Below are 288,358 nucleotides of genomic sequence, written 5' to 3' on the forward strand. Positions count from 1 at the left end.
ATTCTTTTTAATAAACCATGCAGATAACCCTTTTATTTTTTCAAGACATTTTTGCTGATCGGGGGTCAGTGATATTGACATGCAGGCAGGACAGGACTCTGGGAGAGAGAGGGGTATGACATGGAACCGAACTGGTGACAGATACGTCCATACAGCGTGCACTGTAACACTTTGGCGAGGTGAAATCTGATCAAATTAATTTGAAAGAATTAACTGTAGCTTGGGGGCACCATTACATTAATAATTTGAAGAAACCCATTAACTAATTTACAGGTACAACTTTTTGATTTGAGGGTAAAAGTGTGTATTTTAAAATGTAATTGGAGATTAATAATTAACAGAATATGCAGTAGTTGATTATTGATGAGGCCAGATTGATTGGAAAAGACTGAGTGGTTGGTAGCTAAACATCTGGAATGATTAACTCAGTTTGAAGAATACGAACGTGTGTCTATTATAGATTGTAGAAATGTTATCTCATTCTGTAATCATAGTTATTTTTAATCCTGGTATTGTTTACTATCACCTTCACAATAAATAAATTAATTAATGTATTCATTCAGGCATGCATTTATTCATTACTGTTTATTTAGCTCTTTTGAGTTTATAAATGCCACAATAACAATCATACAAGACAAATAATAATGTATGTACAAAATAGGAACAAGATGAAGAAATACTAACATAGCTGACCCCATTGTTAATAATTACATACAATATTTTAGATACATTTACATTTAGGGCATTCAGCAGACGCTTTAGTCACAAGCGACTTAGTACTTTTGTCTCAAGAGAGAAACCACAACATATCACTGTCGAAATTGTCAAGCCCTCATCTGAGGATTGTAACTGCTATTTATCAAAGTGCATAAGTGTGTGGTGCTAACGATAGGAACATTCGAGTGCATACTTTTTTTTTGGGGGGGGGGGGGGGTCAAGCAAGGTCAAGAGTTCGTTCCACCACTTAGTTGCCAAAACCGAGAAGAGTCCCGACTTGATGGGGTTTGTTTGCTTTCAGTGATGGCGGTACCAGCCGGCCAGCTGATGTAGAAGAGTGAAGTGCTCTCACTGGGACCTGTGGTCTGACCAGTGTTTGGAGGTAGACGGGTGCAGTTCCGCTGACGGCCTTGAAGGCTAGCGCCATCGTTTTGAATCGGATGCGGGCCGCAACAGGAAGCCAGTGGAGGTCACGGAGGTGGGTTCTTATTCGCAGAGGCTGGGATGCAGATGACCAAACCTTTAAGTTCAGCTTTTTTCATGAATCCTATAAAATTTCCACAAAACATTCTCAGATACAATCAATAACAGTCATCTGAAATGAATTTCCTTTATGTCCCAACAATTTAAGTAATTATCCAGAAAATATAACTGTTTAACTCTATTTGCTGAGATACACATCTGCCTAAATGTATTGCTTGCATACAGATAAGTTGCTTCTTTGGTTCTTGCTATTTGATCTGAATATAAATAGTCTATTTCTGGCTTTACACGTTCCTAATAGCATTTTCAAATCAACTAAACCTTTAAATTTCAGCACATTTTCAGTGACTTGATTAACAGGTTGTTGGTGCATTCTTACACACACCTTGTTCACAAGTTCTATTCTCTAACACATCCGAAGGTTTAGTATGAGTCATATACATGTTGCCCCACACCTCTGTGCGGTAACCAACATTTGGAAGATTAAATATACAAATACGTAAACTCTCTGTCAGGACAAAACAAAACATGTTTATGGAGCGATGTGTGGAGAGCGAGTGGGCAGCAAGAGCCACTGCTCTGCTGCTAAGAGCCAGCTAGAGACTCTGGATTAGAGCCGGACCCTCTGGAGAATAAACATCTGGAGTCACTTCAGGTTCTGCTCTGATCCAGAACCGTTTACTGACAGGAGGAAAGCTCAGGGATTATTTGGAAAGTTTTGGGATTAAAAGTAGACTTTTTTCTTAACGCCTGACTGCAGCAGCAATCCCCATAGCTGACCTCCACGTTCAGGTGTTTATGTTCTGTGATGGTGACTGCCGACTGGAGCTGGAGGGGAAATGTACTTTACTTCATGAGCAAAGTTACAGAGAGGACAGGGGAAAAGAAGAGAGAGAAGCAGAGTCTCAGCTGAGTAGGCAGACACCCTAATGTTATCATATGGCTGGTGTATGGTAAAGTAATCTGGCGGTTTGCGGAAAATCAAACCTGCATGAGTAACGTAAATACACACAGACATCATGTTGTCATCAGGGTGGACGGTGCAGACAGTGCGGTCTGTGGTGTGGGCGGACCCTGGCTGACAGAGGGTGGGCCCAAAAATGACGCACTATTTACAATATCATTTGATATATACACTCTAACATGTGTACATCCACTATTATCATGGTGTCAGAAATGTTAGTGAAAAAATTCAATAGCAAGTAAACACGGGTCACAGTATGTTGTTGCCCAAAGTCTTTATTAGACCAAGAACCAAATCAACCAAACCAGAACCAACAAGCGGAAAAGTGCAGTCATGCCATTTAAACATAATAGTGGTTGTATAAAAAGACAGGAGTGAAAGCAGCAGCAGGAGAAGGTGGCAAAGCTTCTTAAATTAAAAAAAAAAACAACCTTTTTTTTTATGATAACTCTCCAGCCCACAGACAGGCCTCCTCCTAGCATGCCTCAGCAGCTATCAATTAGTGATGTATCAGCAAACACAAAGCTGGTAACCCCTTAAGAGCAAGCTAGCTAATGTCGGTCTACATAACCATAATGCTAGGCCATTGTGTTAGATTAAAGTTTTAAGAGCAGGCACACATGTATTTCATGTATTGATGCAATTCAAATAGGTGAGTACAGCGCCTTTTCAAGCTGATTTAGCTGGCCAGTTTTCCGGACATGGCGTTGTTCGTTGATAAGTATCTCAGCTCTCTTCTCTCTTATTTACTACAATCTCTTGCCTCTATGTTGGAAGAGGAATGTGGTTGTCCTAAACATGCCCGAAGAAAATATGTTCTGCACAACAGTGAAATGAACAGATCCCTTGCACTCAGGTGCTATAGTTTAGGTGAAACTGTAAAATCCAAAACATGGTTGGTACTTAATATACACATTTGTGTGCATATCTAATTGTGTACATGTGTGTGTGTGTGTGTGTGTGTGTGTGCTTTGTAACTGATGAGCACAAGGGCCCAGCACAACTAACTGGCTCAGGCACAAATGTTTACAGATGAGCTCATGTTTTAGAGTTTAATTTTGTGTCGCTGGCCAGCTCCTCTATCAGAGAAGTAGCGGCGGCAACCTTATCAAAAGCACGTCGCCTTGAGTGAATGTGTGTGGATTTCTCTGTTGACTGAACATAGAAACATCTGGGATAATATGAGAACAAAACTCAACAAAATATACAACAAATGTCTTGTGGTTTTAGGACATTTTAATGCATATTTGATACATATTATACTTTCAGGTGAACACCACATATTAAGAGAGGATCAATCTACACTGCCCTTTACTTTGTTCAAAACAACAATACATTAAATGTTGTTTCTTTTTTTCTATATTCTATATCTGGCAACTAAGTTTGTCACTTGTTACATACTCTAGAAGCCCTATGATAGTGAGATCGTGCTTTTTACAACAAACACATTAATCTGTTGTATTGATTTTTTTGTCTTCTCAGTTTTCTGACTTATTTTGTAATTTTTGTTTTGTTCAAGGTGAGTTATCACAGAGAATCCGCTTCAAAAGCAAATCCATTTAAAGTGGACACACTACCCCAACAATAGCAAACACCTTCATAGTCAGAATCACAAATCAATACTGCAATACTAATATGAGGATAAGGGCTCCTAAATCTGCCTCAAAGATACAAAAGTGGAGCTTTATGCAGTCCAAATCCTGTTCAGGCAATTCTTACTGTATGGCTGGTTTTACTGTGGCATGACCAAGAGTCACTTATCAAACTTGCTTCAGTCTGTGGAGAGGAAACATTTGAGGTTTGGGCGATTGCATCCTGCACCTCAAAGGACCGGCTGACAGGATGATGAAGGGGTTTATCCTGTGTGTGTTTGGCCTACATCAACTCAGGTCACAGGAGACGGTGTTGGTACGAAGAGCTGTGAGCATGTAAGAGATAAAAATCCAGTGCTGAAGCATCAGCTCAGGTCCTGCCAGTAGACTAGAAAATTACATGGACATAAAACTCTGAGTTTAGTGTAGTTCCAGTGGTTTCAGCCAGATATGGTTTGTCACAGGGCAGCAATGCCTAGTGATCGAAAGAAGCAGTCTCTCCCAGTGGTTTTAACTGATGTAGTTACTTATTCATACAGCCCAAATTCACAATCACATTACCTCAACGGGCTTTACAATCTGTGCAGTGAACGACGTCGTCCGTCCTTAGATCCTCGATTTGAGTGAGGAAAAGCTGTCCATGTTGATGGAGGAAAAAAAGGCCCTTTTATCTGGGTAAAAAAAAAAACGATGGAAGAAACTTCAGGAAGAGCCACAGGGGAGGGATCCCTCTTCCAGGACGGACAGATGTAACAGATGTCAAGTATACAGGAAAAGAACAACAAATCATGGTTTACAAGTAACACAAATTATATGTAAAGTGTGAGGATCCAGGAGAAGACTGAGCAGGAGGAGGCATCGCCAAGTGATGCCCGAGCCACACGACCTCCTGTCCACCATGGTGACCTGGAAGAGGGCAGGAACAGGAGGAGGAGGAGGAGGAGGAGGAAACTATAGAGAATGTAGAGAGTGACACAGCTAGCAATCAACATCAAAGGCTAATTAATGGCCCAGTCAAAGAAGTGAGTTTTGGGTTTAGATTTGAAGGCATCAGTAGAGCCAGACTGTCTGATGTCAGCTGGGAGGTTATTCCAGTTTGGAATATGTCTGTTCAGAACATGGTGTTATGTTGTTAACTGTGAGCTGTTACATTATTTGACTACAGCTGTGTTTTTCTAAGCTGTTTTTACCTGATGTCTGCAGGATATGTTATAGCGGCGTGGATGTCGCTAAGAGCTACATCTCACCTCTCTGTTAATTGTCAGAAAATGTAGTAATGAAAAATACATAGTCAGGTCAAATTAAATCAAACTGGTTTCAGCTAGTACCCAGACCAACCCAAACCTAACATGTACATACAAAAGCCTGGAAAGCATATACAATCATAGAACCCTTTAAGACCCTTTTTAAAAAAATGTTTCCTCAGAAGCAAATAGCTTTGGTAGAGCCTCAGCCATTTCAGTGAAACCCTTTGGAACAACCTGTATTTTTAAGAGTGTGGCAGTCGAGGTAACATATCACACTTCATCTGTAGTTTTCTCAATAGAATATCAATGGAATGAAATGCAATTTTTACCTTCATTTATTTTCTCTTGTTTCATCTTTGGCAGCTTGCAGCTGTCAATATTTTTAGTTTTACAATGACAAGATGACTTTGTCGATATATTTTAGATTGTTGTTTTAATATTATGAAGAGTAAACTTCAAACTAAAACAGAAATCCCAATAACACCAAGCGGGGCTGAGCAATCAAGCATTCAGACACTTCGGATCAATGAAAACTGCAAAACAAAGGCAAAATATAAACATTTATAAAAATGGTTTTATCCAGAATCCAATACATTTAGTTGGTAAAAAAAATTACCAACACTCCAGAGTTCTTTTCCATTTAGATTTTTTTTTTGCAGCACTTGAATTGGATGGAGGTGCTACAGTATTGTGGATCCATTATTGTTGGTCCTCAGTCTACTCTGCTGCTGAATACAGATTAAGAATTTAACAGCTAAACAAACTTTGAAAGCGAAGTGACGTCATTGCAAAACAGAATAAGCAGATGGTAGGACGTGAACAAGGACATTTCGTCTGTTACATCACTTGCAATTGTTCGCTGCAGGAGAAGAACAGGATATAAAAAGACCAAGACAATAAACAGTTGCACTGTGCAGAGCAAAGTGCAGGACGCAACCTCATACCTCATTACCTTAAGTGTACTGATGCAGTACTCATAGAACACCAACGACCACACAGAGAGGGAGTAGAGAGCGAACCAAACAATTACACAAATGTAGGAGCAGGCTAATGACTTGATGAAAATGCTGCAGAGATCAATCGATGGACTAATGACAGACAGATAAAGACCAGATGAGTTTGTTGTAGGGAGACATTTAGGAAATGGAGGAGGAGCACTGAGGCATAACAGGGAGTGAAATGAATGCTGGCAGTCAGGTGCATTTAGATACAGATGAAGCCTCTTAAAACTTCCTGTTTCCTCTGTGACGGGACTATAAAGTAACCAGCTCAGACCTGGAAGAGCCCATGACAGGAATGAGATCCCCCTGCAACGACGTAGTGAACGTGGGGCCGAACCGTTTCGCCTCTTAGCGCCATGTGTGGAAACCAGTTGCGTTGGTTTATCTATCCACCAGGCGGAGCAGCGATGATGGAGGCTGAAGCATCACTTGTCTTACTGTATCATAGGGATGCAGTATTTGATGCGTGTGAGAGAGTGTGATTCCCACACACAGCATATTATTAAGTGATTATTAGACTACCATATCATGAGGTCATCGATATCATGCTTCAGCTTTTCGTTTTTCAACAGCACTGCATGTAAGTGAAAGACATATGGCGGGGAGTTAATGTGGCGGCTGTGACTCAGGAGGTAGAGCGGGTCTTCTAGTAATTGGAAGGTCGCTGGTTTGAATCCCGGCTCCTCCTAGCTGCATGTTGAAGTGTCCTTAAGCAAGATACTGAACCCCAAATTGCTCCTGATGAGTAGTTGGCACCTTGCATGGTGGCCTCTGCTATCAGTGTGTGTGTGTGTGTGTGTGTGTGTGTGTGTGTGTGTGTGAACTGGTGAATCTGACAAGTGTTGTAAAGCAGCTCTGAGCGGTCAGTAGCCCGTTTACCTTTAATGAGATAACAGGGAGACAAACTGCGACTGACTTCATCTTCCGTGGTACCTGGACAAACTGTTACAGTGTCAGATCAGTTTTCTTGTTTGTTATTGCGGTTATATAAATGGAATTTCTATTGCTGTGAGATCACCGTGAGACCATGCTGTCAGGCGTGCGCGTAAATGCTAAACGCCAACAAGCTGAATATTTCATTAGGTAAAAACATGTTGTTGATTTGGGAATTTTTTACATCCTCTGACATTTTTAGAAACGTTTGCATGATCAGAAGCAATCCGACGCAAAGCAAAACAAAGGCAAAAAAACGCTTGCTAATTTTTTTCACATTGCGATGGTGACGTCTAGTCCCTGTTGAGTCCGCCTTGAATGCTCCACAACGGCACCAACTTGATGGTGACACGAGTGGAAAAGTCACCAAAATCCAAAGAATCCATCCTCTGGGGAGTCGGACTGTCAGTAAATGTTAACGTGAATTCACCAAAGTCTTTATGATTTGTTCTTATGGAAACATGTATTTCTGTATCAAATTTCAAGACAATCCCTGAGCATATGGGGACAGTGAATGTAGATAATTTAATGCCAATTCAGTTGGTGACTGATTAGCCGACTGCTGCCCAGAGAGCAGAGCAGCTGCTGGCTAAAAAAAAACATGCACAAATGTGTTGTATCATCAGGGAGAGAAAACTTTAAGGATGAGGGAGAGAGGCCTCTTTAAAAGTTCATCTATGTAAAAGTTCACCAGGAACTGCAGCGTACTGATACTCAAATGTTAAATGAACACTGAAAGGAGAGATAATAAACAGCACAAAAAAGCTCACTATGACGAGAAGCTTCACTGCGGCTTGAGACAAATGATGGAACTGAATCATTATGACTAGATACTTCCTCTTCCCAGGTAGACCTTTTTATTTATTGATCCGCCCAGGAAAAAAAAAATAAAAAAGACTGAGGAAATTATTGACACTAAGGAATGAAAGGAATGAAGAAAGTTGTGGTGAACTGAGCGGGAAATTAAATCACCACACAAAGATATTTAAAAGAGTAAAAAGCTCAACGGTATCACCAAGCTCAACATATTTACCCAGCACACTCTAACTGCTATGTTTCAGTCGTGCTGATGGTTCATTCAGCAAATCTGGTGTTTCAGGTTTCCGTACCAGATTACAGCTGCAAACAGCACCGCGCGCTTATGTCCTTAACACACACGAACACTCTGTGACACAGTCACAAAATAAAATGGGCAGGGAGAGCTATCATTTCCTCAGCAGGTTAGCTGTTGTTAGCCGTAAGGGGATTAAGAGAAGAGCAGATGGGACGGGGAGAGATGCGGAAATGACTGAAATAGGACAAATTGTGAAAAGACAGAATGAAAGATGCATTCATCTGATGCTTTGGTAAATTAAAATTTTGTCTGCCATATTAGAATCAGAATCAGGTATACAGCCAAGTATGTGTAAACAAACAAATAATCCCACTGTTCTTTACATTAATCAAAAATATCATCAATTATGCCTTCCAGCCCCTCAACAAGCTCACTAACATCTTGTCTGCCCTCTGTTCAGTCCGAAAAACAAATTATGAAAAGTCAATTGTGGTTCCACTTTCTGTCGTAACCAGCGGCCATGTGCACTGATTTCCTGTATATGGATTCAACAAAGATGATACAACATGTCAGTGAGCTGTAAAGATGCCGGTAGGCATATTTTGAACTCTGAAGAGGCAGGCGTTCTTTCTGCCTCTGACTCTATGCTAAGCCAGTAGTTCTCAGAATGACCAGAGTAGAGCCACTGCAGGGGTAGTAGAGCCACGGCATGACCAGGGGGCTAATATGATTTATGTATAAACAGATAGGACTGTGCTGATGCTATCGTGCAGACATTCATTTCACTAAAATTCAACGTGGACCATTGTATTAATAGTTTCTTCACCTATCAGTGGTAACCACTGTTAAAAATTTTGAAGCAGGATTTTGGCTCACTTGACCATTCAGGAAAGATGAAGCAGACTCAGACTCAGAGACACCGATGATGACTTTAGATGAAGTAGTTTATACAAACTCGATCAAGGAGGAATAAAATAACAACACATTTGTCTGCACAATGCAATGTCATGTTAATGCTGTCGAATCTCTCCAATGTTCGGATTATATCTACAGCTCAGAAAGCATCCCTCCCATACATGGTTATTTCTTTAACAAGGAAGAAGGGAAAAGTTACTGCAGAGCTTCTCACCCCTGGCATAGTGAGTAATAGAAAGACAATAGATAGCAGACAGTAAGTCTGCTAACACAAATAGATCGAAGGCCATATTAAGAGGTTTACACAAACAGTCAGCTTTGGTTTGTCTGGGATCTGTTCCATCTACACAGCTACGTTTGCAAAGATCAATGAGAGATATAAACTCATAGTTCACTATGCCCTCATCCATACCTTATGGGGCCTGATGTTCATATAGGGTGCGTACAACATACTATTTTATGAGGCCAGAATGTTCTGGATCTTTATATTTTTTCCCACAGGTGGTACAAGGCTCAGTAGTTGCTGACTGTCAGCCATTGGTCATGGACCATGGCATTGTCTATCGACCCAACTCTATCTTACCGGAGCATATTGGCTATGCTGCATTCTGGGTACTGACTGTGCCTGTTCTCAGAATTTAGAATTTAGCAGCAAAAAGAAGAGGGTTTGAGAAAATTCAAAATACACCTCAGTTCAAAGGTTCCACATCACCTGGCATAAAGGCTTGAATCCATGAAATCCGTTAGCTGAAAGGACTGCTCTCTATTTCTGAATGGTCTTTCATGCTTTGGGGTTGTTGCAAGTCCACCTTAGATGTTCAACCAGAATGAAAGGCTGAAAGAGACAACGATACCTCAGAGTTCCAGGAAAGTAAGAATATAAGAATTCACCAGTTATAACTTATCAAAGAAAGTGGACGTTGAGCATCGAAATCTGTGTCTATTTGCAAAGGAACATTTTCAACGTCAAATGCACATGAATGCCTCCAATGAACAGGAATTTAAGGTCAGTCTAGAGCTAGCACTATTAGAATATCAGCTGACCCGACTATGGACAGACAAATCACAGTGTCAGTCAATTCAATCTAGACACTAAGCAGTGAGGCAGTGGCACAGACGTGGTTCAATAATGAGCTCACTTTATGCTGGACTGAAGAAAAGAACATGAACAATCCCACTCATAACACCGCACTACCACGATCATTTGATGGACTTCAGTTGTCTTTGAGGCAGGAGTCAGAGTCTGCACATTCTGTGTCAAAAAAAGAGAACTGGTATACACCCACCGCACAGGTTCAGAGACAGACAAAGTACACCATATACACAAGAAAAAAGGGGTATCATAAAACCAAAGTGTTGCAGAGGAGATAAATGTTACCAGATGGTTTTTGGGGGAAAAGGACGAGAAGAGGTGAGACAAAAAGAGTGGAGAAAATGGAGGAGGCTTTGGGCCATCAGAAGTATGAAAAATAGATCAGACAGTCTCGAGTCAAAGGTCTCCGCTCAACACGACATGAGGATGTGAGGGCTCAGTGCTGCATATCGCCCAACAGAGGCACTGACACACACACACACACACACACACACACACACACACACTCCAACTCACACTTCCTCTCTGAAGCTGATTTGTTATCGCTGCCTCTCCAGGGTCACTGCTCGTGTTTGATTGGCTGCCACACCGTAATTTAGAGGAAGTGGAATGTTGCTATGCCGACACCAGTCAAGGCCAGAGACAGAAAGGAGGATAAAGGGAGTGATGTGATGAACATTGATTCTTTCAGCCTGACATTTGGCCAGTCACTGCTTCCTGATGAAGATACAGAGTGATGAAGTACTGAGGACTGCATTAAGTAAATGTCTCATGCATCTAGACAAGCATCCATCTGTGTTTCTGTCTGCATGTGAAAGGCAGGGCGTCACTATGCATCTAATTTAAGCACAGCTGTATGATTAATCATGTAGAATCCCTTTTGTTCTTTCTAGTTCTACTTGTGAAATGTGTCCTTTATTTTCTAAAAGCCTGTGTGCTTGATTATCTGCTTCAACGGTTATGAAAACTGGCCTGCAAGGTCCATCCACGTCTTCCAAGAATAGACTGTTAGTAGCTTGGGGATGTAGTGACTACTTGCAAGCAGAGTTGGAGAACTGCTACAGATGGTGATGGTGATGGTTAACGCACTAGCAAGCCAGGAACGTGTTATCATTACTCAGCCAGGCACATTAGCTGCACAGACTACTCTCTGTTTTATCTTGCCCGGGCTATTCGCTCCCCCCTCACAATTTGCATTTGAGATTTTCCATTCAAAACTATGAAGATTTTTTGACTCGAAAGTTGTGTTCAAAATGTAGCTAACCCTAACTCCAGTGTTTGCTGTCCTGAGCTAGCTTGATCAATCGCCTATGATTCCAAAATATGTTATTTGTACCATTCACTTCTGTCTCATAACTCTCTAAAAAACATTCCTCTTTAGTGTAGTCTTCACTCTGACAGAGAAGGATTTGCGCCTATACAAATTCAAATGGAGTGAAACAGCTACGCTAATGCATTAGCAACACAGTCACCAGAATAAATTTCGGCAAATGTACATTTCTGATTTGACTGGACTCGACAAAGACTTGATTAGGTGTGTTGGCCCGTTCACTGTGCCCCCAGCTGCTCTCATCTCGGGTAAACCTGACCACCCCTGCTGAGCAGGAGATCTTTAAGGTCCCAAAAATATAATTTCCTGTGGGAGAAGAAGCATCAGTAAGCTGCAGGCGTAACCCTCTTATCATTTCTGAGAGCAAGAAAAAATTCAGGTATGGTTCATGCACTTGCCCCTGTTTGATCTAACCGTGTGGCTGCGAGGAAAATGAGGTTCATTTTGATAATGGGCTCACTGAGAGTCTTGTTGGCTAATTTCCTGACATTAAGCACTGCCGGCTTCACCGCTACATTTAGTGGCTGTGTTTTGATGATTCGTTTTACCCAATTTCAAGAAGTATATAAGTACAAGATGGCCAGTGTTCAATGTCTGAATAGCTCTGTGTTAATGAAAGGCTTGTGTTTTTGGCTGATGTGACTGCAATGGTGAACACACTTTTTGCTCTATCCCAATCTCATGTTGCAAATATATACTCATCTATTAATGTATACTAAATTTAGGAAGACAGTTTTGTACCAACATAGAAAACATGCACTGATAGTTGCATATACAATATAATACTACAGTAAAACAGTTAAAGTGTTTGAATATGTGGTATGTCCATGTATGCTTATGTGGGGGAGGCAAAAGCATGAGGAAAAGGAAGCTTAGGAGAAGTTTGTCAAATTGCGGCTAAGACGGACTGCCAGCCACTCATAACAAAGACCTAAAGTAGGTCTATCCTGAGGCTATAGGTTACTGTATTCAACTAGGTTTGTTTTTTGTACTTAAAAGTATATTGTCACACTTCTGCATTTAACACACTAAATCACATAAAACAGAGAAAACAGCAAAACCTTCACAAAGAAGCTTTACCCAGAAAACTTGACATTTCTCACTTTTGACTGAAAAGATAAACCAATCAGTGGTAACCAATTAAATTGCTGTAATTATCTCAGCTCGAAAGTGTATTTCCCAAAATGTTAAGATATCATTAGGTACTTCATCTTTTCAGTTTTTTTGCCAGCGTTACATGATAGAATACATAAAATATGACACCACAGCACAGCCAACAGCCAGATACCTCGAGGAAACGGGTAGGCTGGCTCTGTTTGCGAAATTGAAGAGGACCACAGGACAGCTTTTCAAAACCTGGTGCCTAGATTACCCACAATGCAATTTGGCCTTTGAGTAACATTGTTACATTACATAGTGACAGTTTATCAGACCACAAGCAGCTTCCTCTGGAGCCACAACATATACTTATACTGCTTTTATCACATATGCAGTAGTACTCCCAAAGACCTATAGATATACTTTAATATCTGAAAATGACGGTGTTATCCTTGAAGGAGGTACTGTTAGAAAATTCCTTAATTTTGCGTAATTTATGTACCATTTCCTAATTAGGCACAAAGGAACCTATTCTGTAAATGATATTTATTACATCCCTTTAAAAAACAAAACAGATCTCTAATCCATTCAGTCTTAATTTGTTGTTTTTCATCATTTCACATTGAATAAAAGTACTGTTTTCCATAATCCACATAATAATCAGCATTAGTGTATGCCCCTCATTTTTAATCCTCTAATCCCCAACACTGCTCTCTGAGTCACATTTCTGATGCGCCTGATGCGCCTGAGCATTGGCCTGCGGACTGACTGCGCTAACAAATATGCAGGACAAACATTTTATTCACACCACTCAAAACAAATAGAGGCAAACACAGTCGTAATAAGAACACGTCACACACATTTACATTGTGATGGCAAGCATGCACACACTCATTCGTGTGATTCAGAGAGGGGTTTTGCAAGCTGAGAGACACTGACCCAATAATGGATTTATTCGTATGGGTTCTGAGCTTTTACAAAGAGTAACTGGCAAATATGTTCTTAAGGATGTCCCCTTCTCTTCTCACTAAACTGTGTTAGCAAACCTCAGTCCTGTTATATTATAGATATGCTGCACTTCAGCTCCTTCAGAGATTGACTGCAGCTCAGCTGAGCCTTTAGAGCTAGGCGAGATGTGACTGAAGAAATGTATACCTCCCTCAGAGTCCCTTGAATAAAGAGCACTGAGAGGCCAACGACAGGGTTTGATTGTCCGAAGTGTGGCTTAAACCCAAGAGCCCTCTCATAGGACGACTGGTCAGTCTGGTCTGAAATCACAGGGGCTGTTTGCTGGACCAGGGTCTCACCTCTTGTTCGAGGCACAGCTGCAGGGAAACCTGATAAACCTGATAAACCTAAATTCAAGAAAAGTCTTCATTTACCTTTGCTACCACAATCTTTTCACATCCACACAGCATTTAAAGCATTTCATAGAGCCTGAACATTCTCCTGTGAGGCAGACAGTCCACAAGCTTTCTTTGTTTTGTTTTGTTTTAATTAGAATGTAAATATTGACTGTAAAATGCTTATGAAGTAGTAATTTCTAAAACCCATGACAGATAGAAACATTAATTTGTATTGCAATGGAAAGTGAAAGCTTCTGTCTTCTGCCTCACTGCGTTTTATGCTTATTAATGACATTCAATACATCACGCTGTGTGTGTGAAAATCAACACACAATTGAATGAGTGAGTGGCGGGAGAGAAGCAGAGAATCAGGCTGATGGCAGAGAGCAAATATAGTGTATTAGGTAGTTTTGATTATAGTGCATTTTGTGGTTGTGGCGAATGTGGCTCAGGTGGTAGAGCGGGTCGGCCTATGTTCGGAGGGTCAGCGGTTCGAACTGTGCCATGGTCGTTGTGTCCTTGGGCAAGACACTTATCCCTCCTTGCCTCGTGTGAATGTGCATGACTGCTGTATGTTTGTGGTGGTGGTCGGAGGGGCCGTTGGCGCTGAATGGCAGCCACTCCTTTGTCAGTCTGTCCCAGGGCAGCTGTGGCTACTTTGTAGTTTACCACCACCAGTATGACTGTGTGTGAATGAATGGAACCTGGAACCCTGTGAGGCGCTTTGAGTTCCTAGAAAAGCGCCATACAAATCCAATCCATTATTATTATAAAGCATTTGAAAACATAAAAAAATATATATATGACATGTCACAATAAGCAACAAAAAAAAACAGAGACCTACATCCACCTATCTAGATTTTGTTCATATTGGGTTTCAACATACATTTTTCGGATCGATATGTTTTGTTTTAGTGAAAATCTAAATCTGATTTAAAACAGGCCCTTGTTGTATTTGATTTCTATCATCATTTATTACAGTTTATTGACTTGCACCTTTAATTTTAGGTTGTACAGATTTTAGAAATATGACACATTTGAGGATACTTAATAAAATAAGAAATAACAATGAAGGCAAATATGGACTTTTTTTCTTGCAGAGTTCAATGGTTTGGCTCTTTAATCGACATTATCTCAGTAGGGTAAGCCTCAGACCATCCATCCATCCATCCATTTTCTTCCGCTTATCCGGGGCCGGGTCGCGGGGGCAGCTGCCTGAGCAGGGACACCCAGACTTCCCTCTCCCCGGATACTGCCTCCAGCTCTTCCGGGAGGACCCCAAGGCGTTCCCAGGCCAGCTGAGTGACATAGTCACACCAGCGTGTCCTGGGTCTTCCTCGGGGTCTCCTCCCGGAGGGACATGCCAGGAACACCTCCCGAGGGAGGCGTCCCGGGGGCATCCGAAACAGATACCCGAGCCACCTCAGCTGGCTCCTCTCGATGTGGAGGAGCAGCGGCTCTACTCTGAGCTCCTCCCGGGTGACAGAGCTCTTCACCCTATCTCTAAGGGAGCGCCCTGCCACCCTGCGGAGGAAACTCATTTCGGCCGCTTGTATCCGGGATCTTATTCTTTCGGTCATGACCCAGAGTTCATGGCCATAGGTGAGGGTCGGAACGTAGATTGACTGGTAAATCGAGAGCTTCGCCTTTCGGCTCAGCTCTCTCTTCACCACGACAGACCGATACAAAGACCGCATTACTGCGGCCGCTGCACCGATCCGTCTGTCAATCTCACGCTCCGCTCCGTCCTTCCCTCACTCGTGAACAAGACCCCAAGATACTTAAACTCCTCCACTTGAGGCAGGAACTCTCCTCCCACCTGGAGGGAGCAGGCCACCTTTTTCCGGTCGAGAACCATGGCCTCGGATTTGGAGGTGCTGATTCTCATCCCAGCCGCTTCACACTCGGCTGCAAACCGCCCCAGGGCATGCTGGAGGTCCCGGCTCGAAGGAGCCAACAAGACCACGTCATCCGCGAAAAGCAGAGACGAGATCCATTGGCTCCCTAACCAGATCCCCTCCGGCCCGTGGCTGCGCCTAGAAATTCTGTCCATAAAAGTAATGAACAGAACCGGTGACAAAGGGCAGCCCTGCCGGAGTCCAACATGCACTGGGAACAGGTCTGACTTACTGCCGGCAATGCGAACCAGGCTCCTGCTCCGGCAGTACAGGGACCGCACGGCCCTTAACAGAGGGCCCCCGACCCCGTACTCCCGGAGCACCCCCCACAGTATGCCACGAGGGACACGGTCGAATGCCTTCTCCAAGTCCACAAAACACATGTGGACTGGTTGGGCAAACTCCCATGAACCCTCGAGCACCCTGCGGAGGGTATAGAGCTGGTCCAGTGTTCCACGGCCAGGACGAAAACCGCATTGTTCCTCCTGGATCCGAGGTTCGACTATCGGCCGAATTCTCCTCTCCAGTACCCTGGAATAGACTTTCCCGGGGAGGCTAAGGAGTGTGATCCCCCGATAGTTGGAGCACACCCTCCGGTCCCCCTTTTTAAATAGGGGGACCACCACCCCGGTCTGCCAGTCCAGACGCACTGTCCCCGACTGCCACGCGATGCTGTAGAGACGTGTCAGCCAAGACAGCCCCACAACATCCAGAGACTTTAGGTACTCAGGGCGGATCTCATCCATCCCCGGTGCTTTGCCACTGAGGAGCTTACGGACTACCTCAGTGACTTCGGCTTGGGTGATGGATGGGTCAACCTCTGAGTCCCCAGCCTCTGCTTCCTCAATGGAAGGCGTGTCAGTGGGATTGAGGAGATCCTCGAAGTATTCCTTCCACCGCCCGACGATGTCCCCAGTCGAGGTCAACAGCTCCCCACCTCCACTGTAAACAGTGTTGGTGGAGGACTGTTTCCCCCTCCTGAGGCGCCGGATGGTTTGCCAGAATTTCTTCGAGGCCGACCGGTAGTCCTTCTCCATGGCCTCCCCGAACTCTTCCCAGACCCGAGTTTTTGCTTCCGAGACTGCCCGTGCTGCCGCACGCTTGGCCTGCCGGTACCCGTCAGCTGCCTCAGGAGTCCCCCGGGCCAGCCAGGCCCGGTAGGACTCCTTCTTCAGCTTGACGGCAACCCTTACTTCCGGGGTCCACCACCGGGTTCGGGGATTGCCGCCGCGACAGGCACCGGAGACCTTACGGCCACAGCTCCGGACAGCCGCGTCAACAATGGAGGTGGAGAACATGGTCCATTCGGACTCTATGTCCCCAGCCTCCCTCGGGATCTGGTCAAAGCTCTCCCGGAGGTGGGAGTTAAAGATCTCCCTGGCAGAGGGTTCTGCCAAACGTTCCCAGCAGACCCTCACGATACGTTTGGGCCTGCCAGGTCTGTCCAGCTTCCTCCCCCGCCAGCGGATCCAACTCACCACCAGGTGGTGATCAGTTGACAGCTCAGCCCCTCTCTTCACCCGAGTGTCCAAGACATACGGCCGGAGGTCAGATGACACGACCACAAAGTCGATCATTGATCTCCGGCCTGTTAAGCCATAAGCCGAGACAACGGTGAGAGCCCTATCCCCGACCCGAAGGCGCAGGGAAACGACCCTCTCGTTCACCGGGGAGAACTCCAACACATGGCGGCTGAGCTGGGGGGCTATAAGCAAGCCTACACCAGCTCGCCGCCTCTCGCCGCGGGCAACTCCAGAGTGGAAGAGAGTCCAGCCTCTCTCAAGGAGTTGGGTTCCAGAGCCCAGGCTGTGCGTGGAGGTGAGACCGACTATTTCTAGTCGGTACCGCTCAACCTCCCGCACCAGCTCAGGCTCTTTCCCCCCCAGTGAGGTGACATTCAATGTCCCCATGGCTAGAGTCACCGTCCGGGGACCATTTTAACAAAATGTGTTTGCTCTTTTATGATAAAAGCCAAGCTGGACCATTTGCAAGTGTGACCACTGACGCCCTGCTGGCACAAATCACTTGTTCTCCACAGCATCGTATTATAAGGTAAGAATAAAAAATCCCTTTATGGCGTCACTTAACAGCTCACTGTAACAGTTTCATACTGTGCTATTCCTCCTAGAAACATTTTGAAAATACCCGCCAACCAAAAAGCTCAAAATTCAAATTGTATTTTCAATAATTGGTCCACAATAAAAGCATGCCTCTGGTTTGCTGGTGGAAAACTTTGAACAGGAGGCAGCAGCAGTGTGAAAGTATCAGTCTGCATTAGCAGAAACTGAACACATGATCAGTAAACAGTAAAATAAGACTGATATCTTAAAGTACAGACATCGGATTGAAATTAAACCCTCAACCATAAAGATTGATTCAGTTGGAAGCTGCAAAAATAATGAGAGCTGAACAGAGAGATAAGAGGTGCTGTCTTTCAGGTTCAGCCATGCTACCGAGCAGGAGCACAACAGTCCCACTCACTGCACTTATCCCATGTTTTCAAGATGTGGTGGAAACTTGTTAATGGCTTGGCACAACTTAGCACGTACAGTATACAGCACATTGATCTCTGGGCGGAAATAAGAGCATTTTGCACATCCGGACAGCTCTCTGGGCTCCGTAAGTTCCTGTCTAAAATCGGAAATGGAAATGGAGAGATGTGCAAAAAAATCAGTCAGTCAGTCAGTGCCTTTAAACTTCAAACTATGACGCTCTTCCTCCTCCTCAAGTGTCAAAAAACTGCTATGTTTTATGCAACATCTGTTAGACTCTATAAAGGCTCCGACATGTAAGATTATGACCATAGCTCAAAATAGTAGTATTAATATGGCAGTAATAAAGATTATTATGCAGACTAACGTATCGACCAGGGAGATGGCCTCATTTTGAGTACAACAACACAGTGAAACATCTTGCCGACAGGTTAGAGTGGGTCTATTAGCACATATTTTAATTCAAGGGAAATAATTAACTGTAATTCATGTAAAGCGTCAGCAGACTCAGAGTTTGTTCAGCGACCCAACTGTAAAATGTACAGAAACCACAAACAATGACCTTATAGTCAAACATTTTTTCACTACAAGATGGGACAGCGACACAAACACATAAACTAAACTACTGTGACAAAACATTACACAAACACAAAGAGGTTCGGGGTTGGACCAGGTCTAAATGGAGCTGTGTTCAGGTGCACAATAGAACGTGAGTGGAGGAACCTTGCAACAGACTGACAAAGCTGTGAGTATTGAAAGTGACCAAAAAGAAACCAGAAAATATAAGTTTGGCCTTAGTGTTTTCTTATCCTAGCCTTCATTTGTTGAACCTGTAAACCATCAATCATTTTATTCAAACCTCGGAAAATCTGGTATATCTGACGAGGCTGCAGTGAAAGAAGGAGACGTTACGTCTGCTGAGGATAAAGAGGAGGAAGGCATTGCGTCGATTCTCCAGTTGGCCTTTGCCACCGTGGGGTCCTGCATCTCTCTCTATCCAATTCAAGCACACTTTAGAAAGTTGTCTCATTCTTTATTCCTGCCTTTGTGGATTGGGGTTTACAGATTTGACAAGATTCCATTCTCAGCTTTTAATTGATACCAATATCAAGTACATGAATTAATACAATATCACATATTCAGAAATGCATGATAAACCATGTCATGTCTGAAGAGCTGGAATTGATGGCAGTTTATTGGTAGATGGGTGCCTTACCCTGCAATAAACCGTCTTACCATTTGGATTTTGAGTCCTTTTGATGTACTGAAGATGTGTCCTAGAGTGTTGAGAGCCATTTCCTGACTCTGAGGGAGGGGTCCTGAATACACCAGGCTGGCTGGGAGGTTTTTCAGTCACATCCAAATTGGACCAGAGTTGATAATCCTACATGTTAGCAACAACATGTGATATACAACATCAGGTTAAACATTCAAAATAAAGCATGCTGACAAACAGTTTGCATAATATGACATACAATGACTTTTAGTCATGCTGACAAGCGGTTGCAGTTTGGCTAGCTTTATGCAAAAAAAACAACAAAAAAAAAAAAAACAGGTGTGGTTAGGGTTAGTAAAAGATCATACATTGGGCCAAAATAACTACCATAATTTACATAAGTGATGCATGTTGATGAAGGTTCTCAGTCATCCAGGTCATGGTAAATCTAGGTGCTGTATCATAGGCAACTGGACTTCTTTAAGTTTCTCGAAGATGTTTCACCTCTCATCCAAGAAGCTTCTGCAGTTCTAAAGACTGGACAGGAATTGGCAGGCTTTTAAACTCCGCGTGGGAGTGTCTTTCCAGAGTTGTTAAGGACTCTGAGCTCTGAGTTTCTGAGTCTTTAGGGCCACTTGTGGGTTGTTTGTCCATCCGGCCTTCATGTGGGTTGCTAAGGCTAGGTGAGCACAGGTGTGAATGGTTGTCGAGCTGTCGGGGGAGGGAACTCAGTACTGCATTGTAGGTGGGTGATAAGTAATGACTTAGTCCACCCTCTCTGTTTAAAGACAGTCAGTTTGACATAGATGGATTCCTTCACTCCTCTGTCAAATCGTCTGTCTTCTCTGGCCAAGATGTTTACATTGTTCTCAAAGGAATTTTCTCCTCCAGATCTCCTTCAAAGTCATGACCTGAGAAGTTGGCACTCCAGTGTTGAGCTATTGGTTTATGGAGAGGTTGTTTTGTCTCCCAAATGTACAAATCTGTGCAGTCCTGGCAGATCCTCCCGAGTTTCTCAGATGTTCCTGCGACATAGGGAATGACTATGTTTTCTTGTCTCCTCCTCTTTGTTTGCTTTGGTTCTTTTAGTGGTTTTGACAAAGGTCCAGTTTTGGTAGCCACAGGTTTTAAGTGCTCCCCTGATGTGCTTCTGTTCATTCTCCTTCCCCTCTGCCTTTGTGGGCACTGTCTCAGTCTTCTGGTTTAGGGTTCTGATGACCCCCAGCTTGTGCTCCAGTGGGTGGTGAGAGTCGAACAGCAAGTATTGATCTGTGTGTGTAGGTTTTCTGTACACCTCGATGTTGAGGCTTCTGTTCTCTTCATTGTGCACTGTGCAGTCCGAAAAGGGCAGGCTGTCTACTCTGACATCTTCCCATGTGAACTTGATTTATTGTCCACAGCATTTATATGTTCTGTGAAGGCTTCCACTTCCCTTGCTCTGATTTTGACCCAGGTGGTCATCCACATACCTGAACCAGTGGGCAGGAGCAGTTCCTGTGAATGTAATCAAGACTCTGCCCTCAACTTTTTTCATGACAAGGTTGGCAAATATTGGGGACACCAGTGAACCCATGGCATAGCTGTGTTTCTGACTCTCGAAACCTTCACTGTACTGGAAGTAGATGGTCGTCAGACAGTGGTCAAGTAAGATAAGTAACGTGGCATATGTCATGAAACGAATGTACATGACATCAGTAACATCATTATGCAGGTTCACCTACTTGTGTAAGAAACAAATGGGAGTCAGAATTGACTATACATTGAAGTGCAATCTGCTTTAATATTCATTAGATTTCACTTTAAGAGTTGGAAGTTTGTCATATCAAATGGGTACACCATATCTGTATCTATTCAACCAACTACATTATAGCTGTACCTGGAATGAGCCAGGGTTAGTTTAATCCTGAAGTGGGTGGGACGAACCGGACGTTGTTAACTTCATCCTGAAATTGATAACCCTAACCCTGATGGTTTGATCAGGAGTTTCTAAAGTTATTCTTTATTAGAAAACTATATACAGAACAGCCTCATAATTGAGCTGTACATTGTTTGTACTCATCATGAGTAATAAAACCATTTACAGAACAAGTTTTTTTTATGAAATTGAATGAACAAGCTTAAGTAAGCTACCCAGTGAGGATGTCCCTTCATCACAAGTACAGATATAAATAAATTGTAGTCAAACGATACTCATTTCAGCTCAGTACTGGCACAACCCTAGGATTTGAGTTAATTGGCCAGACACATGGCCATATACACAAAGATTAACACATAAAGATAAACACAAACAGTGGGTTCACTGTTGGGTCCGTAGGAGTTGGCCAGTCTTCTGATTGCTTGAGTATTAGTGATGCTTTCTCAGTGAGGATGGGGGTTTGCTCTCTTCTGCTTTCTCCTCATGTTTGTCTGTGTGTGTGTGTGTGTGTGTGTGTGTGTGTGTGTTGCGAGTGCACGTATCCCTCTTGGCTCTCTCTTCCTCTGTTCATTTGCCAGCAGCCCACAACACTGCTCTCTTGCACACAGAATTACACACAAATGAGCACACAGCTATTAAATAAATGACCTGGTTTTAAAGCATCATACTGGTATACCTGTCCTTTTTTTCACATAGCTAATAAAGCCTATGAAGAGTTGAATCCCCTCTGCTGTATTTACCACAAAGCTCCTACTGTCAGCTGCTGCAGGATTAACTTACCTCACAGGCATCATAGGCTCCCATTATTTTCAAAACCCCCAAAAACAGCTCAGACACACTGCTGTGCTGTCCTAACACAACAAATCATGTCAAGCAGCTTGCATACTGCAGCTTTCCCAATATAGCCTCTCCCATAGTTGTTGCTGTGAGTGAAAGTTGTTGTTTTTTTCGTATTAGGATTTTCAGCTACATATACCTGGTGATAGTATAGTGGCAATGGGAGATGACTGGAAAATAAAGCTGAGGACACTTAGTGGTTCCTTACATCCAAACCAATACACCCGATGTTTGTCACAGAGGTATCACTGCATGTCTTCAAGAGATAAAAAGATACCATTGTTGGGTGTAACCCTATGCCCTGTAACGTCGATGGTGACTGGAGCTTTAATGGGAAAAGAAGAAAGAGTCACAGGTGAATGCTGAGTATAGTGATTGACTTCAATTTAAACATATACAAACACACCCTCAGTGTGTCCTTTTTTGCTAGTTTATGGCTAACGCACAGGAAAGTAATTTTGGCCATTTGGGATAAATAAACACTTTCAGTGCGACCTAACAGGAAGGATTGAGGAGCGGTCCAACATTACTCTCCTGCCAGTTAGGTCGCACTCAGGGATCGACATTTTTTGTCTGCCACGACGGCGACATGCCAGGGATACAGCTGCTAGCGTGAGTTGTTCAAAAACCTTCTTTTTAGTAAACTCTATGTACACAAACAATGTTCTCAATGCTCGTGTTTATGTGTAGAGACCCTGGTGATACTACAAGCAAAGTTTCATGTTGTGTCAAGCCTTCTTAGTGTTTTAAAAATAGCGTATTTTGCATATTTTGATGCTAGTGTTTGAGTGCCCCTGCACTCCATTGAAAATGAGCTTGCCCGAAAACAAAACTACGGTAAATCTTAAAAGTGCCTCTTTCGTTGTAATTGTGGTTTTATACGACTCATATACATTCACAATTCACAAAAAAAGCCAAGGTGGCTTTTTGGCGAGAGTTTCACTTTACCTTCAGTAAATATGTTGATTTCTTTGAGTTTGAACATTGTTAAAAAGGTCCATAAAAGTCAAACTTGTATTTCTGAGATACAAAAAAAGAAGAAAAAAAAAAAACAAACAAACATTATTTTATAACATCACCTAATCTCTTACTAACTTAAATTCATTTTCTTTTGGTCACTTGGGGACAGTTCAACAAACTATTAACACAAACTTGACATATTATTACCTTTGCCGTGGCAAATTCTATTTGTACAAGTCTAGCAGACACAGCTGTGTGTTTGGTCCCCACAAACCTCTTAGGGAAGTCCTCCATTATGTCAACGAGCTGATCATTAACTTAAAGGAGTCATCACCCGGAAATCGCAATTTCTCTCGTTAAATCATGCATATTGGTGTTGGACCTCTGTTGAATCTTGCCTGAAAAGCTGGAGTTTGAAAGTGGCTCATTTTTTTCGCTTTGGCTGTTTTTCCGAACAGGGATAGCGCACAATAGTGCGCGTTCCTAAAGCACGAGATTTTGACTCTGCTCCTGTGGTGACGTTACCACAGGAGGCTACTTGCATATTAAGCATCGGCTCACAGCCGTCCTCAGCCAGAGTGAGCACGCCGAATCTGCCTATTTCTCTGTCATTTTCACGCCATACATCGTGACCGCCAGCATTAAAACTCAGGTCTTACATGTAAAACACGAGTGTGAAAAGTAAGAAGGAAAAAAAAAAGATTTTACCATTCAGAGACATCCTGCTGTAAACGTGTCTCTTCACCGTCCCTGCCTCTTCACTCTCCCGCTCGGGTTCCGACTCCGGCTCGTACATAAATGGCTGAATTCCGTAAAGTTCGTCATTTAGTGTGTGCGCCATGACAGGGGGCTGTTTATGTTTTGGAGTCTGTGTGTGCATGCAGGCTAGCCCCGATTCCGGCTCTGTCCTTCCTGCGGCCAATCAACGCGTGCCTCATTACCAGGCTTGGGCAGTAACGGACTACATGTAACGGCGTTACGTAATTAGGATACAAAAAAACAGTAACTGTATTCCGTTACAGTTACAGAAAAAAAAGACGTAATCAGATTACAGATACATTTGGAAAAAAATTGGGATTATTAGTTGGATTACAATTAAAATATATGATAATAAATTATGAATAAATGTGAATGAATGAATCTAACACTTGCCAATGCGGCAATGCCGTATGCACGAGTGCACACATTACTACACTACAGACAAGTCAGTCACAACGACGCTCTGCTCTCAAGTGAAGCCAGGCGGCTCATTATGAACTTGAGCGCTAGAGAAAATAATGCTTTCACTGCGTGGAAATTTCGCCATTACTTTGTTTCTAAAGCAGTAAGAGGGAACAACATCACTGTACAGTGCAAGCTATGCCTCCCAGTTGTGCACACACACTGTCATAGTCCAAGGACTCCACATCTAATTTAAAGAAACATTTAATGGTAAGCGAAACTGCGAACGTTAGCTAGCTACACAGAAATTCTGTTAGCTAAAGTTAACGTTAGTTAGCCTGTTAACCAGACTCGGACTGTGATTGTTTCTACTACTGCTGCTGCTGCTACTAGGTACTACTACTGGGTCTGTGGGTGGTGCTGCTGGTGACCGGGATGGTACGTGTTTAGGTTTTTTGGTAGTTTTGAAGTCTCGTTTTGGTTCGCTCCTGTTTGCCCTATTAAAATTAAGACATTACATTGTTAATACAAACTCAACACTTCCTGTGTCCGTCTCAAATTTAAAGTCCTCCAGCATAAATGGCTTAGTAGGCTTTTATTGTGAAACATTTGCACAGACTTCATCGTGGAAATCTTGTTGACTTGCAAGGGCCCCATAGACACTTAAAATGTAGCTACTGCCACCTTGTGAGGCTTGTACGTTACAAAATTGCCTGAAACACCTGCAGTGACTGAAATGGGTCACTAACACTTTAGATCACAACAAGGTATTAAAATAGCATGATTATATTAGGAAATTGTATGGGTAATTTTGGGGGACAAATAAGTGCCACACATCCTATATGTGGGGGTGTTTTACTACTGCTATTACTAGAAATAGGCCTAGTAGTTACAATAACACTAATAATAACTGTTACCATTATTATTATCATGATTATTATTATTATTGTAATATGTCATGTAATTCTTGAATACAGCTGAATAGTTAGTAGTCAATGAATAAAACTGAATAAATCTAACAAACCCTACAATTAATTAAATATTTAATTTGCTTTATGTGTTCCTTAGAGGAAGTCTTTAATTGCATGTGCATTGAGGTAATCCAAAAGTAACTTAGAGTAATCAAGTTACATTACTTTAATATTGTGGTACTTGGATTACGTTACTGACTACATTTTTTTTTTTTTTTTTTAGGCATAGACACCTTTATTTGACAGTGGACAGATCGGAAAGGGGAGAGAGATGGGGGGTGTGACATGCAGTATAGGTCCTCCGGCCGGATTCGAACCGGGGTCCACTGCGTTCGTGGCATGCGCTCTAACCACTCAACTACCTGCGCGCCCACTGACTACATTTTTAACAGGTAATTAGTAACTGTATCGGACTACATTTTTAAAGTAACCCTCCCAACCCTGCTCATTACATATTAATACAAGGCACATCCGGACTGGTCAAAACCTCGCGTGAGAAAGTCGCGGTATGAAAAAGTGTCAGAACAAGCTCTATGTTTGATTTTTAAAAAAAAAAAAATTTCCAATAAGTTTTAAGAATTGATCCAAAGTGATCCAAGAGGGACTGGATATGTAAAAAACCAGGTGATGACTCCTTTAATCACCTGTTTGTGCAGCATACATTTAGGAGGTCTTTTTCTCCTGTAACTGCGTGAAAATGGCCTTGAATTGAGCAGTGAGAATTAACAAAAACAGTATTGGAAAGTGTCATAGTTCATATGCTTGGTAGAGCTCGAAGGAACTGCAGAAGTGCTAATTGAATTTAGCACTGGAGGAAATACCTTTTAGATTGCAAGTAGCTTTAATATGAAATATTGTACGAACACACCTAAGTTAAGCAGAATTTTAAAAAAGGCATTACGTTAAGGTTATTAGGTTTGATTTTCTAATGGTTATGTGGGGTTGTTTTTTTAAAAAACTTATGGAAGCAGCATATATAGAAATCAACAAAAGTGGTTGGTACAGTTAGACAATGCAGTCAGTCATGTGCAGCAATGTTTACACTCAACGCACAAAGTAGTTAAATTGAACCTGTTGTAATCTGCTCCACTAACACCTATGGCAAATTGAGTTACCATTACAAATACACACACCCACACAAATACACAATAAAACAGCGTAAACACACCACACTGCTTTGATCCTGTGAATTTCCTCTTCCTCCTCCCTTCCTCCATTCCTCCCTCTTGCCCTGTACCAGGAAACACTGGATTGATCAAATAAACAGCCGACTCAACACACTTTGATCTTTGCAACTACTCTGGCCCATCTCCACTTCCTACTTTGTCTGTCTGCCACAAATCTCTTATTTTTCTGCTTTTATTCTCTTGCCATCTCCTTCTTCATATTTCCTCTTATTTGTTCTCCCAGCACACTTTCTCTACCCTTCTTCTAAACTGTATTGTCCTGAAGTGTACTTTACAAAAGTGTTCTCTCATTGTGGCAGTGTTTTCTGTGTCCCCTCAAGACAGCATTTACTTGTGTCTTTTTTCCCTTCCAGTCAACAAAGAGGGTAAAATATGTCCTGTAGGTCAGTCTACAGTGGTCTAACTGTCTAACAAGTCTAACTTTCATGTTATTTTAAAATGTATAACATCAGACAGAGCAACCCAGTCACCAGAATAACTAGGTTTATCGTGTTATCATGTTAACATTTCTTTATGTTGCAGCTTTTTTTCTTCAGGTTCAGTTTTCAGTTTATAGGCTGACACTGCTGTGCTTTTGGTCCAGTTAGGTTTTGGCACAAAGAACGCTTGGTAAGGGTTACAGCCCTGAAATACAAGGCCGAAGGTCGGCCATCAACCAATGACAAGGCCATCAGTATGTGTCTGTGGCCTTTGTTTTCAAGGGATGTCCCTCATCATTGGCTTTTCAGCCAGCTGAGCTTGTTGAATTGGAAACAAAGCCTGTTGGAAAGGTAAATCATAGCTAAGTGAAAATGATAGGCTAAAGGTGCTTTACTGTAACAAGGATTTGTGTATTGGCAATCCAGTCTTCAGGTTTCCCTTAGAACACATAGCTTTCAGGCTTGATAGCTTCCATGTCTTGCTGTGATGCCACCAGCATCTTGTGTCCTTCTACACATATTGAAGAAATGTTGATACGATCCACGGAGTGTTAAAAAAAATAATGTATCGGTGGTTTGCAGGAATGTACAATGCCAACATCTTACTCTGGCAACTGGGTACGTTTGTGCTCCGACAAGGATGTGAAAAAAAATTATTACAAATGAGGACGATGCAAGCCACAGCTTTTGGGGTAAATTTCCTCGTGACATTTCTTTAAGAATATGAAAATTGCCATTTGTGCCATGTAGCCCAGCTCACTCCTTGTCATCTCTGGCGGTAAAATCACAGAGGAGCCGTAAACCACCCTGAATGTTAGCACCTGAAGAGCAACTCCACCTTTTTCCTTCCCTTCCTCTTGCCATCGCTCTAGCTAAGTGTTCATCGATTTAAAAAAAACAAACCGTGTATTCCTCCCTTCCATCTTTCCTTTCTCCCTTCCACCACACTCTGCTCACCACTCCTCTCAACTTAACATGTATTCAAGCATCTTTCCCCCATCACTCATTCGCCCTGTCAGTCTATCAGTGTATCCACCCTCCTCACCTCGAGTCCACTTTCTATTTAAACATCTTTTCACTTCATCCATCCATCTGCAGAGAGGGATTGACGAGCACGGTCCGATGTAGAGTGGGGTAAATTGGCAAACAGGGATGGAGGGAATCTGTGACGAGAAGGACTGGGACGAGAGGAAATTAGAGTAGAATGGAAGACATTTGGAATATAAAGAGAGAGACCGCCTCTGTTTACCCTCTCCACATTTTGATTCCTTCTTTCTCCACCTCGCCATCGATTTCTCTCCCTCTTTCTTGGTATATTCATCCCACAGTGCAGTATGTGTGCCCATGTTTCCTCCCTCCGCCGACTCCACACACTCATTTATCATCTAACTCACTCCCCCACTAATTCCTTGTGAGGTCTGAATATAAATGTTGCAAAAACCTGCCAGTCTACCAGTATTGTGAGATCATTTTCCCAAAACTCTTGATGCTTTTCGCTGCCTTGTTTTGAAGCACTGGAGCTTGATTCTAATAAGCGCTGGCAGATGAAACTGCAATGGAAACAAGAGGAATTATCTCATCCAAATGGTAGATTTTTTTTCACTTGGCCGTGAGAAAAATACATTTCTGTTTTCCATCACCAGAGTATCTTACTTCTCTTTCCCAATGGTGTCTGTGTTTATGAGTTTACCTCCATCTCAGCCCTCGAACCATCCAAACATGGGGGAGTAGGCGGGGGGACGAGGGCGGCTGTGTTAACATTCAGCCAACAGATAATTGATCCACACAACACACGGTTTAGCAGCCTGGCCACAAAGCAGGCCTGTGACTCCAGATTTACGGTCCTCTCTCTTCTACATTAGTACCTGCTAATAGGCAGACATAATGAAGAGACTGAGTTGTCACGGTCAAACAACGGCTCTTGCGGAGAAACAAAGACAAAATCTGTATCATAATCAATCAAACCTCCAGGTCTAAGGTTTTAAGATAGAAAAATTGGTCGCACTTCATTTTACACTTCACTAATGAGATGTAATGAGCTGAATTTTGTATCAGATTAAACAAAGAATAGTAATACTATGTTCTTTATAGTAAAACAATACAGTTAAACCCTCATTATCCCTAAAAAAGCCTAATGAGGGTCTATCAGATAGAAATTAAGGATGGATTTTTACTATTTAATTTCTTTTTAGGCTATAAACCTGTCAAACAGTCAATAGTATGTCATGATCTCCTTTTTGTTTTCTAATTGTACTATAATTTGGAATAATGGCGTCCAAGTATGGTATATTTTGGATCTTATATGGTATTACATGCAGTTTCTAATTATAATACGATTTAGTTGTATAATGTGTAATTAAGTTATAACTGTGCTTCTATACTGTCCAACTGAGAATAAACTATTTCTAGTTCTTTTTATCTAATTTGATGCAAAATAGAGCATAAAGAGTCTTACTAGTGTACTGTGAAATATAGAGTCATTGAAATAATCATAACATATGCAATTATTCTTCAGTTTGGCCAGTTAATATGTTTTATATATTCTATTATGTGCAGGAAACACACACATACACACACACATATATATATATATATAGATATATGTGGTGCCACACATACTGTATATATACACACACATGTGGTATTTGCTTTTCACATTCAGGTTCAGGTGGCCTTGCTAAGTTGAATGGGAGGAATATTTTCATGAGGAAATGTTGACAGTACTAAGAGGGCTCTACAGTTATGCACTTCATTTGTCTTAGGCTAATAATTGAAATGTCTCCTGGAACTAGCTTCTAACGTTTGAATGCAGAACACTTTCAGGTGATTACGTCCGTTATAACTTTATTTTTTTTCTTTGGTTACGTCTGTTTAAAGGCGGTCTCAGAATGTTTTAGAAAGTGTTTCTTTCGACACTCATAGAAACACATTATAGGCCTACGAGTTCTCCATGCACACCAGCTTTTCAATGCAGTGTGTATGCAGCCATGTTTTGTTTGCATGCATAGGTAATGCTGCCTCTTGGACACATGCTGTGTTCGACACAACACTATATTTACCGCAGATGTCTTGGAAATTATACCCTTTCCGCATTGCGGAGCTTCTTCCACTTAACTATTCATACCCCTGGTTAATAAATATGTATTCAAGCCTTCTTACTTCTTCCCTTCCTCACCCCACTCCCCCTTCTCCCCAGCTGCCATCCCTCCTTCTCCATGCCTCCCTCATTCCCGTTTTCGTCCCACCTTCACCATCTTTCTCATTGAAAAGAAAAAGAGCGCGGCAGTTTATGAAAAGCCAGACAGCATGGAGTATTCTATCGGTCTCCGGGGAAGAGCCGCAGGAGAGTGTACACTTAATGTGCTTTGGGGAGAAGGGGTGGAGAGAGGGATGAAAGAGTGGCACAAGGGTTGTACAAACACCTCCCTCATCCTTTCATCCCTCACCCCCTAAAGCCTCTCGAGTGTATTTGGCGCTCGGCTCTGCCTCCGATTTCTAACGTGGCGCCGTGTACGGGCGAGTCAGACATCCTCCGCACAGCATGGTGCCGCAGGAAGGTGTTTGTTCACTCGTTTCACCCATTCATCGTCTCTTTAAAGCTCGGGCTGTGTGACTAATTGGTTGGCAAGTCAGATTCAAGGGCTAACTGCAATGCAGAGCGACAGTGTGTATTTTGTTTGGAGGGAAACAGCAGAGCAGCTTCAAGAGAACACGGTCTGCTACTGAGCCAGTCTCTTCTTTCTGCTGTCATCCTGGTGTTGGCTACAGTGTGTCAGCACACTCACAGAGCTTTTTAGTAGGACGGCTTTGGAGTTGGAGAAGAAGTGAGGAGGAGGAGTTGGCTACCAAATACAGGCAGGGAATTAAATTAAGTCTAAAAATACATTATTTATATGTAAGAGTGTTTACTGTATACACATTTGGGACTGGGAGTTAATCTTGTAAGAAGCAGTTTTTTTTCCTCACCAACTTTTGGGAGCAAGTCATTTCTCTCAGAGTTGTGCCTGGAAGGTATGGGAAACACTGAGCTATACTAACACCTGATACTTAACAGGTATGCTTCCTGACACACCTGCAGAGGAAACAGTGTTTCATAAATGCAGCAGGAAACATCTTCTCTCCGCGTCTTCTGACTTCTTCAAGTGATCACACCGAATGTTGTTGTTGCTGTCAGGTGAGAAACTCAACCTATAAAACAAGGCAGTGCTGATCAACTATGAACCGTGATCCCGCTCATTGTCTGTGGTGTTTTCAAGAACTCATTTTAGTGTAAGGCAGGGCGAGTTTATTTGTATAGCTCAAATCAAGCCTGCCAAGGCGACTCAAAGTGCTTTACACGGGCACACCAAATTGAAAATTGCATTTCAAATACATTGAAAACAAGCAGGAAAAAAATAAATTCCACTAAGAAACACAACAATTCTTAGATATAGGAAAGTAGGCTAAAGTAGAATAAGTTTAAAAGAGATAAGAAAAGACCAGAAATGTCACAGTGTAGTGTGTGTCGCAGTATGTCACCCATCAGTGGGGGAGTGTATTGGTCTCGTGGGGTGCAGTGCATTCTGGTTGTTGTTGCTTTTTCTACCTTTTGTGCAGAAAGGAGTACCACTGTACCTTTCTTTCCTCTCTTTTTTCTCTGGTCATGTACTTCCAAACAATATTTGCATCCTTCTACTATGACAGCCCAGTTTAATTTAAGAACATGCATCTCAAAAACTCTGGAGGTCAGCTTTGATATTTATATCATGCCCATATGAGCTTTGCACGCTCCTTTTGAGACACGGGGAAGGAAGTGGAACAGTAAAGTAAAGTGAGGTGCAGCATGAAATGATGTGACTCACACGATCACCTTTTTTAATTTCCTCTGTCCGTGGCTCTCTAATGAAGAGAGTGTGAGGTGTGACTATAAATACAGCTCCTGTTGGTTTGTAATAAGTGTGTCGCTAAAATAAACTCGACAGATGAACAATGGAACCAAAGTTCAGGTGTGTGGTTTACAGCCACAACTTTTGCACACTTCTGGAGTGACAGTTTTAAATTAGGTTTCTTATATTCTGAGAGTGTTCTGCCCTTAAAGGGTGTTCCATTGCAAACCAATGGAACACCGGATGCAGAGTGGCAGCGTGTTGTGTGACACACAGCAGCCAGGCAGCCAGGTTTTAAATTTAGTTGAATTTTTTTTGTGTTCTGCAAAAGAGATAAAAACGGGAGCCACTCATTCTTCAGTCAGATGACATTGAACCGGGACGGATTAAGAGGAAACAACATGTTGATGTGATGTGAATAAAAATAAAGTTCATCATTTAACTTTAAACGACCTTCAGCTTTGTAGAAAACATCTTGAAATGTCGGCATGTGTGGTGTGGAGAACATAGCACTGTGTAAAACTGACCAGATGCACTGTGCTGTTCTGATGTCGGACTTCCTGTCGGGCTTGATGTGCTCTGTGCAGGTTGGCTGCAGTCTGCTGCTGTCAAAAATAGACTTGGTGTGTGTTCTCCAGGGAGCAGAGCAGAGAGCTGCTTCTGGAGCCTGATGCATCTAGAACATCCACGATCGGCTCCGCTAGGCCGTATTTTCTGCTGTAATGAGGCGGAGGCGGGCCTGGTGGAATCTCGGGGTTGAACATTTGACTATTAGACAATTAGTTTTCCATTTCACTTCGTCTCGTTTGACTTTTGTTTTGTACTTACATAACATAACTTGTACATAACGATGACAAACTTAGTGAAGTCGTGTCAATATCTAGAAATTTGGTTTGAGGTTGGTTTCTGGACTCAGAAGAGGATACCAAGACTGGGGCACAGGTTTGAAGGAATGTACTGATTGGCTCAGGTGAAAGGATGGAGGGTGGTGGCTCAGGCGATGGCACAGGTGAGTGAATCCACAGATGTGTTGGTCTTGACGCAGAAGTGCAGGAGGCTGGATTGAGACGTGCGGTTCAAACAAACGAATGCAGTAGCAAAACAATGAAAGGCAGAAACAATCTGGCAGCGACCGGAGACAAGACAGGAGCACCTAGGCCGAAGCTGGTGAGTAGATAGGCTGCAGGTGTGTGAGAGGCAGGACCTTCAGCCAACCAGGACCCAGCCTCTGCAAAAACACCCCCCTGCACACAGATACAAAACACCAGAGGTGTTCCAACAAGGGAACCTCACGATTCGATTCGATTTCGATTATGGGAGCTTCGATTCTTCAATTATAACGATTGTCGATTCGATTCGATTATTGGTGCCACGATTCTTCGATTATTGCGATTTTTAATGCTTTTTTTCCATATAAGATTGATTTTGTCTTCACTTGTGGCTACATTTGTAAATAAATAGCCTATCAATTAACACAGTTCCTCTAAAACTACACTAATTAAGTAAATAACAAGGTTTTTTGAACATTTGACTTGTATTTTTCAAATCGGCCGCTCTTTGGGGGCTGCTAAAGCTGTTGCCATTTTGCAAAGAAACTAACGTTACTGCTCCGTTTGTTGTGGTTCCACTCACTAAACAGTCTGGGCGGCGCGCACGCTAAGGTTCCGGTTACCTGTTTTTTGTTCCGGTCTTGTGGCAAAGCATCAGCGTTAATTAATCGATGCCAAATCGCCACGTGACGCATCGCGATGCATCGCCACATCGATGAATTGCACCCACCTCTACAAAACACCAGCAAAAGTCTACAGTCATCACAAGAACGAGCTCATTCCCTTTACCTCCTCTCTATAATAATGCAGCAGGGAGCTTGTCCCTACAGTGTGAAACATATTTCAATGTCAGCAGGTCGTTTTAATGTTGCCTTGAGATTTTTCACAGAATGAAAATTAAACCCTCCTTGAAAGATCGACATTCAGAGCAGCACCTGGTTGGAAATCTCAAGGCCAGCTGATCTTTAGTAATAAAATATGATTCTGCCGATGTCCGACCATTACAGCCCTTTTCCTTTGAATGACGCTGTTTTGTTTTTTTCTCTCTTACATTTTCTTCATTCCATCTACCGCTTAACTGAAATATGTCAAGGCTTCAACTCACATCATGCAGAAAGCGCATAGAGCTCACACGTTGTCGCAAAGTCCTTGACATTAAATGATGCCAGATCCAATTACACAGCCATTCATATAAGCTTTGTCACCTCAAGGATCTTTTATTCAGAATGATTTAGCTCTCTGCTCGCTGTCATGGAAAGCATTTCCAGCAAACACAAGCACAAACATGCTATTGTCTTTTTATGAAGAGAAAACAAAAGTTTTACAGCAGGATCTGATGACTGCCTGGCTATTTTTACTTTGATGATTAGTTGATTAACTATTTTTTTCTGCAGAGAATGAACCTCATGCCCTCAACCGGTAACTTTGGAATTCATGCTCAGAGCAAAACAAGATGTAGAGCCTCATTTGTTCCCTCTGCGCTCCATTTGCTTAATACACTATGATGTTGCTAACTTGACACTTTGCACTTATTTAATAGGATACTGTTCAGAAATGAATCTCATTATTTTACTTTGAGGTGATGTCGAGGTGATGTGGGCGTCTTCACACTGACACACACACACACACACACACACACACACACGCACACACACGCATTCAAACAAAGTCACACATGCACACATCCTGCTCTGCATACATGCTGCTTGCTCCCTTTCTCTCGTACACAAACACATCACCACAGTTAGCCAGCACATGCTGACACACTCATTAAGCATTCCTTCTGGCTTCATAAGCAAAGGAAGAGCTGGGAAGAATAATTTAGTTTGCATCCACACAAACACACACACACACACACGTTTGAGTAATTCTATGCTTGAGAATGATCCATTTACTTTACATTACATCGCTCATTTTGACCTCTCATTTAATACCTCAGTTTGACATTTGATCCTACAGACATAAAGCTTAAAAAAACGAATACTTAAAAAAATATCTGCACAAGCTTGCACACACACACGTGCACACACAGATGCACAAGATGCCAACACAGTGTGTGTGTGTGTGTGTGTGTGTGTGTGTGTGTGTGCAGGTGTCCACAATGCGAGATACACCTGCTCAGGTGCTCATATAACCATATGGTTTCATGAGCACCTCAGCATGAGACAGGAGGGGGATCTGGCAGTGATACAGATATCGTGCTGGAGAAGCCCAATACACAGAAACCCAGATAACAAACAGCTTAAATGAAAAACCTTCAAATCATAATTCGGTACACTACTATTAACTATTGAATAAGGGGAATCTATTCAACCACCAAAAGTTAGGTGTCCTCATTGAGGTCAGGGGGAGAGTTATATCTAACAGTAAATCTGCGGATTACCCATTAAAATGCCCAAGTCATTTGCATTATGTAGGCAAAGTGTATTCATAACCATGATGATAAATCATCCATGGCTAGGCACTTTAATAGCCATAACCACAGTTACAGTGAAATACATTACCTGGCCACTGAGGTACTGAGGATGTCACGAGGTGGGGGAACACAAGTTGAAGAAAGGCGTCCGGCTCAAAACCTCTCCGTGCCGATATGAGATCGTTTTTAATGGGAGTGCCGTCATTAATTTTTCTTTTTTGATTAGTCACTGCTTAAATGATTCAACAGCCCGCATTCAAGTTCTTACATGAGTCAAGTGCATTGTGTCTTATTTCAAGGATTCTCCTCTACAAATCCACGGCAACTTGGAAACTTTCAAAACAACATCAAACAAGGACATATTATGCTTTTTGGGGCTTTTCCTATTACAGTGTCATATAGCTGTGCATGTAAAATGTCTGCACAAAGAGTCACAAAGCCCAGAGTCCACACCATTCCTTCCAACATAAAACACTTCTCCTCATCTAAACTCTCCTCGTCCAGCCTTTTCTTCTGTTTCTTGTCTGTGTCACTTTGTACACATTTGCGTACTGCCAACCTAGCGGACACAAAGCTAGGTGGAGCAGGGGCCGGAGCGAGTTAAAGATGAGGAAGGTACGAGCAAAAGAGTTAGCATCTCTGTTGTTGGCTGCAAGAATCAAAACAAAAGTTTTAATCTACTCCCACCATCTGAGGAGGTCAAGTCCCAGGGAATAAACTTTATCTTTAATGGAAATGTGATGAAAGTCTCCCTACAGTGACTGAAAAATGTGTATGTGCATTTCACTCCAGACTGCTTTGTCAGCAAGGGCCAGTAACAGTACAAGTCCAAGGATGGTGGAAGTACGTTAGCCTGTTGAACTATGCATTAGAATTTTCTGTGACTAAGTGACAAGCATCTATTACACCAACAGACTGGAGCAGTGTTGTTAAATCGAGGGACAGTCAAGAGAAACATCTGAACGCAAAGCGTCTTTAGAAGCCAACTAAATACTGAAAGTAGTAACTTTGATGCTGCCAATTGGTTTTGTTTTGGTGTGCTTACACTGCTGCAGTTCAGCTAGCATTAGCTTTGTTTTTAGATGACGCCTGGATCCTTGTCAGTATTTGTGTGTCTTCTGTCACTCCATGTTAATCTACTTGACAGATATGCCCTGACAATGACGATAACGCTGCATTTAAAAAAGAAATGGTCAAACTGCAGACATTCATTTGTTTTGGCAACATGGCTTTACTGTGATTAGCATCCAGCTACTAGCTTGCTGTAACCATAATGTGATACTATGGAGGCTAATACAGTTATTCATATTCCTTTTATAACATGTGGTGGTGACATCTTTTATTAAGAAGCGGTTCTTGTGGTGATATTTACAGTCGAAATACATGAAGGTGGTGTCTACTCAGACCTGTGTGAGTTGACCAATCATGGCAGACAGGGCTTTTCGGGAGTGGGGCCTTAAAGAGACAGGAGCTAAAACAGAGCAGACAGAGGGTTACTTGAGGTTCTACAGCAATGTACAATGTAATGTATAATGATAATGTATTTTTTAAAACATTAAACACTTTCTAGTAAATTATCAAAAATAAAAGTATGAACTTAAATATGAGCAAAGCACAGCCTTTAAACTACCTAAACTATGTTCACGTTGTAGGGACAATTTTCTTTGCCCCTGTACTTAACATTATTCAGGACATAACAGATCCATAAATTATATAGCAATACTCACACTTTCAGATTCCCTTTTAATCACCTTTATAGGATAGGTTAAACTGACAGTTGCCTGATTCTTCTCCTGTCAATATGCCTACAGTGACGCTGATCCACCCCAATGATCTTACTTAACAGTTAGACAGGGTTCCAAGCTTGCTCTTGTTTCCAGGGTTAAGGCTGGCACAGAAAGCCACACTGTAAAAGCACCCTTGTTTTTTTCTTCCAGTGTCCACTTAATTACATCTCTGGAGTCTCACTGCGACAGCTTAGCTTCCAGCAGCCTCGGCCAACCACCTGCTCTTCTAAGAGGAATCAAGCCAACAAGCCCTTTCTTATCCCTGTCTAGCCATTAGCCTCGACCTGGACGTTGGCCTCCAGGTCATTGGCACCCTGGCACTCGTTGCCTGCCTACTTGTGTATGAAGTGTAATTCACGCTGGAGCGTCACACACATCCTTGATGTGCAAATAAAGTGTGATAGAAAGTAATATGTGAGAAATAAGAAAGCATGGGGATAGATAGAAATAGAAAGGATTTATTTCAGAATGCTTTTGCTTTTGCGGTTGCACGTAATGGGCTGTTGGTGATAAAGCCTTTCAGCAAGTTTCAACTTTTTTCCTTGCTTCATGTTTGTTCCCTGCGCTGGCCTCTGCTGTGGTTGTATATTTGCTTCATTTCCTCAAGATTACCTGTCAGTGGAGTCACTGTGTTGTATTTCTTTCTGGAGATATGGTATACAGCATTCTTGTCTTCGTGTAACCCAGATAACAAGAAACCCATCACTCTGTGTGCGTTAGACCATTTATTATTTTTGTTGTTGTTGGTATTTTTTAGCAAAAAAGACCTTCCTGATCAGGAAAGCCTTACATTTGCTGGTCTTAATCCACAGTGGTAATTAAGAACAGCTAATGTAATGCTTTCTTGATCAATATGACCCAGCAGTGTGGAGTGACAGAACAGGTATTTACTTATTCTGTCATTGCCTTAGCTGAACAATAAAACTGTAGAGGGTGAACTGCAGAGTGAGGTGATAACTCACCTGCTTTTTTTCACCTTCCACATCACATTGTTTTCACCTTGCATTGTGATACACTGTTGTTATTTATTTATGCATTTATTTTTTTCAATTTTAACAGCTTTGAGGCATCGTCACACCAAGATATACAGTGATACTGATTTATTGGCACGTCTGCACAAAATAGGCCACACGAGAGGGCTGATGACATGGGGACTACTAGCATGGCACATTTGTATAATACATGTCACGCTCACATGACATGTTTATGAACCGACTGTCCAATCGGGATTTAATGGCTACGTTCCGACATGTGTAAGTGTGAAACCACTGGACCTCGGGACGATCTCCAGACATATTTTTAGACACTGCGTCGACACTAAATTAAATTAAAAACTGAATCTAAAGAAATGTAGGGTTGCAACACAAAGAAATGCTTCCACATATCTGCGGTTTGCAAAAACATCCATTGCCATCCTTTATTCTGACAGTTGGGTTGGGAATGATGCAGCACAGGTAATGATACCTTTGCCATCTCGGAGCCGGCTCCCTGAATGGCTTTTATCAGTCCCGGTCTAAATTCATGTTACATTTCACTAAGGATAAAAAAGAAATCATCTTTTTTGGTCACACAACAATGTACAACATAGTGAAACTGGTTCTCTGCATTCAGCCCATCCTGGAGCATCAGTGCAGTCAGTGTACGTCGCATACGGACCACCTCAAGATCCGAGCCAGTTCTCTTGGTCCCGGGCGCTGACCGGCAAATTAACCTAACACACCTGTTTTGATTGTGAGGGAAACCAGAGCAACCTTCCAAGTCAACACAGAAGCTAGCATTTGAACCCATGACTCAAACCCATGAGCTTCTTTCTGTGAGGCGACAGTGCTAACCGCGCTGCCCAGAAAGAACTTGATGCAAAAAATTCACCCAGATTTCCTGTATCCTCCCCTGTGAGCAAGTCCACAGTTCATAACAATCCCCTGTGGTTTAGATGAATTGATTCTCGTGTTTTAGATGCTGGTGTGACGGGTCCTTTACTCTGCAGCAGATGGTGACTTCACCTGGAACCAAAGACCATCCAAGAACAGATGGTCCGTTTTTCACCAATAGGCGTCTGGCATCGCACACACTTTGAGGTTTAAATGCTTAAAACATATCCTGGATCTTAAAGTCTTTAGTTCTCCACATTAATATACCCTTAATAAGGCTTCTTCTCATCTCACCTATTTAGCCGGCCCTTCTAGCAGTTTCCCACATTCTTGTAACGAACTCACTATTTTTCCTCCAGCTTGTTTCTTCTCTCTGAGGTGCCTCCGCCTCCCAGCTGCTTCCACCAGATGACTCAAACTTCTGCTGAGGCTTGATCCGGTGGCCTCCATTAGAGCGCTCTGCCAGGTTCTGCTCCCCCCGGCATGAGTCACGTGACGCCGGAGACTCAAGCAGAACTTTATTCATTCACAAGTCCTGCGCCTCCTGCAGAATGCGATGGAGTCTTTATTAGCAAGATACAGAAACTGATGGAGGGAGGCGGGGAGGGGAAAGGAGATGGGGGGCTGAAAGGGAGAGAAAACAAGGATGGAGGATATAGAGAGGGATATTCTCCTCTAAAGCCTCTTACCATTAAGCATTTACGGCTTAAGAAAGGCATTGGAAGGTCAGTAAAGGAGGCGTGAACAAGGATGTTACTGACACACTTTTAAAGGGCCGCAGGATCGCGGGTGTGTGAGCTCTTCTGTGGCTGTGTGGGACAGCTGTACAGCGGAGGCTTTTTACACAAATTAAACTGGAAGAATTGTTTCCCCTCTAATCGTCTCGTATGTCCCACCGGCGGCTTAGGTTCCCGTTTAAATATTCACCTGATGTCTCCTGGCGTCATCGGCTATTGAAATTTAAAACCCGGGAGGGAGCCTGAATGTGATAGGAGTGCGGTCGTGGGGGTAATTTTGGTTTTAATCCCGCAGGAGTTTGCATCTCGCTCTCTTTAATTAAATTACTGTCACGATTAAGCGCGTCAGTCTTGGTGAACGTGTTACCAATCATTTAAGGTGTAACTGTTAGGACCCACCACAGCTGGAAAATAAACACTCAGATATGCTCACAGAGGTCAGTAATGATTCGCCGTCAGTTCAGTCAATTCAATTTGCTTCATTAAAACGGCACTGTCTGATACCCGGAGTGAGAGCATCCATTTGCAATTGCCTGTCAGAACAGTTTCATGTCAAACAATTTTCTGTAATTTGATTGCAAACTGAATCAGTTTCCAGCATTGATGTTAACTGATTGTGACTTGATCCATACTGGCCGTGGCCCCCTGGTCATTGTGTTACTGTAGGTGCCGGCCTATGATAGAGGACTTTGTGTTTTTTTTACGATGTGTGGTCCCTACGGGTGTCAGAGCCTCCGTCTCGTTGCTGTGATTGCACCACAGTGTTTGGAGCAGCAGATCAAGGCTCAGTTCTGACTTTGTGTTCATGACACTCAAGTAGCACTTGATTTATGAGGTTGCAGTTATTGTAATACTGTCTATGAGAATGTGTTGTCACACCTAACTTGTTTAATTTGACTGAGACCAACTGTGGTGCATTTGCACTTTGATTAGGGTTTAGGGATTTGAGCTGTCAGCTGAACTCTGATGCAGATCGAGCGACCGTACCAAGCATAGTTCAGTCTGAGGGGGGTGGGACAGTCTGTTGATGCGGTAACATATCGTATAGCTTACTCTTGAGAAACATTTAGCGATACACTGGCGGCAAATATCAGTATTTTAATTAAAACATGCAGCACTCTAAACAGAACCCCCAGTGTTATTACTTCATGACTCTGTGTGGTGGCGTTTATCAGATGAATGGGGCCAAAATGGGTGGAAGTGAACTTATTGGAACATTATCCCTCACAGAAGGATGATGGCAGACAGCAGGGGAGAGTGGGTCAGAGAGCCACCGTTATCTTTCAAGTGGAAAGTCTGAACCTGCTCCTGCTTTGACAGCATCGACGGGACGGTTAAAAATCCAGTAAGACTGCGCGTTATGCAAGAACTGTCACTTCTGTAACGTAGGTGGATGAGCGCTGAAGTGTGTCCAGGTCCACATAACACAAGCTGGTGAGAATCGTATCGTATTGTGAATTACCCTGCACCCCTATTTCAGTCGGATGCAGTAGAAGTCCTTCTTTTGCAGCGACAGACAACGGACCAATCACAGGATCTTGTGGTAATACAGTTATGATCTTTGCACAAATACGAGAGCTGAATTACTGTTTTATCCATCTGCTGTTTACGGGAACTGACAAAGATGAGATGTATATGATTATGCGCGATCATTTGGTAACCATGGTAACACATATAGTACAGTATGCATGTCAGCGAGTGAGTGCTGAGATTTCAGACTGAGTGAGTAAGTAAATGAGGAGCGTCGCCCCCTGATATAAAGGGCACAAAATCCCTCTTTTCTCAACATGCCCATCATTACCCATGACAGAAGCATGTGGTGCACTTAATGCACATTTTGAAAGCAGTCCTGTCTGTGAGACTCATGGACAGTTTAAAAACCCATGTTGTCCTTTTCAAAAGCCGCCGCCTGCATAACCCACAATGCAACTTGACCACATAGTGACTTCACTAAAGACAGTTTATCAGATTACATGCAGCTTCCTCTGCAATCACAAAAGGCTACTACTTTGCCCTTGCCCTTGAAATTGCCTATGTTGCTTAAAAGCACGTAGCTGGATCTAGTTTTTGATAAAAACCATACAGATGATTTTCGTCTTTTTTGAGAATTATACCTCCACATAGCCAGACCAGCATCTTGCTTCTCTTCAGCTCGTGTCCCTCAACAGGTTTGCCTCAAAGCTTGTTCTTTAATTTGTCCCTAGGTTTCAGGTCCATGTTTTACGGCTGCTCCAGATATTAACATCTGAACAGCTTATCACTTTAACAAAGACAAAAAAAGGACTGTTTTTTGTAAGCGCTCACAAACATATCCCATGAGTCTTAGACACTGGCATGCTGTCCAGGCCTCATGGGAGCACATTTTCGGAATTGTCACACTCATTTAAATGTGTTTGCTGTCAGGGAGAGGTGGGAGGTTTGGAAATTAGATTCTCTTCTCCAAATTAGCATCCAGACAGTGTGTGTAGGTCTGTTTTCTTTTTTTGTCAGCTGAACATTGATGTATCAAATTCCCAAAAGATGAATGAAGATGTGAGACATCAACTGTTTTAATTAAAACAACCACACTGTCCTGATTTACAGTGGGAAATTGCATTTTGCAAACAAAATGATGCAATCACTGTACGGAGAGAACAATCGATGCCCGATGAGAAGTGATTGTGACCTCCCATAAATAGTGTCTTTCCTGGTGGAAAGCAGCCATCACAGTGGAACAATGGACACTGGAGACATTACTGCCGCAGCTCTAATTAAGTGAGAACCTCATCTTCACTGTTTGTGCAAATATCAGAATTCTACGCATTTACACATGCACAAGAACACACTTTTCCATTTCCAGTTTATCATTTTATCCCTTTTTTATTTTACACAACATAACAACACAGTACATGTTGTCTTTTTCTGTACAGAAGCTTTCCGAGAGCTTGTGACCAACACAGGCTACAGTATACCAATGTCAGTGAAAAGCTCACAGGAGTTTTATGTTCTTTTTTTTTTTTTTTTTTTCTCTCAATTCTTCCCTTTAAAAAATATCAATTTCATAAGAGGTACGTTGAAGTCTTCGTCTGTTGCTTTGTCGTCTCAGTTCGTGTCTGTCTACATGTCAAGAAACATCTGTACTCCTCAGTAGGTAAGAAAGGCTATGTGTGAAATCTCTCTCTTCCTCTGTTTGTCCCCATCCCTCGTTATCGCTGAGCGTGGTGGAGTCCTGGATCCGGGTTCTGTCAGCTGTCAGAGGGTCTGTTAGTGCAAAAGAAGGCACCGACTGCTATTCTCTTGCCACGGTATGGACACACACTTCTTGTGGGCATGTGAGCGTAAGAATGGTGTGCTTTTCAGTTCTTGGATTGTTTTTTGTTTTTTTTGTTTTTTTTTCCCCCTACTTTTTTCCTGTAATAATTCCCTTTTGGTGTTTTACTCAGAGAAGGTGAGTGTGAATCGGGGAATGACGTGGCGAGCCCATTGTCTTGTTTTTGTTTTTGTGCTATAAAGTGGAACCAACGAGACAACTGGAGGACGCTACGAGACAAGGCGAGATAACCGCTCGCTGAATGACCAACTTGCAAAACAGATAGGAAACTGTCAATGTGAAAAAAAAAAAATTATCTGTAAACGGAATACAAAGAGCTGAGAAGACAAATTATAAAAAAAAAAGAAAAACGTCAGGCCGAGAAAAAAAAAAGGATGTTCAACACTTTCACCCAGAAACACACAATCATCAACTCGCGTCTAGAAACAAAGGTTCAAACATGAACACACACATACACACCAAAAACACACAACACACACACACACACCCCATTGTTTCTTAGCCTTCTTCACTCACACACCTCTAAACAAATGTAAACTAACACACACACACACACACACATAACCGCAGGCACACACTCATACAAAAGATGAACAATGATGATTAAACCAAAGTTTGTTTGATGCTTTCTGTCTCGCTTAAGTTCAAACCGTGCTTTCTAAGATCCAGTCCGATTCACACCGCCCTTTGTCCGACTCTCCATCCCCATCTTTTGGGAGAAGCATCCCGCTCATTGATTGGCTCCTTTTGTTCCGCATTATGCGCCCTATTTTTGGCGCTCCTCCTCCTCCTCCTCCTCCCTGATGGGACGAGTAAGTCTTTGAGCTGCCTCCTTCACTGAGCGAGTATCTCCTCCTCGCCCTGCTCCTCCCTCCCTCCTCCACAGGGAGAGTCTGGTACTTGGCGGAGGCAGTGGCGGTGGCGATGGCGGAGGAGGAGGCGCGAGGAGCCCTGCGCAGGATGGGCGTCTCTCTGAACCGGATGGAGGGAACAGGACTTGGCGTGACGAGAGGGCTGGAGAAAGAAGAAGGGGCGAAAGGAGGCGGGGTTTGGTTGAGAGAGGCATAATTGTTGTTGCGGTTGGTGTTGAGGTTCTCCAGAGGGGTGGATGGGAGGAGAGCGGAGGAGGTGACGGAGGAGGAGGAGGAGGAAGGAGGGCGAGGGGAGGAGGTGGGGATGTTGTCGGGAGTAGCCGATGGGTTCGAGCAAGCTGAGCCTGGCTTACTCGGAGCGGGCTTCCGCTTTGGCTTGGTGAGGGAACCGGTGGCGGCGGTGGGCGATGAGACGCCTGCTCTCTCTTCACCCGCTTTTTCCTCGGCTCCAGCCGTGGGGCTTCTAGCTCCCCAAGGCTGGCTGAGAACTGACGTAGCCGTGGAGCAGTCAGGCAGGGAAGAGTCGGACGACTGTGTCATTGTGTCCTTCCCTCCTCCTCCCCCTGCTCCGCTCCTTTTCTTTGAGCCTCCTGAGAGGTCTTCTAATCCGATTGAACCGTGTTTGGAGACGCTGGGAGTCACAGTGCATCCCTGTGACTGCTGCCCATTGGTCTGTGAGTGAACGTTGGTCATCGACATTGAAACGCCTTTACCCCCCTCCCCAGGGTTACACACCTGTGGACAAACAGATGGAAGCAGTGAGCTGTGGGCTGTTTCTTTCTCATCCTGAAATAGGGCAGAAAAAAACTGGCAACACATATGACCCCAATCATTTTTCATAATGCAACATAAATCAAGTCACCATTTCAAATGATTTCAAATAACCAGGAATTATGTCAACTGCAAACAGAGAATTTATAAATCCTGCAGTGAAACATGTTTGCAGCCGTTGGTTCCATTTAGATTTGTTTATTTTTGTATAAATGTTTATGGCATTGACAAGCAATGCCCCTTATTGACAGTTTATTTCCAATTGTCCTATTGAGGTCACATTTAGCTGATGCTATTGTTCTTATCATCACCCAACCCTGCTTTCAAGTATGCTAGTGAAAAAAAAAAAAAATATTACTTTAGTTGCCTTTTATGCATTGAAAGGTACAATATATAATATCTATGGAAGGATTTATGTTTACAAGATCAGAAAAACAAAAATAATTAATGGAGTTTAAAAAACGACAGATGCCGCTGAGCCCACTTTGGATGCCGGGAGAGTAAAACTAAGACCCCCCCGTTGCTCCAAGCTACTGGTCTTTGGAGATTCATGTAAGTGTAGGGCAACTAGCTGCACGGCTAACTGAGCTAACTAGCAAACGGCAGCTCGTAGCTACAGCCATACATATAGCTACGGAAAACAACAATTATTATATCATTTTAGATTAGCAAAAAATAGTGGAACTCAGCCCCAGGATGAAGCTAGACTCAACGTTTTGAGTGAGGGTCAGTGTTAAGCCACAACAAGCAACTTTCATTTGTGTTGATTCTGGATGCAAAAATAAACCAGCAGACCCCAGCAGCTTCTTTCTACAAGCCGTGATACACCTCAAAGTGAAATAAGTATAAATAACCTCATAAGTAGCTAAAATTACTATATGGAAATAACCCATCTTCATGTTGATGGTCTTTGCTGATAGCCGGAGGCACCAGTATTTAAGTGAACACCTTTCATAGGCCTTTAAAAGTTCAGTTTGGTAAGTTTGAGTCAAAATGATGTCAGTGGAGTCAAAAAGTATTAAGTCCAAGTAATTAATCCAAATCACATTCAACTCTAATTTGGCACCTGTGCACGGGCAGCCTTGCTCTATTACTGTTCACTTAAAAAATGGAACAATGACAAAAGACTAAAGCCTCAAAATTGAATTTGAACTGGGCTATATTTATGTCTTATTCTTAAAACATTTAAACCTTTTTCATTGTTTTCTTTCCTTGGCTATAATGACCTTCCATAGAGGTCAATAAGACATGATAATTATGCAGAGATGCGTGGAACCAGAGGGATTGGATTGGAGGTTATATTTATTTCAATTGTTTGATCAGAAGAAAGAAACCGCCACCACGTTCCAACAACTTTCCCCTGGTTTGGATTACCATAGTTGTCTGTATCTGTATGTGAATACAGCCAATCTTCCCTCATAATGAAACGCTCTCTCTTCTTATTGTCCCTCCTTTCTGACCAGAGTGGATTAAGCGAGACAGCCGGGGACCCACCTTGTACCGTATCATCAGGATGATGATGAACACGAGCACAGAGGCCACTATTATCCCTCCGATGATGATGATCATAGTCCCGCCGAGGAACTGCGACTGCATGAAATGACACCTCATGTACTCTGACTCGGTGGTGAACTGCACGCAGCCGACCACGCGTGTTGCTGTCAGAGAGGTGATGACATCATCGTAGATGGCCAGTACGCAGAGGTCGTACGCGGTCCCTGCCGCAAGGTTGTTCACCAAGAAGTTCTTGCTGGATGGGGGGATCATTCTGTGGTAAAAGAGAAGAGGGAGAGGCAGGAAGCACAGCTGTTTAGTCTGTCAGAGCAGCAGCAGGGGAGGCAATGGAATAAAGGCAAATGCACAACACGTAGAGGTGTGCACTGCCAAGGTTCTGGATCCCAAAATAGACCAATGTTAGAGCAGCATTTACACTCACATGTCATGTATATATAATAGCATTTCTGGATTTCCTTCAAACATTTTAATTTACACAGCTTTGCACTTGTCAGACATTTTTTTTTTTTTTTTGGAAACATTTTCATGGCTTGACTTAGGTCCAGAGAATGTTTAATCCCGAGAAAATCCACCATGACGTTGTTCAACAGTAATAGAATAAGAAAACCTTGACACTCCCAACTCCCCATTCACTGTTATTTACACTCTTCCTGTATTAAACCTGCAATACGTAAATTGTTTGGCCACTTTGAAGCAGCGAAGAAAAAAAAAAACCTGACACTGCTTGAGCTTTGTTCGCCAATTGTTCCCTGTTTACACACCCAGCAAGGACACATAGCAACAGTAGCGTCCATTGAAAGACGCAGTTGTGTCCTTGCGATGAATGTGACACAAGTAATAACCGTCCTTTAACCGGCTCCTGAGCTCTTTATCTTTACCCTTTAGCTGCTTAATGTGCCTCTATGTTCAACAGACACATGAACGCCTACATATCCAATTGTTGCCATGAGACAAATCAAGCTTTGGCAAAATGAAAGAACAACCTACATAATGAGTGTGCTGTGTTTTGTTTCTGAAGACCTACAAAAAGAAGACTGAAAGAAGAATAGAGAGTAGTAAAAACCAAACTCAACGGGGAGGGAGGGATGGACATGATTAAGGAGCAGTGCACTCAGCTCCTGTGTGTATAGCTGGGTGCTGAATCCTCAGAAACAAAAAGCTAAAAGTCATCCCCAGGACACGACACCGATTAAATGATTTATTATTGCGCGGGGGTTTCACGGCTGTTTCCCTTCCTCAGGTCGCAAACTGACAACAAAGTTCCATCCAGGCACTTCAACAAAACCTTTAGCATTCAGGTTTAAAACACTCGCGAGGAACAGTGAATCAATCTGGATATTCTTTTCGACAAATCCAAAGGTACTTTGCCGCTTTGAGTTGAAGTTGGTCATTCTTCGCTGGATATTTGTCACATTGACGAGAGGATTTGCACATTTGTCCTTCAGTTTCCCTTAAAGGGCTTGTCAGCTTTCCTGGATTTGCTCATTAAAATGCTAATGAAATTCCTCATTAAAACCAAAGAAGGCGTCCGGTTCACAGCTTGCGGCCTCGTGTGCACTGAGAGCAGCACAGGGCCACTTTGGCCAGGTTAAGCATCTGGTTCAGAGTTTGAGTCAAGCGAACGTTAGGAGACATGTTAAGGTTTAATGGTTAGTATAAAGAGCTGGGGAATGACTGAAGAGATGGGTCATTAGGGCGCCTTCAGTGGAATAACTGCACAAGGCTGTAGGATGTCGTAACAGTGTGTGTGTGTGTGTGTGTGTGGGTGCGTGTGTGTGTGTGAGCATCTATATATGACCCCATGAATACTAATGTGACTGTTTGAACGTTGGCTGGCCATGAGTGTTCTCCCCTTTTGCTGCTCTTGATGTTTTCATCGCTATCGTGGTAAACCTTGATCCTATACTAACACACACACACACACACACACACACACACACACACACACACACACACACACACACACACACACACACACACACACACACACACATTAAAGTGACATTGAAGTGAGCGGGTCGCCCGGTCACGACAAGCTCATATACAAGCAGCTCCATTTGTAACATAGATGAATTCCCCTGTTGCTGCTGTAGCCGTGGGTTTCCACTGTGCTTGCGAATGCGTGAGTTGTTGTGTGTCACGTTAAACAGCGAAGCATTAATATCTTTGTGTAAAATAATGTGTTTGTTTTATAACGCTGCATGGACTGCTAAATCTTTTTTTCTCGCAGGCTTAAACACCGCCACGCTCTCAGGGACACTGGCTCATTAATACTTTATGTTTCTATGATGTGCACTTTTTGTTTCGTTTTATTCTTTTCTTTTGGCTTTTTGTATGGCTTCATTGACAGGACATTATGTGCCTGTGAGTAGCCGCCCCTTCTGATTCCTCAGTGATCTGGACCTTAGATGCTAAACACACACACACACACACACACACACACACAGGCAGATGGTACGTGCACGCAAACACCGTTGTCATACTTAAAAGTGGCAGAGCACAGTCTCACACGCAGGTCAACCTCCTGATGCATGCATAATGTATCTTGGACTTGAATGCCTGTAGTCTAAACATATTTTAATTCCATGACTGCCAGACCGGACACAGCTGCAGTATTGCTAGAACGCATATATATTTTCTTATAACAATGACTACAAAAATGGCAGTAGAGTGCACATCTCTTCCAATGAAAGTAATTGTTTGTACTCAAAGATATTGGCCACCTAACTATGCCTGATCGATATTTTTTTTTTTCTTTTTTATATCAAAATCCATGCATTATTTCATAAAAAAATTGAAGGACCCTCTTCAATTTTGGTAAGGATCTGATTTTGGCAGAAAACTTGTGATAATGCTGGATAATGCATGCACACGTTGGCGTGTGTTCTGAGACTTGTGCACGCGGTCCTGATCTGGGCGTGCTACGACTGGTGCAACACCTCTGATGAACGTCTGGACTGCCTTTGCGGTTACTCAGACTGACCCCAATAATACTGTACTGATATGATGAAATGAAAAAAATACCATACACTCACAACAGAAACTATTGTCCACTGCTACTGAAAACAGACGTGTCATTCAGTCACTGTCCTGAGAAGACCATGGGACCGAAAGCATAATTGAATTTTTTTTTTTTTTTTTTTTAATAATAGTGTAGTTATTTATCTTTGAAGTAAAAAACAAACAAAAATAAAAACAAAAAACACCTGTGTTAAATATAAAATATTGTGTATGAATCATTTTCTAATGACAGTCTGGATAGGTTACTTTAGTGTTATGATATTGTTCAGTTATGTGCATGAATAAATAAATGTTAACATAACAAAAAGCATAAAGTAAATTAGGCTAACTATGAAGTCTTAAGCCCGTCAGACGTGCTCCTTTGTAAATCACCATCTCTCGGTTCTTCTAGTCTCATGCAGCCTCCATGAACAATATAACTCATATACTGTATGCGGCATGATCACCAACAAATGTCATGTTTTGCTTGTATTTTCTATGCAGAGAATGTTGAATTGAAAATACGCAAATATTTAAAAAAGAACGTACACAAATGCATTTCATGTTCGATGATGGAAAGTGCTGTCCAATATGTCAGTCCAAAAGCTCCAGAACACGTAGTTGTCTTTTGTCTCTACATTTGATAACTATGGTTGGAGAAAAAAAAAACATGAAGATCATTCAAATGCAACTCAGCTACATTTATGTACCAGGAGAACTCCTTGATTCTACAGCGGCAAAAGAAAATGTCATCTGTTATCTGTCGTGATCAACATCAATCCAACAAATGTGACGTATAAATTGCTGTCTAGCGACAGATCAGTATGTTTTTTCCTCACAGTGAACGTAGAACATTGTGATTTATAAACCCTAACAAGCAAAGTGAAAAACAAAGTGCGGCAACTTTTCTTCATTTCTAAAACCTCGCATGTGTTTTGGTTAAAAATCCATGAGTGTGCAGTAATTATGCACCTTGCTTGAGGGTTTGTTTTCAGCCTAGCCATGTACCCACATGAATAAACTAAACTTCTTTCCTCCACCTCAGAAACCTCTGCTTCCCAGAAACTGTTGGCTGCAGGTCTCCTGGACGCGGCTCACATTCCAGCGTTTCTGAACAAAACCCATCCAACCGGACGCTCCGACCGACCAATCTCACGCTGCACAGCTAGTTTTCATCGTCGACGTGTAAGCCAAGCTGTCGTCATCTATAATTCATACATGCGAGGAACAATCAAGACATTGATCATGAGTTCGTGTTTGGACCTTGTTCCGCCGCATGCTGAGTTCACAAAATACATTTTCATGCAAATGAGTGGATTTTTTTCGTTTTTTGTTGTCTCGCATGCGATTATTTTTTGACTCCGTGAGCCGTTAGCATTGTGAGCTCATCCAGACTGACTCATTCATTGTGGCTAATTTCTTTGTGTCTGAGCTGGATCTTGCTGCCAGCGTTTGAAGCCCTACAGTGGGCAGATGATTGCCTTGGCCGAGACTATTACACTAATCTATCTACACTGCTCTGCCAAACCCTCAGCCCAGGGCGCCTGACTGTGTGTGTGTGTGTGTGTGTGTGTGTCTGTATGTTTCTAGGTTTCATTACACAGGAGAAAGTGTCTGTGTGCATGCTCCTCTGTCAGTATGCAGTTGTGTTCCTACGTCTGTATGGGTCTGCAGAATATGTGTGTTTACTGTACATGCATGTGTGGGAGCTCCATTACAGTAATCTGCTCCTCCCACAGCAGCCTCCTCTTCCTCGTGGCTGTCGCCATCTCTGGCTTCCTGCCAGCGTGCATCACCGAAGCAGCACTGCATCCTGCTAAACCCTGACTGTGCTTACATGTGCACGGATGTGAGTTCATGTGTTTGCGTGCATGTAATCAACTCTAGCTTTTCCTCACCCAGGCCGGGACAGAGCCAGGAGGACAATGCGATCCCCATTAGTCGCTCTCATGTTTTTGACTCGAGACAAATGATTGCCTCCGTGCACAGAACAGCGAACTATGATACCAGATTATTCTATTTCGGGCCATTTCACTTGATTAAATATTGGACAAAGCCTACAGGCCACAAACATGCATTATTCCAGGAGGGGAAAAAAGGCATTCATGGCAATGATTCAAGACCAGGGCTTCTGGGTCGAGCTGGAGCCGAGCGATAACAGGCTGGGGCTTCTAATAACTCAGCTGTGGTTCCCCCCCCAGCAGCAGAGCCCAGTCAGACGATGTGTGACCACAACTTCCAATGTTTTTTTTTTTAATGATATTCACTGCTCTGGGCGAGCTCATTAGTAGTTTCATGTTGCTGCAGGGGAATATTGTTTTTGAATTTCATATGTAGAGTGGAAGTTGTCCAGTTTTGAAAACAGGATTTGGGGCATTGTGAATTTGAATTGCATGTGTCGTGTGAAAGCTCTCTGGGAGGCTCACACCAGGCAACTGTGCAACTAGTATCACACTTGGTGTCTCCTGTGAACTTCTAAACATCATATGAAAAAAAGAAAAAAAAAAAAATGTGTGTGCATAGATTTAGAAGAGAATATTAATGCCCCTCATGTTTGAATGGTTAATTTGAAGCTACCACCATTAGGCAGCTGGCTTAGCTGAGCAAAATGACTCAAACAGTGGGAAACAGCTAGCCTGGCTCCACTGGAAGGTAACAAAATCCACCAAGCCCCTCTAAAGCTCCATGAATAAACATGTCCCTGGCTATTTCTTGGCTGGGCACAGTCACTTCCTCGAGCGCTAAGGTTAAGCTTAACTAACCAGCTTGTGCAACATTATAATTGGGTCTGTACAATGAAATTACATAACACAATCCCGCTAATGAAGCTGTTTCAGCCGTTAAATCTTCTTGGTAAAAGCAAAACTGCACAAATACCAGTGAGTTCCTGTAGTGTTCTACCGCTACCCACTCACATTACAAGTGTTTGAACAGAAAATAATAGTACAATTACACAGCAATGTTGCCCAAAAAGTCTAAAATGTGGGTCACAGATTTCTAAAAGTAGGTTGTCCAATTATTTCAGAAAATGGTATTCAGTGCTTCTGGCTAAAGCCTCCCATGCTACCAGATTGCAAGCAAGTCTAAATTAAATAGCCTGAAACATGAAAAAACGTTGTCAGATAAGCCAACAAAACAGCATGCAAAAGCAGCTGTGGGTTTTAAAAAACTTTCTTTTACGCTGCACTTCTTAAACATGTGTTATCTTCATATTCTCACATGATTCGTTCTCAAACACTAAGTGGCATCATGACTAATTTCTTTCATATTCCACTTTTTTCACGTGAATCGTCCCTACAATTAAGCAGGAACAGTATCACGTGACAGCACACCACACTTTAAGGCACACGAGTACAATCAAACCAGTTAAGAATAACTGGTTTCTGGGCACAAAGAGAAAGGGATTAATGGTAGTTCAACTTCTGCCCCATTACTGTTGACCTCAAAGCTAATGTGGCTTACACAGCAGATGGCACAACGCCATGCTAATAGGTCTGAGTCTCTCAGGCAGACAGCAAACATTGCAGAAGCTAGCTTCTTATCTCTGTTTTACCATGCATAATGCCCCTGATGCCAGAGCTAATGGTTAACAAGCACCCACACAGCTTGTAGTCAGAGGTGGAACAGGGATTTTGAGCCCAGGCCAGGTGGGCTTTGCTAACACCTCCCCATCCATTTTTATTAATTAGAGCCAAATTAATTTCAGGGGGAATAGAAATAGTAAACATTAGCCACCTAGCTGGTCTAACAATGATTTCACAGTTTTATTATAGTTGTGAAACGCTTCACAGTGGTGGTAACAACTCATGAAATAGTTAGGAAATAAGAAAATATGTTGCCCACCACTCAACACGCTGAAGAAATTACAATTTTTATCATATTACAGCTCCCAATAAAACACACTGCCACCTCATTTAGATGCCAGATTGTTCAAGCATTATCTAAAAACTATAATTATCTCTACCCTTTGATTTGCTTTCCCCAGAATCCCCAGTACCTGCTCAAATAGCTGAGGAGTAAAATAACTTGAACGTTTAGCTTCTTTATGTGGAACTATTGCCTGCAAGAAATCCTCTCTAATCAGGGAACATCAAACATCAGCTCTATTTGTTTTCCTCGGCCGTTATTAGAATCGTCCGAGATTCCAAAAGAGGTAATGAAACAAATTATAACTTTGAAATGAGTTTAATGGATATCCAACTCCTCCGAGGGGTCACACGCCCAGCACTGCAGAAAAAAAAAAACTCAGCTTTATTAACTGAAATCTGCAGTAAAAGACATTTAGTTACACAGAAAAGTTAAGCGTTTAGAGCTTGAGGGCAAGTTGTCTAATGGGATGAGGCCTAAAGAAACATTGATGTTATTATTTTTCGGGCCAGATCGGCCATCCCTACTTTAATGACCAGGTAAAGCAGTGGGGAACCATGGGCCTACATGCAGTTAATGCCTGAAATCAGTCATGACAAGTCAGTAAACAGTCAGTCTGTCATCTCTTGAATAAACACATGCAGGCTCAAGTTGGCACGTTCTCAGTTCTACATTCCAGAACAAAAGCAAGACGCTCCACACGTAGCAAGATCTCATGACTGCTGAGCTCAGCGCTAGCACATGTAGCGGAGTACATGTCCAAGTGCCACGCCACTAAAGCTGTCCCAGATGTGGGGAAGATGTTTCAGCACTATCTGTGGCTGGGTATAGTCCTCCATCTGCCCAGCTCAGCTCCATTCCCCCCACTTCAGCTGAGTCATCTACATTTCTCTTTAGTGCTGTGGCTGGCTCTTTCCTTCCTTTCTCCCTCCACACTATCCTTTTTTCTTCCCTTAACCATTCTTTCCTTTTCTCACGTAGGTACTTTTTTTTCTTCTTTTCTATTTCTTCCTTCCTCTTAGTCATTTATATTCTTTCTCTTGTCGTGCTGTCCTCTTCTCCTGTCATTCCTTCCTAAAGCCGTTCCTAACTTAGTCCTTACCACCTTATGATCCTTCACTACTTGCTCTTTCCCCTTTCCTTCAGACGTCTACACAAGTCTTCTGTTCTCCTCCTCTCCTTCCTCGTCTCCTCTGCCGTTCACCCCCCCCTCCTTCCCTTCAGAATCATCCCCGCTGCTGTGGCACTCCCCTCTTTACTACATGTCTGCGTTTAAAACCCCATAGACTACTTACAACAATAACACTGTTACGTTGGGCTCACGATATGTTTATGGTGCCATAAAATCAGAATTGGAACATTACAACGGGATAAAGGCGGATGTTTTTTTCACGCCTTAAGCACAGCTGAGCAAGGTGCTATACCTGAGCCGCAGGGACCATCGTCAGGGATAAACTCCTTCCTGCTGGTGAGAGACAGAGTGGCAGAGAGAGAGAGAGAGAGAGAGAGAGAGAGAGAGAGAGAGAGGCCAGTATGCCTTTTAAAAAGCCCAGACTCATCCCCCCCCCCCCCCCCCCACCCCCTGTTGAGTAGCCTCATAAAAAAAGCTTGCCACACAATTTGCTTGATGTGTAGTTTTTCTGGCAAATGGCGACCAGCCCCTGTAGCTCGATGGATCTGCTGGAGTGGAAAACAACGGCTGAGAGAACATAGAGCGAGGGAAAAAACAAAACAACAGGCAGAGCAGAGGAGGAGAGAGGGAGAGCGGGTTTTGTGTGTTTTTTCTTTGGTAACTTGTGAATGTCAAAGTAGAGTAACGTGTCCCATAAAAGCGAAACAACCTCAGATTTGGCAGATACTCTGGAGCCTTCGTATCTGCGGGCTTCTAGCAGATGAGCTATATTCCATCCAAGCCTTAAATGAACCAGCTCTCTTGGGCTTGTGCTCATTGATACAAGTATGGCAAACAGAATCTCAGTTGTTTATGCATGTTTGGTTTAGCTCCTTGGTTTGCTGCTCTTCTAATTCCTCATGGAGCAGCCTGCGCCGTCTGATCCCCTCCTCTACAGGTTTGGTTCATCAGAGGTGTAAGATGGACTGATGAACATGATTTTCATTGTCAACATGGTCTGTGGAAAAGGGACAATATACAGTATCTTGGAGCCCTAGCTATCAAGGATGTGTTCATTGTTTTCATTTTTTTAATACGATTTTTTATTCAGATTGTATTGTTGTTGTATTATCATGATTGAAGAGCATGCCGCATTCAGCTCACTGCACGTACTGAATAAGCACGTAACAAATGAAACCTCCAATCATGCTGTACCACTATATGCCACGTCTTTTTTATGAACATGTTTGTGTTTTACCTTGGTAGACCTGAAACATTTTAATTACATTTTTACAAAGGTTGGGAATTTTATAAGCTGCTTCTAACATTTTGGTGGCAATATATTTAAATGGAACTACCTTAAATATATTAAAAATTATAATTTTTTTTAACTTTCGGCATCTGGCTAGGACTCTGAAATACCCTTCAGACCAGAGATTCCCAACCCGTGGTTTAGGACACTCACAATAATGAATCAAAGGTGCAGGCGTAGGATAAAATAACCAAGTTCTACCAAATGAATTCCTTTCTCCGTTCAGGGCGCACATATCTTTATCAGCCTTTAAACCATCATCATTATTTAATCTATTCATCGACTAAACTACACACCTATAAAAGCCTGTAATTTGTGCCGTCATTCTCTCTTTAATCCAACAATGGCCTGTATCCATCCAGACCTTAATTAAAAGCGATGATTGTCTCTACATCTGAAAAAAAGGGCACATTCTACTCTGTGGCCGTTTAATGGTCCCCGTCGTCGATGCTGTCAGTGAGTTTTACTATCATCATCGACGCGGCTGGGAATTGTTCAATAAAACCAGCGAGGTGTAAAGGCCAAACACTGGATCCGACTCCTCATCCGTGATAGGTCGTGTGTAAAAGGTCAGCACATTATTTCATCGACATCAGCCTTCCCTTGACCGGACTCTGATATGAGGGGTTAACAGCTGAGGCTGAGATAAGGGCTGTGTGGATGACTCAATTTAGTTCCTAACAGATTGCATTGGAGAAGGGAGGGAAAGGAGAAAAACAGAGATTCCATTTGACAAATACTCAGCAGTGTTAGCGAAAGAAGACTTTCTGTAGACTTATAATAAATCTGCATATGTGCAGCTTTTGCCAAAGACTACAGTTGGGTACCACAAGGTACAATGAATTACAAAACCGTAGTGCTCTGGTTGAGTGCCTTGAAGATGCAATAAAAAACCCTGCAATCTCAATTTGTCTTCGTGACAGAGAAAGGGTGAGCAGTGAGTTTTGTGCAGAAAAATTTACTTAGAGGAAACCAATTTCCAGTGTCCCTTAAGAAGATTTTGCCACAATCGTGTCAAAAAACTAAATCTTTAACTTAGTCCAAGGCGGTGTTTGCTCCCCTGCCCTGCACGTTTTAGATGCTCCAACACACCCGAATGGCTCATCATCCTACGATCCTACAGAGCTTGACGACGAGCTGATCATCTGAATCAGGTGCGTTGGGTCAGGGAAACATCCAATCGGTTTCCCCTCAGGCATGTAGTCGTCCCCTCCACAGTTGATGTTTGCCGTCTTCCCCTTATAGTGTAGATGTAGATAACAGCTCCATAGTTAGTTAGGATATGACAGACTCCAGGAAAGTGGTTTGATATCTGACTCACGAGCGCTGATTAGGATGGCAATGAGTTAACACCTCAGACTCACAGAACTGGATAAAGTCCATAACAATAAAGGTCCACTCATCTTCAAAAAGATGTGCTGAAAAGAAGCGTGGCAGGGATTCTCTGACACCTCTGTTCAGCAGCTGTCTGTCAGACGGTCGACTCCCGTCAAGCCGATACAATCACCAGACTGTTTGTGTGGAAAATGACTTGTCGCTCTGTTTTTTTATAAGAAATCATTCGAATAAAAGCTGATGTGAAAACAAACAGCCCTCTCCTTTCTTTTCTTTCCAGAACGCCGCGCAAACGGGAGGCATGTTAACCAGACAAAAGCCAAGGTTTCATATTGTTGCACACAATCAATATTAAATTAAACCTGCCTCTGCCTGCTGCAGCTTGTTAAGACACTGTACATCTGTGCCTGTAAATTAAAAATAGTTGCTGTCGTGATCAGAAAATTGCCCCTCTTCAAATTGCTGTTACATCAGAAAAAATATTTATTTTCAGCTATGCTTCACTCTCCTTACCAACGGTCAAAATGAGAACACTCAAATAAAGAAAATCAAGACTTTACTTTATTTGCTGTTGTGATGGGCTTCACTACTGTGACCGACTAGGCAGTCGGCCCGCCGCTGGAATAGAGACACAATACTTAAGCAGGAGGACTTGGCGTTAAAACACCAGTACTGTATCAGTAAACATCTGCCTGTCTCAAGTGTCAGTGAGCGAGAAACTGAATCCCTGTCAGCTCCGGGAGAGCTGTTCTGCAGCTGACCCTGACCTCCCTGTGGAGGGGCTGCAGGGTGGGGTTTCCCTGCAGAGATCGATACAGAATCCTGTATGACAACTATTACGTTTCAGATGTGCAGCGTATTGCATGTCCAGGAGATTAACCGAATAACTGAGAGGAAATGCCTGTAAAAGCGTGAAAGTATTAGTCAGTTGTTTGTGCAGTGAATTCACAGTGTGGAGGAAGTATAAACCCACAAGCTTTACGGGGAGCAGGTGGGGAGCGAGGCGAACAAATGTCAATGTGCTGCAAATCGATAGGCTCTGATGAGCCCTGAAAAGAAAAAGTGGCCTGTCTGTGACAATAAGACCAGTCTCCCCTTGTCCGTCATTCTCTCTCCCTCCGACTCATCGTTCCCCCTATGCCCTCCACTCATCTTTTCCTTTTCTCCCTCTTTTGTTTTCTCTCTCCCACTCCTTCCCTCCTCTGTTTCTCCTCTGTGTTTGGATAATGAAAAAAAAAAAAAAGAAGGAATCAATGAGTTGCTTCTTTGTGCCAGCAGAGGGGTTGAACGGAAATCAATCTGCTATCTAAAGACAAGAGGGCTGCGAAATAACACGGAGAAACACAAACGACTTCGGCGCTTAATATCGGGAAAAAAAAAAAAGAAGAGCCAGAAGAAGAAAAGGAGGACGAGAGGATTGGGAGAAAGACTTTGAGTGGCGTGACCGGGCGAGGAATGATCAGGGCGGGTGGTGAGAGGCTGTCCGATCGCTCCTCCTCCGTGCACGTGCTCGTGCACATGCAACTTCGGCGTGTTGTTATAAATAAAAGAGAGAGGGAAAGCAGAGAGCCGTGACGTTATCCGCGAAAGACAGACAGCTTCTAGTCCTATCGGCGCCGTCTCTCCGTGATGCGTTCTCTGAATGGGTTTAAGTGCTGATGAATAATGTACAGAGATTAGGAATAATATGCGAGGCAGATGATAGCTGCAGATTCTTCTATGAATGATCGCAGTTTGTAAGATATATATTGGTGTCGTCAGAGAGAGATACGGACAGTCAAAAGATCGAGGACGCCGCGTTCGGAGCTCGTCGTCAAAGAAAATCTGGAGAGAAAGATGAATTCAACTATTTAGAGCACTGTCGTCATCGTGACCCGGGCGGTCAGTCCCGACGCTCCCCCGGCTCCTGATGATAATGCGTACTGATGAAGTATGGATGGGGATTAGTGGTGATATGAAAGACAGATAATACCGGCAGATTTCCCTACGAAAGCTCTACGTGTTTGTTAATTCCCTCTCCCCCATTTTACCGGAGTAAATATTTAGCTCAAATAACAATCACTCCCTGCGAGATCGATCTAATCTCTGTAATCCTGAGCAAATGGCAAAAGTCAAGAAGGACTAGCAGAGCTTTTCTGTCAAGGCCGTCGTGGTGAGTCAGCGGCAGCACAGGCAGTTAATGCCAGGCTTGACTGAGGATCGTGAACTTTCTCATGTCGCAGTTTTTCTGGCATTTTTGCTGTCTGGCCCTGACTCATCTCTGTGTCGGTCTTGTTTGCCCTTATATGACCTATACGTCTGTGCTATAATACAATAAACACTGATCTATAGTCTGTACATTTGCCCAAAATAGTGCCAGTAGTTTTCAACATGAACTGTTTTCTGTTTCTGACAAGGAAACATTTAAGGACACTGAAAGAAAAATGTGATTATTATGATTGATTCCAACATTTGATGATCCAATGGCTTTCCCATATATTTTCAATTTCCATTCACTTTTGTGTAATTTACATTTATGCTTTATACTTTTTTTTTTTTAAACCGAAACATTTGTGTGCTCTCAAGCACCCTTGTACTTGTAGCCCCCATGCCCTCTTAGCGTCCTCGGAGAACCCTCACAGCACTCTCGTAGCTTTCTTGAAGTGCCCTTTAGCAGTCTTATAGCGCTCTCATAGCGCCAGCGTCCCAACAGGATCATTAAATTTGCATTTAATCTACTGTAATCTAATCTATACAGCTGAGACTTGGGTAATTCTCCACCTCCACATCAGCCATATCATGCTTCGGTTTCCATTGTGTAAACCGTCAGACTCTACAGTGCTGAGCGTCTTGGTGACGCAGGGGATACTGTCAGTCTTACCTGTAAACCAGCGAGTCATCTTGGCTTCCATTGTACTGTATCTGGAACATCCTAATGCCTGGAATATTCCTCTGGAAGTTGAACTTGATCAGCGCCGTCGATGACGTGGCCTCGGCCGTCACCACCCTCTTATCCACCCCTCCCTTCACGTCGCCCGTCACGTTGCTCCCGTTGGCCCCGCCTCGGGTAGATGTGGAAATGTCTGACGATCCGGGGTCGGGCTCCTGGATGTTATTGGTGTTGTTGGAGATGTGGGGGAGTTTTATAATAACCAGGTCCACCGTCTGGTGGGCTTCACCGGCAGGGTTGGAGGAGATGCAGGTGAAGGAGCCGGTGTCTTTCACGGTACTGATGAGGATGTCCAGAGTCCCGTTGTTGTAGACCAATGTTCTGGAGGAGTTAGATACCAGTTTGCCTTCAGGAGAGATCCAGTGGATGGCTGGCTCTGGGTCACCTCTTGCCTTACACCTTTATTACAAGCAGAGCGGTAGAATGGAACACATTAGAAACAAGACATGCCTTACCAACATATCCTCACTCCCAACTAGTGAAATATGGTAGCTTTGGTCAGTGGCCCTAACTTTCAAACTGTATCTTTCTTTAGCTTCAGTTGTACATGTGCAGGGCTCCGCGGTCAAGATAGCAATAAGAAATCCAATAAGACTTTCAATGTAACGCGTGCTGACAACAGTGTCACATAATATGACTAATTGATTATCAGTGCTTTGAAACCGTTGCAGTTTGGAGTTCTGGCACCAAAACTATTTCTTTAAAGGGATATTCCGGTGTAAGTTTAATCCATGGTCTAACACACCGTGAAACTGTTAGACTCCCTCTTGAGAGATAAAGTTTGCAGACCGCTAGCTAACGTAGTTTTAGCATCCTCAGAAACGACCGCACCAGAACAGCACCAAACTTCAGCAACATTAGAAACAGGGTCCCAGCACATATTTCGAGGCATCAAACATTTGATATCATTGCCCGATTTGTCGGAATAGATAAACAAATCTCACCTCCGAGAAGCCTTCCTTGTTGTGGGGAAGCCCTGTGAGTCGATTACCGAGTGCAGTAGAGTTCCGCAGCTCAGTGATGATCATTACTGCGGGACTCTACTGCACTCGGTTATCAACTCACAGGGCTTCCCTACAACAAGGAAGGCTTCTCGGGTGGTGAGCTTTGTTTATATTTTCCGACAAATACGGCAACGATATCAAATGTTTGATGCCTCGAAATATGTGCTGGGACCCTGTTTCTAATGTTGCTGAAGTTTGGTGCTGTTCTGAGCATTATTTGTGGCTTTTTGATGGCGGTTTTATATTTGGACCCATTTACTGCAATGTAATGTTGTCGTACGGTCGTTTCTGAGGATGCTAAAACTACGTTAGCTAGCGGTCTGCAAACTTTATCTCTCAAGAGGGAGTCTAACACAGTTTCACGGTGTGTTAGACCATGGATTAAATTTACACCGGAATATCCCTTTAAGACCATGTTTTTGGGTTAAAATAGGTACTTTAAATTCAGTTACATAAGTTACAAATCTTTCATCTGTGGTTCTCAACTTTTTTTGGTTGCAACCCTCCAGATTAATTAGGTCAATGTTCAGAAGCCCGGCAGCACTGGATTTTTTAAAAAAATTTTCAAAGTGTCAACATGTATAAAGAAGTGTTTTAATGTTTTTTTTGCACTACATTATTCAAGTTGCGCTCAAAACTAGTTAAATATGACTTTAAGCATAGGTCCAAAACTAGGCAGAAGTCCTAAATGACGTCCACGAATGATGCTTGAGGGTTACCTCCAGCATCATAGGTCTAAGCGTCCCTTAATCCAAAAATAATCAGTTTACTTTTCATTGAAAGGCAGATAATACTCTGAACTAATAGTTACAGCCCTAAATGAGTTGTTTTGTGAGTTGAATAAACTAAATAACTACTTTCTACATTCATTAATGTTAATATTATTCAGTCATGAAGCAGAGATGCCAGAACTTTAGACCTTATGACAACTTACACAGGAATTGTACAAAATAGGAATAAAATAAAATAATGCCTTCTCTTCAAACTTGTGTAATTTTTACAATGACCTTTTGCTCTATGTGCATGAATAAATTGTAATGGGTGCACTAATAAAGTACAGTTGAGTCACCGAAATTGCAGAGCAATGGGAACTGCAGGGCACAAGTGTCATTGGGGTCATAGTGACACTTCTCATTTTCTGCAATTACAGTGAAGAGCCATAAAAAAAACATTTCTAAGGGAAGTACAGAAATCTTTCAGGGGACTTTGCTGCAGCGTCACACTACATGTATTCGCCAAACACGGTTGAGAACGCCTATTATGAGCAAAAGAGAGCTCCAAATGATACAAGGTTTAATGTATAAGTGAAAGAGGACAAATGAAAGCAACCCAAAGTCATGCATTCAGAGGTATTTTTAAGTATCAAATAATGAGTCGGTGAAAATAAAGGCGGGGTAAACCAGAGGATAAATAATGTGTTATCAGCACCGAACCATGTACCACTGGCTTTTAATGGCTTTTTGCACATGAATGCATTAAAATGGATGCTGCACAAGATTGGAAATGTTAGGTGGGTTGACCCTCTGATGACGCTTATACCCAGTGTGTAGAGCTGAGGACAAGATGCAATAAAGGAAAGAGAATAATAGCATCTCATTGATTTCCTCTGCCCCCCTTTTTTCCAAATTTCATCATAATATTTGAAAACATAACATCTATCATGATTGGAAGCGTGTGACCAATATATATGCAAATGAGGTAATCATTGTCTCTCAGACCTGTTGTTGTCTTGATTTGGTTTTGTTCTCCGTAAAATTTTTTGCATGATGTCCCTGTCTTGTGCTTCATTGAACAATAGGGCATTTCATATCCCTGAGTGGCTTGTAAACATAACACACAACTACAAGAAATAAAACAGTGTGTGCACGGCTGTGTTTGTGTGTAAGTCAATGATGAATAAGATAATGACAAGATTTTGTTTAATGTTACTGATTTGCATGTGGTTGTATTATTCTTTTTTTTATGCATGTCCATACAAAATGGATACCTGAGTGCAACTCTCTGCCCTTCAAGCACCCTCATCTCATGGGAGAATCTGGTGATGAGTGGAGGCTCGCAGAGGAACTCCTCCTCGGGGATAGACCAGAAGTATCGGCCGGACAGGTGCTGAGGTGAAGCGCAAGTCTCCAGGTCGTCCTCTCTGTTCAGCCTCCGCAGCCACAGCAACTCACAGTTACAGTGGAGGGGGTTCCCACCAAACGACAGCGCAAAAGACGTGGCGGTCATGATCCCCGACGTGGCCAGGACCTGTTGGTAAGAAACAATGATGTTTTTTTTTTTAAATTAACGTTAACTAAACGTTATTTGCCCAAAAATGCCTACTTTACACTCCCTTCCACATTCAACCAGTTTCCACCTGAGCAGACTGACTGAGAGTATGGCAGGTCACTTGCTGCTTTTCCCACTCACAGACAAAGAATGGGAAGTGAAATCAAGAACTGTGGCCTGCTGCTCCCCAGAATTGGATAAGTGACTGCATACACTATCACCAGAGCTAGAAAACATCTACAATTAGTCAAAGTGTAGTGAAAAAAGAAAACAGTTTAAAATTTGCTTCAACAGTGATTTCACTGTCTCAAATGTGAGAGATGCCCCACTGACTACAATTCGGTAAGTTTGCCAATATTTGCTCTTCAGGGCTAAACTCTGCCCCATTTATTTCATCCCATCAGTAAAGTTAGAATGAAATCATTCACACACACAACAGTTACTGTGCATGTATTAGTTGTAACTTCAACATTTAGCTTGAATCCTTCACACAAGAAATTGTAAGTTACAATTCTCGAGTGTGTTGAGTGGTTTTTAAAGGGTGATTTCACCCAAAAATGAAACTCAGTCTTCAGCCTCTCACTCTCATTCCGATGCACAGTTGTGTTAAGTGTTGAGCTCCACAACACATTCAACAGTGTTGCAGCATTCTCCTGACCAACTTCAGAAGATGGGACTTGTTTTACATGATTATTGACACCCTTTAAAGCTGGAATCTTCTATCTCCAGATACCTGGATTATGCTGGACGAGCTGTAGGGAGCCATCACTGTCTGCTTCTGTTGTTTAGGAGAATGCTGCTGCTGGAGAATTTGCCATAGTGCAGAAGTGGACAGAAACAGAATACCTGTGCCCGCTGAAAGAGTGGGTCTGGTGGCAGCTTTTGGAGTTTATTGGAGGTGACGTCCAGCCTGTTGAGCTTCTGTAGCAGGGAAAATGTCCCCTCCGGAATGAAGTCCAACATGTTGTGGTCTAAACTCAACGTATGTAGGCTGGTCATTCTCTGCAGGGACAACCGAGAAAAACAGAGAAATGTATTGTCCTTTAGCCTGTCATTTAGGTTTTCAGATTTTAGTACATTGAATAGATTGTGAACTATAAACTAAACAGTTTATAATACTTGTTTGGGCTTCTCAAAATGAATAATCCTGGGTATAGTCCCTGTCCTGTTAATCTCTCACCTCAGTTCTTGATGCACAGTGGTGACGTTAAAGACACATGAAGTTAAATTGTAGGGTTAATGTGTCTATAAAGCCACCATGTGGTTAATCTATTGAGACACAGTTCCTAATACAGCACATATTTATCAAACTTGACTGTAACTACTTGGTCATTTCAGGTTCCCAAGAATTTTTACTGAGCTGATCCACAGAGGCCCTGACATTTGTATAAAAATGAGTTGGCACTGTAAATGCTGAGAAACTAAACATTCTTCTTCAGTAAAAAGATCAATGACAAATGTTTGAAGGCTAATGAATACTCCACATAATGGCCCCTGTTCAGTCAAAAAGCCCTTAGGATCTCTTTATTTTAATCTCAAATAAATGGCCTTAAAGGTTTTATGGCCTTTCATTGTGCTTGGGATTGCCTTTTTTTCTGGCCTCTAGCCAAACAGGATGGGAAGGCTGCTGCAGTTTAAAGAGATCCTGACCTGGATGGCCTCCCAAGGAATAGAGTCCAGGTTGTTGTAGCTGAGGTCCAGCTCTTCCAGTGCCAGCAGGTCATTGAACGCTCCCTGGTGGATGAGCACCAGCTGGTTGTTGTTCAGAATGAGGTGATGAAGCTTCGACATCCCGCTGAACGTATCATTGCCTATCCTCGTCAGTCGGTTACTGAGGATAAGTTGGAGGGAGTTCAATGGTACTGATTACAACAACTCACATTTTAAAGAGGAGCTCACGGAAATAAATCACATACACATATGAGCGTGCAGCTGTATGCAAGTCCATACCTGTTGAGGTGTAGAGCTCTGAGGTTTTCCAGATCGGCAAAGGCATGAGGTGTGATGAAGGAGATGGTATTTCTGGATAATGTGAGGTCCACCAGTCGTGTCATGTTTGCAAAATCTTTCCTCTTTATACTGTGGACACAGAGGATTAAACTCAACATTAATTAATTAACTCAACATTAAACTCAACATTAAACTCAACATACGCCAGACATATGCCATCTATACATCCAGCAAGACAGAACTTTGATTAAGTGAATCTGTCATGGTGAAACTACAGATAAAAATGAATTTGTAAATGTTAATAGAGATGTTGCGTATTTGACAGTCTGTCTGTAGAATTGAAAGGCATCTTTAATGGGAGCACTTTCAATATTTCACCGCAAAATTCAGAGAAAACAGAATTCACACATGGTTTTCCTTTTATCCTGTGCAGCTCATTCAATATTTGTGAGTGTGAAAAACTCTCCACAGGCTTCAAACCAGAGAACCAAGGCTATCAGGAAAGAGCCTTGAGCTGCTCCATTGACTATGAACCGACTATGACTTACTCTGGGGCCCCCATGCTTTTTTTGAACACTGAAATGAGTTTTATTTCAGTTTAGCGCCAGCGGATAATGTGTTTAGATCACCATTCAAAGCACCCTGGGTGATGCCGCTCTCTCCCAAAACTCTGCAACTTACTCATCTTTGCCGGAAAAGCCCCCGGCATTGGTGTCCAATGATGTCATAGATCACTGTCTCTGTTTCCAGTTTTGAGGAAAAGTTGTTAATTCTCACACATCAAGACTGAACTTTCCAAGGAAAACACACTCAAACACACACATTCATTCCCTTAAACGTATTATCCACACAGCTTTCAGAATTCAGGGAACACATCTCGTGAAGACAGGACTCAATCATCAGCACTTTAATTACCAAACAGCACCAGGAAAGTATGACATGGAGGGCCCCAACAAGTCACTATTCCAGACTGTTCCAATAGTAGCAGTTTTAGTGCAAGTACTTACAATACACTTCTGTATGCTACACTTACTTGTAGATGTGGAAGCGAAAGTTGCAGCTGTGACTTTTGCTGCTTTTTTAGTTATTATACAGTTACTAGAAACTAGAAAGGATGCTGCCTGTTAGACTTGTCATTGTTGTAACAGCACAGCAGGGGTGTGACCAGAATAGTGCTGCGTTTAAAAGTGTTGTTCTTGTAACACAACCATGAGTTTAAAGGCAGATCTCTATCAGGGCCATGATAACACAACATTTAATCAAAAAAAAATACACCTTCAAGTTTTCCTGTAATATCATAGTTGGTCTTGCCAATACAACTAAACAAGGCTACTGTTTGACGTGACATTAAGACTAAACACTCACATTTTACCTCTCATATTGAGGTTTTCTTTAGTTCATAAAGTATAGTAAAGATATGTTTCTTTAGCCAGAAGTCCTGAGGGAGGCAAAGGACAGTTGGGATATTGTTGCCAGCTTGTTATTAACACTGTTGAACCAGCTGGACAAATTCTGGAGCACATTTTTGAAAGGTTTTGCAATGTTATACCCTCACATCAAGGCAAACTGGTGAGGCTGTGTAATTAATGAACACCTAAACACTCAGGAAAACTCCATATGGGTACGCAATACATTCTCACTCCCAACTTGTCAAATGCAGCAGCATCCAGTTAGACTTTTAAAATAAAGCTTGCTAATAAACATTTGACATGGCATGACTTGTAGACTGTCATTAATGTTGGGCGATGTTGCGGTTTGGTTTGGTTTAGGCACAACATGACTTACTTATTGTTTGAATAACTAAGTTTGGCCACATCACCTATGTAACTAACCTAATGTTATTTGCAACTTAACATATTTACTTTACATAACTTAAACACACACTTCCAGAAATGGTGCAACGGGGGTAACTACTGTACAGCATCAAACTAGGAGGTGTGGGGCCACTGACCAGGCTGCTGTATTTGACTCACTGGGCATGAAAGTGGGCTGGAATACCATCTATGTCTCTAAGAATCATTTTGTTGTAAAGTAGGGATTTAAATATTTTGGTCTTCAGCAGATTTTGATGTGAAAAAAGAACAGAAATGACAAGATAACTGAAACACTGCACCAAGAATGTGCCATGTATTTGATTGGCCATTGCTGTCCAGTGCAATGTGTTGCTACATGTGTTGTGGCTTGGTTGAACATTTTTTTTTTCTTCCCCCAGTTAACCATAAAGCACGTCTCATCTAAATGAATGAGGCTGTGGTTTCACGACATCCAACTGTTACAAACATTGTACCGGGACAGCAGCAGTGTGAGTATTAGTGGTACAATGTACTTGGTTCTTGGTAGCAGCAGTATGATTGGTGTGACTGTTACCTTGTGACAAAGTTGTCAGCCAGCCGCAGCTCCACTGTATGCCTATCAATGTTCGGCGGTACAAACAGTAGACCTTTCTTGGCACAGAGGGTCGCGAGGTTGGGTGACAGGATCTGACATACGCAGCGCTTCGGGCATATCTGTGCCCGCACTGCCATGGCAACTGCCAGCATCACACACAGCCACAGCCTCTCCATGGTTACCACCCCACCTGGACACAACACCTGGAAAATTGAAACAGAAGGAGAGAGACAGAGACAAGTGGAGTCGTTAATGACGCTGGGCTCTTTCAATAGTTACTTTTTCAATACGAAGAGTAGAAGCCATTCTGAAAATGAATAATAGAAAAGACAGACAAAGGCATTTCCTCCCGGTCTTGCACAGTAATCAGTATGCAATTCAACGCAAAACCTGTGTGCTTCACAATGCACACACACTGTCCAACAGTGTTCACTCTGGTGACTGTCATTTTCCCATGCGATGCTGGACTAATAGACTACTTATCACACACTGCACTTCCTTCTACATCTACTAAACTGTATGCCTCTCTGAATGTAGAGCGCTGTAGGGAAGGTTTAGTGTATACAGTATATTAAAGGGAGGATGATAAGTGCAGTATGGAGAAGGATGACTTGCACTCTTCAAGGACTTGCTGTCAATGTAATGTGTTAGCATGCATCAACGGTCACTACGTGTTTGTGCACATGAATGAATAACCCCCGAACATGTGTTCATCTTGACACCCTGAGTGAATGTGATTCTGATGAAGTTAAAAATCTTAATGACCAGACATGAGCAGATGAACCCGGAGGCCTCTGAACTGAATCCCGACCAACTTTTCGGCATCGCTAATCAAACCAGAGGAGAGGTTTATTAGTCATTTATAGCTCAGCAGTGTTGCTGTGCGTGTCCATGTACACACACACACACACACACACACACACATACCCCGTCATCATTAGTAAGCAGCAGTGCTTGTGCTTAATTAGGAAAGGTTTAGAGAGAGAGAAAGCAGGGTGAGGCAGGGAGAGAGAAAACGCTCATTAATGACAACCTTGATTGGGGTTTGAAGGACACGGGAGAATCAGGATTAAAGGGATCACAGGACAAACACACACACACACACACACACACACACACACTCCCTCTTTCACTCACACACACATTCATGCACAGGCACATACAAATTAATACACACACAACACAGGCTGGGTGAGGGTGAAACAGAAGTTAAGGTTTTTCTCACACCTAATCATATTAGAAAAATCAATGAAAAGATTTTGCATTAAACTCAGTGACTCATTTTGTCAGTGAAGAGATGTGCAATCAGCCAAATCCAAGAAAAAATAAAGTTCAAACAAGTTGCAACTACTGGCTTTAATAATTGTATCGAATATTTTATTCATGCTTTATAGATCGGAATAAGACAGTGATCACACAAGCAAGTGATGCATGAACGATGGAAAAATGTGTCAATATCAGGAGGAACTTCTACATAAACTAATAGATGAGAAAATAATATTTTGCAAAGCAAAAATACAAATTAAACCAGGCTATTTAAATGAATGTGTAAATGTTTATATGTCCTTAATGTCATGAATTGATTCAGTAGTGTGATAAAATAGACGCTAGTCACACTAATGAATGACTCCAGGAGAGGAAGAGATCTCATCAGCAAGCTGTGATTCTCCCTCATTAAGAAGCAAACAGTTGAGGTGTTAAAATCAAAATGCATTTCGGTTCAATTTAGCCTCCATCTGTGGTATGAAATCATTATTGTGACCTCTCTGCACTGAACCTCCCAGACACGTATATTCTCTCAGTTAAACAGTGTGGCCTGGACTCGCAGCTGTCCCTGCTCATGTTAACCCTGCTTATAGATAAACATACATTTAATGAATTACTGTTTCCAAGAGTTGCCTTAATAACTGCCAGGAGAGATTGATGCTGATACAGGCATTTTACCTGATGCGAATGGCAGATTGTTCAACGATAAAGCTAGCGTTGTTATACATTTTTCTTACTGTCAACAAATTAAAAATGTCCCACAAATATATATTATAGTTTCACAAGTGTATCGCCACCACACCGACACATATCGGTATCCTGCAAAACCAGCAGCCTGGTCAGTTGCTCTGCTCTTCTAAGTTTGACCCTGTAGGTACCCCATCCTGAGTCACTTCTTGACGTGATCCAGGATGGGTCATTTACTGGACTTTTCCTCTTCATGCTGGGTGTGACCAAGAGTCAAGATTGATTTGTTAAGTTAAGTTAATAAATAAGTTAACATACAAACCATGTTATGCGACATTTTTTATGTCACTTATGCAACTTACATTACTTGACTGAAGGCAGTTGTTTTAACCTAAAGTATGATGTTTTCCTCAACCTAACCAAGTGCTTCCGCTGCCTGAACCTAATTACACAATGACAATTTCACAATGTTGATAACAGTCTGAAATCAACAATAGCAATCTAACATAATCACTTATTGTTGCTCAACTGGGTAGGGCGCCATAGTTTGAAGTTTATGGCCACTGACCAGCTGCCGTTGTTGTCGAGTTGGGAGCTAGAATGTTAAAACTGCAGGTTAATAAGGCTTTTGTGTAAATTAGTAGATTTGGGAGCACAATGGAGATTTGTTTTTAAATTTAGATTTGTTTACAATAATAAAAGCAATATGTAGAATATTACCATCCTCATCCTCCAGTGCCGGCCCTGACACTGTATACCAGACCTAATCTGGATAAAATACAGTAGTTGTGATGGTTTGATGGACGTCAGAAGACTTGTGTCGTGTTAAGTGTCAGTTGCAGTAATTGACACTTTTCCTGTCTGAATGGCGTGATGAAGCTATTGAATGTTGTTATAAGACCTATATATATATAATTTCTCTAATTATTGAGCTGCGTTGTCGGAGGTCATACAATCTGTGTTTATTTATGTTTTTCCTTTCCCTCTCTATTTGAATGCTTCCAGAGAAGAGCAGAAGGACAGTGCGGCAGCTAAATAGAGCGCCGAATGACTCGCATGCACTGGCGCCCCATTAAGAGCAAGCGGGCGAGCGAGAGAGAGAGAGACAGGAAGAGAGAGACGGAGAAGGCTCATGACCCTTGTGACACGAAAGCAGATATCAGCTCATTAATTACACTGAGAAATGACTGTAATGAGAGCGAATGAGTGAGAGAGACAGAGAAATGGAAAAGGAAACGAGGGAGAATTATCAGAGAGGGAGAGGAAGAAAGAGAGATCAGAGAGCGAGCTAATTAAAATGAGTGCTGAGTTGTGAAAGGAAAAGGGGGAGAGGGACGAATTTCATTTAGCGAGAAGAGATGAGCAGGGATGGATGAGGCTGGCATCGCACGGTCACGCTTGTACGTGACATGCAAACCGTATACAGCGCTGGCCTTACAGGAAAGGGCGCATACGCTACATGTCACTCGTACACATATGGAAAAAGAGATTACACCAGAATCGAGCTCAGTTTCACAGAAACCCCTCTCCATACACAAGATACCGACTCGGTGTAGCTTGAGGTGACATGCACGACCACTGAGATCAAATGGAATGGTGAATTAACCAAAGGGATTATGGGTAAGGAAGACAAATTAAGCTCTGTTTGTAGCGGTGTGTAAAATACGATTGTGTTTCAGACACGTGTGTGTGTGTGTGTGTGTGCAGCCCCTTTTATCCACCTTCTTTGAAAGTCCTCCACACCGACGCCCCGGTTCCCTGCAGGTCTTCCATAAAGCCATTTTCACCACTGGCTCACTCACTGATGAGCAACTGACTTCCCGGACAGCACCAATGGATTCTCCCCACGCTCCATATACTGAAACTGATCTTATGCCGCATTTAAATCTCACGGGGGCATAACCAGCGGAACGACTTGGCAGTTAAAAAGCGACGGCTTGGAAGCACTCACACATACAAAGTCTTTTGAAGCTGCCAAGAAGCAATAGTCGAAGTTTTCTGTCGACTTTTTTGTTTCCTGATCAGATTTTTCACACTTTAGGTTTTATGTGTTACAGCAAACCAGACAGCGCAAAATTCTTTAACAAAAAAAAAAAAAAAAAAAATCAAATGATTTTTGTTTTGTGTGTTCAAACCCTCATTTAAAATGTATGAATTCAAAATTGAGAGCAAAGTCGAATACTTGTGTAGGGAGTTTTCTTCCTATCCAGATCCATGCAGGCTGCTGCTCTGTCATCAGCTTAGCTGTGGTTTAAGGTTTAAAACTGGTTTAACCCTTGTGTTTTCTAAAACAAAACCATATTACATCTTAAACATGACTGTGTCCTCAGAAGCCGGAGCCAAGTGGCTGCAGTACAAATCGACTGGTTGTCACTTAGAATTGATTGTATCTGGGGTTTAAGGTCATTGGCTTCAGTAAAAGGGCCATTTCATTAATTTCTCACTGTATCTGTTTTTTTTTTTTCATATAGTATGACACATTATCAATTACATTTAAAATGTAAAAATATATATATATATATATATATATTAAAGAAAGAGGTTTATTGTGTATCTGAAAAAAACTGAGGTCTATATATTGACCAATGCAAACTACTTAAACTATTACCAACAGATACTGCAGTAGAATGGATACAGACTGATAACAAAAAAAGGATAGACAACAAATGATAAAATCCACACTGTACAGTATATTGTTCCAGAGGAAGGCCATTTCTTAATTCTTTCGTTAGCGGTGAGCGATATAGTGGGCTGAACTTGAACATCAGAGAGCTGAAACCATTATTCATGACCATTGTCCATGTGTGAGAACTTTCTGCCCCTTTTGACACAGTAATCAAGTCCAAAGTTGCACCCAGCTGTGATTCATCCTCCTGCGAGTTCTGATTTAGCCAAACCTTTAATAAACTGTAGCTATGCTAATCAGATGCTGAGCAACAGAACAATAGCTCCGTGATGCCTCGATGGCTGAAGAACCTCGCACTGTGCTATTGGACAAACACATAGAATTGTACTTTTGATGCAGAACTCAAGAGCAGAAACAGAAGCTTTCACATGTACCACATTGGCAGCATTGTGGACGTGCAATAACCAAAGCATCTTGAGTTTAACAATGAGATGGACCGCTACAGCCGTAAGAAAGTGGTAAGTAAGAAGTATTTCCTGTTAATATTAACAATGAATTTTTCTGATCATTTCTGATACCTTTTCTATAAGTATTTATTTCTGACTCACCCCCCTTATACCATCATTTTTACCATGATGTGTCTGTACCCCGTAAAGTAGGAAACTACTACTGCATCCTAAAAAGTCATCCATCCAGGGCTCTTTGTTGCTGATTGTCAGGTAGTTTACTATGGTACTTGTGTTGTTAAAATAGATTAGTCATGGAAGAGATATGAAAACACTTCATGTGTTGAAGTGTTCTTCAACAGTCTCAATGTGTTCAGCTTTGGCTGAGAGGTGCAAAGTTGTCAAGTGCAACGTACCATTCAGCTCCAACATCCACACAACCGTACTACTTTATAAGATTTAAGCGGCTTAGAAAATTAGTTAATTATGAAACAATTTCATAATAGACTCTCTTTAAAATGACTGGACAGATATTTCTAGGATGGTGGTGAGAATAAAGACGCTTATGCAGATGTGTCCTTCATTAGTCCGATTTCTGCTGGCTGCAGCAGAATATAGTAATGAGAGATTAGTCTAATGCATAGAGTATCTCAGTCATTTAATTTTACATGTTCACCTGTTATGGAATATAGCATAAAGAGATTAAGATAATTTACTCTGTTGTTAGGAATGTCGATTGTATTATTGCTGATATGCATACATGTGCCTACCATTATATTTATCATACATGTCACACCATTAAAAAACATGTGTACGCAAAAAATCTCCTGATCATATCACAGGAGTTTTATTAACGGATGAAGTTGCCTATTTGTAGCATAGTGAAAAAGACGTGATATGATTAACAGCTTCATACGGCTACTTTAAGGACCACATGGTTCGACTGTGTCCTGAGAGTAAGTGGAAATGTTGAACCTCAGATTGAACGGTTGTTCAGATGCGACCTCACATAACATGGCGGCTCAGTAAATGTAACCCATCAGAGGTTCTTTACATCCATAATGTTTGTATTTTATAGGAATTTAAATTAGTTTTTGATAACATTTGGCCACTAAATGTGGCATTCTACCTCTTCCCTTCCATTGCATTCTCGCCAACACGCAGCTATTAATCGAATCATCTGCCCCCCTCACGTGGTCGCAAATTTGTGCCCTAGCTAACGTTGCTAGCCTTTACATTGTAAAGGCCTTTAAAGGTCCCATATGATGTCCCAAATTGTTGGGATTTTCATTCATTAATGCATCTCAGTATTGACAGGAGATGAAAACAACACACATTAAGTAAAGATCTGAGACAATCAACATTTAGTCCTGATATTTCAATCACTCTGCACACAGAGAGTTTTATTCAAAGCACAGAAGAGGGAATAGTATATTGCCCTTGCAGCTAGAAAATCTTTTAGCTCTAGCTTTCTTGAGTGAATTGATAGTTTACATGTTTTTCCGTGCCATCAAGCTTGTGCTTCGGTTGTTTTTCTACCACCATCTAATGCATAACAAAAAAGCACCACTACCCACACCACTTAACTAACCCGCTGCCTTCCTGTTTGCTTGCTTTCACTCTTTGGCTTTGTTTTTGTGTGTTCACTGGAGTAAACCTTATGCTCAAACTAATGGCTTCACCCACTCGAACAACAGGGGTCAGCAGCTGCCTAAATACATCACAATTATTCCTTATTCAATTAGTGCACTTTGAGTCTGCTGCACTGAGCACAGCCGAAAACACACATAAACACGCACACACAGACACACACACGTGCTAGCACCAGGAACTTTGAATGGGCCTCATGTAAGCACATGAGCAACCAGCCACCAACATGGACACAAAAACACAGATACACAAACGTCGGTTACACACATAAGCAGAGAAATGAAAAGAATCCCAACCACACACTCGACAAAACTCGACATCTGCCTGCAGTTTTACAATTAAGATGGACTACGACCATGCACAAGAAGTCTGGAAAACAATATATTTATGAAGGGAGTTTTAGAAAAAAGAACACAGAACATACCGTCTTTACAATAAAAGTGGTAGATCCGGCTTTGTTTCTAAACGATGAGACCACGACTTCCGATATAAGCATATTTTTAATTTCTAATTCATAATATAAATTACATACATATACATTGCATAATAGGTCTCCTTTCAAGCTAGCTCTATTAGTTAAAAGCTATGACTCTAGCTGACTTGTTAATGTTTCCAATTTGAAATGATGATCTTGTAAGCAAGGTCTTAAATATGTCTTAATAGCTACATGAATCATTCATTCATCATTCTTTTTGAAATGAAGGTTACCTAATATGTTAGCGAATGTAAAGCTACCATAGGTAACCTTAGCTAGAGTAGGTGGATTGTAAAATTCCCTAAATGAAGAAAAGAGTAGTTGTGGATGTTAGCTTAAACACTGATAGCCAGAAGCAGCTCCCGCACAGAGTACAAAGTGTACATGCTTGTCGTGTATGTGGACTTTTTTTAAGAAGAAAAAAAATATGTAACCCAACTTAGCTTTTGAATACAGTGACTGGACACTGCTCCTGTTTCAAGCTGAGTGACTTGAGTCCCAATAAATATCTGTAAAATGTCCTGGTTTTCGACATTAACTACCAAATGACATCCACAGCTTGGAAGTAACACTCATTACTCCTGCAGCTTAGCCGACAGTCAATTCCAATCCATCCACTTGCTCATATCGACCTTCGAGTCATTTTGCACATGCATGTGTTCATTGCATCAAGGCTGAGAAATCCTTCTTTAACCTGCCTCCACCCCTCCAGCTCTACGCTCCTTCCATGACTGAATTGGACTTAATGGATGAAATCAAACCAATGAGAGGCAAATAGGGCCAGCTGGATGATGTATGGGAGTACATGTGCTGCCAGGAATACGAGACGATCACCGCCAAGGTCAGTCGGATAGCAATGGAACACACACACACGCTTAAAACCTCAACCACAAATGCAAATGCATGTTTAATGCACACACGCACACACACATGCAGAAGTATACGCCAGATGTATATTCAGACACACACGCCCCACTTGACTATTGATTTTAGATCCAATACTCAAACACACTCAAAGGTATTATGTGTATGACTGGGAAGGAAAGGGAAGCAGTCAAAGATAAAACGAGAAAGAGACGGAGGAAGATGTGTAATCGGAGATCTCGGTGGTGAGGGCCTAACAGTGGCACTTTAAGAGCCTGATTCATGGCGATGCTGTAATATCTGGTCTGAAACGCTATTTCCACACCATTACATCACGGCACTGTTTTTCAAAACCCTCCAGAGTGCATCCATCACTGGTTATCTGATATCATGTTCACAAGACAATTTCTATGTCACAGCAGCACTACTACTATCGCTCAAAATGCATCCATATGTGCATCCATAGTGACAAGTATCTGATGGGGAATGGTTTCTCAGCTCATTGTTTCATGAGGGATCAAGGATTGTTGGTGCCGTCATTGAACCAGGGTAAAAATAGAAGGGAGCAATGTCAACTGCATTAACCCATGTAAGCTACTCTTCAATACAGGCACAAGAGTATATATTAGTCATAGAGTGAAGGGTAAGAATGAGTACAAAATCATTTTCCCCCACACTAACAGCTGAACCAATCCTGTCTTTTCCCGATTCTGAAACCCAGGTGGCAGCACAAATCTCTCACTGGCATGCACAGTACCTGCACAGCACCTGAAGCTCAACTTTGACAAGACTGAGCTGCCGTTCCTTCCAGGGAACACATCTCCTGTCCATGACCTCACCATTACCCCTGGGAACTCAGTGGCGTTCCTGGTTGGAACCCTGGTAAATTTTTTAAAATGTGGCACTCGGCACTCCGGTATGGATTTACATATTTATCCTTTGCTTAAAAACTGCCACCGTGCTCTCAGCAACACACTAACAAGACGTAGCTGAAGAGTGTGAGTGCTTTCTGATACATTCGGATAGAAGGCGAAACACAGAGGTGATGTGAATATGTAAGGTCAATGGAAAAACATGAATTATGTGTTGGTTCATGAAGAGGTAGGAGAAGAAGAATCTGAAATAGTTCCTATTAAATTTTCAAATCAGTCTTTCTGAATCGCCATGCGCACACACTCGAGCGTGTTTTGTGAAACCAACTGTCTGTACTGTAAGAGGAATATCTTACTATCTCAAATTGTGTGAGATCTCAGAAAGTTGAGAACCAAGACCACCTTCAAACAAGTACATGCAGTGTAAAATAAGTTTTAAAACACCCTTAGGAGGAGGGAGGAAATATTGTGAAATAACAAATCAAGGAGTGTGGCATTAAGTAATAGTTCACAGCTTATTTAACCCATAATCCTCAGTATTTTTGTCTCTGTGGTAGCTCATGCTCTGAATACAAATAAAGCTCCAAGGTTTGCTTAGAAATGTAGTGCCAAGTGGCCTGTCAGCGAGGTCGCAATGTGAGCTCTCACACACCCAAACAAACCTTCCAAGGGTTAAAATGACTACTGCAACCGAGAAAGGTGTGAAGAATGCCTTAAGAGGTGTTGGCCGTACAGTACAGCAGTGTCTTTCATAACTCACACTGAACAAGCCGACACTTTCTTGTCTTTTGAGATTCCTTGCCGGGGTATGTTTTCATCCTCCGAGCTGCACCATCGTGTTTGATGTCGATAAAATGACACCTTTCATTTCACCCTGCCATCCAAACTGCCACAGCGCACGGATACATTCCCCCTGCTGCAGGCTTCGAGGGGAGGGTGAGATAGTACAAAAAAACCCATCCAATTAATCTACTCTGTTTTTAAAAATACACTGTATTCTCTGAGGCATTTACACTGGGAGAAAGAACTAAGCAGACTTGATGTTTTCAATTTCCTCACACAGAGACTGAAACACAAACATGAAGATATTTTGATTTAAACAATCAGGTCCAACTGAGAGCAAATCTGCCAAATGCACTTCTTGTCTCAGTCACACACACACACACACACACACACACACACCACAACACTCAGAGCAGACATCCATGTGCACCCACACATTCACGCCTCCACAAAATCTCAGTGTATATCTGAACTCTGATAGTATTAGGGAGGAATTCTGAACTGACTATTTGGAGAGGATGACCTACATATTCAGGATCAAGGATACTTGATGTTTGGGGACGATGCCATTCCAGATAATAGGAAGTAGAACAAAAAAAAGATTTATCAGCCATTATGCACTCATTCTTTGCAATGGTCCCTAAAATGCAGTTTAAGGGTCCAATTTGAAAGAAAGTAGATTTTTGGGTTTTATTCCCCACTTGCCAAATACTGATGCTTTGGTATGGCAGGTCCAGTTGACTGCAATCCCAAAGGGTCAGTATTTGATGAGTTGTGACTTGAGTTGGGACAACGCGAGATGTTGACAATTTAGTTTCACGTGTCTGGTATCTATGGAGAGAACAATTTGATTTAGATACAAATAAAAGTCCAGATCCAGGAGACGTAAACATTTTTTTCATTTGACAGTGAATTGGGCTTAAGTAAAGTGAAGAGAAATGTTGGACCTTGTTGGAGTTATGCGCTCTACTGTGGGCCATTCAATATTTTTTCACTGAAATGACACCACTTCACTGAAACACTAAAATTATAATGAGAATAATAATTATAATGAATCCCAAGCATGTTATTTTGCACTCTAATAAAAGAGTTTTCAGATTTCTCAGTTGATACTGACATATCAACTGAGCCAATGTTGTTGGCCAAAATTGGCCAGTTAGTAAATTATATCCAAATTAGCTTTGGATTGGCAACATATCAACATAAATGGCAAACAGTAGCAGTTGTCTTAAATAGTATGATTGATAACAGTTTGTTTTGTTGTTTGTTTTGATTGTTTTCTTTGGTCTTGCCATAAACTCTTCATTTGGTAAAAATACTGTAAATGTGTAAGTGTGTTCAAACTATTCTACGCTGTTTGAAGCCCATGTGGGAACATATTGATTATTATAATTATTATGAAAACGAGGTAAGAACCCAAACTCTGATGTCAAAGAAAGTCGACTGGAAAGAAGATCAGAAAAAAACTAACTCCTAAAAGACCAGTAGGAATCAAGATGCTCTGAAAGAATTTATTTTCATAATGGGCTCTCAAGGGTGAAACAACTATTAATCATAAATTGGGAAGGGCCAATGAATATTTTATTTAAGCAGCCTAAATTGGGTCAGGCTGATTTATATTAGAGTATACAAGAGAGTGACAGTGACAGTAATGGACTGAAATGCAGTGGTTGGGAAAGAAAAGATCACATAAGACTGACAGAGACAGAAAAAGAGACGGGAACAAGAGAAGGCACCATTTCCATTCAAGTGTCCAGAAGATATCAGGCAAGCTTTTGAAATGTCATCAAATAGCATGGTAGCTAATGAAAGGCGTCCGAAAGCAACTACTTCACAGAATGTGAAGTAGTTGCTTTCGGACGCCTTTCATAAGCAAAATATAATTTAGTCGGGAATTACACATCATGCATTACTCACCTGAAGTTTAGTACAGTATCTTTGTATTCAAATAAACTAAAACAAAAGTAAGGCTGCAGGTTGGACAGTGAAGCTCCATACAGCTGAGCATCGCTGCAGATTCAGGCGATAATTATCTGTAGGTTCATCCCTGCGAGTAATGCTTGTCACCTTCCACATTGTCATTTCATACATCGTTAATATGAAGAAGATTGCTTTTTGCTGCTTTGAATCTAAAGCTTGATTTGAGTAAAACCTGAACATTTTTGTTGATTCAGGTTTAGTTTAGTAACTCCCATCCTGCTCTGTGATACGTTTCCCAGGCGATATATCTCAATAAAGAAGTCTTTATTTGTTGTATTTCTGTATTTTCCCACCGTTTCTGCTGTTGTGAAACATAACAGCAACCAGTTTAACTCGCACCTCTTCTTCTTCTGTGATCGGTCAATTTGGGAAGAGTGACAGTAAATTGCTTGCAAGTTTCTGTACCAATAGAAGGGTAAGTGCTGTGAAGAAGGCACCTAATGGAAGCCTCTGGTTGTGAAAGGTTGACTTTCACTGAAGGGGGCTATTTCCTCTTTCGTAACTGTAACAGCTGAAAGCATCAGAATGGCGGTTATCAGCTGTTTTTTTGATTAATGTAAGAGCTATTTGAAAATAGTTTGAGAAGCTGCTTATTGCAAGGAGCAAAAACAGCTGCATAATCATGATAATGCTTTTATTTGTTTTAAGGCATTTGTGTTTGTTCATGAGTTGCATGTACTGGTAGGCTAGTAGTTTACTTAATCCCAATTTGCACACTCGTCCATTCATTAATTCATTAGCAATCTCTTTTCCTCTCCTAGTGGCTGCTTCGAAGCCTTGTAGTGTCTACTTACAGACTGTAGCATCCCAACTCGCCTCCACTGCACTGTGTGGAGAGCGTAACATCTGACACCGTGTGACACGCTTTGAGCAGCAAACCTACGGCGTAAAACATTGTCGATATGCGCTTCAAAGTCCTAATTAATGAGCTATTTGTGTGTGTTAAGTTAGCATGGAAATGTCTCTGTTTTGCCAATAAAGCACATTTGATTTGAATGGATGGAGAACGAGAGCATGAGAGAGATAGATCGAGAGAGGTGGGAGGATGACAAACACTTTCCATCATCATCCTTGAGGCAAGAGGAGGCCGCATGCTTACATAAGGATACGCACTCATATGCGTCTACACACACACACACATACACACACAAAGACCTAATTTTTGTTTGTTTATATGCAGATTAGTAAATGGGGTTGGCCTATGGAGCAAGGCATTGTGGGAGGCCATGGCAAACATATTATGGCATTAGCTTATAATGACAAATTGTTCCTGTACGTGTGTGTGCTGGTGTGTGATGTCTGAAAATAGCCACGTACAAAATGGGGGCATATGGAAAAGAGAATGTCTTTGTCTCTCTCGTCGCCATGCCCAGTCTATAGCTCATCTGATCTGCTGCTGTACTGCACTTGCAGCAAAGACAGCAGGATGTGTGAGAGGGAGAGAGAGATTGTAGTTAAAAGTGATAACCAAGAACCAGTCATCCTTTCGTCTCCCAAACAGTAAAGAGTAAAATGGTGAAATTCTCGTTGGGTAACCAAAGTGTGGCACCGCTCACTGAAAGGATATTTCTTACAGGAAGAGCTGCCTTTTCTTCCAAAATGTTCGCCCACCCTAGTGCTTTCCCCTCACATGTCAACTATTGACTTCTTCTGTGTTGGTGTGGAAGCAATCGAACAGCTAGAGTCTCGAACACGCATGTGAGACTATTCCCAACAGCCCCTATAGTTCTGAATGTTACCTTGCATGTCAATTGCTTGAATGTTCTATTTTTGTCTAACTGGATTTCCACTTGAAAGAGGATCCAATCAGGGCAACAGAGTCCACACCAATTCATCTTGAATCCTGAAATTCAGCAGTAGCAATACACTGTACTATGTACTTTGTAATACATGGAATCCAATTAACAGTAACTTTGATTGGAAAATAGAATGAGCCACCATTCATCAAAGCAGTCCAGGTATATCTGTGAACACTTGCTGCTAATGTTTTTAACATCAGTATCCCTGTATGCCATGAATTCATATTCCCTGTGTGTATGTTGCACTGTTATGTTCTTGCTAATGACAGCTATTAGAGATCTCTGCTGGAGATGTTCCATGCAATTAGTAAACGGCCCCATTTCAGCCAATCAGAACGATCATTTACTGTTTGAAAACAGCACCATTTACTGTCTCCAGTTATTACATTTAACAGAGGGCAGACAGGCTGCTGTCAGAGTGTTATTTTATTGCTATGATGACTAATAGCAAGTGTTTTACTTGCTTATTAACAGATATGTTGCTCAGTCTTTGCAATGCTACGGTACCACCAATATGCCATGATTAATGAATCCAAAATTATCACAGGGACAGATTGTTTGCAAGACTGCTTAGTTAGTTTTAAGCCATTGTCTTTGTTAGAAGTACACATAATATCATAAGTGATATTTTCTTTCTGTTACCAAACAATGTCTTAATCTAGCATTATTTTGGAAACTAGTCAATCCATCGAGTGTGCGCTTACTCCCTCACGGCGGAGACGGAAACGTATTCCAGCATTTTCGTGTTTCTGTTCATAATGTACATGTCCATGTTACAGCCTGTCATGAGCCATGAGCCTTACAATAGCCTGTTAAGCCTGTTAAGTGCACACTCGATGGATATACTAGTTTGGTCTAGCTACCGGAACACACAGATGTAAACAAACAGGTATGTGGCTGCTTGCACAAACACACTGTTTTAACTACTTTTTTATTCATTTTGAGTCATACACGCCACGGTGCTGTGTTGTAAGGTGTCTGCTGATGTTGCATAAATTTTGGTGTGAGATGTGGAGCATGTTAAGATGCTTAAAACACAGTGTAAAGTTCTGACCCCATGCTGTTAGCTGTCAATGCTAAATCGCCGTTCACAGAGCTCTGTAATGGTTGGACCAAATGTGTTCGCGTCTTCGGTACTGGCAAGTCAAGGGTAGCTTGAGCAATGAAGCTGCATGTTTAAATCGACCAAAGTTTTCCTTTAACTGCCCAAGTGTTTCCCACACGTAGACTTTACCTAGGTAGGCTGCCCAGATGTATTAACCCATTTCAGATTTTGTTCTGATGACTGATGCCCTTGAGATTGAGTAATTTATGGCCAGTTTTCCCTCACCCTACCCCTCCCATCTACTGAGATTCACGCATGAGCTGAAAAGAAACACTGACAGATCATCCATGGTGTGACATCCCTCCTGTAAACGCAATGATTGTAATGCCACCTCTCCTATTTACTGTAGGCCTACTTTTGCTGCTGCTTCATAGAGGCTTGTAAGTGCACCTGCTTGTTATGTCCATGTCTTTTGGTATCACGTTGGTTTTTCAAAAAGCTCGTCAAAATCCAATGCTTGTATTTGGCCCTTTAAATGAATAACTACAATCCAGTGTCTCTTGCCCTCCTTTCCCCTGAATGTTGAATACAGAAATCTTATCTTTTCAGATTATACATATCATTGGCACTCGCTATATGAGTGATGGGAATCACACACTCCAATCACGAATGATCACATTTGCATTTACACATTGCCTTGTTTTCCCAACTGTAGCAAGGTTCTCGGTGATGACACCTTCTTCTCATTTATACATGGCTCAATAATGACTACCGTTATCTCTTAATTTATAGTCATTACTTACCATCCATTACCAATTACCCGGTGGTAATTTACCTTAAATCAGTCATGGGAAGTCAGACAGAATCACAATATTGACAGCTCCATCAACAGGAGCTCGGTGCTGACAGCCATCCAGAAGAAAGTTGATCGTTAAGAAGTATTTCACTTCACCGTCCTCTCTCTTCGCCACACTGCCTGACGTCTCTCCTTAGCTCTAAGAATTTCCTTCTAGCATTTCCATTTTAGCCAACACGGAATTCTCTGAAGGCATTAATGACCTGACCTTTACACCCTTTAAAATAAGCTGCTTGTAATGTCGGTGACCTGTGAACGTAATCTCTATTCCAAGCACACCTTCTGTGGTTGTTTATAATACTGGCTCCTTTTTTCCTTCACAGCTTTTTATTGACACCGATAAGAAGATCCCATCAGGGAGCTGAACAACTCACCACAGTGAGACACCAGAAGACTGATGTAGGGGATGGCGAGGACAGTAGGACTGGAATTATGCAATTTTCAACAAAAGGAGACCGAACCTCTTTCTGATGTCAATGCCAACTTGGAACACTTGTATTTCAATGATTGAAATTGAAAGCTCACTTCAACAGCACTTTGAGTTGGAATTCGTACTGCTACACCCTGCGTATCAATAATTGGGGGAAGTGTTTGGGGGACATCCTGTAGCAAGCAGTGCATTTATAGAAGGCTAGATTTTGAGAATGAAATTACATTTGTTTTAACCTTTAGGGAAACTATGTCAACAAAGATATCCAACACACCTATTAGTCATTGCGACCTCACTTCACTGCACATTGTTTACTTGTAAACAGCTGAAAGAAAACATGGTCTTTCCCTGTGTCCCCAAAGCATCTTTATGGTTAAAATTATTGTAAAATCCATCTCACAAACTTTCTTGGGATTAGGAAGATGTTTCCCAAAAGCACAGTAACTGAAGACACTCTTTCGAGATGCTCACACTCGAGTTAGTGATCATAACATCTCAGAGAGTTGTAAAAGGCTCTGAAGCTTGAAGGAGGGACCACCAACTGCAGCACATTTCATTAAAATAATTTGTGTATTCCGTTCATATTCAGAATTCACACTATCTTTTTTTGTCTTTCTTTTTATAATGTGAATGTCTTACAATGAAACTAATACAGAAAAAAAAATCACAGAATGGCATCCACAAGTGATGTGCATCATCTTGTCAGAACCGTCAGTGCTTGATTTTGAGTTGAGTAACGTCTGCCTGTGCCGCGCAGCTGCAACATCAATCCAAGTTTACTTTCTTAAACTTCGCTCCACCCAGCACCATGAATCATGCAAGGCAGAGAGCTGAAAGTCGACTGCTGGCTGCACATTAAACTTCGCTTTCATACTGAACGATTCCAGGCATAAAAGCATTTCTTTACAACACATGCACTTTGTGATTTATGTATTTTTGATACACGGCTTGGTTTGCAGACATTCAAACGCGTCAATCTACTTTAGAGTGTGCTCAGCATTCTCATCAAAGCCAACATTAGGGGCTATGGGTGCACTGGCTCGTAAGCGCTGCTTTGGAAAATGCCTAAAAATGGGATGTATCGACAGAAATGCTATACAAAAAGGCCCTTGACGTCTAAGATCATTTGTTATCTGGAAAAAGACCTGTCCAGTGCTGCTTGATTTAAGCATGGACTCCTCCATGGGACCTGCTCCAAATGTATCCTCCATGCTGTTGTCATGAAAGTTACTAAATAAAGACTTTTTGTACCTTTCTCCCCCCTGTGAGCCTCGCCGGAGGATGTACTTCAGACATGGTCAAGTTTGAAGCAGACTATGAAACTGCCGGTCCCAAGTCGGCCTACTGAGATGTTTACTTGCTGAAAATAGCTGTCTTGACCTTGTAATTTTCAACCGAGGTGCTCAATAAGAAATGAGACACAGAGAGCGAGAGAGAGGCGAGGGAGAGACAGACAGAAAGAGACAGGTAGAGCTGTGGCGTGCTAGCAGTATGTTGCAGGAGATGGATTTGTGTGTGTGTGTGTGTGTGCGTGTGGCCTTGGTTAAATAATTTACACTGATTCAAACACGAGCACACACTTTCATTATTTACATGCAGCGCATTTAACCCGCAATCACACATAAACACACACATTTCATGTATTCAGTATTGAAGAAAGTCAGTCGCCATGAATTACCATAAATCTTTAAAAAACAGAGACAAAAGGATGGGGGGAAAAGAAAGAAAGTAAAGGCGAATCACAGCAAGAGACATGGATAAAAAAAAGAGAAATGGATACCAAGAGAGCGCAACTCCGGAGAAAATATTAAAATTGCATAAACCTTTTTCCCAATGTTTACCTTGCAACTTGGCGTCCCATCGTGTCATAGCAATATAAATAGTCATTCAAAGTGAACACAGGGGGTTGCAGTCAGGTCAACTGCTGTTTTCCAGTACTTTCTGTCCCCCCAAACTCCTACCGTATTTAGCCAACAGCCTTTTATATATGAATTCAATTATTTATTTGGACTCTACTTTGTCCATAGCTACACCCATGGTGCCCTTAAGCAAGACTCGGGCCTCCTTGCCTGATCCACTGAAGCTAGAAGTGGTAGACTGAGGTTGGTAGCTCCCAGGTGCCACCGGCGCCAAATTTTATGAATGTAAAACAGGATTCTGCTGGAAAAGATAAGTATGAACATATGTAGTTATTATAGGAAAAAAACATCTGTATTTTCCTCAAACAACAGTGCACTTAGACAACACTGCAAAAAGAGATCAAATCAACTGTGAGTAATGGAAGCAAGTTAAGAAATGTAGTGAAACATTAAGTGCAAGATAGCAAACAAAGATAGCTGGAAAAGCATGACGAGGAACAATCTGAAAAAAACGTTTATACTGCACTAGTTCAAAATCCCACAGAATTAAAAGAGAAAGTGCAACAAGATTGTAAAGATTTGCTGCTTCACACAGAAAAAAATATGTAAGGTCCTATGATGTATGAAGGCCTGTGGCTTTTGGTGGACCCAGCGGTGCCAAAACATCCAAAATTTAGAGACACAGTGAGCTACTTTCGAAAGTTGTCTGTCATTGTTATTCCCTGAACTTAACAACTGTTTTATTTGCACATCATTCAATCAAATCAAAAACAAATGTTTGTGTACAGTAGCACAATTTAAAATAAGCAGAGTTGACCAAAGTGCTGTACAAATCAGTCAGTAGGAAAAAGGGACAGTAACAACAATACAAGGCAATATCCAAAAATATGTGCTGAAATGTTCAACAAAAAAGCTAAAGTGAAGTAATAAAACCACCAAGGCTTTTTTTTTATTTTTTTATAACACATTCACCCTGATATGGTTCTTTAAAGTGTCAATTTCAGAGCCTTCAAGCCGCCACTGCAAAAGCTGGATCTCCCTTATCCACTAACCTTGATCATGAAACTGTTAAAATCTGCTGTTCTGGAGATCTGGAGAAGGGTCAAGGAAGTTCTGAGATGTACATACATGAGGAAAGACCAATGTCAGAATGTTAAATTATATATGTTCTTCATATTTTGTTTGTTGTCAGCAATACCACACAGATAGAAGATCATAGGCGTGGTTACTCATCAATTAGTTTGTATTAATTAGCTAGATGCTGAAGGGCATGAACCTTTTAAAATTGGGTCTATACAATCCTTTCATGACAACCATGAACTATAATACTTAAGGCTACATTAACGTAAGCACATACAGTACATACTTCGCTGCCTAAATATAATCCATCCGCTGACAGAAATGTGGAACAATGACCTCAAAAAAGGAGGCATTAGCAAATTTGGGTAACAATCTGGACAATGTGGTTAGACTGTCTAGGATAAATAGGCTAATGCTAATCAGCAACATGTTGCATCTACTGTGCAGAGCAGAAACAAAAAAAAAACTATAACAGATCCTAAAATGTCTGATTAAAGTGGAATGCTAGTTATCTGGAGAAGGATTTTTTTTATTATTCATTGCAGGTCATGTAAGGCCTCAGTTCTAATGATCATAAACAGATCTTTTCAAAAGGATTCAAATTTGCAGTTTTATCAGTTTAAGACTACAGTTTATAAAAGTGAAGTTCTATGAAGATTTTTTTTATAAACGTAATTTGGAAACATTGCATCCTTGTTGCAATGCTCTATGAAAACTTGACTTGACTGACGGAAGCATCCTGTCAATGGCAATGTCACAATTTCAGTTTTTCTAGTGTTTCCTTTGTTTGTTTTGTCAGTTCATGCATGTTTCTCGCTGTAATTACAATTCGGTCATGTGACAGATGTGTAAGCTTTGCACCAATAGGTTTAAATGGATATAAATATTCAGTCCACTTTGTTACCTGAATCTGATGCAGTTCAACCCCACACATGTAAACATACATGCGCTTGTGTGCATGTGAGTGTAGGCATGTGCCACGTTGCCTTTAATGTGTCAGAGACTTATCAATAGCTACTGGCTAATCACCACAGTATCTAGGTTAAATACAGATCACCATTGAATGCATGTGTGTTTGAGCGTACCTTTGTTTGCATATGTTTGCACATGCAAACATACACATAACCAACACAATAACTAGGCTAAATACAGCTTGTGTGTGTGTGTGTGTGTGTGTGTGTGTGTGTGTGTGTGTGCGTGCGTGTGTGTGGTATAAATGCATGTGTATTAGCCCTGGCATGAAAATACCTGCACGCTGCTGTGTGTGATCACTTCATAATACCTGAGAGTGTGACTAATCTAAATGTATCCATCAAAAGCTACTTGTCACTTCACAGTCAGAGAATCATTCACTGGCTACAGTGAAAGATGAGTGTGTGTGTGTGTGTGTGTGTGTGTGTGTGTGTGTGTGTGTGAAATATAAAAAGCTGCAGAATTAGAGTCACCGTGATTTCTTTAAAGGTTTTTATCCGTGAAAAAACGCAGGCTCAATCTTGTCACAGATACCATTATAATGGGAACAATCAGCCCTTCAAACCTCAATTGACATTCCCATAATGAAGGGTGAACCGTCTTTGAATACTATAGAACAAACTGTGTTTGTTTTCATTCAATTTAATTCATAGACAGTTCTTGGATGAAGGAAATAAGGAAATAACAGCAGCTCTTCCACTGTGTGTTCCTAAAACAAGTTGTGTGGTTCCCTTTGAAAATATGTTAAATCAAACCCCATTAGCTGGGAATATTTTGTCTCAAATAGTGATACTCTAATTTGGTTCAACAACCAATTTCTAATATCAGATGTACCGCCATGAAGCTGGCCCGAAAGATAAGAATGCTAGAGAGAGGATCAAGTATGAATCACCGGTGTGGTGGATGAATGCTGTGTTTGCGTGTGTTTCTCTACAGCTGGAGCTTATAACTCAATCTGTTGACCTCAAAGGGCCACAATTACTGACTCACTGTGTCTCTGAGAGCTGGTAGCTGGATTCACCTGCTCAATAAGCGAGCTAAAACATTGAAATGTTCAATACATTTGAGTGTTGCAAAGTTATAGTACTGCTCTTTTCATAGTAGTTAAGTTTAATATAACTGCTATAGTATTACAATAGCCATGCTACACAAAGACGCCGAGTCTCAAATCTGTGATACAACCAGTGATGCTGAAGATCCAATATAATATAGTGCAGGAATGTTTGTGTGCTACTAAGGGCAAACAAGTGGCTTGTTCTTATTACATTCAAACAAATACAGAAGAGGTGGGCGACGCCTGTCGGTATGGGGCCATCTCTCCACATGCACAGCAAGTGACCCAATACAAAAAAACTGTGAAGCTGCAGCACGTCTCCATGCAGTAACCCTCACTGATCATTTAGATTCCACAAGAGGAAGTCAACATGAGGGACATGATGTGTGATGATGATGACATTTGGTGAAAGGGGCGTCCGTTGCCAGTACTACTTGTTAAATTCTCTCTTGGCAAGCTAGCGGTTCTTGGGGCTTTTGTGAAAATGATGCCATGGAAGATGTCCACCATTTGCTACGCATACCCTGCATTTGGTTGATTGCCTGCCACTTAATTATTTACATGGTAAATAATAACTGCCACTATTTTTGGCAGCTGAGACGAACAGAACCAGACAACAAGCTGGCTGGATTGTATTTACACATCTCCAAGAAGGATATGTTTCGCCTTCATTTACATGAATTGGAACTTAACATCTCTGGCAGTCCCCAAGTTTAGAGGAGCCATTTGCAAGGGAGATTCACAGTGGATTTTGTCACAATAAACCTGAAGAATGGGTATTTTCAAATGCTGATCTGGGAAAAGCACATAGTGTTGTTTTTCTGCTTTAAGGCTACAGTGTTCAGGATTTAGGATGATCGGAGATGGAATTTGAAAATCATAACCAGAATGGCACTCAGCAAAGTGCACCCCACCAACAAGACAGTCCCCTGTAATTTCATTGAGCCTAATCAAATATCAACTAAAACATATGTAAATCCACTGGATCCTGAACTGTACTCACTCACAGATACCAACAAGACAGTCCCCTGTAATTTCATTGAGCCTAATCAAATATCAACTAAAACATATGTAAATCCACTGGATCCTGAACTGTACTCACTCACAGATACCGATACCAGCCACCTAAATATGCCTGTTTTTTAATTTTTTAATTTATTCTCATGAAGATCCATGCATTATTCTCTGAGAATTAATGAAAATGATGAAAAACTCAATTCCAGGCCAACCGCCATCATCCAAGTTTTGAGAAAATCATTTTCATAATTGTTTTGAAATGCTGCCCACTACCAGCCAGCCAGCCAATCAACCAACCAACCCGCCAGCCAGCCAGCTAGCTAGCCAAGGGTGAGATAAGGGGTGTTTCTTATAATTATCACTAGATGCCTCTAAATCTTAGGCACTGGACCTTTCAAAGGGAGCGAATTTCACATTCAGCTTTCATGAAAATTTATCCAGTGCACGGTTGTGGTTCTGTCTGCCCTAGACCACTAGTTGTGGCTGTTTTCACAGAGGTCAAGTGTCACCAGTCGTTAGAACTACTGAAGCAGTCACACATCAATCACACCCAGACCCCAGATATACCATGATCATGCTGGAGATGTCTCGGGGGATGCAGTTTCTGTGCCTTTAGTGGTGGCTTCCCAGATTGAGCTGTGGATACTAACACAGAAGTGCCATGTGCCACTCAGGGACACACTCTCACAATTCAGGTTGGGGTCAAGCTCACATTAAGTTGTGTCTCTCTCCTAGGCCTCTTGGTAGCCTTATTCCAGGCTGTTACACTACATACTGTAAATGTGCCTGGTGCAAAGGTGCACTGGGATCTAAGGCTAAGCTTGAGCATTTCCCTAGGGCTATGGCGGTTGCCTTCAGGCGGATATGGTTAGCCCTATGCTCTTGGGAGTGTAAAGAGAAAATTGGCAGAGGATGTGCAGTGGAGCCAGTGATGCGTCTACAATTGGCGGTGGCAGATCCCTGCCTGACAGGTTGGAAGACTTCGCATAGAGGGCTGTAACACTTGGCCCAGGGGTAGCACAGTATATCAGTGTCTTGAAGTTATGGGAAATACTACTGTCCTTCTGCCATTTACTTAAAAACTGTCAATGCCGACATGTCTGGTCAGGACAGATATAGTTGCAGCATCTTACATCAACATAGAAAAGTGTCAACACAGGCAGGAAGACTTTCCCTGGAACAAACACTTTGTCTACCGATGTCCAAGGGCCATCGCTACTGGTGTTTTCAACAATAAGCTTGAATGTTTGTTCCATCCAATTGTCTTAAACACTTAACAAAACACCTACACCGCAGAGTGGAATTTCTCCCCCTCAACATTAATATTCCTGGCCTCCATATGGAGCTTTCTGGTTTCAAAACAACATGGTGCGATATTAACTCTAATTACCAGTGATAACTTGACATAGGGCTCTCACCACCCACTACATCAGTCTTGCTTGCTTACTAGATGAAATAGTCCAACTGTAAACAGAAAGTGAGAAATGTTGGAATTAATAGGTCCGTCAACACGCAGTGTTAGAGTGGACATTAAGCCAAGATAAGGATAATATTTCAAATATACTTTAACATTAAGCATTACACCACCATTCATAATATGCTCGTGTGAAGACTTGAACTATAAAGTGCAACATATGCAGATTTTTTTAATTAATCATATTCAGTCCAGCCACTACTGCCAAAGAGTCTGTAAACCAGGTATTTACATAAACACACACACAAGCAAGCGCGAGTCATTAAGAAGGCGTAGGCAGCACTTTTCCTCATGAGGGACCTCACAGCATATTTCTCAAATGAGTACAGTCATCTACGTACATATTTGGACGACCACAGTGCACTTCCTGTCCAAACATTCCGCAGACATCAGCACTTAACAAAGGCGTGATGGGACAGAAGGATGGAGAGAAGAAGACAAAGGGCGACTCACAGATGCATCGACGTGTAGAGCCACATAAAGTCTTCCTCAAATATCCATCTGTTCTGTGTTTATTTATTTTTTTTATTTTTTTTTTTATGTAAGGATTACATTTATATTCGGAAGGCATTTATATTGAAAGGCCTTTCCTCCCTAGAATCACTAAAAGCCATACTGCCATTTTGTGCCACATTTGCCTTATAAGTAAGTGCCAGCAGGCAGTCTGAGAATGGATAATGTGTTTTTTTAGACAACATGGGGTTCTTTCACTTTTGGACCACAGATAGTGCTTACAGTGCAAACTTTCAGAGTTATGAGAACATGGTCTAGTCTGCAGCTTTGTCTTTTTTGGCTTTCAATTATGATAAAAGAAAAATCGTGAGCTGAATGAAGACACTGACACAGTATATAAGACAAGATACGAGTGCGCAGGCAGAATCTATAAAACTCTCCACGAGAACACAAACTATGGTGGACAAAGGTTTGTGGTCATTGTTTAAACAGCGGGTTCTTCACCTCTGAGAGTTGATGAATTTCAGTGGCAGACTGTATTAGCTGCAGCTAGATGGCTAACTAACGCAAACTTTCTGAGTTGGCTGAAGGCTTTGTCCCCTACTGACTCACTGATGCTTCAAACTGAACAGAACCCTGTAGAGGGGTCTTCAGAATGCATCTGAAGTGACATCCACGGTGCCATGCTGTACCATGGTGTTGTGTAACGATGCAACAAAAAAAAGAAGAAGAGAACAAACTGCAGGTCTACTGAAACAGAGAGACGATTACAGCATGAACATACAGAGCAGCATTGTTCATATTTTGCAGGGTAGAGGTTTGTAATATCTTTCACATTTCAAACGATGATACTGTACATAAGTCCCATGGATAAACAAGGTAGGATTTATACTTTATTATCTGTAGCTTCAAACAAAATGCTCACTTTGGCATGAAAAAAGAAAGAAACAAAGAAACTGAGGATGATGATGGACCAATGAGTTTTGATGAAAGTTCCCAGTCATCCAGCTTACGTTAAATCTAGGCGCACATTAAGGCCTTGGTTAAAAGATTGAGGATGATGAATTGTTTTTTTTTTTTTTTTTTTTTTTTTTTTTTCCTTCTTTTATAAATAGTGTTTTTGTTTTTTGTTTTTTTTTTCCTTTTTTCTTTGTATGTCACTTGTAAAAGATGTTTGTTTGCTTCTTGTGTCCTCGTGATCTGTATTTACTGTTTTAATGTAATAAAAAAAAAATAAAAAATAAAAAAAATCTAGGCGCTGTATCGTAGGCAGCTGGGCGTGTTACAGCTTCTTGAAGACGTTTCACCTTCCATCTAAGAGGCTTCTTCAGCTCTAACTAACTCACATCACGGCACAAAGGAGACACGTCTGCCATTACGCAACCAAAACATTGCTGTCGTCCCCAGGTATCTAAAAGTAGGTAAGCTGTTGGCTCTGTCTCTGTGCATGGACCCTGTACTTCTTCTGCAATTTCATTCTACATTTTTTTTTTTTTAGGCTCATGTGTGCGATCATGTGCTGAGGAGTAGCCTTGAGACATGGATACAGACACAGACATGGAAATTATCTACACAGCTCAGGCCATCAGCTCATTTTACACATTTGTAGAGAGGAAAAAAACAAAACTGGAATGGCTTTATGAGGGACCGCAGCTTCTCAGTGCAAATAATTGGCAAAACACTTTGCATTATGCAAGGTAAAATGCAGCTTTAATTAGGGCAGAACGACCTCAAAATGAACCTAGAAATCGCCAGTGTAATCCTTTAATCACCACCACAGAACACATCTCCAACAACACTCTGAAAAATCCAGCAGTACGCACTTTCTGTGCGGAATCCAGGATGTGTTGGAGCGTCTATTTTTACCAGCGAGAAGACGGGGAGGTGAAGATGCACACAGAGGGGTAGAGACGGAGGGGAGGGTGTACGGATTGGCATCGAGAAGCAAGCCGAGACGCCGAATGCAGAGGTAGAAAAAAGATGACGAAGGAAAGGAGGGACAATGAAACCTTGTAATGCCGAGCCAAGGCGCTCAATAAGAAATGAGGCGGGAAGAAAGACCGAGAGAGAGAAGAGGGGTGGAAAGAGGCCGAGAGACAATGAAGAGAGATGAGATCTGTCTCACAGGAAGAAGAGGAGGGGAAATCTGAGAGGAAGGAGTAAAAAAAAAAAAAAAAAAAAAAAGTGTGCACAACGGAGACGAGAGCTGTGAGAAAGAGGCAGACATGTCGGGAGCGACACGTTTAGCTTTAGGGAAGGTAGGGTAGCATCTGCAAGCTGTCTGACTGAACACGTCGCTCTTTACAGACGGAAGCGGGGGCATCTGTGGGAGCACGGATGTGGACAGTCTGACGTGCATTAATGAAACGGCTAAATTAGAAAGCACAGCAGGGAGTATATTCAGCAAATGTGAAATGAAGCCCAGGCCTGCATACAAATTGCCTCAAAGCATTGTGTCCTAAACAATGTGCCTTCAGAGCAAACACATCCGGCGGTGCCGCTGCACTGCCGCACGTACCGCGGCTGTAGATGAGGCACGATGTTCCGCTGTAGGTTTAAAGTCTCAGATGGATACAGATGTGCTCATATCACCAGCAGCACGTTGTCAGACAGGTGACGACAGCAGAGAAGACACAGTGATGGATCTGAGGCTGAGAGAAGCCGAGGGAAATGAAGTCGGGACGACGGAGTCGGAAAAAAAAAAAAAAAAAGAGGAGACGAGGGCGGAGGAGATGGAGTGTGGAAGGAAGAGAGGCGACCGGGGGAGAGAGGATAAACTTTTGACGAAATCCTTATTAGTATCGTGAAGACAGCGAAGAGTTCAACGTGTTATCTCAGCACACCTCACTGAGAGCGTGTACTCTAATGACTAAACACGAGTAACGAGGGTTCACTATGCCTGAGTTCTTCTGGTTAAATACGTACAAATACTGTTTTTTTGTGTCATTTCTAAACAAATACAGAGCATAATTTGTGGAATTAGAGCAACTAAATATCTTTTTTGCAACGCTGAAATCGAAATGGCGTAGAATCTATGGCAAGCTCGTGTGCATCACTGAGGTCAAGCGTTACGAATCACTTGATAAGCTGATGTCTTTAAGCATTTTCAATCCAGTATGATAACTAGATGCAGCGATGAACTCTAAATTCAGCTGTACGTATATTCTAAATTCAAAGTATTGATGGCTTTTACAGTTTTTGCTAATAACTTTTATTGCAAGTCTTCATATTTCTAATCTAATTACCCTCGCCTGCAACACCATTACATAACCACGTCCACCGTCACTGTGTAGTTTCTTGAGAACCTTACCTGAACTTCCAGCAGGACCGGGGTCTTTACATCCACACTTGCTCTTTGTGATTTCAAATGTCGTCACAGGCATAAAAAAAAACACAGAGTGAAAACAAAACCAGCCTCCGTCTGTGTCCCTAACCTCGCTGTCTCTGGCCATTTCTGTCACATCTGTGGCTCCCGGCCTGGCCGTGGGCTTTCGGTATACAATAAACAAGTATGGCTACCCTCACATCCTGTTTCACACACTCCATTTCCTGCTGCCTTACGGTGAGAGGACAGCAGATAGAGAGGGAGCGAGTGGCTGAGAAATTCTGGAGGAAGTCAGAAATGATACGACTGTTTGCAGCGTGATGAGGAAGTGGTAGAGACAGAAACTCACTTCCCATATGAAAGATAACACAATCCTGAGGGGTCCTCTCCGTGAAACACTGTTGCATCCCAACAGACGGAGAGGAAGGAAACAAATGGAAACAAAATGGAAAAAAAAACAAAAAACAAGCAGTATTCTACTTTTATTGCGACACATCAGTGCCAGACTGAATGTTGGCTCAAAACATGACTGCTGGCCGTGGCTTTACAATGAGTGAGATTCAGAACTTTTATTTTCTTGATTTTATTTTCATTGTCTTTTAAATTCAGCTTCTTTTATAATCTTTAAGTGTTTGCTGATTTTTATTCTGTTTCACCATCTCTCATCTTATGATAATGATTCCATGCTCCTGTTAAAGCACTTTGAATCATGTCGTGTCTGTGATGGTGCTGCATAAATAAACCTACCTTGTCCACAGGCTGTCCCAACTATCTCAGGTGGAACCAGGTGGAACAAACTGTAATTTGCACTACTGTCTGTTGAAGACAAATGAACACTAACCTAACCCCCCCCCCCCTTTTCTTTCACTTTCATGATGTTTTATTAATTTAAATTATTTTCCTTTTTTTATTGTTATTATTATTATTATCTTTTTAGGGATTATTAACATTTTAATAGGGGTTTACATTTTTAAATAAAGGGCAGATTAACAAATACAATGTAAATAATGAACCTGTGCCTGTGCAGGGACCCCCAGCTACTGGGGTGTATCACTTTTAGTCCCTAACTAATCTAGTCTGAGGCATTTGTAATTTTTTTTGTGACATCGTTCCGTGCTGTAGAGAACCGTGACCTCTGTGTACCGTCTCACCCCCTCCAGTCAAACGCCATGCTACATAACATCTGTGTTCTTTTGGACCTCTTGCATCAAGTGTCTGTGTCACGCTGCAATCGGTGTGTAAGTGTTTGGCTGCTGCTTCTGACCAAAGAAACACAACAAGAACAAAAAAAAAAAAAAAAAAAATCACCGGAGCACTTTGGAAGTGTTCAGCATGACTAACGACCGCACATAAAAGCAACAGAGGGAAAGAGAGAGAGAGAGAGTTTTTCAGCATGACTAACTAAATACCTTGGGGTGTGTGTCTTATGTATTTGCATTTCCTCTCATGTATGAATTATCCTCATTCCCCTGCTTTCTTCCTCTTTCATCTCCCCTCTCCTCCTTCTCCTCCACCACCACCACACCACCTCTCCTCGCACCTATTATCCCACCGGGGCCAGAGGCGAAGCAGAGGGAAGAGGTTAGCTCGGTGACCCAGGGCCGGCTGGGCCCTCGGCAGGTCTCGACTGCCAAACCCACCCCAGGGATCCAGGCGCTCTTTCAACTCTCTGGGAGGAAGGGAAAAAAAAAAAAAAAAAAAAAAAAGCACACACACATACACACACATACATGGACACAGCCGGGCAAGATTATCACACACGCACACTCAAAGACTGCCAGAGGAGGAGGTAACGGGGAGGTTAACGAAGGAAAGCGAGGGAGGAGAGAAGAGAGGAGGGACGCGCGAAGCAGAAAGGAAAACGAGGATGAAATGGAATATGGGATGAGGATGAGAAAAAGAAAAGAAGAGAAAAAAAAAAAAAAAAGAAAAACGGCAGGTAAAAGGAGACGAAAGAAGAAAAGAAACAGATCGTGCCGAAGCAGCTTCAGGGAGGGAGGAACGACGGCTGACTGGAAATCTTTTTCAAAGAGTCGAGAAAGTAGAGGAAAAAAGAAAAGAAAAAAGGGGGAAAGAAATGTGACTAAATCTGCAGCTCCTGGGTCCAGCTCTGAGGAGGGTGATGGAAAGGTCAAAGCCATCCATCCGCCCTTTCATCCATCGACTTCCACCTCACGTCCTCTCTCCAACCCCCCCTCGCATCTGTCAATCCGCTCTGAACACCTTGTACTTCCAGTCATTCATCCAGCTCTCTCTCCATCTCTTCCCCTTTTTTATCCGTCCTCCTTTCCCTTCCGTCCATCCAGGCCTCCATTCATCAAAGTGAGTCGGGGACAGAGAGGGAGACTTGACTTTGACTTTGATCTGATTTGCTTAGCAGTTGAGGGGCTTCGTTATTACACACACACACACACACACACACACACACACACACACACACACACACACACACACAGAGGTGAACCAGCTCTAAAGAGGACATTAGTTCAAGTTGCTCTCGGGAGCAGGAGGGTTGCGGGTTGGATTCCCCCACCAGCACCGTGTCCTCTGAGTGAACTCGGAGGCGAGGCGGTGCACATCGTGGCACTTTGTTCATTAAAAAAGATAAAACAAACACAAGCAGCTGTTTGATCTGTCATCCCTCCCCTGTCTGCCTCACTCCCTCTCTCCCTCAAGATACAAGAACTTTTAAATAAAAAAATAATCACACTGTATCTCTGATGATTGACAGGTCCTGTACCCGACTAGAAACACACAGACACATAGATATATATATATAGCCTAGCAGGATACATACTGCGCTGTATGTGAGCCTCTCGTCTCCTCTTCAATTTCAAATGTGCCATGCCACTGTTTATTTTTGCCCTAAAATGATAATACATTTTATTTTCATAGACCAGGGCTGCCCATGGAAAGGTTCAATTTGGCCATACAGATAAATGAATTGAAAAAATAAAATAAAATAAAAGGATTCAAAATTAGGATTAGAATAAATGTTGACAATGTATGTTTTCTACAAAACCACAAATATGTTGAAACTTTATGCTTCTTTAGGTTGAATTGTGTTTTTTACAGTGTGACAGCACTGTGCTTATGGTCTTAGGTTTAGGCACAAATACTTGTTTTGATCAGCACAAACAGGGATGGAGATGTCCCAGCTTCCTGTCAATACTATTGGTTTTTGGTCACCACGCGGGTCTTCGTGATGAAGCCACGAACAACTTCACACATGAAGGTCAGGATACTCGATTACTTGACAAATAATGAAGCTAGGGAATGGTTTGCTTCTTTAAACTTACTTAAGCAAATAGTAAGCTGGTATCAACAATGCTGACCAGCTGACACTTTCAGTCGGTCATTTTATTAGTCAATCAACAATTGAGATTTCATCAAGATCAAATGAAGTGTCTTTTAGAGCTTCTCTCTCACACCAGAGGCTAAACATCAGGATCACCACCACTCTCTTTCAACCAGTTCTCATTTTACACAAGTGCCACTATAGATCATCTGGACTTCATCTGACTGCACAATCCACAGACACCATGTGAACGATTACAAAACAAAAGAGCAGGATAACATTTAGAGGGTCATACTGAACACACACACACACACACACACACACAGTGTTGGGAAAGTTCACTTTCTACATGAAGTTCAGTTCACACATTATAAAATGAACTACTTCAGTTCATAGTTCATAATTCAACATTTTGAACTAAGTTCACAGTTCCAAAAGTGAACTAGTTTATAGTTTTTTTTTTTTTTTCAATATGTTCAGTATTAACACTGAAACTATGCGTCAGACTTCATCTTCATATCTAATTTTGAATCCTTATCCAACCAGGGTTGACATTAGCATTGAGGGGACAGCCCTCAGAATACTGGCACTCCCCCCATTGTTGCTTTAACGCTTTGTTGCCGCCCGTTCAGTCCACACTAGAAGCCAGCTGCAGCTTTTACCCCTACAGTATATTCTCAAAAACATGGGGGAAAACTTGCTGCTTGAATGGTCTTTTTAATGAGGAATTATTAAAATAAAATCAGGACAGTAGTCCTTAAAGTGCAAATGTTTTTCCATTTTAATAATTTTACAAAGCTGGAAACAATTCACATCAAATTCAAGTTCAGTTCATACTAAAAAGGATCCTACAGAATGCAATACTAGATATAAAATATACCAGGCAGGTTCTACAAACAAATTACAACTTAAAATAGTAAAACCCTCAAGGAGACCATTCTAAACTGCAGTGTACTGTACTAACACAAACACTATCTGAGGTAGGAAACTAAGGTTGTACCCCAAAGTGCAATATTTAAAGTGCATAACATTTAAACATTATTTACCTTTTCATTAAGTCACTTTTCATTTTTTTGTGAATGTACTTTTTCCTGACTTGTTTGCACAAAGAAAAAGAAAAGTTCAGAACTCGGGTGATAAAAGTGCAATATTCAGCCCATGAATAAGTAAAAAACAATGGCACACCTTTTTGGATGGCTGCAACCCCTTAATTAAGTTTCTGAAAGCTGGGCTTTCCACTTTACTCAAAGGCTGCAGGTCTTCGACAATATACTGGAAAACCAGGTTGTCCAGCTGCAGCTGGGAGATGAAGACAGCGGAGCTGATACTGTACGCTGCTAATGTGATTGGGGTGGCAGAGGATCTGTTTGGACTCCTTGGTGCCTTGTCTTTTGATTTTTTTATTCACTTGCACATACCTTGAAAGGCTCGCCGGGTGCTTTAGTTCAATGTGCCGTTACAGGTTTGCTGTTGTTGCTTCTTGAAACCCGGCGGGTTTGCTCCTGGAAGGCTCTATGGAAATCTGCCACTCTCTTGAACGAAGTTAAACTGTGAGAGAGTAGCACTCGCTAACGCCAGAATGAACGCGTTCACAATTGTGTTCATCAGGCAGAAATACAGTACGTTCAGTTCACGTTCGCCTAAATTTGAACAAGTTCACTGAACGCGTTCAGGCACAACACTGCACACACACACACACACACACACACACACACATTCATATGAGCTGGAAAAACATGCTGTGAGACTCTTTCACCTCTAGCTGTGATTTTATCTTAGCGTAAACAGCCTTTTTTATCCATGTGTGTGCGATTTGTCAGGGTCAGAGTAAATTCTACATGCGCCCCGAGTGTTGCAAATGTATAGTTCACAGATCAGACACACACACACACAAACGCACACCCACACACACACACACACACACACAAACACACGTCATGCGTATCTCATCCTCTATATCCACTTCGATTAATTCCAGTTTGTTCTGGAATACTATGTGTCAAGGCTGAAAAGATACAAAGATTACCGATTTAGCTATAAATAACATGCTCCAGATAGACAGACAGACAGATAGACAGATAGACAGATATATAGATATATAGATAGATAGATAGATAGATAGATAGATAGATAGATTTGCCCTCTCCCCACTTCCTCCTTCTCTCCTGCCCCCTGCTGCTGCTTCTTTCTAGCTGGGTTCAGCAGTCAGCCACATCCCAAAGGGACGTGTCCAGGTTAGAAGTGTTCATCTAACAGCCAGCTGAGGAAAAGCAAGGGCAGGCTGTGGAAACGGAGAGGGAATCAGCAGCAGAGTCTCAGGGGCTGAAGGGGTTAGAGGTGGATATCTGACAGAAAAAGCCTGTATGAAGACGACAAGCTGCCACATCCCCGCCTGAAAACATTAAGAGGCGTCGAGATAAGGAACGGTGAGAATCAGACACGTGTAGAATGAGACACACGTGAAGATGTATTAATTCAAAGAAAGAGCGATCGTGCCACTGGTTAAGCCCCCAAGCTTTGTACAACTGTAATGCAATGGCCACACTGATTTAAAGTGCAAACAAGATAGCCTGGTTTCCATTACAGGGCAAAACAGGTCTTGTCCGATTTCCATGGCGAACTCACAGAGAACTAAATAACTATTCAGGTTTCCACAACAGACAAAGTCAGATGTAGCCAAAACGCTAACATAGCTTCCACTAGATCTCCATTTCCACTAGAAGGCCAGGCTGAGGTACAGAGGTAGTCTGGCATCGAGGTGACAAATCCACATCCTGCTGCTCTGACCCACATTAACCACTGTGGCTCTCTGAGCAGCACCAGCCCGGCTTCTGCTACTGCAGAACAGATGCTAGCCTGCCCTCCATCACAGCAGCGCTCTGTTAGGAAGAGGTTAGCCTGAACAGGAACACACTTCTAATACATCCATCCACTGAAGAATTATTAAAGGAATACACCAACATTTATGGCAACAAGCTAATTCTGTTTTGTTGCTCAGTTAAATTAAATGTTTCATGTCTATAGGCTAAATATGAAAGTAGAGCCATCAGGCAATTAGCTTAACATAGCATGCTAGGCACCTAAAGCTGGCTAATTCACATATAATATTGTTATGTCTCGCTTGTTTTATGCATACAAATACCAGGTAGTAAAGTTGACTGATGTCGAGTGTTGCGGACACAAGCTTCCCATCAGACAGCTGTTCTGACAGGGTTTGGGGTTCTAGTTTCAGGGTTTCCTGTTTTGTTTTGTAGGTTTTATCCTCATATGTCTTGTTCTGATGTACTCTTCCTCTCTTTGTCTTTTCAAAAAACTTTTTTTTCCTGTTCACCTGTTTCATTAATTAATAAGGTTTTGTTTATCCATTCCATTTGGGTTCCTTCACTTGTCAGACTGTCTGACAGTCAGTTTTTTACGAGTGTACTGCTCCCACGTTCCTGCTCACTTTTTTCGATTTTCTCGGCTGCTTTTCTTTGTTTTTCTTGGATTACCCCTGTCTGGGTTTTCTTTGTGCGACTTGTTTTCACCTGGATTTACCAGCCGCCTTTAGTTATTTGTGTTTGTGTTGCTCTGCATGCTTCTGTTGCTGTTCTGGGCTGGTGCTGCGGGGGTCTATGTTGTTACCTTTGAACAAAGCCGTGCTAACTGTTTTCACACTGCTTCTAGTCTTAATGTCTTAATCTTAAAAAACAAAAAAAGCAAATAAGTGTATTTCTCTGTTTGAGCAAATTCATTGAAATTGACAAAAAAGAAACCAAAAAAAAAACCAAAAAAAAAGTCCCTTACCTTTAGGGATGTAAAAGTGAATAAGACTGCTTCAGGAATCACATGTTACCACGGCTATAACATCATGGATGAGGGTAGAGGTCCAAAATCTTCTTTCTGTTTTCACTCACTGTGGACAGAGGACAAACAAGAATGAATGAATTAGTTGCTATTTGACAAAAAAAAAAAAAAAAATCAACAAAGAGCAATCATGTTGACGACACACATGAACAGTGTATTTATAGGGACTACGTGGCAGCACATTAAGGTGTACAGTGTTCTGCGGCATCGACTGTGTCTGAAATCTGCTTAATTATCAATAAACTGCTTGATTGGCTCTTAACTGAGAACAGAGGCGCTGCGACTGTGAACCATTGAGCCAAGTGCAAGTGTGCGAAGTTGAGTGCACATGTCCTATAGACCGACCCCCTCCCACACAGGAAATCTGCCCTCACATGTTGTTGCTACTGGATATCAATGACTTGAACAACCCTGGCCATTGATCCAAAGATATCCGCCTTTCTTCCTTCCTTCCTTCATCCTTCTCCACTTTTTTCTTCCCCTCTGTTTCTATTTATCCTCCCCAGCCTTTTCCTCTCTTTATCCCATTTTCCCATTTGGATTTTTCTCCGATCCTATCCATGCTTCACATCTTCCCTCTATCCCTTCCCTGCCTCTCGCTTTTTTCAGCTATCCTCCTTCAAAGGATGGAGGACGCCGCTGAAACAAAGGCTGCTTCTGTAGCAGCTGAGCCAGCAGGGCGGAGGGAGGGAGGGATGAAGGGAGGAGGAAAAGAACGAGGGCAAAGAGTAAGGTGGAGGAGAGGGTGAAGGAGAAAATTAAGAGGGGGCACGGAGATGGACACGGTGGGAGAGGGAGGAGGAGAAAAAGAAGCAGGAGGGGGCGAAGGGAGGAAGAGAGCGAGTGAACGGGGGGACGGATTTGAAAGCGAAAAAGAGGAAGACGGAAGGAGATAAAGATAGATGCACAGAAGAGTTAGAGACTGCTCTCACATCAATAGTGTGGCGGTGCCTGGTATCAGCAGGATCTCACATGCACACATGCAAACACACACACACACACACACACACACACACACACACACAAACACATACACACACAAAGAGTTATCACAGTCAGCCGTTAATGAAATCTGCCTAGAGCAGCACAAACACATGCACTCGTTTCGTCACATGCAGAATATCCACCTTTCTAGATCTGTGCACAGGATCACTATCACAGCTGACTGTCTGAACACTGTCTATTTGTTCATGACTGTAATCTCAACTCACGCTAATGTACATCTGTAGAAAGTTATCAAAAAAAGCATCAGACTTATTGGACAACATTCGACTTTAGATGGATGGAAACTGTGGTTAGATAGATTACATGAACGTAATGATGGATTGGCTTTGTTATTCATTAATTCCGACATGACCTTGGGAAAGCCCGGACTAAAATGACACGGTGGTAGAATAGAGCCTCTTTGTCAGCAAATCTGCCGGAGCAGCAAACGTGATTGACTGGTGTTAATATGCAGTGCCACGCCCTGAGCAGCACGCCAGAGCTTTACATCCACGCAGTTACTCTACTTTGTTTTTTTCTTTGCAGCCAAATAGGACAAATTGCTGAATGATTAATTCGATGAATTAATCATCGTCTGTTTCCTTCTCCAAATATTTGTTTATTAATGAACGCCTTCAAAATTTTAAATGATGTTCCACCCTGCGTACGACCCCGAAAAGTGAAACTACAAAGTGGAAAGTGTTCCGCAAATTTGCCCGCGCAGCAGAAACTAGTCCAAGGCTATTGTGTAACTCCGCACTGTACTTTGTTGTGGCAGCTATTTACAGACACAAACAGACAAATAAAAGTCATCTGAAGTCATCTATCTCACCTGTCTGCACTCGAAATAGATTTTTGTGCAGGTTCTGCCTCCATTAAAAAAAAATAAAATGAATAAATATTAGTCAAAAGTCTTCTGTCAGTCACCATCAACACACCCAGAAAAGCACAAAGGATTAAAGTTGCACTGGACAACAGCGTTGCATAAACTGTGGGTCCGTGGTTAGTTTCTAGTAGTTTCCCAATGGGGAAACTCAACTGGTGGAGTCTAATGAGCCCGTGTCCCCAGGGTGACTCTACATGGAGTCAGTTATGTTATGGACTTCACATGATCGCATGGATCCGTTACTGAGCCTCGGCACCTGGGGTGAGATCCCATGGTGAATTTATTCAACATGTGTTCCTTTCCCGATGAAAGCTTTGATGAATCGCCACATTAAAAAAAAAAAAATGAATGGCAATCCTGACCGCACAGGAGAGTCATTATTCATTATTATTCAACATCTTATGTAAGTTCAAACTGGGAATGGCTCTAACTAGGCAGCACAGCCGCAGGAAGTCTGCTGGATTGTGGTTTGTTTATTCTTTATTGTAGAATTCACAGCATGGACAGTGCAGAGAGATCCCACAGACATCATACGTCCATGTTTCGCACTGTCAAACATGTATTATGTCGTACCAATTAGCACAACATCAGGAGATTCACAGGGTTGTAAATGTTTGATGGTGTGACACGAGGTGCGCGTTGGCACCATATGTTGGTATGGTAAATAAACCTTTGAGCTTGAGTTGCCTTTAGAATAAGACACCATACATATTCTACAGTACATTCAGAGGAGCAATAGAGAGTGTGGGTACAACCTGACTGAAATGGCCTTTGTTGCAAGTTTTTGGTTTGAACACACTGCTCAAACGATGTATATTATTTACCGTTCGTCCATACGAACAATAATGTTTTGTGAGTGACATAAAGGGGCCAGTTACAAGTACAGCAGGGAGGACTAGTGCAAGCAGACATACTGCATACTGCAAAACCTCAAGTAGAGAATCAGGATCCCCTCAAACATGCACACAGCCTATGGCAAAATTAGGCTCTATGTCTTAACACTGCAATATACAGGGATTTTGAAACTGACATACCAGTCCATATAACATAGCCAGGCCTACCAACCCACTCCAAATGTCATATGGGCTGGCATGCTTATATAAGTCTCTATCAGTTCTCTACTGCTCACAGCTGCAGCATGCACATCAGGACTCATCCTGCCGGTGCCACGATACCAAAATGCTTTTATACCTGCAGCTATTGTTCTCCTAAACAAAGCTAGCACGAGATGATGCACTGCACCCATGCGAGGCACAATTCGCTTTAGGTAACGGGGTAAACATGTGTGTGTGTGTGTGTGTGTGTGTGTGTGTGTGTGTGTGTGTGTTTGCAGAAGCACTTTGTCATGACCAGCTTTGAGTCCTTACACTTTACACTGATAATACTTTGGTGCTATAGAATTATGATAGTACTATGAGAAGTTTACCCTTGGAACATTGAACATGCATCCACGTGCATAATCTTGCATACATCTCTGGAGCTTGTTGGGAGTGTATAGCTGCTCAGAACGGCCAAACAAAGCAAACACCATGTTCCTGTGAGTGAAGTCACTCTTCTGAATTATTGAAATCGGTTAGTGAGCGGGAGGAGAACAGTGTCTCTATATGTGTGCATGTTTGTCTGCCTGTGTGCAGCGCTGCACTGCACATAAAGCTTAAGCTTTCTGTTCTGTCCAGGACTGTATAGAATTTTTCGGCTGTGCCACCTGAGCCTATAAATAGAAAACAGGGGCAATGTCAAGTAGTTTTTGTGCAAATCTAAAATATTACAAAGGGTGGAATTAGGTGCACTTCAGAAAGATGGGCAGTTCTAATACAGAGCTCCATCTGAAAGCATCCATCAGAAGACTAAGAAGGAACCTGTAAAGAACTGGTTAATAGGATTGGGACGAAAAGTAATGTCAGCAACGGCTGATAATCATCGACCTCAAGCATCAGAACACTGTGATCCAAAATCTCACCCACCTAATGTGGGTAGATTTTTGGTGTCAATAGTACAATCTGGTTTCTGAAAATAGTAGATACTGGAAATGACTCCAATTCCATCAATGCATGGGCAGCCCTCAACACTACCAAGGCACCTGCGGAATTATAGCACCTTCATAGGAGAAGTTAACTAACCCACTATGACTTAATTACCTGCATTAAGGAGGTAGCTATTTACACTATTTACAATGAAATTAACCAGCAGTGCGGCTCATTGTGCAATCACTACCTGTGGAGGGCACATAGCCGAAAGAACTATTTTATAAATGTAATTTTGTCATGCAAAACCTTTAAATTCCAGAAAAAAAAAGAAAAAAAGCCCAAAAGCCATCATGGTCCACAGCTAAAGTGTGTATAACATGGAGGAGAATAAGAATAAAATAAAAATAACAAATAAATAAATGGAGAGACCATAAATCACATTCAACAAACAATGGTCTTATTGGTGTTATGTAAATGATCCAAGTTTCCCATCGTTTTAAAACCCTTTAAAGCCTTTAAAACTCATCTTTTCACTGAACTTTCAAGCAGCTGCTTTTTCTCTTACGTCACGCCTCGGCCCTGCTGTCAGCATCCTTCTGGCAGGCATCCTTCAATCCTTGTGAAAAGTCGTATTTCAAATAATTTTTGAAGGACATTTTCTCATTCTCAACCCCTGAACTTCTGCAAAAACAAACCAAAAAGCTCTCTTGGCCCACATCCCATGTGGGGAAATCCTGTCAACGTCTCATTTTGAAGACAGTTACAGAAGAGTATTGGGTGCAGCTCCCCCAGTAATATAGTCCTATTGTCAGTATCCTGGCAGGTTGGTCTCTGTTTTTTTTTTTTTTCCTCCAAATGCCTTGTTAGATAAATGATCTGTATTATTATATTCAAATTAAGTTTTTCTCACACTCAGATTATGTTTTCCTGCCAAAGCAAGCCCAAAAGCCATGATGGCCCACTGTCCATACCGTTGTTTCTCAGTGTGAACTGTGTGTTTGAGCTTTGCCTCTGGTGTTTGTGCAGTCTCTGCTCCTCCCAGGTCTCCATGGTGGAAATCTTCTTGTGAAAACCCAACGCACTCACAGTTCAAGGAGGCATAATCAACATAAAGGCAGATGGATTTTAACCAAACGTGCATCTCTGCCTGGTCCATTACTGACGCAATGTCCCATTAATAGTTCTCTTCACACTGTCAAAAACTTCTGTTGACCTGCACAGACTTCTTTGTATCTTATTAGCACCACATCAACTGATTTTTTTTTTACCCATGCCCGCTAAAAGCCCATCCCTTATTCCCCATGATGTGCGTGAGCAGACAATTCAGATCCCTCCAGTGTAAACTCAACAGTTTTAAAAACTCATCCGTGCCCACCTCAATTAGGGAATCTTAAATAATGCAGCTTGAGGCTGCAGGGATAGTGCATTAGCTGATGGTGTTCTTTTCACTGGCGGCGTGCTATGTCGTATGATGTGAAGTCGGTGGAATATTTGTGTAATTTGCGCTTGTGTTACCGCACGTGCTGCTTTGTTATAGCCACCAAGGAGGTCACTGTGTGTTTCCACCTGAGGCTGTTCGTGTGTTGGTTTGTCGATAAAGGGTTCAAATGTGTTTTCACACAGGGTCTTCTTTTTTCATCCACTCTACAATTACAAATAGGGATAGAATCCTGCAACTGCAAGGTACCAAAGGTGATTGGGTATAATTTAATTGAAGGGATTTTTGGTCGTGGCATTTATGGTGTTTCATTGTTTCATTACTGAACATGTCAATCAATTCACTTGACATCAGCCGACCCTACCAACTACTTTTGGGCATATAGTGTACTGGCTGTGTATCAGTAATAGTCAAATTTGTAAAAAAATCTTTAAAAAATGATGAGCCTGCGAGAAGCTTCGGAGCAGCTGCACTGTCTGTTTGTTTTCCCTTCAGCCGAGCAAAGGCAAGAATAAATAGTGCGGCAGAGTAAATACCAAGGGTAACCAGTGTTCCTAGATGAGACAAATATAAAGGCGGCAGGCAGAACTTCTGATCTGTGCTGCTGTGAAATTTATCGCGCCAATGGAACAGATGCATAAACAAGATGCTGCACTTTAAGGCGTATGAACAAAACAAAAAAAAAGAAATGTTCTTTGAATACAAGCCATTCCCTTTTGATATTTGTTTGGGTCCAGTTAAAAGGAAAAAAAAAAAAAAAAAAAGAGACACAGGACGAACATTGTAATGCGTGTTTTCATTGGAAATATTATGTTTGTTGAGCAGAGTTTCGGAACAGTTACCAATTGCTACTGCAAGCTAACAAATCAAACACTAATTAAGACATCTAGGAAATCTCAAATAGGAACAGAAACAGTTGTGTGTGTGTGTTTGTTTGTTTGTTTCCTATCTCTGTGTGAATGGTGTTGGCCCTGGCAGTGTTTGTGTACGGCTCTTTCCAGGTCTCTGTGGCGGTGTGGCTCAGATCCTGCTCAGTGGGCGACACTTGAAGCTGCTCAGTTTTTCCTCCTGGATCGATCCTTATCACTTATCAATGGTTAACAATCTACATTTTGTGACAGTAATCGTACATTTTTTGATTTTCTGCTGGGAATCCACATATTATCTATTGCACGTCTGTCTGTTCTGGCAGAGGGCTCCCTTCACTGTTATTCATCCTGTATTTCCCGTCTTGATCCTAAATCGAATCAAAGGTCTAGGAAAGAAGTTGCTGTATGCAGTGCAGATTGTAAAGCCCCTTGAGGCAAAGTGTGACTGTGATCCCAAAACCCCCAAGTGCACATCGAAGATATCCTTGGGCAAGATACCGAACCCCAAATTGCTCCATCAGTGTGTGAATGAATGGCTGAGCATACAATGATTGTGGGGCCTGTCCTACATGAACATGCAGAAAACACACTCACAGTCACAATCATCACAGTGTCATGCGTGAGGTTCAGGAGTGCTGGTTAATCAAAAACCTTTTGGTTTTGTCAGATGGGTGACTGCATGATTTGTTTTGTAGAAGGGCATGTTTATTCATATATGGCACATTTCCAACACAAAGGCAAAAACAAAGTGCCTTACATCAAAGAAAGATTCTATATCAAGTTATTTTTTATGGAAACTTTTCAAACGCCCACTGCATGAATGGTTAGGATAATGACCACACTGTTTTTCCTGCGTATAAAAGATTTCCATCCCACTAATCTTAACAACGTTTGAAGCTTACAGGGCAGATTCGGGATCATTTGAATGAAGTGTTTTTTGTCGTCTTAAGGCATTTTGCAGTTTCACTACTTTCTGCCTGGAAACCATCATTTTACTATCACCATAAATATGCTAATTGTATTGTTTACATTTATTCATCTTCCTGACTAGATTTTTTGTTTTATCTCTCTCCGATTCACACCTGCATCCTCTGACACTGCTGACAACAGAGATCATACTGACTCAGCTTATCTTACAAATGCACCATTTTATCTATGCAGATCAAAGGCGGAAAACAAAAATGCAGATGGATAAGTGTATGCAGTGAGATGAGTGGGTCTAATTAGTGCTGCGGTATGTTAGAGTCCAGCCCACTCAGTAATAATGTAGCACAGTATGGCTGCTCCCACAACATTTATTCACATTAGCTCATCCAGTCACTCTGACACACCACAGAGCTGGTGGTGTACTACACAGTTGAGTTACACAACTCAACTGTGTGTGAGCGTGTGTTACTTGAATAAGTTTATGTCATTTGTATTGTTTGCTATTGTGAAGCTACGACTTTTTGCCAGCTGTGCGACTGGATTCAGTGCAAATAGACCACAGGCCCATTGAACAAACATGCACAGCAGAAATTCAGTGTAGACAACAGCAAACTGGCAAAGTGCTGATTTACATATTGTCAGACTTCAAGTGTGTACTGTTGGTTTAGGAGACAGATACCAGCAGTTTTTTTTTTTCTGACTTGGAAACAGCTGAAATTATCTTGTGTATCACAGTATTGTGTCATATGATTACTCACATTCCTAAAAGAAACCGCAACAAAAGGGGGGCTCATTATTTTCCTGAAAATGTTAATGACGCCACACCGCACTGCAGTCGACACATTCACCCACTGGGGTCACCATGGAACTGCCATTACATCAATGCATTTTTTCAACACAAACCAACAGTGCATTGAAGGAAAAGAGCATTTATTCACATTAACTCATCCAGTCACTCTGACACACCACAGAGCTGGTGGTGTACTACACAGTTGAGTTACACAACTCAACTGTGTGTGAGCATGTGTTACTTGAATAAGTTTATGTCATTTGTATTGTTTGCTATTGTGAAGCTACGACTTTTTGCCAGCTGTGTGACTGGATTCAGTGCAAATAGACCACAGGCCCATTGAACAAACATGCATAGCAGAAATTCAGTGTAGACAACAGCAAACTGGCAAAGTGCTGATTTACATATTGTCAGACTTCAAGTGTGTACTGTTGGTTTAGGAGACAGGTACCAGCAGTTTTTTTGTTTTTTTTTTCTGACTTGGAAACAGATGAAATTATCTTGTGTGTCACAGTATTGTGTCATATGATTACTCACATTCCTAAAAGAAACCGCAACAAAAGGGGGGCTCATTATTTTCCTGAAAATGTTAATGACGCCACACCGCACTGCAGTCGACACATTCACCCACTGGGGTCACCATGCAACCGCCATTACATCAATGCATTTTTTCAACACAAACCAACAGTGCATTGAAGGAACAGAGCTTTACCAACTACCACTGCTGTGACTAACACTGTGTGTGTGTGTGTGTGTGTGTGTGTGTGTGTGTGTGTTTGTGTTACTACAGTTACTACGGGAATAGTGAAATTGAGAATGGAAAGGCTTTGCTCTAACACACTGAAACTCTAAGTATACATTAAAGAGTAATGTTAACCAGACACTTATTGACACTTCTTTCCTGCATTTCGGTGACATTTTATGCATGTAAATAACCACTGAATCCAAACAGAATTTTTTATATTCAATACAATGTGTATTCACTTTTTATTTATTCCTTCAAAATTAGGTGCTCTCAAGTATAATGCTCTATCAAATCTCTCTAGTGTCAGTTTGGCATGTCAATAATACATATGCAACCTCCGGCTGAACTTCCATAATAAAGCTTGCTGACAAACATTCCACATAGTGTGATTTTTGGAGTGTCATAAATGTCTGGGAATGGCCGTGGTTTGGTTGGGGTTGTCATAAAAACGACTTGGTAAGCTGAAGATAAGATTGTGCTTCAGGTTAAAACAACCACTCATAACTCGTACGTAACTTACATTACATCATTACATAAGGGGACCTTACTTAATTAACTTAAAAACAAATTAACTGACACACTTGGTCACACACCACACTCAAACACAAGTCTCATTGGGGAAGTCTTGTGTTTGACCTAGCAAACCTTGACTTGGTCTTTTGTCACCATCAGTACTACTGCACAAGAGGGGCACTTTAAGGAATGACGCCGGGGACCATGCCATGGTGAACCCGTCCCTAGATCCACCCATGTGGCTGAGCTCGGCTAGTTCTTCAGGAAGGCCATATTTGTTCATTTTTACCATGACTCGGTGTAGCCACTGCCTTAAAAACCAAATTGTTCTGTCTCTAAAGTGCACTAAATGTAAAGGCTCAAGAGTCGATGGATTACCAAGCTGCAGTGCAGTAACTGCAGTCTGAGTGGCAATATGTAGCCTTAATTCAGTTACTACACAGCACAAGTGCAGTTTGTCTGGGTTAGTTTGCTTAATTGAGTTACGGCATACATGATGTTTTCACATAAATGAACATTTCTATTGAATAATAACACAATAATACATAGTAGAACAGCTGTCAAAGGCCGATTTAGTTTTGACCAAAAATGTATGCTGGTGACTGCCTCTAGGCTTTGTATAGCAGGTTGCATATATGTGATCATGTATACTGAGCAGAGGTTTGATCCGGTCCATGACAAATAATCTCTCCCCCAGTGCCCCCTTAAGCTCCTAATCCTACATTATATTGGAGATGAGAAACACAGCGGTAAGCCAGGTTATCTGCTAACTGGATATTCAAAGCCCCCGTGGCCACACCTGCTCAGCTCTCTTTAAGTAGGTATTCTACATCACTAACTGACGGACCCTGCACTCTTATAAAAGACAGTCTTCCCACAAGTCTTCCCTGTGTTACAAAACATGTCACCTCACACAGATGTCTTCATAAAAGTACACAGAGGCTGAAGCTGCAGGAGAGAGAAAGTGAGTCCTGAACTCTTTAAAACTTGAGCATCACTCCTACAGAGATGTCCATTCAGCAACAACACACACTCCGAAGTTGAAGTCAGTGCAAGCGGGCTTTTCTTTAAAATCCCTTTGCTGGCGACTTAGCACCACTTAAGCTCTTTTCACACCAACAGAGGCACCAAAAAGACACATTGCAAAAGGCCACCTTGCTGGTTTTTGGAGCCAGGTTTCATAGTGTCCTTTTGAAAAGCCACTGCACACAACAAAACGCTGCTACACCTCTTGGGTGTAAGCCAGGAATATGAAATTTGAAGAGCAGCTTTTAAAGTCGAAACCCTCTGAAACGTACGTGGATGTTTTTAACTGTGCTTGAACTGACTGCGTTCATGCAGCTTGTTTTTTTTTTCTTCTTGTTTCCATTAAGTGTGCCTTATGTAGTAGATGACAATGTTTATGAGCCATTTTGTGCATTTCCAAGATGACTTGCTTCTTCTTTCACCAGTACAACACTCCTCATATTCCCAGACACATATACATAAAGTATAGCGTTTCTCTTTGGACTTAGAAGCACCTTCTTGCTGAAACACGATTTATTAAAGTGCTGGACTGTCTGTATTTTGCACCAAAGCAATTAAGACACCCAGCACAGACCGGCTCATCACTTTGAATGGGTTCAGTATCCCCTCAATAATACTTTGCTGTGCACAAGAAGGTCTGGGTTGTACCGGCTCCTTCCTCATTATAAACCGGGTCAAGGATTGTGATTACTGCGGATCAGAGCAGAGTTCAGCCTTTTAATATTTGGTGGCAGCATGTTATAATCATAATCCATAGCTGTTGCTAAGTAACTGGTAAATCACTATTAGACAGCTATCCAGATCATCTGCATCATCTTCCAGGTCATTGTTACATGTATACTGCATACTGAACATTTTACTACAATGGAAAGGTTCAGTGGTGTGCAGCTCATTCACGTTCAATGTCAAAGATTTACATGATTTCCCTGGACTTACTGCAGATGAATGTTGTGTTTATTCATTTATTAGCTACTGGCTAATTGGTTTTAAAAAGAAAAAAAAAAGATAAATCGTGTTATGTTGGAGGTCAACATCACCTGTGGGAGCCATTATATGCATATAATACAAATGTAGGTGTGTTGTTTGGTATGCTACATGTGCTGTGTTAATCTTCTGGCTGACAGAGATGCACATTCCATGTAAAGATTCACAGATTGACCACAGTAATGTGTGAGAAGGTGGCGGATTACTGATCAATACTGGTGACTCAGCAATTTCTGGGCCAAGTGCTGAGACGTCTGGTTTAGAAAACTCATTCGCGGATACATATTCACTGTTTGGAACAATAACCTCCCACTCAGCAGAATTACAAGAGGCTCCATATCCCCGGGCCTCTGTCTTATTAGCTACCTCGCGTCCAGCCTAGTTCACACAAGACATACATATCGGTGCAGACTGTAAGAACAATTAGTTCATTTATTTGAACATTTTAATGAATATGATAATAATAAGAATAATAATTATACGAAGAAGAAAACGAAGAAGAAGAAGTATTGTTTCAGCCATGTTTTTTAATAGCACTTCTCGTTTATCTAAAACAGCAGTGGTCCCAAGATGGCTGCTGAGTGTCAAAACCTGCGCAATGTGACCCCCCTCCTCCGTGACCTCCACTGTCTTCCTGTTGTGGCTCGCATCCGATTCAAGATAATGGTGCTGGCCATCAAGGCGTCAGCGGAACTGCACCCGTCTACCTCCAAACACTGGTCTGACCACACGCCCCAGCGAGAGCACTTTGCTCATCTACATCAGCTGGCCGACTGGCACCGCCATCACTGAGAGCAAACAAAGCCTGCTCAGCGAAGTCGCGACTCTTCTCTGTTTTGGCACCCAAGCGGTGGAACGAACTCCCGACCGATGTCAGGTCAGCAGAAACACTCTCCATCTTCCTCAAAAGACTCAAGACTCATCTGTTCAGACTTCACCTCGACGCTGCATAGCATTACTCCCTCCTAACACCCCCCCACACAAAAAAAGAAATGTATGCACTTGTATGGTCATATCGGTAGCACTTATGCACTTGAAGTATCTTGGATAAATAGCAGTTACGATCCTCAGATGAGGGCTTGACAATTGTTTCTGTATGTCTTTGTACTCCATCGATGGTGATATGTTGTAGTTTCTCTCTTGTGACAAATGTACTTATTGTAAGTCGCTTTGGACAAAAGTGTCTGCTGAATGACCTAAATGTAAATGTAAAAGCACTCTGACTGGCCCCGGGGTGACACTGCTGATGTCTACTGCCTTTTATTCACTTTTGGAAAAAGGGACAGTCCTTTAGTTACCAGCTGTGACAGACTTATTCTGGAGTTTCTACTAACTGCATGAGTCTATTAATCAGTCAAACACTTAACCTCACGAAATACATATTTCACCTTCCAGTCTTTAAGTGTGAAGCAGGGTAGATTCATCGTAGAGTCACAGGCATCTGCATTAGGAAATGATTTACTCAGTGTTTCAAAGAATTAAACTGTGAAACTCACTTCTTCCACCAGGTAGTCTGGGAACTCACCGGTAACTCAGGCCCTGAAGAGGTTATCCTGACAGGAACATCCCCTTCTTTGAAACACTACGCCAGGCAGCCAATCTGACAGCTGTTTAGTATTTTCCGCCGGTTCACTCGCTAAGTCAACACAGGCTTAATCCCCTGCGGTGAAATAACGTTTTATTTATTTATTTCATTTAAACTTATTTATTTCATTTTGGGATTTATGCCATTTGGATTTCATGAAACAGGTGGTCCAGGCATGCGTAAATGTAATCCACTCAGAATAATACTGTTATTTGTTCCAGACTGTTAAGTCCATTGAGCTGCATTTGGGTGATATGTCGGGCTGAATACATTTTCACAAGCCGGGCCAAGCAGATGGTTTTATGCACAACGTAAGGCAGAGACAAGAAGAAGACGGAGCTGACTGACAGCGTTAAGCACATATGTATGTACAACATTTTTTAAGGCAGTCTACAGATGTTTGCATGCAGATAGGGAGAGATTATGTTATATAATAAGAGGCACATTTTCTGGTTAAGGAAAAAAGAAAGAGAGAAGGGAGGCTTTTACTGTTCAGCACCAAATGATTCTGGACACAGTCATTCAGGTCATGACAGGAGATTGGTTTCCACACACTATGTTTTTAGAAATATGGATTAACTGCACTCACACCATACCATAGTATTGTCGAAAATATCGTTACACATCCATTCTGGATATTGGAAACAGTTCCCGCAGTATTCACCGGTCTCTGCTGCATTTTCGACAGCCACACTGCTGCAGTGCCCACATACGCCCGCTTCCTCGCACTGTGACTGTAAATGGAATGGTAAATGGACTGTCAGAGGTAAATAACGTAGATGCTGTTGTCTTAAACCCACAGCACACAGTTCATAAGCATTGTTTTATAATATATATATATATATATATATATATATATATATATATATATATATATATATATATACATGCTATATTTGGTTATTTAGTGAAACATATTCTCTGGGCAAACAACTTTGGGTCAGGAATAAGCTCTCCAATTGGCTCAAGTATCAAAACACCCTCATTGTATCTGTGACAACAATGATCTGACCATCCTGAACACGACTGTTATTTACTCATTACGAGATAATATAATATTGCTGGTTTGCAGCAACTCAGACACAGCTGGATTTGAATTTGAAATAATTTTTGCAAACATTGAAAAAACCTTAAAATAGTTGGAGAAGAAAGAGGGAGACGGTCCGCCACAGAGCCTTTGATCTGCAGCCCCGTGAAACTGGCCAGACTACACACACTTACACGCACGGATGCACAGTGTGTGTCGGTGTGTGTGTGTGTGTGTGTGTGTACGCACATAATCATGTATCTCTCTACAAAATGTCAGTGGACTTCAAAGGACATCAGACAAGTACACAGCTACACAGTGCATATCCCATTATTCTGAGAAACAGGCCAGAATATTTTCTGCAGCAGTGTGTTTTGGTGTGTGTGTGTGTGTGTGTGTGTGTGTGTGTGTGTGTGTTTGTCTGTATTCCAGCCAAGTTTGCATCTTTGACCAAAAAGCAACATTTTCAAGGGTGGTGTGGGAACACTGGGAGAGAGAGATACAAAACAAAGATGGAGGTATTGGCAACCGCACACACACAAACACACACAGTTATAGATACCGGCGTCGATGTACACATTTCATAGATGTTGGGACTGAACACAAGACTTGACAAGAAAAGACGGAACAAAACGTGTAAGACATTTTTTTTTTTTCTTATCGACAACCACAAAAGCAGCACATACAGAGACAGTGGACTGTGATGAGTCCTGATGCTGAGCAGACGCAGACGAGCCTGTGAGCTCCTGCACCAAACAGAAATGCACAGAAATATGAAGAAGTGGAAGAAAAAGCTCCAATCAGACGAGGCTGTGTGCTGTGTTCGGGGAAATGAAGGACTGTTAACTCTCCAAAGAGATTGGAAGAGAGGGAACTTCATCAGAGCGAGGTATTCAGCCACTTACAGGTAATTGTGAGCACCAACAGGGAAATCACACTGAAGGGTGTCCATATCAGGAGAACAGCAGTGTGGCCAATCGAGGCTGGATGAACGACTGGAGCCGGGGTCAAAGAACTGACTTTGAACTGAATTAAAGTGTCTTTATTGACTTTCCATTCCATCCCTTATAATTTGACAAATGACTGGTTTCATGCTGAGACAAAAAACAGCGTCTCATTTTGCATCATACTGTGAACCTGGTGCCTCAGTAAGGTTAATTGGCACCAGGGGAAAGCAGGATAAACAAATAGAGGACTACATAAGCGAGGCTGCTGTGGAGTGAGTTAACCTGTGAGAGAAGGACAGCGAGTAGCAGCAAATGGAGCATTTTCCATGCCTGTAGTGAGTCAGCCTCTAATATTAATGTAATTGTGTGTGTGGATCAAAAGTACTATAAGGTCGATTGCATTTCTGTGTCAGTTATTATGAGTTATAAAATACCAGTTGGACTTACATTTGTTGAAATCCTCTGTGTATAGATTTTTTTTTTAAACATTAATCTATAAGATGTGACTGTACTCCCTGGTGGTTGTCCATTCTTATGGCCTATAATTTGAATTGGCTCTCACTCACAGCACAAGTCAATCCAGTTGCCAGAATAAATGTGGCTACGCACGCTTCTGCCAACCACATCTTTACTAATCCTTTGGCTCAATTTTGAATTTAATGTTGTGACAACGATGTGCGCTTGGTTAGGCATAAAAACCACCTGGTTAAGGTTGGGAAAACATTGTGTTTTGACTTGAAAAAACCTAGTAAAAACATATTTGTAACCATTTTGTAACCACAAACAGGGCTGGAAATTGCCCTGAGGCATGCTTAAATATATCCAGTGGTGTCGGGCATACAGATGTCGAACCTCGGGGCTTTTTGCCTGCTCCACCAAAAGCATCTCCAACTTCTGAAAGTCAGGTTATAAGCACGTAATGTGAGCATATGATACAAATCGTACAAATGTCAATATGGTAGGTACAACATACACAAATGTGAAATCGGTCTCGGCAAACATTTTCGATTAGGCTTCAAATTTGGCTTAGGCTGCTTTTTGTGGATTTTATGTTGATGTAATCTGTTCAAAAGTAACAGGCAGTGACTGAATCAAAGGCAAAGTATCATAATCTTTCATAACTGAAACAGGCTGACCTGGAACGGGCTCTGTCTAACTTGGTCTGATGCATCACACAATAAATGTTGTTCATAATCAGCTCAGAATCATAAAATGTGTCCCCCTCTTTATTTAAGTCTCTAAATGTGTGTGTTGTGCTTAATTGCTCTTACAAAATTCCCATCTGTAAATGACGTTTTCCCAGATAAGGACATGTATGACAATGACAAAAAAGCAAAGCACGATACTAGCGACAGCCCAGTGGAAACTACATCCATACGTGATGCCGTAGAATGCTGACGTCTTTTTTCTCACATATCGACTCATTTCTTTCATCATCATTTAGTTTCCGAGCAGCCAACCACATCTGTGAGTTATTGGCGATTAGACGGTAAATGTTTTGTTTTGTTTTTTTTCCTGCACAAACAACACTGGGAGATGCTAAACTATAGGGCCCCCAATCCATTCCAAACATTCGAGATGCATATCAATACTCACAAGTCTCATTAGCAGTTTAAGCGCTTCTGACTGCATTTCCTCACACATTTGCATCTCTCCTGATAAACCAGCAGGCACATACATATTCAAACACTCAGAGGGAAAAATCCACCCCAGATTTTTATTCATTTAGTCATAATCAACGTGGGGGGGGAAAGAAAATGAAGTGATTAAAATGTGTGAACATTTGTGCGAGGAGGGGATCCATTTGTTTATGTTGACAAGAGGGAGTTGTTGGAGCGGCGAACGGACGGTGGAATGTAGGTGGAATTTCTTCGTTTGTTTCTAATCCTATACGGTGTGAAATCAGTGGCCCGTTCAGCCTGAGTGGGCTGCTTCTCAACTAATTAGCGACCATATGTAACTCATATGTGCAGTTGGGACAAAAAAAAAAAAACACAAACAGTATGGCTGCAAATCAGTTCTGAGTTGCTGCATCACTGCAAAGAGACTGAACTGAACGACGTGAGTCAAACAAATACATCGAAGCGACCTATTATATATTGAATGATCACCCAAATCATATTTCTTTATGTCTTCCTTCTCTCGTGATAGTGCTAGTGTACTATAAAAAAACAATTACAGAATACACTGCATGTATGCAAAGCAGCAAAGTGAGGCTTTTTGTCCAAAGCCTCTCAGGGTTGGCTGAGTACTGTATATATTGCAGTATGGCCGGCCCCAGTGGATCTGAACCCACTGAACCGACAGCATCTGTGCTCTGAGCTACCCCATGAGCTGCACACAATATGCTTATTTATACTTTATCTATACACACACACACACACACACACACACCACACTGCATTTTCGCTGTTTCATTTCAATTCATGGATGTAATTCATGTAATTCATGTGTGCTTGTGTGCACCTGGATCAACATTAAAGCCTAAACAGGCTCACAGCTAAAAACAACATATGTGTGTCTTTTGATCATGACCACGGTGGAGAGTCCTCATGGACAGAGATCTGAGATCCCCCGAGGTCCTGATGTGAGCTAACATTTCTCTTGGTCTAGGTCAGGTGTCATTAGGAGCTACTGGGTACACCTGTGATGCTCCCGCCCTCATCTGACTGCAATCAGGCAGCTGGGAGACTATACAAAGGGGGTCGCAGTTCCCCTGCTCAGTTGGTTGCGTGTCTTCAGGGAGTCAAAACCATCAGTTGCCTTTCTGTCTTTTCTGTTTGAGACTTTTTTCTTTTGGCCAGTTTCCATACATTTTGTTTCCCACCCTTTTTGTTCGTCACAACATCCGTATCGAACACATTTGGCTGTGAAGAGGAGTCTCTTCATTGTGGAGATCCCGGCCTCTGAAGCTTCCGACCTATTATGTAGCCTCTGAAGGGAATGGAGAATACTCCAGTAGCACTAAGCTGCTTTGTTTGCATAAATAACAGTCGATCGCCTCTGATCTGATATTTGTTCATCTTGTCTGTGACCCATCTGTAAGCCCCCCATCATGCACATTCCCTTTGAGATTGCTCTTTAATCCATGTTCTGATATTGCAAAATAATGCAGGCCTACACTATCTATATGTTCATTATATAAGATCATGATGGGAACACCCACCATCTGCTCACCATGATGAGAGTGACCCCCCCTCTATGAATAATAGCCAACCTTCTTTTTCATCTGTGCTATTGCACGCAACACACTATCCTACTATTCTCTTCCCATCTGTACTGTTCACATGGCCCTCACATGCTGTGACTTAAGCAGATGTTGGATCTGACAATACACATCAGAAAGAGGACATCATGAAGTGAAAGCTGTATCGCCACCTGAACTTTTGATTATCTAATGATTTAAGACATCAATCATCCACATTAGACAAGTTCCTTTTTTTTCTTTTTTCCTGCTTACAAATAATGGAGTTAGTGATTATGTTTTTGAAATCATGGTAAAAAAGGGACAAGAAGCAACAAACATGTTGCTCCAGAACCACACGGGTCCAAAAGACCCCATAATAACCCAATCAGAACTCAGAGATCTGCATGGCTTACTCGTGTCGTTGAAACACAAAACTAACACGTCAGATCCTGAGATATCCGTACGTTGTCTACCTAACTTACACGCACAGTACCCAAATATACATGCTGCCCACATACATGTATTATCAAATTAAAAACAACAGGCTCATATTAGGGCCAATCCAGCCATGTGTCCGTTGAAGACAAACAACTACAAACAAGGAGTACTTGAAGGCAACATCGATTCGTGTCAGGCTGAAGCTGCTACAAAGTTCCTTCACATTTTTTTTTTCTTTTTTTTTAAAGAGCCAGTGGAGGGAGACGGTGCATACTGTTTGAGTGGAATGTTTATTCTGTATTCTTTTTTTTTATGATTGTGGATTGAACTGACCTGTGGATTAGCACCCATTTTTCGATGCCACTTTTCACTTCTAGAATCAGGCTATGGGTCGGATGTGACGTGACTTAACTCAAATCCAATCTGACTTTTTTTTTGCTGTAGTTCTCTCGGAAACCAAGAGACATCGTGTACAAAGTTGCGCATGAGATGAAACCACGTTCAGGATCCCAGAGGTAAGCCACGCGTCTCTTTCTCTTGTAAGACTTTACTTGGTCCGAGCTGGTTGTATTATATTGGGTTAGGCAGGGCTGGGCCGTCTGCCAGACTGTGATGTAATTACATTGTTAACAGTCATTTTGTCAGCTACTGTGAGCTATACGCAGGTCGCAGCCTCTACCTCCCTCACTTTCGGAGATGACATTACACCGGCTCTACCTCGCTCTCTCAGTCTGGCACTGTCATCGAGGCGGACACCGAGGGCTGGAGAGGCTGACGGAGGCGCCGCCTCTGTTTAAAAGGCATTCCACTTGCAACTTTCACAGCCGTCCTCTCCATCTCTGTACCTCCTTGTCTCGCTGACATTACATTTGCATTTGTTTTCTATCCGTCTGTGATCGAACACACTCCCCCCATCCTTTCTCTTCAATTAGCTGTGAGGTGATATTAGTCAACCGTCCCTGTCAAGCTGATGGTGGCACATTTAGTAGTTCATCTAATTAGCTCATTATTCCTTAATCATATCAAACGCTGCTTTGCGTCTGACATTAGCATGACACAGTGAATACATTCCAACCTTAACTGCAGCAATAAAGCGATTAATAATTACATGGAAGATCTCTAGGCGTAAATGGAGACACGACAGGGCATGATCTAAACGCAGTGTGCGTTCCGTTAGCACGTAGCAAACCCACCGAAATAGAAGTGAACCGTTGGCAACGTCTCTAAAAAAACAAAGGAAAGTTGAGCACGGAAACAGGAAGTGGGTAGTTCAGTCCACACAGAGCACCGGGTCAAACAGAGGAAGAAGGATGAATGATGAACGGATATTTTTAGATGAGAACGAGGGAGATGATGTGTTTAAAGTCATTGTTATGTGTGCAGGAGTGCCGGGTTTGGAAGAAGGCCAACAGGAAGGATTAGAGAACACCAATAAAGAACAGTCCATTGTAAAATCTGGGGACAACTTGAAAGATCAGGTTGAATCTGGCTAAATCTATACTGTCAACAAGTCCTGGGTATGGGCTAAAAAGTCATAAAAAGCCATCCGTTTCCTAACAACACGTGGAGTCTGGAGACAACTCACAGAAGCACAGTGGTGTGTGGTGTGTTTTTTTATTTTATTTTTATTGAGTAATTTGTCAACCTGTCAAAACTGTCAGCCACACATGCTCTGCAAAGAAACACAGAGAGGGAGAGATGCTCTCTGGTATCACCTCCCTCCTGTAAACTCACTGATGGTGATGCATCCTCTCCTACCCCGACCTGCCACAGCTACACGGCCATTCTGTGGGACTCGCTGGGCTCACCAAACATTTTATCACAGGATACCGGTGCTGTCAGGCGACAGGGCCGACGAGAGATCAGTAGTGCCGCCTATACTGTGGAATGTGTTTGGCAGCACTGATTTCATGGTTTTGCACTGGCGAAGAGCAAAGCGGTAATTCATTCTTCCTGCCGTTTTAAAGTGCTTTGGGAAGCGAAATCATCTAATCTGGTGTCCACATCAAGATTAATAGTAGATTCTCGGTGAGAGAGGCCGCTGTCAGTGAACTGATTCACAGAAAAAAGTCTTGGAATTCTCTTTTTCTCGGATTTTTTCGCTTATTTTCAGTCAAACGCTCCTCTGGTGAACCTCGCATTCAGTGGGAAAATGCAAAACACGTCCGACATTCAAGGCAGCGTTATCTCACCGCAACACTCAGAGGTCTAAGCTACTGCGACATCCTCCAGAGCAGCGGGGTTTTTTGATCATCAGGATTCTGAAATCCCATTTTTGGTGTTCTGTTATCGTTCCCTCCACCACTTTACTGCGATTTGTCAGCGTAGCTTCAATGGAAGCCGTCTCCCCGTCTTTACCAAACAGCTAAAAATCACACAAGTGACACAAAGCTTACTTATGAAAACAGGTCACCTTGTTCCTGTTTGTCTCTGAAGCACATTTTCGGTAAAAATGATCAACCTTCAGTTATTCTTTTGCGTTTCACGATATTTCATACGAGTCATTTTAGACATTACAGAAATGCTCACTTTGCTGACCACTTTGCTGCCTTTTTTAATCATCATTCACTCACACTCATGCATATTCAACACGCAGCCAGGAGCCTCTTCTTTCATATAAAAGTCACGTATTCTCTGCAAACTTTAATTAAAACTAAATGAATCAATTATGAATATTTTATACCCAATGCTTTGCTGTATCTTTTAATATCTGGTGAGGATATTCTGCCCACAGGACATGCAGCGAACACACACACATACACACACACACACACACACACACACACACACACACAAAACATCCCCAGCTGCAGATAATTTCCTGCTCTGCCAAAACAATGTCACCTTCTGATGTGCTCAGACAACTGGACCATAACCTTGAATTTCACTGTGTGTGTGTGTGTGTGTGTGTGTGTGTGTGTGCGCGTGTGCGAGCAGCTATAGTTTTGTTTTGTTTGTATGTGCGTCTGCGTGTCGGTGATTAATCAGAGCAGTATCTTTGGCGATGTCAGCGCAGAGATGATGTATGAGAGCTACAAGCACAAAAGCAACACGAGTTACACATACACCAAAATATTGTACACACAAACACACACACTCACACACACACACACACACACACACACACACACAGCTCCACAGTGAGCTTGCACCTGCAGTACATTTTATGGGAATAATAAATGAACAGCTTCTAATTGAGGAGTTCAGCTCGTGCACATCATGCAGTAAAACTAATTGCTATTTTGTGTGCGCTCTTATGGCGGTACACACCCACACACACACACACACACACACACACACACACACACACACTCCCAGTCCAAATGCACCATTAAACCCAGTAGGAGCAACACAGAGTCATAGATCTAGCTCATTTGCAACAATCTTGTGTGAAATGTTAACAGCATAATTGCACATTATTTAATAATCACTTGACTATTACTTCAGTACCAACATAGGAAAACAGGCCCGAGCAAAAAGCTAATTCACACCAAAACGTGAGCCCACTCACCACCATCTCTGTGCTGTGGATGGTGGCACATGAATCAGTGGCTGTGCTTCAGCCATGGCAGCTCCTTAGCTCCTTTTTGAAAGCGTACACGAGCGCAAACTGACACACAGGTTCCCCAGTCTGGACCTGCGCTTTCTTTTTTTCTTCCAGTTTAAGACGGTTGCTTATTGCTGGCCAGTCTTCTCCCACACTGAAACATTTATGCACACGCCCACACAATCTTCGATTTCTCTTCCTGACACGCACACACATGCAAAGAGCAGCTTGTATTTATTCAAATTTATGTCCCCGGGCCTGACCTGTTGTGCCGAAAGCTACTTCCTTGACTTCAGTAGTACCATCCCTTCCTCCGCCTTTTAGGTTAATGTGCACTGATAATTGCATGCAGGTTGTTCACCGAACACCTCTGTCCAAACTGCAAATTCAGTCCATTCAGAGAGCCGCAAGCCTCCACACTTAAAAGACTTCCTGCGTCATCTCACCCGAAATGAATGGACTCTAATTACATAGACCAAAACATAACGTGGAGAATTTCAAAAGAAGCAGCGTGATAATTACAAGAAGTGAGCAGAGTGAAAACAGGAGCTCTTTGGATGAATCTGTTTTTTTTTTTGTTTTTTTTTTCTGTAGTGACAGTTTTTCCCACATTCCACGATTCTAATAGAGTTTCAGCCAAAGTAGAATGTGTGTGACAGACAGCTCCCGTGCAGCATACTAAATGCTTAAACTACAGCAGCACCTTTTACAGGAAGTACATCCACCTCGGCTGACAGTTTTTAGACAGCATGTACATCACAACACGTTGGCGCAGCGGCAAGCATTGTTGCTTCGCACAAAGAAGGTCCACGTTCACCCCGCGCTTGGCTTAAAAACTGGACGCTCCGATTTCCCCCACCATCAAAACGTGCAGGTTGATTCCCCAGTCGCTGCCCTTGACAAAGACACTGGCTAATATCTGGAGTTGGTCCCCGCGCACTGTTGTTGGGTTGAATGCAAAGCACCAGTTTCACAACACTGTATGATGTATGTGATAAAATAGATTCTTCTTCATTCGTTATTCTGAAACAAGACATGCAAACTTTTGAAAAATGCAATAATTACGATCATATCTTCAATTAAAGACACGACACGACAATGTATCAGTGACAAAGTATTACACTGGTAGTGAACCTACGCCAGATAATCCCCTGAATCTGCAGCGCCACTCGAATAGGAAAAACACTGAGGGAAATAATTTAAGATTTCAGTCTTTTTACATTTTAAAGGACGAGTTAAGACATGTAACGCGTATGTGCTGCTTCAGCCTGGTAGCAGGTGACAGTATCCAACAAAACTGCCCATGTAAAATGCATCACCAGGCGCTATCTTCTGTCGGCAGCTCTCAAAAAATGTGAGTCGTAGACATCATTGGAACTTCAGTGACATACATATTCTTCAACAGTGTATGTAAAATCTGACTACAGCTGTAAGTGATACCCCCAACTCCTCTTCAGCTGCCCGTCACCATTTTTCATGTCCTTTACCTAAAAAAAACATCAAGTGTGTTTTGAGAGGGACGGATGACAGAGGGCCAAATTAATCACACCACTGAACTCCTTTCTGAAGGACAATTGATGGGAAGTTGGCGGGAGATGATGCGTCACCGTGTCTCCAAGACGAAGTGAATGTGTCATGCATTGAGAGGTGGCAGGCCTAATACTGCATGCACACAGTGACCGGATCAGATGCTCAGGTCAGGGTAATGAGGCGCCCGTCAGCCTCCACAGAGAACTGCAGCCTCCTCTGAGCAGTGTGTTTTCTTTTTTTTTCTTTTTGCGTGATGTGTCTTTTCACAGCCTCAAGGAAGTCCGGCCTGCAAAGAAGTGCTAAAAGCTTCCACTGCAACGGTGACAGGTTGTTCACTGCGCTTCTGTGTGTTTGTGTGTGTGTGTGTGTGTGTGTTCTGCCTCCCTGTAACATACTGTCACGCTGCTGCCCACCAAGCATGCCACATGTCACAACCACTTTCCTCTTGACTCGTCACGCATTGGACTTGGACACGCGCTCCCCAACAGTCGCTCGCGCGCAGCTCGACGTCGTGACTGCCAAAAAGTGTTCCCGACTCATCTCATTTCGCAGCGACACACAGAAGTCTGCAATCAGCGAGGAATCAGCTGCATGCCGATTGATTGCTGCAAGGTCAAAAGGGAGAGGTGAAGAGAGGCAGAGAGGCTCGGAGAGGAAGAGAGTGGGGAGCGCCTTGTTCCCATCTCTCCCAGTGTGTCATTACTGGGTGATTAGGGTGGTAATGATCCAGTGACTCCAACACCTGTCAACTGTAGATACAAACTGTGAAATTGCTCTCCTTTCTCTGCGTTTATAAAAAGCCTGAATCAATATCACTGGAAATAAGGGTCTGGGGCCACCTGTGGTCCTTTCAGTGGGTCCTGGGGTCTCTTTCCCGCATGAGAAGTGATACGTTTTAATCATTTTTATACCAGTTCTACAATTTAATAAACTAGTTTTACCACCTAAGTTCATGGGACTGCTGTGGGTCTATTCAGGGGATGAATACACTTAAATATTCTCAGCTCGTAGGTTAAAGAGTGTTAACTGATATTCTTTTGGATGACTGCCCCGGCGCAATATCTCTTCACAGAGTGCCGCGACGCTGCTCAGCTGGCAAGCCTTGCGTCAGAGTCTGGTTGCAGCTGACAGCAAGAATCTGAGAGGTGAACGTGCGTAACTGTGACTGGATGTGAGGCACGACTTGGAGAGAAAGAATAGAACACTTCACTCAGCAGACACCTTCCATGGACGATCAACAAATACACTGGGCAGTGGAAGTTGCCGAGTCGTGATCCAGTTTGGCGTCCTGTGCGCAACAGTGCGTCCGTTTGATGATCAGGTTCTGAATGTGCATTTTGGGTACAAAAGGAACTTCTCTCAACATGCAGAGTGGATCAGGAATTATATAGATACTACACATTTACATCCACTGCCAAATTACATAACGGTTGTAGAAAGTAGTGTATATTTTACGTAGCAAGGCAGAAGGTTAAGCGTCAGAGGTCAGCGTGGTGGATAGCATACAGCATATCTGACAATCACACATGGAACCAAGATTATTGTTTCCTAACAATCACTCTTTAAAGAATCTTAACTTTAACCTTTTCCATACCTTAAAAGCACAATATTTAATGTCTGCCTTTAGGGGAAAAATCAAAACAAAACACACGATGTTTGCTGATTGTTGTGTGGGGGGGAACCCAGCCGTGGGGTGTAGAGCCATACCCTCTGGAGGAATAAACACCCAAAGTGACCTTAGATTCTGCTCTGATTTAACAAGAGGAGAGCTCAGATATTACTTGAATTAAAAGGATTTGTTCCCGTGACCTCCACGGGTGTTTATGCACTGTTATGCTGGCTGGAGGGGAAATGTTCTTTAATTGATTTTCTAACTGTTCAGCGAGGAGATCCCAACAGACGACCACCACTGAAAAAGTTAGCTAGTTTGCCGACCTCCTTTAACTCTCTCGCCCTATTCCAGAAGTTAAAGTGACGGAGAACCAAATGGACGGCACTGTTATCTCGAGCATCTTGTCTGGTAACAGGGCTGATAGGCTACAAAGGGACATTGACATCGTCCTAAGAGAAATGAGATTTAAGTTTGAACATATCTACATCTATCATCAAATGTGATAATTACATTACTATGAGAACAAATATGTGGTAAAACTGAGACGCTGAGAAGGTCTAACATAGCTGATTTCAGGTCAGCGAGGTGAGACAGAAACACTCACCTTAGTGAAGCGGGAAGACATCATTTGAACAGTGTTGTGAGTTTAGCTCTTAAAAGTGACACAATGCAGTCAGTAGACAGTGTCTGTTTTTCCACTTTTTTCCAGAGACATTTGCCCAAGTTTCCATCTATGCACCATAGTTGATAAAAACAAAGTACACAAAGAAAACAAGTATATACAAAGTATATACAAGTATTATACCTGAGGCACAGTCATGTTTAAGACCAAAACTATAAAACGCATGTTTCTTTGGAAACAACTACTTTAATAACTTAATGAATATATTATTAATGTATTTCATTGTTAACAGTGCAATAACTACTCTACATTATCATACATTGTCTGTGTGTGTGTGTGTGTGTGTGTGTGTGTGTGTGTGTGTGTAATTTATCTGTTTGTGTAGATTTGTACTTGTGCCACCATGTACTGATTTCCACTCTCTCATGTTGAAACATCTCAATTATCCCTCCTCTCTCGTGTATTTTCCCCTATGCGGGTATATCTGTGTGTGTGTGTGTTTGTGTGTGTGTGTGTGTGTGTGCTGATGCTATGTGGGATCCATTATGCCCCTGGTTTGTCAAGGAACACAGAGACAGGGCTCATTGCCCAGATAGAGACCTATCAAATGTGTGTGTGTGTGTGTGTGTGTGTGGTGTGTGTGTGTGTGTGTGTGTGTGTGTGTGTGTGTGTGTGTGTGTGTGTGTGGAGGGGGGGTGAGTGTGAGTGTGCGGGCTCTCGGTGGGAAATGTATTCAGACTGAACCATGGGAATTGCTGGGAAGGCAATTTGTTGTTTCCTATCAAATTTCCCCCCAAATCATCATGAAATTAACAGGCCGGGGCACGCTTAATGATTTATTCTAACAAGGGAGGTAACAGATTGCCTCGTGAGTGTGTTTACATGTTTGTGCACTCTTATGTGCGGTGCCTCCCACAGAATCAGATTGTAATTGTGACAACGGCGGTCCGGCTCCTCTAGACTTTCCAAGTGTTATCGGACCGAATGGCTCAAATTCTGACAATAAAAGAAGTCATCTTGTGAGGCTCCAAAGCAACTGCGAACCGATTTATAGATGTGCCGTTCACAATGTTAGCTCATGAATTGCAAGATTAAAAGCTATTGTGTGTGTGTGTGTGTGTGTGTGTGTGTGCTGGAACTGTGACTGAAAGCAGAGCTACGTCACAGTCAGGTCTCAGCCCCGTTCTCTCTTTTCTCCAGTATGTCTGATGCTCTCTCGCTCCAATCATCTATTCTAAAAAGCACGAAGACAGCATCACTATCACACCCTGTATGCTTCTGTCCTTCAGTATTTCTTTGTCTGTCTATCTGTCTCTCTATCGGCGTCATTATATCCCAAATGAAGAGGCTTGCTGGCAAAGTTAACCCGCTGCCATATTCCCATTAGCAAACAGTCATATACACACAAATGCGCGCACACAGTAGGGGTATTTAGAGAATTGGCTGTGAAGCTGCTCCCAGCTTGCCCACTGTGAACTGAATCGAGCTGTACAAACAGCGTTTAAACGGTCAGGCTAATGTAGTGTGTGTGTGTGTGTGTGTGTGTGTGTGTGTGTGTGTGTGTGTGTGTGTGTGTGTGTCTGTGCGCGCGCGTGTGTGTGCGTGTGTCTCTGGGCACGTCTGGAATTGAGACAAATATGACGTTGTAGTGTTGAGTATTGAAGATTGGAGAGTAAAGGAGCTGAAAGAGAGAAAATGAGAGAGTTGAGGGAGAAGATAAAGAGAGTGGGGAAATTGATTGAGACAGGAAAGGGAGGGAGAAGAAGACGGGGTTTGGCTTAGACAAATGAAGCAATCACACAGTGTTACTTGGAGCCAACATTCCATTTTTTTTTTTTTTTTTGTATAAAAGTTCAGACAATTACTGAGACCAAACCGCAGAACAAAACCACAGCAGTACATTTGGATATCTAAAACCAAAAAATCAAAAACAGAACAGCAAGAATCAATGATTGTTTAATTGTTAAGTCGTCCAGAATGAATGCAATTAATATTACAACATCATTTGCCTGGCTAGGATGCACAAGGGAGTATTACATTTTGTACAGATTCTGTTACACAAGCTGTGTCATGTTTTTTTTGTTTTGTTTTTTGTTTTTTTCTGGCTTGATTTTCCTTTTTAATTGATATTTAAATGTTTGACATTAAGTCTGTGTCATGTCTAGGACTGTACCTAGGTCCAAGACATGTTTAGCTTGGCTTAGTTTAGCCTATAGCCTGGGGGTAGTCGGAAACGCCTAGCCTGGCTCTTGAAAGTAGAATAAAAAAATATTCACATCAGTACCCACAGAGTTTACTATTTAGCATTTACCCTTTTTAATTAAATCCATTAATAATAAATGTCAAAACAAGTCATTGTGGTTTTACTAGGTGTTTTGTACTATCAAGGATTTCTGAGAGACTAGCAACCAGTTGCTGCCAGGAGTCATGTTGCTGCCAGACAGCCAGTAGCTCCAGTCAGCATGGATATTTAAGGCCCGGATAATCCACAAGCCACTGGGTGAGGTTACTGTGGAAACGATTAGGGGTGATACTTCCAGTGTGAGACTGGCTCCACTTCCAAGGTTTTATAGGCATTAGCTAAGTGGGCTAAGCAATCATAATAGTGTTAGTCGTATTCACTCGATAAAGTTGTTAACTTAAAACCCTCATGAATGATTGAAATGCCGTACCAAACCCTCAGAGAAAGAGGATTTGCAACCTCTTACCATATAAAATACCCGCTCAGGTTAAGTGACAGGACGCGCTGGAAGTCGTAACCATAATTGGCACATAGGTATCATGGGGGCTAGGAATAGGGTACTACCAAACAGACATGTACAGCTGTGGACTCCACGGGCACACAGTAGTTCTGTTTATACCGCTATCTGGAGTCTGCTTTTTTTGCACAGAAATCACAATGCTTCATAATTGTATTTAATCATGTGATAAGCAACCCCTGCTGTGGCATCTTTATCAATGGTAAACTCTGTCAGTTGGACAGATACACTGCTCCCTACTGAATGGATAAGGCTAAGCCAAACAAAATGGTCCACCTTCCCACCATAAGGCTGAATGAATCAATCGAAGCAAAATGGCACTTTCAGATGAGGTTGGATCAGGCTATATCGTCTACTGGTGTCTGCATGCAGACATGACGGTGGTATCCATCTTCTCAGTCAACCCTTCTCAAAGAAGTACTGTTTGGACCTCACCACACCGCCCTAACAATAGAGGGGCCTGCATGTAAACCAAAGTCTAACATGTGACATCCACGCACTAAGCCTGGAAACAAAGGAAAGAGTGCAACCCCAGTGTCCAGTAAGTCACACCTGGTTGCTACAGCTCCCCAGGTTTGAAGCTCCCTTCTCCCACTGGCTGGAAGCACACCTGAAAGCACCGTCAGCTCCAGTGCGACAACTCCTAGAAGTCCCATCGTAACATGTTGCTGGAAGCATTAGCTTTCGCCTGCGCAGCTGTTACTAAAGAGGAGGAACCAATATTTGGATTTTACCTTCGCCTAGGCAACAGTCTTACACCTTGATAGATGAGTCACAGACTGTCTCCTGATTAACAACAAACATGTTCCGGATCCAGAGGAGACGCTGTGCAAAGCGCCCTCTCATCCCTGCAGAAGGAAGTTTTCCCCTCAGCCAGAAGCAGACGGGTGTTTTCGAACACCCGTATTCGTGCGTATGCTGTGTGATGTGTGATAACAGCTGGTTGTGATGGTTACTATTAGAAATTATCAACTGTTCACAACCAAACCTGCCCGAAACTAAAATAAAAAAACTATTTCTTTACAGGCTAAATATTTCTTTTTACTTGTGTCAAAGAGTCCTCTTGCAGTTTCCTGCCAACAGACCTTCATCTCCCCTCACCCCTCCTCACCCCTCCTCACCCCCCGTCCTCTTCCATTTCTGTTGCTCCTTACCCCTCATCGTCCTTTCCTTTCTTTTCTTTTCAGCGATCCCTGCAGTCCCCCTCCCTCTCCTCTACACTCTGTGTCCTTATTTGTCCTCTCGTCCTGACTGATGTGGTGTGATGCACACTGTGACGGTGTTACAGTTTCTACCTCGACCTCTCCTCTGCAGCTCCTTCTCCTACATCTGTCTCTCCCTCCGTCCTCCACCACGTGACCAGCGCTCCGCTCCCTCTCCTCTGTCGCACCGTCCCCTCTTCCGTCTCTTCGCACTTGTGACTTTCTCGTCTTTCTTCCGTGCATTCGCACCTCCTCTCTCCTCTGTCCCGTGTCTTCACAGACAACTCTTTCTCTCTCGCACACTTTCTTTAATCTCTCTTCCCCTTGTTGTTTCTCTCCCTTCTTTTGTCCATCCATTCCTCCTCTCAATTACCTTGTCTGGGCAGCATCTGGTAGCCTGGCCCAGTGTGTGTGTGTGTGTGTGTGTGTGTGTGTGTGTGTGTGTGTGTGTGTGTGTGTAGGTGACCAGGTGTCTCGGCTGTGTTGTGCGGAGTTCTTGTCATTCTGAATGGAACAGCTGCTAACAGATAACAAGTAGCTGGCTCCCCCGCCGGTTCGGAGACAAATTAGAAACGCAGTCACATTATTCAGTCAGGACCTTCTTTGTGTCACCCTGGGATCCGGCTGAAACAAACGGCCACATGTTGGGCTGAATGATCTACTTATCTAATCAGCAACTTATAAAAAGAACATCAGACGTATAGATCGTGAGAGCCATCCGCTTCAGTCAACCACCATTTTAGGATTCCAATCATTTTTAGTCGGGGTGTGCATCTCTCCCTCATAGGACGATTCGATACGCAGCTAGATACATGAGCTATGATATAATTCAGGGATGATACATTTTAAATACGGAACAATTTGGTGTGATTCGATTTTGATAGGACATGATGCAATCTGATACAGTTCTTAAAATGTGTTTAATGTAGACATTCATTTTCCATTATAAATTTAAATAAGCAATTCTATAAAAGTGGCATTGCTTACCATGTCTCGAAAGCCATCACTCTTAACCACACTGTAAGGTGGTAAGTCCTTCACAATAAACCGGGCAATAGATGCCGTGATTACTTTGGACCTCGCCGAGTTGTGGCTAAGTTGTGGCTGGAAAAAGTCTCAATAGCCATGTCGCTGTCTTGCGTGTTCTTGCTTTTGCTAGCTGTTACATTACTAACGTTAGCATCCACAGACTCCTTGTCGCCAGCTTAGTTTTCTTCATGCTGTCTCACCAGGTGAGTTTTCAGATTTGTCGTCCTACCGCTGTACTTGATAGCTGTTCTACAGACCTTACACATGGCCAGACTTTTGTCCAAATGTCCCTCCTTCTTATAATCTCGTCCAAACTTTAGATTTCAGATTAGCTGGTGCAGTGTAAACAGTGTTGGAGTTGTCGGACATGTTGTTGGTGTTGTGGTTTTTCCCTCGGATACACAAACATTACTCTCGTGAGAATATCAAGTTGACCTTTAACCTTTTACAAGAGTTGAGAGACGCTCTGCAGAATTAGCAGCAAAGCTTCCGTCAACTGATACATAACTTTAGAATCGGGCCATCGACCGGTTAATTTAAATCAATACAGGGGTCTGCGTATCGATATAGTTGCATCTTTAAAAATGGTTACGCATTCGTATCAGTTAATCTTTACACCCCTAATTTTTTTGTCACAGTTGCTAATATCTGACATGTTGATCCAAATGTGGCAAATTCCCCAGTGGACAACTGGAGCTGTTTGAGTTATCTAATAAAAAAACAAAAAAAAACAATCAGTGTTGGGAATAACGGCGTTAGAATAAACGGCGTTACTAACGGCCTACTTTTTTCAGTTACGGGTAATCTAACCAATTACTATTTCCAGTGGTGGACATTAACGGAGTAAATTTACTTGAGTACTGTACTTAAGTACATATCCAGAGGATTTGTACTTTACTTTTCTTTGGTACTTATTACTCTTACTTGAATACATTTCCAAGACAAATATTTTTACTTTTACTCGAGTTAATTTCTAGGAAGGCTGAAAAGTACTCGTTACTTTCAGGTCTGCTCTTTTTTTTTTTTTCTAAAATACTATTGGACACAAGCTGTGTTTGTCAAAGAAGGAAACCTATCACAGTGCACGCTCTCCACTGGGATCTACGTAAAAGCGGAAATACGTCATCCCTCCCCATAAGGATACCACCAAAGTAGCCACGCTCTCGACTACGTTTGTCAACACAAAACCGCAACAATGGCTGCATCAGATGTAGTTTTTTGTGAAGCAGTGATTCTCAACCAGTGGTCTGGGGACAACATTGGTCTTTGAGGGGGTTCCAGTTCCCAACTTAGCTAAATGATAGAGAGTTAGTTGGACGGTGCAGGTTCATTTGGTTACAGTTTTAATGATTGTTAATAAACATCTGCATCTGCAACATCTGCTGTCTTCCTGTGATCCCATTCATTTTATTTGTTTTTATAGGTGTTTCTGCAGGCTTTATATAACATTGTGGTTCTAAAAGCAAGCACATCAGTGCAGGTGGTTTCAAAGAGTTAATTCTCAGAAACAAGTCCTTAAATTCATTTAGAAAAAATTATAGTAATTCATTGATGTGAAAAATTAGAAATTTACTCTAACTCTTACTCTTACTTTTACTTTCTACTTTAAAGCAAGTACTTTTTTACTCTTACTCGAGTAACATGTCGACTGAGCTACTTTTACTTGTAACGGAGTAAATTTTAACCAGTAGTATTTGTACTCTTACTCAAGTACTGGGGCCAAGTACTCTGTCCGTCTCTGACTATTTCCATTGTTACAACGCCGTTACCGTTACCGACTATCAAATGTGGCGCGTTACAAACTGAAGCTGATCATTGAAGCTGTTTTCATCCGACTCGGCTCTCAGCCACTGGAGCTGCAGAGCTGTTTTATTTTTCCTCCGGTGAGGGAGGAGGGAGGGGCGGGACAACCGCATAAGTGATGATGATTGGCTCTCTAACGTTGAGTGAGAGTTCCTAAGCCAATCAGTGGCAGTGTTCAGTTTACACACAAGCCACACACGCACACAGCAGCCTCACACACACAAACTAGCAGAGGTGAGCTGCAGCAATGGCGAGTCCGGAGGGAAAGTTAACATTTTCAAAGTGGAAGTACAGACACTACTTTAATCGCCTTTGTCCACATCCGTTGTAAGCAACTCTGATCTAATGAAGCATCTCTCAGTGGCACACGCTTCTACAAAACTAACACTGGCCAAAAACTCCGTAGCTGACGCTGTTGATGATGATAGCAGGCCAGGTGTGGCTAACGTGAGCTCCACTAACAGCTTCACAAAAACTTGTGAAACAGACTGAACTGAATGCAATGATAGAAAGCTATGTTGTTGAGAACATGCTCCTGTTATCAACAGTTGACTCAGACTCCTTCAGAGCACTCATTGGCAAAATATTGGGGAGAGCAGGTGCCGGTCCGCCATGCAGGAAGACATTTTCTAAATACATAGATGCCGACTACGCTTAAATGACTGCCGAGCTCAAAAGAGGGAAGAAATAAAAGTAACGCAATAGTTACTTTTCCTGGTAACTAATTACTTTTATAGTGGAGTAATTCCGTTACTAACTCAGTTACTTTTTACTTTTTATAACTAATTACTTTTTAAAAGTAACGTGCCCAACACTGAAAACAATATGTGTATTCAACCTAACAACAGTGTAAGCCATCGTCTACTATAAGGCCGGAACTGTTCTTTGCTTATACAAGTAGTGCAGTCGAGTGTGATTATTTCCCCTGCCTGCACTAGCAGGCGGTCTGAGCTGAAACTACAGGTGAATTAGTCTCAAATTACACTCTGCCACCTGATTTGACCATAATTAGTACTTAAATTAAATTAAATTAAATGGATTGTGACTTCAAACTTATGATCTTTGAAAGAGAAAATGAGTGCCATTTCCTCGGGCTTCAGTATATTGTGATAAGCATTTTTCATTATACAACGATTACCTGATTGATGAAGAAAATCACTGGCAGCTGAATGGATAATAAAACCAGCTGAATCAGACCAAGAGTATAAGTGTAGATGTATGTAAGTCTGTAACCATAACTGTGCAGAAGCATAGGAAAAGAATAATTATTGAACATACTGAATTTTTCCATTTCACTCCCACTGCCACCTGCTTTGACAAACTGCAAACTTAAAGAATAGAAAAGAAGAAATGATTTAAAAGGTGTGGCATATTATTAAAACAATACCGATATTTCATGTTTAAATATCATGGTTATCGTAGATACCAGTATACCCTGACTCCCCTAGTCCAATCATTGATTAAAAATAATGGATTTAAGGTTCTGCTACTTTGGCTATGGTGCAGCAACTTTTCAGTGTCCCGTGCACGACAAGTCACAAGTAGCAGAGAATGGGAATAGTTTAAGCACCTTAAAGTGTACATGAGTAAACTGTATGTAGTAACATTCCATTCACTGTTTATTCCAAATTTTAAGATGTCATTTTTAAATGAAAATATATATACTTATTTAACGGTTCACTCTCATTGATTACTAATGATGGTTTCAGCACGGGCCCTGAAAATACATCAAAAAATATATTGGTCGATTTTGAGTAATTGCAACGTAATTGCATTTTCAGCTCGCTGTCAGTATCTGTCATTCTGTCACTTCATAAAAACTTCAACCATTGCAGCAGTTTCTTCCGAGGATTCAGCCTTTTCTGGATATAATTTTGAAAAGTTGCCCACTGTGAAGGAAATTTAAAAAAAAGTTCTAGAAATAAACAGCTCTAAAATACCAAAATCTTTCATTAATAATTATCGTCACGTGTCGATTGGGTGCAACAGGCAGAAGTGGAATGTACCGAATTTGATTCCAAATGAAGAAAATGATGAAAAAGCTGATGTGGAAAGAAGCTTTGTGTCCTGACAGAGACCACGCTGAAACGTCCTCATCTGTCACCGCTGCCTGCCAGGCCTAATGACAACACACATGAACCTCCTTATGTTACTCCATGCCGCACTCCCTTTGCGAGTCGGGCCGTTTTGTGTCCCCGCGGCGAGAATCAGGTTTAATGTAACTAGGGACAGACGTGGCATAAGTGAATGCAAATTACCTCATTGTAGTACTGTAGGGCCCGCCTCCCCAAGTGACTGGCTGCCAGCTGTGGAGCTGATGGTTGAGGGATGAAACGGAGAAAGAAGATTAGGAAACCTGATAATAAACGTCTTACTTTTTATTTTATTTTTTTTAAAAAGCCTCTCAGCTCCTTTCTCTCGCTCTCTTTCTCTCTGTCACTCTCACTTCCCCCCCCGCCCATCTCTCTCTGCCATTCTCCCGGACTATTGAATAAATGATGAAATTCAATCTGGCTCTGCAATCACTCCAGTATTTTGTTTCCATTTCTTTTTTTGGGCCTGTGTTACTGCCTCTCATTCTTATCTCTGCCACTGAATAACGGATGAGATTGCCGCGTTTTTCCTGCCGTCGTTTGTCCTGTTATCTCTTTGACTTCAGTCGTTTGTCCCTGTCTTCTTCCTGCACACTTCTAACACAGGACTCCATTATTAATTCTCTAAAACCTCCAATAGACTGGCTTTAAGACCCCACATTCTCCCGAATAAAAGTGAACAACACGCAGAACTCCACACCTCCGGTCGCTCTCCAAACAGACGCCTGTTTACAAGTTTGGAGATCAGCGTCACTTACGTGTGGCACTGCTCTGGTTGCGAGCAGCCGTTCAAAAAAAGCATTCGGTTATGTAAGTTATTGAGAGGCGAGGTGAAGAACACCTGAGAAAACTGAAAAAAAAATAAAATAAAATTGTGTCTGTGAAAAAGAAACCTGTGCAGCAACTCAGCGCGTTAGAGCAAGCAGCTCACAGTGTTAAAAGATATGACGTGGCTCCAAAACGGGGCAGTTCAGAGCTCAGCATCAGTCACTCTGATCAGCTTCACATCATATGAGATACTTATTTACAAAGTTACTTTGCTAATTACTCCACATCTGAATTAATTAGTTACGTAATTTGTTACATGATTTTAGTTTATCAGCCCAGCTCCATCTGAAGTACACTGACAACATTCTAAAGCGTTCACATCCACATGTCACATCTTCTGTATTCAACATGTAGAAATAATCGCTGGGCAACATATTCATATTTTATCCTTGTGGTGATCTGAGATCAGAGCCGTATGATATATCAAGGTAATCATCACCGGGATGTGTACACGTGCAGTTGGCGCATTGCTGCGCGTGCTTTGTCAGGTACGGCAAATTAATGTTTTTTTTGCTGCTTGATGCAATAAATGGAAAACTTGCACAGTTTTTCTTCCGTGATTAATCTACCAGAGCTTTGTTCTTCTATCCTGGTCCTCGGGGGCCCTCGATGCTCTGCCATGTTTTAGATGTTTCCCTGCTCCAACACACCCGATTCCAGTGATCAGCTCGTTATCATGCTCTGCTGCAGCCTCATAACGAGCCATTCGTTTGGAATAAATAAAAAGTTAAAGTGCAGCCACTTTTTAAATCGGACAGTTTAAAACAGTCGTGCATAACTAACTTAAATAAATCTAGCAATAAATAATTCTTTAAAACTTAAAGTGCAGTCACAATTTTGTAATATAAAAAGGATGATGAACTCCCCGTTGCCTTGGTGAAGTCGTCTTGCTCTTTCACGCGATGCACCTTCAAATGCTCTATTTGGTTGCTGGTGTTGAAATTGTCAAAACTCGTGCCACTCCTCAAAATATTGCCAAACAGCTGATGTGTTGCGTATGACTCCCGTGAAATCAACTTTGTCTCTGCTGCTCTATGAACAGAAGTCGCCAGTGGCAGCACAGCGCTACCTTGTGTGTTGGCTTTTGAAGCAGCGAAGAAGAACTGATTTCCTGCGTGTAACGTTAAGCAGAGCTAATTGAGCTCACTGGGAAGTAGCAGAGTCCGGTTTCTAAATTATGTGGTATTGGATCGTGATACCGATACCTGCACTCTCAAAAGTATCGGTGGCATATTTCATACTGGTATGGGAATTGGAGCAACTCTAGTATTTCATGGCTACTTGCTATATGCTTTATTGTTTGATATGACTTGACAACGCTATCTTATTTCTAATTCATAATATTCTATTTCCTGTATTTAAAAAAAAATAAATAAATAAAGTCATATCACAGTGTGTATGGCGGAATAGAGAAACAATATTTCAATGTCAGCTTTTTTCCCAATATGGTGCAGCACTTATTTATGGTCAATTCATCATCTAAGATCATGGATATGGGTATATATACTAAATAGTGTAAATGAAGTCATAATTTTCTGAACTTCTCTGTTTTTTTTTTTCCAACACTTGCCGATATCCACTGCATACACATTACTGATTGCATAATATTTCTGAAAAATGCCATTGTGTTAACATTTTGTTACCAAGACTCATCCCTGCATTATTAATTCAAGATTGATACTGAGGTATTTTGAAGAAGGTACTGAGGTATTTTTGAATTCGTCACACAGTCCTAGCATGTATGAAGGGCCTTTTGAGGAGATTTCAAAATATCAATATACTGTGTGATTTCAAAATATCAATATACTGCGGTGGCAACAAAGCCACAACATATTATTCTAAGGCCCTAGTGGAAACAGATAACATGACATTGTTATTGGATGTACTCCACTGCCAAGTCCAATCCTACTACAGAACCACTGCAGCACTACAGCACAGATTAGCCCAGTTGTTTGCAGCTGATAAAGCACCTCAAGTCACTAGTCACTAGTTTCCTCATCGAGGATAAAGCACGTGGATTGTCTGCTGTCGCTGAAGCACTCCAGCTTCACTGCATTACTGCCGGAATACAAAGGAGGGAGCATGCATGGATCTGATAAAGTGTATCTGGGTGGAGAGCAGCACAGCTGTTACAGCTGCTGGCTGTGGATTTTCACAGGATAAACTGTTTCCTTCAGGTGACAAAAACACCCCTCCAGTCAGATACAGACCCTGGTGTTCAAAGCATCTGGCTTTGCACTGATAAGTGCTGCCATGTATTCTGACTGTGAAGGAGGAGTTTTATTTATTCCATTGAGTTTATTGAATATCTTTACACCCTGTGGAGTTTTAGACATGGTTTACTAGACGATGGCAAGCTGTGTTCTTCAATCTAAAATCTCCTGGGGTCCATCTCGATGTCTCGGTCTTCATTAATACTAATACAATATAATACCCGACTGTCCTTGTCAATCCATCTGTCTGTATCTTTCTTTGTATCACCCATGCTACATGTCCGTCTCTCTCTCTCTCTCTCTCTCTCTCTCTCTCTCTCTCTCTCTCTCTCTCTCTGTCTCCATTTTCATCTCTGTCTCTCTCTCTCATTCCCCTTCTCTGATGGAGTGAATAATTCATGTCTATTCTTCAAGAAAGCTCTTTGTTCTCCCCCCTAGTGATTTCTTTTAAAGCACTTGGGATGGTGTGTGTGTGTGTGTGTGTGTATGTGTGTGTGTGTGTGTGTGTGTGTGTGTGTGTGTGTGTGTCATTTGTGTGGTTGAATAAAGTTAAACTCATTCAAGATTCCTTTACTGCTCTCTCTCTCCCTCACACAGAGACACAAGTCACGCTATGTTTTTTTTTTTTTTTTTTTTTTTTTTTTCTTCCAAAAACAGCCTCTTGTTCCTGCATCAGTTGTTTTTGTTTTTGGTGGAATTACATCTCTGTCAGACAAGATGGAGAAATACGCTAGTAAGTGTGTGTGTGTGTGTTTGTGCGTGTGTGTGTGCTTTAGTCAATTTAGTTGCATATATGTGTGTAGATCCCCCCCAAAAAAGTCGAGGCGTGAAAGCATATGAGCGAGTAAACTGAGTGTGTGGTGTATCTGGGTAAATATTTGTATCTGTGAGAGACCGTCCTAAATTACCATTTTTATCAGTATTCATAACAACGCTTGAGAACGATGCTGTCTGTGTATGAGTGTGTATTATTGAAGATGACAGATCATAATAGTTTGGCACTTCCTAAACCCTCTGTCCTGAATACTGATGTATGCTCTCTCTCTCTCTCTCTCACACACACACACACACACACACACACACACACAGCTTTATATTCCAAACCTCAGCTGGGGGGGAAAATGAAGAGGCTTACTACCAGTATCTATTGAATTAATTAATTACCTAAAACGTGCTGTCATTACCCTACAGTGTGCGTCTTGGATGCTGATTTTCAGAATAACTGTTCAAATCCCAAAGACATCAGCATTTGTTGCACCAAGTGTAAGGCTGATGAGAACATCGCAATGATACAAGTCTCAGGCAGAGTTCAGCTCAAGATGACTGACTGTGAAAACGATGAGTAAGAAGACCATATTGTGTTTTCTGTGCAATCCCTGGAGCTGACCTTGAACTGACACGATATGTTTCACAAGTTCGTGACTTTTTTTTGTCTAGAACATGACCTTGTTGTTCCCCCTGCACACCATTTGAACCAACGGCAGCTCTTCCAATGGACCACCATAGGGTCACTGGGAAATGATGAATGTACAGCAGTGAATGATGAACATTGTGCCTTGAATCACACATCTCATGATGATTTTTTTCAACTTGAGAAAGTTGCAGTTGATGAACTAATAAAATATAAGACTTTGAAAAAAAACGTATGATTAAGACTACCCAGCCCACTTTCGGGCTGTGACATCATCTCGTTTTAACGCTCACCAAACCATAACTGAAAACCTGTGAAGCCGGTCCCGTATGTGAGCTAGTTTATAGAACTCACTCTCTTATCACACAACTGCAGCTGTCAATATGGCCAGACTGGTTGTGATGTTGGAGGTGACGGCCATGTTGCTGTTGGCTACATTTATTGAGTGAGACGATGTAGTTCACCTTACCTACACAGACCTACATGGTATTTTACTATCTCTGCCACAAAATTCTCCCTTAAATCCAAAACATTGCATGTGTTATTCATGGCACAATTTGAGCAGGATAAAAAAAAATGGTTGGCTCTCCACACTGAAGTCCCATGGGGTACAGCAGAAGGGGCGGGGCTTTGCCTCTCGATGGCGGACTCTGCCACTCACAATACAGCATATACTAATACTACAACACAGAAAAGTAGCTAATCAGTATGTTTACAGCAGACTAACAGCAAACCATAAATCAAAACAAACAGTCAGTTTGATAGAGGGCTGCACAATGAATGGCTTAATAACTGAAATCGCTAAGCTGCCATTATTTGAGAAGCGTCAAATGTGTGACAAAACAGCACAATAATAAAGTGCTACCGTGGCCTCGATCTGTCGTTTGTCAGATTTAAGAAAACATGTTTATTTGATACCCACTCCAAAATAATTGCAATAGCATTTGTTTAACCATACTGTACAGCCTGACTTTGATATGCAGATCTTAAAGATTATCATTTTAATGTAAAGCAGTGTATTTGCTTGATTGACAGGCGTGCCAGCATATCCGAGTCAGACATGGTAGTCGTTCTTGGCGTGTCCAACCTCGGCTCCATCGAGGCTTCCTTCCCCTTTGATGAAATGTGTCTTTTATGTTAAGATCTATTTAACTTTAATATAATTCGCAGAAGAGCGGTGGGTCTTTGCATCATTCTGCAATGCTAAAGACCTGCTGCCATGGGAGTTCGGGGCCTCCCGGGGCCAGCAGGAGATACTTTAATGGAGGGCCAAGCTTCAGACTTCAAAGGCAGATTCTGAGGGGTGACTGCAAAAGCCACAGACACAGATTTCTAATTAACAATGGTGTGAATGTGTGATATTATATCAGCAATCCAACATTGCTTGTTGCTATTTTTTGCACAGATGTATCATGAAAATCATCAGGTTCATTGTTTTAGCCTTCAGCAAAGGCACCAGATATAAAGTTGTGAGAGAACAGAGTCACCACATCAAAGACCGAACCACGTCAGCCACACTGGATGAAAATCAAACACAATTCAATATACTGTGGACCCAAATGTCCCTTTGATAGTCTCGTGATAAGCAGAGCTGGTCAAGGTCCAAATCACAAGCCACAACAAGAGGAATGAAACATAACAGCAACTCTGAATGTCTCCATGCTAATGTTAAATGTAGCTCTTAACCAACTAGATCATGGAATTTTATTTGGATTACTCATACAGTAGTTAGCAGCAACAGTGGCAGCATCAACGGACACACTTAGAGTGGATTTAGCAAATGACAAGCAAGCGACATTCAGCTGAGTTGGTTGGACGGCGTCACACGTCGGCTGACACCATCACGATGCCTCCCAATACTGCCGCCGCAGCTTTTTAATTGGACTTTGTTGTATTCTTTGCACTGCAGCTTCTTGCCCATTTTGAAGAGTAATTGCATCGTCTCAAACTGTTTTTGTCCCAAGACAAGTTGAGTTTGTGTTCGCTTCCATCTGCCGCTCTGTCTTGCGGGCAATGCTTCCCCAACCACGGTGTACATCATATACGGCCACCATATGACTAAAGCAAATGAAATAATCCATATACATATGGAGCTCGCCAAGCATACCAAAAGAGGCCCACGGCAATCATCAAGTGTTCTCGTCCACCACAAAAAAAGGTTGAGTTAATTTCTGTTCTGCTGATTGGAATCACAGCCACTCCACCCGTCTACGGCCTGGAGGCAAAATGAATATTCATACCAGTTTAGACCCTGGTCATGAATATTTATAACGGTTAACACCACATATGCAAATGAGCCAGCCAACCCAGATGGCTTCAGATCACGACATAATGATCACACACACATGCACGCACAAACACACTCGCAAAGAAACAGGCAGAGGCACACAGTGTGATGTATTTCTTTCAAACGGCAGAAGGCAACATGTCTAATGTATCACAGACACCGGAGAGCGGACATTAGAAATGGACTGAGAATTTGAACAGCAAAACTTTTATTTAAGTGAGGCTATGATAACGAATGCGCCACTAAACAGACAAGTTTACTCGACAAACACTCACATGTCGATGCACGCCAGGAAAGGAGAGAAATAAGGGTAAATAAATGGTTCCGAGCGTAATCCATGCATGTTTAACCAAGTCTGGTATCGGTACTCAACGGTGGCTTATTGCAAGATTAAAGCTGGTCCTCGAGGACTGCTGGCAGTGTTGTGATGCCAAAATCTTCCTGAAGTACATGGTAGGCTGATAAAAATGATCAGATTAAAGAAGATTACCGCCATATAAACAAGGTAGATTAATGACAGTGCTGCCTACAGAATACTCTGAAATGCTGTCTTGGGACTGGAACCAGGTCAGTGTTTAAAGAGAGTGACTTGGAACGAGACACTTCATAACTGTAATAGTGAACAAAGATCAGTTGCAGGATGCTCTCACATCATAAACACACACAACTTTTCTTTTTATGCCTGTGTACCTGTTTGGTGACGAGTATGGAACAAATAAGTAAGGCAACTTTAAAGTGAAACTCTCGCCAAAAAGCAACAAAGGCTTTTTTTTGTGAATGTATATGAGTCAAACCTTCATGTAAAAGCATAATTACGACAAAAGAGGCACTTTTAAGATTTACCGTAGTTTAGTTTTCGGGTCAAACTCATTTTCAGTGGGAGTGCTACGGGCACTTTTACGCTAGCATCAAAATCGCTATTTTTAAAACAGTAAGAAGTCTCGACACAACATGAAACTTTGCTCGTCGTATCACCAGGGTCTCTACACATGAACACGAGCATTGAGAACATTGTTTTACTGAAAAGAAAGATTTTGAACAACTCACCCTAGCAGTAGCTTGTTCCGCTCGCTGCTGTCCTGCCAGTGAGAAGTATCGATTTCCAAATGCAGTGTAACCTGGAGGAGAGTTAAGGTGGAACGCTACTGTCCTACGGCAACAACGTGACATGATATCTCACGTGACTTTTCCGGCTTTTGATTTTAGTATTGTTTCTTGTATGAGGCTACTTTTTAAACTTCACTATTGTTTTTCACAAACGACAAAACAACAGATTAACTGTGCATTTATATGGAACTAAGCTTTAGGAGCAGTCCACCTTAACTCTCCTCCATGTTACGTCATATTCGGAAATCGACACTTCTCACTGGCAGGACGGCAGCGAGTGGAGGAAACATCTCCTAACGTGAGTTGTCCAAAATCTTTCTTTTTAGTAAACTCTGTGTACACAAACAATGTTCTCAATGCTCGTGGTCATGTGAAGAGACCCTGGTGATACTATGAGCAAAGTTTCATGTTGTGTTGAGCCTTCTTAGTGTTTTCAAAATAGCGATTTTGATGCTAGCGTAAAAGTGCCCTTAGCACTCCCATTGAAAATGAGTTTGACCCGAAAACGAAAATACGGTAAATCTTTAAAATGCCTCTTTCGTCGTAATTCTGCTTTCACATTAAAGTTTGAATCATATACATTCAAAAAAAAAGCCTAGGTTGCATTTTGGTGAGAGTTTCGTCTTCAGTGATGAGGTGAGGAGTTGCAGCCATGCTAGCAGCTTCATGAAAATGATTCAACACAGCACTGCTTGGAGCTAAATGCTAACATCAGCATTCTAACATGCCCTCCATAGCAATACTAGCTCGTTGATGTTTGGCAGGTATGAAGATGGCCATGCTCACAACTTAATATCGAACATTAGCACACTAAAATGAAGGTAAATGCGCCCTGTAGCCCTGTTATAGAATCTTGAATGCATTCAACAGATTTGAGAATTTTCCTTCCTACTGTATGTGATATTTATGATCAAACACACTTTTTTTCTCCTGCCATCCCCTCAGTCACCCACACACACAGGCACAGGAACAGACCCTGCCTGGATACTGTAAGCACAATCAGATATTTCCTTTGAGCCAAAGCCTCGCTAACAAGCTTATCGCACCACCTACAGTGCGTGTGTGTGTGTGTGTGTGTGTGTGTGTGTGTGCATGCCTGTTTACACCCTACACATGACACATCTAAGACGAGCACATGCACACACACACACACACACAGCTGTACATGTGCTCTAATGCAGGATTAAGGCCAACTAGCCTGTTGTTTGTAAGCTGAACATCACCTGAGATCACACACACAGACAGACAATGCAGTTCTGTGTGGTGTGACTGGAGGTTGCAGGAATTATCATTGTGACTCCATGCCTGTTAAATCTGGATTGAGCGCAGTCAAAAAGCCAATTATGCTACCTCGTGGCCGCATTGCTGAAGAGGCTCGAAAGTCGTATCGTTGCCTTCGCAGCGCAGTTGAAAAAATCCAGTGAAATCCACTTCAAATTGAGCAGAAATCGTCTTAGATGCTCAAAGTAAGTTGTGCACTTCGCCTCGCCGCGCCGTGCCTGATGAAACAGCTGCAGTAGCATCAGATTTGTTTTACCGTGCAGTCAGAATGAGGTCATGCTGAGCGACAAAGCTCAACTGGGTCACAGGCTGTGACTCACTGTAGGTTGCAATATACCTGGGCTCAGTAAAAACCCACACCGAGGAAACCGGCATCAGCAGAGAGCTCTGTTTGACCCGCACATTTATTACTGGCAAGCGCTTCTTTTAAAAATCGCTGGTGTGTCGACTCGACGCAGAGTGCAAGAAAAATGCACTGTTAGTCTCTCACTTAATCTCGGTGGTTATATTTGTGATGGCACAGCGTCTTCTGGACTGAACTTGCTGGAATGGAGAGATGTGACCTTGAACTTGCCCTTCAGGCCCTGCTGCCATTATCCAGTGTCTTATAGTCCAGGTTCCCTCTGCTTAAAGGAATACCGTGAATAGTTTTGAAAAGCACAGCATCTTTCTAACCCTCTGGTGTGTGACGATTTTTCTCTGTCTTGATCTTTTCCTACGTCCTCGTCCTCTCTCCACTTGAGCGTCTGTGAACGGGACCTGTCTCTCTCCTGGCCGCCGCTGCCTCGCTCCAGATGTTTTTTTTCAATCTGGATCATCGTCTCCCTCGAGATTCAGCCTTTTCCTCCTCTCGCTCTGCCTCTCCCTCGTGTGCGCGCTGCCCTCGTCTCTCTCCCTCGCTCTGCATGTCTCCTCTCTCCTACAGTACCTGTGTGACTGGCACGCTGGACTTCTGTATCCCGCGTGTTTCTGCCCTCTCCACGTTGCTCCGGTCATGCTTGACATCCTCCCGAATCCACTTTCTTCACATTGGTTTACGCGTTGTTGTTTTTTTTTTACCGTGTCGGTGTATTCTGTTCACACAATAACTATTACCAGTCTGCAGGTCATGTAAGAGTATTCCCACCTCTGCTGCTCATTCCAATAAAAAGCTGTATAATTTGATTGATCCAAATTGTTACAACATGTTATTGACCAAATGAGCAATTATGGCGATAATCTGTAGATTCATCCGTACTTAAAATAACTGTTGGCTTTAGCTCCACTTAAAAAAAACTCATCTAGTGTAGAGTAGCTCTTCCAGTGTGGAAATGTAAAAGTCTGAGAGCCAGACAAGCACCACAGTGCAGACCCCTCGTCCGCTGCAGCATGACCTATCAAAATAAAAGCCCTGCAATAAAGTCATGCATCAGCAACCACATCCTGAAAAGATGCGCGCGTAAGTCCTCATCTGTGTGTACAGGTATCGTAAATTGGATGTGTCACCACACATGGTCCGTCTCTTGTAAATGTGCTGACTCATTGTGTGGTACTGGTAAATGGGTGAGTCATGCTTTCATTTTAGTTCCCAGAGGGCAGCTGTGGTAATGTTCTACATCCTTTCACCAGCCCACTTACTGAATTTGTGCGTGTGTTCGCAGATTCGTGTGCCTGTGTGTGTGTCTGTGTGTGTGTGTGTGTGTGTGTGCAGATACTTGCCTACATAGGTAGATGTTTAGTTTGCATTCTGCGCTGTGTTTCTGCAGAGCGCTCACACAGAGGCTCGTGTTGCAGCGTGTTGAAGAGTGTTTGTGCTTTATGAATCCACACTCTTCTACTCTTTGCTTTGTATCCATTAATTACGACGTATTCATCGCTTTCTCCACAGCCACATTAAGTACACTACTGACACTGTTGGATAAGCACACCGCGAGTGATGATATCAGGCCTTAAAGGGTGACTCCGCCAATTTTAAAACCTGAACCCCGTTGTTCTAACGTGGGGAAAGATGCGAAAAATACTTTTACCGCGCCTGCCTTGTTCTGCTTTCCTAAAGGGAGGGCTAATCTATATTGTGGAGCATATGGACAAAAGCAAGCACAACTAACATTTAACAGCTGACAGCTCATTATCAGGGACGCAGCCCCGAAGAGTATAAATACACACACGCAAACACACACACACTCTGTCCCTTTAGCTTATCCCACTGAGTTACAGAAGAGGATTGAACAGAGAGAATATGGTGCTTTGTATTTCATTTGATCTGCACTCAAACGAGCTCCATATGCACATTTCGAAAAGTACGATCAACAAATGAATAATCTGTCACAGTAACACTGTCGGTTGGTACCTCGGTTCGCCCGAGCACATTCGGGACTAATTACGACTCCACTTCTAATTTGTCCTTCTCCGCTTTGTTGCCACTACTCTACTGATAAAGGACTTTTTTTTTTTCAGCTCATAAAACCAAATGGTCTTTCTTATTTCAGGCCTCCAACCCAGCTTAGCTTTGTTTGGCTGACTGCTCGTTACTTAAAATACACGTTAAAAAGAAACACATTCCGCTCATCAAAGAGAAAGTTGAGCGCCTGTGTCGCCACCGATAAAATGCCGGTGGTTAAAGGTGCACTGTGCAGTTCATCCATGCACAGGCAGATGCACTTAGCTGACGTGGTTCACTGAGCTGCCAATGGTTTCGTGCCGTATCGCTGATCGGCGGTACTGTGTGAAGAAATATAGCGTTGTGTCAACAAAAGCAGATCATGTGAAAACTGCGTGCGGGCGAACATACACGTTCTTCCTCCAAAAGTCTGCCTTTCAAATGTTTTACCAGAAAGCTAAATGGGCCCTAAAGGTACACACAATGCATTCTGGTGGGAAACTGTGAATGCAAATATTCTAATTGTAAAACAAAAAGCACCACGGGGACATGCAATTCTTCTTTTTTAAATACTTTACAGACAGTCTCAAAGGCCAACAGCCTATTTGTTTGTCTACACAAGGAGCCTAATTCAAACAATGATCCACAGCTTACTGTAAAGGGATCACCGTGGTCTCGTCTGTAAAGAGGTCAAAGGGTAAATGAGTGAATAGTATGTAGAATGAAGAAGGTTTTGTTTGACTGCTGTTGTCTGCTCTCACGGACACTGCCGTGGGATTAAATGTGGATGGATTACTGAACAAGGCTAGGGGCCGAAAGAGGTCAGGGAGCCCCCGAGTAGAGCTACTGTGCTGCAGTATGTGATGCAGAGCATGCCTGTATAACAGGACTATTCATATTTCTCGAGGGTCAAATTCCCTTTTCAAAAACATCTGTGCTTTGAAGATATTACAACAAAAAGGCCATCGAGATGTCTTCATAAGTCTTAGGATGGAACCGGGGGCTGCTGAGTCAGGACTCATCTCATTGAGCTTAACAGTAAAAGCACCACAGAGAAAAGGACTTCCAAGGAAACCTTTGCCACCAAGATCAGTACAGTCAAGCTGTTTCAAGTGCTGGTATTTGGAACTCATCGCCTGCATGAAAGTATTTCAGGTCTGATCCTACCCACAGTCTTTAACTTTGATATTAAATTCTCCTTTCTGTAGGCGTGTTTCAGCAGTTATTTCTGATCTAATTCATCCTCAAACAAACAGCACAATATCACTTCCATTCAGTCTGCAAATCAAGCCTTGCTGCTCTGTCCCCAGCGGTGGGTTGTCCCTCACAAAAAGAAAAGTTGCTCAGTATCCTTTACATGTCGTGAATTTACTGGCAACTGCCTCTAACCATGTCAATATCCCTCAGCCAAACATATCAAGCCATCTGAGAGTGGAGTGTTTGTTGGTGAGTAGCAGCTTGCAGAGCACAAGTCAGTGCCAAGAAGAAAGAATATATAAAAAAAAAAAGAAAATACTGCCAAGAGCTAGGATTAGCTGGCTGCTTTTTTTTTATAGTATGTGGTGTAAAGGCTAGCAAAGTGGGAAGTAGTGATTTGGAAGTCATCCCTGCTTATAAAGCAGATGGCTAAACCTTGACTAGTCAGAGCGAACAGCCTACTGTAGATGTGATGTGAAAGCAGACACACCATACCACGCTGCCACCGATGATGTGTCTCACTTTAAAATAAGTTATGAAATGGTGGCCCTGTTGAACAGGAGCGGCACGGACCAGACAGAAATAGAAAATAACAAAACCCTACAAAAGAGAAAATGAAGCCTCGGCACGCGCTGACTATTTATGCAGCTAATAAGAATCATCTTTAGCTCCAGATATGTCGGCTAGCAATGTATATGAAACTGAAGGAAAAAAAAAAAAAAACATTTCCACACAACAGAGATTCACATTCTGCATTGCGGTTTTAACTGAATCCCCAAACGCGAACAAAACGAACCCCACGCGCCGCCAATGTAACACCCTCTTCGGGATCACTGGGTACAAAGACTTTCTGAGGGGATGAGCTGTGGTCGATAGCAGCCTATACAGCGCCGAACCAGAAAAATGCACCCGTAGCTAGCAAGCCTGCTGTGTAGCATTAAGCCATGAGCTGTGCGAACAGATGGCATGCGCTAACAAGCTAGGCTAAATGTAGCTACCGTTGGCATGGACCGAGACTGATCTCTGACTTCCTGATCCCAAGCCTCTTAATTAAATGCACCATTTAATCTAGTCAGTTTTCAGTCCGTCTGCCGCACCAAAAAACAACAGCGTTCATCACTGCTGACCTGCTCGTCCCGCCGATTAGAACACCACACCACTGAAGCGATTACAGTGACAGAAGGCCTCCCCTTTACAGGCAGGCAGAGTTTTTAAGAAATGACCACCATCATGACCAACGATCATGTTGCTGTTGTTGTTGTTGATAATGCCTGTCAACGATATGTAATACTTCCTGTCATATTTCAACCTGTTGTCCGAGCTGTTAGTTTCCTAACTGAGCAAGATGGCAGTAAATCCATAAAGTGACTCAAGGATCGCCTCTACAACCACCTAAGTAAGACAGTGCTGTCCATGGTGGTATTGATGGATCCATAACTGGGAATACACAGGTGCATAAAACAAGGACACATGCTTTATGTGGACGTTTACACAGAATTCCATAAAACACACAGTGACAACTGCCATAGAGCCGTTTATCTTATCTAAGAGAGGCCTTTTCAGCTTACTTTGTTTGAAGGGCCCGATTTGAAAAGAGAAATGTGTCAAGGGGCCGGACGATTACATCCCCCATGTCTGACCTGTAGAGCTCGAAAGTGACATGTTTTCACACAATGCATGCTTAATTAATGTATTTGTATTTATCTTGCTCTGTTGTAGTTTTCGCAATTGAAAACTAGGTTGTTAAAGTACTGGATGGGACCCTCGGGCCTCCAGTTGAAAAGGTGTAGTTTAAGTGGTCCTAGAACCTTCGTCAATCCTGTGTGACGCGGTGCCACCTCAGATATCAATACAGCAAGACTACACAGCACTCGGTGTTGGGGGCAGGTAGCAGCGCTCAACCACTGTCCACCAGCCGGGTTCATAGCACGTCTGCTTCAAATGCACCATGAGCTCTGTAGCTGTCCCTGGTCCTGAACTGTCTCCTTCTAGCTCCACATTGCGTACTGTAGCTCTCCGTGGTCCTGAACTGTCCGCTTTACTCGAGACGAGTGTGCTGCTGCTGCTGTCCGTGGTCCTGAAATGTCTACTCAGTGCATGCGTGTAACTTTTCATGGTGGCCAACAAGCTTGTTTCTTTACTGAAATCTGTTGGCATTTTCTGCAGCGACATGAACACCTAATGAACGCACACACGGAGGAAAACTGCTGAGTGATGAGGTGCAGTCACAGAGTATCAAAACAAGCGTTTGCTTTGGCTGTGCACTGCAGCATATCCTCGTGGAAAAACGCAGTGAAGTGCTGACTTGCAGCTTTAATTTCGGGGTGTTTAGATCCACGTCTGATAAACAGTCCAGAAATAGTAGCTTTTTTTATAATACACAGTCCCTCACGCACTCAAGTCTGAGTTTTTTTTCATTCTAGATCTAACGCGATGGAGCAGAGATAAAAGCGTGTCTTTCAGTGATTATTCGAGGAAATCAATGTTTTACCTCATTCGGTAACATTTTCAGGACGTTCTCTGATAACTGTGGGTGTTATCGGCGCTGTATCTGTGCTTCTCTAATCTATAGGCTTTTCTCTGCCACTGCGGTGACCCATTTTCCCCAATGGGAGCATTTACGTTTCCTCGTTTACTGGCTAATATCTCCAGTCTCCTGCAATAACTCCTGTGTCTGGCGCTCCACTGTGAATGGAGTCCTAAATCTAGACTAACGGCGGCATGAAAAATCTAAATGTATGGTGTGAAGCGAAGAGTGAGAAGAAAAAAAAAAAAAGAATCTGACTGATAACTTCACAGATCCACCCAGGCACATAAGACTTTATTCATTATCTTAATGCTCCGGCTATTACAACCACAGCCGCGAGTCTTGAGAAGGCAGGGGTGATCGTCAGTGTGTTTATTCCTTATTTAACCTGACAAGTTGAGAATACACTGTTATTTATGGAGCCGGCCTGGAGGAGTATTTTCTAAAGAGATACAGACCACACACGGACTGCACACACACAAAATCGCACCTAAATTTGGCCCGCAGATACAGTGTTGTATACTGTATGTGATATTGTCTCTCTAAACAGCAATCTTATTATGTACCTGGTGCTTTCAACGCTGCCTTTTATGAGTCTATCATGCTGGAAAGAAATGAGACCGAAAAGTCTGGAACTGAAGAGTAGTTAACCATTTTCATCCATTTTAGTCGTTCACACTGTGTGTAAGAGCCCTCCAGCATTGTCTTTGGCAGTGGCTTGCGGTGCTTCTATTTATGCCAAGTATTTGTTTGGTCTCCCGCTGGCTGATTTTAAGGTAAGAGTTTATTCGACAAATTATCTTAAGCACCGCCTGTCTGCGTGCTACAGAAATGCCTGTAATCAAAAGGCAAAACTGCGAGGGAGCTGAGAAAATGACACGACAACACAACTTGCAAGATAAAATCACTGACAACATTCGATGGGCGATAAACTGACACCAAAGCGTACGCTGCGGACACGACGTGCCCGCGCGGCACGACATGCAACTCCGCAGAAAACACAGACCACACACACCATCCGCTGAGGACACACAGGTGTCTAGAGTTGCACAAAATCAGCAAGTCTGTCAGCTGTTCCACAGGCAGGGGAAGGTGAGGATGCAAACGGTGAACGCTGACAGGAAGGCCGTGAAGTGAAGGTAACGCGTTTTACGGCAAACTTCGCATCGCGTTGTAATGAAGTCGGTGTTAACGTTGCTGTGTGTGTACGAGGGCGCTTCTGAAATGTTTGTGCCCCATGTCTGATCCCGCTGTGGTTGACTACAAAGGGAATCTCGCCGTAATTTCAAATGGCAACATTACAAAGCATCCCTGCCGGTGTGTAAAACGCTCTTCCCCAAGCACGGATGCTCCACACATCTCACCCCGGGGATTTTGTTTTCAAAAGAGCCACCGTAACTGTTGGATTGTGTTATCTAAAGCAGGGTTCTGGGGAGCGCGGGCCGGTTTCATAGATTGAGTGTCATGTCTGGTGGTGGAATACCCAGGTGACAGCTGTGTTTGGATGGTTATAAATTAGCACTGTGATGACACTGGATCCAGGTCCTGCGCAGGCGCCAACACTCGCGTCAAATATCTAAAAAATAACCTCAATGTTCTACGACGACTGAGCGGCGCTTAACAGAACGTGTGTGACCGGTGTTCTGTGCTACAGTGGAGATGAGAACAATGCAAAAGCGGAGGTTACCGGTAAACACGCCATGTAGACATCGCCTGACCCTGACTGCTGCTCTGTGACCTTCAGCAGAACGACTGGAGGTAAATGATGCAACAACCTTCCACGTCACTCGGGATCCTTCAGCCTACCGGGTGCAGAGGTAGCCGCTGCCTCTCTCCAAACGTCATCATGAGCACAGTCACAAAAGCAGAAACTGGCTATTTATATATGAGCAGGGGAGGTTCAATCACCAATCAGAGAAGAGAATACATAACTGCGCGATATGGTGAGGACGAACCCCGGAGTACTGGACGATGTGTGAACACAACAATCAGAAGTGAAGACGACCATCATCACAAGCTGAAAGGTAACGGATATTAATAAACTGAAGGCCCGAGACTGGAAACGTATAGAAGGAGACTATATATGAAGAGCTATACAATCCAGAATATCCATATTTAATGAAGACGCACATTAAAGAACAATTACTAGAAGATAAAATACTGAGCAAAACCTTCACAGTGTACATACATTCACATTGTATATGACTTCAGTTGGGAACACTGGCATAAAATTAAAGAAGTAAATATATAAAATTGACCAAAATACACAAATGAATACTCTGTGTAGTTTTTCACACACTTTTCTTGTGAACGACGGGCCATTTTCATCTCTTAAGATCTCTTAAATAAAAAGCAATCGATAAAACTGTCTAAGAAGGAGAAATCACCCCTCGATGACCCGCGTTAGAATCTGTGGAATTATGCAACTTGTGAAGAGGAGTCACAACTAGATACGGCGTGCTGTAACTTGAACTTTGTTTGACGCGGTCACAAGCCAGAAGGTCGGAAAGCGCCGCCTTAAAATGCTGCATGATAATGAAGCTTTTTCCTTTATTCGTGTGTGTTATCTGCTGTGTATGAGCAGCGCTGCTGCAGTTAACCAGTCTCGGGGCAGGTCCGAGAAGAGAGCTGAGGTTATTGTATCGTGTACATTTGCTTATGTACAGTGAATTCTACCATAAAAGTGTTATCAAACAGGTATATGTTTCGAGTTTATATCAAATGTCACGTCTCATTTTTATTTATTCATGTTTTTTTACATTCTAAAAGTCATCTGCTCGACAAAAAGAAGCCTTCTGGTATCACTCCTTTAAGGGTCACTGAAACTGATGATACCAGCAGATGTGTGATGAAAATGAAACGGTAATATCTGTCTCATGAACCCTATCCATGAGACCGACTCAGCTGTATAGTTTATTAGCTCTGAATATGCTTTATTCGCGCCCGTCGATTACCATAACGCACAGACCGACGGAGGCGGAGGGGCTGTGGGACGAGATCCAGGCGCCTGTCTGTGTTGTGAGACGCTCACCCACTGTTATCTGTCCTGAACACAGCTCATTATCACCCGACGAGTCTCACATCTGTCATGTCACCCACTCCTCATGCTAACACCATCGTACACACCCCAGACACACACACACATGCACACACACACACACACACACACACACACACACACACACACACACATGCACACACACACACACACACACACACACACACACACACACACACACATGCACACACACACACACACACACACACACACACACACACACATACATTCAGACAGACAGCCGTCCTCCCCACTGGCCTCCTAAAATGGGATCTAGTGTCAGACACGTCACGGATGATTTTGAAGCAGCAGGTGTGCGGATAAAGGGGGTGGGGGGGAGGGGGGGAGGGTTGACACAATCATTTCACTTACAGGAGGAAGGAAGGAAGGAGAGGAAGGAAGGAAGGAAGGAAGGAAAGAAGGAGGGAAGGAAGTGAAAAACATGTAACAGCAAAGATTGAGTGAATCTCCTGGGTGACCTCGTTGAAAGTACCATGACTTGCTGCCACGGCCGTTATACAACAGATGGGCCGCATCTCCAGGAAAATAACAGCACATAAACATTTACAACAACAATAACAACAACAGCAACATACAAATCTACCGTAATGTAATTAAGGGCTTTGTAATGGATTTTAAGCGGGAACTTAACTAGAGCTACCAGCCAGCCACAGACTAATCCTGCCTTGGCAAAGATTCGACCATTTCTTTAGAGTTACTGTTATTTATCAGCCGGTGCCAGCACGGTACGGCAGCATTAGCTTCTGCATGTAAACGAAGCACTATCCAACAGTCGGCTACATCATCATGTTATTACCATTGTGTACATGCCTTTGAGGTACCCGTACATGTATTTTGGTAGATGAAAAATGCAATATATCAGAACATTTGAGCTCTGGAGTCAAAAGGGTCAAAAAAGACACACAAGTGTTCTCATTTATTATTATAATCTTATGGGCTAACTTATATAACATAGCCACGAGCTGATGTAGCGGCATATTTTGGTATGTAGAGGGCTGAGGGTTGGAAATGTTGGCCGAGACATTACACATCAACTGTTATTGACAGTTCCAGATTCAAATGGAAAAACTGCACAGAAGCTAAAACATACTGTAGCCTGGCTGCTGCATATTGGACAACAGGAGAACGTTTGCCGGCCGATGCCAGGTCAGCGGGAGCTGCCGAAGCCTGGCTAGATGAATAAAAGCACACCCGTTCCAAGGCTGAAGAGAATAAGAAGCATTTGATTCAGGATATGTTATAATCAAACAGCACTGAGGTGATGGTGATAATGCTGTCTACCTGGTAGCTCATTCATCAAAAGGAATAGCACGACTTTGTGCAAGTCTTGACATCCCATGCCAGGCCTTCCCAGGTCTTTCTAAAAATGTGACAGCAGGTTCAGATACGAAATAAAAAGATGTTGGACTCAGCTGCACAACACTTAGGTGAGGGGCTGAGCTGTAAGGTAAGTTCAACCTGTGGATCATGTGAATCAGAGCAAGGAATGTCTCCATGTTAAAGCACTTAGTGCAAACACACACACACACACACACACACACACACACACACAAACAGGTGCCTGAACCACTCAAGGAACCAGTGAAGCTGACACTGTCATACAGACGGTGTAAAAGTCAAATCATTTAATGCTTGATGGTAAGAGGTGAGCGATGTGGATAAATGGCCCACGTTTGTTAAGTGACTGTATGTCACAGAGCCCAGACTTATCTTGATTTACTACATTGTCCAGAAGTTCAACTAATAATGCACTGATGGGTAAAATAAGCAGAAGGGAATGTCTGTTTTTGGGTAATGCAGCAAATAAAAGTACATCACAACAATTTAGCAGAAATCCCGTTAACGTACATCCTTGTTGATTTGTGTCTCAGGTGACTCACAAATACATAAACTGTTGTAACACCCGAATACGGTCGATGTTGTAAGCAGCCACAACACATCCAATAAAACCAGACAGTTCTAACATTTGTCTGCACTCACTCAGTCATGACATCCACATTGCTGACGATATATAATCCAAAAATCTACTTTTTTATTTGTGAAAGTACCAATAGTCATCTAAGATGTTGTTGCAATACCTACATTGAGGTATTTGATTAGAAATATTGTGATATTTGATTTTGTCATATATATGATAGCAGATTGTGTTCAGCGCTGATGCTCTGCTCTGGTCTTCAGTGTGAGTAATGAGCCCTGAACATTTCTCCAGTTGGGGTCATCTGAGAGGTTCAGCGTGAGCTGTCAGTCACTCCTGTCCCGGCAGAGGGTGGGGTGAGCGATGGAGCGAGGAAAGAAGGTTTGCTTTTGTTTTCTCCCCTCAGACTCACTGATGGCATTTTAAAGACATATTGTTCGAGTCGATAACGGCCACGTGCACACTCACACACACACACACACACACACACACACAAACACACATCATTTCAGTCACCCGCAGAATCAATCCAGATGTCACAGCGTCAGGCCAGCTCCCTTTAAGGCCGGCCTCGCCTCGCCGCTGCTAATAGGAAATGTTCCCTCACATCTGCGGTCTCCATCCCTCTCTCTCTCTCTCCTGCCCTCTCTCTCTCTCTCTCTCCTGCCCTCTCTCTGTCCTGCTCTCTCTCTCTCTCGCTCTCTCTCTCCTGCTCTCTGTCTGTCTCTGAGCAGTAGAATAAATTGAATTAGAGCTCCACCACCCACTCCGCAGGATCCTGCAGCCCTCTATCTGATAGCTAAACAGAGGGAGGAAGAAGCAGAGAGAGAGAGAGAGTGAGAGTTGTAGAGAGATAAATAGAGGGCAAGAAGAAAGACGGATATAATAAAAATCCCCCCCGTGCCCCTGTAAAGCATAAAGAAGAGCCCTTACAGCCGATTTACTCCTCTGTACTCCAGTCTGATAAGAGGCAACACACTTGTTTTCTTTTTTTTCTCTTTTCTTTTGGGGAGCAGTATGAGGGACAGAAAATAATGAGAGAAAAAGGGGAAAGCAGAGGAGAAGAGGGAGGTTCCTCCCCCCCCCCTCGCCTCAGCCTTCACTGTACACGCCTGTCAGAAGCAGCCGTGATCTTCCACATGTTAACCCTTTTAAGTTCGGCACACTTCCAATGCTTTTTTTTGTTTTTTTTTTAATTCAGCGGCGACGCCGCCACAGCAAATGAAATCTCAAGGAGTCAGCGGAAGCTTTCATATACAACCTCTCTACATCTTCCCTGTCTCACACTCCCCCTGGCAAACTCCAAACACAATCTGCAACACAAATGCCCCGCCATCCATCCTGCACTCAACGGCACGGCACACCACTCCTTTTCCGCGCGCAAATAGGAGGCTAAACACAACTAAAATGGACTGAAAATCACCAGTTTCTCTCCCTCGCTCAGTCACCCACTCTCTCTTTTTTTTTTTCTTTTTTTTTTTTCCTAGGAGCCGGGGAGGCATTTGCATAATGCCTCCATATCCACGGGCCATTAGCACCAGCATGAGTGGCTCGTGTGCATAAATTTATTGCCTTGATCAATCAGTGCGAGCTACTGTACCGGTGCGAAGCGATGGAACTCCGGCGAAAAACATCCAGTGAAAGACGGCAGCCACGAGAGGAGGGAGAAAAACGCGTCAAGATACGTAACAGTCCTCAATCAGAGGCGCATTTTGACTCCGCAGAGCAGACCCCTCGCTGTAGAAGGTCTTTGATTAACGTTTGTTCCACTGATTAACAATGCGTTGTGATTACATTCAACAACCTCGTGTTCTGAGTCAAGAGAAGCCACTCTGACGTCCGCTGATGTGGTCTGAGGCAGTCGCTGTTAGCTGTCAGTACACGTGCTCAGGACGGTGTGTTTCCGGGTTGCACCAGCTGCAGTCTGAATGCAGTCGTTCAAGGGAGTTCACTTTTCACTCGGCGGACTTTGCTTCTGGCGCGGCGAGGTCAATAAGCTCGGATCACAGAGTCAGCAGTATTCAACACAGACAGGCCACATTATAGCCTGTGCCACAAAAAAATCAGCTCGTGTCATTCATTGTGACGAGCGTCTTGGCTGCGTTTTACGTATCGCCCGCCATCCCAGCGAGAGGACCGAGCAGAATTCCAAAACCCCCAACATCCAAACTCATGAAACAAAGAATCGATAGGCTTCCATTCCTCGAGCTCCAGATGCATTCTGCGGGGCTGAAGTCCGTATAAAACATTCAGCACTGAATATGTAAAGTGAGAAGCAGTTTGAGGTGTTTGACCATACAAACTGCAGACGCAAGCAGTTCAGGGGGAACATGTGGCAAAGACAGATCACCTTCTCCTGTTCCTTTAACAAAGCAGAGTGCTCTGTTTGAACCGATTCTTGCCTGGATTGCACAGGTCCTACATTCCAAAACCCGTCATCCTTCATGCTCTGACACGGTGTTCACAGTAACCAAAGGTCCTGGTGCTGCGAGAACAGCTCGGGGGAACCAACGCGGAGTTAAAAAAAGCATGTGAACAACACGCTGTCAAACCGCACGACCCATCTGAACCTGACAGTGGATGATAACTGCAGGATGAGCACCAAAGCGGGTCCACTACAACATCCACACATGCAGAACCACCAGGAACATCGAACTCACACGCTCACACTCAGTGTGGGAGCTGCTGCCCTGTGCTGGATCCTGTTCCCTTCACAGGTGTCATATATCAAGTACTATCTATATCCAGCATGCACTCATACACACACACACGCACACACACACACACACACACACATCAGCAGTTATATATGACATGACATACACAAACACATGTGGATGAGAACGCCACAGCTCCATCATCATGCAGCTTTGTGCCCACAAAATATAGGGCTGGGGTTCGACACACACACACACACACACACACACAAATACAGAAAGGCAAACCATGCGCTGGTTGAAGACATTTGGACTGAGGCGCTGGTTCACAGCCTCATAGGTTCAGTGTTACAGAACACACTCACACACTCACACACTCCCTCTCCAGGTGCAGGTGCGCTGTGTGGCGCACAGACCGGGGCCGCTGCGCAGTGTCTCGTGCGCGTGTGCCTTAATAACTAGTCACCTAGGTGAGGTGCGAAAATTATTCAGGAGCCTTCATGACTGATAAAGTGGCTTTATGGCTGCTAGACACACACACACACACACACACACACAGAACACACAAGTTATCTCTCTCTGGCGCGCTTCTGTGTGCGCGCGCTTACACACACACTGACGTGTATTCACAGCACTCAACTGGGTGCAGCGAAATGTGGACCACACACACACACACACACACACACACACAGTCCCTCTAACGTATACTGGGATCAGTTCTGACCTTGCAGTGTTCTCAGGGCTGATGTTCCTTCACAGTAGCACCTTCTCCCCCCCGCTATCCAAATCCACCCTCGGCCGCCCCATTCCAGCACCCAGACTACAATATCGATACAAAGAAATGTAGAAACACCTGCCCCCTGTCTTCTTGCCCTCTCTTGTTGCCACCCCGCCGTCCCTCCGCTCCGGCAGACGCAGTCAGAGAGACAGACTCGGGGACAGAGATGGACAGAGGAGGAGAGAACTGAGCCGACATTTTGCACGTCCAAAAAAAATAAAAAAAAATAAATAATAAATAAATAATAAAAAAAAATAATAAAAAAAAATAAATAAATACTAATAAATGGAGTTGGAACTTTACCTCTCTGTGGATGTGCTTCCTGCGCTCAGCGAGTGTCAGGGCGTTATTCTCTCCACGTATCCCATAATTAGAACGACAGTGGTGGTGACAGTTGTAACTCCACACAGATAGCTTCCAGACAAGAGAATATGCCCCATAAATGTATATATATATATTGATATATATCGAGCTAATTTTGCGTAATATCCTTTGGGTGACTGTAAATTCCGTATGGGTTTATAGTTCAGTCCTGTCTTGCAGAGGGGTGCGTCCGTTTTGCATTCTCACAGCGCCCGACGACTACATCCTCCTCTTCTCCCCCCCGCTCTCTTGCGCTCTCTCCCCGTCTTTTCCTCCCGGTTTCATCCCTCCATCCGCGGGCTGAGGGAACAATACCATCCGGGGAGAAACCTAAAATGAAAGCTCCTTCTCCCCCGTCAGCTGCTTCTTCTCTTCACTTCTCTTTCTCTTCTTCTCTTTCTCTTCCTCTCCTCTTCGCCCCGGCGGTGCCGCGTCCTCTCCTTCTTCTTCCTCCTCCTCCTCCTCTCAGCCGCTCGCCGTCCTCGTGCAGGTGAAATAGGAAGAATTCCACTGCAAGAAAATCCCCAAAAATGATAATAATAAAATATCCCAGGTAAAAAGATGTTTTAAAAAGTCTAGTTATTCCAGTAAAACATCCCCGCGGGGCCGAGCAGAGTTTGTAGGAGAGGAAACACTCCACAGTCGCTCTCCTGGCTGGCTGGAGACCGCTGGCCGACGCAAGGAGGGATTTTTGGAGAGCCGCTCTCTCTCTCTCTCTCTCTCTCTCTCTCTCTCTCTCTCTCTCTCTCTCTCCCTCTCTCTGACTCTATGTTTACGTCGCTCACCCTCTGTTCACTCGACTCCTCTGCAGTCTGGAGTAGAATGGAAGAGAATAAGAAAAAAACCAAAACAATCAAACAGAGTAGAAAGACAGTGCACACCGTCCCGGCAGAGCTGTCGCCCCGGTCACTCACAGAGAAATCTCCCCCGGTCCGGTCCCGCTGATCCTCGGTGCTCCTTCGCCGGGTCCGTTAATCCGGCACAGCGCAGCGGGCGCGACAAGCCTCAGGTCTGATCCGAGGAAAGGCTGCGGCTTCCTGCTGTGGATTTCAAAATACACCCCAGCCATCTATCATCTGGAGCCTGACAGGAACACTGTGTGCCTGGACTGTTCCATTAAGCACACACATCACATCACGTCGTTCTTTAACATCTTCAGGGTTTCCAAAACCTCCAGGTTTGCTCTGTGCGGGAATGTGATTCACAATGAATACTACGTGGACAATGTCAGCTGAACCTGAAAGGGCCAGGTCCTACATTATTATCATTACCCAGGCTATTCTTTAAACCGTAGCTCTTACTTTCATTATTCAGGTTTATATTCCGCTCCCACCACATTCACAATATGTTTAGTTCAGAGAGACAGTAAGATTCATACAGGATGCACAACATGATGGCGGTGGTGCCAAGTGTCAAAAGCATGGACTGTTAAAACAGGGGCCCGCAGCTCGTTAGTGTCCCTTCATGGTAAAACACAAGGATGCCACTGTTTTACAAAATGACAAACCCTCTAGTGTGTTGCCCTGGCAGAGACATGACATACTTCTATATAGACTGCAACAATAAAAGTCTGGGGTCAAACTACATGGAATGGTTAATGGACTTGCATTTCTGTAGCGCTTTGCCAGTCTACTGACCGCTCAAAGTTCTTTGCAACACTTGCCACATTCACCCATTCATGGACTGATGTGTGGATGCTACCATGCAAGGTGTCCATCTGCACACCAGGAGCAAGTCGGGGTTCAGGATCATGCACGAGGACACTCTGACACGCAGCCAGGAGGAGGCCGGATTTGAACCAGCGACCTTCCAAACACTTAGGCGACTGAGCTTCAGCCACCCCGACTATGACGAATGAATCTGGAAATAATGTCATCAGAATTACGCAAAAGAAATGATGGCTTACTAATTTTATCCCAGCTTCAGCGATCACCAGTGTTTTTTGTCGATCGTAATGCTTTTCAAATGTGACACATCAAAAATGAATGATCTGCTCCCCATTTAACGGCAGGCCTGTATCATACAGACAGAGAGGGTGATGTGTGTGTGTGTGTGTGTGTGTGTGTGTGTGTGTGTGTGCTGACCCCAGCCTGCTTTAACAGAACCCACATTGTTCCACAAACTCGTGAAATAGACTCGTGCTTTTATTTTGAAATACACATCACCGTATATCCGGGCTGCCCACAGTAGTCCTGTCTGTCTTGACGCAGTTTAACCCCCGCTGCGTTGAAGTTGTTGAAACCCGTTTTACTGGCTGATTCTCGCACCGCGGCAGCCGGCAGCCTGTCTGCGCTGTCAGACGGTCCGTGGGCACACGTGAGACTGATCAGAGAACAGTTCTGCTGATGAGTTCAGCTCTGTCCTCAGGTGTGGATGTGCTCTGAGTCCGCCCTCTGCTCCTCCGCACTCATGTCCGCACATCGCTGGTAATACCAGAGCGTGAGACAGAGAGAGTCCGGCTGCCGTCCCAGAGACAGGCTGCCACCTCCCGAGATTACTCTCTTTACACCTGCTGTACTCTGGCTTTATGAGGAGGCGTCATGAAGTCATGAAAAAGGAGAGAGCGGCATGTTCTACCGACTCTGTCTGTCTCGGTGCTGTTATACAGAATGTTGTAAGGCGCTAGAGAGGGTAGAAGACATGGCAGAGGAGTGGGGAGCACCTCCATACAGTCTGTAGATGGACTTTGTTATCAGGCTGACATTCCATGACCCAAAAGTTGTTTTTTTTTTAATTTTTCTTACATTTATGATTGTTTTGAAAATGTTGATTTTCCATTTGGGGAATTGAACAACGTGTCAATGTACGTCCAAATGGGTACTGCAAGCTGGAACGCTCAAAAAAAAAAAAAATTATTGTTTCCATGCCAATGAAAGGCAAAAATCAAAGAACACGCAAAAGATGTTCCATGATCTACATGAATTCTCCTGCCAGTGTGCCCTTATACGCTGTTCTATAATTATATCATTGTTATAATTATAATAATAATAAAAATAATAATAATGATAATAATTATTATTATTATTATTATTATTATTATTATTTTGCAATAATGCAAGATGACGACCCCCCGTCTGATGGGACATCTTTCTAGCCAATCAGATCCGCTGTAGGCTGTGATGATGGACGAGAGCTGCGAGCACGGTTGTCAATCTCCTACTGTGTGTTCAAGCCCAGTTGTTTAGTTTAGTTATTTTCTTGTTTTAAATAATGTTCTGGCGGTTATGACGATACTTTTCCACAACATTCGATAACTCTAAGCGGTGGCGGACTCGCGATGTTTGAGGAGGAAAACCGTCTGGGACACCAGCTGTTTGGGTGTGGCCACCAGCACACAGACAGTTGCAGAGTGTAGAGAGGGCACTTGTCTCCACTGGAAGGAAACCCCCGAGGGCACTTTATCTTGATTTATCTACCACAGGGATCACCTCCCCTGCACCGGTGTCCACCACTGATTTTAAGCCTCTGATACAAAAGATTTCTCATCTGCCGTACAATGGCTGCCCAGGGCTCCTCAGGGATGGGTACAATGAGGAGTTTCACTATAGTGTACTCAGTATGATTGTAAATGACAAACAGTCTTCTTCTAAACCGATAATCACAAGCCGTTTTTATACTGGGCTACAAGCCGCCAATTTGGCTGTCCTTTTTGTGGCTAGGTCCTCAGATTTAGACAGAAGACGGTATATCGTGTTTGAATGAGGAGGTGAGAATATGGGCCATTCATGATTATGCAGCATCCTGCAGCTGCGTAGCAATTATGACTGACACTGGTATCACAGGGCTATTCTTCCGACGCATATGTTGTACGTCACTGTTCACGCCAAACTTCGTGCTTCACGTCACATCACATGTTTACGCCTTCCCCAGTGCCGGCATTTTTTGAAAAGAAGGAATATTACACCTCCCTTTCACATAGACAAGACGGCAGATTGCAGCCTTTACCTGGCTGCAAATGTGCCGCCTTGTCTATCTAAAAGGGGCTACATTCTGAGTTTTATTATGCTGATAAATCTGACATCTAGAATCTGAGGGGCTTGATCAGCTCTCAGTGCTAATAAAGACACTGGAGGGTCAATGGTCTGGGTTGCTAGTCCAGGAGCAAATTTCTTCAGAGGATGAAGTTTAACAAAATGTTTCTCCCTCTATTTCCCATAAAAGGAAATTCTATATTCCCCAGTGCTTCATTAATGCCATCCAGTGTGGAGCAGGACACTGGTGGACTCAGGACTCGTGTTTGAAAAAAACACAGCAAAAGGGCCCTCTTGGATGCACCGACCCTCTAGGGTGCCCATCCAGTGGATAAAACTTTGTTAAGTGCCCTCCTTTCACTATAAATATATCATATAATCTAAAATAATTGTGCTCAATTGCACAGTCTATATTTTGATCTCATTACATCATTTCTTGTGATGTTTAATCTTTTTCAGTTGTAGGGGAGCACTGACAGATCAATGGTAGTAACCTGTAAAGTACTGGTCAAGCCTCATCATCACTAGTCAATCAATAACTGTAAAAAGCAGAGCTCGACATCACATTACTCAGTGTTCACAGATGATGTATCAACCTGGTGGAATTCTGAACAGTGGTTGGGATTACTCTTTATAAATCATCCTGAAGAGAGTTGAGAGAATCTTACAGGGTGCAAAAATGAGCCGCATGTCATTCTTTAATAAAAGACAAATTAGATTTGTTTTGAACAGTGTAATGTTATAAATCTCTAGCTGAAGGTAAATAAGCCTGTGTATCTCATATGGGAGTTATTGTAGTGGATGACTGACAACAGCTATCAGTTGCAATAATAAATCACCCTTATCATTTTGGAAAGGCTCAAGGTCCCTTAACTAATATTGAGATCAATGGTGTCTGGATTGATCTTGATTCAATTTGATATCTTCTTTGTTTCATGAGTGTCAATACAGACAATACAGGGATGCTAGTAAGTAAAAGATAGTGGGTGGGTGGCTTATTTATATTTATTCATATGTCATTGTTATTTCTTTTTAACATGTGATCGTATGTGAACTAAAGGCACTTGGAAATCGTTCAACGCATGACAAGTGTTATCACAGCGTCACAGCATGATTGACAATAAATCAGCGTAATCCAACCTTCAGGCTACTGCTGCTGCCAATCAGTTTATTGATTAGCTCTTAACAGCTGTTAAAGTCATTGAGACATTGTCAGGTGGCTGCTGGGATAGCTCCCTATAGAAATCATTATTCATTGGTTAACCATTTAAAGCCTAATCAGACTTTTTTTAAATCGTGTCTCAAGTCAATGATATGATCAATTCTGAAATACCACTTTGTTAGTGTCGAGAGACATCTGGGAGCAATAAATGCTATTTTTTATTGTTTTACAGTCCATAGAAGTGAACACAGTAGGGCAGGTCTGTTGGGGCTTGATAGAATTGTTGATCACCAGTAACTCAAAATTCAATAGTTTTGCCTTTCACTGTTCATTTTACAGCTTTACAATTACATTCAGCACTTCCTCTTCAACCGGTCTGCTAATTTACTACAGATCTCGGGATCTTTAGTATGGGTTAGCCTTAGTATGGGTAATGGCTTAAAATAGACAGTGTAGGTTTAAAAGTCCACTATGTGAGACAGTTGATGGTTGAGTCGTATTCCCAAGTGCTTTGGGTTGATGGTCAAAGCCTACCTGCCAGCTGAACTGTCAGTATTTGACAAGTTGTGAATAAGACTCAATCATATCAACTGTTTTATAAACGGGACCTTTAATGAAGGGGTCCATCTATGGTTGTACCCACTGTGTGAGCTGTAATATCCTCAACAATACACTTTCATCATGAAGTTATCGATTTGCCTTGGGAAGTTGTCATTTCCAAAATTGTCATTTGACTAATGTTTTAAACTTTAATGGACATTCTTTATGCATCTGCCACCATTTGGAGATATACAATAAGAGAACATCTTATTTAATAGATTAGGTAGCTGAAAAAGTGCAAGAGAATGAATATTTCTGATGCAGTTTTATATTAATCAAAATTCAAATCAAATAAAGACAACATTAAAGTAGTTACATGCATGTCTTTTCTTTTAGATGGATGAATTTATTAGCAGTGTCGATGTTGCTGCTCCATCTATTGCCATGATGATAGACAACAGCTGCAATCTAAATTAAAGTTTCCAATAAAATGCCTATGCTGTTCAGCGCATTGACATTTCATATATACATCCGTGGTCCTCTGCTGACAACATGAGCTTGAAAGTGTTGCTTTTTAATGTCTTCTCTTAACATCTGTTGAATGGACTGTAATGAAATCAAACGCAGGATACAACACGTTTTAAGTCATCAAATACGGCATCTTGGTCAGCGGCCTTAAGCTTCAGAGTATGACAATCTACACTCCCTTAACAACAGCTTTGCACAGTCATGGTTTGGTTTAGGCCAAAAAAAACTACTCTTGGTAACAAATGGGATGGGAACTCTGATTCCCAAAGCAGAAGTCCAGTGTGTGATCTATCCAAGCACCCCAAGTACCTTCTGAACAAGTGACACTTCACAGCCAACTACAGTGTCAGTTGGCCCTTAGAGGCACAGGGCCATTAATTGATGAGACTGACATGGGCTCACAAACATCCTCTGCAGATACAGAAAGCATTAAAAGGGGTTGAATTCATACTTTATCTTCAAACTTTATTTTTCTTTCTAAATCTACCTCTGTAAGTGTTGTAGCACCATAACCGCATATCACTAGGGATTGGTCACATAATGCGTCCTTCCTTAAATCATTTCTAACCTTCAGTTTGTAAAAAAATCTACACAAGGGGCTTGCTCTTAACAAGCATAGAGCCACAACCAGTCACTGACCAGTGCTCTTGATGTCCTAAGCCACTAAAACTTCAGGCTTCCAGTGATGCTGATCAGTGCATTGATTGTCTGATCATCTGGAGACCATGTTGGAAACGCTGGTAAGACTGAAATAATTGGATGGCTGGGTAGAAATCCCCTCAGTGAGTCTTGGATCAGTGATCAGAAAGGTAGACATCCAGTATCCGATTCAAGATAAGATCTGATGTAAGATTCTATAGGGCCCCTTCGATTTATTTCGCCATTTTTAAGCTTTTGCTTTCAAATATTCTCCTTTTAAAAGATCTTTAACCTCTCATCACATTTTGATGAATCAAAATATACTGACTGTGCATGTTGTGTTATGTTTGTGTGTTGCCAGCCCATAATTTGTACTTGTTGACCTGGACTTAGGACCTAATCCTTGAAATTCTCTTCACTTGCCAAGATTTGATTGGGTCAGACACAGAATTGGCTGCCAGTAGAGCTATAAAATCCCCAACCCTGGTAGTGTTTATGTCATAACTCTATCCACCGAGGTAAAAGCTGAAGATGAGAGCACAAAGGCACTGTCAGTATCAACATTAAGCTGCTGAAGCTTTAACCTTCTGTCACTGTGGATCAAGATATTGATTAGCTGTTATGGCTATTGCAGACGGCAGCAGGTCATATTGGCTGAAATCCTTTTGCACACAGATGAGTGGTCAAGAAAGTACACACTCAGCAATGAGTTAAAGCCGTAACATTTTTTTTCCCCATGACATCTTATACTTACACATTCATTCTCACTTTAGTGGGGTGTAATGGCCACAGAAAATAACGTTAAAGCCTCAAAGCCCTTTTCTGAAATGATAACAGAAATAATATTGGCTTCACTGGATGGCCATGTCTAATATTCCAGTAAGTTAAACACCTAAACCCAATTAACACCAGTAGAGACTACTGTGGATTTATGTGGCTGCCCTCATGAGAAAAACAAAATGAGAAAGCAGCTTATTACCATCCATTGTTACATTGGTTGTTAGGCTGCGACTTTAGCTGCTGTAGTAGCTATTGCAACTGAAAGGAGGAAGCGAGGAGAAGTAGTACAAAGGGTGAACAGTCTGCATAAGGAGGAGGCCAGGGAGGAACAGTCAGGTTCATGTAGCACAGACCATTACCCCAGGGCAGCGCTTTCAATATCAAGTGTAAAAAATAAAAGTCAAAAGTTAACGCAGTGACATTACGTCGCATGCGTACATAATGTAATGAAAGTTACCGAGGGAGGTTAGAGATGTGATGTAGGGATTTTAATCATAAATATAACCTTTTCCTAAACCTTACTAAATATTTTTCTTGCCTAAACTTAACCAAGCAGTCTCAAGTAGTTTTCTTGCCTTAATCTAACAAGTAGTTACTTTGTCTAACCCTAACCAAGTAGTTTGCTTGCCTAAAGATAACCAAGTAACTCCCCTTCCTAAACAGTACCAAGTAGTTTCAAGTAGTTTTCTTGCCTTACTCTTACCAAGAGGTTTTATTGCCGAAACCTAACCAGACTGTGACTGTATGATGAAGGTCAAGTACACGTGTTGCTGTGACAATGCAATGGTCATGTTGTTTGAGGAACAGTGATGTATGTAATTTTGGGAGATTTTGACAATCAACTTGTGCCACTGCACAAGTGATATTTCCAGTGAATAGTACCAAGTCGACTAAAGGTTTACATTAATGATAAGATTTCAGGCTGCCTACTTGCTTTCATCATAACAGCCAACATATGTATTGATCTATTTTTCTATCTCTTAAATTCATCAGCATATGATGAAAAAATGAAATGGAAAAGTATAACATGCACGACTCAGAAGTGTGTCTGTTGAGGCCTTCTGATCACATTATTTTATTCTAATCTCTAGCCATGGTACATCTGTGGAAGTAAAAAACGAATTAACAATTTTGTGATCAATTGTGTTATTATTAAATATTAGGATAATTGACAGCAACATGCACAACAATTAGACTCTGATATTTCTAGGCAGAACTGTGTATTATTTATACACAAGCAAGACTAATCCCTCATTGGCCCTATTTGATCCTGATGTGGAACTCAAGTTAATGAGAGGTTAACCCTCATTAAATTCAACATAGCTGCCAAATCTAGCGGTAAAAGCATCTTGGCCAATATGTCGGTACAGACCTGCTGTGCATAATAAGAGTGAGCTTTTTTTTTGTTATCTGCAGTCACAATGTGCAGCACATTCATTTCAGACCATCGGATAAGAGCTATTCAGCACCATGGCCAGTGTTAGAGCCACTTCAACACTGTACTGCTGCTTTTACTGACCTGAATTGTATAAATTAAAACTACAACCATGTTATGATTTTGACTGCATTTTAAACAATGTCCTCGATATGTCACTATTTTTTGGTATACAGCAGAGTCGACAAAATAAAATGGTGGCAGTATGTAACAATATGTATCATATCAGGTTCACATAACCTTTTTCTGCCTCACCGTCATATCGGGAGGTGGAGGGGTTGCTGGTTACAGGGAAGAAGGCTGTCAAGCCAGTGGCCACAGTTCAAGATTGTGCTTTACAGGTATTTTAAGCTGAACAAATTATCTTTTCCTAAACCTAACCAAATGGTTTTGTGCCTAAATGCAACCATACTGTGAGAAGTGTTGTCACAACATCAAACTGAAAATGTAACCCCGATGAAAGAAATAAAGAAATGTAAAGTTTGAACATATACGTACGTGGTTTGCAGAGAAGTACATTGCAAATGTTCTGGTTATTGGGTTGTGGTATAACAGAGAAATGAACCCTACAGCCGCAGAGGAAAAGTATTCTTCGCAACTGTCACATCACTGTGTCCCCAGTGGTAGATCATTTGCTTTGCTGCTCTGAGCTAAAACTTTGTCGCAGTCTTAAAACCATGAGGTAAATAATATAAAGTTATTCGCACAGATTGTATCATTAAAAACCTCGGTGTGTTAGTCAGTACAGCAGTGTGTGTCTACAAGCAGTTTTGAATAGATGTTTGAGAAAAGCTGGGGCCTGTAACTAAGGCAGACTACGAGAAATTATCTCTAAAACAGACATTATCACTTCTGACTACAGCAAAGATGTCAGTATGTTCAAACTGTAGGGATTAACGACTACAGAAAAATAAACTGAAATGAAAACTATTATCTGTTAAACTGCAACCACACCAAAGAATACCGCCATGGTGAATTATTTAAACGCTAAAGTTGGCCTTTTATGCTTTTGAGTCATCTATAGTGCATGAAGCATCTACACATACAGTATGAGGTTCATTAGCAAGAGAAGTTCTGACAGCTCCGACACAGTCCGCTTTGTTCCAGAATAATAAGGCTGAGAAACCCTTTCTCTCTGTGCTAAAGCAAGCGCGCACGCGCACACACACACACACACACACACACACACACACACAAAATACGGCAGTTATCTTTGCACCGCCGCAGTGAAGCCAAAAGCCTGCATTATAGAACACTCTCCTTAACCATGAATATTACAATTTCAAGTGGATCTGAAATGAAATTTGAGTTCTCTTAATTTTTTGTGCAAAGAAATATATGATGTGATAACTCTTTTTTTTTTTTTTTTTTTTTTGGCCCTTTGGTTTTTTATTGATAGAACAGCTGAAGACATGACAGGAAACAGGTTGAGAGAAAGGGGGAGTGACATGCAGCAAAGTGAAAAGGAACCCGGGTCCTCTGCAGCGAGGACAAAGCCTCTGTACGTTGGACGTCTGCTCTACCCAGTGAGCTAAACGGCGCCCCATAATATAAAAATTCTGCAGCTTCTGTGCACACTGTGTTTAATACCAACCCTAGTTCACATGATCTTATTGTATTTGTCATGTAACCTATTGCAGTTGACTGATTGAGCTCTATTTGCCTGCAGTTTTGTCAACAGATTGCCATCACCTGAACCTCTCTTTATCAGGGAGCTCCACCATATGCCTTTCTCCGCACACACGTACCGCCGTGGCAAACGACGTTGTAAGCCATGTCGGGCAAGTGTGCTTCAGGTCATAACATCTGCTCTGTAACTCAGGAAACTGTGTGTGTGTGTGTGTGTATGTGCGTGTATGTTTGAGTGTGTGAATAGTTTCCAAAGCCAGGTACATGTTCCATTCATGGTGAGATCTGCTCCTTACTCTCTGCCTCGCAGTGTTATCTCCCCTGACTCAGATAAGGCTTCTAAAAAGTGTGTAGATGTGTGTTGGTGTGTGAGAAAGAGAGAGAAAGAGAGAGTTTGTGTGTGCACTGCCAAACAGATAAGCCTTTCCTGCAAGCCTCTTATTCATGCAGCACCTAACAAGACAAGGCCACAATCACTCTGAAAGCGTCTTTTACTTGTTTACACTTCAGCATGACCAAAGAGAGCCTGTGTGTGTGTGTTTATGTGTGTGTTTATGAGTGTACCTTCATTAATGCATGTTACATGTGCGTCACCGGAAGTGTTGCTATCTGAGCGTACATGCATGCACACATGGGCTTTGTGTGTGTGTTTCTGTGTGTGTGTAGACATATTTGCTGTTTTTTCTTCTTTTTTTTTTTATTGATGGTGTGTTTCTGTATTGTGTGTCTGCTCTTGTGCGTCTGTGTGTGTGCACCCTGACAGATAAGCCTCCCCTGCAAGCCTCTTATTCGTTCGGCGCCGAACAACAACAAGGCTGGCATTACTAATAAACTCAGCCTCTACCCTCTGATATGAGCAACGAATTTAGAGTTTCTCAAAGAGGCTCACACGGGCAAGGCCGGCACAATGTAAGCCCCAAAACACTCGCATCGGCAGAGAGACACAAGGAGCAGAGAGACAAGGTAAAAGAAAGAGAGAGACGGGGCATTGGTTTGTGTCTTTACATGCAGAGTGTATGCACACCAACACACCGTTAAAGCATTCCGGTCAATGGCTTCACAGAAACTCACACGGAAACAAAGCAAAGATAGTATGCCTCATGACTAACGGAGATGTCCCCTGGGTCAAGATGTGTCATCAACAAATGATAATAGGTTGGTTTTTTTTAACTTGCAAATGCATGCAAATAAGGGTCATTTTAAAACAGCAGTCACTGTAATTGATGCCCATTCATTACAACGCTGATTCAAGCCACAGAGTGCACACTGGGAAAAAAAAGCTCTCTTTAAATTGAAAAATGCTGTTTGCCTCAGCAACATTGGTTTTAATAAAGGGTTTACTTACCACCAACCAATTGGAAGAATACGGCCGGTGATATGCAGTGTTTTTTTTATAGTTTTTATTTTTTATTTGAGTAATTCAGATAAAAATTTTAAAAATAAAAAGAATTTACATTGATATGAACAAGTTTCAATAGTAAAAAGTACACAGCCAGGTGGTGTATGAAAAACATGTGCTTATCGGCCAGCTGATGTTATTACTGACAGTTTTAGCGTCTCACACCTTTAAGGCTTTAAAACTGCCACCATTGTTCCTGTGCATAAAATGTCAGTCACCCCGATTCTGATGAAGTGATTTGAAAAACTGGTTCTACACCACATCAAAGACTACATCCTCGCCGGCCGGGACTGTCACAAGTATATATTTGAAAAAAAAAAAAAAAAAAAAGACATATCTGCTTCCCTCACCTCAGTTTTCACACACTTTGAGAAAAACACACCAACTAACCTGTTGCAATGGCTTACATGATCCTTCATTATCATGAACACGCCTGCTGTGGTTTGTTTTTGATTTGATCCAAGAAGCACCTTCCTAGTGCAGAAACACTCACTAAGACTGCTTTTTCACACTACTCTGAAAACTTGAACTGCTTGTGTGTAAGAAAAAAAAGACGTTAGACTGCCAAGCTCTAAGCACAATTACAGCCTGTATACATCATCATTTAGCAGACTTTGTTCCCACTTGTCCAGTAAAGAGGCCTCAGGTGACCTGTGTGTGACCACAGAGAGGAAGGGGAAGTGTGAGGGCAAGAGGGGAAAAACAGAAGGATGAGGACGGAGGATGAGCCAATACGTCTAATTCATGCATCTCTTACAATGTTGCCATTTCAACTTAAACTCCTTAGTCTGAGCCTGGGAAGCTGGGTTGTGAATTTAGCTCAATTTGAGTTCATTGGGAAGTATAATGTGCACTGTGTCTTATTTTGACACACTGATTGTGTCAGTGCAACATGTAAATATCTGATCTGTGGAGTTTTATTGAAAACAATGTTTTTACCTGGTGAACTGTTTTCAATTTTGTGTTTAGAGTTTTGAGGAATTTAGAGTTGTGTTTGCTCATACGGTTGTGAAAGTGAGATTTACTGAGTGTCTTCATCATCGTGTGTGTTCTGATTTCCTGCTCAGCTGATTTATCCGGATGCCGCTGCAATGCAGTCAAGCAAAACTTCGACAACGTTCTTTCTGGTGCTCAGCACAGTATGGGAAACTCTAACTCCGCTCCTTTTTTTGCCTGGCATGATAGTCTCTCATAATGACCTTTTTGGAACCAAGGTGGTTCAGGTGCTGGTTCAGAGCCAGTGCCTACTCTGGAACCAGTTTATGTGTTTTGACAGCTGCCTACTGGCCAGGAAAACTGGTTCTAGAGTGGCACCGACAATTTACTGGTCAAGAACAAAGAGCTGCTTACATTAGGGCAGGTGGCGAAGTAATCATGACCAAGGACCACCTAAAACCACTTATGACCGCCATTTGACAAAAACATACAAATAAACAAATAATTTTACAATGTATGCCAAATTGAAGCAACAGTGGTCAGACCACCAGTCATGTTTGAATGCCAATATAGATAGCAACACTTGTCACGAGTTGATGTAATCTGTTGTTCCTAGCAATGCTGAGAAATTCCAGATATATACAACAACTGAATGTTTTTTACTCTATGATGGCTCTGTAGAAAAGCAAACTGGTTCTTTAAAGGTTCATAGGTTACTTATTTACTGTAATATTGTGCAATGTGACGTTTCGGACATGTAATTTTAACAACAGCATGTGTGCAAAAATGGAATGAAAACATACAGAGATTTGGTGGTGGTTGAGTTTCGGAGAGAAGTGTGATGTGTTTTGTTTCAAAGCAATCGAAAGAGATCCACGGTTTGGTCCACGCTGACCTGAGAGTTTTAAAAAAGTGAAAAATCTCTTACTATGATCAGTAAATTATACGGAAGCTGATGTAAACTCAGTACGCAAAAAGTGTGATGCAAAGATGAGCACCCAAGCCTGACGATCATAATTCTACGGAAAGCTTCTCAGTCTTGGCATTGGCTTCATATGACTTCACTAGACATCAAAGGAGAAGAAAGTCAGATATAAAGAGGAGGCAGTGAGTGGGAGAAGAGGGACAGGATGGAATGAGTCAGCTCACTACGCTTCAGCTTTAGTTCGGGGACTGAAAACCTATATAGCAAAGAGACACATTGTGCCAAATCATAAAGCCAGTTCTGTAGCCTGCTGTATGAGTACATTCATCATCACGCTCTGTATCTTTGGCACCATAGCCTCAATGCATGGAAGCTTTCACATTTTGGTATTCTAAGCCAAAACAGAACTCTCTCTTGGATGAATACAAAAAGGTAGAGGAAATATGTAAAACCCCAGTGTCACTGAAAATCTTTATCATTACAGTATGCTGGGCCGTTGAGCCTACACAGAGCGCGCAATCAAAGCATCGATGTCTTTGCTCCAAAGCTGCTGTGAAAATGTGTTTGACAGGCTGGAGTAACCTTATTAATACCAGGGAGAGTTATCTTGTTACAGTAATTGACTTAGAAAGGATGCTCCCGTGCTTTTCAGTAACTACAGGAAAGCAAGAGCACAGACACATGTCTGAATTGGACGACTGTTTAGTGCCCCAGCCTATGAAATGCAGATAAATGTATTAATGTAATGTGTAGGATTTAGGGAAATCAAAGGGCGGAAATGGAATATGATATTCAAAATCATTGTCTAAAACTAGGAACCATCGTGTTTTCATCTCAGTGTTTGATGCCACTCAGTCCTATACACAGGTAAAGATTATATTTCTTCCGAAAACATTATGAAGGGAAAACATTTTCTAATTTAATAAGAAGAATTCTGCGTCCAGATCTGGCTGGGGTAGGGCCTCAAGATACTTAAAGGGAATGCTGTAGCTTTTGCAGGTATTTGGTCTTAGGAGCATTTCATGGCAGTTTGCCCAATAGCTGTTGGGAAATTTCAATCTGTATCACAGTGGTGGTGACTGGCATGTTGTTCCTCAAGCCATGCTGCTTGTGTGGCTAAAAAACACCTGGCAGTGGTGCAGTCAAAGAGAGTAATAAGCCAGGCCTCTCAGTATGAAACACTCCGGGTATATCTGGAAAACTCCAATTCATGTAAGGAATTGTGTATGTGTATATTTATTGCTTTGGCTTGATGAGAAGAGCTTACAGAAGCAATTGGAATAAAACCATTACTGTCGATCTGTTTTCCCTCCGCAGTAACTGCACACTTTATTACAATTCAGTCATCTTCAAGACACTTACTTCTAAAGAACACATAACACAGCAACGATAACGATGCCAAGATTTATTGTAAGTGCCAATAAAAATGACGTGAATATAATTTATTTTTCCTGCGTTCTCTTTGTAACATGTTATCTTATATCTGCCTCAGAATGAGTTACAGACAGTTTATTTTGTCAGAGTGGCAGCTGAGATTTCTGTGTCCAGGCGATTGAGATAACAGGGTGTCACTCTGTAATCTGCCCTGCAGAAATGGGCTACCACTCTGTTACTGACCCTGACCTTTTGACTGGTTTATTAGGGTTGCAAGGTCAGACCAACCCAAAACTGTGAGAGAAACACTGTGCCAGCCTGTTACACTGCCAGACAAACATCATCACACTTGCATCCAGGATTCTGCTATGAGGTGACGGTTCTAATCACACCCGAACCGCACTGTAAACTAAACACATTGCTGTGGAGTTTGCTAAAGGTTTTCTCCGGGCCCCCGCTCTGCTCTTCTTATCACTGCGCAGGGTGGATGAACATTATCTGCTGTTTAATACATAAGGCAGTGATTAAAGGTCTGTCTATATTCATGACTGAACTGATGGAGCTATGAGAGGCAGCGGGGTCATTACAGGATAAGGAAGATAGTAAATTAAACCAGTAGGAATTCTCTTCTAATCTCCCTCCTCCTCCTCACCTCTCCTTTCCTCAAGTTTTATTCTCTTTTCGACAGGGAAGTGGCAGCCGACATCCCTCACTCTGTGTATCTCTTTCCTCCGTCTTCGCTCACACTGTTTGGGAGGTTATTACTCAGTGTGGCTTTTTGATTGGTTGATTGATTGATGGTCCAGAGCACCAGTTGGTCAGGCTTAATCACACTGCAGAACGACTGCTGCAGGTGAGGCTGTGCAACAGTCAGGAGAAGACCCGTAAAAATGACTTTGATTTTCATGAATTGGCTTTGTTATTGTCATTCAAATTTTAAAAAGCCTCATAAAGGGCCGGGCCGACAGGGTTTCAACCTTGGATGTTTTTTGTAAAGACTTCTTTTTAATACGTTTCTGTTCATCAGCCCTCTTTCTGAGCTGCCAGCTCTTTAAGCATAAGACTCACACAATTGACTCTTATCATGGGAAGCCATGCCAGTTCCCAGCTTTTAAAGTTGATGAGTTTTACATTATTGTGGAAACAGACATGCATGAACACAAGTCTACAGCTGTTTGCTCTGTTAGGGAGTGTATTGTCTAGTCATGTGCAGAGCAGCAGCTGAGCCGCGAGGCTCAGTGTCCCTGTTGTCTTTCTCAGTCAGTTGATTTAACACCTGTTATATTCAAACGTTCTCAAGCTTTCAGTAAGATTTGGTGAGTGCTAATCAAGCTCTCTTTTGGCTTCATCATCAAGTTATTTTTGTACTGTTGCTCTTTTTAATTTTTGCACAATGTCTGTAAGTTTCACCAAGGCCCAGTTCAATGTCCACACATGAAGACCAGCTGTGCTTGACTCAGTGATCCAGCAGACCACCAACAAAAAACAGGTACATTTGTACGTTTCGTATGTGTTCATGTATCAAAATGTTTTCCTATAAGAGTCATATCACATTTCGTGTATATTCAACATGTCCTCAATCTCAATTTGTCAAATACGGCAGCTCGGTTAGAAGCCTTAGAGTGACTACCCATCTAGCATCAGTTTTGCACCTGAATGGCTTCATGGGAATGTCAGGCACAACAGCTACTTGGTTAGGTTAAGAAAAATATGCTGCATTATCTGAAGATAACATCAATTGACATCAGATTGACAGAGATTTTTAATATCACTGAAACCCTGCAGGGGTTTTTGGGGTTTTATTTTAAAAGCGACAGGTATGTCTTTGTTAAATCAGAGAGTGCACAGTGGTTCAGTTGGCAGCTACCAGGCTAAGCCAAACCAGACAGTGATTGATGATTATTGATGGTGTAGAGACTCCAGAGCAGCGGTGAGTTGTGTACACAATGTGTCGTTTATAAAAGTAGTGTTTTCACTGGTTCTCTCTTTCTAAAATGAGGCAGGCTATGACTGATAACTGTGTGTGTTAAACATTTACAGTTGATGAATTTAGTTACAAATGAGGCAGGGTTCTCTGCTTTGGAGGGTTACAAATGCGGGTACATTTGTTCCCAAGGAATGATGCTAGAACACAGCAGTAATATCTTCAGAGGATTACATTTAGTAATCTCATTAGGCCTTCTGTGATTTTCTTCTCTACTATTTGCAGATATTTATATTAAAGGTTGAATTTCTTATATAAAACATATATATATGTGCAGTTGTGTAATATCCTGTAAATATTCTTTAAAGGATGGCCCTGTCTAATCCCCAGATTTCTATGCTAAACTGAAGATAACCACTGAGTCTAGAGCTGCCTTTCATTTGCACTGGTGTCCAGTCAACATTGAGATAACACAAGTCAAATACAGTGAGATGAAAAAGTTTAAAGAAGCATTTGACATTTAGGGGAAAGCACTTCCCCTTCACACTGAAAGTTAGATGAGAGCTTTGATACCAATCGCAGGTGTGTATAATGAATATGAGGCTCCGTCCAGGAGACCATTAGCTTAACTTAGTTGAGCGTACCATATAGAGTGAAAGCAGGGAAACAGCAAGCATAATAATGACACATAGTGGTTTCATTTGGGTTAGAAGATTCCTAGAACTCAATATTTTCAGCACTGTCTCCTTAAAAGTGTGGCCAGGAATTTAATGTCTTAATGTATGTAATGTAATCTATAATGTGTTTTCTTTTTTGTTGACTAACAGAGAAGATCACTGCCCACCCAAATAGTACACTCTGGGTGAGCAAGCCAACTGGAGGGCCCTTACAGAGATTAATGGCAACGCCTGAGTGTGCAATTTGCACTGGGTAAACTTATTGGAATGGGTCCCCATCCATCACCGTATATGAGAGGCTAAGGACAGTGACAGTGACAACACAGGGACTTTCACAATAATTAGTAGCTGGCCTGAAAATGATGAAAGTACACACTTGACGACAAGGTGAAAACAAAGTGTTGACAACATCTAACCTTGCCAAAATGGGAAAGAACATGCCCTAATAATGAAGCTGTCAACCTTTCATGTGACCATGAACACATATAACCACAGAGGACATGATGAACCTTAAGTGATTGTCACAGGTGCACTTCTGAAAAGCTTACACCTCAGTCTCCATACAAATTACCATCATACATTACCCCTGCCCAGCCGGAGGAGCACACTTATGCACACTTATGGTTTAAAGCCCCTGAGTGCCTTTTGTGCAGGAGAGGGATGGACTCTTAGCTCGCAGACTCGACTTCAGGGACGAATCCTTAACTGTGAGATGCAGCATGGAGAGGTTATAAGAATCATTTATCTTCATTGCCAGCACATTATGGAATCTCTTGCCTCAAGCGTTTTGATGATTTGATACAACTGCACACTGACTTGCAGATCTACGCCGCCTTCTGATGGATGCTGAAGATGGCAGAGTTCAAACTGCTCTTTCTACTTTCTTTGAAGTGTACATGGGTATCAGGAAATGACAAAACCAGGAAAATGGAGGCGTGTCTTTCACTGCAATAAAACGTCAACTGAGTTTGTCAGGAGGTAACTTCAGGTTTTGTCAGTGTTGGGAAACTGTTGAAGCCTTGTGTCTCAGATCCTATCAGCATGGCTCCCTCTGATCTCAAAGGAACCAAATGTACAGGCCCTGACAGGTGGAGACACCTATTGATGTCTTAATACTTCTAGTAATCATAGAATCAAAAATATGATCCCCTACTAGCTAATTTTAGGCTTATTGATTTTAAAACTGGGCCCTATAGCTACATTTCTTTGTGTGTAAATGATTCATACTTTCTGGTTTGACCATCTCAATAAGGCAACAACTGTAACAACTCATCTCACAAGATTTAAGAACGAGACTTGTGTGTCTGGTTGAGCAAAGGATGTTATTATTTAACGAAAAGGTTGTACTACATAAGAATCGTTTTGTCAGTCACCTAGAAGGACGACCTGCTGATGCAATCTGCTGAACATATTCCAAACCTTTTGGTAAGTATGAATCATCTACACACCAAAACATGTAAATATAGAGCCCAGGTTTAGAAATACTAGAATTCCCCTGTACAACTGTACAATCATTGTTAACTGACCAGATGCTATTAGCTACTAAACTGAGTACCCAAAGATAACCTTTACTGACTCAAGAATTCACCATGTCTGTCAGTTTCTGATCAAGTGTTAACTGCTACTGTTGACTTCCAAAATGTCTGAAAACAAGTACCACTTCACTTGAAAACCTTTTCCATGTTGCACAACCACCCCCACTTCCCTAGCCCAGTCAACTGTACCACAAAACACACAAGCAAGATTGACTTCCATAGCGACTGAAAATGACTGACTGATGGCCAGCTCTTTATCACTGATGGTCAGCAGCAGTGACAGTGAACCCTTGGAACTGCAGAAGCAGCACAGCTTTACTGACAGCTGTCATTCTTGTTACACACAAAGACCAATCCAAGAGCCCCTTGTGCTGCCATGCTGTGGCTTTATCTGTCATTCAATCTGTGTGTTGCACACTCAGCAATGTGAACATACATTATGAATGCACTTTATTATTTATTGCAAATAATGTTATATAAAACCTCATTTGACACAAAGGACGAAACACTGTTAAAGCTGCTCTGTGGAGTCGTTTAACCAATAATGGATAACGGATCTCTGTTTAGTGAGTTTCTCAGGTAACACTGCACATAAAGCTGTTGGTGGTTTCATTTTATCATGCTTTATACTGATCAACAGTTGGTGGCAATGAGATAGCAAAAAATGTGGCAACGAGCTGACAAATAGCAAATGGAGGAAAAATGATTCAAAAGTTGGCTTTGCAAATGTTTTATTAGGAAGGTAATGCATTTATAGGGTTTTTGAAAGGAAGAAGAGTGTGTGGAATAAGAAAAGATGACATCTCTGGTCTTAATGTCCATAATGAGTCCGACCATACAATGCTGGACCAGCAGACTGCTCTTAAAAATCTGGAGCCTACATTATCGACAATGAGTGACATCACTAGAGGCAGTTTATCAGATTACATGCAGCTTACTCTGGAGCCACAAAAGGTTTCAGACTACTTTTTTCAAATATGCAGCAGTACTCACTAAGACCTGTTAATATACTTTAATGTGTACATTTACAAAAATAAAAAATAAAAAAAATTCCCATAGGGTCCCTTTAATGTTCAAACGCTCCGGTGAAAAACAGTACAAGATGACTTAAACTCAGATTATCTTTACCGCTTTCAGAAAGCAACAGCATGGATTGATGCACATTTCATCATCTGCCCATGTCTGAAAGGGATTCTGTTTCAAAAATCCTGACTGCACTCACGTGTGGATCAAACGTATCAACCCCACCCGTGAACATGTATGCCCATGTGTTCAACCCATGTAATACGAACAGAGCATGAGTGTGAGTGCTTGTCCACGTTTGCATCCATTTAGGAGCACATCAGGGGCTGGAGTTGAAACTATGCAAGACAAAAAAATCACAGTTCGGACATCTAAAAAATGCAGTAGGACTATTTTAAATTAAATTTCAATAAATAAGAAAGTTCTGTTATCTCTCTTTGCTCTTTATCATTCTGTAATTTTTATTCCAAGGTGCTTGATTACACTGCAATCAAACAACCACAATACATTTTCTTTTGTTTTTTTCAATACCATGCATCCTTTCTTTGTCTGAAGTACATGTTAGGGAAGTGCTATCCTGCCCAGCGACTCATACATTTCCTATTGGTTCCAAGTGGCTTTGTTATACTGTTGTTAAAGGTCAATGTATGAAGATTTTTCAAAGGGCATACCTCATACAAAATGGCTCACAACAGACTGATGCAACTATGCAACATTTCTATCTTTAATGTTTCTTTCAAGGTTTGTTGTGATGTTAAGGAAAGTTCTAGGAGTTTATTCAGTAAAAAAAAAAAAAAACAATCTTATGTTATGTTTATAACTGGAAAAAAAAAAAATTACACTGGGCACTGCAAAATAAGGTTCCTTAGCCTAGAAATCAGTGTGTTTCTTCTCTCTCTCTTTCTGTGTCTGTCTTTCTCTCTGACAGTAAATGGATTCAGAGGTACAATTAGCATCAATCTGCCAAACTGATCAAATAAATGACTCTTAATAGACTCCCCTACAAGACGCTGCTACAGACTGCACAATGAGCTCAGGCCAGCAATCCCACACCCACACCATGTTTTCATTGACTTTCAATCATCTTCTAAGAGCATTTTACATAACCAGTACCAGACAGGAGCTAGTATCTAACAACACACCTAGCATCATTCAAGAACATCATCCTGTTATGATTCAGTGTCTTCTTGTTGTGTTTTATTTTGTATCCATGCCCTTTTGTGTTTCTTCCTGCTTTACAGTTGCTGTGTCCCAATTCAGGGTCTGCACACTTCGAGTGCGCATTTGAAGTGCGATTACGTCACTATGCTGCGGTGAAGGGTGTCCCAATTCAAAGTGTTCTCATAATGCACCCCACAAATGCATACTCCTTTTACCTGTTTTTGTAGTGTGCACCGCTACTACCCTTCGTGGTCTCACATATCCCAAGATTCATTGCGTGCCCGAAGAGAAGAAATAAATAACCTCAAGTGGTGCAGATCTCGTATTTAAATGCAAGTATTGGGTCTATACTCGGTTTTTACTCATTTGAACATCCAACTCCAGATATGTTAAACTTCAAGGTAAAATACGTTGGTAATGCTCAGCTTGATGCCTTTGGAAGTGAAACCTTAAAAGCCTTCACTTTCAAACGTTAGAGGTTGACTTATATCTTATTGTGACTGTGGAGATGTTAGAGACTCGTTTTACATAAATGGACCAAGATGAACAGATTCAGATCAGGCTGTGATCCCTGAGCTAAGTTTATGATTATCCTTACGATGATGAGATAGAGATAGAGATATATAGTTTTAAAGGGAAAGACTATGGAAAGAGGAGATGGAGTTGGACCCAAATGCAGATACTAGAGGACAAGAGGCAGGATCGAGGGCAATGAAAGGCGAGCTTTATTAAGCAAAAGCCAAAATCCACAAAAAACCAGGAGTACAAAAAAAACCAAGAAGCATGAATCTCCAAGGACCAGGAAACAAAGTAACGAAGAAACAGCAAAACAAAGTTCAAAGGAAAAGGACAAAGTACAAATCAAAAGCAAAGTTCAAATCAAAAAGGCAAAAATGCAAGAATCAAAATCCAAAGAACACATACCATGGGGAGACAGGAAGGACATGACAGGGACAGGAACGTGAGCGTGAGCATGAGCGTGAGCATGAGCATGAGCATGAGCATGAGCATGAGCATGAGCATGAGCATGAGCATGAGCATGAGCATGAGCATGAGCATGAGCATGAGCATGAGCATGAGCATGAGCATGAGCATGAGCAAAGGCAGACAGATACAAACAATGACCAGACAAAGACAAGAGGGGAAGCGGAGACTTAAAACACAGACACTAACGATCAGATAAGGAACAGGTGGGGAGAGAGGAGGGAGGAGGCCAGGTGTGGTGACGAGGGGGAGGAGCACATGAGAAAACATGAAGGGAACAATACAACAGACAGAGGGAGACAGAGGGGAGAACATAGGAGAAACTTAAAGGACAAGAGACACAGTGGGGCATGGAAACTCAAAAGACACGATACAAAGACATGATACAAAGACAGGAGAATAAAAGACAAAAAAAAACATAATCTGAACATAACACAAGGACATGACTCTAGAGTAATGACACGGCTCTTCTCTGCTCCAGAGGACAATCCTTACATTATATCTGTTGTTATTTAGTTAATGTATGAGTTATTCTTAAATGATTTGTTCATAATTGTTCATTTTATATAATTCATGAAATAAAATATTGTTCTATTGTTACACATTGTCTATTCCATTCAGTATTTACAACTTAAGTATAATTTATGACAGCAAACGGCATCAAGTGCTACTTTTCAGGGACAACAAGGGATTGAATGTTTTCTTTTATTATTAAGGTCTTAACATTTACAACTGTTTACAAAATAAAAACAATATTAAAACAGTTACAGATGATGGACAGTAACAGGCTGAGCAGGTGTCCCTGCAGTGCTGCTGGGCTGGATGGTGTCAGTGGGACATCATCTGGGTCGGTACTCAGGGTGTTTGGGGGTCCAGTCTCCTCTGTCCACCACATCGTCCGTCAACTGGCTCTGCAGTTCTGACTCGATTGATGGCTGCAGTGTCATTAAGAATGTTTTAAGAAAGAGGCAATTATTATTATTATTATTATTATTATTATTATTATTATTAATTATAATCTATTGTTATTATTATTATTATTATTATTATTATTATTATAATAATAATAATAATAATAATAATAATAACAATCGATTATAATTAATAATAATAATAATAATAATAATAATAATAATAATAATAATAATAATAAATAATCACAACAAACAAAACTATCTACCAAACATTTTAAATAGGAATAATGCCTTTAAAATTAAAATAAAACCATATGTGGCGATCAGCAGTTTATATGTCAGCATTAACGTGATGTATCAGTATGTTAATGACCCCAAACTGTTAGCTGGCTAATAATGATAATATTGATAACATTACTGTTGGTTCAATAACAGGTTTACCTCTCCACGGTCCTCTCAGCCGGAGATAAACCAGAGCCGCTTCTCCTCTTCCTCCACATGGAGGAGGATTAAAAAGGAAATCAAGAATTCCTGCAGGTCAAACAGATCTGACAGTCACTTTACTCTTCTTGTCACATTCACGGACCTGGGCTGCATGAATAGGGACGTACGGATAGGGGCGGGAACATCTGGTGACGCAGCCAGGAAATGCTCCGAAGGGTAGACTGTCCCATTTAACAACGGTTGACGCGGCCTGCAGGGCGCACCGAAGTACACTCCTTCGGTGAGACCGCAAAGGGCGGGTCCTTGAAGTGTGCAGACCCTGAATTGGGACACAGCTAGTGTTTTTTCCCTTCGTTACCTCACCTGTCCTCTTCCCTCCTCACTCTCTTCACCTGTTCCTCGTCTTGTCATTAGTGGGTCTGTAAATAGTCTTTGTCCTCCCTCTTTGTCAGTTCGTTTTGTGATGTCCTCCAGGATCTTTCCCATTACTCCGTCAGTCTGTCTTTTCCTGGTACCCCGTCTTGGTCTGTCTTTCCTCGTGTCACCCATTTGGTATATTTTGGTTTCTTTCTTCTCGCTTTGATTGGAACTTTGACTTGGAGCCTTTTTAGTTGCTACTTTGTGTTTTGTCTGGTTCGCTTGTGTTTCTAGGATTCCTTGATTTTTGTATTAATTCGGCTTTAGGTAATAAAGCTTGCTTTTATTTTTTCCCCATTTCCTGCCTCCTGTGTATGTGTCTGCATTTGGGTCCTAAAACATAACCTCACCTTAACACATCCTTGTTATGGCAAATACAGCAACAAACCTTTCAACCCCAAATCTTAAAATACATTGGTGAGATTCACTGAAAAGGGACATCAACACCAATCATAACTTCACTTCAATCATACTTCACAAACAAATCAATAAGAGTCAACAATGTTTTATTGAATACATTAAAAATACTAATCTTTTTTTCCTACTTCATAGGTGATCAGCTGTTTGCCAGTGATTGGTTGTTTTGTAATCCACTCCCTTATTTTATTCATCAGTGTGGAATATTAAACTCCATCCAAAGACAAACTGATTTTGAAATTGACATACATCAATGGGTCAGTGTTAAGCTCAAATTGCTCACCATGTGCTTTGTGAAAAGGTTTCAATTGAATTGTTACAACTAAAAATAAGCCAGAGTAAGAATAAAAGATACGACTGTACTCTACCTAAACAAGGGTGCTTTATACCTAATTAAAAACAGTATCATATTCGACAGCCTGTTTTTGAGTGAGTCATTGTCCTGAGGGCAAAAAAAGGGTTGTTGTAAACTGAACTATCCTTCACTTGAAAAGCAATCAAATTATGTGTTCATGCCATTTCCTGACACTGTCTACTGCAATAGTTATAAATTGTTACAGTCATCATTGAGTAGTTTTCGAGAAACAAAATTATAGAAAGTCCTGTGAGGACTATGTATAGCCAAGAGAAGGGGCAATAAGCACCTACACATTTTAGCCCTTTGCACTCAATGTATGGTCCTTTCTTAGAGAGCTTGTGTTGCATTAGGAATTGTTGCAGACAATCCCTGTGAGACACAGTACGTCTGTTCCTGATATTGAGTGATTCAGAAATCCTTGACTTGATTCTTCCTCATTCCTCTGATGCTGAAGCAGCTATTGCAGCTGTTGCTCCTGGCACATTTTTGATGTGCACTCAAAGGAGTTACTACTTCTTGTTGTTGCTTCCATACGGTCACTTTGTCAGACACACTGTGCAGAAACACTAGAATAAGTCACTAGTGATTTACCATCTCTGGTTTTAAAATCCCTCTTGTTTCTCAAGTCAAGAGCTTAAATAAGCAGTCATCAAATTCAGATTGGCAATCATTTTTAACTAATGGTAAAATTGTATTTAGAAGAGTTGACAGTTGGCAGGAGCCCTGTTGCCTTTCATTATTGTTTCTACACCAGACAGTCACTCTGGTCTAGCAAAACCAGCCCATCCTCATGAGAAAGCATTTACATAGGTCAGTTTGAGAATCAGCATATTACAAACAATTCTTATTGTTGTCTTAACAACTACTATGCCACTAAAGATGGAAGTCAGGCAAAGTGGTACAAAGGATCATGAAGACGTGTGGGGAGGAGGTTGGGTCAAACAAGCATAACAGTGGTCTACTGGCTGAAACTGAAATCAGGCATGTATGTATGTATGTCTGTATGTTTGTATGTCTGTATGCCATTTTAGCTTACTAACGTAGAGAAATTATGTCACATACATAATGTAAGTTCAGTTACGTAGATAACATGGATACATTTGTATTTGTAGCTATGTAAATGATATTTCTACCCAAAACACAATGTTTTCCTAAACCTAGCTTAGCAGTTCTGGTGCATAACATAGGCAAGTAGTTTTACAACCTAAAGTTAATATTTTTTCATCTGTAGCTGGTAGGGTTGTAACATTGCACCATGGTATGTTTTTTTTTTTTTTTTTTTTCCAATTTCAAATCTAACGTATAAAGATTCACACTATGAAGCTGAAAATAGGATCAAAATATCATCTCAATTATGGCTCCCAGAGGGAAGTAAGAGGTGGAAACGGAAGAATCTCGATTTGCTTGACTGACCTGTTGTTGACCCAGATGTTTTCTGGCCATAGTGATCCCAAGTTTGCAAGAAAAGAGGAGGAGGAGGACGAGGAATTTTACACATTAAAGTCTATTTATAGGTCTTGGAGAATACTAACTCATATCAGTCTGTTATGGCTCTGGAGAAAGGTGATTGTAATCTGATAAAATGCCTCCAGTGATGAAAAAGAAGGAAGAATGCGTGGAATAAAAAAAAGGTACTATCTCTGGTTCTGCTGAATTTGATTCTAAACTATGCATATCAAGTCCAACAGTGTCGTAGGAGTGCAATGCTAGACCAGTGAGCTGCTTTTCAAAACAAAACCATGGTGACAAAGTTGTGGACCTAACAAAAGACTATTTGCAAGGCCTGTTGTTGCACTGTGGCTTCTCCAACGACTAACTCTCAATCATCTACAATGGCATCATGAGGACAAGCTACAGTCACTGCCTGATAAACCAGATAGCTTAGGTCAAGAATCTCTTAAGAAGCCATTTGCAACACTCCTTTTGGCGTCAAGTCAGCAGATAAAAGAGACAGCACAAAGCATTGGTATTTTTACTGCCAGAGACATGAGACTGTTCTCAGTTGTGGAGGACAAAGGAGTTTGAAAACTTGTCAACACTATGGACCCCGAATAACACATTCTATGCCATACACACTCCCTGCCATGTATGAGAATGTGAAAGTAAAGGTTAATTAAGCCCTCCAGTAACCACAGACAGTTGCACCTCTCTGGCTACCCAAGGCTACATAATTATTACTGCCCATATCATTAATGCCAGTGGGAAATGGTGAGTTTTGTTCTCACTTGATGTTTGAATCACACACTGGCCAAAATATTGCTAAAGTGGCGAAATTGGCTGTAAATGAGTGGGAGTTTGGACTGCAACTCAACCCACTTCTGTTGCTGCCAACAATGTTAGAAACAAGTATGTAGCATCGGGTGAGACCAGGACTGAACAGTGGTGGAGATCAAAAATGAGGATGAGGAATACTTGACTACAGTAGGCAGTTTTAATTGGACAATCCTGGGAAAGCTTGTGGACTACTGGCGGAATCTAGCTGGCTAGTCATGCTAACAGTACCTGTTCCATTTTGTCTCTCCAGCAGTAAATGGTTGGCTGATGACTTCACGGATAAGCAAATTAGCTCAGAACCTATTGTTACTTTTTGAGCATGGTTTCCATCAGAAAAAGGTGCAGAGTGTACAAAGTTATTAGCTTATCGCAGTCTTTGTTTGGGTTCAAATTTCACATCATACTAATATGTATATCTTAAAAAAATCAATCTTTTACCGTCTCTTGACGTCTGTTTTCAGTTTGTAACCAGTTTATTGAAGCAATTCTGTCTGTTGGAGATGCAGGCTAGTGCATGTGAACTTACCATGAGTCACTGTCATGACACCGTTCGGACACCTCCACACTTTCTTTTCACAAAGAGAAAAGAGGTTATAAATAATTAGTGAGTGGTTGATTAATTAATGATTAGTTCCCATGCTTTAGATGACTAATTAATCATTCATATTTTAGATTTTGAGTTGAAAGTAACAGAACAAACATTATTTGTTACTTATTAAATTTGAGTGGACTATTTAAAAAAAAAAACGTAAGCTGGTATTTCTAAAAAAAATAAATAAAAGCTCTAACAGTCAACATTTTTAGATTGACAATTGGTGAAATGTAGAAATTATTTTTATGACAAATCCACAGAAACATATCGCCCATCTGTTCATATCATTTGTTTGAAGCTGTTTGTGTCTTACAGGTCACTGTTTCAGTTTTATGGCCTTCAACATTACTGTTTTATTTCACACTGCCATGGCATTACTTGTTATCACCATCAGGCAGCTTTGTCAGTGAAAAGCACTAAAACTCCACTGTACACTACCAGCTTGAGACCAAAACAGAGCTATTTATGAGATTTACATGTGCCAGGTGGCCATACAACTGTGTTCAATGTGTGATTTTAGTAACATGTTTGCAATATTCACTTTATAAGGTGATACTATGTCAGTGCTTTTTTTACTCGCTTGTTGGAGTGAAACAAAAAGAAAACAACAAAAACTGTCAATAGGTACCAATTCACTTTTTTTATATGTTTTGGTTTTGGAGCCATGTATCCATAAAATATGCTAACCTCAGTCAAACAAAGGATCAATTAATCAGGCAGACTAGACTTACATATTCAACTCAACAACCCCTCTGCCCCTGCACTCTCTCTTCTACCAGGAGATGGAGAGGTTAACAGAGGGCATGCATTTTGGTCATTTAGCAAAAAAGAGACTTGGCTTTCCCCCTCATCCTCCCTAAAATAGCCAACTGAGACGGTGATGTTCAATATTTTACAGAGAAATATTAAAAGATTTTTTGTTGTGTTTTCTCTGGTATATCCATTCACACAAAGTGCTTCATCAATATTTACTTAAGTAATGATTTTCTTTCTACATTTCCGCAACCTGCAGAGAACAGCAATGAACGGTGCTTTCACTAATCAAAGTGCAATGAATAAAAAAAAACAGGTGTTATCTGCTCCACAAAGGGCCTTTGTCAGTCAGCTGAATGCAGATATAATATGAGTGAAAATAACTGAAACAAATGAGAATGTTTTTTTAATAAAAAACAAACTGGATCTAGGTTCATTAAAATGAACAATAATATAAAGTATACTTTATACTACCATGTGTGGGCCATAGGATGATTATTGGTGGCATTGTGATGAATGAGTCATTGCACTTCTTTGCAATCAGAAAGATGTTTTTACAAACTTGACCTTTAGATTTTGCATGTGCACCTTTCTTTCTCTTTCTTTCTTTTTTGAGTATTCAACATTCTGCCTCTGCAAGGCAACACTAATTTCAACCTTAAAAACCCAAAGAGCTACAGCTCAATAGAAGATCTAATGTACTACAGCAGATGGAAAAACTAAATTGGAAGGGGGGGGGAAGGGACAGTACAGAGAAGATGAAAAGAAGAAGAGAAAGAGGAAACAGGAGGCAACAGAAAACAAAAACAGGGAGGTCATTGAGGTCACATGAATTTTTTTTTTTTTTTTTTACACTGGTACATGGAAGAGGTGAATCAAAGAGTCTGGAATCTGGAATCACAGGTGGCAGGCCAATGCACTGTAAACCCAAACGTTCAAAGTAATTAAATAGATTAAGTACTGTATACTCTAAGTTTTAGAAAAAGTTCTACTTACTTAATTATGTCAAGTTGGTGTAACATGTTGTTCCTTTTTGAGTAATTTTGACCAATCATTTTTGATTAAATGGAACTATTTTGTATTTAAGTGAGCATAACTTAAAAACATCACTTAGGACAACTTAATAGAATTAAGTTATTACATGCTAAGAATGATAAAGTCCTGTTATTTCTATGGTTTTAAATAGGGATGATTTAAATAAATAAACTTAATTTATATAGCACATGCTAAAATACAATAAAATCTCAAAGTGCTTCTCCAGGGTTAGGGTTAGATATATATATATATATATATATATATATATATATATATATATATATATATATATATATATATATATATATATATATATATATATATATATATATATATACACACACACACACAAAAATTTATTTACGATGTGCGTCCCTACATTTTGTTATTGTACTCCTAAAATTGTCTGTTAGTCTGGAGCCTTTCTTTCAACCTGGCCGAATCAACACCAGTCTATAGAAAGCAGTAGCAGATTCTGGTCTCTATGTACATAAAGCATGACTGTGATAAAAAGAGAAATGTTCTCAGGATCAAAAGTATTAATTTTCCAGTCTGTCAATATGTGTTGAATGAAAAACATCAATGTGTTGATTAAGACAGAATCAGCTGTATGGAAGCCACTTCGGTAGCATCAGCTTTCAGATTCGATTCAGTGTCTGCCTGCCGCATAAGCTGTGCTCCATGCCGTAATAGTCCATATCAAACTCTCCATGGGGCACATTTCAACCACTCACTCAATCTCTTTGCTCATCCTCCCTGTTTTTGTTTTCAGTTGCCTCCTGTTCCCTCTTTCTCTTCCTCTTTTCATCTTCTCTGTACTGTCCCCCCCCCTTCCAATTTAGTTTTTCCATCTGCTGTAGTACATTAGAACTCTATATTGAGCTGTAGCTCTTTGGGTTTTTAAGGTTGAAATTGGTGTTGCCTTGCAGAGGCAGAATGTTGAATACTCTATTAAAAAAGAAAGAAAGAGAAAGAAAGGTGTATTAACATGCAAAATCTAAAGGTCAAGTTTGTAAAAACATCTTTATGATTGCAAAGAAGTGCAATGACTCATTCATCACAATGCCACCAATAATCATCCTATGGCCCACACATGGTAGAGTGCAGTTGGGGGCTTTCCTTTCAGCTTTCAAATGCCACCATACAGGCAACTGATATGGTTAACATGGATTTACTAACCCCTCTGTGTTCCTCCAAGCACACTGTGGCACATGCAGGGAATAATCAACTCACATTATCCCCGTTTAGCCCAGAGAGGTGGAGGATAAACAGCATCCATGTGGACTGTCTTGGATTTGAAAGTGCTCCAAATACTCTTGGGCATGACTAAGAGGCTCTGCCTCAGTATTAATACTACTGCCTTCCCACTGATGAGCGTACATCTTCAAGGTATGACATTCATTCCCACAGACAAATTTATTCGCAAATTCTGGAGAGGTTCATTTGTGGTGGGAATGTTATTTGACCAGCCTGCACTCGTTAGAAAAATTACCATCTTGGTCAATTTTAAAAGCAGCTTATGACGACCCATATTGACATTTCCTGTTAGGTGGCACCCTCTAGTGGCCATAGTAATTATTATAGCAGAAAAGGAGGAAGTCAGTCAAAGTAGTATAAAAGACAAAAAAGTGCAGATAGGGACTTTTAATCCAGGAAACTGCTGTATGTGTCCAGTGTGAAACAAAAAGTCAGTGGTTAGGCATTTTAACTTCCTCAGGTAGTGAAATTACATCACTGCACCTCTGTACATAATACAGGTATGCTCCTAACCGAAGCAGCTTAACTAGTTAGTGCCATTTTATTTTTAGAAAACCAACCAATTCAAGTGGAAACAAGTTACCAAGTCAAATGTCAAGTGACCTCAGACAGAAAGCATAAAAAAAATACCCCAGATATGCCAAAGTGAGAAAACACTCCTGTTTTAGTACTGTTTTGGTCACCACAAAAAGGCAAAAAATAAATATAAAAATCACCCCTCATATTTAAGTGTAATAAACATGTAATGTGAATGATATGACACATTATTGAAATGTTTATATGATATGTATTATACATACAAATGTTAACGTATCCATGGTTTGCAGAAACGTTAACTACCAACATGTCTTCTGCTACCTGGGCTGCACATTGACATCTGTTTAAGGGTAAGCCAATGCAACATGAGGCTACTAAGAGCTATGGATATTTATTGTTATTTTCACTTTCCAGCGATAACTCCCACTCACTTTTCAAAGGCCACATGATGAGAGGAGATAGCTGAGGTAGAATGTGAGAAGCCTCTCTCTAGTTGGGATTGAAGAAGTGAGTTTTGGAAGCAGAAAATCCCCACGTAGGCCACTGTGGTCTATATTTACGACTCTATCACAATCCTTGATTCAGCAGCCTGACCATCTCAGAGTCCAAGCTATGAGTAGATTGTTTCGGCTGGTTCATGCAGCAATCATATAAGTATTTGCCTACAATATCATTCCCTAATGGACTTTAGATTCGAGTAACTTCTGCAAAATAAGGGTGATTAGGAGGAAGTGCAGCGCTTTTAGCAGTGGCAGAATAAGACTGACTTCTTACCTGCCTCACATGTTAGTAACATTTTTTTTCCTATTCATGTAACACAGGAAATTATGTCAAAGTCATGTCTGTCTTATAATGTAATATCTGTCTTTCTCTTTAACCTTCCTTGAAGATATCAAATTATCTGGGGAGGAGGAACTTTTGTAGAAACTGTATCAAAAATAGAAATCCCATCTTTGTAAATGACTGTCCTACTTTGCTAATGCCTAATGACCACTGAAATAAACTTTATCGAGGACGATGATACAGTTTGTCTTATACAGGGACTCTGTAGTATAACCAAACTTTTTTTTTCACTTCACTTTTAATCTAACACCAACTTAATGTCTTCATGAAGTGGACTGCAGACTGTCTAAGGTATCAAATACATCTACAGTTACTACTTAAATCTCTTTGAATGAATAACCTACATTGGGAATAAGTGCGGCTGGTGACCCTCTTCTTTCCTTTGTCTTGTTTTACACTCCTGCTTCTCTGTATGGGTTGGAATTACTTATTGGAATAAGTAGAATTAATATCATAGTGATAGGCACTATCACACAGGAGTAAATCAATATTGCACTCATTTTAGGAACACCTCCTCCGAAGAGGAAAAGTATAAACAATAATAACAATACATAGCGCTTTTCAGGGAACACAAATGTACTTTACAGGTTAAAAGGCAGATTTTTTTTTTTTAACACATTAAAAACATTAAAAAAGATAGATTAAAAGCAGTTTAAAAAGGTGAGTTTTGGTAAGTGTTTGATGGTTGTGAGGTCTGTACAGTCTCTGATGTGTTTAGGGAGGAGTGTCAGAGGGATGGGGCAGCGACTGAAAAAGGCTCTGTCCTCCCCAGTTTGGTGGTTGGTCCTGTGCGTTGGAGTGAGGAGGTTTGCATGGGAGGAGCAGAGGCTACGGGATGGGGTGTGCCAGTGGAGGAGGTCAGCGATTCAAATTGGATCTGTTGTGGGATTGGGCCAGTGGAGTTTCTGGTTGATGGGGGTGATGTGGTCATGGATGCGGGTGTGGGTGAGCAGGCGGGCAGCAAATATCTAGACATGTTGGAGCTTATTTAAGAGTTTGGATGGTGTGCCGTAGAGGATGCTGTTGCTATGATCAGTTCTGGATGTGATGAAGGCGTGGTTTCTGCAGCAGAGAAGGAGAGTGATGGGTGGAGGAAGGCTATGTTTATGAGGTGGAAGAAAACAGTTCTGGTGATTTGAATAATGGTTTGTTGAAAGGAGAGGTTGTTGTCAAAGGTGACTCAGAGGTTGCGACTGTGTGGGGAGGGAGACAGGATGGTTGTAATTGGTGAGGCGGAAGTTGTGAAAGGTTTTAATGAGGGAATTGGGGCTGATGATGACCATGTCCGATTTGTCACAGTTCAGATGGAGGAAGTTAGATTGCATCCAACACTGTATGTCAGTGAGGCAGTTGGTGAGTGTGGAGGATGTGGCAGTTGTGATAGATTTGATGGAGATGTAGATTTGGACATCGCCAGCATTAGTGGGTGAGCATGAGTGGACCAAGCACCGATCCCTGGGGGATGCCTTGGGACAGAGGAGCGGTGGAGGAGGTGCAGTTGTTGATATGGATGTACTGTTGTCTGTTTGTGAGAAATGATTTTAACCAGGAGAGGGCAGTGACAGTGATGTTTAGGGAGGATTCAAGGCAGCAGAGAAGAATGGAGTGATTGATGGTGTCAAAAGCTGAAGTGAGGTCCAGAAGAATGAGGATGCTGAAGTGGCCGGAGTCCGCAGAGAGGAGTAGGTCGGTGGTGGCTTTAAGAAGGGCTGTTTCTGAGCTATGTTGAAAATGGAAGCCATATTGAAAAGGTTTCAGCAGGCTGGTTGACATGAAGTGGGATTTAAGTTGAGTGGCAACGGTGCATTCCAGTATTTTTGATAAGACTTTAGACTTTAGACTTTTATTAATCCCACATCGGGGAAATTCACTTGTCAAAAATTCACAGAAATTCACAGAAACGGAGGTTGGAGACTGTCAAACTGAAATAAAATATAAATAATTATTAAATAATACAAATAGATAATCAGCTGAATATCTAAAAAGTGTGACTTCTCGATTAAATTGATCTCTGTTCTCCACTTCAAAGGAATACACTAAACCACGACTGGGTTTAAATGAAAAGGTTCATTAACTAAGCAGATATTAACAAAAAATTATCTTAAATTAAATGATGATCAGCATCATGAATATTTTCCAAATACAAGCAGCCAAAAGGTGGAAATGCTCCATCAAGACTCCTCGCAATGTTAGTTTGACATTGGAAGCAGGTCAGTGTTCCTAGGCTTAGTACAGACAGGCCGTCTATTTAGGTCTCAGCTGGTTGATGGCAAAGAATTGCTCTGGTTCTGTTGGCTTCAAAAACCGCAAGGTTGTATATATAAACTAGTAGTCTCCTCAGTGAAATACATCAATGATAGCATTTCCTCAGTTCCGCAATACCTGTTGTTAATGCCTTGTTTTATTTATTACCCTTTATTCATTTATTATTACTCACTCTTTTACTTCACTTACTGTGTTTAAGTAGCTGGATACGTGTGTGTGTGTGTGTGTGTGTGTAGGTGGGAGTATGTGTTTGCGTATGTATGTGGGGGGGTATTGAAATTGTTACTGTTTTAATTCTGCAAAGCACTTTGTGCTACATTACGATGTATGAAAAGTGCTCTATAAATAAAGTCTGATTGATTGATTGATTGATAGAAGCAAAATTGTAAAAAAGCAAACTCGGTCAATGTTGAAACGTGGTTCAAATGAATCAAGTAGGAAAAATCAAAACTAGCCCCTAATAAAAAAAAAACAAATAAGTACACCAGTAACAAGTGTAATGAGTCAGGTTTGAACCCAACTGCAAGACACACCGGATAGAGTTAGTAATGAGTTTAATGAGTATTTCACTAGACCAGCAAGCAGGCAGGAAACACATGAGATTTACAGCTAGCATGAAATCCAGCCGAGTGAGCAGATACTCCGGAGCAGACCCGCTGACCGGGGAGGGAGTAACACTAGAACCCCAGAGTCTTAGGGGAGATGAAACCCACCAGTTTTATGGCTGGTGCTCAGCTGAGGCAGAAACAGGCAACCAGGAATCTGGCAGGACACAGATGAAACTTGTGGTCGGGAAAAGAAGGCGAAGATCTTTACCAGGGCAGAGACGAGATGGGTAGGTCAGGACAAAGCAAGGTCGAAGCCGGGAAATCCGTCCGAGGAAATGCTGGAAAGTCTGTGATGAAAGCAAAGAACAATCTGGCAATGAGTGAGTGAGCCAGAGGAGCCTTTACTCTGGCTAATTGCAGATGAGCTGCAGCTGAGAGTCCAGGAGGGGCGAGTCAGGCAACGAGTTGGGTGTAGCTGGCCGACAGGTAGGAGCAGAAGTGAGGTGAGTGGAAAAATCTGGAAGTGCAGACTGTGACAACAAGAGGACAGAGGACAAAAGTATAAATGACTAAAAGTACGAGAGTAATAAAAATTAGTGAGCATAAGCCTCTGGCTCCGGCGGTTTTGTGTTAAGTGGTTTCCGCTCGATCAACCAATTCTTTCTGTCCTTTCATTGTTTGACACCGTAAGTCTTGTAATTATAGATTATTAAAACACTGAGTTTTAATGAAAAATCTTAAATTAATAACTCTGGCTTGGAAGGTGTTAAAACACCGGGATTTCCTTTAACCTGAGCAAGGATTTTAACTGAATGTGGTGAGCTTGTGACAAATGAATAAAACAGTCACTTCATACTGATTTTAGAAGTTGCTGCAGAGGTAAAACCATTCAAAGTTCAGATCAGTCTGCAATTCAGGCAGATTTATGATCTTTGTTGTTATCTGACCACGCTCCGCTGGAAAGGGAAAAGGGGGGTCTTCAAGGTTTCATGTATTCTATGGCAGACAGGGATTCACGCTGAAGAGCTAATTACAATCCATCTGATGTTTATAGAATAGATTTGTATTGTCATTGTTTCAGAAAAAAACAACTAAACACAGATAGCAGCTCTTTGTTTGACGGATAAATATAAAGTGCGGACATATAAAAAATAGATAAAATAGTAAAATATATACAACAAGATGAATAGACACAAGATTCAAGTGAGTATGTATAGCCATTAAACAAACAGTTAATACCAATTCAAGATGATGTCTGATTCATTCAACTGGTGAACAGACCTCATCTCCATCCTGTGGAGGTGACAATTGTCCCTTTTGTCCTGGTGTCCAACCAGGCCCCCATTGTAAATCCATCTGAAATGTTAAAAGCTGTTCTGCTTTAGAAGTGAGAAAACTCTCCCCTCTGGATTGCATCATACTGATAGGTTTGCGGCTGCAAAGTGGTGGAAGAAATTGTGTTTATTTGAGCGTACCCCAGATGCCCTCCCTGTGAGATGCAACACTGCTGAGGCAGGTCCGCTTCGACGGAATTGACATTGCTCCTCCTGAATCCGAGGTTCAGCAAGCGGTCGGAGCATCCTTTCAACACCCTTTTATTGGATGTGATTACTATTACAAACTTTTTGCGTTAAATAAAAACAAAATGGTTTCAGGTCACACTAAGATCGAATTAACAAACTTGACTGGCAACCTGTCTGTAGAGTTTCACTGATAGGAAGAAGCTGAAAGGGAAAATTATACGCGTACTCAATTTGAAAGTCAGGAATAGTTTTTTGGCCTAATTTAGCATTGTGATGTGACATGATTTAATGAGATGAGGCAAAGCAGGAGCAGAACTATGTGCCAACTAATAGTGAATGAATTCAGAACTGCAATTAGCATCGGTGTGCCAAACAGCTCAAATTAATGAATCATAATAGACTCCACTGCAAGATGTTGCAACAGACTGCATGGAGAGACAGAGACGGGGTGAGCCAGCTTCACTCTTCATCTCAGTCCTTCTCTCACTTGCTTTTTGTCTCTCTGCTTATCCCCTTCTCATGTCTCCCTCCCTACCTTTCATTTCCCTCCTCTGTCTCCTATCGCTCTCTCTCTCTTTGTTTCAATTCAACCCCACGCCAACTGTCTGTCTCCGGTGGAAGAGAGGAGAGGAGGGATGTATAGAGAAAGATGTGTCCCTGTCAAATAAAGCTGCTTATAAATCTTCTAAGGACTTTGTTTCCATTGTTTCTGGATAATTGTGTGTATGAGCTCTGGGGTGCGTTTTGCCGCTCATGTATGTATGTGTGTTTTGTGTGCAGATTAGAAGCTTCAGGTGTCTGCACACTGGAAACAAACAAAAAAGACTAATGCACTAGATTATTCATGCTGGCATTAATCTGAGGGCTTCATTTGTTTGACACTCAAAGCAGAGAGAAGCGAGCGAGAACAAGGGGTATAAATACTGACAATCAGAAACAGACAGAGAAGCAGGAGCAGAATGAATATGAACATGAACACCTGGTGCCTGTTGGCTATTTCTTGGAAAAGCTCTTCTGGCATACAGAAAATGATGCATGTTGACCTGCCAGAAGGAATCTATAGCCGTGTTATAGATAGATCTGTGTCTCTGCTTAGTCACGGCGGTGAGCTCAATGCTATTATTACCATGGCAATAGGGCGATGTTTAGCATGTAAACTATAGACAATGTTGACCACCATGCTAACATTAGCACTGATCAAAGAGTAATTGACAAGCTAAAAACTGGATCTGCTAATGGATAAAAGGTTTAGGATTCATTGGCGGCCACCATTGCAGTCGAACAGCTGTCGAGGTTTTCCACTGAGAGTCCAAAAAGTCAACCTGTTGGTGCCTCTACTGAAGAGAGGATCACAAAGTTTGGTCTGCTTTGGAGACCAGATGATGTAAAAATTAAATCCAGGTAAGAGTGTTGATGTTTTATTCTAATCTATGTGATGGATTGACTAGTCGACAACGCCATCATTAGTCATGCAGCTAACTTAGTTTAAAAAAACAGAACAGGCAGTGGCCCATTTGAAGGGGGGCGCCACCCTCCTAGTGAGCACAGTGACCAAACTGCACCCCCACCCCCGTCTTAATGTGTCAGCCATCTATTCCCACCTGAGATCACATCTGGACCTATAGCTGATTAAATTGAGAATTAGCATTTCTATTTCAGATGGCGCATCTTTTCTAGCCTTTACAGCACAAACATCCAAGGAAACTTAGGCTGTATCCACATGTCTGGACTTCACTACAGTTGCAGACTTTGAGGAAACATTCAGGGTGTTACAAAACCCTTGATACACAAACTTACACTTTACTTTTTGTGTGTGTGTGTCTGAGTTAAGCAATGTTAATTAGCGAGCTGTAGCTGTGCTGGTGTGTGCATTTTGTAACTCTGGAGAGAGCCAGCTGGCTAGCAGTTTTCTCCTGCTAAGCTAGGCTAATCACCACCTGGATCCAGATCCAACAAGAGTGGTATTAATTTCCTCATCGATCTCTTGTGAAGAAAGTAAATAAGAACATTTTCCAAAACATTGAATACATTAATGAAATACATGCTGTTCAAATAATTGTCTTTACAGCACTAAACACTGCAGCTGTGTGGGACTTATTGAGCATGTGAAATGCTATCACGGAACCATAAAGAATTCAGCTATGTTCTTTGAACCGTCTCACACTACACACACACATCCAAAACCATATATTAGGATTATTATAAGGCACACTAGCTAAAAGCATCCACCAAATGATATGTTTGGTGGAGGTCTCACTCTCCCATGAGCCTTCACTTTACATAATATCAGAATAGCAATGAGCAGGTGGACTATGTGAGTTTCCTGTCCTCCTGAAGTATAAGTAGCAGGGCTACATGGCTTATTTATGCAGCAATGGGAACATTAAAGTCTCCCTATGGATAACATAGAATAACAGATAGCCCAACGATGGTAATGCATTCGGGTTGTGTGTTTGTTTTGACATCATCGTCAGGTAGGCAGAGCTCCTCTCCCAGGCTTGTTTTTGCCCTCAGGACATGGCAAGATGTTTAAAAGATACTCACAGACGTAAGGTTTACCAGGATGCCTGTATCTTAGTATGTGAGCCACTGCCATGGTGTATATGAATGATAATCTGGGGAAAGAAATATCATCCATCATCGTTTTCGCTTCTGCTTCCAAACCCTTTCCACACATATATATGTAAACAAATGTGCAACCTTCCATAAACACTGGACAGAGGGAAGCATTTTATTTTAGATTACCGGCTTCATTATTTTGAGCTCATGAAAAGCAATGTGTGCCGAATTACCTGACTCTGAATTATTCCCCCAGGCCCTTAAGTCAAATTAAACCTGGTGTTATGCATTTGTATGTGGAGCACTGTGTGTGTGTGTGTTGGTGTGTGTTTGTCTATCTCTGTGTTTGAGTACTGATTTCCAAATGTAATTAAAACCATTGTATTGTCAGCCAGGTGAATAGTGGCTAATGATTAAGAGCAAATTCCTCTCAGGTCCAATTGGCTAAAATAGAATTGACCGGATGTGTTTGTTCATCTCCACACAGACAGGGCTGCTCTGACTAGCATTAATGCTGCTCACCGTTTTGTCCCAGCATTACTCCTGCTATCTATTCTGATGGTGTCAATCATCGTACAATCTGAAGCCACAGCATGAATAGATCATTTAATGCAAAATACAAAATGGAAAACTTCTGTTCTGTAATTTGCTGAAAAGTTACAGTGATTTGTTATTCAATCTCAATCACAGAAATGTTTTATTTTGTTGTTTAGATGGTAAAGATGGTCTTAGCAGCCTAGCCGAATGTCACGTTTGCTCTGGGGATGACGTGACTCTGGTGTAGATGAGTTCTCCTTACTTATCTTGTGAGGCCGCTGGATTTGCGGGATCAAGTGATCATGTGATTTCGCAACTCGATCTAGATTGTAGACTATGCCCTTGAGGCCGAACTTGTCTTCAAGAGGTTAGTGTAGATGCTGCTCTAACATCACTTATATCACAACTGGACAATATTTCTTCATTGAATGAAGAGCAAAGATCAGCCACGAGGGCTTTTATTGTTTGAAAAGATTTTTTTTCTTCAACAGGCCATTCTGGTGGTAGTGATTTCTTAATGTTGTTCTGATTGGTTGAAGTTAGCCCGTGACAGACAGTGACAGACAGATGGTTTGTCCAATTACCTGCCAAGAAATGTTTCTGTGTAACACACTATAACTTGTCAGTAGAAGTCCTTAAAGCACACCAGTGTTAAAAGGCAGTTTGGTGGTCTTTTTTTGAGAGGATCAATATCACTCATTATATCTCCGCACTGAACATGGAGCTGGCACTAGGATGCAATTAGCCTATCTCAGCATTAAGGATTACAGTCAAGTCGTCAAGATATATTGATAGCAGTTTCTGCAAAATACGGATACGTCTGAGTTCGGTGTGGTGTAGGCTATGTACCATATTGACTCTTGTACAAATGTGGCATATCATGTTCACTTACTTTTCTTTCTGGAGTGTGAGTCAGGCACTACCACTGAACCAGATATTTTTGATGGGAAGTCTGGCCATCTCCAGTCTTTTGTGGGGACAGAATCAGGTGTTTTGAAGGAGACCTCAGGACATTTCCTGCTGTGTTTATGCCGCAGAAAAAGTGTATTTTGAGCCAAACCTGTGTTTTTTGTGCCTGAACTTAACCGGAGCATATCGACACAGCGTTGCATCACAAGAGAAATTAAAAAATTTAACTTACAATTGAACAAAGAAATATACACCTTGAACTTAAATGTGGTTTTGCAGAAACATACGTAACATATTCTGGTGATTGTGTCATAAAACGACTTCTCTTTTCTCGGTTGGTCCAAAAGATTTCAAAGATCTAAAAGTCACCAGGAGTCTTCAAGGCTGAGTGCAATAGAACTTTATTTGCACACAAAAAAGAGTGGAATCAGACACAGACAAAATCCTTGAAAAAAACCAAACTGACCCGAGGTTCAAAGCCCCGAGCATCCTTTTTTTAAACACAGAAAAGGGGGTGTGTCCGTTCGGACAACATGGCCTCAACCAATCACTATTCTGCTTAATTTCTGCTGACACTGCTATTTCTCTGTGGAAAAACATTTCTTATGGAAAATCCCTGTACCTCTTGTGGAAAAACCCTGTATTACTGTATTAGATTGGCGTACGTGCCGAACTGCATGTTGACCAGTTGCTCCTCGCCTGGCTTTGTTTTTTTATGAAGGAGCTCTCACTGTGTCCTTATCGCTGGCTCTTAGAAACTGTGGCCTTCAGGCCTACAGGTTTTCTGATAACTCAGTCCCTTTCTTGATGCATCCCATTATATCTGATCACTCTTTGCACAATATTTTTGAACTTAATGACAGTGTTACATATTTGGTTATATGACTTAATTCTTAGATTTTGTTGTTATATTTTCACACTTCACATCATCTAACTATAGCAGCTTTAATCAGTAGATGCACTTTTCAGCCAGTAGTATGTTTCAGCAACTCTTTCACACTCATTACCCTTTGTGTCTTACTTTTATCATTATAACAGTTATTATCAGTTACCATTAGTCACTATTTTTACTAACTGTGGTTATTTTATACTGACCACTATCTACTTGCTATGATTATTTTATACTACAATTGGTTTGAGACTGGAAGCTGAGGAAAACAGCTAGCCTGGCTTCTCAAAGATTCCAAATATACATCTACCAACACTTTTAAGTCACGACATAATGTAAAAGCATCAATTTGTATCTATCTGTCTATTATGTGGAGTGCATCTTTTAACAGTGCCAGGTTTTTATCTTCACATGTTGACAGTCAATATATTTTTCTTCAATGTTAAAAATGAAGCAGGTGTGTACATGCATTTTCAGCATGTCTACAACCTGTGTTTCGATTGCCAGTCTGAACAGCTGCATGCATGCATGTACAGCCATAGCGGCAGGTTTCAGTTTGTTGTCGTACAAGGATCCTGCGGCAGGAAAAAAATATCTCTCTCTCTCAGAGACCAGACAATTAAAACCCCATGAACTTCTAAGCGTGTGTAATTGTCTGTATCTCTATGAAAGCCTCTGTGTGTGTGTGTGTGTGTGTGTGTGTGTGTGTGTGTGTGTGTGTGTGTGTGTGTATGTGTGTGTGTATGAAGCCACAGGGGGCCTATAGAGCTCATCTCAATCAGCCTTCTCCCCACCAAGAGCTAGAACACAACTACAAGTCAATTAGCCTCTGTTCCGCTTCACTCAACCCAACTGTGGAGAGGCACAGAGAGAAAACTTAGAAATGCAGTCTTAGAGAAATTCACAAGCATTTAAGCAAATCAGCTCTTTGATCGACTCATCATCATGTGAGAAAATTGGTGACCCTTTTCCATCTCGGGACAGACTTGAATGCTCACTAGTACCACACATGCTAGGAACCTTAAAATATTAGGCCAAACTCTATAGTAATCAGGTGAGGTTGAGGGTAAATCCACCTTAAAATTATAGGAGAGACTTGAGTTTGCTCAAATGGAAAATTGCAAAGGCAGAAGAAAAGACAGCAGTCATTGTTTTATCAAAAATATAATGTACAAAAAGAGAGTTTACCTAATAGAGGGAGATGTATTTCTTTAAAACCTTTTCTGCAATGAATCTCAAACACCCATCTGTAGGCTTAAACGGTGGTTGTGGTAATTTGTACGCTGTAACAACTAACTATCAAGAAATGTTTTTGTACATAATACATATACATACATACATGTTTTGTGTTTATCCTAGCGATAAGATTTCAACATGTGCGGCACATAGTTAGCTGCCTTATATTTATCTCTGCATAAGTGTAGATCATTCTATATTCATCCAGTTCACCAGTTTTTATACACACATGCACATATATATTATATATATAGTTTTGGAACTAAGTAAACAAACTCTCTTCATTTTCAAGTCTGAGTGAACTGAATAACAGACTGACCTTTAAGGATACTGTTTATACTGTTTCACATCACTTATTTTCGGTGGACCCTGCCACATCCTCAGCTTCGAACAGTGTTCTTGGAACTGGGCACACTGGATGTCTGTGTGCTGCTGCTGCTGCTCACTAACGTGTTGTGTCCTCAGAGGCTGCTGCTTGCTCTATCTGTGTACATGGAGTTTGACTTATCACTAAATATGATGACGTGATTTTCTTTTGCCGTGCTGAAAGAGCAAGAAAGACGGCCAGGGAACGAGAGGGAGCGAGGGATAGAAAGCGAAAGCGAACGAAACTGTCCCTACCAGTTGTGTGTATTCTCTTTGCGTCTGTGACATATTCTACACATACAGACGTTAAAATTGTAGTAAAAGCTGGTAAGGTGTCCATATGACTGTCTACACGTCGTTTTCAGGTCGCTTCATGCTGAGAACCGTTGTAAAAAATAGTCGAGACTCCAAATCTCTAGATGATGCAGCAGCCACGCTTGACTGGCGTGGACTGGGTGTATCAGGCACCCTGTGTGAACCGTTGAACTTGTTAAGATGGACGCCGAACTGGCTTGTTTTATTCCTTTAAGGTCCTTTCAGAGTGGTGTCAGAGAAGAGGTGTGTTACTCATATGAGAATCACTGGCCCACCTTTAGCATCGGCCCACATTACGTTAGCCTGGGTTGAAGTTGTCGCTAAGTCTGTGGCTGACCCCTTCACTTTAATAACCAGACAAACAGCCTAAACTTTAAAAGCGTGACAACACGACTATAAACTAACATACTCACAACCACACACGCTGCCTCTCTCTCTCTGTCTCTTTTGACTCCACACTTGCAAATATTCTGCACTGGCCAGTCTTGCATCTACTGACAAACACCCTGATGTGTGTGTTAACGCTGTTGGAGAGAAGAGAGAGCAAGAAATGTGTGCATCATTATTGCAGAAAATTACTCCTGAAACTGTTTCAAATATTTAGATGTTATATGTATTGGGGGAAAAAAAACAATATTTGAAAACAGTAGTAGTATTGGTGACTTCAACATTCATGTTGACAACCCTCAGGACAGCAGCATTAAAGAATTGTTATGGATACGAGAGTCGAAAGGCAGAACACAGGTGGTGAAAAACTAATCTCCAGATTCATTATAACCACTGAAATGCAAGGCAGTCCAAATCTGACATCATAGCCAAGGATATTAATAATGCACTTGCTCTATTTGCTGTGGCTGACAGGCTCACAAACCTCACGTCAGTTGCCCTCAACTTCTATACACTGAGTCATCTGATAAAACTTGCCTCTGTCTTCATTGAAAATCAGGTATTATTTGTGTATTGTGTCTGCCGAAAACCAATCAGGTTAGAATGACACAATTTAATGCTATCAATCATGAGACAGTGGAGGAAACTGTGCAACATTTGCCATCTGCCTTGATATCCTATAAAGTGTTTTCAACTGCATGGCATCGGTTTTCCCTCAGATAGTCAACAGTTCTCTGCTCTCAGGCTATACCTAACTAATGAACGACCTCACATCCATATTAAACCTCCAATTGTAAGTTTCATGGTGGCTGTGGCTCAGGGGTAGAGGCAACATCTCGATTCCCCTGGTCGAAGTGTCCTTGGGCAAGATACTGAACCCCAAACAGCTCCTTATGTGCTGGTCAGCACCACCATCAGTGTATGAATGTATGTATGAATTACTGCAAGCTGCTTTGGACAAAAGCAGAGACAGTGGAAAAGTTTTTGCCTCAGCTTTTCTCGATATCAATGCTTCATTTGACACAGCAAACAATGTATTACTAGACAGACTGGAGATCTGGGTAGAACATTCTGGCACAATGTTCAACTGGTTTAAATACTATTAGAGTGATGGGGTTACTTTTCTGTAACTTGGTTATTAAACATCTACATTCTTGTACATGAGCACTAAGTGAACATATTAATGATTGGATGAAGTTGGTTGAAGTATTTCATAATACAATACAATAGAATTATTCTATTGGAGAGCTAACTCTAATAAATACATTCAATAAATAAGCAATCATACAAACACAAGTAAAATAGCCATCAAACATACCTTAGTCCAAAAAGGCTACCCTGCGTGACACTCACCCTATTTGATGACATTAGCTGCTAAGCAATGGTCTTCGGTTCAGGTGCTGTGTGCTTTGTGCTACTCGGTTAGCGACTGAATGGCAATCTCAAGATTTTGGTACTGCAAGCGCAGCACATCATTGTCATTGCTAACGTGCAGACAGGCAAGCATGAAGGTAGCCCATCTTTTCATGAGGGTGAAATTAAATGATCAGATGGGATTATTAGAGAGCCACAGATACTGGGAATGTTTTACTTTCATTTGTCAGAGCAAATGAAACCTGAATGATCCTAGGAGCTATGTTGTCCGGGGGCTTAATGCCCCTGGTAGGGTGTCCCAAGCCAAACAGATCCTAGGTAACGGGTCAGACTAAGATCGTTTCCAAAGCCCTTTATGAATAAAATAACAACAAGGAAGTGTACGTCGCCCAGAATGGCATCACCGGGGCCCCACCCTGGAGCCAGGCCTGGGGTTGGGGCTCGCAGGCGAGCGCTTGGTGGCCGGGTCTTTGCCCATGGGACCCAGCTGGGCACAGCCCAAACGAGCAACATGGGCCTGCCCTCCAGTAGGCTCACCACCCGCAGGAGGGTTCAGAAGGGGCCGGTGCAGTGGGATTTGGGTGACAGTCGTGGGTGGGGACCCAACGACCCAATCCTCGGACTGTGAGTCTAGCCATGGGGAGATGGAATGTGATCTCGCTGGGGGGGAAAGAGCCTGAGCTAGTGCGGGAGGTTGAGCGGTACCGGCTAGAGACAGTCGGGCTCACCTCCACACACAGTCTGGGCTCTGGAACCCAACTCCTTGAGAGAGGCTGAACTCTATTCTGGAGTTGTCCGCGGTGAGCTGGTGTGGGCTTGCTTGTAGCTCCCCAGCTTAGCCGCCATGTGTTAGAGCTTCCCTGCGCCTTCGGGTCAGGGATAGGTCTCTCACTGTTGTTTCGGCTTATGGGCTGAACAGCAGTGCAAAGTACCCGGCCTTCTTGGAGGCCCTGGGAGGGGTTATGGAGAGTGTTCCAACCGGGGACTCCGTCGTTCTACTGGGGGACTTCAACGCTCACGTGGGCAGTGACAGTGTTACCTGGAGGGGTGTGATTGGGAGGAACGGCCTCCCTGATCTGAACCCGAGTGGTGTTTTGTTACTAGTCTTCTATGCTAGTCACAGTTTGTCCATAACAAACACCATGTTCAAGCATAAGGGTGTCCATATGTGCACCTGGCACCAGGATGCCCTAGGAAGGAGGTCAATGATGGACTTTGTAGTGATGTCATCGGACCTCCGGCCGTATGTCTTGGACACTTGGGTGAAGATAGGGGCTGAGCTGTCAACTGATCACCACCTGGTGGTGAGTTGGATCCGCTGGCGGGGGAGGGAGCTGGACAGACCTGGAAGACCCAAACGCATTGTGAGGGTCTGCTGGGAACTCGGTTCTGGGAAAAGTTTGGGGAGGCCATGGAGAAGGACTACTAGCCAGCCTCGAAGAAATTCTGGCAAACCATCCGGCACCTCAGGAGGTGGAAGTAGCTACTGTTGACCTCGACTGGGGACATTGTCGGGCGGCCGAAGGGGCTGTCTTGGCTGACACATCTCTGCAGCATCGCATGGCAGTCGGGGACAATGCCTCTGGACTGGCAGACCGGGATGGTGGTCCCCGTTTTTAAAAAGGGGGACCGGAGGGTATGTTCCAACTATCGGGGATCACACTCCTCAGCCTCCCTGGGAAAGTCTATTCCAGGGTACTGGAGAGGAGAATTCGGCCGATAGTCAAACCTCAGATTCAGGAGGAACAATGCGATTTTCATCCTGGCCGCGGAACACTGTACCAGCTCTATACCCTCCGCAGGGTGCTCGAGGGTTCATTGGAGTTTGCCCAACCGGTCCACTTGTGTTTTGTAGACTTGGAGAAAGCATTCGACCGTGTCCCTCGTGGCATTCTGTTGGAGGAGTACGGGGTCGGAGGCCCTCTACTAAGGGCTGTACGGTTCCTGTACGAACAGAGCAGGAGCTTGGTTCGCATTGCTGGCAGTAAGTCAGACCAGTTCCCAGTGCATGTTGAGCTCCGGCAGGGCTGCTCTTTGTCACCGGTTCAGTTCATTATTTTTATTGACAGAATTTCTAGGCGCAGCCACAGGCCGAAGGGGGTCTGGTTCGGGAGCCACTGGATTTCATCTCTGCTTTTCGCAGATGATGTGGTCTTGTTGGCTCCTTTGAGCCAGGACCTCCAGCATGTCCTGGGGCGGTTTGCAGCCGAGTGTGAAGCGGCTGGGATGAGAATCATCACCTCCAAGTCCGAGGCCATGGTTCTTGACCAGAAAAAGGTGGCTTGCTCCCTCCAGGTTGGGGGAGAGCTCCTGCCTCAAGTGGAGGAGTTTAAGTATCTTGGGGTCCTGTTCACAAGTGAGGAAAGGATGGAGCATGAGATTCACAGGCGGATCGGTGCAGTGGCTGCAGTAATGCGGTCATTGTATCGGTCTGTGGTGGTCAAGAGAGAGCTGAGCCAAAAGGCAGTGCTCTCGATTTACCAGTCAATCTACGTTCCTACCTGTGGCCATGAACAATGGGTCATAACTGAAAGAAAAAGATCCCGGATACAAGCGGCCGAAATGAGTTTCCTCCGCAGGGTGGCGGGGCGCTCCCTTAGAGATAGGGTGAGGAGCTCTGTCACCCAGGAGGAGCTATGAGTAGAGCCGCTGCTCCTCCACATCGAGAGGAGCCAGCTGAGGTGGCTCGGGCATCTGTTTTGGATGCCCCCAGGACGCCTCCCTCAGGGGGTGTATCTGGCATGTCCTGCCGGGAGGAGACCCCGAGGAAGACCCAGGACACACTGGACTGACTATGTTGCTCGGCTGGCCTGGGAACGCCTTGGGATCCTCCTGGAAGAGCTGGAGGAAGTCTCCGGGGAGAGGGAAGTCTGGGTGTCTCTGCTCAGGCAGCTGCCCCCGCGACTCAGCCCCAGATAACGCAGAAGAAGATGGAGATGGATTTGTCAGAGCATTTCATTTTTTTAATTGCTGTCACGATGTCAAAAGATTTTCTTCAAAAATGATAAAAAATGTGTCTAGGAGAACTTATGACACACAGTTGTAAATGTCTCTATATTTTGCCTTTTTTTCCTACTTGCTTTTTAATGTCGGATGTAAAGCACTTTGAATTACCTTGCCTTTGTTGGCAGTGTGCTCTAACCAGTGAGCTACACGACTAGACTAATGGATCTGTGTGGACGATAAAACTAGTGCTATGGCCAACCACTCCAGCTTTTAAGGTGTAATACAAATATCAATTTTAATGACCAGAAGGTTATTTAATGTAATTGCTGACGTGTACTGCTCTTCCAGAGACTAATGGGAGAGCTGATCCCATTCTAGCAGTACAAAGGGGGCACTGATGCAGTTGTAGCTTGGAAAAATGACAACATTGACCTATGCGTTCACCGTATACTCATATTTGGTACATGCTGCCCTCGTTTGTTGTATTCTAAATTATACTTGTGTGCATGCTCAGTCCTCTCAGCACATGTAACCTGGAAGCAAAAAAAGATAAGTGTCAGTAATTGCTGCATATGCAAAAGCACATTCATGGCATCTGTAGCAAATCTGAGTATAAAATGTACATTTATCCAGTTGTGTAGCAAAGTGTGTTCCATTCAGTCTGCACTAATGCCTCATCTTTCTTGTTCAAAATTCAAAGTGCCTTTTGTAAAGATGATTTAAGTCACCCCGAGAGACATGGACACCAGCTTTTTAAACAGTCTTCCATTATCTCCTCAGTGTAAATGACAGACTGAAAATCACAGTAAAAGTGAAAGGCAAATGAAACAGAGATTATGAACAGGAGACACTGAGAAGAAAGTGGAAAGAAAAGCAGTGGGAGTGAAAGCTGCAAGGTTTTTCATCAGAAGGCCTTCTTCTCTTACCTGACAGCTTGAATGTGTTGACTGATCAGGACCAAGATATGACGAATACAATCAGAACATCTCGTTAGTGGCGGTGATGATGTGCTCTTTACTTTCTGATGTGTCCTCTGTGTGGAATTGTCCAATCTTTATTCATTTTCCCCTGTTTTCAGTCTTAATGAATGCTCCAGCGTGAACATTTTTTTTGAATATCTTTTTTCTGTTGTATCTTTTGCTAGCTGCATTGCTCTTGGGATGGCAATGATAATATGTTGGTTGGCACTTTGGTCCGGACAGAGAAAAAGGGATCAACAATACCGACAGTAGATGCCAATTTCAGTGCTTAGCGTGCTGTCAAACATGGCTGAAAGCAGAGCAGAGAGCAAGTCAGTTATAATAAAAACATGTATTTGCATGGCTTTATTGGGTTTTTAAATGCAAAGCACTTGCTATAGCCTGTGCTTTCCCTCCCTCACTCATTCACTCAAAATCAGTCCCAGAGTCCATCTAACCCTGGGGAGACAGAGGGGGGGGGGGGGGTGTTGCCATACCATTGTCAATATGCAAGAGTGTTTGTTGCTCTGCATCTATTACACACCATGTCCTTGTACTGGGTATATAACGGTTTCCCCTAATCCTCACTCTCACTATGCTTAAAGTTGAAGGTGGAATTTTGGCACATAAAAAAATGCATCTGTCATTGTGTAACAGTTTGGAACAACATAAATAATTGTGGAAACTCACTTATGCCATGCTGAGTGTCATATGCTGGTGCATTATTGCTGGTTATATTTGTTTTCTGTTATGTGCCGTTTTGTGTATTTTGCTTAACTGCATGTTTGTTTATCAATCTATTTTCATGTGTGTTTTGGAATCTCTTCAATTATGATTGTTGTGGTTATTATTGGATTGTATTTTCTTTGATTTGAGTTGATTACATGCATGCCTAAGAAATCTTCAGGTGTGGAGGGCGGCTCGCGGTGGCTAACCGGCGTGGCGGAAGAGGTGGCGCTAACACTGCAGGTGGACAAAGACCGAAGCATGGTCATGAGCCCTCCCCCATATAAAGAAAGGACATTGCCCTAACTAGTTTTTATTCCTATCTGGTTCTTGCGCAATAAATTTTTTTCTGTGTAATACTGTGTTTGGGTTACTGAGTACTGCTCACCCTCGTAAAAAAGAACTTAGATTATGGAATTTGGTGGTTTGTCATTAACACTTGGATATTGTAAATGAAGAACACCACCCTTATTACACTTACACTGCAAAATATAAAGAGCCCTGCAGATGGAGGGAGATGGATGGTTCTCTTTCACCTTGTAGACATCCCCTTTCACCTTACCAATAACCTGGCCACTATCAACTGTTTGATATTATTAAAAATGATTTTGCATCTAAACTTGTTTCTATCACTGTGCATTATCCAAAACCTTTTGTACCTTTACTTCAGTTACTCACAGCACTTCCTTGAATAGCTTTTGGCATCTCACAGAGCACCAATTAGATATCAAGCCCCAGAAATGCAGGATCCATTTCTGACAGGTTTTCTCAAACATGGCGCTGTGACGGTTTGAATGTTCATAGGTGGACCCAAAAGCAGACAGCCGGACTGGAGAAGGTTTAAAGGTGATTTATTTAACAATTGATGATTGAAGTGCAGTTCAGAGGTAGCTTGTTGAAGCAGAACAAAGAAGGCTCTGTGAGGAGAGGGGTTACCAGAGGTCAAGAAACTGGTGAGGTGGTTCCAGCGGGTGGACGAGTTCCTGGAGTAGGTTTCGGCTCGGCGAGTGGCAGTGTAGCTGGTGACAGAGGTGCGTAGGCAGGAGGCTGGTGGGTGACAGGCTAAGAGCGTGGAGACGCCACCACTGGGGAGGAACAAGGAGAAACAGGGTTAAATCTAGTCGAAAGACAAAAAAACCTTGGATCAAGGCTTGCAGGTTAACTACCAAGGTGTGGTGTAGGAAACAATCTGGCAGTGAACGAAGAGTAGACCAAGGTTTTTAACCATACGCTCCAGCCCCCCAGGAAGGACACGCCCAGCCTCCGCTGCACCTCTAGTCATTTATATACTTGGCAGCAAGCCGCCAATTTGGCCGTCCTTTTTGTGGCTAGGTCCACGGATTTAGACAGAAGACAGTATATTGGGGGTCTGTTTTGGTCCGCCAATATGACGCTTAGGAGGGTACACTTTTTGCCACCTCCATTGCTATGTAAATCCAAGTTGTCAATGTGCCGGCAATCGCGTGAGATGGGTGGAGGTGTCGATGACCTGCACTGTTGTGAGTTTTAAAACCAGGAAACAGCTGATCACAGCAGTCAGTCCATCACTTCATCCACAGACGTCAAGATGAGCAACTAGACAGCTGCTGAGATCCAGGAGATGCTAGCGTCTCCTCGGTCTCTGTAGCTGTGTTGGTTGTCCGCTTGTTGTTGTAGTGGCAAGCTACTAACGGTCGCTACTTTCAAATTAAAAGCCCCCCACTAAGAACCCAGTTCTAAACTACAATGGGGTGCAACGTAAAGCTCTTATTTTGAAGACAAATTTGACCTGCTTCCTGTTAGCTGTCTGGTGCTTGAGGCAGCTAACGGAGGGGGGGAGGCGCTCTGCTGCACGCTTCCTTTAATAGCGGGGGTTTAACATCGGCGTGTGTTTGACTGAGGAGGTGAGAATACGGGCCGCGAGTCCATAATTAGTGTCACCACATTTAATATTTATTTAAAATTTCACGCCCAACTTCGTGCTTCATGTCACATCACATGTTTACGCCTACCCCAGTGGAAGAAGGAATATAACACCCCCCTTTCACAAAGATAAGGCGTCAGACTGCAGCCTTTACCTGGCTGCAGCTGTGGTGCATTTTGATGCAGATGTATGATTTCACTCTCTTCCACCTGCTCCTCTGGTCTCCTCTCTGTTCACTCTAGCTTTCTTTCCAGTTGCCTCTTTTTTCTCTCATCCTTTCAAACAGCTTTCAATCATTAGTCTCTTCACCCGGTCCCCTTCACTCACCCTCCTCATCTCTTTGATTCTATTTGGTTCTCTTTGTCGTTTGTCTTTTATTTTGCCAGAGAAGTCTCACTGAGAATTTGATCGTCACCTATTGTGGCTATTTTTCAGTTTTTTATTTTTTGTTTTGTTTTTTTTTTCTTTCTAGATGATGCCAGAGAGGTAAGCAGAGCAGAAAGACCCTATTCTCTCCGGCATGTGCACGGAAAATGTTTTGGATGATGATGGATGTTTGATGGCTTCACCCTTTAGGTTATAAATGGATATGGTCTGACTTGTTTTTTTTTTTTTTTCAGTCTCAAGTTTTAAAGTCTTGATATTTCAGTTTTGTGTTGTGAGGGAAAATTAATAGATAGGTAGATCTGTACCACAAAATAAACAAGTACAACCAAAATAACAAAAAATAACATAATGGAGGTTGGCAGTGCTGCAATGCAGAGTAAAAGTGACAATGATTGATGGTTCTGAAAGCAGTCTAGCTTTGAATGGTATTATTGTGTACTCTCCTGCAGCTTCCTATTCTTTTTTTTTTATAAAGCCACTTTACACAGTCAGGAAGCTCTCACCACTGAGGCAAATGGAAAAACGAGAAATGTAATATAAAGCAACTACTGTATCCGTTTATTTCACACAAAAACATCTGTATTGGAGGAAGAGATTTACACCTGGAGCTGGGAACAACACAGACTGTTTCATCTGTATTCTATTATTTTCTGTTATTTTGAGATCTTTCCATAGGTGTTCTATGGGATTTAGATCCGGACTCATTGCTGGCCACTTCAGAATTCTCCAGTGCTTTGTCTCCAACCATTCCTGGGTGTTTTGTGAGGTATGTTTTGGGTCATTGTCCTGCTTGAACACCCATGACCTCCGAAGCAGACCCAGCTCTCTGACACTAGACCCTACATTATCGGCCAAAATCTTTTGAAAGTCATGATTCATTGTACACAATCAATGCACCCAGTGCCAGAGGCAGCAAAATAACCCCAAAACATCTTTGAACCTCCACCATATTTGACTGTAGGTTCCATTTTCTTTTCTTTGTAAGCCTCATTCCGTTTTCTGTAAAGAGTAGAATGACGTGCTTTGCTAAAAAGCTCAACCTTAGTCTCATCTGTCCACAAAACATTCGCCCAGAAGGATTGAGGCTCACTCATGTATGTTCTTGCAGACTGCAGATTGCCTTTTTTATGGCTCTATGTCAGAAGTGGGCTTCTTCTCTTCTCTCCTGCCATAGCACTTCATCTTATTCAGATTATATTGCGCACATTTGACAAAGGAACTTTAAGATCTCTGGAGATTGACATGTAACCTTGAGATTTGTTGATATTTTCTCACAATTTTGCTTCTTAAGTCCAAGACAATTCTTGGCTCTTCTTTCTCTTCTCCATGCTTGGTGTGGCACAAACAGGCACACAACACAAAGGTTGAGTCAACTTTTATACACTCTGACTGGCTTCAGTTTCAATTTCTATATTGCCAGCACCTGTTACTTGCCACAGGTGAGTTTATCGAAGATCACATGCTTGAAATGATATTATTTACCCACAGTTTTGATAGGGTGCCAGTGATTTTGGGAGTGTTGTGTGATATGATGTCAAATTTGGCTTTTTTCCTCTGCTTTTTTTTGTGTTGTCCCAATGCACTTAAAGGAAATAAACACGTTTATACCAAAACATTTGTAATTGCAACACTTTCCTGGGAAAAATGGTGCATTTTCTGGAAAAGTTCCAGGGGTGCCAATACTTTCGTCCATGACTGTATGTCCATGGGTACATTTAGCTGTTCACAAATACAGATTTTTTTTTTTTCACAGGGGTTATGTTTTTCCAAGTGTCTCATTCATTTCCTGTTAATTGAAGACAACCTGTCCTTGAGAAGTAATGGATGTAAGGTATGTCAGTATGAATGTGCTGTTAATGCTTTTTCAAACAACAGGTGACAGAAAGCCATGAAGTGTAAAGCCCTTTGTTTCCATGCCCTCAGTCAGAGCATGTACAAGCCCATCTAATTCTCTGTAGATAAACAGCTCTGTTTTAATGTCTGACTAACCAGCTCGTTTAGATTGAGTTGGATTTCTATGCTTTCAAGTCAAGCAGGAAAAATGTGTATAATTTCTTAAGCCTCGCTGGTTAAAAGTCAGTATGTGTCAAGATTACAAAGGCTTTACCTGCTAATGAGCTTATTGTGTCTTAGAGGAGCCATTACAGGATTGACTGAGCCCTGACCAGTAGAAATTACACCTCCAGCAATAGCTTTAACCAGACTGTGCACCTGCTCCAGTGGTCTCTCATCTCACATTGACAATAATGTTTGTCCAAGCATGTCTATCTACATGTCTACTTTGGAGAAACTAAGGACCAATGTAAAAAAATGTCTCCCAGACTGTTGCTGTTTCATAGACAGGTCAGATGAAAGGGCTCTGTTGAGAGATGACTCAGCTTCGGCCCCAGATTCAAACCCCAAAATGATGAAATAACAGAGAGCACTTTCGCCAGCTGAGCCAAGTAGGTGTTTCCCCCCGAGGCATTTTACCCCTGCAGCTGTCAGTCAGCACAAACCAGATTTTTTTCTCTTTAGCATCCAAGTGGTGATGGATCTGCTTTTCTGTTGTATTTTTATTCACCCTACAGCCTGATGGGTATCTGCTCCGCCGTGGTCATGAATAAAACTAATTGCTTTCTCAATTGGTGATTCATGCTTAACATCTTTGGGGCTGTGTGTGAAACCATAAGCTAATAGTTATCATTGACTGTTCAGACTGGGCTTGAATTGGATGGATCATGTTTCACAGAATGGCTCCATTATGGATCCAATTGTTTGGTTCAGTCAGGTCGGGTTTCTCACTTAACCCTTCCCCCTCTGCGTCTGGCTCAATGAGCCCAAACATTCTGTATGTAACACCACTTTGTAAAATAACATCCTGCACGTCCGTTTGTCTGTGACTGACTTTTGGCCGAAAAAGAAATGCATTTTAAATCCTCCATAACACATTGAATATATTGATGTAAAAGGCTTTATCAGCATTTATGTATCTTGTCAGCATTATCAAATGTCCTAACCCAGTTTATGGTAAAGGGATGGGAGGGGTTAGTTAGTGCAATACTAAAGTTTCTACATTTTGATTTGATTAAATTCAAAAGAAAAATGATGTTTGATTTAGCAGTTATTGTATTGTTTTTGCATGTAAATCAGCCAGTAACATTAAGTCTTAAGCACTATAATTACTTCTATGATGTTTGATAATTATCATTATTATTTATTTATTTTTTAACTCTTTATGTAACATTCGTTTTATGCAATTTTATTTGAGTGTGGTGTTTAAATGTTGTGTTTTGGTTGGAACCACGTGATGTTACGTGTGCACTACAATTATTCTGTGTTTTTTATTGTTCTTTTTATTACTATTTTTTTATGTATGTGGCTCAGGTCGTCACTATATTTTATGTTTTCTTACTCTGTGTTATTGCCAATGTAAAGCACTTTGTGACCGTTGTCTGTGAACAGCACTATAAAAGCTCTCTAATTTGTATATACACAGCAGTGATTTTTATAGTCGTTCTGGGTTCGAAACAATAAACAGTTAATCATAATTTACATGTTGTAAATGCCACGGGGGGCTGTCTGTGTGCACGGGGGAGGATGCCCATATAAGCCAAAGCCTTTATGTGTGTCTATATATGCTTCTTTGATGCCATCATATTTGAATACATTATGCAAATAACACAGGCATGTAACTGGTGACCTCGTACACTATTTGTGAACTGCTGTTTGTGCTTTTTATAACGTGTCAGTATCATGCTCTTACAGCTGTAATCAGCTATTCCAGCACCATCTACAATGGACTGAAACTTCAAACCGGTTTGAACCTTAAGAAGTGAAGAAAAGTCAAGATGAAATAGAGAGAATTGAGGCCTGGTTATCTAATCAAGCAATGCTTTCTGAAGCTACGACTTTGTGGACATCGTGCTGGAGTCATTTTCCGGGGACATGGGCACATTTTCTGGACCATAACTGTGGCCGCTATGATCTAAAGCTCCTTCGGGTGTAAAAAACCTCAAGCATTTTATGAGTCCATAAATTCAGCCTCCTGTTCATTGTCAGTGGAGCAGAAAAAAGTGTTGTTTGATGATAGAGCAGATTAAGGGTCTGCTGGCTTTGTGAGACACTTTCCCATGTTTTCAAGTATTGACTGAACTGTCCTCAATCAGAACAGGGCTGGGGATGGGGACCATGCTGCTCTATCAAGGCTGTGCACAGTTTGGGCTGCCTACTGTCAGCAAGTGTGAATGTGACAATCAGTGTCAGTCTCCAAATGAATTCACTTCCATATGTCACATCTGAGTATTAGAGGTGTTAAGTTTTGAGCAAATATCTAATAAAAGCGAAAGTGAAGTTACATTTTTTTTTCCTCATTGTGCTTTAAATTATCATTCCAAGGATGAAGTTAAAGGTTTGTGTAGCAGAAAGATTTGTTGTAATTCAATTACATTTTTGCAAAGCTACATCTTGACAATACAGAGAAAGTCTCATAGTCCGCAGAACATTTCTGGAGCTTCACAGCAAAACAAGCGTTGAAGCGTTCCCCTAAACAACTGAAGCAGCATTGGAGTTGTTTAAAAACGTAAAAAAACAACTGAAAGAATAAAAAAGTAAATGGCTTCATAGAGCTTTTCCAACATAAACAAGTTATCTTTAAGCCCAATGATCCAAAATTGATTTTCGCACATTGTTAGGCCAAAATCTTCACTGTGGCTGCTAAGATAAAAGCATTGGGCGCACCCCATCTGAAGTGCTTCCAACAGTTGATTGTGCATCAAGGTTATAATATACAGTATATTTAACATTGTTTCAATTTGTGATCTTGGTTTTCAGGGACTTGCATTTTGCTGGACAAACTGGGTGGCATCAATGTATGTTTTGTTTTAGGTTATTTTTTTGTCTTTTAAAACAAGTCCAATTTACTTTAGTTGTCCAGTAGAATGCTGTTTTGTTGTGAACCTCCAGAAATGTTTTGTGGACTACAAAACTTTAATTAACTTTCCATCAGCATCAGGGTGAGTGGATAATAACTTTTCACTTTTGGGTGAACTGATCCTTTAAATATGTCTTTTTATATACAGTAACAGGGATGAGGAGATTTTCTTATTTACAGCACAGCTTGAAATGTTACAGCCCCTAAATTGCATTTTAACTTGTGTATAAGCGCAAGTTCAATTGGTAGGAATTCAAACATTTTGCTTGCCTGCAAGTTCTTATGATGACGTAAGGTATGATGAGTTAGTTTAATTTGAGGCCCTTTACAGGTACAAGTACAAGGGAGGCTGGCCTTGTTTTGAGGAATGAACGATAAACAACATGCATTATCTTATAAACTTATAAAGGTCAAAGCTTAAAAATCTTGTCAGGAAGTGTTGTTTTTAGGGGACTCAAATTTTGTATGTAACACCGTTAAAATATTCTCACTGACAGCCAAAGAGTAGATTACACTACAGTGCAACACTACCTCAATCAATGAGCTCGTTTGCGAGGAACTCAGTATTGAATCTGTTAGTACAAACATTTGATGGATAAACACCATTGTCAGCAGTAGCGTGGCACCGTCAATGTGAAATTACATCCTGCTGCCTGGGAGGAGAACACCCAGGAGTGAGGTGAAGCAAAGCGTTGGGAGGGAGAAAGGTGGCGGCTTGGGAAGTGCGGCTCCGACAAGGCAATTAAACGCACCTTGGGCTTGATGGATTTCTAATTGGAGGCTGATCACATCGGAGGTGTGCTGGATTATAGTGCCGGTAATGAATGGGAGAGACAGAGCGTGACAGATTACTGCTGTTACGCCTCTCCCGGAACTGTGGAGAGAGAGAGAGTGTGTGTGTGTGTGTGTGTGTGTGTGTGTCGGCATTACAGCATTTGGATGAGAAAGAGAGACAGATGTGTGCTTAATTCAACGGATATAACGTGTGTGCTGCAGGTATGTGTACATGTGTTTAGAGCCTATGGCAATGTGAAAGGTTATAACAGTGTGTGTGTGTGTGTGTGTGTGTGTGTGTGTGTGTGTGTGTGTGGGTGGGTGGGTGGGTGGGTGTGTGTGTACACTAGTACGCTGCTGCTCTGACACGTGTAAAATAACAGGGAGGGAAATGGAGACAAGAGGGAGGAAATAGAGGAGAACAAAAGGCAGCGAGGAACGATGTAGAGCAGGTGAACGAGTGAGAGAATACGTAGATCTCTTCCTGCTTTTGACATATTATGTCAAAGTGGAACAAAGAGAGAACGAGTGAGGGAGATGTGCTAGAAACATGAAAAGCAGGAAGAGATCTACGTACGTCATAAAAACACAACATTCGTCGTACGACGGGAATGTGAAGTCTAGTCTGAACGCTGTGTCTAGCTTGTGATAAGTTCACGTGAATTCTCTCAGTCAGAAAAAAAAAATGTCAGATCACTCCAAGAGCACATGGATGCACAGAAAGCCCACATCAGGGTGAATAAATGACTTCAGACACATTTTAAATGCAGATGCTTCCGTACATGGCCTGCACTCATGGAATGGTGAGTGAACGTGATGTGAATCATCCTTCGCAGTCGGCAGATCTAAACTACCAGAGGAATTGTACGTATAACAACAACATGAGCATGCTGCCGTGCTTGACGGATGACTGTGTCACAGCAGTTTAACTGTGCTGCTGCACAACTTACAGTATCATCAGCTCCCGATGCAGCGAAGTGCACGTCAAGTCAAGTGTCTTGACTTGGATGGGACTGAAACGAGAGAAGACAACAAAGGATGTGATGAAAGGGGAAGAAGGCGAGCAAGGGAGGGATAAAAAAGGGGGAAAGAGGGGTAAAGAAGAAAAGACTGAGAGAGGGAAGTCAACTTACTTGCTGAACAGAAGGATAGGCGGTGAGGAGGCGGAGAGGAAGAGGGGGGAGAGTGAACGGAGAGACAAGAGACAGTGTGTGTGTGTGTGTGTGTGTGTGTGTGTGTTTGTGTGTGTGCGTGTGTGTGCGTGTGTGAGAAGTGAAGGGAGGGAGGAAAAAAAAACAGGAAGAAAGAACAGGCGAGGAACTTTTAATGGCCCTGCTGTTGTCTTTGTCAGCACACTGTGACAGCCAGAATCAATTATTAACCAAGACCACAAGCCTTTGGAGAGGAGAAGAAGAAAGTGTGGCAGGGAGGTGATGGGAGCGAGGGAGATCAGGGCACGGGGATGCAGGGAAGGAGAGAGCAGGGGCGAAAGGGATGAGGAGAAAGTGGGGGGAGGAGGGGGAGGTCTGGAAGTGAGAGAGGGGGTGTTTAAAGCTGAAGATAGGGAGAGCACGAGGAGAGGATGAAGGGGGAAAAAAACAAAGTTATCAAGGGAAGAAAGGAGGCGAGGGGGAGAGGATGACACAGTTTTCGCAGCATTTTACAGAGAAGCAGCTATAATGGATTGATAGAGCGAGATGCAAGAGACAGTGTGTTCTTTCATGTTTCAGTCCTTCAGGTCATGCTGTGTACGCGCCTCAGTGTCTTATATGCAAATATGCAGAAGTTGAGCCGGTGGTCATGTTTATACAGATGTGCTGGTTGTTGTTGGCCCATGTTACAGACTAGGACAGGCCCTGACCCCATGTTGTGTTTCTAAACATGAGGAAACATGTTGATGAAGGTTCTCAGTCATCCAGGACACGGGTAATAATAAGAGCTAAATTGTAGGAAACTGGACGTTTTTCAGTTTCTTAACACGTTTCATTCTCATCCAAGAGGCTTCTTCAGTTCTAACTAGCTGGAGGGGAGTTGCAGGCTTTTTAACACTGTGTGGGAGTGTTCTTACAGATCATTAGTGCCACTCGTGGGTCATTGACCCAACCAGCCTCCATGTGGCCAAGTGGAACGACCGTCTGACCAGAGGAGGTGGCCTGAGACATTACTTATCACCCACCAATACTGTACCAAGTTCCCTCCACAGAAAGCTGAACAATCATTCACACCTGGGCTCACCTAGCCTTAGCAACCCATATCAGTGAGGGAACAGACTTTGGCATGACACGCAAGCTCTCAGTCATCGGCAGGGTTTTACATCTGCAGTGTAGACATGTGCAGTTATTTCAGTTGTTCCACCATAACCTGGAGACAGCGACTGGGAAAACCAATGTTTCTCCCTGTTTTAGTTGTGCAATGGCAACCATGCTTCCCTTGTGCTGTAATTTGACAATATTTCTCCAGGAAAAAAAATGGATCCAGGTGGCTGGATAACGTAGTGAAAGCAGGATTTATAGGGAACCAGTGCATGTGCAGATGATGTCATGTTTCTATAGCCTTTACACTGTGCAGTCAGTATTTACATCAGAATTATATGTTAAAGCAAAAAAAGTGCAGATACAAAAAAAATATAAATACATAAATGGGTACAGTAACAGCCCCTTTAAAGCCAAAACAATGAGCTGAAAGAGCTGAGGCAAGCTGTAGAGTTAAGTAATAATTCTCCGTGCATATGTTACCAAAAGTGACCCCATTCACATTACATATAGTCATCTGATACATTATTGCCATTAAAATGGGCATTACTGCAGCTTTGTAGTAGTAGTTGCAATATTTTGAAAGCTGATAGCTCTGATAGCAGGCCAGCTTTGAAGGAAACGGTACCAACAAGCTCTTATTTGGAAGGTCTGATTGAGGCATCGGGGCAGTGCTGCTCATTACCATCACTCAGTTATTCATCCATGATTCCTTTTGCAGGCAGCTAAGACGTTACTGATCATCCACCACACACGTTAACAGAGACACCAGCTCTACAGTTAATGACTAACTTCTTTGATAATTTATTGCCTTGAACTATTAATTTAGCATCCAATTAACAAGCTAGGGCCATTAATGAGGAAACAAATTCCTTATTTGCTGTGACAGCAAAGCAAAAGACAAAAAGTCATCACAAGACAGCGAGTGGGAGGGAGGTTAAATAAAACAAACAGGGGAGTTATTAAAAGGGAATTTAAAGGTCACCCCTGGAGGATTATCAGACATCAGGGCAGGAATACGACAGAGCAAAAATCAGACAAATACAAATAGTAAAGACCAGCTTAGAGAAAAGGCCACTGTTTGTGGTTGACCCAGCTTAAAGAAGTGTGGGAAACAAAGACAGAACTACCCTTCAGACGAGAGACAGACGGAGCACTTTGTCTCATTTTTATAATCTTTGAACAAAGACATGGGTGAACGTCTCAGCTATCTCTAGATAAAAACATTTCCTTTGTGACACACTGAATATTTCAGAAGGCAGGTGATGTCAAAACATCACATACAGTAGATGTCAGGGTGTACACACTCAGTCAGACTGTCTGGTTTGGATCTCCTGGTGCTTGAAAAGGAGACACCTCACATTAAGCTTTATTCAAACTACTGTCAGTCAGATGTACACCAGAAACCAGAAACATATCAGGATAAAAACCAAACCACCAGATGTGTCATATAAGAATAACCACGGTTCAAGACTTGGATCTTTGTGCTATCATAATAGACAGATTGCATTTATTTGTATCGCCATTTGCAAAGATAAAGGGCAGTAAAGAGACAGTAGAATTAATGTGCATGTTTCTTAGAGTCAGTTTACAACAAGAAAGGAGAGTAAAGTAAATTAGAGGAGTAGAAATATATATAAAAAATGGTAAATGGTCTAAAATGGTAGAAAAATATATACTTTACTTTATACTAAGTACACGCTATGAATTGTATGAAAATAAAATAAAGAAAAATTGAAATAAAAATGTTGCTGATAGAAATGCATCATTTCACTAAAGAACAATTGCACAAGACTCTATTTGACAGTGATAAAGGTACTTCTGTAGAGGGGGTGAGGTGGTGAATAGAGACACAGTCTGTAAAGTGTGTGAGTGTTGTAGTATATGTATTAAGTGTCCATAGTGTGAACAGGGGATTGGGATGGGGTATTTCTTCCAATCAGTCTGACAATGGCTGGAAATAAAGTCATTGTTGAAACCATCCTTGTGCCAAGTTCACTCACTTGCATCAAGGACTTGACCATTTAGAGCAAAATTGCATTTGGTGTACGAGGGATATACGGGTCTGAATAGCAACATGAATACTGCTGGGTAACTGGTCCACCTTAATGAAGACAACATTTATCATAACGTTTTTGCTAAATCAAACTGACAGGGAAATTCACACCAATGTTCCTATAACTGTTTCTCATCTAATCAAATCACAGTGAGGAATACAATTTCTGATGGATTGCATGCTGATCATGTTGTTTGGGATTGTATTCACCTGTTAGGGCTTATTTCTTAATTACAGTGTGACAGCTGAACATTAAGTCATCATAATGCGGTCTTCTTTCTCAACGTATTATGTTATTGGTGAACATTATGCAGCATCATCTGCATGGTATAATATCCTCACATTATTAGGTAGTAATCTTCCATCTGGTGATTTTAAATTTTTGATTCAAGAGTATATGTTGTCTCCCTATTCTGTGGCAACTGATGGAATGATTTAACTTTAGAATTAACCAGTATGATTCAATTGTGTTTGTTCAGCTGTTACTACTGTTTGACTGACTAATTAAAACATACATATATCGTAAGAATATATATATATATATATATATATATATATATATATATATATATATTTCTTTACACACCGCCCCCAAGGCCATGATAAACAGTGTGTGCTGTAGGAGCAGGTGACAGAGAACTTTGCAGAGAGATTGAGGAGAGAGAAGTTCAAAACGGAGAAGGAAAGTTCAGATAAGATGCTATAAAGCACTGCAGGATAAGCTCAGAGTGAAAGAGCTCAGGCCTGTCCAGCCAGACATCGCAATAAAACAACAAGCGTAGGACAGAGGAAGAGAGTACACCCTGTTTTTTCACGAGGCTGGTTTGCTAAAAACTCTTGACTAACTGCATGCGGTGAGTACCTCCTTTTTCAACCAGAGGGAACCAGACCAGCATTTCTAGGATCACTAGATGCTACAGTACAAGAACATCTGCAGGGTGCTGCTGTGTGTAAAGGAACATCTGAGACAGAACAGAATGAACTCTCAGTTTTGAGAGAGAGCATGTCATTGAAGAAATCAGCAGTGCTGACTTGTTTCAATCCATTATAGTCTTTTTCAAGCTCAAATGCTAAACATTTGCTGTTTCCAGCTTCTTGAATGTCATTTTTTGCTGTTGTTCTGTTGCTGTAAATGAAGAGTCTTTTGGTTTTCGACTGATGGTTTGACAGGCAGGGATGTGGGAATTAGTAAAAAAATGATAGATAAAAAGATAAAAAATAAAAACATGTTAGACAAAAAAAAACACAGTTCCAAGTAGTATTTTAATTTCGATTTTTTTAAATAGACTGCCTTGATGCACCAGTGGGGAGCTTTGGCATGTCTTACTGGTGATACATGGTTATAGCACAACTGACAGATGACTTTTACACACTTTACATCTACACAGGGAGCGGTCCTCTTTTACCGTGTTGCACCTCAGTGTTTCTATAGTAGCCCAGACAAACTTAACACTGACTATAGAAAGGGATTCTTGCATTATCACATTGTAGTTTCTCCTTCTTTAACCAGCAGATCAAATTTGCACTATAACACTGACAATATTTAGGTGAACAATGTGTAATTTTTACTTGCTTAGTTATTCAAGCAAAGCTTTGGTAGAAGTTCTGTTGTGGCACTAAGGGTTGCAATGACAACATTACCGGCAATGCAAACTCTTGGAACGTTGGTACTATATCATGGACTAACTGGGGGTGAGTGCTACTAAGGGCGCTGAATAATGCACAAAGAAATGCACAATATGACATGCCCACCTTGGTCTGCATTTCAGGTCAAGTAAACCCTGCTTAAGTTTTGTTCCAGCTGGGCACATCTTTTGGGTTTCCCAGACAATTTATTTTTGGTCAGAAAGATGTGGGAGCCAGAACACAACTGGTTCCATGATGGTGGATGAGCCCTTACATAAGTACCTCTTAGTCTGACTGCCTGACTTTTTCTCTTGTGCAACCAGCAGGTCAAAGTGTATCCACATCTATTTGGTGGATAGCCACACATTTTGGCACGTACATTCCTGGTTCCCTGGGTGAAATATTATGGTTTCTAGTTGACAAACTGGGTGACATTTGGTCTAAATGTATAAGACTGGCAACCGAGTGTCTTACCCTCTTTTCAATCAGCTAAAATGTGGCAACATTTCACTAAAAATACATGTTTGAAATAATTTTAGTAATGTTGATTTGTAGACTGAAAGAAAGACAATGTTAATCATTGATACGGGATTTCCCCAAAATCATATTGTCCTTGTAAGGCTAAATGTGGTCTACATGAAAACGCACATGTTTAACTCAACACTTTTACATGACACTCAAGAAAACCAAATTACTGTGTTAGTCCGACTATGATCGGATCTTTAAGATGCATGTATACACCTTAGTCTGACTAAAATCGGACCGGATCGGATTTCTCATAGTCGAATTAAAGCACCCAGATTATTCGATTGATAGTCGCATTACTCCTGCATGTATACGTTCCAGCGGATCGGATCGGATTTTGCGTTCTGCGCAGGCGCAAGATTTTTCCCCGGGGCCGTGAGCCGGAAGTAGACGGACGGCGACGGCAGCGACGGCAGCGACGGCAGCGGCGGCGTCTTTCCTCCGAAATCACCGCAAGAAAGAGCGCCATTGTGCATTCAGTTTGTGTAATTATCATGTACACCGTATACGAAGTGTACAAAGATGGAGCTTCGTCTCGCTCTTCGTACGCCATCTTTCTTGAATGCCGAGGCCATGGCTGAGGCAGCTGGTGACGTAAAGAGGTCAGCCGGAGGTGTTTCTGTTACCACTAGTTGAAATGGGTACAGCGCCACCTAGCGTACCGGGGTATGACATGCTCCGGCACAATAATCCGATTTTCGCACCGGCATGTATACTTGCATAATTGCAGTTGTCTGATTGAGTAGCATAGTCCAACTATGGCTGTAATCTGACTAAGCTGTGCATGTAAACGCACTGACTAACTCAACACACGAAGATAAAAACCTGTCGAATCAAACACGTGCTGTAACATTATCATTTAGATAGCACAAATATGAAACAATTTACTTGTAACGTGAAGACAAATCAATTTCATATGTCAAAAATATTAAATAAATCCATGTGTCCATGTGATACCTAAAATAATAAACTCTTTAATCCACCCACATTGATTTAATGTGTGCTGACTGTTCAGAGCATTCATCAGATATTGATGAAAAGCTTTGATGCGTGGCTAACACTCCCAATCACGAGTCAGTCTCTACCATAAGAAACACACAGAAGCACAGGAAAACAGCGAACTGCTTCTTTCCCAGTAGGATGAAACGGGTCATTCTTTGTGTGCTGGGTCGATATGAGCAGGCAAGAGAGCAGAGTGATCACTAATGATCTCACTGGAGCATGTTATTGTAGAATTGGTACACAAAGGAGCTTCTTTTTTGTAAAAACTAATCTTAATTAACCAAGACAGGTTGTATGAAGCAATGGTAAACATTGCTACAAAGATTGCTTGTTCAGTGCTGTGGAAACTGTGGTGAAACTTAACTGTAAACTGTGGAGAGTTTAACTTCTAAGCAGCATGTAGAACTTTACAGGTTTTCCATCGGGTGGATATCCCGTTTGGGAATTAAGCTCTTCCAGCTTGCACTTTTATTAAACCTGGAGGGAAACAGCTCTGCATTTCAGGAGCCGAACTGACCAGCTGAGCAGCTGTTCGTCTGCCCACTGGGTCGATATGTGCAGTGGAGACAGCAGAATGGTCACATCAACGCAGGTGATCCTGTTTTGTATTGTTGCATCATTTCACAACAAAGTACAACGATCAAGAAGTTAACTGGCATTAGGTTGGCAAAGTGAGCCAGTCGGAAATCTACTTAAAACAGAGATCAGCAATCATTCTATCTCACTCTCCCTTTGTGTGTCCCTGAAAATTTAATGAAACAAACGATGATTGGAGCAGCTTTCAGCATCCTTTGCAAACTGCTTGACATGCTGTTTTTTTGTTTTGTTTTGTTTTTTATGTGTGACGTTCCCAGAAGTAACAGAGCAAATTGTTCTCAGGTAGAAGGAAAAGAGCAGCAGAAGCAGAAATTGTTTTTGATATCCACAAACCTTTGGGAGCATTCCCGCGTTACTGTTGATCAGGAAGTATAAAAGCCACTTTGGTCCAATCAATTAGTTAGGTAAGGGTACATATGTAGGGTAAGTATGATAATTTGCAATTAATATTTACTAATAGTAAGTATGGGGCCCCAGCTTTGAATCAGGGACCAATAAGTAGACCGGAGAACAATCTCAATTGAAGAATGTTCACCTTAAATGTAAATACTTATAAAATATTTAGAATTAAAGGAAAGTGAACAACTGACAACAACATGACCGAAACAATGTTGGAACAGCACCTGCAGACCTAACAGGCCTCTATTCACAATGTGGTTTTGGTCAGATTTGAACTCTGAGGTTCCAAATTTGGTGAATGTTCTACCACGACACATGCGTCTGAGTGAACAACGGCTTGGAGACAAAGTTAACTCTGTGTGTGTGTGTGTGTGTGTGTGTGTGTGTTAGTAGAGAAAGAGAGGGAAGGAAGGAGAGCCAATGCTGCGGAAACAACCTTGAAGAGACAATACTTTCTATCACTCAGCGGCTGGCGAACTAACTCAGGTTTGAATCACCCTCCGCTGCTCATTGTTCGTTGATAGAAATGCAGCTTATTGTGCGCTCACAGGGCGGAAAATCTAACACTTGGATCCACAAAGTGTAGAAGGACATAACAGCTCGCGGTGAGCACACAGGAAAGGCAACTGCAAGTGCGATGTTTTACAGTGTAAATCCACCTGCAAATTAGTCTTGGTGCTCCAAATAAATGTAGCTCAAAGCAAACAATACATGCTAATAATCTCTAGTATCTGCCCGGACACTAATTAAGCCTCACTTGTGTCCGTCCCTATGCCTGGTTAATCCAGCACGTTCCTCTGCATGGATGAATGGCGCTGGCCGCCGCAGCGTTCTGCTCGCGGGCTGGCGGCAGCTGTTCTTAGCGTTGTAGCGGAGAAAACAGCACAGTCGACATGGCCGAAGAAAACGGGGATCAGCAGCGGTCTGCTTCTTGATGGGGGAGAATCCTCCCCCTGCACGGGTGAGAGGCTGGATTGTGCAGCTTCTCCTCTGGATCCGGGATGTGTTTGTTAAACATGAGGCAGGCTGGGTCTCGTCCAGCGAGGTTGTAGACTGTGGCCTAGGGGTAGGTAATATCCAAACGTTTGAGCGCTCTCGTTCAGTAACTGCTTCCAGCAATGTGTAGTGAGGGGACTGCGGTGAGTCGCGACGTGCAACTTAAGCTCTCCGTGCATCAGGCGGCCAATAGGAGAGGGGGGTTTCAAACCTGGGGACATGTAGCAACCGAGTTTGATATGCTGGACACTTGGTTTGGTGCACTTTTCCTTTGTTTCCAGGCTTTCTCAGTGTGCGGCTGCATGTTACGCTTTGGTTTATATTGTATGGACCATGTGGTGAGGACCCAACAGTTATGTCAAGTACATGTGTTAATGATGTTATATGTTAAGTACACGTGAATGAGTTTGTCACAGACAGTTGCAACTCCATCTCGCTGTCCTTATCAAAAGATCATCATCATCATCATCATCATCATCATCATCATCACTCTACAGACTGAGATACATTTTCAGTATGTTTGCTGTCAGCCTATTGGTCAGTCCACCTCCACTTTGGTTGACTCACATATTTTTATAAATATCGGATGGACTGCCATACCCACACCACCTGAATCCTAATCACTTTGGCATTTCCTTAACATTTCTTGTTGAGCACCTTCATCAGGTCAACAGTTATAATGCTTTGATCAGCCTCAACTGGAATTTGTGCTCAGTGCTTATTAGCAAGAGTGAACCAGGAACCAATTTCTCCATTAGTGAGCAATATAGATTGTTATCCTTCTATTCTATTGTACCCGGATGCGAGAGGACGCTGGCGTGAATATCGCCGCTTCTCGATCCATGACAAAACGGCTGTTTTCTGTTAAAAGAAGAAAGCCAAGTTGTCTTTACAAGCTCTGAGGCTGTGCTACTACCTTTGAAGCCTGCACACCTGAAGAATTGGCTCCATGGACTCACTTTCTCTGCTGATCAGCTGTTAGCCTCACTGATCATAACAACGCTAACTTATAAGCAGACGTACTCGATGTTCTGTGGGCTGTCCATCGCTGCTCCGCTGGTCCTCCCTCCACCACAACCTTGGGGTTATTCACCACCTGGCTCCGTTGTCGCTCTCTGCTGCCGTGGTCTCTCGCGGCGACTTTGGATGGTCACTGCTCCGCCATTGCTGGTGGGGTCTGCGGGTGTTCAGCGCGGGAGCTCCTGGACTTCTGATGTCGCTTCGCCCCGGGCTCTTTCGCTGGGACTGGATCTCTGGGTGTCCTGCGTCGCCCTCCTGCTGTGCCATCGACGGAGCTATTGATGGCTGTGTGGCTGTTACCTCCGTACTGACTGACAGGCGCTCCATTTAATGTTTTGTTTGTTTTCATATATTTTTGTTCATGGGTGTCCCTGAAAGGCGCTATATAAATTAAATCTATTATTATTATTATTATTATTATTATTATTATTATTATTATTATTACTATTCTGAGTTCAGCCTCACAGTTATGGATCATTTTCTGCACTCACACAGTGGTGGACAGTAACGGAGTAAATTTACTTGAGTACTGTACTTAAGTACATATCCAGAGGATTTGTACTTTACTTGAGTATAAGATTTCGTTGGTACTTATTGCTCTTACTTGAATACATTTCCAAGACAAATATTTGTACTTTTACTGGAGTCAATTTCTAGGAAGGCTGAAAAGTACTCGTTACTTTCAGGTCTGCTCTTTTTTTTTTTTTTCTAAAATATTATTGGACACAAGCTGTGTTTGTCAAAGAAGGAAATCTATCACAGTGCACCCCTTAGCAAAAAGTAGTTTATTCAAGTGTACTACAAGTATACTTATTTTATACTAAAACTGAAGCAGTATACTTGAAGTGTACTTTTTATATGCTACATTTTATATACTTAAGAAAAGTATAGTGAAGTATACTTGGCTTATACTGAAAAGTATAAAGAATAGTCTAAGACTAAGTACATTAATACTTAGACATATATTTTAATACTAAAGCTTATACTTGTACTTTAGTATACTGTGGACTGTGGCGCAAAGACTCTTGGGTATTCTGTTGTTGTTGGTGTAATTATGGTTTGTGAATGTGTTTGTGAATAAGATGATGTGTAAGACGGTTGCGGGTTAATTCACATCCTTATTATGTGGTTAAATTGTGTCAAATTAACAAAGATGATAAAAATGTTGGCACCGAGAGTGAAGGGGTGTTTTCTGGGAGAGACTTCCTGTCTGTTAAATTGTGGGCATGTATGGTAATAAATGGTGAATCTCTTGCTGGAACTTGCCACGTTATAAGTACTATCTTAATGTCAGTATAGAAGAAGGTTGAGTCATTGAGTTGTGCTTACATATAATTTAGCGGAATAAAAATGTTTTTCACTACACACATTTGCTTTGAGGTATTACTCCTGTTATAAACTTACATGCTAATAAACTAAAATTTGGACTAGAAGTATATACTTAGTACACTAGTAGTATAAAGATGAGTATACTTGTCGTATACTTGAAAGTGTACTTCTGTAAACTTGAAATGACCTTATAAAGTATACTTAAAGTATACTTCTATAAACTTAAATGTTCCAATTTAGTCCGAAGAAGTATTAAATTAGTATACTTTCTAGTATGCAACAAGTACATGGTCCATAGTATACTTGCCATACTTATACTTATACTCATGCATACTTAATAAAATTAACTTCAATTATACTACTTTTTGCTAAGGGACGCTCTCCACTGGGATCTACGTAAAAGCGGAAATACGTCATCCCTCCCCATAAGGATACCACCAAAGTAGCCACGCTCTCGACTGCGTTTGTCAACACAAAACTGCGACAATGGCTGCATCAGATGTAGTTTTTTGTAAAGCAGTGATTCTCAACCAGTGGTCTGGGGACAACATTGGTCTTTGAGGGGGTTCCAGTTCCCAACTTAGCTAAATGATAGAGAGTTAGTTGGACGGTGCAGGTTCATTTGGTTACAGTTTTAATGATTGTTAATAAACATCTGCATCTGCAACATCTGCTGTCCTCCTGTGATCCCATTCATTTGATTAGTTTTTATAGGTGTTTCTGCAGGCTTTATATAACATTGTGGTTCTAAAAGCAAGCACATCAGTGCAGGTGGTTTCAAAGAGATAATTCTCAGAAACAAGTCCTTAAATTCATTTAGAAAAAATTATAGTAATTCATTGATGTGAAAAATAAGAAATTTACTCTTACTCTTACTTTAACTTAAAGTAAATTTAAAAGCATGTACTTTTGGATACTTAAGTACCTTTAAAAGCAAGTACTTTTTTAATCTTACTCGAGTAACATGTCGACTGAGCTACTTTTACTTGTAACGGAGTAATTTTTGACCAGTAGTATTTGTACTCTTACTCAAGCACTGGGGTCGAGTACTCTGTCCATCTCTGCACTCACATGAGCAGTTTATCAGAGGCTATGACATGGTCAGATTAAAGAGTAGAGCAGCTGTCTGCATTTACTGTTCCTCATGTCTAAATGAGATATTTGGTTGCTGATCACAAAAGAAAGCCTCAATAAAGTCTAACTTCCACTTTTCTAGATACGTGGTCCAAACCTCGGGGTCAGAAACAACTTCAGGGGCCATAGGAAACATGCTCTTGCCACTTTATGACAATCAAGCCTCAGAAGAGAATGCAAGTGAAATATCCATAGCAGGGTGGGAACCACCGATTTACTAGAGATGGATCATCACAGTTTTCAGTGGGTTTTGGCATCTTAAGTACTTGGTCATTTGTTGTATTCATTCACTAGCTGTTGAGCCACACTTTACTGAAAATGTTCACTTGTCAAGACATGTTAATAGCACATCATTCCCCACCGACTGTCTGTGAGTGTTTACACTTTCCTGGTCTGATTACACCCCTCTTTCTGATGTTTGCTTTTACTCGTACCCCCTGCAGATGTGGGGCCTCCCAAGGCAAATCCGATGCAAGTCATGCACTCTTTGAAAATCCAGCAGCAGTAGAGGCTGCACTAAAAGCCTACCACTGAGTGCTCACCTAAACATTCCTGTTCACATGTTGTTTTGACAAAAAACATGTCCTCTGCATTGAACCAGTTTTGTTTGTTCACCTGCGGGAAATCTCTTGATATATTTACTGTTTTAATTCACTTTTTTGTACGGTTTATCCCTTTGTTTCTAAATGTGTGTGTGCACCTGGCGCCCTCGCTCCTTTCTTACCATTCAGGTAAAATAAATAAAACTTTACAGCCAACATGCTGAGGTGGTGAATATAAATGTGATTTGCCAAATGGAACCACATGCACCTCCGTATCTCAACCAGGCAGCAAACTCACTTTGGAATTATTTGCAGGTCTGCAGGCACATGCATGTGTGTTTAATCCATGCCTCCAAAACCTTAATAAAAAAAACATTTTACATCAATGCAAGTAATTTTGTTCCCCATCGCTGCCCTGGCTCTGTACCAGCTTCACAAAAGGAAGTGAAGCGTACAATAAACAGCAGCAAATAAAGAGGGTGATTCAGGGACACAACGTCGAACAAAATCTCCATTTGAAGCCTGAGGAGAAGCCAAATGCCAAACTCTGCCATGTCTCGGTACCCACAAGAACACACTGTAGCCCTTAAACGCTTGTTGACTCTTACATAAACACGGCACTTTGACTTTCACATGAGCATTTTACATAAAAGTTGTTGAATTGAATATGAAGCATGGGACCAGGCTTTGTTGCTTGTCCTGGCATGGAGCACTCAGGCAAATGCGCACGCACATGCACAAATCTGGATACAAAGCAGAAGCACAAATAAAGCGCAGTTATGACTGGGAAGCTCTGCAACGTTCAAATAAAAAAGTGTTCTCTCACTCATGCAGAATATCTTTTGGAAGCAGAAGTCACCAGACCCACAGCACAAGTCATGTGAACTGACATGGAACACAAATAATGCATTACGCAGGAAAAGTTATTCCCAGATAAACTTTTATATGTTATCGCCCCACACAAGTTATTTACTTGTTCATGAGGCTGTAATCTTAAGTGATCTCAGTAGGCTTCCCTCGTTCATACATGTGTAATGAAATGGTTTCTTATTTATGTTAGGGTTAGGGTTAGGGTTATGTTAGGTGTGTGTGTGTTTCTCCCAAAAGAAGAAGAAAAAAGAGCAAACTTATAATGACAGATGGGGCTGTACATGTGGGTTTATAGGGCTTTACAGGCATGAGTGAAAACGTTGTGTTTGTACCTAATCTTCTGCTTGAGAGACCTGAACATGCATGCATGCACAAACACACTGAGCCACAGAAATAGAACAAAAGGGCAGATTCTTAAAGACAGAAGCACAGACACAACAATAGACAATTGTTTGTCTACCAAAGTGTCAATTTTCACAACTTTAGATCCATGGTGAACTTTAATGGAGCATGAAAATTCAACTGTGTTTGAAGTTTTGAACGCCACTGTAAATACTTGCATCATTAAATGAGAGCAAATGTGCAGAGAAGGAAAGACAGGCAGACCAAAACACCTTTAATTTCTTCTCTGCTTAAACAATGTATTCAATCCGACAAACAAAGACATTACATAGAGAAGGCAGGGCTCTGTTAGAAAAAAGATGATGTTGTGTGGTTTACCAACATCTGAACCAGAGTCTGATGACATAAAACACACCCACAAAGTCATGACAAAGCATTTAAGCTTTATTTTTTGAATGTTCAATTTTTTTTATCGTATTTCAGCTTTGGTGCTCTTAGTTATAATACAGTTTTATGGAGAAATACTGATTGAAGCCTGGTTTTGAATGGGCTTTAATCACATTTTATGATTGCAAAAAGATAACCATAAGAAGGGCTGGGTGGTGCAAGGGCCAGAGCCGGATGTTCTGGAGGAGTAAACACCCAAGTCGGATTCTGCTCTCACCCGGCACTTTTTACAGACAGTAGGAGAGCTCAGATATTAGTTTTTAACTTTTGGGATTACAAAAATGGATTTATCTTCCATTTACTGACGAGGCAATGTTTTGAAGTTTTATTTGTATTTCGCTTTTCACGTTACATCATGTTCACCAACTTCGCTAGCCCAGAAGAATTGATTTGCGACCAAATCTCAAGTTTACCTTGAGTGAAGGTCTAGTCGTTTTAAGACATTTGAATGCAGATTTCTTAAGTATTATATCTTTAAATATTATATTTTTGAGTATTTTATGTTTTGAAATATTTAAAATGCAAGACTGAAAGTAATGAAGTATTTCTACATTCTCATACGGTGGATACTTTACCAACCACTAACTGAGTTTACAGATGTTTTCCAGAACATACCATTGATAATATGGTATCAAACAACACAACAAAAAGAAAATGTTGAAAATACACAGCAGTGGTGCAAGGGATACAACTGTTCATGGTACAGTGCATACCAGCATGAAGATTGATGCCACATGGTACATAGCCTGTGTTTGTAAAAAGCTTGTGTCCCCATAAGGATCACTTAGCTGCCGAGGCAAACCAAGTAGTTTATCAGCTGTGAGTCACGGAACAGGTCTCTGGAGCAGGCACACAAATATCCACAGCACAACGGGCTGCTCACCGTGTGGAAATGTCACATGAAGCCTTGCATGATAATGTTTTAATGAAGATAAAGTCTTTTAGTTATGTGTGACCTTTATATTCTATCCTACAGGAGATCGCTATAAGCAGAGGAAATTGAACTTCATTCCAAATGAACAATGACTGAAGGGACTGACTGACAGGCTTCACTTCCATCACTCCTCGTCCTGCTTTGTATTAATCCAGTAATCCGTCCAGTCTTTCTCCAATCTGTCCTGACCGTGGCTTTAGGGCAATATTATCAAGATATTTCACGTCTCTCCATATTCACACAGATACATTTGAAAGTGCTGTTGACGTGGCACATGAGATTCCATCTACACTTGCTTTTTCACATCATTTCCTAAATGTGTGTTCTTCTTCCTCTTCCTTTTAATGGCAGATGGTAAACATCACAAAGGGTTATAACCTCCACCATCTGTGTTGAACAGATAGGCCGACAATACAATTGTGGCTGGTGACGCAGTTTGGTCTTCAGGGTAAACCTTTCTACTGACATATTGACTTTTTATGTGTCGTTAAAGCTGAACAGGTGTTTTGGCATTTTCTTTTTTTTTCTGATGTTAGGCAACTCAACTAGCAGTGAGCAGTGATTTGATGGAGGGTCACAAATGGTGATCCTTTCTGTTTCACAAGGACTGGCGGCACTTTAGAATTGTCAGTTTTGAAAAAAATAAACATTTTTTATGACATTTGGAGAGGCTACAAAGCTTCTAGTTGAAATTAGCTCTTCAACGTTAACCTAACTCAGGGCAGTGTCATAATCGAAGGGGCTCCATGTAACAATTTGTTCCAATTTACATACACTCTTCGGCCCTGTGTGAGTGGATTGTAACATGACGTGAAAAATGAGCCCATTGATTTAAGTTTTGAAATTGCTGCTGGATTGTGGGTTTTTTTATTTGTGAAGGACTCGGGTCCACGAGTCCCACAACAGTCAAAAGGTTATGACTTTATATATGTTCTTGAGTGTCTCAGCTCAGTGCCTCTCTCTGCTACAGCAGTAGCTAATGTTGGTTTAGAAGTTTGCGTCTGCTAACATAACAACCAGCTTCCAGCACAGTGCACAAGTTCCACAGAGCCTCTTGAATAAGCAAACAGCCCAGTCCCTGCTATAGGTGTGGAAACAACAATGAGATACTGCAAGTGCAAGACTCAGTCAAACATACACAGAACCATGCAAGCCAGGAATGTGTGCATAATTTATGTCTACTCCGCTGCACATGAAAGAGGTGCGTGTGTTTTTCAGCCCAGTCACAAAGTGTTAACACTTCTTCTTAGGCTAAGAACCACACTGAAGTTTCTACAAAATGTAGTTCGTGTTAGATGTTTATGACCTGACTTTCATGTCTGGAAGTGAAATGGACGGTGGTGCAGTAACAAGGCGAGAAGGATGCCAAGCCAGTGACCACAGACTTTTCCTAACCCTTTTTTGGCCTAAACCGAAACCAACCATAAGCACAGCGTTATCACAGCATGGTACTGGAATTGTCACTTAAACAAAAGTAATGTTGCAACATAAAGGAACGTTTCAACATATCCGTGGTTTGCACAAACATATTGCATATATTTATTCTGGAGATTCAGTAATTGTTTGGGGAACTGATGTATTGTATCAGTATCACCTGTCTACCTCTGCGAATTTGTATATTTGTAACTGTTGTAGAGGTTTTTAGTCATTACTCACGCCAAATACTATGCTGCTAATGTTGCTGCTGCTACTGGTTTTATTTATCTATATCATCTGTCTTATCTGATAACAGAAAATAAATAAAGGTGGACAGTAGCCCTGTGTGACTTCCTACAGAAACTGAGACAAAGGGAGAAAGTGTGAGGTAGCGGAAGCTTTTCATATTACTGCGACGTCTTTCTAAATGTGTCCACTTTTCACAGTTCTGTTCTCTCTGTGTAATTTAATTCCACAGCAGTACTGGTCGAACTGTTTTATTTTTTTTTCCGGGATACGACAAAATGGAAAACACTGTGAGCGATTCACATGAATGTCTCAGCTATAGTACAAGTCTGTATCTGTTCAGGGAATGAACAGAGAGTGGAGAGCGGGAGGAAAACAAACCAGGAGGGAAGAACGGATTAGTGTGTTTGCTGGAGTAGCTCTGCTGTGCTCTGGGGCCATTTTTCATCTTTCTTATAGAAAATTACATTTATTTGTTTGTTGACAATGTTTTTTTCTGCCCAGTATGAACACTGTCATTAATCCTCAGCTGCTTGTTTGCTATACGCACGTGATACACATCTCAGTGTACACAGGCAAACATTCACAAACGTGTCTTAATGTGTGCCCGCTATCCCTTACACACAGACACATGCGCGCACACACTTACACAAATAGGCTTAATGCATGTGACAAAGCGTACACAGACTGCGCTCATGTATTCATGTGAGATGATCCCAGGACTTCTGCTCATGTGCACAGAGGAGCTTGGATAAAGGATGGAGGGATGGATGGATTAGAGGATGGATGGATAAGGAAAGAGAGACGATGTATAGATGGCTGGAGTGATGTGTGGATTTTGGATGCGGCTGGCAGCTGAAAATGAATGAAAGAGATGGGTGGATCAAAAACTCATTAGATGTATGATAATTCTATTATTGTAATCGGATTAGGGGATTATCAAAAAAAAGGGGATTCCAAAATGTCTTGAAAGTCTTGAAATCTTTAATAGTTGTTGAATCGATGGTTCTCTGAAGGCAGGAGTGTCATCTTATGAGCTGTAGTAAGCTTGCTGATGAAGCTAACATTAGCATCATGAGTCAATTGAGAACATTGCCTCCAGCTGTTTCAGGCTAAAAGGCCCACATCGGGATATCACAGGGAAACATTTTTACATTATAGCCTCATGCAATGTAGAGCAGGATAATCGTCATGCTACAAGTATGATAATGGGAAAATATAAGGTAAGACTGTTATATAATTCCAATATAGTTAGAAGATTGGCTGGTTAGTGCATACTTAATGTAGGTCTTGTTTTTCTAGGTTTTGGATTAGGTAAAAAAGTCAAGTGAAGAGACACCAGCCTAAAAGTTGTGAATATGCAAAGCAGCCTATGTGTTTGCCGGCTGACACACACTGCTTTCGTGTGTGGAGAAACCCCAAGTTTCACAAGCCTGCCAAGGGCCTTATGGTTTGTTAAACTGTAATTGGACAGTAGCTGTCAGTCACTGATAAAAATACTCAACTGTACATTTATTGCAGTATCGCGGAAAAAATTGTGAAGAAAACCTGTGAAACGTGAGGATTTCAGCGCGCAGAAACACACCAACATGCACGCGAGCAGAAATGATCTGTCAGAAAGCTGTGATTCGTTTGGATCTGGTTTTATTTTTATTCTTTTTCTACTTTTTTTTTTTTGTTTGTTTCCTGATCGATACAACATCACACGACTGTTTGAAATCAGGTTCTGCTTTTTTTTTTTTTTTCCATCAAATGTAAATCCAAAAGCCTTAGTGGGAGTTTAGGTTAAGTTCTGCATGGCGGCTCTGTAAACACAAACCCACTCGCACACCTCACCTCTACCTTGTGATATCGTTATGAATTTTAATGTTTGCTCTTCCTCATAGCATCCGGTAAACAACAACAACAACACGGAGAATCACTTATCTTTGTGCTGCGGCTGGCAGCATTGTTTTAACGCTGGAGGTGCACTGGAGAAATCCCCAGAGCGCCGGGAGCCACAGCCAAACAGCCTCAATACTATTTTGGGCATTGCTGCTCAACCACATAACATAGTGTCCTCGACATGTTTTCCTCTGCTGTCTTCTCCTCCGTCTGCTTGTCCTCCTCCACCTCCTCCCTCCTCCTAACCATTATCACCTCTTTCCATCTCAAACTATATACGATATATATTGGCTGCTCTTCCAGCTCTTTGACTCTAGATTTCATCAATTTCCACAGCCTTTTGGGAGGACAGCAGGTCCCCGGGGAGCGCTGTGATATTTCCCCTTCATTTCCTTTCATCTTGCAGTGGAAGCCGACGGGCTTATCTCGCGTTCAAAACTACTGCCTATAGCGGAGGTGGAGAGGGAGCGACAGGCGGCAAATAGTATTTAAGGAGGAGTTTCCGAGCCTTGGCATTCATCAGCTTTGCATTAAAGCGGTGTCAGTCAAAGTGAATCAATAACCAGGAAAGGAGGAGTCGGACATATTGGAACGTTAATGGATGGATGGATGATACAAACATTATTGCTATTCGTAAAATGTCCAAAATTCTTAAAGAGGACATATTATGCTAATTTCCCGGCTCATTATTATTGATTCCGGGTGACTACTAGAAAAAGTTTACGTGCTTTAATGCTCAAAAAACACAATGCTTTGTCTCATTCTGTCCAGTCCAGCAGCACTGTGTCCCCCTCTCCCTCTGTCTGAGACGCTCCGTTTGTGCTCCTGTCTCTTCCATCCTCCTGAACACCTAGTCTGCTCTCATTGGTCAGCTTACACATGCCCCACGCCAGCAGTGCTAACGACAGAGCACCTGCACTAAATTAATATGCATGTGCCAAACTGGGCACTAGGTATGAATTATGCAAATGTGTGACATGGTGACATAGTGTGGTGTCAAGAGAAGCTTCTGTTTGGCCTTTTTAACTTTCAAGATCTGTTACATGCACGAGAATCCTCTATAAAACACGGAAGGAAAGGAAAAAGCAGGGCGAAAACAAAGCCAAGAGATGATGCAGGGCGGGCTGAAGCTGCCATTCAATCAGAGCATCTGTCCGTAAGAAACGCCGAAACAGCTTTTTCATGACAGTCACATTTGCACCGCTGGGGACCAATTAAGAGTTTGTTTAACTGAGTGAATTTTCTGTTTAAAAGCTGTTATATACTGTAAATTACTATTTCAATTTGTCTGTACCAAGATACTGCTCAACTGAAGTTGTCCGTTGTTATCCGACCAACAGTGTCAGACAGTGTCGCACGTGCACATAGCAGTCATTTAATGATTCAAGCGTAATTAAGCGTAATGTGTTTATCATACCATATGTAATAAAATCCATATTTGCTAAAGAGATGTGTGTGTGTGTGTATTTGTGTGTGTGTGTGTTAGACGGAGGTGTGCAGAGGCGGAATGCCAGAGGGTGTGAGTGTTTCCATCCAGGTGATAATTAACTTGACATGAAGTGGACAGCTCTCAGCGTGCTCTGTTCCAAGCAAGCGCCGGGTTAATGGACATTGGCAGAAAGAAAACATTATTTATTTCAGGAGCGGCCTTCATTATGTTTTTCAGCTTTGGCACACTCGCTGTGGGTTAATTTTTGCGCAATTGCTTTCCTGTTCATCTGTTCTGTGAGCAGTGTTGCTGTCTGAGGAGTCTGTGCTGTGTGAGATTTAGCTCTGAAACATTGTGGAGAATTGTGCACACAGGTGATTTCTACCTGACTTGACTGACCGACTGACCGGCTTGTGGAGCAGAGCATGCTCCGTGCAGCACACACACACCTGTTGCTACCAAAATGTGGTCTAAAGGTTTCTGTTTTCTTGTAAACAGACACGATTCTATTTCCATTCATTGTCTGACAGCAGAACACACTGTGTGAGTTCTTGAGGCCTCACAAATGCATCAATTTCCTCATAAATCATGTATATGCATATTTAAGCAAAGGTGTGGGTTTTGCTTAGACGTCTTTACCTTTTCCAGTTGGTATGGTGCCTCTAATCTTGTTTTATGTCTTTCTTCTTCTTTTTCTTGCATTTGTATGGCTTGCTTGCTCTACACATTTGCAATATTGCATTGAGAGGTTGGCAGGAATATGAGAGGACCAGGTTGACGTAATATTGCATATGCATTGGTATCAATGTGAACAGAAGTTGATCTTTCACATTCCTGTATGTTAATTGCTTGGCAGCCCCAAGCAATTAACATACAGAAGTGAGCAAGGATGCTTACTATTGTTTCTAGACTAATTTTTAAATTCTAAAACGTCCAACTCAGTTCATACAGTGTCTTAACCTGCAGTCTTACTAACAGCCAGGAGGAGGTAACTCCACTGGTTTCATAAAGAGGTCTAAATGTATGTAAGCTTATTGGAAAATGAGCCTATTTCTCACATGGTTTATGATCTCGGTAAGCAGTTTGCTAAACGTTCAAACGTCTCAATCGCTCGTCTCTAGTCTTTATGAAAACAGCATGAAGTTAGTTTTGTAATTATAGTCCCTCAAAAGTCAATAAAGCCATGTGTAATAACTTTTGTAATAAATATGGCTGCCACATCAAGCGATCTCAGCCGGCAGATCAAATCCATAGGGTTCGAGTCTTACAACAAGAACACCTCTTTTTGGAAGTTTGGATGACGGTAGACGAGTGAGAGTTGAGTGTGCACCCAGCTTTCTTCACCCAGCATGCTCCTCCTTTCAGTTATATCCGTCAAGAGGCAGGGGAGAGTGGAGAAGAGATGAGGGGCAGGAAGGAGGAAAACAACGCTTTCCCATTATCACCAGCAGTACCTGAGATGTCTGTCATCAATTAGCACTCTCATTTGGTGCTTTTCAATCACTGAAAACAGGCGCACCAGCAACTTTGATGGATGTAAAACAGGGAGGAAAGATCCAGGATTTGTTGGGGTGAAAAGTGACGTACTTCAGATTTCACATCTTCAGTCACTCATTCAGACAAATGCCTGAAATCAGCGTTCACAAAGCTTTCCCTTTCCTTTTCCTGGTATTTAGTTGTTTATTCTGTGTGATTCTCTTTCTGTCTCGACCACCACACTGAGAAAAGAAATCCTAATCCGTCTTTTTTTTCCTTGCATCTCTCTCTCTCTCTCTCATCTTCCTCCTTCTCTCTCTCTCTGTCTTACACACACACACACACACACACACACACACACACACACACACACCAAGCATATAATAATAGACAGACAAGACCATCAGAATACATGATGGGATTTCCAACTGAAATTACATCAGCCTCCTCTGACTGATTCCCAACCCATTTCCATTCAAGCGCACACACACACGCACATGCACACACACACACACACACACACACACACACACACACACACACACACACACATGAGAGAGAGAGACCGTACAATCCTTTTAGAGACTTAGAGCGGAACTGATGATATCAAATGCTTGGGAATAGCAGCTGCATAGATACGCACACATGCTGAATCATACATGTATATGCTCTTAGTCAGTCCCACACCTGCTGCAGTTATCACTTCAGTAGTTATATAAAAACACAAGAGAAGGTGAATCCAGTTCTGTGACAAAGCTGCCTTTGTCACAGAACAAAGATCATCGTAGGTCCAGTATGGCCATCCACAATAGCCTTCAAGTAAAGAACTTGTATGGAACTGCACATTTCTTTGTCAGTTTGCATGGTGAGGAGCCAGCAGTAGACACCAGCAACAAAAGCAACATACTTCAATCTGCACAAATCTATTCAGAACTACATTGTTAGCAAAGATGAGGCAGCATTATGACGAACATGAATTGTTATCTAAATCATTTGCACCATTGCTGCAAATGTAATCTGACAAAATCCTCTTTGTGCAATATGCAAATGTGTTTCTCTTGCCTTACACACACACACAGCCCCAGGTCACCTGTGTGTGTGTGTGTGTGTGTTTGTGTGTGTGTGTGTGTGTGTGTGTATTAGGGGGTGAGACATGTATTCATTAGGTTAAGATATTCAGTCATCCAGCAATGATACCCTGCAGAGGCAGCTTCTCACACCACTGGCTGCAAGACCTGTCCTAATGGACAACTTTATCTATTTTATATTAGAGAAATTACATCTTTTGTTATAATTATATAGAATCATTATTATTATTATTATTGTTTTTATAGTCTAATTTTTCATTTAGTTTGTCACTTTAAGCGCTACAGCGATTTACATTTTACCTTTTGTTTAAATAAATGTCAAAACTCTTCTGCCTTTCCTATTTTCCTGCTGTACTGAAAACATATCAACCCATAGCCTTTAACCAAGGCACATACATACCCGACTGACCGCTCCTAAGTCCTGACCCCTTACTTACTGTTGTAAGTACTGCTGGTGAAGCTTGAAAATCGGAATATTTAACAGATGGTTTCGGGGAGACAGGCAATGTAGCTTTAAGAAGCCGACAGGAAGGACTACAGTATTCTATAGAAGGATAATGTTCAGTTTTATGAACACAGTAAAACGACCCACAGTGAGACCAGGTCCTTCTGATCTGAAGGAAAATGAGAGAAGCCACACACACAATGCAGTGGAGGTTTAGGGAAGTGACTAATGAAAAATAATTTCCAGTGACATTATTGCATCATGGTATCAGTTTCCACTGTGATTTTCCACTCTCAGTTACAATAATCTCCCACTGTGCCTGTTTGGAGAGAATATAATCATCTTGAAATACTCCAAATCTGTTTATATGGGCCATGAAATACTGTAGTTTCTGTTTCTGACTCTTGATCACAAAATCCGTTGTGAAAAGGCGTGACTGAATGAGCCAAAGAGATGACTCCTTTGGACATCTTACATTGATTTAAAAAATGCGTTTACGACTGCATTGCTTGAGTGTCAGCCAGTGCGGCTAATCCCCGCTGAAGCATGAATATATTCTGAAACTGTATATTTCCTATTCTTCCCCTATGAGATAAATGGAGGCCAGAGAAAAATACATGAGATACTGGAGTCTTTCTCTCAGCAATTCCAAAGTACATGAATGTTCATTCTGTTCATGCACACAAAGAGCTTCTTTGAAAGCATGTTTAAAAGGTTGACTTTGGCCTGGACTCAGTGTCTCTCATTGAATGTTAGGCAGTGAAACATGTTTATCATAGTTATTTTAAGGTCAAATGATTTACTTTAACACTGTCAGAGCATTAGCATCCTGCAATATTTCTCTCCTGTGTATTTGAATTGAATTGATTCTCCAAAATACAGAGCGGCATCCTTTATCAGTTGGATATGGAACACCTTCTTTTACTTTCCAGTTACGGGATCATTTTGTATTTTATGGGACGGCTGACAACCTGTTGTAACTAAAGCTTGTCATAGATATGGAAATGTTCATGGCTTATTGGCCATTGGATCATATGTCAATATAGCCACCAGAAAAAAAAAAGGTTTTGTCTCCAGTTTCTTAGAGTCTTGACAGTTTGGCTTATCGATTCTCATGAGACGATTGTGAATCAGCATCAGGCAGGATAAACACTGACATTTTAAGTAACTAAAGACAAAACTTTATTCTTACTACACATACATCATACACCCTTGAATATAAACACTGATTGAAATTGGTTGAGAAGTGTATACATTATGGTGCGTTTTTTCTCTTTTCACTTGTAAAATTGGCTGTTCCTCTGTTTACTTGAATTTGATTACAGGACATGCTTTCTTGACCCAATATGGTGGTGAGCAACGAGCAACAGCTGATGTGCATGTCTATATATGTATATTCCTATGTAGCTGGAACTGAAACATGCTAGCTAACAGGGAACATGCATTCCTATGCACAAAGGCTCTCCAAGTTAATTTATTTGTAGCCAGTTGCTACTAACAACTTAGTTAGTAAGCTAGCTTGGTTGTTTACTACAAAATAGGCTTACCCATTCATTCAAGGGAATGACCTTTTGCCCCTTGTTGTTCCAGCAAAGGTCTGTGTCACAGGTCTGTTTGTCAAATACCAAACAAAGTGGAAATTGGAAGGAAAAGCATATACATTTACCTCCATGAGTGATATGAGGATCGGGTCAGTTCTATTAAAATGAACTGATTTCACTGAAATGCTGCTGTTGTAGTTGAAGAGAGGTGAGCTGTGATGGATTTTGACTTTAACTTAGCATCCATGAAACCACCCCTTCAGTTGTTTCTAACATTACCATCTTGGAATGGTTTACACTGAGAGACAATTGCCCATATATCCAATTTTGTCCCATTTCTTCCCAATTCACAGTTTCTTTTATGATTATCTCAGTAATCATGCAGTTTTTCCATTTTCTATCTGCCTCCCTGTAGAGCAGAGTGGGAGAAGAATCAATGTGATACCTGCAGACATCATGTTAAACTAACTGGTGCTTCGATCCATCGGTAGCGACAAATGACATTTACACAGTGTGTAACTGTGCTATTTGGTATTCACTACCAAAATTGAAAACGTTACACGTGTGACTTTGTTTGTACATGGCTTGGTGTTCAGTCCATGTTAAAACAACATTTAATCGAAACAGCAAACAGCGATGGATGACATTTCTATTACAGAGTCAATATATGTTGTCCTTTGCTATTCAAATTACCAGCGACATGTTTTGCATCTTGCATGGTCTTCCAGTCCTTCCTTTTCTGCTCGGTCCTCTTCTAAGGCCCGTCTTTGCTCCTTTTCTTGTTCTGCATCACACACACACACACACACACACACACACACACACACACAGACCTTGTAGCCATTTCTCATTGCTAGGGCATGCCAGATTGCGCTGCCTATGCGTGTGTCTCTGTGTTAGTGTGTGTGTGTGTGTGTGTGTGTGTGAAGTCATGTGCATGTGTTTGGTTGTTTTAGCACACGGTGAGATACAGAGAGCTAAAAATAGCCGGTGATCATTTGTATTCTAACTCCTATGTAAAGCTTCACTACTGTCATTGAAATTCTGAACACAGTGAAGACGGCTTGCGTCTTGAAACAGAAGTCTTTATTAGGAGAACGTGTGAACAATTTGCTGTGAGATAAGATGGTATTCACGCTGCGTGCTCGATAACACACTGTCCATTCCTGTACAAGCCTTAGATGTGCAAATTTAGGCCTGGGAGGTTTCATTTTAAATGGCGTTCTTTAACGACAAATCAATTTTGTAATGATTTCATGGATGTAACCATTATTTTTGGTATTATTAATACATTTAGGTTTAGACGTTACACTTAAAAAAAGCCGTGTTTGGTCATTGGTCCACAACCCTCATCCGATCAATTAGATTTTTTTTACTTGATAAATGGCAATTCATTGGCAATCAACATTTTGGTCAATTGTTAAAGCTGCAATATGTAAGAAAGAGTAACAGTTAGGTGCTCACTACAGCTGCTGTTGGCTAGCTGACCTCGAAGCTGCACATCTAGTGGTCCAGACTTGGAGCTTGGAATATTAGACTGAAATGAGCTTTAGCTCGTTACTATTAGATATTAGACTATTAGCTAACTATTGGATATCTCTGCAACATATTATACAGAGATCATAACTGCTATGTCTTATTATGTAGAACACTAATACATTCTTTTTTTTGTTTTAATCTTAAATTCTTACAACTTGGACCTTGATAGCTGTTGAACGACTAATTGATTGATTAATTAGTTGTTTTTGTTAGAAATTGCATGTAGTGTTTTGCCTAGGCCTTGTGGACAGCTCACAGCAGAGAGCGATACATCAGAATTCATCCTCACAAGTTAGGTAGTGGTGATGTTGGGAATACTCAACATGCAACAACTGTTTTAAAAGATAGACAAACAACAAAGACACTGGTGAGGTTTAGGGTTATTTTTTACCATTCATGTGTGTGAGAACCAACGGGAATTCAGCTGGCTTTAGCAGAGAACTCTTGATTCTTGGCATGCATGCCAGACCCAAAAACACAGAGGTGTGAGAAAGCCCGCTGAGACTTTTTTCAGCATGAGCACCTAGTTAGCATATGTCATAAAAATGAATAGGGCACCAGCTTGGAGTGTGGTACCCAGCGATGGTTTTAAAAGCTTTTGAGCTCTCTGCACTCTGCTGTTTTCTCCACCTTTGTATTTTTCTTCATTGTCCATTAAAGGGAGACAAAGGAGCTCTCTTGGCCCTCTTGCTTGCTATCTGCCAGGCATTAGGGTTGTGACTCCTGTCTGATCACAGTTTGCAACCTGTACCTCTTTGGTGGAGCATTTTATACTCTGACAGAATAAAGGGTAAACAGAAATAGGTGTAGAACAGTGTATAACAAAGCAAAGAAGATGGTGTCGTCCAATGCTGTCTACTGGTTCTCTTATAGCATTGTAGCAATCTTTATACGACTTTTTCTATCTTTATCTACCAACAGCACAGATTCTCTTGTTAAGATCGAACAACATGGAACTTCCTGCAGTCCATCCTGAAGGAGAAAATCCTTTCATATAGTAGAAATCTGAACTAAGATGACACACAACTCTGTGAGGATGCAGTCTCTCACAGAAATCATGCCCCACCATTTGATCTATCTCTCTGCACGTGAAGGCAAACTAACAAACTGAAGTCACACACAGACAGCAGCACCCTGTATGTACTACATGGATCTGGACAGGTTCATCATTGCCACAGGCGTCCAGCGGATCTGGAAAGGTTTCCAAAGCACCATGAATATTTCACATCCACACAAGGCCCATGGCTGTGATGAGTCAGCATAAATTACCCCCAAATGCATCAGTTTTATGGAAAAAGATGCTAAGTAGCTGCGTACAATTGGATCTCCTATTGGGATGGGAATGATTTCAGGCTACTTTATGGAAGGCGTGGTAAGTAACCCCCAAGAATTGATCCAGTGGAGTGGTACTGTATCATACCATGTGTACTCCCCTTTCCCATCCTGTAATGTTAGTGACTAACAACATTTTACACCCCGCAAGAATGGATACTGACATTTGAACACTTTGTACAGTTAGAAATGTTGTGACAGTTTTCAATCAAACAGTCAGGCTGTTAGCTGAACACTTTGTGCCAAAAAAGGAGAAAGTCAGTGAAAACAATGTACCTTTCCATGACATTATATGAAAACTGGTGCATGCTTACATCAGGATTTAAGCCTCAGCTTAACTGAATGATACCATATTCACATTTTTGAAATGACTACAACGATTTTACCTTTACAGTCACACTTGCCTAGAATCATAGCCAGTGAACGTTTTTTTTTTTTTCTCCGTAAGATCCATGAACATTCTCGAGGGCAAGAAAGTTTCATGTGGTGAACTACAGACCCTCTGGTTTAACCAGTGCACAGCCTGCAGCAGAGTTCAGTGAACATTTTAACACACTGTGAATGTAGAGATCATACTTAAAAGAGAGACTGTAGAGCATAAGGGGCACTTTGACTGTAAGGGAGCTCATGAGCAACTGATTGATGCAATAGAAATCCTAGAAATAGCTGTCTGTAATTCAGTGTTGGACTGTGTCACTACATATCTAAAGGAGCAAAGCAGAGAATTTGCAGTCTTTCTGAAGTATTCTTGGCTTGAAATGTCCTAAGCAGCGCATGTTACCTTTCAGCCCACTCACAAGATGGCTTACTTTGACTTCTGGAACATGAGTGACATGTGGGCCACAGTATGAGCATTAATTTTCTCAAATTTGTCAGGTTCCTTTTGTTTAACATGCCATTCAAGTTGTCAACCTTTCAGTGCCACCCCTGGGTAACATAGGGTTGAGCATAGGGTCGGCAGTGATGCATTTAAAAATGGCTGTCTTAAACAAATACTGTAGTTTGATGTTTTGGCTTCTTGTAAGTCTCACTTTGTACCCGCAAGTTATATGGGAGGACTGAAACCACTCTAATGTCGGTCTGCTAAATATAAATCTAATGCAACACCTCTAAAGCCCGTTAATTAAAATCTCTTGTTTATTTAATCCTTAGCAAAATTTGAAGTTGCTGGGTGCAGCGACATCCTGGATTCTATGTAGTTTGTAACAATCTCAAAGTAACAGCAACACTCCACAATGCCACTACACCCCACCAAGATACAGTCCTGCACATAACCTCCTGGTAAGTGAGGAGGGAGACCTCGTAGTCAATCCTGGCGGAGATGGGAAGCCAATAAAGTGTATGGAGGATGGGTGTGATGTGTTCATACTTGCGCACTCTCATCAGGATCCTAGCAACACTGTTTTGCACTTGATTGGTTTTACTTGAACAGCCAGTCCGAGGAATGTTCTGTCACCAGTGGGTGCCAATTCCACGTTCAAAACTGCCCAAAGAAACCTCCCTTGTGCCGGGCACAATGCAAGTGCAAGGCCACAGATGCTCTTGCCTTAAAACAGCCATCAACATTCAGTGTGTTACTCATTCTTTTGCTTATATGTGCACTCTGTGCACAAACTGTACAGTTGTTTTTCTCAGAACAAATTCAATTAGTAAATGTCATCAGGGGCAGTGTATTGTACGACCAGAAATGACCCCACTTCAACAGGCAACAGGATATTAACGAATGAATCTATTTTATGTCTGAAATATAAAATTGTCGTTAAACTAAATGTGGTTAGGTTAGGACGTCCTTGAACAGACGTATTCACAGTCATGTGCACACATACAAATACAATGGACCCATTCAGCCTGAGCAAAGCAATAGTGGCCTAAGGAGATAGAGCATTAATTCTGCCAACAAACTGTGTATGTCACCTAGAATCCAACACACACACACACACACACACACACAAATCTCAGAATGTGTGTGTATGTTTCAGTGTTTCAGGCTTGGATAATTTCACAGAGCCCCAGGCTGAGAAAGCGATGCTGACCAGGACTAAGGTTGTCACCACTGTGTGTGTGTGTGTGTGTGTGTGTGTGTGTGTGTGTGTGTGTGTGTGTGTGTGATGTGTGTGCGCGAGAGAGAGACTGAGCAAGTGAGTGGGAGAGAGAGAGAGGTGTTAATGCAGTGGTGCTGTGACAGTAGCTCTGCCTTTGATTTGTGAGCTAGTGTGGGCCATTTTGCAAATTGTTTGTGTGAGCGTGAGTGAGAGACTGCAGTGGAAGTGGCCATCTCTGCACTTGTGTGTGCGCCTCTGTTTCTGTGCATGTGCCCCGCATGCCTGTATGCGTGTCCTGCAGCGTGTATGTGTGTGGTAGCAGGTTATAACTGGGACAGCAGCCTTAATCCCCTTGAAGACTGATGACCCAAGCTCTACACAAACATTTTTTTTGTGACTGGCCAGCTTGCAAAGACACATATGCACGCACGATTACACGCACAAGTGTTACCCTGGCTGTGTGCGTGTTTGAAATTCCAATTTACGGCCTCGGGGTGAAATATTGTTTTGGGAATAATTGGGGCTTTGGGACAGTGCTGCACTGTTAGTTAATTGTCATCAACAGAGTGGAATACCCCACAGGTTCTGTAACACTCACACTGTGCATGTGGTAGATTTTAAAACAATATAATCACTGAACCAGTATGGTGTCCTTATAGGTAGAGATTGCTGGTAGGTCCAGGTTTAAGTGCTAGTTCACATTTAGAGGAGCACTGAACTGGGACAGCCAGTGTCTCTGGTTCTGGGTCAAGTATTCCTTTTTAGACCATAAATCTGAACACTGGTGAAAAGCATTGAACAAATGTTGAAGACAGTTGTTAGGTTAAAGATGTCTTTTTTATATGAGATTTTGGTAAATCATCGCTCAATATACAGCCTCTTTATGAAAGCATGTCCACCTGCTATTGTTAGGAGTGGTAGTGGCTTACCAGAAGGATCGTCAGTGTTGGTCGTCAGAACTGACAGCTGCAGAATCTCTTCAGAAATAATGAACTTTATTAAATGTTCCAGCCTAACTTCATTGGTTGCATCGGTTTTGCTAACCTTTTCATTTAGGTGCACCAACATGTTGATGGAGGTTCTCAGTCATCCAGGTCACGGTAAATCCAGGTGCTGTATCATAGCAACTGGACTTGATGTGCACCAACACATCATTTAGATCCCCTGAATAATAGATTTCAATGTAATTACTTAACACATTATGTAAGCAATTGTAAACTGGAATAAAGCTGCAAATAGTTGTGTTTCTTCATTAAAATCACAGCACACACAACAAAAAATGACTACGAACTGTGATAATCTGGTCAGAAGTATTCTTAAAGGCTACTTTTTTCGCAAAATCAAAACTAGTCACACTTGACCAATTTCTGGGCTCATGCGCGACCAAAATAGTCACAGCCTGCAGCCGTTATTTGTATTGCACCTTTTGAAACACAGCTACAAAGTGCTCTACAGAATCCAGTAAAACACAAAGCAGATAAAACAATCCAAAAGACATAAACTAGACACAGAAAACAAAAACAGAGTGAAAAGAAGTGCCATGAGGCAAAGAGAAAGAGAAAAAAGCAATTTTTAAAAAGTGGGTTTTCAGTGCAGGCTCAGTCACCTCTGTCTAGACCTTGGAACAACAAGTGAGAATACCATGGATCAGGACGGGATATAGGCCAATAAAAGCTCTGTTAAATAACTTGGAGTGAGGCCTACCAGGGCTTCATAAGTAATCAATAAAATCTTAAAATCAACAATTTGTGGAAGCAGCCTGTGTAAGGAAGCCAGAATTGGTGTAATGTCGTCATGTTTTGTGGTCCAAGTCAAAATTCTGGCAGCAGAGTCTAGGATGAGCCGGAGGCAGGAAAGAGATCTTTGACTGATGTCAGAGAGCAGGGAATTAAAAAAGTCTGAGCGCCTAGTTATAAAGGCATGAATAACATCCTTTAGCTAGAAGGAAACGGGCCAATCCTGTAAAAATATCCTAGATTGTAAAAGCTGAATTGAACCACTGAATTAATGTTTGTCAAAACTGAAGTTAGTTTGAAAAAATGTTGTTGACATTTAATAACATACACAGCAACGGTCAGAGGAGAAGAAAATCGTGCTGCAGGAGGCTACTTTATGTGACTTTTACTAGTGATAAGCTTCTCAAAATCAAAGAGTATTCCTCTCACCAGCTTATTTGGCAATACTCTAAACTTTTCTTTTAGTCGGCGTATCACAAGAAACAAACAAAACCAACGATGAATTGATCTAATACGTTTTGATCATTAATCCAAGGTTTGATAAATCTCCATGGTGTTCCAAAGCTATTAAAAACATGTACTGTACGTGAGCCAATCGTTGCCACATGTTTCTTCATTAGTTAACGTGGGTCTGTTCCAGGTACACCATCCTCCTGTAGTCATTACAAGAGAACCAAATGTGTATTAATCTGCTGCTGAAAACAGTCCCCACCAAGTTCCCATTTACCCCTGTTCAAGTAGAGTAAATATGAAATAACAGGCACAATGAAGCGATCATTCAGCGCAAGCTCATGATTTCCAAAAGACTGAAAAAAAAATCCCCACGTCATAATCCAAACAACATCAGCATTCTTCTCACAGTGCCTGACATGTGTATTGCAATTGCAGGCTGGACCGCCGGGAGATACAGAATTGTTAACAGCCACTGATAACAACATGATTCTTTCTTGTGTACACTGGAAGGACCAGGTGACTGATATTACAAGTGAGGCTTCAAGCAAACACAAGTCGTTATCCAAATGCTGTTAACATACAGAACATGTAATCAGATGAACTGCAAACAAATGCACCGCATGGCAATCGATGGCAGCAAAATTGATGGTTTGTTTCTAGTGGAGCAAACATTACAGTAGATGAATCGGGAGCCTGCTACAGACATGTTTATCAGCAGGATTTTGCATGTCATCCACAATCATAACAAAACACCCACCCGCTGTCTGCACCGGCACATCAAAACACAGATTGAAAGGGAGCCAACGTTGAGGTCGATCACCTTCAACAGGAATCCCCATGGGGGCATGGTTTCTGATATTCTGTGGTGCCAATCTTCTCCAACGTAGCTGTCACTAAGACCGCCTCAGGTGTACAAATGTAGCAAATGTGAGGAGAAGCTGTAAATGGTGCAGATGGAGAAAAAGGGAAATAGCCCGAAGCCTGTCTTTATCTGTGAGATCTGTGCATTATTCCCTCAGTGATTATGATTACGCCTTGTTTACACTAATCTCACACATGAGGGTGCGTGTGTTCATACCGGCGATCAAATCACACCCTGTGATTTACTGATTCATTTAAAAGTGACACAAAACCTGTCTCGTCTGATGGTTATCTTTCTGAAGCGCTTCAAGGGCTTTGTGATGAATATTCATGTTATCTGTCACATGTCATAGAAGTATGCAGAATCCCAGCAGCCCAACCTATTGACTAGGATTGCTAACAAACGTTTGCATTGCTTGTATAAATAATCTGATCCTTGGTAGAGTTTATATGTACTCTGTGATAAATGATTACAGAGATTGGAAATCCTTTAACCCAAGTGACTTAAAATGTCATACATACTGATGGTAAGCAAAGTCAGATACATAAGCACACTGAGTTGAAATTAAGATTAATATGCTTTCATATATTTAGGCTTACACATGTGTTATAAATGAGTTAAGATTGATCTGATTTTAACTGATGTCATGTAAGTGAGTTTAAATAACACAGCGAGCATAACTTATTATCTTTTCCTTAACCTAACCAAGTAGTTGATGAGTTGGGATGGTAACAGAAATAAAAAAAAAATAACTGCTCATTCTTAAAATTGAATGAATGACATTATGCATTGGCTATCGGTGGAGACTTAGCAGGTATTATAGCAGCGTGTGTGTTTTTGTGTGTGTGTGTGTGTCTGAGAGAGTGAGAATGAGAGAGAGTCCACACAAGACAGTTTTCAAAATACTACCAGATGATATGAAACACTGCAGTCACTTTGCTCAGGTTGCATCGTCTGAGCCTTTCCACGTAGGATCATCGAATATTTAACATTCTTCATTTTCATTTCTCAGTATCAGTGCATGTGTGCCGTACAGTGGAAACCTCTCCCCGATGCATTTCCATATTTCAGCGGCATGGATTCCGTATGCAGTCACAGAAACATGCTACACCCTGCTGAAGCAATTTCCTTAGAGGGAGTGTGGCCTCTGTATTTACCTTACTCTCCCTTTACACGGGATGCCACCCGCATCATGTGTATTGATCCTCCCACCTCGACATAAAATATCACATAAACTAGCTAAAGCCATCATTAAACCAACACAGCGGTAACAAGCCGTGATAGATAGCTGATGACTGTCACCTTTAATCTGTTTTACCACGACAGCCGATAATGGGGCCGAGATTAATGACACATGCCACCCACCTTATTTCTGATATCAACTTAGCATGCATACATGCAGACGTCCTTCAGCAGAGCCTACACTGTCTGTGAAATAGGGGAGTTAAGCCAGTAGCATGTGTATCTGTAGACACTGAGATAAGACTGAGGTTTCAAGGGTTACATGTTTGCCCTACTCAAATGGCAGCCTGCAGGCCACATCTTGCCTGGAACCTCCGCCTCTAAGCGGGCCAATTTACTAAAGCTGATAAATGACAAAATGGGCAAGGTTAATCTACAGTGTACATTTCTATGTGTGTCTTACACACCTATGCTTATAGATGTGATGTATGTACGTCACAATATGTACTGACTCCGAATGAAAACAACAAAATAAAAAAAGATCCTTCTTATCTCTGCACAGTACAGACTGGACAGGATGCTTTTTTTTTCCTTTTTTATTTTTTTTTTTTTACAAATCAACATTGTTTCCTGTCATTTCTGAAGCTGCTTTATCAATAAAGGCCATTACCCAAAGCTAAATGGGCTTTAATGCCATCTGAACCAGAGCGGGACCATGTGAAAGACCATGCTTGTGGACCATGTGAAACCAAAAGTCGATGTAAACTTGTTTTCACTTATATCCGTTAGTAAACTGACATAAATATATAATATATATTGGTCACGTACCTCATCATTTCACAAGGAGAAGCATTGACATATCACCTGCACAAATTGTAAAGTTGTGTCTTTTTTACAGGGCATCAAATGATGTATTTGTTATTGGAAACACTAATCTCTTACTCTGCAGTTTTGACCACAGCCATATTATTGCCCACTTAGGTCCAAAGCTCTGTGGTCTTTTTAAGTCTGTGGGTGTTTGAGGATATGTTGCATTTCAGCTGGCTTCATACTGAGACTGAATCCATTTCCACACAGTACAGCACAACTTTTTTTAAGATACATGCGCACCACTTCTGTCAGAACCGGGGGCGGACACATCATCTTTTTCTTCCTCACCATCAGTGGGTTTTCTACGCCTCTGACACAATTTTGTTACTCTTTAGAAGCTTTTTTCTTCCACCAACTCTGCTGTCTCTCACAGATTCATTTAAATCAGATATTTCCTTTCATCCACTCTCTTTGAATGAAAGTAACCTGAACCGTTCAGCATATTTTGACATAGTCTTTGCAAGACATGAGAATGTTTTGTCATTAATTTAGTCTCGAACCACCCACTGTTATGGAAGTGTCAAACAATCCAAGAAGTGTAGCAGTACATCTAACCTCTGAAACAAACGCACTCATCACATGACAACATAATTAGAGCTCTCTTATCTCCCCACCTGACACACAAAGGAGGAGACAGCTGAGAAGTGGCCACTCATATTCTTACGTTCATTACATTCAGATTTGAAACATTTATCCGATGCTCATGTCTCCAGATTACCAACATTACAACCTACGAGGGGTGTAATTACTGGATGTAACTATTTGTTATTTTTGCTACAAATTGATCTTGAAACACTGCAATGTAAAACATAATATAATCTTGGATCCTATTGCCCGACAGCTCTCGCTGGCCAGCTTGACAATGTGTGTTAGCGTGCTACTTTGCTACATTCTATAAGCTGTCCTAGCTTTTTTAGCCTAATAAATACATTACACAATAAGCAACCACTGTCAAAGCCACAATCATAGAAACATAAGCAAACTAGCCGCCACAAATGTCTCAGTCCGAAAAGGCTCGTGACACTACTGCCGACCGCTGTAGCTGTGTGCTTTGTGCTAACGTTTGCAGCTAGTGTAGCCTGTTTCTGCAGTAGCTGCTCTTTTGTTGGAAAAAAAAATACACGTTAACACCATGCTGCAAAAACGTTATCTTGTCAGCTGACACTTGACACAGATGTAAGCTAACGCAAGAAAACAAGATGCCACGGATTCACTCGCATGCATCACTTATAGCATCGGTTACTCTCTCGAAAAACATTTACCCCAGTGGTCCATTCGTTACTCTATCCATCCATCACCTTTAGCAGCAGCAGAGATTTATGATCACATCACAGTGTCTCTAATCTCAGCTCATAAACCCTGCAGGAAATCTGAGGCAATCACTTCAACCTCTGTCACTCTCCCGTTGTCTCTACTTACAGGTTTATGTCCAGGTGTAAAATCCCATATTATAATTGACGTGTCTATCACTCTATCCTCTCTATTTGCATTTTAAGGTACTTAGATGGTGCTCTTTTCCAGAGGGACTGAACAGGAATGCAACAATGAGACAGCTCCCAGATGAGCAGCAATTAAAAGCCTTGACAATTAATGTATGCAGAGCTCTTGCAAATGTGTAGCTTGATATAAAGAGCCGAGCCAATACATTTAAAAAAAAAGTGTTAACCTAAGTTAATATATACAGAAAGTTCACACAAATGTTGATATTTACGAACATTTAAATGTAGCTTTTATCAATTTTTCTGACGTGAATAGTTCAATAACTTGCAAACTTACCATCACGAGATCATTAAAGTTTCAAAGACGGGCATTTAGCGTAGACCCACTATATCTGGAGAACACGAGTCTCTGTCTCATTTCTGAGTCTGAACACCCTTTCACGCTTTGACACCACATTAGAGGACCCTAGTGATGTGCCTGTTGATGCAAAACCTGCGGGAGTCACCGACTGACCCCTGGGTTGGGCAGGTTTGGTCAGCTTACAACAAAATATCACAGGTTTGGGCAGGCGAGCAATGATTGACAAAGCAGTGTTACCTGCAGAGTCACTTTACTGTCGACAGGTGCCAGGAGGATGTCCTTGTCTTTTGGAGTGATCACCACTACTGTCTCCCCTCCAGGCTGGCTTGAGCGGTGCTGTGCATTCCAGGAACAAGTGAACATGCCTTCAGCTCAAAAAAAATCTGAAAAAAGATTAAATTCTGGAACCGTGGACGAATACTAGGCTAAAATGCTGCTGAGTAGACGACATACAAATACAGCTACAGCCACCTCGAATTTCCCCTCCACCCAATGCCCTGCAGTCAGCTGTCACCTTGAGATGGCGCTTCCCTCACCAAAAACATATACAGAACATATACCCTTTAAACCTAAACCATATTCTTTTACATATTACATCTCAGTGGGAAATATCACACTTTATCCCACTACATTTATTTTAGCGCTTTAGTTAGTGTACTACTGGTTACTTTACTTAGTTTATTTCTGTTTTATATCAGTAATCTAAAGTTATAGCTATTATATTTTCATATAGGTTAAGCCACCCAGCAGTATATGCAGTTATTAGAATGAGTTCATTCTTTACCTGCTGCAGCCCTAAAGTTAAAAACACATTAATACACCAATAGTTAGAATTTGAGAATATACTATACTTATTTTATTCTGAAATGGACAATTTGAAAATTCAGTCATTTATTGAGTACTTGAAATCAGTCAATGAAGATCTTTCTCTTCTGACTGAAAATTTCTCACCAAGCAGCTCATGGCTGACCTGTGGTGTCTTGTTTCGTGTCATCACTCTGCCTGCCTTCATCTCCCAAACCGCTCTGCCAAGTGAAGTAAAAAATGTTTTTTTAGCCTCTGTTTTCTTAGTACATAAACATAATGACTTCCTTGGCTTCCGGTTCACGAGCTCTCCCTATTTTAGCCAAGCACTAGACGAAATAATGTTCCTCATATTAGGATGGATGGAAAGGCAGTGTGGCAACATCCTTGCTTTATATCAGCACAGCCAGGTTTAGACAGTTTGATTGCAGTTTAGAGAGTTCACAGCGGCTCTCGCTCTCGAGATCTTTCAGCGCTCTTTGTGTCCGTGGACGCACGCTGACAAAATGCCAGACAAAATTCTCTGGTTGATTCACCAGCCCTGCAGCCTGCAGATGAGTGCGGGGGCTGGCAGACCTGTTGATGCCCACTGAATAAGAACAAAGAGGTGCACTGTAATGCTAATGGTGTGTTTGGCCTCTGTCACCTGCTAAGATACGCAGAGGATGTTTGTGAACACACTTTTATAAACTGATCGCATCTCTTTTGTCATCCGACACTGCGAGAGGAATTTCTGATAAGAAATATCAGAAATATCATACAGCACAGTGACACCTGACACCTGAGCGGGATAGTTCATGTGTCTTGTAAGCACCCAAACGGAGTAAAATATACAAACCAAATGCTTTAAATTCAAATATGATCAGGGACCGAGCTTATTTAAAGATTATCTGCTGTATCATGAGGTCATCAATATTATGCTTCAGCTTTTTGTTTTTCAACAGTGCTGCATGGAAGTGAAAGTAACATAGGCGGGGAATTAATGATTTTTTTTTTGTTGTCATGTTTGTTATTGTAGTTATGAATGTAATTTGTCCTGCTGTTATGTGACTGTTGGACCACGCCGTCAGGTGAGTGTGGAGAGCAAACTTTGTGTCGCCACAGTGAAACTGAACATTAGGTAAACTACGTGTTGTGGATTTTTTAAATTATTACATCAATATTTTTTTCCACAGCTTTCAGAATTTTCAACACTATGAAGTTACTTCACATGAAGTCTGCAGATATGTAGCAGCATACCTAAATGTGTCCGTGGAAAATATTACTCATCATTCTCTATTGCAGTTATTCCAGGTCTGAGCACGAACCCGTCACGGACTGGTTAGGGCCCTGTCACAGAAGAACCGGATGTTGTAAGAGGCTTTATCTGTATTTTTTCACAGTTCACTGTTGCAATGAAAAGAAAGTGTTGTTCATTTGTATGTGAGAAAATGATAAAGAGAGTCTGTGCTCAAAGTTCAAACTTCAGATCTGTTCACACACAGAAAAGAGACAGAGTGCCCTGTACTGATGTCCTCTGCAACGGCACACAGCTTTGCTTTTTGCCTTATCCATAGTCCTTAACAACTGTGCTTATATATCGGAAAAGTTGTTTTGCAGGTCTGGTTGGTTTGACCTTTTTTAACGTGTTTGACAGTTAGGATTAGTTCTCATACTGGGCCGGGTGAGTGCAGGCACTGAAAACCCTGACTCATGCATCCCGGACCAACTAATGAGCTAAATCTTTGACATTTATTATTTTATTTTGTGATAGGTCAGCAGTACTAGGGATCAACATCTATACAGGAATCTTTAAGCACTGAGTTACTGTACTTTCCACAAAGGCCTCAAGAATATCTTCTTGTTACGAATGATACATTTCCTTAATAAGTAAAATGAGTATTCCTGAAGTAGCTCTTACCAGTGTCGTGCCTCAAAAAAACAAAACAAAACAAAAAATAATTATCAAACAAAGATGTAAAACCTGAGATTCAGTGGGTGGGAAAACAATATTGCTTTGACTTATAGTGCATTCATGCAGTGTTTTATTGCTCTCAGCAATACTGTACAACAACTGTTCTGTGTAGCATTAATGCTGTTTGCACATAAAACTCATGAACAACCTCTAAGCATGCTCCACGGAGCATATAACTGCAGGATTAATATACATTTTACACTGTTTACTATTCAACAGGAGGACATCTCTCCAAAATGTAGTCAGAAAATATCCAGTATGTGTATATCTATATATATATATATATATATATGTATGTATATATATATATATATACATATATATATATATATATATATATATATATATATATATATATATATATACATATGTATATAACACCCTACATGATAGTTAACATAGTTTTAAAGTAAAAAAGACTGTGCATCGGATTGTCATTCATGTATTACATATTAAGTTTGTCAAATTTTCTATTTGTCTTCATTTAACAGTGAGAAGGTTTTCTGTAAAAAAAAAAAAATCAATAAAAACAAAACATGAAATGCACCATTTGACCTTTCATTCTCTCCATCCTGTGCCCTCCGCCACCTATTTCCTATTTTACTCCTTTCCTAATCTTTCTCTCTCTCCTCAATCCTCATAGTGTCACTTTTACCTCGCTCTGCCTGCTTTCCCTCAGATGCTTTTGTCCTCCCATTGAAAACTCCAATTGCCCTTTGGCCTCAGATTGATTTTATTGGCCAGCACCACAGCCGGTAAGCTGGCGGCTAACGAGATCACCGCTGGTTGCGCTAAATGCAAGTGACAACAAAGAAACTGGTTTTCTACCTTGTGAGAATGAGCCCGCACACACACAGGGACACACGCACACACACACACACACCAAGCCCACCTCGTCAGCCAAGCAAAACCTCTCTCCATCTCACAAGTGTTGGGTCTCATCAAGCTTAAAACTGGCTGTAGATGCACTTCAGTGGGTGTGTGTGTACAATGGAGAGTAAGAAACAGTCCATGTGTGCATTGGTGTAAGGCAAAGTGTGTGTGCACGTGTGCATTTTCTTATATGTGTATGTGTGTCTGCATGACCGCACCTTCATCTCGCTCCCTGCTTGTTCAGCATTAGTGACTGTCAGGTGCCTGGAGGGAGGTCCCACAGCTCGAACCAAACCCACACCAGCTGCTGCTGCTGCAGCTCTTAGCTGTTTATCGCATCAATCTGGTGTGTGTCGGCGGATGTGTGTTTGGGCGAGCGACTCAAGGCTTAAAGGTGCATGTTGTATGACCATGTGTTAGTCCAGAGGAATGGAAGCAAAGTCTAATTTTCAAGACATTGACTGTATGTGAGTACGTTTATGACATACCCAACTGAGTTGTTACTCCCACTCATCAACTGGACGACTGACCCGTTTAACAGCAACAGCGACATGTGTTCTATTCATGAAGGCATTAAAGCAAAAAAAAAAAAAAAAACAACAATTTCCAATTTAATTGTTTTGTCAGGCCATCTTATATTCCACATCTACAATGTGTAAAGCCAGTTACAGAGAAGGACCCCGCATTAGCCCGAGGCGGCTCATAAACAAATAGCACAATATTCAAAATGAGATTTCAGCACCACCCCACACATAACCATTGCTGCTCTCCTCTAATGCTGACATTATGTTGTAAAAAGGCTTTAAACTACATGTTATTGAAATACTCAAAACCAATAGTGCTCTCAGGGAGGAAGAAGCTTTTCTCTTGTCACTTTGCTTTGACACAAATTCAGAGCCATTTTCAATCTATTAAATAAAACTGACACCCTCCTTCCTACTTTCCTAGTATAGTATAACACCAAACAAATGATTCTGTTTTGAGTAAGCCTAGATAGATAGATAGATAGATAGATAGATAGATAGATAGATAGATAGATAGATAGATGACATGACCTCTCTGGATTCCTACACATGCCTCACTATTGCAGTCATTCACTTTTAAACAGTAAGCTATAGACTTGTAAAACAGCGATAAAAACAAACTCTTCGGAGGTCTGGTTCAATACATTTGATAACCAATTAGCAAACATTCACATTCAACCACTTCTTGGCTAACATTACTGTTGAATTACATCCAGTGTTTTTCACTTCCATGCTTAGATAAATGTGTCCAAGATGTGTGTTGACATTTAGAACAAACGTAATTTTTTAGATATTGATTTAACATTACCAAGCAGTTGTGTCGACTGGGAAGTGTTGGATGCTAACCTTAGCTGTTGAAATGGAAGCTAGTAGGTTATCAAACATGATTTACCTTGCAATATGGCGCCATGCTGCTCGGGATTTACGCTATCCATTGCCTCTACAGATGGTGGGAGGATAATTTGTCACATTTCCTGAACTTAAAGCAGTGGTTTTCAGTCCTGGTCCTCAGGGGCCCCTGTCCAGCATGCTGCAGATGTTTCTCTGCCCCAAAAAACACCTGATTCAAATGATCAGATAGACATCACTCTCTGCTGAAGCCTGATAACGACCCAACTTTCTTTGATCCTTGGCAGAATATTGTGTTAAATCCTCTATCTATTCCTCTATCCTTAAAAGTTTTTATACTGTTCAGCGGGATGAAGCATATTCTAGCATTCATTGGTCGAGAGGCAGAGTAGATCTTTGGCAGGCAGCCAGTCGGAGGGATGACATATACTGTATATACATTCACTGTCCCCATCATTGCACAGACACACATGGAGAAAATTGAAGAGCCTAGAATGTTTTTGCTTTAAGGCATCAGAGCCTGTTTGCTGCCATAATATACATCTGTATCATCTACACTTATAAAACCAATCCAACACAGACTGACAGATTCTTTTCCATATTTAGATTGTCCATATTTGCACCAGATTAAAGTCAAAGTCAAATCAACTGCTACAGTTAACTCTGGTGTTAGACTTTAAGACGAGCACTCATCAACGCGTGGTGACACAAACACAACCATGAGATGTGTGACATTATTGTGTAGTGATTGTTAAACTCTGCTCATGCTTCACCACTTCACCACTTCTGAACACCACAGCTTGTGCAGCCCCGTCTAGTATACCCTCTTTCTCATTCAGTTGCTATGGTAACACGGTTTCTCTATATTTCGCTCCCTCCTGCTCACTTCTGTCTCTGTCCCTGGCCAGGTTTCCACTGACCAAACACAAACATGTATGCCGGGGCAGTGGTTAGAAGTTTGCTTCTGAACTACAGTTTCTAAGACAAATGCTACTTTGGTTTCTGCAAATGCAATCTGAGATCAAATTGAGTAAATTGTCGTCTAGACGTGATCTGTGATTGCTGCAGAAAATAACAATTGGTACAGCCTGTCTATCTTTATATACCTTGAAAATGTGTCTTCAGAAGCAAAATGAGAAGATTCCTTAAACGAGTGTGTGCAATTATCAAAACCTGATACACTGAAATGCAAATAAACCATATGGCAAAAACACGCTCATGACAATCTGTTATGATGGCTTGATCGCATTTGTCCATCTACAATAAAAGGCTGTGTTCTGTGTTTGAATGTGAGCAGTAGAATTATAAATAAATAATAATTCATGCTTTTGTTTAGCATTAAAGCAGCAGTTAGCGGCTAATTCAAAGAAGAAGACCAGAAACCAAAAATGTCATGTCAACAAAGTGAGGAGACTACACGGACAGGAGCACATCAGCCCTCGATAAGAGGATGAGTTCAATCGCCATACGTGCAACAGGGACGGTAAATGATTGTAATTGCCGTGTCACGCCATCGTTACTGTTTAGAAAGCACTGCACGGCTGGTATGTAAAATGTCCCACTAGACTTGGATGTGTCTGTTAAACTTCACAAAACCTTTGCTTGTGCCAATGGCATGCAATCCAAAATCACAGACTGCGGCAGCAGGACACCAAAGGGTCTTTATTGCAGTGGCATTGTGCAGTCTCTTCAAAAAATAGGCTTCAGTGACACACTTGGTTTTCAATTTTTAAATTTATGTCAACCAAGTTACATGTGTATGTAAATGCACATGCATAAAATGTATTGACAGCCATGAATTTCTATTCATTTACTTTTATGTTCCTACTCACCTATTCTTTATTTTTTTTATTTTTTATTTTTTTTTTCTGCCAAGCTCCCTCAACAATTTAGGATCACAGAGCATTCAAACAACATCTTCAGTGATGTTTTACACCCATACACAGAAAAGCACTTTTGTGTATCATAAGAAGAGTCCAAACCAATATTAACAATAACAGCGGAAAAATATTACGTTCACTTAATGTTTCGTCATTTTACGAAGCCCATATGTCAGATGTGTTAACTTGAACCCTCAAATCACCAACCTTTGGCCCTGCTCTGTTTAGATGTGAGGAGAGGTACAGAGAAATCAATGCAATACAATTACTCATTCACTAGGTCAGTTTATTACGGGCAGTGTTACTGTTGCAATCCTTTGTGATATGACCATGTTTTTTTAGTCCATGCAGACTGTGTCGAGTACATTATATAGCCCTATTAATAGCCTTCCAACCTGTGTGATGTGATTCCTAAATGTCACCATGTTCCTGCAGCCATCTCTTCCCACAATGCAAAACCTGACACATTCATTACTACAAACACACTGGAGGTGATATTCAAATCAGCTTTGAGATTAAAATCTGAAGATTAAGTCCAAATACAAAGCGAAAAAAATAGATTAGACAACATTATGACTCAGGAGGGCTAAGACTGCTCTGTCACTGCAGGGCTTTTTTGCACTTACAACCTCTGCAGCAGGAACAGGAACACAATTGATTTAAATCAGGGGTTCTCAACCTTTTGCAAGCTGGGCCCCCTCAAAACTGGTTCATTGCAGCCTGGACGCGGAGAGGTGTGTGTCTCCTCTCTGCTCTGACTGCAGGCTGGACTGCTGCGCAAGGCTACTGAGAGACTGACCACCTGTGAGTGCTTTTGGACGGGGGAGGGACTCACGGCAGCACCCGCTGCTCGTTGATCACAGTAACTGCGGAGTGATACGTGCTTTCAAGTCAGAGTCTCCAAACACCACAAAAGTCTCCAATAACACCAGTAAAAGTCGCTATAGATTTGTCGCTAGTCGCTTTTGACAAAAAAAGTCGCCAGAAGGATGATTTGTCTGTGTGTTATAATAGTCCAACCACTTGCATTTCGACATGGGGGGAACTTTCGTGATTTTTTAACCCGCCCCCCCCGGGAGAGTGTCCATGTCCCCCCAGGGGGGCGGGCCCCACCAGTTGAGAACCACTGATTTAAATCTTTCAACTACATGTTGTCTGGAATTGTCATTCGATTGTGTAAAGACTTGTGTCCACTCACATGTTCATGAAACACAAGTGTCAATATGACAATATGACAGGCTTCAACATGGCACTGATGGAGGCTTTTTCAAATATTCTACTCTAAACAGGCCTGCTGCAGAGTGATATAATTACGAGATGCACACAACCACAGTGAGTAGGAAACAAATCAGAAAAGCTGTGTGTTTTCTGTGTTAAACTGCACAAATCGCAAAAGTAATGGGTGGAAAATGTTCAGTGTCCCTCAGTGGAAACCTATGTTTAGCTCAGTGTGTAATTGAGCATCTGGTGATCTAGAGAGAGCCCTAGATTTTATTAAGGCGGTGGATAGTATGACACAGAAACTGGTTTGGAGGAAAACTGTTACAAGGTAAAATGAATGTTGGCTGTTTATGGCTGTTTGATAATGGTGCAAAAGTGTATCAGGGACCACGCCTAGGTGATCAGCTTGACAGAGTTTCAGTGTGTGACATGGTGACGGTTGATAGAGGTTCAAACTGTGTCTTTGAATAGAAAAAGCGTTGCAGAATGTGGTCTGCTTTGTTTTGAATATTTTACGTTTACATGTTATAACATAGTGAACAGCCTGTTCTCACTCCCAACATGTCAAATACAGCAGCCTGGTCAGTGGCCTTACACTTCTACACTGTAGATGCAGCAAATGCCCCTCTAGCATCGGAGCGTGAAGCACTCCTGTAGGGCAGCAGTATGAAGAGCGAGTCTGAGTCGGGGGGTGATTGTGATTGTGGTTGTGATGGTTTGATGGGTCAGGTTCATACACTGAACTTTCCCTCCCAAGACTAGAGTTTGCATCTCATTTGTGACCAAGAATCAACAGTGATTTTGTTTATAGGTTGTATAGTAAGTTAAAGTAAATTACATAACTAATGTTATGGGAGTGATGGACTTTTATGATATGTGAGCTGAGTCACGTCACTCAAGTAACTTACGTTACCTTACATGATTTTCTAGTTGATCATTGTTATCTTAACCAAAGGGATGCTCTTTCCCTTCCAAAGCAGTTTTTGTGCCCAAACTAAACCAAGTACTATTGGTGCCTAAACCTAACCAAGTAGTTCCAGCCTAGTCAAACCTGACTGTTTGACAATGTTTATAACATTGGAAACTCATAAATTGTTTGTCATTAAGCTTTATTTTGAAAGACCAACCACGCATTACATAATTCTGTGTCAGGTAACCTGATTTAAAACTGATACTAGAGGAGTAAGCAGAGTGTCACACTTTAAAGCTCACGACCACAGACGAAGCGGCCATATTTCATGAGTTGGGAGTGAGAATGTGTTGCAGTAAACATGACGTTGCATACTTACATTGGAACATATACACTTTCATTTACATTCAGTCCTGAGAACAATTACATTTACCATAGCTTCAGTAGTCAAACTCTTCATTAGCGAGGTTGTTGCCCATTTAATCCAATACACTTCTCCTGTTTCTCTCTGTAATCGTATTGCATTTCATAGTTTTTCCACAATGTGGAAATGTTTGTTGTTTACAATATCTATCCATTGTTTCAGGTTGGGAGGCTCTTTAACAAGCCAGCTTCTTGTTATTGCCCCCCTGCTTGCTACCATGAGCATTTTGAGCAAAATGTCTCTGTAGCTTAGGTGCGTTTAAGTAGAAAGAGAAAGAAAGCAGTCTGATCTGATGGTAAACAGCAGGAGGTTTATGAAGCTAACATGACTTTTTTATAATACTCCAGATTGACGGGCTTCTGTGCACTTCTGTACTCGGCAAGGATTTCCTACAGGCTGATGTTACTTTTTATTCATTTGCTTTTTATGCTAATCTTACTTGTGTGTGTGTGTGGTGGGGGGGCTTGTGTGCTCTTAACTTGCACTGCTGCCCACAACCCAGTCAGTTAATTTCTCATAGCAACCAGAGCTCACTGTGCCAAGAAGCACTCTTACCTCCAGCTGCTGCCATTTCTCACTGGAATTCAATGAGTCATGTTAGCTTGCTAGAGCCACATGACTCAACATTAAACTGTTATGATTGTTTGTTTTGAAGCTGTGACACTCACATTCACACACGTATGAAGTGGACTCAATGTGTGTGTGTGCTGGCCTGGACTGGCCACATGCACTCATACCTTCCTGCATGCTGATTCTTAATTGCTGCTTAAAAATTGGCAGATGGCTGATTGGCTACCTAAAACTGGCTGCTGCTAACTGACTGTTGCAGCCCATCTGTGTACCAACATTAATCGCAATTCTAGATTTGTGACAGCACTTCACTTAAGCATTCCTCACTTTCCTCGCATGCCTCTCCCTCGGTTGTCATGCCCATTATAATTTGAACCGTTTGCAGCACGAGAGCACTTGACTCCTCTGAAAAGTGGGACACACATTAGCATAAATCGGGTCTAGACTTTTGCAGGTTTTATCTCTGTGTTCTCCCTCCTCTGAGAGCCTCCTCGCACACACCTCCATGCCCTCAGGTTACAGATTATCAAGACGTCTAGGTTTCTCCCTGTGCACCAGCGACTGTGCATTTCTGCCTCTGCCTTTCCGTCAGTAACTCAGATGGGAACACTTGATAAAGTCATTACCATAAGCCTCATCATCTTTTTTTTTTTCCTGCATGTGTATGATATTTTGATTGTCAGGTGTTAAGGCAGACATTGAGCTGACAGTGATAGCTGTCGTTTATCTCCCAGGAGTAAATGCAAATGAAAAAAACATCTGCTCTTGTGATTTTCTATATTTTTCCATATTGTCGTCTACGCAGTCTCTCTTGGGAATTTACCACTCGTATCCTTCATTTGTATTCAGTCTGAACAACAAAGCTTGTCTCCAAACAGTCAACATGGATGATGTCGGACTTACTCAACAATCTATGTGAAACCATCACAGTGGCTGAAACCCACGGGGTGTATTGTTACCTTTGGCTCTTACTTTTACCAAGGAGTTACATTCTTTCACAGTAAGATGGATGGGTGGTTCTCTCACTTGGGGTTCCATCAAAAAAGTCAAGACATAAGAGCATGATTTAAAGGCAGATGCCTCAGGAATACTTTGTTCCCATTCAGTAGGAGAATAGAGTATGCATGGCAGTGTTGTCATGACACTGGGATTTCTAACTTCAATACAATACCTTGAAAAATATTGATGTTCAGTACCATATTCAGTACCAAAGGGAAAAATTGCCACAGCATTAAGAGGGTGAAATGACATTTTTTTATTAAAAGATAAATATGATAAAGCCAGTGTACATTTATTTAACTCTGGAGGAGGAGGGGCTATGTAGGAGCTACAGCAGTGCATGCATCGACCCGCTGTCAAAGATCAGACCAAAATAACACAATAAGTTTTGATACTACAAATAATGAGTATTTAAAACATTTCAAATTCAGTATTGATATGTATCTATATTTTGATATGTTTGGCAGCACTCATGACATACAGGAAGAAGCTGAGGGGAACATGAATGTCTTTTTTTTCAGTATTTATTTTTTTTTTTTTACATTTTAAAAATGAAATGAAATGAAATAAATATAAAAAATACTTAATAATACATTAAAAATTATATAAAATAAGAAATCTATTGATCTATCTACTGAAGGACTCAACACTCTGCTATATATTTTTGCTATTAAGCCATCTGAGCCCGATGAGGGACGCCTAGTGGAGAATGTGGTGAGCTCAGGCTAAATATCAGAGGCTAATATTGTTTTGCAGTAAATGATTTTCCATACAGAAAGTCTCAGTTGGCCTTGGCACTTAGTAGCGCCTTCCGCATTAAATCGAATCCAACTGTCGGACGACTAATTACATATTGATGTGTCTCCGTGTCTAGGTAGCTTCCACATAAGGGCCACAAAGGAAGTCATTTATTTCAGTTGTCAGCTAAACAGTGTTTTCTTTTATATTCATTAATACGTGGCAGACCAAAACTACAGAAACATCATTGAACATAGAACAGGAAACAGAACAGCAGTCTGAAGATTGGGTTCAAAACTGCGATAGGCAGGAAGTGAAAATCTCAGCAGCCATCTACCAAATCATTATCGATGAAACATTGGATGGCTTACACAATGCAAGGCAGAAAACTGCCGTTTCAACCTCGAGCTCATTGTTGTAATTTGCAGCTTAATTTCCCAGAGTTCCCTTTGTTTTTGAAGTACAAAAACAGATGTGTATCAAAGTGAAAGTCTCTTAGTGTGCATCAATTATAGTCCTTTCATCTCATTTCCAGCTCCTTTCTTTTGTGTCTTCGCTGTTCTTCTTTCATATTCGGTATAAAGTAAGCAATTTGTGTTTTTCTACCTCACAAAGACCAAAGTGAGAAAATGCTCCAAAAATACTTAATGGGTGTGGTGGAGTGGTGAATATAACCCCTAAGTGCTACTGAGTGCTGTTCTTCAACTCACTGTCCTGCATTTTAGACAGAGTTTTCTTCATAGAACCTGGGATAGAGCATTGATGTGTGTGTAATAGACAGCATCTTGTTATATCTAGGGGACTCAATTCTTTGTCAGTGGCTGCCAAAACTTAAGGATCTGTTTTTACCAGTTTGGGAGGCCCTTAAAACTATTCTGTCGTGTAGAAGAAGTGCTCATTTCACTTGTGAGCATTCGGTGGTCAGCAGCTGAAATAGGGTGAATTTTAGATGACAATATTTTATAATGTATAGATGAAGAAAGATTATCTTCATGGTTGATTTTTGGGAGGAGAAAGGACTTCAACCACTGGTGACACTGACTAAAGAAAGGAATGAATGTGCTGTACTGTCCCATAAATAAAAGGAGTTAGATACATCAAGATAAACCGTTAGGAATAAGTCTCCAGATGGATGCCATCAAGCCATCAAAGAAAAGGAGGGTGCAACAAAAAACTAAATCTAAAATGAACAAAAACAGTGTGAAAAAAGAGGCTTCATGAATTAATTTGAGTTGCAGTCCCTTCATTGTGCCATAAAGAGCTGATGTTTTGGTCTGCTGCTGAAAACTGCTGTTCTTTGCTAGTTGTCCTTCGTTGTAGCTAGCTACCTTTAGCTAGTTAGCTCATGGAGTTTGTCTCTACCTCCAGTCATAGGGGAAGTCAACATGGGCAACGGTTCACAGTTCAACCTGATTTTGCAGAGGGACACCAAACAGGGACTTGAACACATCCTCCAAGTTTGAAGACAGGGGATACAGTATGGAGGCGATTGACACTACCCCTTTTCACACAGAGACACTGCATTATCGGTGAAGCGAAGGCTCGCCATTTCTCATCCTTTGTTTGTTCACACTGAACCAGGGAGCTCGGGCATAAAGCTAGTGATGGAAACGGCAGTTCTTTTTGCTGTACTGAATCTCTAGAATCCGTTTATTAAAAAGATTTGTTCAAAAGATGTGTTCACCGAATCGTCCAGTGCTCTCCAACTCCCTGAACTGATAAGCAGCCAAACGATCCGTCATTCAGTTCATTAATCAGCCCTGAGGTTCACGTTCACTTACTGAGGGACGGTGCATTCACGGACTATAGTACACAATCATTTGCGGAAGACGCAGCGCTGCTTTGAGTGATATGCATGCACTAAAATTATTACGCAGTGAAAGTGTCCTCTGTGCCTAGTAAAATCAATTAACATTATGCTACACGAATGTTAGCAACACAGGGCTAGTTTTGGCAGTACGGTTACTGAACGTGAATCAACTCCTCTGCCCTGAGTGAGTGACTGACTGACACAGCGCCACTTTCGGCACAGTACATGAACGAGAATCACGTCCTCAGCGACGCGAATCATGAGTGAGTGACAGCGCGAACGTGATTCACGTCCTGGCGCCCCTCATTCGCGAACGACCTGTTGAGGACGTGGATCACGTTCGTGCTGTCACTTGAATCAGCGTGAACGTGAATCAGCGTGAACGTGAATCACGTTCGCGAACGTGAGTGACGGCGCGAACGTGATTCACGACGACCTGCTGAGGACGTGAATTATGTTACCTGCTGAGAATCACATTCGCGAACGTGAGGGACTTTTACTGTGCAGTAAAATCACTTAACATGATGCTACACAGATGTTTGCAACACAGCGCTAATCTTAGCAGTACGGTTACTGAACGTGAATCAACTCCTCTGCCCTGAGTGAGTGGGTGAGTGACACAGCGCCACTTTCAGCACAGTACATTAATAAGAATCACGTCCTCAGCGACAGTTCTCTGTGTGCAGTAGGTTCGCAAATCATGAACGAATCACAGTGCGAACGTGAATTACGTCCTCACAGTTCTGTGTGAGTCGCAGCAGTTCCACTCCCGGCCGGCATGCTCGCGGCTGAGCTCAACTGAACTGAGAAAGGAACAAATCAGTTCATGAAGTGATTTCGTTCACTTCGTTCACTTAAAAGATGTGTTCGTTTGAACAACACGTTCGCGACAGACACAACACTACATAAAGCTGGACCAGTATGGCAATTCAGAAAGCACTCTGGTGCTGTGGATCCAAAACAGGCGTGACAGTACACATCATGACACTGTGTGTTCTTTTTCAAGAGTTAATGTGGACATTTATGAGAAGGTGAGAAATTGGCAATAGTATGGTATGGTTAAACTTTTGGATTTGTTAAGGAAAAAGAGTATTTCCTGTCTTGATAATTTGTGAGTTTTTGTTTATCACACTAAAAGTGTTCATCTCCCAGTTTAAAAAAGCATAGATGTCATAGTCATTTGGCCAGATTTGTACTTATTTCTATCTCATATGTCATCATTCCTCTTTGTACAAATATGAAATAATTACCAGCCTTCAACTGAAAACAAAGTATGGATACAAAATGTGGATTAAGCTTTGGTAGCTGTAAGAGCAGTTGTGCGCTTTAAAGAGTTCAGGCGTTTTTTTCCTAATGTGGGATAATAACACAATGATTGTCGTGCCTTGTGTGGGTTGTAAATGCGTTCATCTTTGGTTTGTGCATGTGTTTCTGTGCACGTGGGGGAACATGTCTGTGTGTAGAAATATCTTGCATAACCTCAGGTGTGTTTGGAGCATATTTTCAGGAGAGCTGGAGATAAATCATCTGAATCTGTGCTGACATCAGAACCCCTGAAGCGCTAATAAGCAGCGGTCTCAAACAAAAGCGAACAGGCAGCGAGACGGCCACTATGTGGGCTTCAATCACCATTGCTGATGTCTTACCCTGTGTGTGTGTTTAACAGGTATCTGAGCTGCCGAGGGAAGCGATAAGGAGATGGAGGGGGACAAAAGACTGTAGAGAGGAGAGAAAGGCAGAAAAAGCAAGGCAAGGCAAAAATACTGATAGAACAGCTACACTCAGGAAGATTTGCCACGTTTTTCTTCTTCTCAAGTCTGATATGCTGCTGTAAGAGCGACGTCTTTCATGGTCTGATGTAACTATTAAATATCTCCAACATGAGCCCTTTCACAAACCAGTGTGAAGTCCCATTTATCTTCTTTATTGATGAAGGTGAAGCAAAGTGACCTTGTGACATAATAAGCACTATGTGCATATACTGAAAGCTTACTCCTTCTATAAAGTAAAATCAAAGGTCTAAAGTTGCATGTGACTTATGCTCCTTCATGAATGATGGGCACACATTTGTCACTGATGTAGAAACGTTCCTCAATCCTGTGCTCCAGTTTAATAATGTCTCCTTGAGTCGTCACTGTTACGAGGCAGCAAAGAAATGTCTTGGGCCGCGACATGGATGTTAAAGTTAAGTTAAGCCTCTATAAAGACTTTAAGTTTTGTGATACACCAAAGTGTAGACTATATGGCAGAGAATATGACACTCCTGTCTATATGACACTAATTGCAGGAGAAGTTAGCTTTCTGGCATAAAGCTTGGTCATTGTAACTTAGCCTTGTAGCGGCAGTACCTAGTGTTTGTAAAGAATAAATCAGAACAAAGAACCACAAGGACTGACAAAACCCAAATAAATGTGGAAAAAAAATGTTGGATATGTCCTCTGAAATGTTTCAGTTAACAGTCTCTGTCCCTTTAAATGTAGTAGTTTTTTTGACTGTTTCCTCTAATGTAAAATGTTTCTTTAACCTTGTTCGTTACCAATTGGGTCATTCTATGAAAACGTGCCATTTTGAGTCCCTGACACAAAATCTACCCCATTTAGCTGTATTAACATCAACATATTTACAAATGTAGTTGGTATGATATGGTAAACAAACCATCTTCATTTCAAAAAATTCATACATTGATATATTTCTTTTTTATTTTAAAGATTTTTGTATCGTATATCTTTTAAACATGGTAAAAATGGCTTGTCCCTCAGTAACATTTTTCTATTACAACAGGCTTTTAAAGAGGATATAACCAAATGATGTGAAAAAAAACTTTAATTTATGAAAAGCCTCAATTGTTAGTTAACCTATGACGCATGTGTTTTATTCTTGACCATTTGGGAATATAGAAAAAAATAACATTTTAGTACTGTCCCTATGTTTTACGTCAAATGCGTTACTTTGGATAAACACGCCCCCTCAGGGACAATGAGCATCCCAGAAGTGAATAATTTTCAGGAGGTAACATCATCTGCCTTTTATCAGGAAGCTGCCAAACAGACAAGTCCGTGCTCCTCTCTTTTAATGAATTTTCATTGAGTTGTGTTTAGTTTGACTGAAGGGGACGATCATAGAGTGTCAACCCGCGTTACCATAATATCATGTATTAAAAGGTTAACAATTTGAAATTAAAATGTACATATAAACAAGCATTTTAGCCTCTCTAGAATGCACACCATGTGGTGTCATGGTGTGAACCACATGGCTAGTAATGGCTGCCAAAAACAAATTTTGTCAAACCTGTTACTGTCAAACCTGTTACTATTAACCCTTTCCCTACCATGTCCCAACATTTATAGTGTCCAAAACCAGAATTAATTATACAATACATCATTATTAATATCATTATATTATATAAATAATAGTATTATATTATAATTAATACTTCAAATACTTATTCAATACAATTTGGTGTCGGTAACGCAATTGACAAAACACACATGGGCATGGTGATTATTTTAGGAAAATAAATAAATATATAAGATAACCTGAGATGGCACCACATATGCTCATACGCCCATAAAAAAATGAGATTTTGACCGCATATACTCTGATATACATATACTCCTGAGGACTTTGGAGAAGAATGGTTTTAGACAACTGATTTTCTTTTTTTTTTTTTGTTTAACACAACCTCATTACACCCACCCTTGCTTCCCTAAACTGGCTACCTGTGAGTTGCAGAATTGATTTTAAAATTTCCAATCTTCATGGAAATTATAAGGATATTGATGTAATGTGCTGAAATGTGATGATTTTCAACATACTCATCACACTTTTTTGTCTTTTTTGATGAGTTAAAAGATAAAATTCTTGTTAAAATCTCAAAATGTCCAGAATGCATTTCTTTTACAAAGCAACTGAATGTGCAGATATCAGCTTGTAAGGCACATTTCCGAGTAATAGCCAGCTGTTCAATTTTTGCTGAATGACACAGTTTATTAAATCTCACTCTGCAATGTCAGCTTACAGCGATTATCTGTGATTGTAATGCATAGTTAAGACATTTTCTCCCATTTTATTATTTATTGTTAATCAGTTTTCATAGAATCACATTAACGTCCTTAAGCCAAATTTTTTTTCTACAGTATCTTATATACCATAGACCTTGGCTTTGGTTTGTTTCAGGCTAACATGTCAGTATACCTTCTATACCCTCTGTCCATTTAGCCAAAATACCAATATTTGCATTTCCCTCTCTTCCAACAGGACGGATATGCAAAGGAAACAAATGCATATTCCAGTGGTTTAATTGCTGCAGGGTTAAGAAATACCCAAGCAGAAGAGTCTGCCTTCATAAAGATGTGCCACACTAAATACTAGTCAGTGCTGAGGAGCAGTCACAACAAATTAACAAATGATTTGTCTTGTTCCTTTCTATTCTCACCAGGGCTGTAATTGCTGCTAACAGTTCCATAGTGCAGACATGTGAGGCTCTGGCCTGTTTTTCTCTTTAATTGTTTTGTTTTTGCAGTTACTTGTTACTTGAGTTGTTGCATTTTTTTTCTTGTGTTTGCTACTTTTGTTCTGGATATATCTTTATAGACTGTGATGTCACACTAACAACAGTTACGTCCAGGTAGAAAACTGGCTGCTGCATTGTTGAGATATGTGAAATCAGCAAACTTCTGTCATTTGGAGCCTCAACTGTAACATTTAAATATATGTGGTAATCTCTCTCTCTCTCTCAACCCACCTGGCCAAGGCAGATGGCCGCCCACCATTGAGTCTGGTTCTGCTGTTAAAAGGCAGTTTTTCTCTCGCCACTGTCGCCAAGTGCAAATTAATCAAGGATGGTATGGTTTAGACTTGCTCAATTTGGAAAGCGTCTGTTGTGAATTGCCTATACAAATAAAGATTTATTTATGTATAAAACAAAGTGGTACAACCCAGTGATGGGCTGGTAATCTGGAATTTGGGCAGATGCCAGAGGGGATGCAGGCCCTCCAGGGTAGAGAGCAGAGCAGCATGATTGTCCCAACCATACACCCCCAAGATAATTTCTCATGGTCCCTTTTCAAGCATCAATAATGATCTTCATCTGAATGATAGAAACATTTCTCCAAGTCCTTCATATTTAACAACATGATAATCTGATCAGTATTTGTATAGCACGAACGAGTCTCTCTATCACGGCCATGGTAACCCTCTACAGTCTACAGTCACAAACTTTTATATCAGTCTGCATTGTTTTGTAGCAAAATGTCTTATTCAGATGTTCAAAAACATGCATGGCTTGAAATAAAACTAATTATTATTTGTACAATATTTGTTTGCAAAAGTTAAAATGAAGCAATGCCTTCTGGGAATTTCAAGCCTGAACCGAGTAGACAGGTCTGCGTGGAAGTTGTTGGAAGTTGGAGATTGGAAGTTGGAAGTTGACTGAGGTTAAGCTAGCAAAACAAAAAAAAAAAGTGAATCGAGGCATCAAGCAACACAAAGGGGTGAGAGAGCACCGTTGGCTGACAGTGAAAAATGCTGCAAACTGACTGATTTGTTTTTAAAATCAAGTACAGCTTCAGCTAGCACTAGTGCTAATACTGCTAGCACTAATGTTAGTGACACAGCTGAGCCAGCACACCAGGTAGAAAGACAGGACAGTAAGGAATATGAGCGAGGGGAAGAACAAAACGAGCAAGAGGAGGATGAAGAGGTAGGCATGGATAACGAATGACAGCAAGACATGTTTTTTATTATGGAGCGGCTGGCTCTGATGATTTATCAATGTGTTTTATGCATTGGGGTTATGCATTGATATGTCCATGTTGTGGTGCAGTTGTTTATAGCATGGGAGTTTACGTTAACCATCACTGGGGCATCAAAAGTGAGTGTTCTCTCTGTGCGTCAAAAGTTTGCGTTGTGGCCAAATATATGGATTTGGCCACACCCATCAGCAAACTGGAGCACACCTGCATAGAACAGGTGTTTTACTGTCTCTGTATGTCAGCCCTGTGATGAACTGGCAACATGTCCAAATTACTCCATCACACGCCCAATGTCGGCTAGGATTGGCTCTAGCCTCTTGTGAACACGCACATGATAAGTGGTTACAGATATGGATGGGTGGGTGGCTGCATTGTGCTTCATAATATTTGCTGGGCAATTTGTGAATAAATTATTCGACTCGAGTTATGTTTGCCCTTGGCTTATTTCAACTGCTTACCCGTTGTTGGAATCACACACACACACGTCTTAGGCTCTTCTTTCTAAGTCTTCTCGCAATATCGTCTTGTTTGTAGAGTTGCACGATACCCGCGGTACCCACGGTACCCCGCGGTGCCAAATCCTAACGGTTCCTACTATACTAGAAATTCTACACGACGGTACTACCGTGGATTACTATACTACTGGTGCCAGTTTCCGCTACATAGCGGCCGCCTCTACTCTCCTCCCGGCTTCTCATTGCATGCTACTCCCTTGTAAACAAACCCACATGCTAACTACTGCAACCAAACTACACAGCTGCTGAATGATTGGCTGTTTGCCTGTTACTGGTGATGTCCGGGGATATGATAGGCTGTTTCCGCACGCTGGGTCCGCCCGTCTGTTAGCTGATTGGCTGTTCGTGTGTTTCTGCCGGCAAGAACGAACTCCGTGAAGACAGCTCCGCTTCGATAGAAATTCGCTTCAAAACAAACAACAAGCTAAAGTTCTGTCTCACCCAGATGCGCGCTTACAGTCACTAACACGAGACAACACACTCACCATGGCAGAAGCACCAGGCCCGAGCAGCGAGTCTGCCGCGGCGGCGTCTCAGTGGCACCACTAATTTTGCTCAAAAAACCAAACTCCAAAAGTCACATTTGGAACTATTTTAGCTTTAAACAAGGCACAGATGCTAAAGCAGTAGACGATGGCCGTCCACTGTGCAGGCGCTGCCACCAAGCTATAGGAGCCAAAGGAGGGAACACATCCAACCTCATAAACACCTGCAGGGTCGTCACCCAGATTTATATGTCGAATACCAGGTTAGTATGCCCTGTTTATTTTCTCATTGGCTAATATTAGTCTATATGCTCCGTGTACAGGCTGAGGAATGAAGAGTTAAAGGATGTCAAAGTATAAAGCACCTAGAAAATGCATAAAAATATAGTTTTCACAGGGAATCAGTTCCTGTTTATTGTATTGTGTCCTCTATGGTTTATTATGTTATATTATTGTCAAATAGATATTTTTAAAAGACAGAGGATTTGTTATCCTAAGTTGATTATTTATATTAGTTAAATATAAATAATGTGCAAAGGAAACTAAATGATTATATGATTTCAACCATATAAATTCTAACTTCATTTATTTGTTTTTTATTGCTCGTATGCTTTTGTTCATGTACTCTTATTGACCCAGTTATGAACTAAAACCATAAGGACCATTAGGCTAATTTGTTATGTATTTCCCACTCCTTATTTTAGAGAGAGCCATCCAACCCAAAAGGGAAGCAACCCATGGCCAAGACCATACCTTTTTTTTTTTTTTTTTAATTTTAACTTTTTAATAAATGTTATTCATAAAAATATTTGTTTCAGTCTAATTCATGCTTCACTAGTATTATGTTTATCATGCACCAAACAACATTATAAGTAATTGATAAGTATGTATAACTTGTACAAATACATTGCAGTTCATAAAAATAATGATAATAAAAAAAGGCTGCAGTATCGCGATAATACCCGGAACCGTGATACTTTGTCTGGTATAGTATCGTGGTTACTCATTTTGGTATCGTGACAACTCTACTTGTTTGTTCACATAATAACAAATGACAGCTCTAGAAAAGTATAGAGTTCAAAGTACAGCACTGAACTCTATGTGGTCTGTAACATTGGCAAACAAACTTGTCACTTATATAATTATCAGTGCTAAAGTATAAATTAGGGCTGTCAAACGATTAATTTTTTTAATTGCGACTAATCGTTGCCTATCGCATTTAGTCCATAGTTAACTTGCGATTAATTGCAAATTAATCTCAATTTTTTTGGCACATTTTTTTCTGTTCTAAATGTACCTTAATGTATTTTTTTCATGTTCTTAATCCTTTTAACGACATAAGAAAGGGTTAGGGTTAGACAAATATGCTTGCTTTACGAAAATGTTTATTCAACACTCATGCAGGAAAATAAAAGGCTAAAAAAATATCCCCTCACCCTAAATGGGATCAAAACATGGTGATGTCTGCTTTTGGCAAGGGGTGGGCTCTCTGCATCTGCCATGTGTTTGGCTTGCAAATGATATACTAATTTCATGTTGACAGTACATGCAGATAACTTTTGTCCCATCGACCGAACCATCTGGCAGTGTTTTGAAAGTGAATTTGCCGTTCATAAGACCTTTCTCCATTTCCTTACACTTTCGCTTTTCATTCCACCGTTTTTTTTTTCCCGAACGCCAACCCTGCTTCTTCTTCTTCTGATTCCCTTTCTTTATGTCTTCTGCCACCCTCTTGATCAAGACTACAGGTGCCATTGACAGCCGTAAATCAAACAATGCGCGTTTCTTTTTTTTTAAATACCAAGCGTTAATCACGCATTTAAAAAATTAACGGCGTTAAGAGGATGTTGTGTTAACTTTGACAGCCCTAGTATAAATGCATTAATTCTATAATTCCAGCACTGTCACCCAAATTCAACGAAAAAGTTACATTTCAACATTTTTTATTTTGATGGTTCTTGAGGTCCACTTTAAACAGTGGCCTGGCCTTTCTCATACATTCTCATAAGCCTGTCAACACCATGGTGTGAAAGTGTTTGGGAATTGCAGGGAATCATCTGGACATAAATGAACCCGTAATGCCAGAACTCCTAAATTGTAACTGTTTTGCTCCATGAATGCTCTATAAACCCTGAGATGCAGGTTGAGCTCCACATGGCAATGCATAAGGTGATGAGTCAAGGGTCCCAAGCTGAGCACAATGCAGATTAAGAGGACTGCTCTATATTCACAGGGTCAATCTTCCAGGATGCATAGAAATCTGTGCATCTCACCACACTGCGTGCTTACACTCACTTCCATTCACTAACATCCACACTGGTAGAGTACAGTGTAAAAATGGCTATGGGTGTCCGTTGGCTCCTGCGTTAGGCTTGTCACCAGTCGGATTCAATTGCCTGTATCTTAGTCTTGGCTGGATGGGCTCCAATGCCCATCCAATTAAATGGGGTATTAGTGGGTGCTATTTCATATCAAGAAAGAGCAGTGCCTGTGTAAGAATACCATTTAATTTTTACAATGAATTGTATTCATTTGGCCAATTACCCTCAAATAGAGAGCTGGAATATATTGATAAGGAGATGTCACAGCACAGGAACTGCTGAGCTGCTCTGTGAGCTAAAGCTCATTGCTACAATATCCAGTATACTTACCATAACAGAACAGTAGGACAAGTTTCAAATCCGTCTGACCTTTATACAGTATGCTCTATTACTTTTGATTGTGGTCTTCTAAGAAATGTGTTTATCCATTCAATAATCCATCCAACTGTCCCTTTAATTTAAGTCCAAGCTAACTTAGCCATATTAAATCAACCAGCCAGCAATATATCATATATAACCCATTCATCCATTCATCTATCCAGACATACATCATCTATCCATTCATTAATCTACGCAGCCATTCATCCATACATGTATCATCCATATATCACCTGTTCATTCATCTATCTATTCATAGTCATCCATCCAGCCAGCCATCCATCCATCTATCCAGCCACATATCATTTATCAATTAATCCATCTTTGCAGCCATCCGTCCAGTCGTCTAACCATGTATCATCAACAAGCCTAACTTCATTCATCCAGCCCATAATCTATCCAACCATGTATCATTCCATTCATATGTCATCTGTCAAGCCGTTCATCCATCTATCAAGCCATATAGCCACCATTTAGTCACCCATCCATCTATAATCCATCCTTCCATCCATCCATAATTCTATCCATCGATACTATTTATCTAGCCATAAAGAATTCATCCAACCATCTATCCATATATTACCCCTCATCCATCCATAGACATCAATCATCCAGCCATTCATCCACCCAGCAAAAAACCAATGACAATCCTGTTTTGCATCATCCCTGTCATCATCTATACATCAATCCATTCATACATCTATTTATAAATCCATCATCTATCCCCAGAGTTGAACTTGTGAACAAGTGCAGCTAATGGATGTACAGATCCTCTGCAATCTCTTATCACTTCCTTGTACCTGTGTTTTTTGTGTGACTGCTCCTGTACAGTAATGCTAATCTGTTGACCTTCATTTGGAATGCAATTCATTTTGTGATAAAAAAAACAGAGCCAGTGGGAGGGGGAGGGAGGACGATAGAGGGTCACACAGACAGAAGAGGAGGATGATGAATTTGTATGTATGGATGAAAACATCAATGAAGGCATCCATTCTTCAGACGATGTGAAGATTAGATAATCTCTTTGTTTCCTAACCCCCTTCCCAATCCCTCGTTGAATCTCTGTCGTCAACACATCAATTTCATTCTATTGGATCTGCTTTATAGCCGTTGCAGTTGAAAAGCAAACTGCCAGAAGCATCAAAACAAAACTTATCAACATTTTTGCCTCATAAATTGCATCTGCTGTCCTGTGTAGAACTTTCAATCCCTCCACCCACACACACACCCATCAGCCAATCCATCTTCTACAGAGATAGATTGTTCTATAGAAAAAGGGTTTTTTAATTCAAGAGGGACAGAGCCTGTTCGGAGATTAAAGGGCCATTTCACTGAAAAACAGTCATATTAAAGTCATATTAAACGAAGGGTTCCTCTCCATTGGGCAGGTGAGAAATGGATTCCATCCATCTTTCATGCTGAAACACGGTCATGCCGACAGATTACTTTTAATAGTTCGTCTGGCGTCCTCTCTGTCTCTGTCACACCCTCTCTCTGACTCGGCCTGGTGTCCTCGTGTCTCTGTTATGTTTCCTCTCTCATCTTACAGTGAAACCTCTCTTCCATGCTGACATGTCTTTATCTTTTGTGCCGTTGACGTCGGGCTGCACAGCCCGGTGTTTGCATGAGTGGACTGTCATGTTGATACATTGAGAGGACTTTATCAAATATTTGCCAAAAAGTGTCAAGCTCACTGTGGTCTAAAATATCACTGCAATGTGTACTGTAGCGTCAGTCATGGTCACAACAAGGAGTGCTACTATAAAATTCATCCACACATCTTCACATATATGGTGCTCGATCCTTTGGTGATAAAGGGGACCGCTCACAGGGCACACAGGTAGATCAGTCGTTAAGTGGATGATATGTTAACATTTTATTAACTCCTGTCTCATAAAACACGTTCTCACTCCCATCTGCACTGAATGAATGTATGAGCCAAAACTGAGTCCTCGCCCACTGTTTGTACAGCAAAGAGATGCCATCTCTGTAGCCGTGCATGCAGACAAACACAAACAGCTTCTTTCCAAACTCATGGCCTTAATTCACTCTGTCTCTCTCCATTTGGTTTTTATTCAGAGGGAGAGTGTGTGCGTGTGTGTTACTCAGTTACTGTGTTCGACCCAGCATGGAGAGGCACATTTAATATGCTATATAAACAACACTCTCTTCCGCTCTCAGTTGCTATCTCTTCTGTTTTCCCATTCTCTCTCTGCTGCCTCCTCTTTTTTTTCTTCATCCTGCTTGCTCTTCTCCCGATTTTCCGTCACACCAGGTCTGCCTCTCCACAAAGCCATTCTGCATCCACTCACCGTTTACATTGATCGCTGCGTGTGTGAGAGGGTGTGTGTTTCTGCGCACTGGCCACGGATGTCTTAGCGTTCTTGTATGCCAAACATTTATATTTCCTCACAGGGTCAGTTAAGCTTTAGGGATTTGGGTATAGAGTTAAGGTTGAATTCTCTATTAGTTTTTCCTTTACTGAACAAAGTGAGGTTACGCAGGCCAGGTTTCATCTCATTTTTTGAATAAAAGAAAGTCAGCTCCTCAAATTTGATTTTCAAGGGGTGCTGACATGGTAGAGCATGCTGGAGAGACATTCCTGCCACAACCGATCAATACAAACTAGTATGGGTCGCTGCAAAATATCATACCAAACCATCTATGAACAAAACATATATATTGCAGGTGATATTAAGATGAAGGTTATAACTTGACAGAAACAAATCTTGCAATGATAGAGAGTACCTGTGGTTGTTTTCTCTCTTGAGTTAAACTGATTAACTGATTAGATACATGTTATACAGTGGCCATCCTGGATGTTTTTGGTGCAAGAGAGGATTTCTACCTTGTATTTAATGTTAAATATGTTTACGGTATCAGAGGCTATAGTGGCTGCATTTTATGACATGTGAGTCAGACACAACAATAAATAATGCACAACACCTGATCTTGTCTGAATGGGGACTATAGTCTACTGGTTTCACGAGCTAAGTTACTGGTATTTCATCTTACAGTGAATTAGGTGAGATGGCAGCACTTCACAGCTAGCTCAAAGTACTGTTGTGTTCCCAGAGGGAGCCGTGTGAAGCCTGAAAAATGTCTTCAAGGAATGTCACTTCATTCAGCAACAGATTGGGCCGAAGACTACAAGTTTGGCAGATAAAAAAAAAAAAAAATAGGAGTGTGAAATGTGAAATAAATGAGTTTACCAGACCTTAACTGTTGGCGGTCACATTGCATTTTGGGTAACGTAGGTAAGGTTTTGACAGGGAAGAATGATATGAGGAAATACTCTGAGACTGTCCATTCTGAGTCTGACAGTGTCACAGGAGTGGGATGTTAAATTGGTGGAGTACTCTTTAAAATTGTAATGAAAACGGGCTTATCCTGATATTGTCATCTCATAGTTTGATTTCCATGTGGGTGCTTACCTTCCCCTCGGGTGCTTTATCACCCGTGCACACATGGAATTGGCATTTTATTCCCCAGCCTTAAAAATTAAATGTCATGAAATCTATATTGACATATCCATCTGTCCCTCTGTTCTCTATATTCATCTTTGCAGGGTCAGGGGTAGTTGGAGCCTATCCCAGTGCGCATTGTGTGATTGGCAATACACACAAATACATTTACACACGTCGACAGCAGAAGGGAGGTATGCATGTCCTTGAAATGTATGTGTCTCCTATAACCTGACTTTTAATCCAGTGTATGTGATTGAGTTTCCTCTCTAAGTCCGATGTGTGTTTCCGAAATCAAGCTGACAATCAAGCGCGTGTGCTCCACAGAGCGACGCGGACACAATGAGATGATATCAGTCATCTGGGGCGCAATCTTCAATCTCTCCTCAGTCTGTTCAGTGCTGTAGTGCATCCTCAGCCTAACCAGATTATCTGTCCGCAGCAGTGATGTGTGTTGCTCTATTCTGTGGCAGCCAATTCATTCTAACTGTGTCACACTATCAAATTACTGTACAACACATTACCTCCAGGGAGGCAGCCACCCACACACACATATACAGATATACACAAACTTTACAGACACATCAGATGGTAGGATAAAGCCAATACACAGGCAGCCACAGTGACTGTTATCAGAGGAGACAAGGAAGAGGGAAGCAGAATCCAAATCATAACTACATCTCCCTCCATCTGCTCTCTCTCTGTCATTTCCTGCTCCTCCGTCACATACATCAAGATGCAACTCTTTACTGTGCAATTTGCTTTAAAAGATGTGGAAAAAAGCTCATGTAGGAATCTAATGACTTTGGTTACAAGCGTTGAGAAGCCGTTTTTTATCCCCAAAGTATCAGCTTTAAGAACTTCAAACAGCCTGGTTTATAACTTGACTCCACTTTAACCACTGGGGTTGTCCCATGGGCTTCTTTTAGACCATAATGGGACCGCACGTCCCCTCGGAAGACTTATAAAATGACAGTTGAGCTGCTCTACATTTGTCTCATGCATGTAGAGCGTGACCTCACACACAGCAGACCAGCTCAATTAAACAGAGATACTTTAGCTGGCGGGTTATCAAGAAGAGAAAGTGCTTGTAGCTACTGATAATTTCCCTGAGAGGTTTCAAGTCAAAGATACAGCAGCCTTAATCCACAGCAGGAGAGATTAGACGATCGCAGATATGTCTGTTAGGGTCTTGGACAAATGGATGTAGAGGGAGCAGTACTCTAGCATGGACATCCAGGGCCTGCATTATATTGTTGAATTACTACGTGTTTACTGTGCACTCAACGGCTGATTTCCCTAAATAAAGCATGAGTGGGTGTCTACATAATCTACAACAAAAATAAACATGATACATGCATTTTCTATGAACCACTATACCAGCATGTGCCACTTGTCTTAAATAAATACAATGGTAGGTTTAGACTTAAATGTCCCTGTGTGGCAGTTTGCTTTAGAGACAGTTGTTGAACAAAAGACAGTAGTGAAACACAGCACAAGGTCCATATCACTTACAATGTTACCATAGAGCAGTGTCATAGTTTGTCTTAGACGGTAATAGCAGATGGAACAAGGGACAGTCTGAATCTGTTATGGGTAGATTGAACCTCTGCCAGGTGGGAGCTTTTAAAACACAACCTGTAAAAATTTGTCGAAGGTTGTGAATGCTAGGCCTGAGGTATCTTGGCATTCAAAATGTTTTAGAATAAGATTCTAGATAAGTGTCATAGTCCACAGAACTATGTAAGTCATTTCTGTTTTAGCAAGACAGAAAAAGGACGGCAACCTTGTGTTATTAACTTCTGTGATTACAACGACCAGCCAAAAGTACACTGGGCCATCCAAAATGTAAATCCTGGTGCCATGCCTGCGCAAAGCTACAAAATAAATAAAAGTGGCAGTCGATTAAATTCAGCTGCCAGCAGCAGTGAACGGTGTGAGCAAAACACTAGCTGTGTCATTATAGACATTTTGGAGGTAAAGTGCTGTTGATGCCCTTTTGAAAGCAGTATTTTGTTGATGCAGAGGTTGACAAGTGTCTGTTGAAAGCCAGCCAAGACTTTTGTGCAACAACAGATTCACACTGATCCTCTCTCTGTGGCTATGAAGATGTAGAAATGAATATAGGGTTATTTGCAGAATACTGTAGGAAAAGAGCAAGTTGCATGTTCCCAATGCAGAGCGATTTAGCTGCAAATCATGTCTTAATCGTTTACTAATTTCAATGCAAACTTTAGTTGCGCAGCTTAGGTTATAAAACAGGACAGAAAAAGAAATGAAATAGAAATAAATGATGAGTATATGATCATATGTGGTCAGGATGCAAAGTTATTAGTGATCATATTCTCCATCTGAGTACAGAAATGACAAAGACTGTCTTGGAGCATCAATTCACTGCACAGATCAGCAGACACCTGATAATGATGGAACCATACATAAATGTATACAACAAGGTTCCTCTCACCTCAAGTCCTGAATATAAATAAAACCACAGAGTTCACAGCATTTCTAATCACAAATTGACATTCTATATCATGAGGCTGACAGGACCCAGACCAAAGGTTTGATTAAGTAGAATGTATATCTGTTATAACAGATTATGATGAAAGGATCAATCTCCTCATGAGCACCGCTAAACACCCAAAGTACTGAAATGTTCGGAGACAGCATTGGGGGTAACGCTGCTGTGTAGAGCCAGAACGTCTGGAGGAATAAACACCAAAGTCACATCAGATTCTGCTCTGAGCCGGAGCTTTGTATAGCTAAGAGATGACTTTTGAACTTTTAAGATGAAAAAAGGTATATTATCTTCACTCCTGTTCATCAAACTGACTGCAGCAGCGATCGGCTGGTGAGGTTGTGGAAAGTTGTGGATTGTTGGAAATGTTGAAGATTGTTGGAAACATCTGGAATAATTCAGGTACACGACATTTTAATGCAGAAATCTCCTTAAATCGAATGACAAACATCAGCAGAATCAGCACACATTAATCAGAGCTGTTGATGGTATACTTCCAACACGATATCATAACATGGTGTCGTCAACCTTTAACCTTGTTTAATCCGTTCCCTGTGACTTCCCCAACTTTATGGAATCGAGGCACATTTTCACCTCGAGAGTAAAAACTCTCCTTTCTTTGTGTGACACTGACACAAAGACAAGTGGAGACATGCACCACTTCACACATATTTCTGTACCTCTGCTTCTGGCGGCTTTGTGCTCATACCACTGGAGCTGAACAAAAACCTTTGAGGCAGGAAGATCACCTTCATCTAACGTAGCGTAGCTGTGGATGGTTCTCTGAGCTCTGCCTGTAAAAGAAACGTTCGACCAGCTGCATTCAATCCAGGAGGGATGTACATGTTTATTCCCATATCAAGTAAAGACACGAGATCCAGCCAGATTCCCCTTACGATAGAGTAAGTTTCAGGTGCACGTTGATGCCTGGGGGATGTGATCGGAATCAGACACAACATTACCAGAACTGGACTTAAATTGCCAGGTCTGAATGTGTCTAAGAGACGGCCACAGTTGGAGAGAAGCATCACAGAGGGAAACATAACAGGACAAGTGATAAGAGAGATGGGTGAAGAGGTAGAGAAAAGATTAGAGTGTTCCTCCAAAGCTCCGCAGGACTCCCGCTGGGCCTCTCGCTGTGACATCAGCCTCGTTAAAATGTACCTTTTTACCATGTTAAACACACACTCGCACACCATATCAAGTCTCACGCGGCATGTCTTATGCAACCCCCAGGTGCCGTCTGCCAATTGAATTATGCAGAGTGGAGTGCAATCGACTTCAGTGCCTCTCTCAAAGTTACATATACTGGAGGACACAGGCAGGCTCGCTCATTCCCTCACCGACTCAATCACATGTGGTTATGCATATCTAAGCTCCTCTCTGTGTCTCCTCTGTTGTTTGTAGTCCCTGTTTGATGTAGAGTTGCTGGAAAATCATTCTGAATCTGCTCTCTCTGTAACGATATCAAAGACACCATCCGGAATGTATTTGACCATGAGAAGTCTGTAAATATTCAGGTTCCTCCTCCCTCCTGCTCACACCATCTTTCATTATTCAAAATAAAGATCTGGGATGCTTGATATAACCGGAGAGGCTGTTTGAGGAATTCATCAGTTAAATGGTTTGAAGCACGAACAACCGGGAAAATATATTCACATTTACTGATGGTTTGAAGATTTGATATTTGTCAATATACACAGCTCCCTTTCTCTTCTTTATGTATCTTCACTGTTACCTGTGTATGTTACGCATTGTACACATTTTTCACGGGGTTTTCACTCAAAGTCGTGTCACATGCTGAAACAGGAAAATCAAGGTAAGGAATTTGGATTCATATAAAGGTCTGCAGTGGGATGAAAGACGGGACTGTTTCCAGAGACGGACACCAAGAAACTGTTAATCTAAAGATGTCACCCCGGGCTCTCGCAGCCCGCAGAATCCTTTTTGTATCTTGACCTGTGCCAAGTTTCTCACGTTCGTCCGCGCTGATCAGCAGTGTGCCTTCTTGTCCTCCTCTCTGCTGCAAGTGAGGATGTGAGGCAGCCAGTTCTGACTGTCTGCATCTGGTGCTCCTGCATCATTTAACAGCAACTGCAGCCCAAATCAGACACAACAAACAGAAACACAAGGAGGAGTTCAGTTCAAAGTTCGTCAGGGTGAACTTCTGCTCCATGACGCAACCATTTTTGCTCGCTGCTGTCGATTGGCCAGGCAGCATTTACCTAGTTTAAGACTAGAGGACATTGGTGAAGCTCAGTTAAATGGCAATATTTCAAGTCACGACTGAATACAAAGAGGCTTGCTTCAGTTTGCATCACAGACGTTTAATGAAACAGACTCTTGCATCATGTGCAGGTGTGCCTGAGACTTTTCACCGAAAAACATGGTCTGGTTTTTCGGCCAGCCAGGTCCCTCACTTTTCACCAGAGCAAGCCCTGAATACATAACACCTCTGCATCCTTCACTTGAAGGACAAGTTCACCTCAGATGAAACTTCAGTCATGATCTACTTGCAGATGGAACGTTGGGTGAAGTTTTGGAGGCCACGGAACATTCCTTTAGCTTCACAGCCGAACAGTGTTGCAGCACTCCCCTGAACAACAGGAGTAGATGGAGACTTGTTTTGAAATGTACTTAACAACTAAAAAAAGCATGCATGTGTTTATAACCTCTAGGTTTGACCATTGCAATGCTCCATTGTGTGGTCTACCTTAAAAAGCTGTTGGCCGTCTACAACTTATCAAGAACTCAGCAGCTCGAGTACTTACGAAGACCAGACAGAGAGAGAGAGACAGACAGAGAGGAACACCTAGAAGTCATTACATTGTTTGTCTATCAATCTTTTTCTAGTTTTCAAATCCATGAATGGCCTGGCTCCAGCCTTTCTCTCAGACATCTTAGATATATACCCAGCAGGCCCCTCTGCAGCTGGTCTTCCCAAGGATTCTAACAAAAACACACTGGGAGTCCGCTTTTAGCACTGTGGCCCTGGTCTCTGGACCAGTGTACCTGAGGATCTCCGAGACTCAACCTCTGTGGTCCTTCCTAAAAGACAACTTAGGAGGTTTTTCAGCCTGGCTTTTAGATAAGGTGCCCCGTGATTCATTGCCTTAGTTTGTAAGTCCTTTTCATAATATTTGTATCCCTTGTGTTTAATTTCTTTCATGGCTCGTGTCTAATTTTAATCTCTAATGTGTTTATTGATGTGTTAGTTTTTTATTGCTTTATTGCTTCATTATGTAATTTCTACTTTAAACTTGTACATTTCTTGTTACTACTGTCGTTTCTTGTCTTGACTTTTTGCCCCAGTTGTTTTTATCTTGCTCTGCGAAACACTTAAGGTGCTCTATAAATAAAGTTGATTTGATTTTAAATTATTTTTTTTTACATTTTAAAACAAGTCCCCAACTCCTTCAGTTGTTCAGGAGGATGATGCAATGTGGTTTTGCTGTGAAGCTCCAGAAATGTTACCTTACCTGACTTTCCATTGGCATGAGGGTGAGAAAATGACATCATTTTCAGTGAATTTATCCTTTAAGGAGGATTCCGAACGAATACATGTAATATGACTTATACAGCACTGTATAACCTGTATTATTTTTAAATTGTGGTATTTCTATACTTTGATAGAACATTTCATATTTAATATATATATATATATATATATGCATAATTGAACTCTGCTCCTCCTAATGACATATGGGACCTTATGTGGCCCGGCCCAATTTCGCTGTTGATTATTGTAATTATTAATATTACTGGGGACGGAGGGAAGATCTCCCTTTTGTAATTTTGGACAATTAAAAGTACATTATTATAAAGACGACTGCCTACTGCTTTAATAATGCTGGAATAAGTAATGTGTGTTCTGTGTGCATGATTATATTTTTGTCATTTTATGACACAAGGTGGACTTAGTGTAATGAAACACTAATTCATTTTAATAAGTTCTTCTTCTTTTAGCTTCTCAGTGTGTCCTTGTATTTAATGAATTCACCTGAATGTGTTTTATGTTTCTAACGGTTCTACTTATGTTGTAAAACCTGCAGAAACTGTGTTTGTGAGAAGGGTAATACTATACGACCGGGACAGAATCAGTGCTCTTCTTTACATCTCCTGT

The 288,358-nt window shown here is 41.7% G+C and overlaps 1 protein-coding gene across 2 annotated transcripts; it reads right to left on the reverse strand.

Annotated features, from left to right (window-relative positions):
• Positions 1–42,393: 42,393 nt before the first annotated feature.
• Positions 42,394–160,886, reverse strand: LOC115566356 (leucine-rich repeat and fibronectin type-III domain-containing protein 5). 2 transcript variants are annotated; one of them, XM_030392199.1, is made up of 12 exons: positions 160,770–160,877; positions 159,796–160,667; positions 136,019–136,074; positions 101,284–101,392; positions 67,166–67,389; positions 64,799–64,927; positions 64,499–64,679; positions 63,695–63,850; positions 62,568–62,827; positions 59,508–59,975; positions 46,002–46,275; positions 42,394–44,471 (listed from the first exon to the last, which is right to left on the reverse strand). In XM_030392199.1, exons 5-12 carry the CDS (start codon positions 67,360–67,362, stop codon positions 43,509–43,511), a joined length of 2,628 nt encoding a protein of 875 aa, XP_030248059.1. In that variant the 5' UTR covers positions 67,363–67,389; positions 101,284–101,392; positions 136,019–136,074; positions 159,796–160,667; positions 160,770–160,877; the 3' UTR covers positions 42,394–43,508. The 2 variants fall into 2 exon arrangements, with proteins under 2 accessions (XP_030248059.1, XP_030248058.1); XM_030392198.1 differs by lacking the exon at positions 136,019–136,074 and having other exon boundaries at positions 159,796–160,886.
• Between the last annotated feature and the right edge of the window lie 127,472 nt (positions 160,887–288,358).

Source organism: Sparus aurata, chromosome 16 (assembly GCF_900880675.1).
Source record: "Sparus aurata chromosome 16, fSpaAur1.1, whole genome shotgun sequence".
In the NCBI taxonomy this organism is placed as follows: domain Eukaryota; kingdom Metazoa; phylum Chordata; class Actinopteri; order Spariformes; family Sparidae; genus Sparus; species Sparus aurata.

Coding starts and splice junctions, on each gene's coding strand:
- LOC115566356 (XM_030392198.1), bottom strand. CDS start 67,362: ATGGAGAGGCTGTGGCTGTGTGTGATGCTGGCAGTTGCCATGGCAGTG. Junction 59,976..62,567: donor GGGCAGAGAGTTGCACTCAG/GTATCCATTTTG, acceptor CTTGTAATAAAG/GTGTAAGGCAAGAGGTGACC. Junction 44,472..46,001: donor TCCTGATGATACGGTACAAG/GTGGGTCCCCGG, acceptor GTTTGTCCACAG/GTGTGTAACCCTGGGGAGGG.